We start from the raw sequence: 242,089 nt of genomic DNA on the forward strand, positions 1-242,089 counted from the left end.
TACTCTTGATACACACCAGTAAGCTGAGAAACTGACCCAGAGAAATTGAGGCCACTGGCAGAGAGCAAAAATTAAAACTCAGAATTTCTTGGCTCCCAGTCCTGTGCTCAGTCTACTAAACCACATTGCATTTCAAGAAACTGCAGCAAAAACAAACTATATAATTTAGGATTGTAAATAATCCCCAAACTACCTGTGTTAGTAACTGTTTGGCCCATCTCTAATCATTCATTACTATATTGATGTGAACTTAAATGCCATTTTAAAAAGGCATAGTGGTAACTATAAAGTTTTCAATGTACTTTTTATTAAGTACTGGAAATAACAAACATATGTCTTGGTCTTTTTGGACAGAGAGAAAAGTATCCTGTCCAAGATACACGGCTACCTAAAGGTAAGCACAGCAAACTCCAGCTATTATAAATATGGTACATTATTGTAGTACATAGGTATACGAAACACACTGAAATAGTCTATTCATTTGTTCTGTATTTTTACATTGTAACAGTTTATGCAGTGTAATGATTTTTTTTTTAATGTGTTTATTAATGTTACCTCTGGTGTTTGCCATCAGAGCTCAGCTTTGGTCTAAAAGCTGATTATATCAACAGAAGATCTTGGTTCTCAATTTTGAAGGAAGTTATAATAAGCCAATGCCACACACACACATACACACACACAATTCCCAGATTAGAGGGAAATACAAATATTTGAAAAATGGCTTTGAGAGGGTTACCTGTGTGTCTGCAGGTGATCAGAAATTCATTTGGGAGCCCAGAAATATTCAGTGGACTTCTGCACTGATCAGATCCTGAGCCCTGCAACCAATCCCATCATTAAGCCTTTAATCCTTCTACCACACTAGCTCCCTTGACCTCTCCCTCTTCTTTATTTTTGCATCCCAGACCCTGCTGCAGGCTTCCTTCCAAGGAATGTCCTGAGAGTGCCTTGAGCCTCAGTACTCCTCCAAGCATAGTGTTCTGAATCCTATGATGCATGTAAAGCCTGAGGACGGATCCAGGATCCAATTGGGAAGAGACATTGAAAAAGTTAGAGTAAAGACTGATGAGCTGGGTAAACTAAAACTGGGGTTCCAAGGGAGGATTGAGGATTATTTAAGAGACTTGAAGGAGCCAGCAATAGAAATGAGGTGCCATTGAGAATACCAAGAGAAGGGGAATAGATTGGAGGGGAGAAGGGTATAGTACTTTGAACCTGTTCAGTTGCAGGCAGACTGCTCACCTCTTCAAAGTGGTTTTTCTTAAAATTTCTTAAATTTTGGTTATTTCCCTATAGCTTTCCTATCTAAATTGTATTTTTTCTTACTCTTATGGCATTAGTTCATTGTATCTTCCCCTCCAAAGAAAATCAGATTTCTAAATAAACATGTAACTGTTTCAAAGCTGTTTAAAATCTGATCAACATGTTTAATACAATTAATTAAAAGTAAAATTGAAGGGAAATGGAAATTGTAGCATTTTCTGTTGAAAGGAAGTTTCATCATGATCAGTGTAAAGATATAAAAGTATTAATGGAGCTTAACATTTCCTGTCTGAGAATGGGAAGTGATGTGAAACACCTATTAATATTCTGTAAACTTCTGCAGTCTAAAATTTTCCTTATAATTAATTTTCTCAAAAGTCTAGCACTGTTGTGGGTTTGGAAACTGTATGACGTTAATCTTAGATTGTTCCTTAGATATTGGCCTCTTGATCTGCTCGAGAGCCTGAATTTTCATCACTATTCAACATGATTTGGAAAAAAAAATAGTTTTATAAATGTTGCTGAATCTATAAGTGAATAAAATGTGTTACAAGAGTTTGCTTTATACGGTTTATGGGCCTGATTCTTTAGTCGTTATTTAGGGAAAATTCCAGTTGGCTTTAATGTAATTGTTATCTAAATAGAGTACGGGATCTGGCCCCTTGTTTAAAAATAATTATATGGCCTTATCCAGCAAGATGTTGAGCACCCTCAAGTCCCATTAAAGTTAATTAACTCCCATTAAAGTTAATTAACTTTAATGGGAGTTGAGGGCTCTCATCACCTTTCAGGATTAGGCCCATATTTTTTTTTTCTCCAAGTTCACTTTTTCATCATAGTTACCGCCTCACCCAAATATTAGAGGCAACAGCCAAAAGAACAGACCAAGTGAAATTTTGGAGGTTGTCTTTTGTAATGTCAGCTGAATTCTTTTCATTGAATCCTAACATAAGAGTGGCCATACTGGGTCAGACCAAAGGTCCATCCAGCCCAGTATCCTGTCTTCCGACAGAGGCCAATGTCAGGTGCCCCAGAGGGAATGAACAGAACAGGTAATCATCAAGTGATCCATCCCCTGTCGCCCATTCCCAGCTTCTGGCAATCAGAGGCTAGGGACACCATCCCTGCCCATCCTGGCTAATACCCACTGACGGAGGGACAGCTCAGTGGTTTGAGCATTGGCCTGCTAAACCCAGGGTTGTGAGTTCAATCCTTGAGGGGGCCATTTAGGGATCTGGGGCAAAAATTGAGGATTGGTCCTGCTTTGAGCAGGGGGTTGGACAAGATGATCTCCTGAGGTCCCTTCCAACTCTGATATTCTATGATTCTATGGACCTATCCTGCATGAACTTATCTAGTTCTTTTTTGAACCCTGTTCAAGATCATCAATAAGGAGTCTGTGTCAGATATCAGCTGCTGTCAGAGGCAGGCTATTGGATTTTAGGGATCAATGGTCTAATAAATAATGGCAAATTCTAAGTGAAAGAAGAAAAGAAAATCCTTACTTTTTTTGTTTGTTTATTTAAACCAGAAGGGGATATGGAGGTAAGGAAGCCAGTATATATGTCTCGTTCCTCTAACCAGAGTATTCAAAAAGATAAGAACAGTTGAGGCATTCCACTGTTTCTTAATAGGAGTCTTATTGCTAGAGAGAATAATAAACTCATATGCATTTTTATCCCTAAAAAGCCGTTCAACATTATAAGAGTCTTGGAGGAATCTGACATGTCTAGGATAACCTCCTTTCAGCCACAAGTCAACAGTTCATCCCAAGTCAGTAGAGCAATTAACATATGGATTTAAACACTTGCTTAAAGTTAAACACATGCTGAAATGCTTTGCTGAACTGGGGCCTTATTAATCACAAAGTGAAATTCAACCCTATGCACAGAACTGGCAAAAGGCTTATGTATCACTTAATTCCTATTTTGAGAGCCTAAGTTGGAGATAAAAGGTAAATAGACTTTGTGCTGTCCCTATGCATAAGGGTGAATTTCAACCCACCTCTATATACTCACAAAGGTGTATAGACAGTTTTTAAGGTGCAGTGAGTAAAACCTGGGGGGAGGGGGAGTACGTGTGCTTCAGGAAGGGTCCGGAGCAGGATGAGCATAATCCAAACTTGGGGAGAGGAGAAGGCAGAATATCGAGAATTTTTAGAAAGTCATTAAAACAAAGAGAAAGGAGTTTTGCTGATTGTCAAGTACTTTCACTTTTTCAGCTATCTTTGATTTATTGGCTGGGTAAACACTATGTTGGTGCTGCTCCTGGTCAATCTGCTGAAGGAAGAGTGTAGCCCTGCTATCCATAATAGTGTGTTGGAGATGCAGAGTAAACATTTTACATATACCCTGATGTGTGACCTCTGATAGTGCTTTCTATCTGCACAGTCCAGTCATTAACAATTTAAGATTATGTTAAATCCCTTTTACATTTCCCAATGACCCATTATCGTATGCGATTAAATCTTGTGTGTTAGACTTGTATGAAGTCTGCCATATTTTTTGTTTGAGAGTCTTGTTACTTAAGCTTATATTTGGGTGAAAGACCAACATTTCAGAATCTCTTTGCCTTAGATGAGGAGTACCTAACAGATAAAGTTACATTGGAAATAGCATCTATTAACATCAGGAGTCTTACATCAGATTCTGACCTAATACAACAGGTAAGGGAAATGCTTTTCAAATTTAAACTATCTGTTTGAGAAACCCAGGAGTGCATATTAAACTAAGCTTTTAAAGTTATTTTTGTTGATGAAAGAAAGCTATTAATATTAATCACAACTTTCTCTAGACTGCATGGAGTCATTCAATAAAATGAGATTGGAAATAGAATATCCATTTAAGAATGGTTTCAGAGTAACAGCCGTGTTAGTCTGTATTTGCAAAAAGAAAAGGAGTACTTGTGGCACCTTAGAAACTAACCAATTTATCTGAGCATGAGCTTTCGTGAGCTACAGCTCACTTCATCGGATGCATGAGTTTCCACAATATGCATCCGATGAAGTGAGCTGTAGCTCACGAAAGCTCATGCTCAAATAAATTGGTTAGTCTCTAAGGTGCCACAAGTACTCCTTTTCTTTTTGCATTTAAGAATGCTGGGTGAAATGTACTCTATACGACACAGCCTATGCACTCTGTAAGCCCTATTTGAGGGGCTTAAGTGGGACTTGAGTGGTGAATAGGTCTTGTGCTGACTCCTTTGCTTAGGATTGAGTTTTGTTTACAGTGAACCTAGTTCTAGTGACGCTGTACTTATAGTGCAGTGGAAATCCAAAATTGCTTCAATTTGCATCCCAGGCTTGAACTCTTCTGACAAGGGCAAATCCTGCCCCCACACGCCATCCCCACTCAGCCTGCGGCAGAACAGATGTAGTTCCACTGTGCTGAGTGGGCAGGGAGCCTGGAGCCCAGGCAGGGTCATGCTGCAGAATCCAGTTCTACCAGAATTCCTTTCACACTGATATGGGGGATAGGATTAAAAACAGGGCTAGTGGATTCACAGCTATACAGAGCCATCATTTTTTCCTCCAGCCTTCACTTCCCCTAGATGGGGGTTTGCAACCAGGGAAGTGGTTATTGCAGAGCAGCCTCGGAGTTGGGGTTGGGGTTGTCTTATTTCTCCCCTGCATCAAGTCCTTATACATGGACTTTGAGATAGTATTTTTCCCACAGTGAAGCTTCACTCTAATGTTCCACTGTAAATGGGCAACACTGTGCAAATCCCATTGGCATGTCACAGTTATCACCTACCAGATAGTGTTAGAGGCTGAATTCCTGGGGATTTTCTCTTTTGGGTTGAGCAGAGGAGAAGACAGATTGGCACTATCTCATGGAGAGAAGGGATTTCTTATCATGAAGTGGAGAGAATTTGTTGCCTGAGAGTCCCTCTTCAATTATACTGAAACTGGGTATAATGAAGGCTTTTTATAGTGACAAAACACTTCACTATACAGCTGTTTCACTGGCTTTAGATTTGTAGGGCCCTCTAAAAGCCTATCTTGCCTGGAGGGTAGCTTGTTCTTCTGGTCCCTCTGCAAACACATAAGACAAATGTATAACTGCAAATCTAAACAAAGCTGTTTTTTTAATTAGTGGGCAATAAAATAGTCCTGTTAAATAGCAATATTTTAATGGACAGTTACATATCTTTGCAATAAAGTGATGTTGGATAAGCCTCTGTGCTTCAGAGTTGATATGTGGAAGATAGCTGAACTGCTAAAATAAAAAATGTGTATGTCACAAATAAGTGGCCTTTTGAAATCCTATAGTTTACAAGAAAATATTTTTTTATTAAACAAAAAAAAATGAGGACTCTGAGTCCATGGGAAATAAAACTTTACCTCCTTCTTTGCCCATGCTGTCGCAGTCCTACCATTGCCAACTGTCATGATTTGATCATGAGTCTTGAGATTTTTGATGTTAAAACCCCAGTTTCTGAAAGCACTTAGATGAGTATCTCGGCTCTCATTTTAAAAAAAAAATAGATTTGAGGCCTCATGTTTGCAGGAAAAAAAATATGAAAATATACGTGAATGCACTCTAATGGCTCAGAAATCATAAGACAAATAAAAAGAACCCAAATTTAATATTTTTGTAAAAAAAAATCATGATTTTTAATTTACTCTCCAGATTTTGGGCCAGACTCAATTTTTCAATGCTTGGGTTGGCAAAACTGCAATTCCGATATATCAAACACCCATTGACTTACTCATAGACACTTCTCAACCAGATTCATATCATAATATGACCGTAAATTATCTCTATATTCAAGAGCAAGACATCCAGTTCTGGCCAACGTTTTTAGACAGTCATTGTTCAAGATCCTGAGTTAAAAGCTGCTGAATGAAAAGCCCGGGGCTGACATTCTATCTAGCTACAGCTGAAATGATGCTGGTAAGAGGAGGAAAGTACTTGGAGAAGATGGCAAGTACTTTCCTCTTACTTTGATGGGGGGTGCATCCATTGTTGAACCTTTCTTGAGCATGTACCAAACACTGTGATCATTTTGTGATGTGGAAGACTGTGCATTAGAGAACAGAAAGAAATCTGTAAACTCATCTGCATTTGTGACCATCCAGCCCACTGCAGTAGTGGGTGTGGCAGGGGAGATAGTGAAAACAGCATGCAAATGTTCCCTTTTGGGGGAAATGTGGGGAATTTTTGATAGAATATCTTGTACAAATTTACTTTCCCCATAATTGGATGAGATCATGTGTGTATATGTGTTCACCACATCAGCTGAAACTACCTCTACTGGTTATAGGCTTTGCAAAAATCAAATTTTTATTTTTTTATAATTTTGATGGACAATATCAATGATTATTTTCAGCATTTTTTAATTTTTATTCATTTAAATTTTAACAGTTGTGGGAAGTGATGGGGTGTGCCAGACAATTGGGAAGGTCAAACAATAATTATGTAATGACAATAGATATGAGATTCAAAAAATTAAAGCTTTATAACCGTTAAAACCCAGATTGGCACATATGAAAATGTACAAAATAAATATCCCTAAATGAAACTGGAATAAGTTCTCAAGCAGCATTTTTTTTTCTTTGCCTATCTGTAAATCTTGATTTTTATCAATGGAAATATATTTTTGTCAGTTTGTCTCTCAATGGTGAAATTGACGTTTACAAATAATAATCTAATCCTTCCAAGCACAACTATTTGTAATGGATTTAATAATACAGTGTCAGTAGGAATAGGGCATCTTGTTACACAGTTTACTTGTATTTGCATGCACAGCCTGCAAAATGCAGTGAAGTACTCTATGATACTTTTGAATCAATGACACTATACAAAAGTCTGCTGTATTTTATTGCACTTGTCTAAAGAGGAAACCCTATCTGCTTTCATCTTCAAACCATTTTATCTGGGCTTGCACCCACACAACGAGTGAGGGCAGCTGCTCATGTCTTCTTACTCCCTTACTCATTTCAGTTTGCCTCAGCCACAGGGTCATAGTGCCTTCCTTTGGGTGTTAGATGTTGCTTTCAAGGAATATAGATGTTGCAATGACACATGTTGTCACCTCAAACTATTACATTATTTTCTCTACATTTAATTAGCTGACAAAAAGCAGTTGAGTGAACATTAGCTTCAAAAGAAAGACGGTTTTGAACTGAGCCAGCAGAAATATTCAATTCCAGCCCTTGTCTAGAACTATTTCCTATATATAAAAAGCCTTTAAAGAAGCTCTGCCAAGCTGAGGATCTGGCCCACCCTCTAATAAAAAAGATGGGACATGGAAATCTTCTAAGTCAAACAATCTGAATCACTGAAAAGCTGTAGGTACTCTATAAAAAAAATTCTAAGGACTCCCCCCAAGATTATGGCACGTTAGTGACTCTTAATTGCAATTCTGCAATAATATTTCATGCCTATATGCCGGAAAGTCACCTTGTAACTGTTGTACATTGCCCAACCTACCATTTTCAAACACTGAGTACTTTAATGAACTAACATCAATAAAATGTCATTAAGGAAAATTAAACAAGCCAGGATAGCATGGGAGAGAGAGCACGAACTATTACAAATATACAAGATGGAGTGTGGTACTGCATAATCATAAGGATAGTGAGTCATTCAACAGTTTTCTAACATTCAACATGTCTATAACCAGAAGGTCCAATTCTGGGGTCACTGACACCTCGGGTGAGCAGACAGCAAATGTGAAAAATCGGGACAGGGAGTGGGGGGTAATAGGAGCCTATATAAGAAAAAGACCCAAAAATCGGGATTGTCCCTATAAAATCAGGACATCTGGTCACCCTACTTACACCAGTGTAACAGTAAGGTGTTACTCCCAATTTGTACTGGTGTAACTGAGAGGTGAAATTAGCCTGAAGATTGTAGATGTCTTCACTTAACATGTTATCCACTGCTGTCATGAATTTCTGTGGGAGCAACCCCAAGACTGATCAGCAGAGATTTATAGTTACATACACGGTGCTGTTGTTTTCTGTTCTGTTCACAAATAGTTTTAATACAAACCTGTCACTACTGAGAGTGAAAATGATAGGTCAGTGCAAGAACTGTTTAAAACTCTAACCCTATATCATAGGATGAATCAAAATGTAAATATGTTGCATAAAAAATTTGCAAATTGTCAGGAAACACAGACACACACACAAAAAGTATTTTCTGTTCAGTTAATCAGTTAAGTCAGTATCTTTCTAAACTGACTCTCCACTTGGTAAACTAGATCAATAAAGTTATTGCGTGTTATTTGAATACATGATTTTAATTCAAGGTTACTTTTTGTTTGTAGCCAAAAGAGAGTGATAGTCAAAGCAATACTGGAGAATCACTTTCAGGTAATTTATTGGCTTTACCATATATGTATGTAGTTATTTTTTATGATAGATTTTCTTCAGAAAAGTTTTTGTGAGGATGATGTTTAGAATTACGTAGAAAGGCTTGGGGATCCAGAGTATATGAGGCTTCTCTCTTTTGCTTTTAATATTCCGTGCAGGGCATAGTGCCAGAAGTTTATTTGATTTATAGATAGCTACAAACTGCTCGTCAATTTTTTTTTGATGAAATTCACCTCACTGAGCACACACAGCAGAATGAGATGAAATTAAGATAGGGGCCAATAATGCATTCTCTGCACAGCCAGAACTTCAGTTAGGTCAAATGGAGTTAGCTTTGCTCATACCTGAGTAAAGTGAGCAGGATTTGGCCCATTGACTTCATCACAAGGAAAGCGGTATTACTTATATACCTTTATATTTAGCTATAAAAAAAACCTGCAAGGCCTTATGGAATGCCTGAAAGCAGAGATGTCTCCCTCTACTCAGCCCTAGTAGGCCTCAGGTGGAGTACTGTGACCAATTCTGAGCACTACACTTTAGGAAAGATTTAAATAAATTAGAGGGAGTCCAGAAGACAGCAACAAAATTGATAAAAGATTTAGAAAAACTGACCTATGAGGAAATGTTAAAAAAAACCTGGGCATGTTTAGTCTTGAGCAAAGAAGACTGAGGGGGCCTGATTTCAATCTTCAAATGTGGTAAGGGCTGTTATCAAAAGGATAGTGAGCAATTGTTCTCCATGTCCACTGAAGGTAGGACAAGAAGTAATGGGCTTAATCTTCAGCAAGGGAGATTTAGGTTAGCTATTAGGAAAAAAATTGTAATTATAAGGGTAGTTAAGTTCTGGGATAAGCTTCCAAGAAAGGTTGTGGCATCTCCATCATTGGAGGTTCTTAAAAAAAGGTCTGACAGACATAAGAACATAAGAACGGCCATACTGGGTCAGACCAATGGTCCATCTAGCCCAGTATCCTGTCTTCCGACAGTGGCCTATGCCAGGTGCCCTAGAGGGAATGAACAGAACAGGTAATTATCAAGTGGTCATCCCTTGACGCCCATTCCAGACCAAAGGACACCTGTCAGAGATGGTCTAGGTTCACTTAGTCCTGCCTCAGCACAGGGGGCTGCACTTGATGACCTCTCCAGCTCCCTTCCAGCCCTACATTTCTGTGATTCTAGGTCATGAGAGCTTGTGCGTCCCCTCCATGGGTGACTATACATTCTCATAAAACTGTGTTGTTGCACATTGTGACAGGTTGGACCCCCTAAGGTGCCACCTGATGTGCTGAGATACCACTGAGCCTGCCTGTTCTGCCGACATGGGCCCCCTTTTTACCTGTCTGGCTGAGCCAGGCTATTAAGCCTTCTCCAGCACACACACAGGCAGGGCCACACCCAACTGACACTGAGATCAGCTCTGGGGACGTCCCTAAAAATAGAAAATAATTAACAAGTGGGATTATCTATGAGAGTAGGTGGTTTTGAATATATGATTTGCCCTTTTATAGTTAAACCATTCACGTCTCCTATTCTAATTGTATTTAAACCAATCCTTGATATTGTGTACTCATTATTTCCATCAGTCTTTTGATTAATACTTCCTCTTGCAGCATCTGTTTTTCCAGACTTAATTTGAATATGGTTGGTTTTATATTCCTCTTTCAAACTTGTATGGTAAACAGAAGTTTTAAAAGGTCAAGTGGTTATAAGCTGTGCACTTTATCCACCTTTCTGTTGTAGTGTCAATTTGACCATGGGGGCTTCTCTCTTTCTTCATCCATTACATGGCAAAGTTAAAGGTTTACCCATTTCCCTCCAAAAGCCTAACTGCTGAAGAAGTGTCCTAGCATACTTTCACACAATAGGCCTGATGGATGGAGTAAGGCCTAATAAAAAGTATTTGCAGGTCAATATTACTAATGTTGGCTTTTGCCTTCTTCTAGGCTGTTACTGCACAAACTAATAGAAGTTACATTTTTAGTGTCTCTCTAGGACCCTTTTTAATCTTTCTGGAAGACTTTTAAATGGCAATCTCTGGTGTCATTACGATAAAGAATATTTCACCACCATACTTTCATATCCAGAAAGTAATTCATTGAGCTTCAGCCAGCTCTTTAGCTGTATGAAGAAAATAGGGATACCATTCGAAGTGAATACTTTTCTAAGCATTTGCCTCAGTTACATATATTTGAAATAATCTCCCTTCACAGAACACAACAGAAAGGTGCACTTTCGTATCATTGGACATATTAGGCATTTGCTTTGTGTGTGTCCATTAGCAAAGAAAATCTCTACTGAAAGAAGACCATCAAATATTTTCTTAAGTCTGCACTGTTCTAAAGATGGCATTTTGGATGCACTAAGCCAGGCTGTGACATCTACCAACATAATCGTAACATTTATCTAGATGAGATGTTAACAGAGATCCTTTCTGTATAGCACTATTGGCTGTGCAAGTGAAAGTTATGGCAATTTCCATAAAGCGAAGGAAGTTCTTCAGGCCATGTAGCCCAGCCCACACATCATAGTGAAAAGTGGAATCAGTTTGACACCCTTGTTATAAATGAATGTGTATATTTTTAAAAATTATTGTTATTTGGTTTTATCTTCAGTGTACAGCAAAGAAAAACATCAACAAAACTTAAAAGTAGTTTAATTCAATAGGGAAAGAAACTTTATATCCCCATTATTATTTCAGAAATAGTTCTAAGCAACATGATATTCTTCAGCATTGCCTGAGGGTTTGTGCCATAAAAAGAAGCTATGGAAGACAGAACAGATTCTAACCTTTCAATGTAATGTTTATAATTGTAGATATGAGGAGCTCCTGCAAAGAAAATGGCACCTGCTCCTTATGTTTGTCTCGTGCTCCAACCATCAGTGACTTGCTCAATGATGAGGACTTGTTGTACACAATGAGAATAAAGTTGGATCCATGCCACCCTACAGTAAAAAACTGGAGAAATTTTGCAAGCAAATGGGGAATGACCTATGATGAATTGTGTTTCCTGGAACAGAAACAACAAAGCCCTACGTTGGAATTTTTGTTGCGGAACAGTGACAGGACTGTGGAACAATTGATTGATCTGTGTAAATTATATCAAAGAATGGATGTTGTGAAAGTGCTGCTGAAGTGGGTGGAGGAAGAATGGCCAAAGAGAGGGAATGGAACCTATCAGAATCACTTCTAGGTCAAAGAAAATTGTTAGCTTGAAAAATTGACTTGTCTGATTACCACTAGTGAGAGGGAAGCTTTCCTTGTCAGTGAAAGGGCGCATACCATCAGTTTATGCAGAATGCAAGCTTTTATTATATATGTATTCCAAACAAAGATAACCTTCCAAATGTGAAGAGAACATTACTAATACAGAGTTGTCTTCCTGAGTCTGCAAACATTTTAAGTCTTTTCCACTGCTCATAGATTTCCCAAGAAGGAGCAGAGTGAAAATAACAGAGCATTGAGCAATATGACCCTTGCAATTTAGAACCTAGAAAGGAGTGAAACTGACAAGAATGTCAGCTTCCCACTGCTGTTGATTTGTAAAGTTTTGATCAGCAGCCAAGATGCTTGAACCATTACTGGTAGCCCTGCCTCCATCTTTCATATCAGCTTCTATTTAGTAGGTGTCTGGTAATATTTCAAGACCTAACAGGAGGAATAAAAGGAGCTGTTAGAAGTGTTTAAATATTTTTGGTGTAGGAACCCCTCTTGTGTTTCCAAGATCAGTTTGCTTTTGCATTATTGGATTAATTTAATGTTTGAAGACCCCATTTTGCAAAAATTTCATTTGGATACTCTTTTATTTATATATATATATATATATATATATATATATTATATGACATTAAATGAAACTGTTATGTAATTCTACTACATTAAAATTATATATTGATTATGGAAGAAATCACATTGAATTCAGAGAATTTCCAAGGCCCACAACAGTTGGGGACAAAAAAGCAATTGAGAAAATGCTTTATATTAAAAATGAGTTTCAAGAGTTTTGAAGAAAACATTCTGTAGGGGGATTCTTATCTGTTTTTCTCAAATGCTTCTTGTTTTGAGGTGGGAAGATAGTTGTAGCCTCACCCACAGCGTCCTCAGTACTCACTAGGATTTTCCTGTTCAAAGATTGTGGTTTTCTATAAGAGATCACAAAACAGTCCTGTGGGCTGACCCATTTTACTCTTTACTTAGAGACCATTTCCTGCCTGAAAAACAACCCAACACCTTTGTGTCACTAAAGCCATCATAATGTGGCTACTGGAGAGTTTAAGAGGGTTTAAAACTTATCAGTTGTCCCAGGGATTTGGTCTTGTTGATACTTTGAATTTAAATGTTTAAATTTAAAATGTATTTTAGAAAGGATTAGCAATAACTGATTTTGCTCTTTTCCCTACAATTCTTACAATATATGTTCAAATATTGTAAAGTCAGTTTAAAAAAATCAGTGTTACAACAGAGCACTTATCGCTATGGTGTCACAAGAATTATGAGAATGCTGTTAACCATTTAGTAATACTATTCAAATAGTTTTAGACATTCTTTTATGTTAACTAAAGCATCTTGGGTTAGTACGTTGGTGTATATAGCAAAATAATGGTGGACAACGTACCAAAACACAGGCCAAATCTAGGATGGGGTTACGGCTCATGTAGTGTTTAGTTTGATAAATTAGGAATGATCACTAAACTTCAGCACCAAACATGCATGAAGCCAAAAGAGGGATTGTGCATTGAGATCCCTACTTCAAGACAACACAAGGCCTAATCCATATTATACTGTGTATATTTTATATCAGTGGGGGTGATTACTGAGCAGCTAGAGGTAAAGGCCATCATTTTGAAACCTAGGGGCCAGATCTGCAGGCAGCATAAATCACTGTTGTTGTACTGACTTCAATAAAGATGAGAATAAAGTGACATGATTTCAGAGGCTGAGTAGGAAGGGTCAAATTTTCCATAAAAACTGTTTTTTGGATGGCAAATTGGATTACTGACTAAATTAATTTTCATGAAAAGTATCTGCTTTCTGCAGGAAAACTGATTTTTTTTCATTGAAAAACTGAATGTTTGAAAAGTGAGACGTTTTCAGCAGAAAACCAAAATATTTTGAATGTGAAATGCTGCTGTGGTACGTCATGGGAGTTGTAGTTCAAGCACTTTCTGCTCCTATTTCCTTCTATGGACCGAGCTCCCCAGCCAGGCTTAATCTCCCATGACGTTCTACACCAGCATTTCTCAAACTGGGCTTCACGGACCCCTAAGGGTGCCCAAGGGCACTCTAGGGTGTCTGTGGGCCCTGCTGATCAACTCCTCCTCCCCGGCTGTTCCCCGGTGTGCAGAAGGCTCTGGGAGGGAGGGGGAGGAGCAGGGATGGGGCACGCTCAGGAGACGGGGGCGGCGCAGCAAGGCTAAGGCAGGCTTCCTTCATGCCCTGGCTCTGCGCCGCTCAGGGAAGCAGCTGGCATGTCCCTGCGGCCCCTAGGGTGGAGGGTCCAGGGGTCTTCGTGCACTGCCCCTGCCCTGAATGCCAACTTCACAGCTCCCATTGGCTGGGAACTGCAGCCAATGGGAGCTGTGGGGACTGCCTGTGGACAGCGGCGGCATGTGGAGCCATCTGCCCCCCCCTCCCCCGCCTAGGAGCCACTGCCAGAGGGATGTGCCGGTCACTTTTGAGAGCTGCCCAAGGTAAGCCCCACCTAGCCAGCATCCACACCCCTTCCTGCACCCAAACTCCCTCCCAGAGCCTGCACCCGAACCTTCTGCCTCAGCCTGGTGAGAGTGAGTGAGGGTGGGGGAGAGCGAGCAACGGAGGAGGGGGATGGAGTGGGGGGCGGGGCCTTGGAGAAGGGGCGGGGCAAGGGCTGAGTGGGGGTGGGAGGCGTCCCTGAAAAATTTTAAATCAAAATGGGGGTCCTCGGATTGCTAAAGCTTGAGAACCGCTGTTCTACACCCATGGAACTGCCACGATGCACTGCCTCTTCTCACTTAGAACAATGTGGTGTATAATGGGAGATGTAGTCCACCCCGGGAGCCTGACTTATTGAGAATGGGAGCATGAGGCACTGCATTGGTATTTCCAAATCAAAATATTTCAGTTTTCAGCAGAAATATTAGTTTTTCCATGGAAAATTTGTAAGAAAAACAAATCTCATTTAATCAAAGTTTTCCACTGGGGGGAAACAACCCCCCCCCCCATTTTCCCAACTAGCTCAAGTTCTGAGCCCTGACAGTTCTCAAGGAAGTCAGTACAAGCTGCAGGTGTTCAGCACCTCTGAAGAGAAGGCCACTTTTATTTATGAGCCCAAGAATGAATTTAGTTTAACTTTAGGCAGCTTGGTTTGAAAAGGTTAGCCTTAAACTTTATTACACCTGTAGTTGCTCATTATTACTATAGTTGACATAATAGGATTTATTTAATGTTTTTATCCTTGATATGGCATGAACTGGGTTAGACACTTCAAATATTTTCATACTTGAATATCCATGTCTACAAGACATTGGTCTGATCAGTCTTTGAATATGTTTCATATCTGTTATAATGTATACTATGTTAGTAAAAAAAATAACAAACCTTAGATGTTTAATTTTACTGTATTTGTTTTCATTTCTTAGGGTAAGCAAAAAGACTTTTAAAAGAATACAGATTTATAGATGGTTGGTGTTGAAGTACTCAAATCCAACAATCGTTGTGTACCACCAAAATACCGGCAAGTAGTTTTGTACTGAAAAAATGTTTAGATCAGAGGTGTGGAATCTAGACTACATATGCTTGCAACAAATATTGTCTTATTCTCATCAGCATGCATCATCACTGCAACATTATGAAGCACACCCCTTTCCTCCTCTCTCATGAAAGATAAGATAAGGAGATAGACAGTGAGAACAGAGGGAATGTTTAATGCTGCTACAGTTTTTCTAGATTGGGACTAGAGAGGTGTGAAACCTCGATAGGTTGGGTTTATATTAGAAATTGGTTTGTGAACCTGGGCTAGCAGTTAGTCTTCAAAGGTTTGCACAATCTACCTAGACCTGAAATCTCATTACTTTCTTCTTAACCTCACACATCAGGACACAATCCTCACACTTAACTTTAACTCTTTTGCCAGGGGAGTTACTGCCCATCCTCCCTACCATCCTGATGGGTTTAGGAGAGCCCTTTTCAAACTCGTCTTCGAGGAGGTGCATGGCAAACTAGCCTATTCCTCTTTAACTCCCCTGGCATCTTGCAGATGACAGGTAGTCTGACAGCAGCAGCAATGAGGAGAAAAGGCTCCTACATAAAATGTAACCTCAGTCTGGTCTCTGAAATCCTGCTATATTGCATCTATGGGACACCCCAAAGAAGTCAGACTATACATGTCCCTTCCCGTCAGACATATATAGAGGAATGAAAGGTGTTGCAGACTGTAGTTCTATCCCAGAAGACACCTAAACAAGAGAGAGGGTGATCAGCAAGGTTCCAAGGGCTTGTCTGGAGGGCAATTATAGTGAAACTTAAAAAAACCCTATATCCTGCAGATGCACTTGGAACTCCAAGCAAAAATAAAGGGCTGCAAACCAGTATGAAATACACTCAGTCCATTTCAGCTCACACGCAAAAACCAGTAAGTTTTGCATAGCTCCAATTAGCCTGATTCCCCTTCCTAATTCTAAGCCAACATATAAAACAAGTGAGGATTAATGTATCTGCAGAATATTTGATTCACAGGAGTTTTGACTTGGCTAAACTTTCTGGCCTGTGACCAAATTTATTTGGCCATTTCAGTAATTCCTCTTGCCTAAGGATTTGTGTAAAGAAAGTGCTTGTCCTTTAACAAGCAAGAGATCATGTTACAGATCGTTGATGCCTGTAGCTCCTTGTGGCTTTTCTTTCCTCAAGCCACCATTCTTTAAAGAAGAGTAACCAGCTAATAATCATTCATTTAAATACTGTTCTCAGGTTTTAGGCATTGGGTCCATTGAGTCTAGCATTCTTCCGTTGCCTGTTCATGTTGAGTGACAGCAGTTCTATGGTGACAAGAGACCGCTCTCACCTAGTCCATAACATGCTCCCATTCTGCGGAGGGATATGGTAGCTGTCCCCCTTGAAGGGGGTATGCTTGACCCTTTGCTTTAGCCCAACAACAGGGTGGATAAATTGAGCATCTCAACACCTGGCACAGATCTGTGTTACATCTGGTAGTGGAAAGAGAGTGCATTTATCCGTGGCTGCTTCTATGCCTGTCTGACCTGGTGCATTCTGTGTAATACAAGGGTGTGTGTGTGTGTTACTTTATCCTTCTTGGCTTCCTTTTACATAGGTAAACGATGCCATAGATGTTTCCCCTAGTATTTCAATGTGAAATGTTTAGTATGCAATACTATGACATTTTAAGTTGATCAGTGGGGGTTGAGGGGAATGGGCCCTTGAAATTTTGCAAGAAGTGAGTCTGAGAAATCAAACGCAGTCATAATGCACCCAGGAACACAGTTTCACCCTACTTCTGCATGGCTATGTTCTTTATAACAAAGTGTGGAGATGGTTCCTAGAGGTACAAATTTCCCTTGGTACCTTGCTCTATATACCTTCTGGCCTAAATTACAGGAGTCATCACTGTTTAAAAATCAACACTACACAGAAGCATCTGAGATGCAGTGGTTTCTTTGTCTAAGTATTTGAAGTCAATGGGGTAATTAAGATAACTAACTGAAATATTGTATGCGGTGATGTTGTAGGCATGTTGGCCCCAGGATATTAGAGCAACAAGGTGGTTGAGCTCTTGAGCTGACACAGAGCTGAATAAGACTTCTGTGTCAGCAGAAAAGCTTATCTTTCTCACAAACAGAAGTTTGTCTAATAAAAGACATTACCACATCCAGCTTGTCTATCTGAAATATTGACTTTTTAATGACAAACGTGTCTCTTGCTATAGCTGAGAGTGCCCATAATGCATTGCTTTCAGTATCTGCCTTATTAATAAGTGCAAGATGATCCCTCACACCTTAGCTCTGTGCATAGATCAAGGAGATCCACATTGGGGCCTGCAAGTCTAGTCTGCAGTTTCTTGCATGCAGATGGCTATGGAACGTCTTTCAGCAAATTAAAAATGGGTTAATCTCCTAGCTGTCTGTGCTGAATCACTTTGTTATCAGTCATGGTACCTGTTGATCCTGGCTAAATTATTTTAGCTTGGTAAAAGTCACCAGGGTTTTCATGGAAGACGTTTTTCCAAATGATAGATTATAATTTACAGCTGCTTTTGCGTCTTAGGTTTCTAACATGATCCTCTCTCATGTTGTGTTTGTGGAGTATAGCATTCATGGTAGCCAACACTATAATTAAGTCTGAGATCCCTTCTTTTCCAGTTGCTCAGACGTTCCTAAAAACTGTTTAGTTGGGATGAAACCTAACATGTTTGGGCTCATCCTAAAGAGGAATTTGTTTTGTTTTCTGTTTAGTAGATTAAATCTGTTCAACTGTTTGAGAGAGAATATTGAGATTTAGTTGTACCTATTGTGTTGCTATTGTCCTGTGTTCCAATCCTTTCCAGTGTAATAATTGCTGTCACACATCATTCTATGTACCCTTTAATGAAGAGAAAGATTGCAATGGAAGTCAATGAATATAGATCAGAATTATTCAGTGATGCTTTTTCCTACAGTGTTTTACTATCATCATCCCCCCATCTCAAAAAAGTATTTTACAGTAAGTCACAAGAACCAGATGCTATTTAGACAAGAGATTGAGGACACGGAAAACTCAAGCAGCTGAGCTACTAAAAATGTGTTAAGTCATTATAAATAGTGTGAGAAGTAGCCAGCATTGTACCCTATCTTAGAAAAAAAAATCTAAGGGTGATCCAAGGGAACTGTAGGCTGGTGAGCGTTACCTAAGTACTGGGGCAAAACTGCTGAGAAAAACATTAGAGATACAGTTATGAAGTAAGAAAATGATGAAGAAAGAAAGGATGATTTAGAAATATGGGTGTTAACCTAGGATTTGGAAGACCGGGGTTCAGTTGCGTGCACTGCCACAGACTTCCTGTGTTACTGTGAGCTGTGTCTGTGAGTCACTTAGTAACAGAGTTTCCAAAGGTATTCAGGCACCTAAAGATGCAGATAGACATCTACTGGGATTTTTAAAAAGTGTCTAATCTGTTTAGGTGCTTTTGTACATCATACTAGATGTCTATCTGCATCTTATGGCATCGAAACACTACTTATGCCTCAGCTCTTTTACAGATGGGATTCCTCATTCACAGGGGTATTGTGAAGATAACTAGTCTAGCTGGTGAGACACTCAGATACTACGGTATTGAGGGCCATATAAGTATGTTAGATAGCACACAGATTAGGTTTTATAAGGATAAATTTTGCCTCACTATGTCTGTTTTATTAAACTCTTTCATAGAATTCTAACATATTAAGAAAGGGGGGCATGCCTGATCTTTTGAAAGTCTAAACAAGCTAAGGCAGGGGTTCTCAAACTGAGGATCGTGACCTCTTAGGGGGGTCACAAGGTTATTACATGGGGGGTGTCACGAGCTGACAGCCTCCACCCCCAAACCCTGCTTCACCTCCACCATTTAAAATAGTGTTAAATATAAAAAAGTGTTTTTATTTTATTTTCAGCGCTGTAACATGCCAGTATAGACAGTGCACCAGCGCTGGTAGCTCCGACCCTCATGGAGGTGGGTTTTTTGCTGCGACTACACAAGCTACATTAAAGCGCTGCCATGCAGCGCTTTAACGTTGCCAGTGTAGACTAGCCCTTTGTTGAGAAGTATGCAGAAAAGCAGTTTCTTTGGTCAACACGGGCCTAGTCCATACAGTCACATCATTCAGTGACTTCAACTGTAAGAACCCAGAAATAAAGCCATATGTATAGATAAGTTATATTTGTAGGAATAAACAAACCAGTAAGTGTTTGAGATCCACCAGATATGATAATCAGTGTGAGCTATACAATTGTATGTGTATCTACAAAAAAAGGAACGGTTACAGTTTAAAGCATAAAAACATGCTTGCATGTTTGGAAAAGCTTGGGAAGACACAAGTCAGTTTGTGTAAACCATGCATGGACTAACACATACAACAAATGTTGCTTGCTTCAGGGATGCTTTTTTCACTAGATGTCAATTATATAAAAGAGCTTCATGTATCACACAGAGCTGGTTTATGTGGCCAATGTGGCTGGCAGGGGAACTGGATGGATGAGGATCCAACTCCTGCCAGGCATACTGGCATAAACAAGCCCTTAATGATATGTGAAGCTCTTAATGTTGTGTCTTGTGCACAAAACATTTGCAAGATATGTTGTTTGGTTTATTCATTAACAGGAATGGTTTATCCAAATTGACATTTTTCTTAATTCCAAATGGCTTTTTATGCAAGTTGGGTGTTGAGGGTCATCCTCTCTAGGCCAAGCTCTGCTGCTCCCCCTCCCTGCAGGCCAGCTGCTTAGTCCCCACTCAGCTCTCTGGCCCTTGCTCCCAGTTCCTCCCTTCCCTCTCTGGGGCTGCATGCGCAGGGGCACCTTGGCAGCAAGCACCAAAATCTGGCTTTGCTCTTGTGATCAGGAAGCACAGCTCTCTTTGCAAAAGGCTTCTTCTGACTGGTCTCCACTGAAAACCCTGCAGGCTTTCTGACAGTTTGCTTGCAGACGGGTGCTCAGCAGACCAGGGGTTAACACTGATCTGTGCTGCTGCCATTAGCAACAGAGTGCAAGAGACTGCACCACAGATTGTTGGCATTGACAGTACAAAGAAATTTGTCCCAAGGAACTCTGGGATACATCTGGAGGACTTCTGGGACCCGAGTCAGGCCAGGGCAGCATACATGCAAGAAAGCAATAGAAATTGGACCCTAGGTCCCAACTTAGCACCGGCACAGACCCTCTAGCTCTGCAGGATCTGGGGACTCCAGGTTTGAGCCCTAGGTTCAGAGGTGCTGGAACAATATGTATAGTGGGGGTGCTGAGAGTCATTGAACCAAACTGTAAACTCTATTAACAATGGAAACCACTTCAAGCCAGGAGGTGTAGCAGCATCTATGTTCCAGCATCTATGCCTAGGTTAATACAACTAGTGTGTAGATGCAACGTGGGTTAGGCTTGAGCCCAGACTCAAACCTGGGCTGACTATGCTGTGTAGATGTACCCTAAGAGTCTTGAAGGCTTTAACTGGATAGGCAGTATTAAATAATGGATCATTAATTTTATTATATTAGGAATTGATTAGATAAGTTGATAGGCTATCTGGTTCACACACTTTTCTTGATCGTAAGTTTTTAGTGGCCGCTTGCATCTCTTCTTTGGTAAGTGAATGTTTTAGCACTGACTAATGTTCTGGGTTTGATTGATAGATTAATGATTTTTCAAAAAGGTCAGTCCTGTGAATCAGACGCTGCATCAAACTATTACAGGTGCTTCAGAAAGAACATAAATGTCCCTGTTACTTCATATAGTTCCATCAGGGAGCTTTATAGGCACCATGATGCATGTGGCCTCCTCCCACCTCAGGAGGCTGTTAACAGCCTTCTAACTGCTATTCCTTTAATCATACCATAGCTGTGTTGCTTCAGGGAGTACTAGTTAATCTGCATTAGTATCCAATATACTTGGTGTATACAATGCCAATGTTACTTCAAGTGAAAAGGATATTGAAAGCTATTTCTCTTCCTTATTTTTTAAAAACAAATAGGCCATAGTATAATTTACTTTTAAAATCAGACCTACCTATTGAAATCCTGGAGGAGTGCTAATTAAAAATCAACGACATGATGTATAAGATAGCCTTCTAATTTTTATTATGGTATTCTGTCTTAGTACAAAGAATTAATGGTAGCGATTGTATCTTATTTATCTGTGTTACGATAACACCTAGAGGACCCAAACAAAATCAGGGCTCCCTTTTGTTAGATTCTATCCAAATACTTAGCAAGAGACAGCCCCGGCCCCAAAGAGCTTACAATCTAAACAGACATGATGGAGAGGAAATATCTCCCTTTTGCACCTAGGGAACTGAGACACAGAAAGATTGAGTGACTCAGTCAAGGTCATAGAGGAAGTTTGTGGTTCTCAGCAAAGATTTGAACAAGACTCTTTTGAGTCCCAGTGAAGAACCTTAACCACAAGGCAATCCTGTCTTTTGGGTTTTAAAATGTTGCACAGCTTATTGTTGAGACGTTGCTGAAAAATATTTAGCCATTTTTCATTTCAAGAAGTCATCACATTTTTCACTACTAAAGACTAAAAGACTGTAAAACCACACTGTACCACAAGGTGGTGGCTGGCTCTCATTCACTGCCTCAGAGTGCATGTTTCCTAGGCACCCCTCCACATGCAGCCCCAGGGAGATCAGGGCTGGGGGAGCTGGAAGCAAGGGCCAAACAGCGGAGCAGGACCAAGCATCTGCACACACATCCCCAGGGAAGCAAATGGGAGCCAGCCCCAAAACCTCCCCCCAGCCTCCTGCAGTCGTGGCTCTGGCTGCTCCTTGCTGCTGCACAGAGCTTGCCTGGAGCAGGGAGAAAAGCTGACAGGCAGCTCCTGGCTGCCAGGATATTGGGGCTCATCCCTCCCTTGGCTGTGCTGAGGAAGGCAGATGCTTGGTCCTGCTCATAATGTTGTGTCTTGTGCACAAAACATTTGCAAGCCACTTTATGTTTGGTTTATTCATTAGCAGGAATGGTTTATCTTTGTGCAAGCTGGGAAATACTTCTTAGCCAGAGGGTTTTCAGATATCATCTGGCTATAATTACCAGCCCCAAAACTTCCCCACATCCTCCCAGGGATCCCTTATCTCTGCCTCCTAGGGTGCAGGGAAAGGGGACAGGGATATGGGATTCCTGGGGGGTGCTGGAGCACGCTGCATCTCATACACTGTGGCTGCACTTCATTGCTCCGCAGATGCCAGGCTGGGGGGTGGGGGGTGTGTGTGTGTGTGTGTTTTCCCTCTGAAACTTACATTTGTCAAACTTCAAAACAGACAAAAATAAATAAGTTTCAGAGTAGCAGCCATGTTAGTCTGTATTCACAAAAAAAAAAGGAGTACTTGTGGCACCTTAAAAAAAAACCAACCAAACAAAAACACCATCATTGAATATCTCATTTTAAAAATTAACAATTGCAACATTGCATTCATTTTAATAGTCTGACAGCCCTGGAGACTGATGTCCTAATTATCCTCAGAACACGTGCATATGGGCATTGTCCTGCCAACGTGACTCAGCATAGAGGTTGGGAGCCCAATTCTCAGGTCAGGTGGTAGTTCAGTATCCAGCCTTTTCACACTGCAGTCACTCTACTGAGACAGGTTTCAGAGTAACATCCGTGTTAGTCTGTATACGCAAAAAGAAAAGGAGTACTTGTGGCACCTTAGAGACTAACCAATTTATTTGAGCATAAGCTTTCGTGAGCTACAGCTCACTTCATCAGATGCATACTGTGGAAAGTGTAGAAGATCTTTTTATACACACAAAGCATGAAAAAATACCTCCCCCCACCCCACTCTCCTGCTGGTAATAGCTTATCTAAAGTGATCACTCTCCTTACAATGTGTATGATAATCAAGTTGGGCCAATTCCAGCACAAATCCAGGTTTCCTCCCCCCCACACAAACCCACTCTCCTGTTGGTAATAGTTTATCTAAAGTGACCACTCTCCTTACAATGTGTATGATAATCAAGGTGGGCCATTTCCAGCACAAATCCAGGGTTTAACAAGAACGTCTGGGGGGGGGGGTAGGAAAAAACAAGGGGAAATAGATTACCTTGCATAATGACTTAGCCACTCCCAGTCTCTATTCAAGCCTAAGTTAATTGTATACAATTTGCAAATGAATTCCAATTCAACAGTCTCTCGCTGGAGTCTGGATTTGAAGTTTTTTTGTTGTAATATCGCAACTTTCATGTCTGTAATCGCGTGACCAGAGAGATTGAAGTGTTCTCCAACTGGTTTATGAATGTTATAATTCTTGACATCTGATTTGTGTCCATTTATTCTTTTACGTAGAGGCTGTCCAGTTTGACCAAGGTACACGGCAGAGGGGCATTGCTGGCACATGATGGCATATATCACATTGGTGGATGTGCAGGTGAACGAGCCTCTGATAGTGTGGCTGATGTGATTAGGCCCTGTGATGGTGTCCCCTGAATAGATATGTGGGCAGAGTTGGCAATGTGCTTTGTTGCAATGATAGGATCCTGGGTAAGTGGTTCTGTTGTGTGGTATGTGGTTGCTGGTGAGTATTTGCTTCAGGTTGGGGGGCTGTCTGTAGGCAAGGACTGGCCTGTCTCCCAAGATTTGTGAGAGTGTTGGGTCATCCTTCAGGATAGGTTGTAGACCCTTAATAATGCGTTGGAGGGGTTTTAGTTGGGGGCTAAAGGTGACGGCTAGTGGCGTTCTGTTATTTTCTTTGTTAGGCCTGTTCTGTAGTAGGTGACTTCTGGGAACTCTTCTGGCTCTATCAATCTGTTTCTTCACTTCCGCAGGTGGGTATTGTAGTTGTAAGAACGCTTGATAGAGATCTTGTAGGTGTTTGTCTCTGTCTGAGGGGTTGGAGCAAATGCGGTTGTATCGCAGAGCTTGGCTGTAGACAATGGATCGTGTGGCGTGGTCAGGGTGAAAGCTAGAGGCATGTAGGTAGGAATAGCGGTCAGTAGGTTTCCGGTATAGAGTGGTGTTTATGTGACCATCGTTTATTAGCACTGTAGTGCCCAGGAAGTGGATCTCTTGTGTGGACTGGACCAGGCTGAGGTTGATGGTGGGATGGAAATTGTTGAAATCATGATGGAATTCCTCAAGGGCTTCTTTTCCATGGGTCCAGATGATGAAGATGTCATCAATATAGCGCAAGTAGAGTAGGGGCGTTAGGGGACGAGAGCTGAGGAAGCGTTGTTCTAAGTCAGCCATAAAAATGTTGGCATACTGGGGGCCATGCGGGTACCCATAGCAGTGCCGCTGATTTGAAGGTATACATTGTCCCCAAATGTAAAACAGTTATGGGTAAGGACAAAGTCACAAAGTTCAGCCACCAGGTTAGCCGTGACATTATCGGGGATAGTGTTCTTGACGGCTTGTAGTCCATCTTTGTGTGGAACGTTGGTGTAGAGGGCTTCTACATCCATAGTGGCCAGGAGGGTGTTATCAGGAAGATCACCGATGGATTGTAGTTTCCTCAGGAAGTCAGTGGTGTCTCGAAGGTAGCTGGGAGTGCTGGTAGCGTAGGGCCTGAGGAGGGAGTCTACATAGCCAGACAATCCTGCCGTCAGGGTGCCAATGCCTGAGATGATGGGGCGCCCAGGATTTCCAGGTTTATGGATCTTGGGTAGTAGATAGAATATCCCAGGTCGGGGTTCCAGGGGTGTGTCTGTGCGGATTTGATCTTGTGCTTTTTCAGGGAGTTTCTTGAGCAAATGCTGTAGTTTCTTTTGGTAACTCTCAGTGGGATCAGAGGGTAATGGCTTGTAGAAAGTGGTGTTGGAGAGCTGCCGAGCAGCCTCTTGTTCATATTCCGACCTATTCATGATGATAACAGCACCTCCTTTGTCAGCCTTTTTGATTATGATGTCAGAGTTGTTTCTGAGGCTGTGGATGGCATTGTGTTCCACACGGCTGAGGTTATGGGGCAAGTGATGCTGCTTTTCCACAATTTCAGCCCGTGCAGGTCAGCGGAAGTACTCTATGTAGAAGTCCGGTCTGCTGTCTCAACCTTCAGGAGGAGTCTGGAAGGAGTCTGTGCTGGAAATGGCCCACCTTGATTATCATACACATTGTAAGGAGAGTGAACACTTTAGATAAGCTATTACCAGCAGGAGAGTGGGGTGGGGGGAGGTATTTTTTCATGCTTTGTGTGTATAAAAAGATCTTCTACACTCTCCATAGTATGCATCCGATGAAGTGAGCTGTAGCTCACGAAAGCTTATGCTCAAATAAATTGGTTAGTCTCTAAGGTGCCACAAGTACTCCTTTTCTTCTACTGAGACAGCTACCAAAGGAGCTAATTATGTAGTTTATGTACTCATGTGCTCCTTATGGGCACCTGAGTCTCATCAATAGCACTGTCACAGTGAGGAAACAGGGTGGGCAGTAGAGTTTTCTACAGTGCAACACATTTGTAGGGCTACAGTGTGGACAGTATGAAGTGGGGAGTGGTGCTAAACACTCTGGAATAGGGTTACTTTGACTTAGGTCTGAACACTGCAGTGTGGACGCCAAAGAACCATGTTCGAACATGGGTCAGAAAATCTTAACCTAGGGTTAAAATGCAGTGTAGACGCTTAAGCCCAGGGTTTCCGGACATAGTTCAGCTGACTTGAGTCCCACTAACCTTAGGCTTCCATTGCTGCGTAGACATACTATTAGGGATTAATTCTGATCTCACACTGGTTCATATCAGGAATAACTCCACTGAGTCAGTGAAGTTAGTAAAACTGTTTTGATATCAGGTTTCAGAGTAGCAGCCATGTTAGTCTGTATTCGCAAAAAGAAAAGGAGTACTTGTGGCACCTTAGAGACTAACACATTTATTTGCGCATAAGCTTTCGTGAGCTACAGCTCACTTCATCGGATACCAGAATCAGGCCCTTAATCTTACAGCTTTACAAACTAAGGACTACAGGCTGCTTGTGCTCTTCTATAATGATCTGGTCTTTCTGGCACATTGTATAACATTAAGACTAGTGGGAAAAAACCAAACAGTGGCAGTCATTCAAATACCAATCCACATACAAGGAAGATCCAGAACTATTAGTTTAAGAAAACCGATCAATATTACCTTCACACATAAATAATAAAAGGAAATGTTTAATCACTAACTTGGCCAAAGCTTCTGATGCTGTGAAATAGACATATTTGTTCCACTTTGAGAGCGGAATGGAGCTTGGGTTTAAGACAAGCAGACTTTATCCATTTATAATAATCATAAGCAGGCCCTCCTTAGCCATTTGGGTGCCCTATGCAGCCCCCCCTTGGGGGGGCCGTGTGGGGCGCCAGGCCTTCCCCCCCGCCAAGGTCTGCGAGGCAGGAGCTCTTGGGTGCCACTTTTGGGGGCCCCACAGGCCCAGAGTGGACCGGGAGATTAGCGGAGGGTCTGGAGGAGCCCGCGCCGCTTCCGTCGCCCTGACCGCAGCCGTGCGTGGCTGGGAGGAAGGCGCTTGAGGGGAGGGACCCCCCACTCACCAGCAGCGCCGGGAAGCGGAGCAGCCCGGCCCCAGCTCGCTCTACTTCGCCAACTCCCAGCCGCGGCGCTCCGCTTCCCGCCGCTGGTGAGGGGGGCGGGGCGGTCCTTTCCTCGCGCTCACCGGCGGCGGGAAGCGAAGCACCGCGGCTGGGAGCTGGCGGAGTGGAGCGGAGCGGGCTGGGGCCGGGCTACTCCGCTTCCCGCCGCTGCCGGGGAGTGCGGGCTCGCTGGGGGAAGAGGTGGAATGGGGGCGGGCCAGAGGCAGAGCAGGGGGGAAGGGGAAGAGGCAGGGCGGAGGGAGTTGTCCGGGGCCCCACACCGCTCTAGGGAGGGCCCTGCCCTTTGTAGTGGGCGCGGACGGGCGAGGGATAGGGGCTGGTGCTGAGGCATATGCAGCACGCAGCTGCCTAGGGCACCATGAAATTTGGGGCAATTTGGTGCCCCAAGTTTCATGGTGACCTACGCAGCTCCGTTATGCCTAAGGAGGGCCCTGATCATAAGAGTTACTAGGGTAAAAAGAAAAGGAGGACTTGTGGCACCTGAGACACTAACAAATTTATTTGCGCATAAGCTTTTGTGAGCTACAGCTCACTTCATCGGAGGCATGCAGTGGAAAATACAGTGAGGAGATTTATATACATAGAGAACATGAAACAATGGGTGTTATCATACACACTGAAACCAGAGTGATCAGGTAAGGTGAGCTCTTACCAGCAAGAGAGGGGGAAAAAAACCACCCTTTTGTAGTGATAATCAAGGTGGGCCATTTCCAGCAGTTGACAAGAACCGTGTGGGGAACAGTGGCAGCGCAGGGGAATAAACATGCTCTTCCTGTTAACGAATCAGCCAAAATATCTACATAACAACAAAATAACTACACTTTGATTATTAGACCTTTTTTACTGGCAACGTACAAGGCAGAAAGAAAGCAGCTTCCTTTGGACATCGCAGGTTGAGTTCACAAGCCTGGTACTTAGAAACTATTGTGTGTGAATTGAGAGAGTTTGATATGGAATCACTTAAAAAAAAGAGTGAACCCAACAATCTCGTTTACTTTCAAGAAACCCTTCCCAGGGTATAAAACCAGCATTAAACTTGCCCTCTAACCCAGAGCATAATTAAAACAAACTAACAAAACCAAAACTTCTTCAAAGCATATCAATCAGTCCATTATCACCTATTTTTATCTTCGATAACCATGGAAACTGGGGCAAAACTGGCTGCTGAATGATGGAAGAATATATTTCATGAAAAATGCTAAAATTTACAACTAATAGTAGTTGGATCGCCTCCAACTAGCAGGAATGTAAATTGTGGTGATATGTTTATGCCAAAATTTATTGTAAACATGTAAAATATTATTCTGTATTTATTATTTAAAATGTTCAAAATCTTTTAGGTTTGCATACAAATGTATTGACTCTGGGTATTGAAAAGGGAACACATGGCCTATTGTTGAACAGATTTACACAGGGATGCAAGTGGACAAAGTCTGTAGGCCAGCATTTTCAACTTAAAGTTAAGGCCGCCTGTAGAACACCTGCACCTCCTACAGCATTCCCCTGACAACCGTGGGCACTGCAGCTGCACATCACCTCTGAAAAGAAGCCCTCCCTTATTTAGCCATCAGAGACTTTCTTGTACCGTGGGAGTAAGCACATCTTAATAAGGAGCTGAACAAATCCATAATCCTCCATAGAGATTTTGCTCTTATAAACAGAGTAAGAATTAAAATGCTGAGTGGGCTAAAATCAGATGTGGGCTGTAAGTGGAAGAGAGCTGAATGTGCAGCTTATTGTTTCAATTCATTACTCAGGTGGGAGCAGCTGTTTTGACTTTTGTTTACTGAGAAAAAGATGGAATGTAGGAGCCAGAATTTTCCACAGCAGCTGGGTGTCTCCTTAGCAGGAGGCGAGAGTATTGTGCCTGGGGCAGCTGGGTTGGGTGGTCAGTGATGCGCATTTGTAGCACCCAGCGCATACACAGTGTTGTCACCAGTATTTTGCAGTATAACTCTTGTATGAACCTTCAGAAAGACACACCAGGTATAAACAATAACAACCTGTTTCACTGTTCATGAACATTTCCTTCCTTCCTTCAGCAATTCCCCACTTGGAAAATTGCTATCAATTCAACAGCTACAATTTTCTATGAATCAATCAAATTGGTTGATTGAAAAATTGACGGTACTGTTCCCAACATATTTTTTGTGCAGAAAGGGATGATCAAAGTTCAAATTTCATGGTGCCAGCAGTGCTGTTACTGTCACTCAGGCAAAGGGAACAGTCATGAAACTCAGTTCAATTGAAATGGTTTCCTTGTACTTTTATACAAAATACATAGGACTGTTCTGTTTTATGAGCAAGCAACATATTGCTCTGGTGGAAGGAGTTAAACTACATTAGTGGGAAAATTATCCTACCCTGTGAGTGTTCTATTGGGTGCATGAGTTTTATCATCTGAGTCCTGATTTTGTAACTAAAAGACTGAATTAAGATTTGCATTTTCTGTCTCTTACTATGGCCTAATTCTTTTTGCCATTCACAACCACCACCAGTCACAGTTTTAACAATAGCATTGTCACAAGGAGAAAAGATCAACAGGAAAGTCTATACGCACTGCAGCCAAGCCAACTCTCATGAACTGATGGCAAGAATCATGATTTCTGAGTAAAATTAAGCCTCACTCATGATCTCAGCAGGATAGAACTCTCAAATGTCAGGATGTTTTCCCCCAGCAGTGGCACAAATGTGTTTCCAATCAAACAGGAGTTATCCTACCCTAAACCAAGGAATGAGGTTTCTCCATCAGGCAGTTAATTCCAAAAAACTTTGAAAGATAATGAGAATTCATTTACATATCAGATAAACAAAGCTATCAAGCTAATAAGTGGGGGGGAAGAGAAAGCTCGTTAGACCCCAGCAGGGACGAGAAACTTCATCTGTGATATAAAGAAGGGGGAGGGCCAACCCTCAACTAAGCAACTGAATCGACTGGAAAAAATAAGCCTGACATCTGAGAGTAGCAGCCCCAAAGCGGCTGCTCCCCTGCCAGTCTGAGAAGTGGGAAAAGAGGTGAGGCTGGGGTGAGGAGGAATGGGAGGGCTATACTGATGGTGTGTTCTGAGTAGATGGGGTGAGTGCTGGGAAGGTGAACTGAGATTGGTGGGGGTTGATGGAGTAAGTGGTTGAACTGATGGGGTGGTGGTAATGGGGCTGGGGAACTGAACTGAGCGGGGGCTGAATTGAGGGAGGTTGAGTGGGGACAGAACTGATGTGGGACAGGATTAATTGCTGGATAGGAGATGGGCAGATGTGGGATGAGAGCTCTGCAGCAGGGATCAAAATCACCTTATCCAGTGCATGTGGGAGAGCTGGCAACACTAACTGTCACATGCACACACCCTGGGGATAGGCAGAGGGAGTTCAAAAATCACGAGACTGACCTAAAAACACAATATAATCTTTTAAGTTCAATGAATAGAAGATTGTTGGGGGCGGAATAGATCTGGACAAGGAGAAGAAGTCTGGAGATAAATGTGAGAAGGGAGGGACTGGCAGTAGAAACAAAAGTGAAACTGTTGGAGCAGCAAAAACAACAAGGAGTCTTTGTGGCACCTTAGAGACTAACAGATTTATTTGGGCATAAGCTTTTGTGGGCTAAAACCCTATTTGGCCACTTCCACCTTAATTGAACTAACCTCATTAGCACTGACGCTCCCCCTCCCCGCCCACACACACTTGGTAAGGCAAGTCCCATCTTTTCATTTGCTGTAATATTTGTACTGCTTTCTGTGTTTTTCACTCCATGCATCTGATGAAGTGGGTTTTAGCCCATGAAAGCTTATGCCCAAATAAATCTGTTAGTCTCTAAGGGTATGTCTACACTACAGAATTACTCCAATTTTACAGAAGTCGATTTTTGGGAACAGATTGTATAAAGTCGCGTGCATGCGTCCACACTAAGCACATTAATTCAGCGATGTGTGTCCACAGTACCGTGACAAGCATCAACATTCTGAGCGGTGCACTGTGGGTAGCTATCCCACAGTTCCCGCAGTCCCCGCTGCCCATTGGAATTCTGGGCTGAGCTCCCAATGCCTGATGGGCCCAAAAATTTGTTGCGGGTGGTTAAGGGTAAATGTCAGTGAACCCTCCGTCCGTAAAAGCAACAGCAGACAATCATTTCACGCCCTTTCCCCTGGATTGCCCGAGAAGATGCCATAGCATGGCAAGCATGGAGGCTGTTCAGCTCACTGCAGCAATGACCATTGTAAACACCTTGCGCATTATCGTGCAGTTTATGCAGAACCAGAACCTGAAAAACCAGCCGAGGAGGCGACGGCAGCGCAGTGACGAGAATGATGAGGACATGGACACAGATTTCTCTAAAACCGCGGTCCCCGGCAATTTGGAGATCATGGTGTTAATGGGGCAGGCTCATGCCGTGGAACGCCGATTCCAGGCCTGGGAAACAAGCACAGACTGGTGGGACCGCATAGTGTTGCAGGTTTGGGATGATTCCTAGTGGCTCCGAAACCTTCGCATGCGTAAGGGCACTTTCATGGAACTTTATGACTTTCTTTCCCCTGCCCTGAAGTGCAAGAATACCAAGATGAGAGCAGCCCTCACAGCTGAGAAGCGAGTGGCAGTAGCCCTCTGGAAGCTTGCAACGCCAGACAGCTACCAGTCAGTAGGGAATAAATTTGGAGTGGGCTGCTGTGGGGGCTGCTGCGATCCAAGTAGCCAACACAATCACTGAGCTGCTGATATCAAGGGTAGTGACTCTGGGAAATGTGCAGGTCATAGTGGAAGGCTTTGCTGCAATGGGATTCCCTAACTGTGGTGGGGCGATAGATGGAACGCATATCCCTATCTTGGGACCGGACCACCAGGGCAGCCAGTACATAAACCGCAAGGGGTACTTTTGAATGGTGCTGCAAGCACTGGTGGATCACAAGGGATGTTTCATCAACATCAACGTGGGATGGCCAGGAAAGGTTCATGACGCTCGTGTCTTCAGGAATTCTGGTCTGTTTAAACGGCTGCAGGAAGGGATTTACTTCCCAGACCAGAAAATAACTGTTGGGGATGTTGAAATGCCTATAGTTATCCTTGGGGACCCAGCCTACCCCTTAAAGCCCTGGCTTATGAAGTCATACACAGGCACCCTGGACAGTAGTAAGCAGCTGTTCAACTATAGGCTGAGCAAGTGCAGAACGGTGGTAGAGTATGCATTTGGACGTTTAAAGGGTCACTGGTGCAGTTTACTGACTCGCTCAGACCTCAGCCAAACCAATATTCCCATTGTTATTGCTGCTTGCTGTGTGCTCCACAATCTCCATGAGAGTAACGGGGAGACGTTTATGGCAGGGTGGGAGGTTGAGGCAAATTGTCTGGCCGCTGAATACCTGCAGCCAGACACCAGGGCAATTAGAAGAGCACAGCAGGAAGCGCTGCGCATCAGAGAAGCTTTGAAAACCGGTTTCATGATTGGCCAGGGTACTGTGTGACACTTCCGTTTGTTTCTCCTCGATTCTCGCCCCCTTGGTTGACTCTAAATTCCCTGTAAGCCACCCGCCCTCCCCCCTTTGATCACAGCTTGCTTGCAAAGGAAATAAAGTCACTATCATTTAAAAAACATGTATTCTTTATTAATTGATTATAAAAATAGGGAGATAACTCACAAGGTAGCCCGGGTGGGGTGTGGGAGGAGGGTAGGAGGGAAGGAAAAGGCCACTTCAAAACTTGTTGAATGACAGCCTTCTGTTGCTTGGGCTGTCCACTGGGGTGGAGTGGTTGGGTGCCCGGAGCCTCCCCCCGCCCCCATGTTCTTGGGCGTCTGGGTGAGAAAGCTATGGAACTTGGGGAGGAGGGAAGGCAGTTAAACAGGGGCTGCAGCGGCAGTCTGTGATCCTGCTGCCGTTCATGAACCTCCACAAGCCGCCGGAGCATGTCCGTTTGATCCCGCAGTAGCCCTAGCGTTGCCTCCTGCCTCCTCTGATCTTCCTGCCATCACCTCTCATCTCGATCGTCCCTCCTGTCCTCACGTTCATTGGCCGCTTTCCTGTACTGTGCTACTGTGTCCCTCCACACATTCTGCTGAGCTCTGTCAGTGCCAGACAACTGCATGAGCTCAGAGAACATTTCAGTGCACGTGCGTTTTTTTTGCTGCATTTTCTGAGATAACTGTTGGGACGGAGGAGGGAGGCTTGAAACATTTGCAGCTGCAGGAGGAAAAAAAGGGAGTGAAGTATTTTAAAAGATACATTTACAGAACAATGGCTATACTCTTTCACGGTGAACAACATTATTCACATTACACAGCACATGTGATTTCAGTACAAGGTCGCATTTTGCATCTTATATTGAGTGCCTGTGGCTTTGGTGTTAGAGATCACACACACAGTGCCGGGCAACAGAATTCGGCTTGCAGGCGGCCACGGTAAGCCATAGTCTTTCAGCTTCTGCAACCTTCAGAACAGCAGCGCCCTCCTTTCCCATACCAAGCAAAGCCCATTGAGTTGGCCATTTAGTGCTGCGGTTTTCATGTTAACGTGCAGCAGCAGAAACCAAACTAACCCCGGCCCCCATCCAATTCTCTGGAATTATTGTTTTACTCCTCTCCCCATCGCCTGACTGGTATCAGGGAAGATCCCTGCTAGCCAAACACAAACAGCTCAGCACCAATGCCTCCCCCGGCACCCACTTGGCTAACTGCAGGGAGGATTTCTTTTCAGCCACAGGCAAACAGCCCAGTAGGAACGGCCACCTCTGAATGTCCCCTTAATTAAATTCCCGTATTTCAACAGGTTACCATGAACAATGTCACTCTCCTCAGACGTTCCTGTTAACTGCTGGAAATGGCCCACCTTGATTATCACTACAAAACGTCTTCTTCCCGCCCCCGCCCCCCCCCCCCGCCACCGCTCTCCTGCTGGTAATAGCTCATCTTAAGTGATCACTCTCCTTACAGTGTATATGCTAACACCCATTTTTTATGTTCTGTGTGTATATAAATCTCCTCACTGTATTTTCCGCTGAATGCATCCGATGAAGTGAGCTGTAGCTCAGGAAAGCTTATGCTCAGATAAATTGGTTAGTCTCTCAGGTGCCACTAGTACCCCCTCTTTTCTTTTTGCGGATACAGACTAACACGGCTGCTATTCTGAAACCTGTCATTATGCAAGGCACTACATTTAGCCATATGGAGTGGAAATCTATCAACTTCATGAAAAAACTCGTACAGATACAGACAGACATCATCTTCCTTTCCAAATGCAAACAGATGGACATCATACCAAAAGGACTGAAGGTAAAAAATCCATTACAATCTACATACCATATAGACTATGCTGACAGCTTGTGCCACACGCTCTCAAAGAAACTGCAGAATCACCTGATCAACATCCTCTACAGCAAACAGGGAACGATTAAGAATGAGCTCTCAAAACTGGATACTCTTATAAAAAGCCAAACTTCCACACAAACTTCCTCGTGGCTGGACTTTACAAAAACTAGACAAGCCATTTACAACACACACTTTGCTTCTCTACAAAAGAAAAAGGACACTAAACTATCTAAACTACTACATGCCACAAGAGGCCACAGAAATGGTTCCCTTAACCCACCCAGCAATATTGTTAATCTATCCAGCTATACTCTTAGCCCAGCAGAAGAATCTGTCCTATCTCGGGGCCTCTCCTTCTGCCCCTCCACCCTCACGAACATGATAACAGTTCTGTGGTGACCTAAGATCCTATTTTCGATGTCTCCGACTCAAGGAATATTTCCAAAACACCTCTGAACAACATACTAATCCATAGAGACCTTCCTACCAACACTACAAAAAGAAGGATTCTAGGTGGACTCCTCCTGAAGGTCGAAAGAACAGACTGGACTTCTACATAGAGTGCTTCCGCTGACGTGCACGGGCTGAAATTGTGGAAAAGCAGCATCACTTGCCCCATAACCTCAGCCATGCAGAACACAATGCCATCCAGAGCCTCAGAAACAACTCTGACATCATTATCAAAAAGGCTGACAAAGGAGGTGCTGTCGTCATCATGAATAGGTCGGAATATGAACAAGAGGCTGCTCGGCAGCTCTCCAACACCACTTTCTACAAGCTATTACCCTCTGATCCCACTGAGGGTTACCAAAAGAAACTACAGCATTTGCTCAAGAAACTCCCTGAAAAAGCACAAGAACAAATCTGCACAGACACACCACTGGAACCCCGGCCCAGGGCATTCTATCTGCTACCCAAGATCCATAAACCTGGAAATCCTGGACGCCCCATCATCTCAGGCATTGGCACCCTGACAGCAGGATTGTCTGGCTATGTAGACTCCCTCCTCAGGCCCTACACTACCAGCACTCCCAGCTACCTTCGAGACACCACTGACTTTCTGAGGAAACTACAATCCATTGGTGACCTTCCTGAAAACACCCTCCTGGCCACTATGGATGTAGAAGCCCTCTACACCAACATTTCACACAAAGATGGACTACAAGCCATCAGGAACAGTATCCCCGATAATGTCACAGCAAACCTGGTAACTGAACTTTGTGACTTTGTCCTCACCCATAACTATTTCACATTTGGGGACAATGTATACCTTCAAATCAGCGGCACTGCTATGGGTACCCACATGGCCCCACAGTATGCCAACATTTTTATGGCTGACTTAGAACAACGCTTCCTCAGCTCTCGTCCCCTAATGCCCCTACTCTACTTGCGCTACATTGATGACATCTTCATCATCTGGACCCATGGAAAAGAAGCCTTTGAGGAATTCCACCATGATTTCAACAATTTCCATCCCGCCATCAACCTCAGCCTGGACCAGTCCACACAAGAGATCCACTTCCTGGACACTACGGTGCTAATAAGCGATGGTCACATAAACACCACCCTATACCGGAAACCTACTGACCGCTATTCATACCTACATGCCTCCAGCTTTCACCCAGACCACACCACACGACCCATCGTCTACAGCTGAGCTCTACGATACAACCGCATTTGCTCCAACCCCTCAGACAGAGACAAACACCTACAAGATCTCTATCAAGTGTTCTTACAACTACAGTACCCACCTGGTGAAGTGAAGAAAAAGACTGACAGAGCCAGAAGGGTACCCAGAAGTCACCTACTACAGGACATGCCCAACAAAGATAATAACAGAACGCCACTAGCCATCACCTTCAGCCCCCAACTAAAACCTCTCTAACACATCATCAAGGATCTACAACCTATCCTGAAGGATGACCCATCACTCTCACAAATCTTGGGAGACAGGCCAGTCCTTGCCTACAGACAGCCCCCCAACCTGAAGCAAATACTCACCAGCAACCACACACCATACAACAATAACACTAACCCAGGAACCTATCCTTGCAACAAAGCTCATTGCCAACTGTCCACATATCTATTCAGGGGACACCATCATAGGGCCTAATCACATCAGCCACACTATCAGAGGCTCGTTTACCTGCGCATCTACCAATGTGATATATGCCATCATGTGCCAGCAATGCCCCTTTGCCATGTACATTGGTCAGACTGGACAGTCTCTACGTAAAAGAATAAATGGACACAAATCAGATGTCAAGAATTATAACATTCATAAACCAGTCGGAGAACACTTCAATCTCTCTGGTCACTCAATTACAGACCTGAAGGTCTCAATATTACAACAAAAAGACTTCAAAAACAGACTCCAAGGAGAGACTGCTGAATTGGAATTAATTTGCAAACTGGATACAATTAACTTAGGCTTGAATAGAGACTTGGAGTGGATATGTCATTACACAAAGTAAAACTACTTCCCCATGTTTATCCCCCGCCACTGCTCCTCAGATGTTCCTGTTAACTGCTGGAAATGGCCCACCTTGATTATCACTACAAAAGGTTTTCTTCCCTCCCCCCCCCCCCTCCTTTCCTGCTGGTAATAGCTCATCTTAAGTGATCACTCTCATTACAGTGTGTATGATAACACCCATTTTTTCATGTTCTCTATGTATATAAATCTCCTCACTGTATTTTCCACTGAATGCATCCAATGAACTGAGCTGTAGCTCACGAAAGCTTATGCTCAAATAAATTGGTTAGTCTCTAAGGTGCCACTAGTACTCCTTTTCTTTTTGCGAATATAGACTAGCACGGCTGCTACTCTGAAAACTCTCCTGAGGATAACACAGAGATAAAGAACGGATGTTGCTTGAATGCCAGCAAATACCAGGACCATAAGCTGCCAGGCTTTGTTATGCAATGATACCAGATTACTTGCTACTAGCATGGCGTGGTAAAGTGTCCTACCATGGAGGACGGAATAAGGCTGCTCTCCCCAGAAACCTTCTGCAAAGGCTTTTAGAGTACCTCCAGGAGAGCTTCATGGAGATGTCCCCAGAGGATTTCCACTCCATCCCCAGACACGTTAACAGATTTTTCCAGTAGCTGTACTGGCCACGAATGCATCCCAAGTCCTCAGGGGAAATTAATCATTAAAAAACACTTGCTTTTAAAACATGTATTATATTTAAAAAGGTACACTCACCAGAGGTCCCTTCTCTGGCTTGGTTGGGTTGGGGGCGTATTTCAGTCAGGGTGATAAAAAGATCCTGGCTGCCAGGGAGAACAGTGTGCTCTCCTCAAGTTCGTCCTCCTCCTCATCTTCCCCATCCGCAAAATCCTCAGGCATGGCAGAGAGTACCCCATCATCGGAGTCCATGGACTGGGGTGGGGTAGTTAGTGGTGGCAGCCCCCCCTAGAATTGCATGCAGCTCAGCGTAGAAGCGGCATGTCTGGGGCTCTGTCACGGAGCATCCATTTGATTCTTTGGTTTTCTGGTAAGCTTGTCTGAGCTCCTTAAGTTTCACACAGCACTGTTCTGCGTCCCTGCTGTAGACTCTGTCCATCATGGCCTTGGAGATTTTTTGAAATGTTTTGGCATTTTGTCTTTTGGAACGTAGTTCTGATAGCACAAATTCATCTCCCCATACAGCGATCAGATCCAGTACCTCCCGTTCGGTCCATGCTAGAGCTCTTTTGCAATTCTGGGATTGCACGGTTACCTGTGCTGATGAGTTCGCCTGGCCAAAAAGGAAATGAGATTCAAAAGTTACTGGGGCTTTTCCAGTACACCTGGCCAGCGCATCCAAGTTCAGACCGCTGTCCAGAGCGGTCACAATGGTGCACTGTGGGATAGCTCCCGGAGGCCAATACCATTGAATTGCGTCCACACTAACCCTAATTCGAAACGGTGATGTCGATTTCAGCGCTAATCCCCTTGTTGGGGAGGAGTACAGAAATCGATTTTAAGAGCTCTTTATGTAGACAAAAATAGCTTCATTGTATGGACGGGTGCAGGGTTAATTCAATTTAATAATGCTAAATTCGACATAAACTCGTAGTGTAGACCAGGCCCAAGGTGCCACAAGGACTCCTTGTTGTTTTTGCTGATACAGACTAACACAGCTACCACTCTGAAACCTGTTTGAGCAACATATTCCAGAAGTCTTGAGGTCTTTCTGAGTGTAGCCTTCATTGATTTGAGATCTACCATACCATTCTCTCACTAAAAAGGGAAACCTATAATGGCAGTAGGCCGTAAAAGAGACCCTGTTTGGGAATAAGAACCATTCAAGAAATATATGTTTGCTGCTGATGTTTTAAAGAAAGTGATACCAGAGAACTGGTGGAAGTCACTTAAGCACTTGGATTCAGAGACTGTTGAAGTGATAATCTCACTTTTAACAGCAGTAGCTTCTTCTGCCGGAGTAGAAAGACTATTTTCTTCCTTTGGACTAATTCATTCCAAATTGAGAAATTGTTTGGGACCTGAAAAAGCAGGAAAGCTTGTTTTTCTTTTCCAGATTATGAACAAACAGGAAAATGAAGGTGAAGACGACTCAGTTAGCTGCAGAAGCCAATATTTTAAGTCTCTCATGTTGACCTGGCTGACATAGTTGATTTAATTTTTGTTTTTGTTTTTTAAATATTTCATTTAACTTTTTTTAGTTAAAAACAATTTTAACAAAAACAACTCTGATTTTAAAAAACTTGAATGTTTAACTCCATTCCAAAATTCATATGTTTGTTTTGTTAAAATATTATGTTTGCTGTTGAAGAAAAACAATCCAGAATACATAACATTGTTTTAGTTAAATAAAACAATTTAAATGTCCGTCTGGTGATGTTTTCCTCTTAATACAGCATTGCAAGAAAATCCTCCAAATATTAATGATTAACCTGTTGAACTGGAGATAGTTCACCTCCCAATGACTTCATAAATATCTGCTTCAGTTACCTTTGGTAAATCAAATAACCAAACAATCATTCATTTTCCAATATAGCTGTAAAACTAATCTGAAAAGTTTTCAAAATAAATCATTGTTTAAAAATATATAGTGCGTACCTTCTAAAAATGAAACCTAAATCTATCTATGAGTTGTGAAGAATATGTATTAAGGTTATAACAACCAACAAGAATGCACTTTTATGTAGAAATCCACGATTAAATTGAGTCTTCCTGACTAGTGATTTAAATCATTATTTAAATCAATTTGATTTAAATCAAATCCACCCTGGTTGCAGACTTTCCAGGTATCCATTCTGCCACAGCTGTATGAAGCCATAGAAATAGGGGCTATCAAGATTGCCTGTGTCATTGTAGTTGGCTGGAAACGCTATTGAGGAATTAGGGGAACATAAGTCATGGAAATATCTGTTGTGCCTGATGGTGAAGAAATGGGTCCTATCAGGTATGTTGGCTTGGGATATACAAATTAAGGGCAGAGAAAGGTCCATGTAAGCCGGAGTTTAGCAGCTATATTAAAGTTCATGATGTTCTTCTCTGTTATACCTTAGCCTCCCACTAGCTGGGCTGGAAGAACTGCAGACAAAGTAGGAGTTCTTGCCTCAGAGAGAATGTTTGTAGGGGGTGGATGCGATAGACCCAGATTTATGAGGATTTCAGCAACTAATCCTCCTTAAAAATATGTTTTTGTTAACAAAATGATAAGAATAAAAATTAATAAAATTTGGGTTAAGAAGTAAGGGAAGGAGTGTTGCACCTGTGGAAATACCACATTTCAGTGCTGAGGTGGAAAGCCTGTTTTGATGCATTCTCGTTAACTCCAAGAGTAGTGGAATACTAGAGCCAGAAGGTTCCAGAACAGTTGGGGATGACAGTTGGTTGTACAGCTAGCAGGAGGGTAGTGATGTGTAATTAGCTATGTGGGATAGGAGATGGTATGTAGCTGTCTATTAATATTTGCTCAGGGTCATCACTATTTTGCAGGAATACCATTGCACGGCTTCTCAGACACTCCAGATATAAACAGTATTATATTTTCCTATAACATTTCCTGTCTTTAGCAACTCTCTGATTTGAAAATGGCTTAAAGCAAACCACGGCCACATGATAATACTTCCCACCAATGAGTTGTTTTTGCTGAAGAACCTCCATGCTCCTTTATTTGTGGTGTAGCTAGCCCCACCTGGCATCTGCTCTACCAGCTGAAGCCACACATGTGGGAGCTAGGAGGCCTGTCTGTCCCAGTTGAGGATTTTGGCATGGTTGGCAAATGTTAGGAAAAAGGGGGCAAAACCCTGTAAATATTAGGGCTGGTTGTGATCATTTCAGGAAAGGGCCCTTCATCCGTTATAAAACAATTCCGATAGCCTGTTTTGAACAGCAGTAGCACTTCATTAGGTGGAAGTAAAAAGTCTGCCTTTGACAGGGGAGGTGTTAAACAGAGGTAACTTTCAGGATCCTGGTGAAAATCTGGACAAGTTATAACAGTTCAAATATTGTGCTTGGAGGTTTATTTTACAATGTAAATGGAAATAACTTAGTACTCTATTTTGTGAACATGAGGAAGTAATGCATATTTATTTACATAAACAGGCATTTAAGCTGGCGACATTTTGAAGCATCAGCACCCAGATGAGACGGGGCAGGTGGATTCTTGTTTCATTTCTAATGGCTAAAAGTAGGAAATTAGAACTTGCAAGCTGCAAATAACTGAATGTTTTATAATATTTGACATTTGGGGGGTCAGCACTGAGCTTGTTCAGGATCCCTACCTACCTTGAGGGGATCCAGAGACCCCACTAGGGGAAAGAAAAGGCCGCTGCATAGCAATATGATTAACTCCAGAGAAACAAGCCCTACCATGAGAGGGGACTCACTATTCCTAGAACAGATATTTTCAGTTAAGTAGGCCCAGTCAAATGCTGCTCTTGAGACTAGCAGCGGAGGTTGGGAACCCTGGGACTGACAGACTCAGTTCAGGACTGGGCTCCCCGGTACTATCTCTGGGCAAATACCCTGCCTGCCATTCTCACTAATCCCTTCCTAAGCCCACACGAGGATCTGACCCTCCCTGCTGCAAACTGTATATGGGACTGTTGCTGCCCATCACAGCCAAGAGAAAGCACAAACACATTCAGCAACCCCACGAAGAGCTTATTTTTACATAACTGTAGGCTTCTGAAATCCCATCCATGGGTTCAGATCAGTGCCACACACCTGGGCGATTCCTGATTTCTGCTGCCCATTCGTGGCTCCTGATAGAGAAGACAGCCACTTATTTGCTAGGTCTGTACTGCAGCTTCAAGCATAGGTGCAGGAACTAAGGGTGTGGGGGGTGCTTAGCACAGCCAGGTTTTACACAGGGTTCCACTCCTAATCTGAGGCTGCCTGGGACTCCAGTCTTGGTCCCGCATGCGGAGTCCCAGCTGTCAGCCTTGCGCCTGGGGCTCCGCGTCTGCCCCCAGCTGTGGCCTCAGCTCCCTTATCCCTGTCCATGTCCCCCTGTCCCAGAGCCAAGGCCCTGCTCCTGGCCCCAACTCTAGGTGGGGCAAAGGGCAGCGCGGACAGGGATCAGGGGAGGTGCAGCCCCCCCACTCTAAAAGGTGTTCCAGCACCTCTGGCTTCAAGTAGAGTTGCCAACTTTCTAATTGCAAAAAACTGAACACCCTTGTGCCGGCCCCTTCCCTGAGGCCCCTCCCTGCCCTGCCCCTTCTCCAAGGTCCCGCATCCTGCTCACTCCATCCCTCTCCCTCTGTTGTTTGCTGAACCACACCCTCACTCACTTGCTCATTTTCACCGGGCTGTGCGCGGAGCCTCCCAGGCCCCCTCCGCCTAGGAGCTGAAGTGATATGCTGGCCACTTCCCAGGAGTTGTGCAGAGCTGGGCACGAGCCTGCCTGCCCCGCTGCAATGGCAACCAGACTTTTAACAGCCTGGTTAGCGGTGCTGACTGGAGCCACTAAGGTCCCTTTTCGACTGAGTGTTCTGGTAAAAAAAACGGACACCTGGCAACCGTAGCTTCAAGATGTAATGCCCAGCTCAGGTAGACACACATGCACTTGCTCTGATCATAAAAACAGAAACCCTGTCTGATGCATCTGATGAAGTGGGTCTAGCCCATGAAAGCTTATGCCCAAATAAATTCATCAGTCTCTAAGGTGCCACAAGGACTCCTCATTGTTTTTGCTGATACAGACTAACACAGCTACCACTCTGAACCCCGTCTGAGATTCTAGTTACAAGCCTGAGCCACTGCCCATGCTGCCATGGCCACAATGCTAATTTAGTGCACTATCTTGAGCAGAGCTAGCACATGTATATCTACCCAAACTGGCAATTACACCTGCCAGCTGCAGTGCAGAGGGACCACGGTGGCCATGGCAATGCAGTGGAAACAGACTATGCTCACCAGTCATCAATTCCATACCCAGGCTGCAGAAGGAAGTAAGGTCGCAAGTTAACAGCAGATTCTGAGAGCTGGCAGAGACAATCTGGAACAGGATGTGATCCTGCTGCATTACTCTCACAATGTAGCAGATGTCTGCAAGATGTCTGGCTTCCTGCAGCTAATCTGGAAGTGGGAAATGGGGGAAATCCCACCTTGTGCCAGGAGCTGCGGGCCCTGACCAGGCTCCCTGTAGGGTGAGGTTTTCTCTCTGAGACTCAGCGTTTTAACTTGTCTCCCTGTGTATTAAAAGGAGCACTAGGAGGAAACTAAGCACCAAACAGCACCCCATAATCAAGGCTAGCTGGAGAGACAGGTGTGAAAGAAGTCTCCCAAAGGGTACCAGCTGCATGATGGTACTCAACAAATCCCAATTCTACATATATAAACCACTCCCAAAGATAAGCAGACACTTGGAGTGGATGTGATGGGGCTGGGAAGTAAGGAGAATGAGAACAGTAATGAAAAAGCTAGGACTACTTAAGGGACAGGAAAGAAGCTGTCACACATTGCTGCGTTTGCTTTGGGAGGCTGTGCTGGGACTTCAGAGGGGTGCCTGGGTTACTTGGATGGGGTTTGTGATAGGAACCTGGAGGGTAGCGAGTCTAGGCTCTAGGGCCAATATTGGGGCCTCTTTACCTTGTCCTACTGAAGCTGAGGCCTTCTCATTCTCCAGCTGAAGAGAGGTCACATGGCTGCCTGCCCAGCAGACTCCATGGCGGTCCTAGGTGGCATGGGAGAGCATCTGCAGACAACCGTCTGTTACCTGTAAACAGTTCAGTGGTGAGTTGGAAAGACAAGGCTGCAGGCACTAGTGTCATGCAAAATCTGTATCCTCCTGACAGGCCTCCTGATAAGTTTTTGGAAGCAATGAAGCAGAAGACAATTATGGGGCTGATTTTAAGTTCCCCACCCTATACCAACCAGCTGCCATGGTCGGGGGCCATGATGCTAGCACTGAGAGCTAGCATCCAGCTTAAGAAAGAATTTCATTCATTCACCATGATTAAATTCAAACAACTATTTTAAAGTGCATGAAAAGAAAATAAAGTATAAAAAGAATAAAGCAATTTGTTTCAAAAAGACAGTCTGAAACAGTAATCCACATGTGGTGGAAACAGAACAGCTGAAAATAAAGCTATGTATCAGTGAGCGAACTGTGAAACACACTGGTTCTTTAAGGAACGCCTGGGGGAGGAGGCTTTCTGAGCAGTGTACATGTGGTGATGTCATTGTGTTGGTGCATGAGAACCAGGAAATAGAAGTGGAGGAACCATTTTTGCTGTGCAAACAGAGTAACTAGCTAAATTAACCCACAACTGATCAAAATGGAAACAGATGCATTTGATTTACAGTAAGATTTCAGTCTGAAGCTTTGAAGAGGTTATTCTTTACAAAGGTAAGTTAAATATAAATTAAATATGATTTAAACAGAGTGACAGTGTCCTGTCAGGGGAAAAAAAAACTTGAAATTTTAAAAACGCAGATGTGTTTAGATGCAGAAAAAAGGGTTGACTCCATTGAGGGGAGCATACAAAAGAAATAAGAACTAGAAAATTAAAAGGACCCTGCAAGGTTAAAATCATATTTTAAAAATATGCCTTTACTTGTGTTGTTAAAAACTCCTCTGATTATTAAAATTGAAACCTTTAAAAACTAATTTATTTTACACTAGTCTTATTTTGTTTACTGTTTAGGTTTTTCTCAAATGAGTCACTTTCACTTTATACAAGTCTGTCTTCACTTTCTAGTTCTGATGTACTAGCACAATCTTGGAAAGTTTGGGAAACAGACATTACAGGGGGAACCTTTATATCAAAAGTAACAATTTTACTGCACTGCTTCTTTTAAAAAAGGGGGTATTTCTCTTACTATTGTTTTTATGTAAAACTTGGTTTTTTACAATATCTGTGGTTTGCGTTTAAATTGACCTGACCACATCTCTTAAAGTAATTCTTAAAGCTCATGGAGAATGATAATCTGACTGACTATAGCAAATGGCAGGATTATTTGCCTATTTGGTGTTTATTACCAGGAATATTTTGGAGTTAGTGAGATATTATTACATCATTGTGACATTGAAGGTTATTACAATTTTTTTTTTCATTTTGGAGCAGAAATGTGTTTACCAGAAAACCCTAACTTCAGTCCCGCTCCGCATTTAGAAATAGAAATAATGCAGCTCACCAGTTTCAGCATTGGTGCTTTAGCTTAATGAATATTGCAAGTAATTTTCTCTCTGTTGACAGAGAGAGGAACTTGGGCACCTGCTGTGCATTTCTATCAGTGAATCCCCGCCCACATGCAGAACCCAGCAATTATATATCATTCCCTCATTCCAGAAATACAGAAATACCTACATTCCAACTTTCTCTCCATGTTATGCCCCACTTTCTTGGTATGAAATTGCCACACTGTCCAAGGCATCCAGCAACACTGCCAAGATTTCAAATGCACCACAGGCTGAGACACTTAATATCAGATAGCTATGCCAGTTTGTACATGTGCCACAGAATTCTCAAGCTTGTTCATTTTCTATAGTCCCAGAGTCCTCTTTTTTAATGAAGTCTAGATTGCTGTCTCAGGTCATGGGAAGCAGCAGCATGGTCAAGTGAATAGGCTACCAAATTAAGAGTCATAAGATCTGGGTTCCATTTCTGGCTCTTCTACTAGCCTTCTCTGTACTGGGAATATCATATCTCTTCTGTGCCTCTGTTTCTCCATCTCTAAGATGAGGCAAATGATATTTGCCTTTCTTTGTAAATTGCTTTGAGATTAATGGGTGAAAAACGTGATAGAAGAACTAAGTGTTTTGTTGCCACATAATAATAAAATATAGAAAAAATTAAAATACAATAAAAAAAGTTACAATAGGCCACACCTCCACTGAGAGACTGAAGTAAAGAAATCATGATGCATGAGTACAATAGTCGACTTTGTTCTGATTGGTCAAATATATTGTAACAAATATCAGGCAGTAATACAGCAAACATAGGCCCCACTAAGTCTGCTTAAATGAAATTGCCTTTGTTTGCATAATAGAATGCTATAAATAATATTATTGTTTATTGGTTTACATTTGGGTATTACATTCTGGTCACTGTGGGATGCCCTTCCGAAGAAGGGAGGGGTTGCTGAGTACAAGATACGCTAAGAAGCTGTAGTTTCATTGCTGTCCAGTGCTATCTGTTCAGTGACTCTGTCAGTACTGTCCTTGAAATGTTCATTGATATCTGGGATTGTATATGCTGAAGGACATAGAAAACAGAAACTTTGCATCTTAGCTGTAGTTTTTCCTCGTCTTTTCACCACATTAGCAAAGGTAAGAGAACCCATGGCCTTTTGATTGGTCAGGAGAAAGCAACGGTCAGCCTACAGACTCTCCCTCAGGAGATTTAGGAATTAGCAAAAGAAGAAAATAAAATTGCTCTCTTGCTTATTTCAGACCAGATTTTGCTTGGCTCTTGTGTAGGAAGTAGGAACGTGCAAAGAGCCTTCCCATCTTGCACTTCCACATAAGGACCAGGAACAACTGCAGTCCCTGGGTGCAGGGACCATTCCTTCTCAGCTCCTCTGTGGGACTGTGACTCCATTCTTCTCCCACAATTTCCATGCTAACAAGAAGATCTAGACACCTGTGTAGAAAGGAGAATGGTGGACCATGCTTAAGGACTGTGCATTGTCCACACTTCCAGGCACAGTGGGGAGCTGTGGGAGAGATTATATAACCAATCATTCCCAGAGTTCTCAAGCAAGCTTTGTAGCTATGTACACATTGCCCTATGGTAAGGTAAGCACTTAATTTTCATATCTTGTAGAAACTGTAAAATTAAGCCAGCAAATTCTTGTTAAAAATAGTATGTCAAAAAGCATGAAGAAGATTTAATATTTTGAAGGCTGAACAAGGATTACTTCATTGTTTTTTTAATTAAAACTTAATTTTGGTTTTCCAAAGGTATCCTTTCTTCAATGCCAACAAAACAGTGAGAAATTTAACTATATTTAAAATCCATCGCCAGTCACACCTAGCCAACGGACTTGGCTGAAGGAGGGAAGACGATGCCCTTGGACCAACTGCAGAAGACAATCCATAACCCGGTAATTCCCCATTGTGTAAACAGCTTCTCCCTGAGAACACTGGGCAGCTTTACCCCAGGGGACTTTGCTCTTACATGTCAGCTAGTCAGAACTGTGTGTTGTTTGTGTGGTGATAGGAATATTGAGAAATCTCCAAATTTCTTCTGTATATGAGAACAACACCTGCTGCTTTCAGTACAGTTCCTGTTAACAGGGGTAGGGGACTTGGAGCTGTGTGTATCTTCAAAGTTAAAGTAGAGTGTATCCAAAAAGGAGAGAGCACTCATAAATTTGGAGTATCACAAGTCTTATCATTGTGCTGTGTCAGCATTGCCCCATCTCAGTGGAAATGTGAGACTTAAATCTGGTGGAGCACTTAGCTATACCCTTTTTAGGAGACAGAATTGGGCTTTTTGGCATGCAGAACAACTACCTGTATCTTCCCCATTCTTCTTCATAATTTCCATGTTCTTTTTCGGGGCTGAACCCAGCATTGTGTTATTCTTTATTATTTGATAGTTCTAGGTTTGTGTGGGTTTCACGACCTTGTTCTTGCAGAAGATGTATTAATGTATCGGTTTGATTTTGGTTATGTGAGGGAAGAAGTTGAATGGGAAGCTAGTTTCAAACTTAACTATGAAGGGAATAGCACCCTCCAATAAAAATACATATGAGCCTATATTACAGGCAAAGCTGGTAGCACTGCCTATTATGAAGGTTGCCCGACACTTCTCAGTAGAAGACACTGTCTTCAGTTGCTTATAACTTTGCTCATACGTTGACTGGGGTAAAATTTTCCTTGCTAGGTGTCTAAGTCGGGTTGACGTTTTCTAGAAAATTTCAGCCAAAATGGTTGAGTTGTTTCCAAGAATGAGGCTAGTAAAAAGTGTTATTTTGCCCGTGTTAAAAAATTCTGGTGACCTTTTCTTTTAGGCAGGCCATTCGTCCGGTTTTAAGCTGGACTGTCCTGATTTTGGAAAGGTTTGTCCCTGTCCTGCACTGGACATAGTTTTGTCCAGTATCATCATGCATGCAAGGGCATGCAGGCAGGAGCAGGCCCACGCTGTTGCGGAAATACTGGAATGTTTGATGTTCGAGGATGTGTCAATGGCCATCCGGTGTTCTTTGAAAGTCCATGCTTTGGAGCAGGAACATGAAATTTGGTGGGGGGTGAAGGGGTAGCTTTTGTGTAATTGATGTGCCTTTGCCTTCCCCGTGAAAATTTGCTCAAATTTGGCCCAGTTATGAGTCTCTGAAAAATCTCAAATTGAACGTGCTCAGTAGACTTCTTAGATATTAACTGCTACATTTCCAGAAATTTCTGTCCACATGGAGCATGCTCCAGTCCAGGGCTTATCTGGACTTTACTTGCAGTTACGGCTATGGGCTATGAAAGGACGGGCACGTGAACTGAGAGCAAGGCGCCTGTCTCTCCTGTGCTCTCAATGACCCCGCTGCTGGGCCCAGGCAGAATAGAGGAGGAAGCTGCATAATTCAAGACAAGGACAAGATCTGGACCTGTGGAGCGGCAGGGAGAGTAGATTGGGACAAGAAACCAGAAGGGGTCAGGGTCAGAAACTGGGACTGGAGGCTGATGAAGAGGAGCAGGAAACTGGGAATGGGAGTTGCGGGAGGAGGGACTGGGACTGTTTGAGTAGGAACACTGGGACTTAGGAGGGGACTGGGAGCCGGTAGGTATGGGAGGGGGAGACTCAGATTAGATAAGAATCTGGGAGTAGAGACTGGAAATGGGAATCAGTGGGAAGCTGGGAAAAATGTGTGGGAGGGACAGATCTGATGAAGAGACAGTGTGGTGGGAGAATTGGGATAGTTTGGACAAGACTGGGACAGGGAGCTGTGTGTGTGACTCTGAGATGCACTTGCGCCCAGCCAACCAAGCGAGCCAGATAGCTGTATATCTGTGACTTGTCCCCTTGTTATTACCACTTCTCCAATTAGTGTCATCTACCAACTTTATCAGTGATACTATGTTTTCTTCCAGATCATTGACAGAAATGTTAAATAGCACAGGGCCAAGAACCAATTCCTTTGGAAACCCACTAGAAACACACCCACTTGATAATTCCCCATTTACAGTTACATTTTGAAACCAATCACTTAGCCAGTTTTTAATTTTTAGTGTATACCATATTAATTGTATATTGTTCTAGTTTTTTAATCATGTCATACAAGTCAAGTCAAATGCCTTACAGAAGTCTAATTATATTACATCAACACTATTACCTTTTATCAACCAAACTTGTAATCCAATAATAAAAAATAAATAAATTAGTTGACAGGATCTACTTTCCATAAACGCATGTTGATTGTCATTAATTATGTTACCTTCCTGTAATTCCATATCAACTGCCCTTTTATCATGCCCAGGATGGATGTCAGGCTGAGAGGCCTATAATTATCTGGTTATCCTGTTTACACTTTTAAAAATTGGCACGACATTATCTTTTTATCCAATCTTCTGGACCTTTCCTAGTGTGCTAAGACTAGCAGTCCAGTGAGCTCTTCATCTAGCTCTTTTAAAATTCTTAGGTCAAATTATCTGGACCTGCTGTTTTAAAAATGTCTGACTTTTAGTAACTGCTATTTAACACCCTCCTGAGATACTAATAGAATGGAAAGTGTTAGCATATGAAATGACTACATCATAAGAATGGCCCTACTAGGTCAGACCAAAGGTCCATGTAGCCCAGTATCCTGTCTTCCGACAGTGGGCAGTGCTAGGTGCCCCAGAGGGAATGAACGGAACAGGTTATCCTCAAGTGATCCATCCTCTGTCACTCATTCCCAGCTTCTGGCAAACAGAGGCTAGGGACACCATTCCTGGCTAATAGCCATTGATGGACCCATCCTCCGTGAATTTATCTAGTTGTTTTTTGAACCCTGTTATGGTCTTGGCTTTCACAACATCCTCTGGCAAGGAGTTCCACAGGTTGACTGTGCGTTATGTGAGGAAATACCTCCTTTTATTTGTTTTAAACCTGCTGCCTATTAATTTCATTTGGTGACCGCTAGTTCTCGTGCTATGAGAAGTAGTAGACAACACTTCCTTGTCTACTTTCTCTTCACCAGTTATGATTTTATAGATCTCAATCATATGTCCCCTTAGCCATCTCTTTTCCAAGCTGAAAAATACCAGTCTTATTAATCTCTCCTCATACGGAAGCCGTTCCATATCCCTAATAATTTTTGTCGCATCATTTGTTTTTTTCCCCAAATGCAGAACAGAAATGTTTATTTAACACTTCTGCCATTTTTGCATTATTATTGATAATTCTACCATTTCCATTTAGTAATGGACTAATACTATTGTCATGATTCTTTTTGTTCTTAATATACTTAAAAAACCTTTTTCTTATTGTCCTTAACTCTGCGGGCCATATATTTTTCCTTGTGTCTCTTTGCTTCCCTTATCAATTTTCTATAATTCCTAGATTCTGTTTTATATCCATTACTATCAGCTTTCCCTTTCTTACATTTATTATTTTTTTTATTTTATTTTGTATAGTTGCCTTCACTCCCCGTTTAAACCATGTTGTTTTTTAGGCAGTTTGGCCATCTTTCTTGTTATGTTGGTTATTTAGAAAATCTTGCTCTCCAAATCATTAGATAAAACTGGGAATTTTGCTATATTGGTTTTGTTTTCATAATTCTTTTTGACCTAAACATCCCCAAATGTTATTTTGAATTTATTCTATTTTCCCCTCCTTCTCATAGGTTATTCCATACACTGGGACAATCCTTAGTGGTCTCCTTCCTGGAGAACTAGTTGTAATACAGGGAAGTGTTCCTGATGATTCCGACAGGTAATGTCTAAAGCCATATGACTTTTAAGAGGTTATATTGTGAATGAGCCTTTGAGAAGGCAAGCTGATCAAAACCCAACTAAACAGCTTTTCATAGCTTGTGGGATACACATTCACTGGAAATGTTTTAATTTTTCTATCATAAAATTGGGGCATTATAAACCTGATCCTGCTTCTGTCAGTGGAGAGGCTCATTACTGTAATGAACATTGGATGAGATCCCAAGTTGTGTGACTGAAAATGGCTGAGATCTTTGGAAACAAACCCACAGCCTCAATAACAAACATTTTTCAGTTTTGAAAAAGTAATTAACATTATATTTCAAAGTGACACAATCCTTAAATCTTTAATTTATATTTAAAAACTGAGAACTGCCACCATAGACACTTATAAAATATGTTGATTTATAAAATGCTCTGAATATATACAGTAGTGTCACACAATGCTGAATTTGTGTGTGTGTTAATAGGAAGCTAAGGAGTAAATAAAGGTTTCAAGGTGAAATTTTAAAGAGAATAAGTAACTCCGCACCTTGCTCCCTGGCCTCTGCCCACTTTTTTGTCTCGTCGCTTGGCTCCCTTTGTTTCCTCCCTTTTTTGATCTTATTCAACTTCTTATGATCCAGAAACCTTTTCTCTCTAAGGGCAGTATCTGAAATAATAAAAGTGTTGTCACCTGGAAGAATCAGGCTTCAAATAGCAGGGAGGATGCATGATCTGGTGGCTAAGGTCCAGGATAGGGAATTGAGATCTAGGTTCTATTACCTATTCTTCCACAAGTTTCCTATGTGAATTTGGTCATTTAATTTATTTTTCCATCTTTAAAATGGGAATGAGGATTATTTAGAGGGGTAATGAGGATTAATTTATTGAAGTGTATGAAGTGCTCAGATGTTATGGTGATTAGCACCTGAGAAATGCTTATAAGTTATTCTAGTTCTCAGTAGTAGATTAAGGGGAAGATTTTTGAAAACACATGAGAGTAAGGCACCCAACTCCCATTCATTTTCAGTGGGAGCTGGGAGCATAACTGTCCATTGTGACTTTAAAAATCTTCCCATTTTTGGTTAGATATAAATTAGTATTATGTATGTAACACTTCAGTTTTTTACTTCTAACTGTTTTGTAAACACCATAACTAGGTTTAATGCAAAGTTTTTGTATTAACAACCAAAATGTAATTAGATATATGAATCTGTTGAGAGATCACTTCTGGATGAGCTGAACTGAATGTGTGTTTTAATTTGTGGTCAGGTTCCAGGTGGACTTCCAATGTGGCAGTAGCACAAAACCTCGTGCTGATGTGGCCTTTCACTTCAATCCCCGCTTCAAAAAATCGGGTTCCATAATCTGTAACACTCTGGAAAAAGAAAGATGGGGTTGGGAGGAGATCACTTATGAGATGCCTTTTCAAAAAGGAAAGCCATTTAAGATTGTCTTTATGGTTTTGAAGGATAAATTCCAGGTGAGTCCCTAAGGAAGGTGAATATTTAGCCACTTGTCATGCCATAAACGCAAACTTATTTGGAAGCATCAGTGTCGGTATTGTTTACTGTTATGTACAGTTTAATTACAAAGAGAAACTATAGGCTTTCCCTGAAAGGGGGGCACTGTGGCGTAATGTATGCCTTTACTTTTATATACTTGTACCTGAAGAGTTGTGTGTTGAGGGAGCAAATATCTTCCTGATTATACGAGCTGTTACACAACCCCTCTCCTTTCCCGTGTGCAAAAGGGCTTCTCCTGAACGCGGCAGCCTTCCTGCACACAGAAGAGTGCTGGACAATGCTCTCTGCATCAGTCAGAGGAAGTACTAAAGAGAAACAAATATCTGTCCAGCTCCGTCAGATTGAGATAAGACAAGTGTAGCTCTAAACAGGGCGTTGGAGCTGAGCCCGCGGAGCAGCTCCGGAGCAGTGGAGCTGCAGGTTTTTGCCTGGAGCTGGGGCGGAGCCGGAGCACGGCTCCAAAGCCCTGGCTCTAAATAAGTCTATAGTCCATATGCCATCAAATGGTGATGTGCTGAGAGAATCAAAATATGATGAGAGATGAAATATCAAAACCAAAGTATAAATGTGCAGTAAATTTATCTTTGTTATTGAATGCCATTAAATATTCCACACTATTGTAAAGAAACATAACTAGGCAAGTATTTCTGTTTCTCTACCAAACCCCATGAACCATGGTGTACTTTAACCTTGTTCTGGAGGAGGAAGATGACAATATCTCTGTCTCCACAGCTGTTTAATTCCTGGTTATTACATCTAGTCTTCTCTTGATTTTATCTCCAGGGCTTTTCAGAGTGGCTGGAGTACAGCTTTCTCCACACTACTTGAGGACTACGTTGTAGTTCTTGAGTTAAAGAAACAGATTACCATATTCATTTCAAGTAACACTAGTGAGGTTGTGTAGTAGGGTCATTATGGTGTGGTGCTAATATATAGAAGCGGAAGTGTTTGTGGGTGGGTGGGTGGGGAGAAGGGAATATTTAAACATAACATATTAAGAAAAAGAAATGAAGTCAGCGATTACAAGGTAAACCAAGAAAATCAGACCCCAAAACAGTCAATAGACTTTATGCAACTTAACCATGATTATTATATTACCCATCATGTTCACTATTTCAATTTCAAAATGTGAAGGAAAAGAAAATGAATTTAAACCTAAATTCTTTGTTGTCAAAGGCATGTTCCAAAGCAAGAAGCTAAAACAAAACACGACTGACTAAAATTGAGAGAAATGTAAAGGTTTAGTAGTGATCTTCTGTTGAGTATATAAATACTATTTCAGATATCAGTACATTTCTGCCTTTTTCTGCCTCTTTAGGTGTCTGTAAATGAAAAACATTTGCTGCTGTACAACCACAGAGTTAACCTGGAAAGAATAGATACACTGGGGATATATGGGAAAGTACAGATTCAGACTATAGCGTTTGTTTCTAACAATGTAAGTTGCTGAATTGGATAGTTAATTTTGGGTTGCTTTTCCTTATGTCTTTCTACTTCATATTGTGCTGTACTGAACTAAGATATCAACAGTGAAAATGAAGTAACACAGAAATAAAATCTATATTAACTTCAATATAGAAGTTCAGTAATGTCTCCTGACATATCCAGTATAATGATTTCTTCCCCTATTCATCCCCCCAAAATATTATCTGAATGTTTTGTTCCTTAAATGTCAGATAAACAAGGTTATATTGTACAACTCTGAGCCTTGTCTAGAGCTACAGCTAATCATTCCTCTGCTCAGTGTTCGAATGTCTTTTTTTCTATTTTGGATTTGAATTTTCTGTGTTGGGGAGGGAAGCCCAGCCTACAAACTTACATCACAGTTAATATGAAAAACAGATTGGATGCAGAAATAGGCATGTGTAATTTACCCGCCCTGGAGACAAAGACCAGAATTTTCAGCTGCTTGTGCTTCAAAATGATCCCTGGAGCATCTTTCCCAGAATAATCTACTTCCAAACACTTGCATTAAGACAGAGCTAGAACTCTTTACAGAGTGTTTACTTGTATATGTGACCTTACTTTATCGACCAAAACAAACTCTAAATTGGCTGATTAGATGGTGAATGTACCTTTTTGAGTTTTGAGTCACCCACTGGCTGGGCTTCAATGCTTTGAGATGATATGGAGCAGCACAGTGCTTTCTCCTAATTGATTCAGACAAACTGCCAAATCTGTTGAAGGTGAACCAATGGGAGGGAACTGCTCAGTCGGTCTCTCTCCTGCACAACCCTGTATTAGAAGACAAGACTTCTATTTATTACACAGGAGAGACATGCAAAACCCCACAGACTCTTCAGGTATGAAGGGGCAGATGAGAGTCTCCCCATCCCTCCCTTACTATTCTGGAGGTGAAGCTCAGCCTTCTGGGCTGTCAGTCAAATGAGGCCCTTGTGAAGCAGCCAGGTCCACTGCAACAGCTTCCCTGTTCTTTGTCCTAGCATGAGGAGATTAAGCTTGCTGCAGTAGACAGCAGCATGGGGATTGCCAGCAAAACAGTAAGGGAAGTGCCCCTCTTCACACCAGTGCAGACAGTGGCTAGTGAGTGCAACAAGGCAGCACAGCACAAGGGGTAGGGGAACAGCCCAGAAATGCAGTTAGGTAGGACAATAGTTCTCTCCCCTTCCATACCAAACTCTGACTCATTCCTTTTGTCTGCCTAAGAAGTAAAATTCCTCAGAAACTCAGGCGGAAGTATTTTTTTTTTCTGTGTGAAAGCTCCCTGGATTTCTACCTGCTAATCACAACTTAAATCTTCCTTGTTTTCTACCAAACCTCTAGCCTGACTCAGGTCACCAGGGTAATAACTGTATTGAAGAGAGGCAGATTCTTTTGTATCTGAAAGAAACAGCAACTGAGCTCTGAAGAGGTGTCCACCAAGCTCCTTTATATATGCAGCATGTATGTAGCTCTATATCTGGGTACTTATATGGCCTTCAACATCTAAATGCCTGGATTAAATGTTAACCTGAAGTTGAATGTTTCAGTTTTGGAAGACTGATTCTGGGTGTAGTTTTGGGGCCAGCAAGTGTTGAACATTTTGACCTCTGCCTCCAAGTGCAATACAAAGAGAAAAACACATAAGTTTTCTTAATCGTAGAAGAAAATGATTGTGTAATCACAGGTTTTCTGTTTTTGTATCTTTATAGTTTCTCTGTTGCTGTTTTGAGGCTGACCACAAAGTTGTTTCATTTTCTCTACTTTCTGTTTTCCTTCCCTGCTAGTGGGGACAGTTCTGCTAGCTTATGAATGAAGAACGGCGAGGGTTGCCCTGAACCAAACAGGTTGAGGTTGTGAGCTGATATGAAAGTGGCTAGGCCAAAGCTTGTTCACATTTAGCAACATTTAAATTCAAGATTCAAGTTTCACACCATGTGAATTATGTAATGTAAAAAACCAGATGACTGAAATCCCAAGATCCTCTAGGATCCTATCCCTTAAAAGCCCTGCAGAATTGTCTTCCTCATTCCATTTAGGAATGCTGAATGTGGTGTCCTCCAAAAAATCCCATTAGTACTATATTGAGCATCTGCCTGAAGGGTTACTCAAAAGCAATACAAGATGACAGGTCTCAGGCCTGTCAAGTGAGGGTCCAACCTAGAGCCAGATCCTTTTAGACAGCACAATGTGGTTTCACTAGATAGTCTTTTGAATAACTTTTAACCATAGTCACAGGATTTCCATAGTAGTCTAAAGCCACACATCTTTGTGTATAGTTCTAACAAACTTAGTTTAGAATCAGAATTCTTGAACATGTGATCAGTGATCTCTAAATATCTTTCCTCTGCAGTCTTCACAAGGCTCTCAGCCATCATCTTTAGGAATAACAAAGATAAACTCAGAAAATGTACGTATGCCTATACTGTGGTTATGTGATCTTCCCATTCTTTGATGTTCTAGTTAACTTTATTTATTTATTTGTAGGGAGTAGTGCCTGATGGTTCACAACTTGTAAGTATTGTTTTATATATGAAAATTGCAAATATTAAAACATCTGAATTGGTTTAGCTTCAACTTCCAGCCATTGAATTGTGTTATATCTTTCTCTGCGAGATTGAAGAGCCCATTTTTAAATATTGTTCCCCATGTAGGTGCTTATAGACTGTAATCAAGTCCTGACCTGAAACTATTTGCAAATTTGAAACAAAGAGTTTCGGCCATTCATAAAGTGGCCAGAGGAGTAGGTGTCCCCCCTCCCTCCCCTTTTAACATTTATCCCAGTGGGTAAGGGCACTCTCCTGGGATGGGGTAGACTCAGGTTTAAACCCCTGCTGTGGAACACATTCAGAATGGACTTTTTCAAATCACTGAAAATTCTGAAAAATTTGGTTTGACCAAACCGATTTTGTTTTTTATTGAACTGCCACTGAACCAAAAAATTAAGTGGCAGTGTGCACAGCGCTATGTTGGCGGGAGAGCTTCCCCCGCTGACATAGCTACTGCCACTCGTTGAGGTGATTTTCATATGTCGATGGAAGAGCTCTCTCCCGTCAGCACAGAGCGGCTACACAAGCCATCTTACAGTGGCGCATCTGTATGGGTACCTCTGTGCCGCTGTAAGCTCGCTAGTGTAGACATGGCCTGAATTAATGGGTGAAATTTTAATCCTGTGCACAAAAACTTACCAAAAAGGCAGATAAGCTTGCTCAAGTGCAGATTCCCACTACAGCTCCAACCCTTAAAAGCAAGGAAATATGGATTTAAAGGAAATACCCTGTGACACACTCCTGAAATCAATGATTGTCAATTGGATGGTGCCCATCCCAGAGAAGTACCTTCTACTGAAAGAATTCTACACACTACACTCAGTGCATTCATCTTACTTGCACAAATCCTTAATTCTGATATCAGCACCAATGGCCTGTGCCTGGAACATGGCCAGGGCCCACACTGCTGGAGGAATAATAGTATATTAAGGAGTTCCTGTACATCATGAGGGCTGTAGGCGTAAGAGCTCTGCATGGAGAGGAGTTGCAAGATTCTCACCTAATCACATGCTTCCAGGAGCTGGGGTTTTAACAGACATGTCAACTATCATGAGACTTGTGTTAAAATCATGAGAGTTGGCAACACTGCTGGCACTGAAGTCCCTTTAAATTGAGCCAGAGAAGCCTTTGAAACGCTGATTCCAGCTTAGACAAGTTTTTAGCCTGTGAATTTAATATCAATCCTTTGACACACACACACACACACACACACACACACACACACACCCTGCACCGGCAGGTTCATCATCTCAGGCGGATGATGATGCCCATGTGAAGCCTCAGGGACCCTCCACACCAGCACAGGGGGCTGATTGCAGAATCAGAGGGCTGTTGGTACATTTTTCACAACTTCAGGGCTGTAATGTTAACAATGGGCTTGTTCCAACTCAGTAAACAGCACAAGTCAATTCCATGAAGGGAAACACCCAGTTGCTACTGCAGGTAGGACAAATTTCTTATCTCAGGAAAGTGAAACTTAGTCTGTTGCATTGTCCAGCAGTAGCCATGGCTGCAGAGAAAAATCTCCTGGATGAAGCTCCTTGTACTATCTGTCTGGAGTATTTTAAAGACCCATTGATTATCCAAAAGATTTTAAAAATTAATTATAAACACTAAATAAAGGATCCTGGAATGAACATGCCTATTTGCCTTTCCACCCATAACTTAGATCATCCTAGTGGTGGGTGAAAATAATTAACTAAAAGACATGGAAAATTTGAAAAAGACAAGTAGACATGTTCAGATTACTTAAAAAAATACAAAAGCAGAGACTGTCAGCAGGGAGGTGACTAATGGGGGTCATCAGAATGTGTATTTAAAGCCACAGGCTATAACTCTGAGCACGGTTGCCTTTTCAGGTGGTTCCTTACATTGCAAGGCTTAATTCTGCACTTCGTCCTGGACAGACAGTTGTCATCAAAGGAGAAGTGAATAAAAACCCAAACAGGTCAGTAAATTGCAGTGCTCTTACTTTCTAGTAGCAGATTAAATTGTAACGTAATACTGTCATTGTTCATTACTCCTATTAATATCTGAGTTACTTTGTCATCAAGTCTGATTCTTCCTTACCTGCACCTGCCCAGAGGACACAGATCCTCAATCCTACCTCAAGGTGACCATCTGAAGAGATCTGGATGTCGTTTTCTCAGGAGCCAATCAGCACTGCTCCTGAGTCAGCTTAAAGTGGAGTTCTACTCTCACAAGTGATTGTTTAAGATCTGCACCCTGTGTATACTCAGGGCCACAGGCTGTTGAGTTTAAAATTTATGTTCAGCTCTACAGAACCATCACAGTTGTGTAACATGTTGACACAACTTATCAACCAACCAAATACAAATGATGGAAAGTACAGTTCTTCGTGCAGCCCTATTCTACACATGTGCATGATGCTTCAGTCGTAACACCTCACCTTCCATGGCAGATTACTTCAGACAGATCCAGGAGCTGATGAAATGCATCACTGATTAAGTGCATCCAATCACCTTAGAAGAGGTCCAGGATTCCCACAATAAATTCCTGGACAGTTTGCATACTTATTTCACATGTGTAGCCCTTCCAATCAATGAAGTTTTATTGGAGCCCTCTAAGACTATCTGGCAGACTCCAGTGACAGTACCACCCATTTGTAAAGCATGGTTATAAAAAAAATACTACATCCCAGCCAGAGATTGAGTTTTTATTCACCAAACTTTGATAGTGGAAGAGGTTAATGAGCGCGATAGCCAACACTGTGCTAAATCTGCTTACAATAAGGACCAGAAGAAGCTCAACCTCTTTGTTTGCGGAGCAGTAATCCTTACAACCAATCAGGCACTTATGTCAAGCTATGACTATTTAAATGACAATAATTTAACACCTTTACTGAATATCTATGAAAGGTGCATTGTGAGCAATTCAAGACCATCAGCCAGGAGGGTCAGCTCTTAGTGAGAACCTCATTGCAAGCCTCCATAGATGCAACTGATACTGCTGCATGGTCCATTTCCACTGTGATCATGATGCAACAAGCAACATAGCTCCAGTTGTCAGGCTTCCCTATGGAGGTACTGTAGATAATACTCTTGAGGACCTTCCTTTGGATGGTCGCATATTGTTTTTTGGAGTCTACCAACTACTCCCTTCGCACCTTGAAAGACTTGATGGCTACTCTTAGATCCACTGGGATCTATACGCCTGCAAACAAAATGTTTAGCTAGTCTCAGACGTCAGAGATCTCACCCATTTTTCTAGCTTCTGTAGTTCACCGAAACTCTCAGCCAAGAGGCCCTGAATATTCAAAAAAGAAGACTGCTGATGCCATAGCTACTTCATCCCAGCCACCATGTCATCCAAGCATCAGTTTTGATGGTTTGGCCAAGAGTCTGAACCACTCACTCCACAGAGATTTACTGCAGCATTATTCCATCCTCCTCACCCCTTTTGGATACCACCTCTCCCAATTTCAGTCTGCATGGGAGAACATAACATCTGACATATGGGTTTTGGAGGTCTTAACATTGGGGTTATTCCATCAAGGTCATGTCCGTCCATCCCTCCCTCCTGCCCTCCTTCCCCATCCCTCTTCAGGGACCTATCTCATGATCAGTTCCTGAGTGAGGAAGTTGCGTCTTTCCTATGCATAGGAGCCGTAGAACCAGTTCCACTTCAGCACAGGGGGAAAAGGGTTTTATTCAAAGTACTTTCTAGTCTCCAAAAAGAATGGGGGATGAAGGCCAATATTAGCAGAAAACAGAAATTCAAGATGGTGATCATTACAGGTATAAGTCCCGCTCTAGATTCCAGGGATAGGTTTGCATATCTCAACCTTCAGGACACACATCTCCATATTGCAATTCACCCCCTCACAAGAGGTTCCTTTGATTTACAGGTCAGCCACGTAAATACCGCGTGCTCCCTTCTAGCCTCTCCTGTGTGTCCAGGGTATTCTCAAAGGCCCCGGCAGTTGTGGTTGCTCCTGAGTGTCCTTTAGGCGTAACTGTCTTCTCTTAACTCGATGATAGGAATCAGCCTGAGTAGCCAATCAGGAGGTTCTATTGGCCGTACAAATGACAAAGTCCTTGTTTTACCTTTACGGCCTCCAGATCAGTCTCAAAAAGATCATTCTGATTCAGGTTCAACAGATTTCATAGGAGCCTCTCAAGGTTGTGACAGCTGTGGACAGGTTTGTGAATCTACAGAAACTTATTGCTAAGATTTCATCAAGGAACTGTGTCTTCAGCTGTCGGGTGATATGGCAGCATGCGTCTTCATGATCCAGCATGCCAAATTACTCTCCAGTGTTTCCAGGAATGGCGCAAGACAGTCGACAACCCAATAAGCAGTCTCAACAGACAGGTCTCCATTCCTCATTGGGTTCTGGACTTGCTCAGTTGGTGGAAGAACACCTTCAAAGTCTGTGCAGGAATTCTCTTCTTTCCAGCTGCTCCAACTGCTATCATCATTTCAGACTCATTTCTTTTGGGATGGGGAGAGCATGTTGGCACTCGCATCATCCAGGGCAAATGGTTTTCACAAGAGAGTCTTCTGCATGTCAACATTCTGGAGTTGAGGGAAGTCAGCTTGCTTCCACTTCTGCCGCTGATCCAAGCCAAATCCATCAAGATCATGGCAATGTGGCCTGCATGTTCTACATCAATCAGGGTGGAGAGCACACACCTCCTCACTCTGTGCTGAAGGAATAAAACTCTGCAATTGGTGCATGGTCACCAGATATTCTTCTCAGCTTCTCACATTCTGGGTATCTAGAACACCATGGCTGATGATCTCAGCAGGCACCTCTCCCAGAATTATGAGTGGGAATTGGATTCATGAGTCCTCAACAGCATATTTCTAACCTGGGGATTTCCAGAAGTGGAACTTCTTGCCAATGCAACCAAAGAAAAGAGCAAGAAGTTTTGCTCAAGAGTGGGTATTGATCATCAATCTCAAGATGCTTTCCTCATTTAATGAACAAAGGCTTTCTTTGTGCTTATCCACTAGTGTCCTTGTTCTTGAAAGTTCTCAACAAGATCAAGCAGGACAAAGAAAAGGTCATTTTGTCTGCTCCAACTTGGCCAAGACAAGTTTGTTATCCTCGTCTTATTTGGTTTACTTCTCACCCACTGTGGCAACTTCCAATCAGTTCCCATCTGTTATTGCAGGATGTCGGTCAGACACTTCATCCCAAGCTGCAAGTTCTGCGGCTCCAGGCATGGCTCCTTGATGGTTCTTGGAGTTAGAGACTTCCTGTTCAACATGTGCTGTTAAACAGTAGAAAGGAGTCCATGCAACATACTTAACTTCAGAAGGGAAGGAGATATTACTTCTGGTGTATCTGCTCTTCTTTTCACTGTCCTACACTACCTGTTGGAATTTTAAAAAATCAGCTCTTACTAGGAGTTCTGTCATTCATTCATCAGCGATCCCTCGATTCGAGGATGATCGGTAACACAGATTTACATATGGGTCCTGAGATGCCACAGATCCAACCACAGTAGGTACAGATATTTCCTGGTGGGTCAGCTGCCTGCTGGGAGAAAGTTCTTTCAAGGTACACTTGGTGGCTATGACAGCCTTTCATTTACTGGTCGAAGGCTTTTTGGTTTTTGTTCACTCTGTCAAGATTGCTTGCTGAGGTCTGACGAATCTTTTCCCACAAATTAGAAAACATACTCCTATATGAGACTTGAACCTTGTCCTTATGCCTTATAAAACGCTGCTTTGAACCACTAACTATAAGTTCGTTGCTTGACCTATCAATGAAAATAGCTTTCTTGGTGACCAACACTTCTGCCAGGAGGGTTGGAGAACTGGGGGCTTTAATGGCAGAAACCACCTTTCCCCATTTACAGTGTTCTTCAAGGAAAAGGTCTTGTTGTGATCACATCCTAAGTTTTTACCTGAAGTGTTGGCTGAATTTCATATTATCAACCAGATCATTCACCTCCTGTTTTGTTTCTCCCCCCCGCTCCCCAAAACTGCATCAGACAAGGAAGGAAGCTGCCTTCCACACCCCGATGTCAGAAGGTATTTGGACAATACTAAACCATTCAGAAAGTGTCCCACACTCTTTGTGTCAATTGCAGAAAGATCCAAAGGATCCACAGTCTCCACCCAGACTTCCAAGATGGATCTCTGAGTGTATCATTTCATGTTATGACTCAACATTCAGTCTCCTTGTAGAATTTTAGCCCATTCTATGAGGTTGCAATCTACTTCCATGGCATTGCTCAATGTTCCAGTTACTGAAATTAGCAGAGCTGCAACATGGACCTCAGTACATACTTTCTCAAACTACTGTGCTTTGGTTCATGCCTCTAGAGTTGATGCTGCAGTTGGCAATGAAGTTTTGTCTTCAGCATTAGACTCTATTCCAAAGATCACTTCTCCCTACAGGAATACTGCTCTGAAGTCACCTTTAGAGGAGCAGACATAGGGACACTACTCAAAGGAGGAGAGGTTACTTATGCTGTGTAGTAACTGGTGTTTAAGATGTGTCCCCCTTTGGGTGCCCCACTTCAGGTGCCCATGAGCCCTCCTTCCCCATTGCTTCGGAGTTTCCTCTGCTGAACTTTGTGGTAGAGAAGGAACAAGGGGGGTTCACCCACGCAGCCTCATGCCCCATACTAAGGATACACAGGGCTGCGTGGAGGGCACATACATGAGCCTAATGGGCACTGGTACCGACGATCTCTGATCAAAAGTGCAGGAGATGCATGCGCACCTTAAGTGGACCACCCATAGGGAAACATATCTTGAAGAACTCCAGGTGAGTAATCTCACCTTTTGTGTTAGGATTAGGCATGGACTATTTCAACCAAACTGAGTATTTCAGAATGGAGAATGAATACAGGGAGCTAAACTGGGAGTGTCTCAGTGTAGCCTTAATTTATAACACACAACATCAAACCAACGCTACGCATCATGTTACTAACAATGTAAGACGCTCATATGTGCCCGCTGGATTTAGCATTGAACAATTCTTCCTGTCACAGGAAACAAATTTTCAGTGTGATGCTATGGACACTATGACAGAAGACAAGTATATGTACTCTTTTAAAAATGATTCTCAATAAAAGATGAGCAGCAGGAAAAAGGAACACTGATCTAAGAGAAAAATGTAAGGGTCCAATCCAGCAAACAATTATGTACAAGTGTAGTGACTCTTGCTGGATCGAGGCACTAGATTTGCAATCTTTCCAACTAGGATTTATGTCAAGGTAAGTATTTTTTGATTTAACAGCTTTGATGCTTGCTAAGTGCCTAATGAACATAACAGCTGTAGCCTATAGGATTAACCTGCTTGCTTGCATATATATCTTTTCGTATAGTTTAAGGATTTGGTTTATTGTAATAGGTTTATAGATTTATATTTAAAGAAAGTTCAGCTGTAATGCAAGGGCTCTACAGGCCATATCCTGTATGTTGAGCTAAGGGAAAGTTGGCATATCTATGTCTGGGATCTTTCACCTAGATAGATAATGGTAAAATGGCATAGGGGGTTTCCAAGTCTATACCCTCAAGCTTAAGAGGTACACCACAAGGAAAGAACCAAAATAACCGGGAGAACAAAAATAACGTGTGTATAATCTAATGTAATTAATATGTGTGTACATGTCATCAATACGTACAAACATACTAGCCTCTGGAGTAAGTGTACCCTTACATTTTTGTGGGTAAAAAATAAAGTTTGGGCATAAAAGGAGGGTTCAGACACCTGTGCCCTATAAAAGAGGGCCTTGCTAGAAGGCCTGTACTTGTTTTTCTTAAACTTTCTAAGTTCCAAGGGGACTAGGCTAAGCTTGGTTTCCCTAAGCTTTTGTTCTTAGTTTTATTAGGTTTTAAGTTTGTTAGTTATATAAACTCTAAGTTAGCTTCAATAGCTCTTAGCTCTAGCTTCTTCTAAGATTTGCACCTCTCACTCAAGAATTAAGGAACCTGAACCGCCAAAGGCGAGACTGGTCCTGTCTCTCTCACCACCAGGTTATCAAAAAAGAGTGTAAGGATATTAATCAAAGCTTAATTATACCATATGTATCTTTTAAATAGCAGTAATACAATTTTAACTTTGTAACTCTAATTATTTTACCATTTAATTAAAACTTCATTTATTTTAATAAAAAGTCTTTAAGGCTATATTTGTCTCAGTGTGAGCTTCCTGTCATACCACCAAGGGTCCTCTGTAAAGCCTACTTTGGAACAAAAACCTTATCTTCTAATCAAACAAATTGGCAAGCCTAAAACCCATTAATTTGGATAGTATATTATTAACCTCCTAAATCAGGGGAGATATAATTGCTCTCTATAAATATATCAGAGGGATAAATACCGGAGAGGGAGAGGAATTATCTAAGCTCAATACCTACGTGGACACAAGAACAAATGGATATAAACTGGTCATTGGGAAGTTTAGACTTGAAATTAGATGAAGGTTTCTAACCATCAGAGGAGTGAAATTTTGGATTAGCCTTCCAAAGGAAGCAGTGGGGGCAAAAGACCCATCTGGCTTCAAGATTAAACTCGGTAAGTTTATGGAGGAGATGGTATGATGGGATAACATGATTTTGGCAATTAATTGATCTTTAAATATTTATGGTAAACAGGCCCAATGGCCTGTGATGGGGTGGGATCTGAGTTACTACAGAGAATTCTTTCCTGGGTATCTGGCTGGTGAATCTTGCCCAGATGCTCAGGGTTTAGCTGATCGCCATATTTGGGGTCGGGAAGGAATTTTCCTCCAGGGCAGATTGGAAGAGGCCCTGGAGGCTTTTCCGCCTTCCTCTGTAGCATGGGGTACCGACCACTTGCTGGAGGATTCTCTGCTCCTTGAAGTCTTTAAACCACGATTTGAGGACTTCAATAGGAGATGAAGTGAGCTATAGCTCACGAAAGCTCATGCTCAAATAAATTGGTTAGTCTCTAAGATGAAGTGAGCTGTAGCTCACGAAAGCTCATGCTCACATAAATTGGTTAGTCTCTAAGATGAAGTGAGCTGTAGCTCACGAAAGCTCATGCTCACATAAATTGGTTAGTCTCTAAGGTGCCACAAGTACTCCTTTTCTAATAGGAGCTCAGACATAGGTGAGAGGTTTTTTGCATCAGTGGGTGGGTGAGGTTCTGTGGCCTGCGTTGTGCAGGTCAGACTAGATGATCATAATGGTCCCTTCTGACCTGAAAGTCTATGAATCTATCTATGAATCGGGCAACACAACTCAGTGTATCGCTAAGATAATTATTGTATATTTGCTGAATTTTTCATTAAATGTGCTGCACTCTGTCTGGGATGTATGTGTGGTCTCTTGCTAAGGGTAATCTTAAAATGTTTTTCAGTTTTGCTGTTAATCTAAAACCAAGTGACTCAAAGGATATTGCACTGCATCTGAATCCCCGAATGAAAACAAAAGTTTTCGTGAGAAATTCCTACCTTTGTGATAGCTGGGGAGAAGAGGAAAAAGATGTCACTAATTTCCCTTTCAGCCCAGGAATGTACTTTGAGGTAAGGTTACATCAATTAGGATTAAAAAACCAAACAATGCCTGTGTATTAATGAATGGAAATAGTTAAATGATAGCCTTTTTATCTCATGTAGTTAGCAGGAGTTAAGATTCAGGGACAATAACTTTCTTAAATGTGAGTGTAACTGTTTGGGACTGAATCTAAAAAAGCAGCTATAAAAGTTAAAATTGATTCAAAGTATGTTACTGCTATGAAAAAAATACTTCAACCCCCCTTTCTCCTTTGAACAAGTGAAAGTGCCTGAATTAGCCTTTACCTGTTGCAAGTGATATTTTCAGTAAACTATGCTCTGTATGTCCAAGCTGCATTCTTTCCCTTGCAGTTTTAATATTAAACTAAAATATATATATATATTTTTAGTAAGGTCCTACACTTAAGAGCGGAAGCTAGGTTTGTCTGATTCTGAATTAGACCACCAGAGTCTTCATTTTAATCAAATTAAAACTTAAGTGAAAACCTGTTGTGTTCCTGTTCTTGCTTTCAGTTGTTAATTTTCTGTGATGTTCATCAGTACAAGGTTGCTATAAATGGTGTGCACATCCTGGAGTACAAGCATCGATTTAAACAACTTGAAAAGATCAGCGTATTGGAGGTTACTGGAGACATTCAGTTACTGGATGTGAGGAGCCTGTAGCATCATATTCTTCCACCCTCTGTTGCCCTTTACTCAGTACAAACTGGTATTGAATAGCCCAGATCCATGTCCCATTTATCCAAGTTTCTGTATTGGTGCTTATCACAAAGTTGAGCCCCAGGAGTCAAAATCCTATTAGACTATATCTTCCCCAGTTTTCAGTATTTTGGCAAACTAAAGTCACTTTATCTGCTTCAGTAGGCATAGATCTCCTGTTATATGAAGAATTCAATTACTGTACCTAGCAATATAAAGATTTGCTTTATAGTATTAGAATTGCAAAATATTTTGTAAATTAGAACACAGAAGGCTGTACTATGGAATGCTAATAACTATAAATTCAATATTGTCTGTTGATAAGAGCTGGACTGAAATATGATCTGTATCTGAAAATGGACTGTCAACCTCTTGAGATCTAATCAAGTTCTAAGTATATTTGAAGCCTTATTGTTTATATGCAATGTTAAAGAGGAATTATGTAAGGAAAGAATGTACTCTAATTTTAGGGAGAGCATATCTGCAGTCTCATTGGTTTTTATAAAAAGAAAAGGAGTACTTGGGGCACCTTAGAGACCTTACAGCTGTAGCTCACGAAAGCTTATGCTCAAATAAATTGGTTAGTCTCTAAGGTGCCCCAAGTCCTCCTTTTCTTTCTGCGAATACAGACTAACACGGCTGCTACTCTGAAATCTGGTTTTTATGTTAATATAACTTGAAATTAGTAGTAAACTGGAATAATGCTATGATGAATCAGAACCCTGCTATATTAAACTAGTGAACGTTAGTGGTAGCTCTACATCTTGAAAAGGTATTTCAGCCCCAAACCTAAAACATCTAACCTAAGCTACCTCACAGCATGTCAGCTTTGCTGAATTTTTTTGAAAACAAAACACCCTCCCTGGGGTCCAAGTGATATTTTATTTTCTTGTCTATTGCACTGCAGCACAGATGCTCTAAGCCACTTCCTTGACTCTCATAGTTATGTCAGCTTCTGCTGCTAAGTGGCAATTCTTCAACAAAAAAACTTCAAAAACAGACTCCAACGAGAGACTGCTGAATTGGAATTAATTTGAAAACTGGATACAATTAACTTAGGCTTGAATAAAGACTGGGAGTGGATGGGTCATTACACAAAGTAAAACTATTTCCCCTTGTTTATTTTCCCCCCTACTGTTCCTCAGACGTTCTTGTCAACTGCTGGAAATGGCCCACCTCGATTATCACTACAAAAGGTCCTCCCCCCCCCTGCTGGTAATAGCTCACCTTACCTGATCACTCTGGTTTCAGTGTGTATGGTAACACCCATTGTTTCATGTTCTCTACGTATATAAATCTCCCCACTGTATTTTCCACTGCATGCATCTGATGAAGTGAGCTGTAGCTCACGAAAGCTTATGCTCAAATAAACTGGTTAGTCTCTAAGGTGCCACAAGTTCTCCTTTTCTTTTTCCGGATACAGACTAACTATTCTGAATCCTTCAATCAGGCCCATTTAAAAGTGCCCACACTAGACAGTGTTACACTGGCATGTAATTTAGATTTACTTTTCACTGTTAAGTCTTTTAAATGAAAAGTACGTTCCAGCTAAAACATGCTTCTGTAAATAGCCTCCTCACTAAACATTTAACCTCAGCCTAAGAAAAGTTGATTTTTACCGCAATTGCCTGGCTATCTAAAGAGCACTACGTAAAGATTATTTTCAGTTAATTTCACTTTTCTCCTAAAGTCCCTGTGTAAGTTTGACTTCTGCTCTGTAGTGTAAATCCTGCAATGCGAACAAAGTTCTTATTTTCTAAACTCCTTTGAAGTTGGATTCTTGTATAGTCATCTATGGTCAACAGCCTTAAATGGAGTATTGCTGGCTTCTTCACTTATTTTCTTCCACAGTTAAAAAGAAGAGACAGGAATAGAAAAGGTAACATCTGCCCATTCATTCTTCATGAAAGATTCTGAAACCAAGGTAGTTAAACTAGCACATCTAGACAAAATACCTGATTTTCACAAATGGGTACACACAGTTGTAAGAACCTAATTCACATCACTAGTAACGTGCACATCCCTGTGGCGTATCAGACTTATGGCATAATGGTGATTATAGTAATCACTTTTTAAAGAAAACAGCTACAAAGAAAACACTAATTTAACAACTACTGTTTGAGGTTATAGGCTGGTATAATTGAGACTCAAATCCCACAGAGCATAAAGGATGAGTGATTTAAACTACTGAGTTAACTACTGTAAAGAAAACGTCTCACAAAAATGTAGCTTCTGTAGTCAGGGACTCTGCTACTAGAAAATGCTTACGGTCACCATAAATGACTAAAAAGCTGCAGTACAAACTTAACAGGATAGAAACTAAGTTTAGGAAAAAAAACAAAAAATCCAGAAGTCTGTCCCTTCTAAAACCTTGCAGCACATTTTAGTTTATGAAAATTCATCCCCATTGTCTTTCCTGAACTGAATTCATACAACGGTTTCTACAAGTCACAGTATACAGAAGTCAAAAAGCCATCCTGTAATATTTTCAATTTATTAATAACCATGGAAATTGTCATGACCCTGAACAGCATATAGGCAAGATCTTCACAGTCTACTAAAAAAAAGGTGTTACTCTTAATTGGAGTGACATAGTAACTTTGTGGCAATATGATTAGCTCTTTTATGTGAGACAGACATTCACATCTCATGACTGAGACGTTACGACAAAGAGGCAATGGTGTTTCTTAGAAGTAGCTGTGGAGTGGTTCTCCTAAAATAACTTCCAGTTGCTGAATTGTCTTCTGGCACTGGTGTTCTACTTCTTCACATTCATCTAAAAAGCAAACATGAACAAAGAGGTAACTAACCTATATGCCCTATCTCCACCCTCACCACTTTTCTTATGTTGTAAGATCTCCCCACACCCCGTTTCATGGGTGTGTCTTTTCACACTGTATGCTCCTTTGGGCAGGGTGTTCGGGATGCACTTATGGTGTTTGGGAAGCATTTACTAGTTGAGCATTACTGCAGCTGAAAAGATAATGCAACAAAAATATTTCTGAAATAAAGTGGTTTGTCCACTCACAAGAGTGCGGTAAATGTAGTAACGCTTCATAAAAACCTGTCCTAAAACCAGTGCCACAGTCTGATTGTTTGGGACTTAAGTGGTGCACAGGCCCAGTGCACAGAGGTGAATTCCCATCAGTTAGTCTATGGCTCCTAAAACAATGCATCCACTTGTTAACTAAAATTAAAAGTCCCATTAACACCTCACGTATCAAGTCCCAGTATACTAATTGGTGTACTTAGCCAATGTCATAGTCACTGATTATTCTTTTAAAAAAAGAAGTTATCTAACACTCAGGACAGTGGATTTTTAATATTTGTCAGTGGTCGATCACTGTCTTTGTTAAAGGTTTGTTTTGTATTGTACGAGTATTTCAAAATGGACAACCCAAATATCTTGGTTGTCAACTGAAGCATTGTAGGACATTACCTTCCATTAGCTCAGCTAAGAAAGGGATGGATTCTGGCAACAGCACCATGTAGTTCTCCTTTAGTTTCCCTGCAAGTTCTACCAAAGTAAGCAGAGCAGCAAATCGGACCTACAATAAAAAAACCAAAACCAAACCTAAGCCACTATATAGGGAAACAAGCAATACAGCATATTCTCAAACATACCTTTTAATACTCCATGTCTTAGATCAATTTAGTTCCCTTTCCATTCTCCTCCCAGTGCCTTTATTTGGGGAGAGGGGTAATAAAGTGAATTCTGGGAACTGAAGTTTGCTAAACTACTTGGAGCCAGAGAGCCTGCACTCTACAGGAGAGGCTAATGTAGTTCAGTCTCCCATATACATAAAAATTTAGAGCCAGTCACATCTTGCAGGGGAAAAGGACAGAAAATTAGTCAAGAATTAAGCCTGGTTGAAGTGATTAGAGACATTAAGGAGGGATGGTTTTGTTAGGAGGAGGAAATTTTCAAAGTTAGCTGATAGACTGGACTCCTTTCATGAAGTCTTCAAAACATTTCCACCTCCAATGGGTCCTGAAGCACACCCAGACGGTTAATGATTCTGACCAACAGAACGGCAAAGTGAAAGGACCCCCATGTAGAACACTGCCACCACCTCCCTCTACATTACATCAGTGGAGCTCCAGCACTTTTGCCGACTGCAATGGCGACAATACCATTGGAGGAGCGAGACCAGTCTTTTAAGAGGAAGAGCCCAAACCAGTTAGGACATCAAGTGTAGTCCCAAGCTGCAACTTAAGTACTGTCTATAGAACTATTTTTAGAGCGCTAATGTGATCCCCGCAGGCCTGAGTGTCCACGCAGGGTGGGAGGCTCACTTCCGTGGTCTGTGTAGACATACCTTAAACATCAAGACAAACAGCTTGAATCCCACCAGGGAGCCTATAACCCTCCAGCAAAGCTTACAGAGCTCTGGTGTTTGTGCTCTTGAAATACTAGCCCTCTTAATAAAATGACTGCTGCATTCTATGTCAGTTCTAGGCTCCAGCTGGTCTCAAGGTGTAGCCCAAATTGAATGCATTATTGAAGGCCTCTTCATAACAAAACGACAAATAAGTGTAGCAGGTTCATATACAAAATAAAAGGTCTCTCTTTGTATTAAAAGCTGAAAGCTGTGCTCCTAACTAGTATGGGGTCCAATGAGATCCATAGACTACACACCAGGCTCAAAAAGATAGGCTATGTTTGCTTTTGAAGTTGTGATTAACGCTTCCTAATTCTTCCAGTTGCTCCCCACAACCTATCAAAATTAGCTGAGTCTTAGCCAGTTCGCCCTCATCACAATCCCACTCACAAGACAGTAAGTCAACTGTTCTGCTCCATCAGCAAGCCTTGCAGAAATAGAGCTGGGTGTTATCAATTTACTGAAGACCTCACAACCTGTCATTCCTCATTAACCATCCTAAGGGCCTAATATACTTGGGCATGGGAGGATTAGATTTTTATCCATAAATGTAGATGTCACCATACACAAACAAACCCATGAAGATTTTTTTCCTTTGATAATCAAAATGCTGCTTGAGAACTTAAGAGTTTGGTTTGTATACTTTGACATGTGGTGTTGACAATTTGTGTTTTAATGGTTATAAGGTTTTAACTTTTTGAATCTCAACATCTACTGTCATTAAATAAATTGCTTGACCCCCCCCGTGAAAACGTAAATAGATAAAAATTGAAAAAATGCTTAAAGATGAACATGGATATCTTAAAATTATCAAATATAAACATTGAATTCTGCCACACTTAGATATACTATAAATGTGTGTGGAACATTTACAGTGTATCTAACACATATAAATGTGTTAGATATAAATATAAATGTGGAACATGAACAAAAGGAAGACACAGTGAAACCCTGCTAAAACATAGGTCAGTCCTTGGGGGCTGATGAACAATTGCCCATAATTATCTTCTGGCATCCATTCTGAAGCTATTGCATTCACACTATAGTAAAGGACCATCTGTATTAATAATACCAGTGTGTTATCTCATAAAGAGCAAATTTCATGTCAAGCAATGACCCAGCCAACCCACAATCTGCTTTCTATGCACAGCAGTTTAAACACACTCATATTCAACTTGGAGATAATCCAGCTTCATACCTTAGGTGAGGTGTGCCTTGTCTTCAGCAGAATCTGGTAGTTTAGTGGTTTCCATAGAGAATCATCTGCCATTGCAATTGAAAACTGAGCTATACATGGAATCAGGTGCATGGTCACTCTTTCCTGGAAGTTCTCTTCTCCTCCAAGCATGTTTTCTAGCTGCAGGAGTAAAATGATCACAAAGCAAGTCAAACAGAAAGGCCCAACTGTTTAACTGAGGCTTAAAAACATCCTGCTGCCCTCTCACCCTGCAACATCAGGTTAACGTTTCGCAACACACGAGTTCAAAGCCTAATGGAGGGAGATTCCAAAGGCCAGAGTATTAAGGAAGATAAACAGCAGTAAGATGAAAAATCTAAGAAGTTACATTTTAAAATGTTGATTCCCCTAAAATCTTTCAGCTATGAACTCCTTCTTCTGGGCTTAAGATTTAATGGTACCATTGTTTACTGGCGCATGAAAAATACAGGTTTAAATTCTTTGGGGTGCCATATCTTTGACTGATAAATGCTGTCTGAGAGCCCGCAGAGGGAGTGTACTTGGCCAGCAGGAGTTGGGGGAGGAGACAGAAAAAACTTCTTCATGCAGCAATGACCCATCCAACTTGGGAGTGGTGTTGGCTGGCACTGCAGAATATCTAATTGTGTGATGGGGCAGTTTAAAAGGTCCGAGCAAAGGAGAAGGAGCTGGAAACTCCTGAGCTTTGGGCAAGTCACTTAATCCTTCCAATACCCCAGTGAGGTAGGTAAGTATTAATTTCTCTATTTTGTAGTATGAGAAAACTGAGGTGCAGGGTTATATTTAGGTAACGCGTTGAAGTGCTTTGAAGACAAATACTAAAATAATAATAATACGATTACTGAAAATAAAACGGGAACAAGGAGAGATTAATCCAAAGAAGGCCAAATCCATGACAAATTACAAGGAATATAATCTGAATATTTAATAGTCAGCAATAAACCTGTTAAACGAAATGGGAATACAATACTTGGATAATCCAGCAATAGTCTCCTTTCAATGTACGTGTCAGTACCTGGTCAACTAGGGGCACCATCAAGGTTTCTGCTCTCTCTTTGCTTACAAAACGCTGGGTATCAAAGAGGAAGATTTTGTGCAAACAGTCAAGGATGAACTGCAGCAATAAGCAGCTCTTTTCAGTACTGTTCTCAGAGTCAAAGAAAGCTTCATCTGCACGTGGGGAAAAGAAGGAAAGGAAAAACCATGAAGAAGCCACTCGTTCTGCAAACACCAGGAATTAGAAATATTGTTAGCTGTTCATGGAACTGGCTATAATGAAAGGAGAGATTATTTAGCAGTTGATGTTACCAACACTCTTTTTAAGAAACAAGTAAGTAGTAAATGGCCTATGGCCTGGATATCCCATGATTAAATCTAGTCCACATGAAATGCAATGTGCAATACGGCCTTTTAGCTCATTGCAGTTTGGAATATTATTGCTTAGATTAACATTGTTGCTGCTGGATGTGGCATACAGCTGGGGAAGAAGGGGAGCACACAGCTTGTGGGAAAAGGTGCTAGGGATTAACTGAAGAACCTGACAATCAGTGCTACTGATGTACAGGCTGCCTAGGTATGGAAACATCCTGTCACCAATGCATTTGCTGGTTGCCTGAGTTTTGAATGGGGAGAGGAAAATGAAACAAAACAGCAGCAGATATTTCATCAACTAAGTTGTGGACCCCAAGCCTGGCTGGTGTGTTCTATATGGCCATGTCAGGGGAGGCAATGAGTGAAACGTAAGAGAACAGGGTCTTGAAACAGGCTTCACTGATCTCACAAACTGCAACTTTGGCTGACTCCAAGAGAAATGTCATGAGTGGAATGACTTCCCCTAGTTGAAGAATATGCCATTCTTTGGACTTCTGGCCCACACCCCCCAACTGAAGACATCCTTTTGCATCCCCCAAATGAGTAAGCCACCTTGCTGCAAGATGCAAGAGAAAGCGGGAAGAAAACGTGTTAGGAGACAAGGGTGGGAGGCACGCAGAGACAGCAAGCTTACGGTGATATTATATTTCAACTGTTCCTTCTTTGATAACTGGAGACCTACCAGTTTTGGAGATGTTAATCTGGTTCAGGGTATCAGCAAAAGGCTTCACTAAATTACCAGCAAACAGGTTGAAAAGACCCTTGAGCTTGTCTGCAATGCAATCAGCTAACCGGTAGAATGTCAACAGTCTGTCCTTTGAGGTGACCTCTGATTTGGACCAATCATATAACTGATGAGAGAGAGAAGTTTGTTCTACATTAACGCAGTTGTAAATACAGTTGTGCTAATACCAAAGGACTATATTAAAATTCCTACCTTGAAGAAGAGGGGTCTGAAAGAAACCTCCGAAAGCTTCATGACCATGCTAATTAAACAGCTAATAATATGGGTCTCTGTTCTACCAACTTCTTCCAGATCATCCTAGAACAAGTGAAAGGTATAATTCAAAATCCATACAGTAAGACTCAGAGCCTGATGAGCATCCTTTTACAAAGTCTAACTTTATCTCTACTATGTTTAGGTCCAAGATACTTGTGTAACTAAAATTTTCTATTCACAAGGAGCACTCTCTCACTTCTCTCCTAGCTGAATACACAATTCTCAAAAGTGCAGAAAATGCATTTAGCAGGAAACAACCTGACACATTCTTGTAAAGAACTTCTAAAATTAACATCTAGTAGAAAACCACATCCATTCTTGCTCTTTAAGAATTGCCAATACTCCACCTGTGAGTGCTCTGTTCTGAAGTCCAGGGCTTTCATGAAAAATGCTGTCAGCTCAGACTGATGGGAGATGAGCTGGTTTCTCTCCATAACTGCAATGTGCTCTTTAAGAATGTCCATAAGGGGACCCAGGCGGTTCTGTAAAAGATTAAAAAAAAAAAAAAAAAAAAAAAGACAGCTGTTACCCCATAATTAAAAAGAAGTCACATCCATAGATCATCAGATCAACTGAATTCCTTCCACAATTTATTTTTAAAAAAAATACAGGTGAAAATCATGGTCTTTAAACAAATAAACATCCCCATTCACAATGTTAGAAACCCAAAATTTGCACCATTAAGAACCCAAAAGGTGCATCTGACCAAACAAAATAAAATTGATTTAAAACTGATTTTCATTGCCCAAGCTAAGAGAAATAAAAAAGTTGACAGGTTGTAAATAACTTGGATTTTATAAAATTCTTTGACTTCTGGTAATCTAAGGCACTATCAATAAAAGGTGAAGATGTGTTTGTTTACGATTTGACTTAAATAGGCAGTGTCCCTTTAAAGAGTTTTCTTTCCCTCCCCATCTTGGCAGCAGATTTTAAATGCCCAAGCATGAGATAGTAGCAAGGGCCAGAGGAAAGCTGCAATTCCATAGAACCATAGAATATCAGGGTTGGAAGGGACCTCAGGAGGTCATCTAGTCCAACCCCCCTGCTCAAAGCAGGACCAATCCCCAATTTTTGCTCCAGTTCCCAAATGGCCCCCTCAAGGATTGAACTCACAACCCTGGGTTTAGCAGGCCAATGCACAAACCACTGAGCTATCCGTATGTCCCTAGCAAATAAATGAAAGCTTTAATGAACAGAACTGTCTTCCATACTTGCCATCTAGCATATGAATACTCCAGAGCCTGATGGATCCTTCCCTGTTCTAACTTTTCTGGTTTAATATAAAAATGCATATTTAAACTATAATTACATTTCCATTCACTTTACTAATGAATGAAAAAATCATAACCTTCCAAGCATTTGCAAGTTCATTGTAACACTTGGTAATCGCTGGCAACAGAACTCTGGGACCAAGCTGTGTAGCTAACATAGTTTTCAGTGATGTTAAACGGAGATTAAGCTGGGACGAAGGGCCCATTTCCACTGCAATCCTTTCCAAGCGAACGACCTATCAGAAAATCCAAGAACAACAAAACCAGTAAAACAAATCTTTCAAGAGCTGTTTTCATAATCATCTCCTCCAGAAAAATATTGCGGTCTAGGAACCAACAAAGAAATCACCTACTTAATTTAAAAAGTTTATACTCAGTTTAATTAGCAAAGCATTTTGGAAATAAAAAGCACTACTGTCTGTTACTACTTTAAACACTACAATTTATGAACTTTGTATATAAGACTTTGTCTCCTGCAATACATGAAAACTGAAAAAGGGGATTCATCAGTGGAATAAGCAGAGGATCATTACATCCACTCTATTTATAAAAGCTGGAGTTTTTATTAATATATACACATTTGATCAACTTACTGGTACAGGAGAAAAACCCTCAAAATTCACACCCCGCCTCCTAAAGTAGCAAGCTAAGTCTCTGCAAGGTTGCAGGAGGAGAACACCAGCTACATCATTCCATTTGCTCGCGGAGGCTGAGTAGAAGCAGTCAGGAGATTTCCCCCAACCACCCAGATGGCCAAATTCTCATTTTAATTCACTGCAAAATCCTGCATGACCTCCATAATTTGAGCTTCCTCATTCTTGTCCCCTCACCCTCTCAAGACAGCGATGGCTCACCTGCAGCAAAGCATCCACCAGATAGGGACTAAGGAAGTGTGACAGTGTTGCCACAACTTTCAGCAGCGCACTCACCGCGCTGAGCAAGTAAATCTCATTAGAGACCAGCTCCTTTTTGTCTTTTAGTGTCTTCAGCAAGGCTGGCATCAGCCTGCAAATAATCAAGTAAAAACGCACAGAGAAGTAAAGCCATTGCCAGTTGCACATTGGGAGGTAACTTTCCAAACAGGCCTCAATCCAGCCTATAAAACTACAGGCACAACTTTCATGTCTAAAACGTCTAACACGCACAATTGCAGAATCTATTTTTGAAAACCCGGCCTTTTGGGATTCACGTCTCTATTCTATTTCTCAAAAAGCTGTGAAGAAGAATATTAGATTTAAGGCCCTGCTACATTATGAAACTGAGCATTCTTATTAAGGCTAAGGCGTTTTTAAAAAAGCTGTTTATTAAATGCCTGAGTTCCATATGAACAGGCAGGACCAAACAGAGTTGTATCGTAGCTATTTTCCAACTGTGCTGAACAAGGTTTCTATGTTTTAAATACAGTCAGGCTTACAGTGGTAATATAGCCATTTGACAGATTCTGCAAGAACTTCTGGGATTATTGAATGATCTCCAATTCTTACACAATTAGTGCATCATTTGCTTCGGAGTTCTCTCGCTATAAGTACTCAGGAGGACTCTTGGGCCTTTATCCATTTCTACAAAGCACACCGTGCACATACAGGCTGCCAATTAGTTTAACAGGCCTTTAAGCCAGCCTCTAGTAATACATTTCATCTGACGTAGTTCCTGCGGCAGCGAACCCTTTTATGAAAATGGACGATACCTTGGAAGCTGAGGTACTGCTAGTGGTTTCAGCGTATAGGTGACCTCAGCTATACACAGCAAAGCACTTCCCATCACATTCCTTTCTTCCTTCCTCTCTGAAGAAATCAGGTCAATGGTGGCTTTCAGGACAGGCACAAAAGGCTTTGGATGGTCTGTGCCAAAACATTTGCACAGTAATTTGAGGCTGAACAAAGCAGTCTGCCTGTTGATGGCTTGCTCCTCCTCCTCTTCATTTATTTTACGCTGGACAATAGTGATTAGCTCTGGAATTAGTTCTAAGAGCTGCCAAACCTAAGAGAACAAAAGAACACACAAATATGAAATTAAAAACATAGCTAGGTCCAGATCCTGCAAGTTAATGTGGGTGGGCGGACCACATTTTGGTATTCAAAAACTCACATTTCCATCTGAAAGTTCTACACCTGCCCTTACACGACATCTCATTTCTACATTAGCGGAAAGGTGCAAACAGTTTAAACAAAAAGAAAGGGCTTAACCCTTTGCCTTACTTGGACCTTCTGCCAACGTGTGCGCTGCTGCAATTTATTGTTCAAGAGATCCATTGCTTTACGTCTCACAGAAGGCAGCTGGTTGGTCATCAGTCCCCTAATGACAGGGATAAATGTCTGTGTCGGCAATAAGGCATTGACCTGTAAAAAAAAAAAAAAAACACAACAACAGAAATGTTCTTTCCTGTACTGCACCATCCAAGCCCCCCAAAAAGTATAGAAATGTGCACTTCCTGAGAACAAAGAGAGGATCAGAAAAGAAGGGAAAGCATGTCCTGATAGTGCTTTGTTTGGGAAAGCAAAAGGAGAAAGTAAGTTCCTGCTACAATGTTTAATTCTCATACCGTAACTGCTAACCACCAATTTGGAAATAAACTACCTTCTACTTGCTCTGCCTCATTTAACCCTGAGGATTCCTACACAATATTCTTCCACTCCAGGCTGCAGTTGGCTAGATATTACTCGCCACCAAAATAATCCTTCTGACATTGCTCCATGCACACTGGCTCGGAGTGGTGGGACAACTAAGTCGCTAATGGAAGAAAATTCAGCACCATTCACCCTGAGAACTGATGAGAACTCTGATCCATAGCTCCATTATTGCTGCTAGGGCACCAAGCCAACATGGCATCTGTACTTCTGATTTTAAAAAAAAAAAAAAAGACTTGAAAAACATAGCAAGGCTTGTCACTTCATGTAAATTCTTCTGCAGAAATATTAGCTAACTAAAAGTCCACGTTAAAAGTTGTAACTAGAAAAAACACCAGAAGGCTATTTTCTTTCTGACAATATCTAGATGGCTCTTTCCAACCACCAGGACACTTAACAGAAAAATAACCATCACTGGGTTTACTTCACTTTGTTTGCTCTGCCTAATAATACTGCTGGCACTAGAAAATTAAAGTAACAATGCATCAGGTCCCAAATTGGTTGGTAAAGCTTACTAATGAATTATGTAACATAAAACCACCAACAAAAAAACCTTATACAAACGTTGCAAAGATAAAATGTTATATGCAGTGCTGTTGTAAACATGATGGTCCCAGGATATTTGCAAGACAACATGGAGGAGGTATTATCTTTTATTGGGCCAACTTCTGTTGGTGAGAGAGACAAGCTTTCAAGCTTACACAGACCTAAAGAACAGCTCTGTGTAAGCTTGAAAGCTTGTCTATCTCACCAACGAAGTTGGTCCAACAAAGATATTACCTCACCCACCTTCTCTCACAAAAATTAAAATGTAACAAATGTTATAATCATGTTAAAAAAAAAAAGGGAGAAGGAAAAACAAAGCCAACAAATGGAGTAATGAAAACTTACTTTATCTAGCATATCATAAGACTTATTGAGCAGAGCCCTCCAAAACTTTGCTGTTGGTTTGTCTGCATTTTCTTCCACTGAGTGTGCCACAACATTTATGTAGCAAAGAACTTCTTCTAATAATCTAAATGGAGAAACGTTTTTTCATGAGTAACATTTACAAAGTGATTTTATTCCTGGAGGGCAAGAAATTTCACAGACAATAATGAGGGTTAATAAAATACCCCGTACAGAAAACTATTTACATTAGATCTAGATATTAAAATACAAAAACCTGTTAGGAAATAGTTCAGGCTGGGGGCACATATTAAGAAGAGTCCATCTAGCCCTCCAACCATTTATCATCCTTTCCAAAGGATAAGTAGTCTCCCAAACACCTCGGGAAACGTATGAAAGCCCGGAAACAGGTCTAAGAGGTGCAGCACTTCACTTGTGCCACACATCCCTTCTTTACTTACTGTCATCCCACGCAAGTTACACCTTCCCCCCCAAAACCTAAATTTTGCTGCACTGAAACATCTACTACAGTCAGCTCTTCTAAATTACATCTGTGATGACTGTAATACTCTCATTCTGACAAACGGGCTTACATCGATAAGGGATTTTTCCTGGGAGTGAAGGAGCAACAAGTGTTGTGGCTAGAAGAATTTCAAATATAATTTCAGATTTTTAGAGACCCTCTTATCATGGCAGCTACATGCTCATGTAAACATTAAAGTAAATACATGAAGTCACGCAAAGAGGAGAGAATTAATTTTTAAAAAAGCACTTCACTTGTCAAGAACAAAAAAAAACCCAAAAATCAGACAACAGCTAAATCAACTGAAAAACAACCTGCTTGTAATAAACTACAGAGACATAAGATTGTAGGGGGTTTTTTTGTGTGCGCGAGCACATGTACCTCTGCTCCAACTCCTGAAGCTCTTCAGCTCCGCCACATTCGACTATCTGATTAACAAGAAAAACAAAAAAACAAACAGTTGTTAGGACTGTATTACAGTAACACATTGGAGCTGCTTCCATGAAGGATACGTTAACATTTAATTACAATTTTTCTATAGCTGTAGTTTAGTCATAAAAAAACCCCAAAAACTAATGACAGGATGAAACCCAAGAAACTCAACTAAAGATTGTTGTAACATTGCTGATGAATGACACTGGATTACCACACTTCAGGTAACTGAAGTCCTCTGGGCAAGCACAGGATTGGCACCTGCAGTGAAAGCTTGCCTAACACTATTCTATCAATATGTTTCAAACCAGAGATGGAGGGATCACCTCTAAAAAGAGGAGTTGAGTTTCCATGTCCTTTCAAGCTGTGGCCTCTCTGCTGAGACTACCAGTGCCCAGCCTACTAATACCAATTGCAATGTGGATTCGTGATCAGATACTTATCCACAAGAAAGAGACAGAACACTGACTCATTTCATGTAAGCCACCAAACTGCAGTCAGATGGATAGAAAAATGCTACAAACTAGGGCTAGATTTGAATCATTGACCTACATGTGAAAAATTTCACATCTCATCACTTCTCTGTTGAGCCACCCAGTTCCCCATAACTGATATTTTTTAAAAAAAACAAAACCTTTTTGGTTCTTTAATATTTAATAGTATAATTTTTTACCTCTGAGTTAGAGTTTTACCAGATTCCAAGACTACATGGATTCACCAAATTCCAACACTATAACTCAAAAGATACCTTATAATATGTAATTCGAAATCACAAAATAAAAGAGACCTTGGAATTATAATACTGGAATCTGGTGAATCCAGATAGTCTCAATAACTGATTGATATCACACTATTTGCCATTGACTTCACTGTAGCCAGGATTTACTCTGTCTTTTACCTAATGATCAATCACGCAGGCTAAGTCTCTTTGTAAGAGAACTGGAGGGGGGAAGGGGGGGGGGGAAACGAACAAAGAAAATAACAACATACCACCAAAAGAAACCCCCCAAAACTTTTACTGATAAATTGCAAAAAGACTTCAGAACTGTGTAAAAGGCAGTCAGCCAAATATACTTCAGAAAGCTAAAAGAACAGATGTGTTCAGAATGAAAAGAAAACCAAACCACTTGACAAAAAAAAAAATCTGCATTACCTTTTTCACAAAACTTTGAGAAGCCAAAAGCTGTGCCATGAAAGAGACAGATAAAAATTTAAAATGTCGCAGTTGTTTGCCTGAGTGAGACTCCACATTAAAAAGCTGCACTTCTTCATCTTGTGTTTTCATCTTGCGTGTTCTTAATTTTTTTGGTCCAGGATCATCTGATAAAACATCCCCCACAAAAATTATTTTTGCAGCCATGACTAGGAAAGAAGTTTTTGACTGCCAATTACTAAAACTGAAATAAAATATTGCAACAGTTAAAGGGCAAGTAAGTGCTGCATTGTTCAGTAGTTGAGGTAAACTTGGGTAACTAAGATATAGGGTCCAACCCTACAGTCCTCACAATGGCAAAATCCCCATTGACTTCAACAGGAGTTTTGCTTGTGCAAGAATGGAAGGATCAGGCTCAAAAGAGTCTTCTATATTTTTCAATATATTCTCCTACAAAATGCCATCTGAAAGTCATCAGTTTTCTCTCCCCACTGTGTTAATTTTTTCATCATCAGTGATATTATACAATAGGCAAACCAAGGGCTCAAGCAGAACAGCGGAAACACTGTTCTGAACTCCAGTCAGTTTTGTGCTAGTCCTATTCATTTTGCAAAAGTCCCAGAATTATCCCTATATTAAGTCAGAAGCAAGACACTAAAATACAGGAGAGGGGAACGTCTCCACTTCATTAACTTCTAATACAAATGTTGAGATTTTGTCTGATTCTTTCTGTATTGTAAATTGTATATATTTTATATTTTCTTTTGCATCTTCTGAAAAAGCTATATGGGAAATGGGCCACGAATAGGATGGCACCAAAGGGGAGGGCGGGCGGGGGGGGAAGGAGTTGGGTCACAAAATTTTAGACTAAGTATATTTGGAAATGTTGCTATCAGGCCTGTCCAGTCTCCCTTTGCTGGAAAGAGTCATGTAAATATCAACAAGGAAGGGAAAACTCCTTACACTTAAATAATGGTTGTTTTGTTTTTTTTTTAAAGTATCAAGACATACTGTTCAATGAGTGCCTCCACCAGAAACCTGCATTTAAAAAAATGCATTAAAATTGAGTTAAGTCCCTATATATATATATTTTATTTTTTGCTTTAAAGAACAGCCTTATAAAACAAGCATATGCTATATTACACATGATATGTTCCATACACTAATTATTATGGTTGGTCCCTTTTTATTTTAAGCTAAACTACTTTGGAGAATCTTACTGTATTCTATGAAGGAAAAGTACTATTTGGCCCTGAATGCTAATTCATAGTATTCTGAAATGAAATTTTTTGGCACAAAAAAGGTATATACTTCTTAACTGTAGTTCTAACTGAATGAGAAGGAGAGATGCAGTTAAGGTAATCCTGCAGCCCAAAACCTTGAACAACAGAAGCAACATTAAGATTCACAAGCATCTGCAGAGCAAGTCCGTTTTGTGGTTACCTTCTTTGTTCTCTGGCAGTTTTGTTAAGTACTGGATTATTTTCATCAAGCTCTGGAACTGATGATGAACACTAAACTCACAACAAACAGTAATCCAAAATTCAACGTCTGTTTCCAAAACAGCATCCTGTTTAGGGATTAAACAGAGAAAATATTTATTTCAAGAACTAAAAATAAGAGAAAAAACTTTTGTTGTTGAATGTGTATGAATGTACGGTCCTAGGGAATGTTGCTGGAACTGTTATTAATGATAACAACAGCAAGATGTATTGGACTCATGTCCCCTGTGAATGGGCAGAGACCAACAGCTCATTCCACATACTGAAGGCTATCGAAAAGCCGTACTGTGGTAATGACTATGGCTTACCACTAACATCACTATTTCAGATCCAGCTGATCAATAGTGAAATGCTCCACAATATTCTATTAAAAATCCTCTAACCCAGTTAGTGTGCACCTGAAAAAATTATCTGAGGTAGAGAAAACAAATCTCTTTTGCTACTGCATTAGTCAGTTTGGTGGGGTATTTTTTGTTGTCATCTGTCTTTTTTAAGCCCAACAGAAAACTACTAGATTTCTAGAGCCAAAGATTATTTTGATTTTTCCATCCCACAAAGATGGCCAGAACTGGCACATGAGAATAGAACCCCACAAAAATGTCAGCTAAACAAGAGCAAAAATAAGATGATGACAATGATTTTTACAGCACAGACTGAATCTTTTCCAATTTTTGACAGGTACCATGTACTGAATATTAGAATTAACCTCTAAATGCATTAGAAAAGTAGTCAGTAGGAAACTTATTGTATTTGCTGATTTTTGCACAGGAGAAAAAAAACTTCTCAAAAACCTGACCTGGTCTTTAAAACAAACAAAGCAAATAATATGGGCCCAGCTGAGCCAAGACTGGAGTACCACATGCACAGCAACCTAGGTAGGGCTGAATTTGGCCCAATAGGTTATGAAATATTACAACAGCTGTGCTATTAACATTGAATGTGATAGTTAAAACTGAAAGTTGTAATCTACCTAACTTTTCCCCATTAATGTTGTCTGAATACTTTCAGTAGGTCACTCAGCCTGGACAAAAACTAGACTGATCTATTTCACTTCCCGGGTACCCTGCAATAGCAAAGTGCTGTTGTGTTTGGGGTCACAACGTGGTTGGGGACTATGACTAGAAAAATCTCCATTTATAAAAAAATGTAACCACCCCCTTTAAAAAAATAAAACACACACCCTGAATTTTCAGCTTAAACTATTCTAACAGTCTCCCTTTAACACTTTACATGAAGATCCTGGCTACACGACAAAAACACATACATTTCTGCAATATAATATGGTTTATTCCCACCTATGTGGAAGAATAAAATCGACACCAGAGAATCTCATTTCAGTAAGACACACAGCCAAGGAAAAAGAAATTTTAACACATAATTACTTACACTGTAAGCAATTTGGGGGCAGGGACTACCTTTTTATACCATGTCTGTATGGTACCTAGAAGAATGGGTCCCAGGCTACGATGGGGTTCCTCAGTGTTACCACAATACACATAATAAACATTATCCTCATGTTTTGGCAGCAACACAGATGGTTTTTTTTGTAGGGTAGGCAAAAGTCTTATCTCACAACTGAATGGAATACATGCTAGAGACACAAGGTGGGTAAGGGAATATCTTTTATTGGACCAATTTCTGTTGGTGAAAGAGAAACTTTTGAGCTTACTGTAAACTAAAAAGCTTCTCTCTCTCTCTCGCCAACAGAAGACGGTCCAATGAAAGATATTATCTCACCCACCTTGCCTCTAATATCCTGGGACTGATGAGGCTACACCACCACCACCTCGAAAACATGCTGTTATTTTCAGTCTGGACATTTTTACAGTTAAAGAGTTCACCCCCTCATTGTTCTGACCTTTTCTCCATTGGTTGCTGCAGTCACGGTTTTGGTCACATGCTGTTCAAACAGGAGCACCAGAAGAACCCAGAGGAATCGTTCCCCTCCCAACGTATCAATCAGCTGAGCCAGGATGGGAAGGCGTCTGTGCTCAGGCACATGAGGCAAGGCATCCACAAACACGTGTATGATTTTAATAACTACCTCCTCCACATTCTGTGCAGCCTCTGGAGCGCCACCATCTTCAGCCTATAAACAGGTTAGGGGGTTCAACAAATTATCCTACACGGGCACAATCTAATGAGGATTTTCTATGCACATAAAAGCAAATAAAGAGGTGGGAATTGTTTTTGTGAGGCACATAAAGCAAGACCATCGCCAAACATTATGATCACAAGATAAACATCTAAAGGCTTCATCCTGTAAAAATGTAAGGCTTGTTGATATTACAAAAGTTTGCGCTGGCATAACGGTGTATGAGCCCTATTAATGTAGATGTGCTGCACCAGTGCAAAGTGGGGCTAACAAAAGACTATGTTTTTCTAACCAGTTTTCAGTCCTCAAATTTTCTTTTGAGTTTTAGGAAAGTATTTTACTAAATTGCTCTCAAGTTGACTGGGATTTTGAAAATTACTCAGCAACAATCTCAATTTATGCCCATGAAGTCAACAGGAGATTTTCAAGGGAGACCAATGATGAGCACTTTTGAAAATCTCACCCTCAGCATGCATTTTAATTCTTGGTCAAATTTTACACTTTAATAAAAACAATTTTGGTAGGACCTAGAGAATATCAGCTCACTAACAGACCACTATCTATATGTAATAATTATGTATACACATATATGCATACATAGATTTGTTTTCACATTGGATAATGGCTCCATTAGTCAGTAATTACAAGTTACTTTTCAAAATGTACTGGAGAACAGCCTGATTTCTCTAAAAGTGACATGCAGAGAAAGTAAAACAAGGGTTCTCTCTTTTTTGTTTCTTTATGATGTATGAAGGGGGCCTGAAAGGTTTTCCAACCAGAGATTTGTGTTTATTTTAGAAATTCAGATCTCACCCACGTTTTTCATGAAAACCCATGGACTACTGAAGAATGTTAGGGATTGTCAAGTGAAAGCAGATTCAGGGAAAGTGCTTTTATTAAGTCTTTTTCTAACTCTTTGTGTGTGTTTGTTTTGGGTTTATATTCATTTAGCTCAAATGGCCAGAAATAAAGAGAGTTAGAAGAAAAGAAATGACATTCCCATTCCCATAAATAAATACTATATGAGTCCAACAAAACCAGCGAAGGCCAGATTTGATACTCCTAATATTTCTTTGCTAAGTAAGTTACAAAATATTTTTATAACATTTCAGGCCACATTCAGTCATACAATCTGATAACATATGGTGTTTTAATCAAATCATTACTCGGCTTTTAAGTATGTCACTGAGACCTGTACACCAAAATACATGCTCCAGACCAGCTATGTAAGTCATCACTTTCATTCCACCTTCTGTAAAATCCATTTCCGCTCCCTCGATAAGGAGGATGCTTTTTCAGTACTACTTTTTATTGGACCTTAGGGCTGGTCATGTCTGTTATACCCAATAGAAATCTCAAGGAACATGCTATAAATAATTTACTAGTGCCTTAAAAAAACAAAACAAAAAACCCACACCCAAAATACTGTTCAGAGCTTTCTTCCTGCTTCTAATGAAAGAAAACATATCTCACCTGTATAAGAGCAGGAATAACCATCTTCACCGTCTTATTAATTATTTGGAAACTATAAGTATCATCTAGACGCATGACGTTTGCCCCCATGAATGTAAAAATGGGCATGATGTTATGGAGAACTTTGTCCTGAAAAACAAAGCCCCAAAAAACTAGAAGGTTAGTGTTTTCAGTTTTAGATACTAAAGCTACTAATTTTTGTAAGGGGTGTGTATGTGTTTGTGGTTTTGCTTTTCCTCCATTCTCCCTCCCCACCTGCCACCTGTCAATATACTTTAAGGCTTTTTGACCCTTTCTTTATCTGAAATAACCTTTTTTTTTTTTTTTAGAAACAGTACTTAAAGTTTACTATAACTGAAAGAAATTAGAGAACAATTCTTTATTCAATTTTTTTTTTGAACTGACTAGATTTCAAGTTGACGGTGTCTCTTGAAGTTATAGAGAGCAACTATGCTAAAGGGAATATAATAGTTAGACATCAAAACAAAAATCTAAGTAAATTAGTAAAGAAAAGGAATTGAGAGTTAAGGCTGACTAAGTCTATCATGCTCTTATATCCAGATAATGCAGTACTGTGGTATGCAAAATCACCTATGAGTAGATTTTCAAAGACACAAATGCCAATTAAGTACACAACTCCCACTGACTCTCAATGGAAGTTGGACACCTAATTGCCCCTCTATCTTTCAAATACCTGCAATACCAAAGGTGACACAATGTGAGGTAATGACTGAGCAGCTGCTTTAATTTTTAGTTTTCTGACTTCTTTAGGCTACCTCACAACCACAATATGAACTTAAACACAAATTCAATTTGAAACTTTTCAGTTTAATGTAGCCTAGCACTGTGAAAGCTCTAAAGATAACTTCTGACAATTCTTTGAGTACTGCTGATGGCACCATCTTGCTAAAGCCTGTGCGTTATTGGTTTTATAAGAGCTGTGAACAGGTTTCCCATGCAGGCTTAACAAGCAGAATAAATATGCCATGTTTTAGGAAGGTATTTAATATTCCAGGCAAATATTTACTTTATTTAAAACACGAAAACCAGCCACTGACCCGGTATTAAAGAAGGATGGAAAATTGTTTTCATGTTATATATTGGGTTCCCCTAAAGCAATTAAGAACTACCTGTTGAATAAATTTCAGTTTAATCATGGAGAGGAGCACTTTATTTTTCAACTTCTCAACTGGCAGACTGAACAACAAATATATGCCTCTATATATTGATACACTTTAACACCACTTGCGTAACTTATTTTAACAATGGTTGCATATTCAAATTTCAGCCCACAGAAGAGAACTCCTATTTCAGAAGCAGTTTCAAAGACTTAAAACATTATTAAATACAATCATTACACTGCTGCATGAGATAAAACACACTAATACCACCTTTCATGGTCATATCTGGGCCAGACGCTCCACTATGCTGCATAGCGTGGAGGGAAGAAAGAAGAAAAGGAGGTGCAAAAGGCCCTGAACACAACAGAAGGGTGGGTGAGCCATTTAACCTGAGGGGGATAATGTCATGCTGAACCATATTGCCCTTTTGTAATAAGTTCTCCATTCCCCAAGGGTTTTTCTGAGGGAGGGATAATAAGACCCTTGATAATTAGTGATTAACAACACCATGGCAAAGTATCTTTCTGTTTTTAAATAAATAAATGGGAGTGGGAATCTCTTCAAAAGAACGTAAGGGACATCTAATTTTGTCCCATTTCTTTCAGTAGTTTTCTCTCCTGAAGTCCTCTACATCTTCCCCTCTATCTTAGCTTTCTATCTTCCCCTCTCTTAAAACCAGAGACAAAAAAAGAGAAGAGTTGTTAATAAACCTCACACACAACTTACAGGGAACATGCCAGCAGCAGTACCAAGCAGTAGCAGCGCGTGGTGATGTGTCTGAGGCATTTCTGAAACCCTGACACACTGAACTACCAGCTCCACATTAAATTTCTCTTTATCAAGGATATCTGCAGAGGAGGGAAAAATATCTTGCTTAGTACTGTTTTTTAAAAAAAGATCACTAGTCTTAAGAACAGACAGACATATTATTGCAATCCTAAAAGGCAGCTAATGTACAAAAGCTAGGGAAAGTTTTCCTGCTCAGAACTGGAAGCTGTAATTTTTACCTGACTGGATCCTGCTGCCACCTGGGGACAGTTTCTGACAGATGTTTAGCAAACAGCTTAGGATTAGCTGCTTTGTATATTCCATATTTTCCTGTTCTGTTGTTGAAGTTTCCAGGCATCTAAATGATTCAGGAGGTAGTCAGGGGTAGGAAGTGGAAGGATGAAAAATAAATTTCAGATAAACTAGTGGACTAGTCACATCTTAAAAATTCAAACCAGAGATAATATTCAAACAAAGAGACTTCCATAAAAACATCACTAATCTTACACAGTATGTGGAGAAATTTCCTATTTTATCTCAGTGTTCTTTTTACAAAAGCTGCCAGAAGTTTCCAACTACGAACAATTTGTACTTTTTCTTCATTACAGGCCCCTCAGAAAATAATCACTGTGCACTGAAATGTCATTTGAACACTTAATGTCACTGAAAGGAAAAGCTCACTGAATCACCCACTTTCCTTTGAAATATCCATCTTCCCTTGACTGTAAAAGGTAAATTTGAAGGTTTGAAAACTAATCACCAAATCTGTTAAAAATTTAAGTTACAAAATAAAGGGAAATTTAGGGATTTAATTTTTACAGACTAGGTCCCAAGGAGGCAGACAGGCAATTCAGCAAGGCTCTACCTGCCAAGATGTTTGAGTAACATCTGGCTTTGAGTACTTCTTTGGGGGATTGGGAGAGGTATATGTAAAAACCAGTAAACATCCGGAAATGGGGCAAGAAAGGAATAGCTGTAATTTCATTAGGCTGCTTTAAAAAGGGCAATATTACTACTTTCTGTAAATCATCCTTCAGCAGCCCTGAATTAGGAACCACAAGGTCAGTCTGCCACCACAACCACCAGTGGAGATCTGCATGACCATTCAGAAAATCGGGGTTTAGGGAAACCGTAGCACTCCCAACCCCCTTAATACAGAAATAAAGCACATGTCTGACAAGCTGTGTGTGTTGTACCACTCTCAAAGACCCACAGTACAATATACAATAATGACAGCAGCCCTGTGTCCTGCTCTCCTGACTAAAGGAGTTAAAACAAAGGGCGCACCGATACGTTGCTGCCACAATGTTTAGGTATTAGCCCACACTCTAATGTTTTACATCCCCTATTAGTGAGGAGAGAACAGGTAATGACTGATGTTTCTTACTAATTTTTAATTAAGTGTCATTACCTGGCCAGCAGATTAAAAAGTACAGGTACTAGCACCTGAGGACGCTTGATCTTTTTCTTGTGCTGCAGTAATTCCAGGATGAGTGTAACTCTCTGCCAGTTCACACTGCTGATTTCCGGTACTGATTCCAGAACTTGGGGTTTTCTAAAAAGATTACAACTCAAGAAAATTAAGATATATTCATTCAAAGAAAATGAACTGAGCACAGCTCACTGTTAGAAAAGAAACCACCACCACTTGGGTAGAGATTGCAAAGGTTTTGCATGGCCTTTCAAACAAAAATAGGATTTATCAAAAGAAAAAACAGACCCAATTGTAAAAAAAGAAAAAAAGTAAAATTACAGCATGCCTACTATACAGACACACACCAAAAACACAACTCTATATTCCAAGATGGGTTCCTGCAACTGAAATTATTTTTCTGTTATTAGTCAGTTCTCCCAATGCTGACCCGCTGGGCATCCTGCTAATGGACAATAGTCTCATTTTAACTTCTGGGTGGCTAGGCACTGACTGAACTTGGTCCACCTGACCAAGAAGGGGCACGGCATCTTCATGCACTGACTCCAACTAATAAGGAAGGCTTTAAAACAGGTTCAAAGGGGGTAGGTGACAAAAGCCCACAGATAAGATATAAGAAGGTAACTTCAGCAGAGGATTAGATATTTGAGAGCAGGGGAAGGACATGGACAATTACAGCAGGGTCATAGAAGTGACGAGAGGAAAATCAGTGGGAGAATCTGCTCAACATTTTAGATGTCTATTCACAAATGCAAGGAGTATGGGGAATAAACAGGAAGAACTGGAAACATTTGTGCACAAGCTAAACTATAACTTAATTGGCATCATTAACTTAACATTGGGATAAGTCTCATGACTGGAATATTGGTACAGAGAGGTGTAGCCTGTTCAGGAAGGACTGGCAGGGTAAAAAGGGAGGTATTGCATAATACATCAAGAATATATACAATTGTTCTAAGGTCCAGAAGGAGGTGGGATGCAGACCAGTTGAAAGTCTCTGGGTAAAGATAAAAGAGGTTAAAAAAAATAGGAGTGACACCATGGTAGGGGTCTACTATAGACCACAAATCTGGAGAAGGTGGGGATGAGTCACTTCTAGAGTGTCCAAAACAGAAGATCTGGTAATAATGGGGCACTTTACTCAGACATTTCTTGGAAAAGTAATATGGCAAAACACAAAATTTCTAATTAAGTTCTTGGAATGTACTGGGGACAACTTTTTGTTCCAGAAAGTGGAAGCAGTAGCCAGAGGGACATCCATTTTAGACTTGCTTCTGATGAACAGAGAAGAACTGGTAGCAAATCTGAAGATGGTAGCCAATTCGGGAGAAAGTCATCATGAAATCCCATGATTTCATGATTCCAAGGAAAGAAAGGAGAGAGAGCAATAAAATAAAAAGACAAGGGACTTCAAAACAGAAGACTTAAACAAATTCAGAACTGGCAGATAAGGTCCCTTGGGAAGAAAATCTAAGGGAAAAGGAAATCTAAGGGAAAATCTAAGAGTTCAGGAGAGCTGGCAGCTTCCTCAAGGAGACAATATTAAAGACAACAACTGCCAACTACCCAATGCGAAGAAAGGATAGAAAGAATAGTAAGAGGCCAATATGGCTCCATCAACCATTCTTTAATGACCTGAAAATCAAAGAGGAATCCTACAAAAAGTGGAAACATGGACAAAAATGGAAAGGAAGAGGACAAAGAATAGCACAAGCAAGTAGGTACAAAATCAGAAAGGTTAAGGTGCAAAGTGAGAGTTACACCTAGCAAAGGACATCGAAGGCAATAAGAGGATCTTTAAAACATTACAAATAAGAGAGAAATGAAGAAAAGTGTAGGTCCTCTACTTGGAAGGGAAGGAGAGCTAATAACAGCTGACATCAAGAAAGCTGAGGTGTTCAGTGCCTATTTTCCTTCAGTCTTCACTATAGTTTAAGGGTAACCAGATACTCAACACAATTAATATTAACAAGGGGGAAGGAACATAAGCCAAAATAGGGAAAGAATATTTAGATAAATTAGAGGTATTCAATTTGACAGGGCCAGATGAAATTCATCCCAGGGTACTTTAGGAACTACATGACGCAATTTCAGAACTATTATCTTTAAAAAATCTTGGGGGACGGATGAGGTCCCAGAAGGCTGGAGAGATGCAAACACAGTACCTATCTTTAAAAAGGGGAACAAAGAGGACCCAGCGGAATTATAGACCTGTCGGCCCAACTTAGATACCTGGAAAGATACTGGAACAAATTATTAAAAGACTGAGGGGGGGCTCGATAACAGTCTTCAAACATGTTAAGGGCTGTTATAAAGAGGATAGTGATCAACTGTTCTCCATGTACACTTAAGGCAGGACATGTAGTAATGGACAATCTGCAGTAAGGGAGATTTAGGTTAGCTATTAGGAAAAACATTCCAACTATAAGGGTAATTAAGCTCTGGAATAGGTTTTTAAGGGAGGTTGTGGAATCCCCGTCATTGGAGGTTTTTAACACCACTTTAGACAAACACTGGTCATTGATGGTCTACGTTTACGTGGTCATGCCACAGCACAGGAGGCTGGAACTGACTTCTTGAGGTCCCTTCCAGCATACATTTCTAGAAGTTGTCCTCTGACAAACACAATCTAAGAAGTAATTTAATGAGCAAGACCCTCTGTAAATCAAGTGGATGAAGTGGTTGCATACAGATGAAGAGACAGAAAGAGAAGGACTGACTAACTGAATGAAGGTTCTCTCTCCGGAATTTACTTAGTGAGGTTATAAAAATAATATGACTGAAGCTTTTACTAAAAATAAAATAAAATAAAATAGTAATTGCTTTTTAGTTGAATGGCAAGATTTTGTCAATATCCATTAAAAACTCACCCATGCATTTTCTTTACATATATGTTAATAGTAAAGACACATAAAAATAAGCTCAGGCCTGACGGTGCACAGCAAGTTCAATATATGATTTTAAGGTTGTTGGGTAGGGATAGCGGTCCTCTGTATCAAGCACTCTATCAGCTCTTTTAAATAATATGGGGAGGCTTTAAACTCTGAAGTCCTTGGGATTTTTTTCTTCTTTACCGATGTAGTCAGAGAAGTTCCTATGCCTTCTATATATTTTACGACATTCTCTCAACAAGTGGTGTTTTCTAAATGTATACAGACAAACGCTGTAGCTTCAACATCTCTATGCCCATTACCTCTGCTGCTGTATTTTCTGTCTCCTAGTTTGCTGAACGGTAGCCAGAGCTTTGGCTTTCTCAGGAGGTTCTAGCTCTACACTAATCTGCTCAGCATCAACTGAAATCTAGAGCAAAAAATAAAATAAATTAAGTACATATGAGCAACAAACATCTATCCACCCACCCAAGTATTTATCTGGCCTTGGTCATCATAATAGCTATGAATGCCTGTCCTAACTGCATTTCTTATGTCAATCAGAATGCAAGAAGAGTTTTCATCTATGTATTAAACAAACAAATTACTATTAAAGCAACAGTTACTCTCAATATATTTGGAGTAACACTTTTTGATTCTAGACAAATTACTTTTTCATACAGAAAATAAAAATGAAGCAGAGTGGACTGTTCCTCCTTCCTCTGAAGTTCATTACAACATAATGAATTCATACAGATGTGATACTTACCTTTTAGGAATACTATTTTAATGCATCTTTAATGCATATTAAATTATATTTTAATGTGGTTTATTTGGCTTCTGATGACTATCATGTTAAGAATTTCATAAGCAATAAATATAATTATTGATTGCAATTTAACCTGAAATATCTTAACAATTCTGACTAGATTCCCAAGTCCCAACAGTCTGCAACTTACCCCTTTAAAAACACTGCTAATTGCCTGGGCACAAAGTGGGTTTTTGCAATTTAACAATAAATCAAACAGAACTCTCAGTATCTTCTGTTGCACCTTCCCATCTGGCACTGCAGCAAAGAATGGTTTAGTGATCTGCAAGGTTAAAAAAAAATATATATTTTTTAACGAAGCCAAAAACAGATATACTTTTTAATGGCAAAATGTGAAACGTGGGAAAATATAATTATTTTTATATCTGTATATATAATGATTTACATATACACACACAGACACGCCAGTCACATTTATGTACACATTGTCCCACTTTTGTGACTGTAATACAATATTTGAAACAAACAGTTGATTTCTATTCCAAGCAAAGTTATTTCTTACTTATCTTATTACTACTTCTTGACATTATATCTTTTCTTTTTGTCTCTTGAAAGACAAAAATTTGAGGTAAAGCTCCTGCAGTAGCTGGTGAAAAGTAAAGAAAATGGAGCAGCAGCAGCAGCCGCCACAAGCAACCCTGGATACTTATCTTATTCAAAACAAAAAAATAAAAGGGAAAAAACACTTTTACCTTTCAACATTTTAAAGACAAAGAGCTTTGAGGTATCTGTTTTGAAAACACTTCAAAAGAGCTACCTGGATCTGGGAAGCTGGTACGTAAAATAGTTTCATTCAGAATTTAGGGCCTTCTAACTTTGAAAGAGTCTGTTTAAATTCACTCATCAACACTCACATCTGCTATTTGAATTTAAAAAAAAAAAAAAAAAAAAAATTTGTTCAGAAATACCTACCTGCCCAAGTGCTGTGATCTGGAAAGTTGGAATTCCTTTGTAAAGCTCCTTTGCAATGTGCAGACTTCTGATGAACAAATCCAGACTCTGCTGATCCTTACATAAGAGGGCAGCTGAATGTTCACTGTATTTCCCAAGGATGAGATATAGAAGAACAACTTCATCTTTCAACACTGTCTCGGGTTCCTTTAGCACTTTCTCCAGTAATCTATCTATTGCAGGCAACAGGTGAGACAGTATCATCTACAAGTGAAGAACATTTATAAGAGGGTGTTTTTTTAAATCACCTGTTGCTTTAACAAACTTTCAGAAGAGCAGTTTCATTTTTAGTGCAATATCAATCACTGACATCACACTGTGCGTTACTTTTTATTATACTTACATGTCAGGGCATGTCTTTACCTCTAGGATGCGCCTTCCAATGTGAACGTGGCATTGCAGGGGACTTTGCCCATTAATACCCCTCCAGTAACGGGGGAGGAGGAGAAGGAAGGGTGGTAAAGACAGCTGGGGGACGGGGCTGTTAAGAGGGTTATAGATTGCTGTGATAAGCCATATATCCAGTATCTCTATTCAGTCCATAATTTTTAGTGTCTAGCAAAGTTATGAATTAGTTATGCTAGACGTTAAAAATCTTGGACTAAACAGAAAGACTGGATTTATACAGTGTTGTTGTAGCTGTGTTGATCCAAGGATATTAAAAAGAGACAAGGTGGGTGAGGTAATATCTTTTATTGGTCCAACTTCTGTTGGTGAAAGAGAGAAGCTTCTGAGCTTACATAGAGCTCTTCTTCTTCCAGACCTGAAGAGCTCTGCGTATACTCGAAGTAAAAGATTTAGCTCACCCACCCTGTCTCTCTAATACCCTGGGAGTGACATGGATACAACACCACTGCATAAAATCTATGCTCGGTTTTTCAGAATATTTATGATTACTACAGCTCCTACAAACCCTAAGTTTCTGGCAACAATGGCAATCATCCAGTATGCCATTCACAATCCTTTTAAATAGGATAGCCTGTTATAATGTATTAAAACTCACACGGACATCTATCACCATCCCTGGTTTTAACGCAGTGAACTAATGCATTCGGAAGCAGTACAAAGCAAGGAATTCCGAATACACTGCTTAAAAGGGAGTTAAATAGACACAAAATAAATTTAATTTTAAAATACTGAACATGCACAGAGCATTTGTTATTGCAGTTCTCAGTGAAATCTTTCTAGAAAAATGTTCTTGAGACCTTGTTCCAGAGCCAGGAGGACTTTAAATTTGCCTAAGGACTCTGGTGCAGTGGTCCTACAATAGAAAAAGTGCATGGCTGGAGCATGGAAATGTTTGTGATAATCTTTGAGTTATATTTTGCAGATGTGTCACATTTGCATACCATCTTAAAGTATCATCCAAATGTCTGCCAAAAATACTAGAACATAAAGTCAGCAGTTACTCAAAGTTACCGTTGCTAAATAAAGCTGCATCTTTTGAGTTCTCTACATTTCAAGATACTTCCATCATTTAAACAAAAAGCCCAACAAATCTTACATCCTATCCATAAAATAAATTTAAAACCAGAAAGCCCACACGCACCTCACCATTGACCTGCTGAAGAATCTTCATCAAGCTTCTTGCAACATATGATGGACAACCAGGGTCTTGTACACAATCAAGCATGTGTTCCAAAGCTTCTAACAGCTTCTTCTGCTGAGATTTCTGTTTACTTTCTGTCTGCAGTTCCTCAAACAAGCTTCCCAAACTCTAGTTGATAAAAAAAAAAAAAAAGTGAAAAACAAGTCCTTCCAAGAGAAGTTAAGGGCCCCAGAAAGCTGAAACATTTTAAAGTGAATGCAATGTGAGGCAGATGTGAGTAAATTTAATAGATTATTCATTTTTAAGTCCTTCTTAAGTTTATTTCTGACTGAAAGAGAAAAATCAAACTCTCTTACATGACAGACGTATGAACACTCCACATTCAAATAATGTGTACTGTACAGATACAAGCTTTTATGAATCTATTGCTCTATACAAAATCTGGCTGGTTCACAGGACATTAGCAAAACAGCCCATTCACTGCTTGAAAGAATAATGTAAACTCAGTGTGTGTTTTAAAATTGTTGGGATTGCCTTCTCTGCAATCGATGAAGTGAGCTGTAGCTCACGAAAGCTCATTCTCAAATAAATTGGTTAGTCTCTAAGTTGCCACAAGTACTCCTTTTCTTTTTGTGAATACAGACTAACACGGCTATTACTCTGAAATCTGCAATCCTTCTCATCCAGGGGGCTAACTGTGGGAAGAGGCTTCAAATGTCTACTTTTCCCTTTACAAGCTTCTCTCTAGGGGAAAACAGACAAGTTCCTGGGCCTTTTTCCTCCAAGCAAGCGCAACCTTTGGAGAAGAGGGTTGGTGGCTTGTGGCCTCTTTTTCCACCCCAATGGCCCAGCAGAAATTGCCTTGGATTCCAGGGGAAAAATGACACAGGGCGAGAACCACCAAATTTTTCAATAAATGCTAGCTTTCTCACCAATAGCCTTGCCGCCCTGCCTTCCACATCTAGTTTTATTAGTAATTATTGTCCAAGAAAATGTGGCTACTTATTCAACAGAGGATCTCTTAAAAAAAAAAAAATCTTAAAAGTTAGTATGTTTTGAAATACAAATTATCTGCAAATTATATAATTTTGTTATAGACACACATGCTGATTTTCAAGTCGCATTTAATTTTTCACTATATGAACAGTGGTTTAAACATATTTATTCAGTCCTCAAGTATTTAAGTGAGCTCCACTGCAATTTCTTTTGCATTCTGGTTTTCCTGGCAAATATTTTGATAGTTCCTTCCCCAAAACCAGACTTTCCACTTTCTCAATGCCAATAATGGCTCTTCCCTTCACACTCAAGAAAGCAGAATGAGTGGTCTCCTAAACCAAATAGGGGTGGGAGAGAATAGACAAGCACCTTGTCTGTAACATGATCTCTACTAGCCAATAGAGAAGATGGAATTCCAAGTAGGTCCCTGAAAATTTATTTCATTCACATGCACTTCAACAAAAATCTTACCTGAGTCACATAGAGGGGATCAGTTAAGATCTCCTCCGCTTTTTGTACCAGATTATGAAGAATGGGATGAAATGGAGACTCCTTTATTCCAGTCAGGGAACGAAGACAATTAAGAGCAGCCCTTCGCACTTCACACACGGGACTCCCCAAGTTAATCAGCAGAGATATTACCACTAAAAATGAAAATGGAAAAAATTTGTTAAAACTGAGCAGTTAGAATTCTTACATTATTATCTACAGCAATACCAACAGATTCCTTTATATTTAAAGGGTCTGCTCTTTTCCTTAAAAATCTTGAGGGATATACAGTAACTATTTCTAATATGAGCCATGTTGAAATCTGGCCATAAATTTCATCACCAAGATGCTTATATTATTGTTTAAAAATGAAGGACTTAAGTTTTACTACTAAAGCCTATGTAGCATCCTTTTCTTGTTTAAAATTTGTGTTACGCTCTACATAAAAACATGGTGTGATTTCTCAGACACAAATTTCAAAAGCAGGTGGTGATTTGACAATTGCATGCACAAGTATTACATATGAAAACAACACTACAGCTCTGTTATGGTTTTGATTTGTCAAAGACAAAACATAAGGAAATTCAAATGTATGGTTTCAACAAGAAATGTAGCACTCATAATACAGACAGAAACAACATGACAAGAAAATGAATGTTTAACACTTTTTCTAGAGCACAGATATCACTTTTTATTAACATGTGACTAAGCCTTAGCAAGACAGAAGTATATGGTTTCCCTGTACCTGGGGAAGAGGCTGATACCAGCTGTTTTTTCTTTTGGGCAGCCTGTGATGTAAGCATTGCACACCCTATATACAAAGCTCGAGTCTGTAGCATCGCATTCACTGTGTAGTTTAGCTGATTTGAGAGGTTATAGTTATAGGTCCATAAAACTGAAAGGAATTTGAACAGATCCTCTGAATCTTCTAAATGTACCTTTAAAATAAAAAGTTAAATATATTTGTTACCTCTTTGTCCTGTGTACCTTTACATTCTTTTATGCAAAGTACTTTTTCTCTTATATTTTCTATTATAGCTTGAAAAGGTATTTACAGAAACACCCATTTCATTTAGATTGAGACTAAAAGTGTTGAGCATAATATAAAGCTAACATTAAGAATTTTTATTCCTTGTTTGAGGACTCTGTCCTTTTTTGGGCAGCTGTTAACCCCTTGCTGCATGCAGCATTCTTTATGCCATCCTGAGAGCTTTCTATAATTTTACTTCAACTGAAGTCTTTTTTTTTTTTTTTAAACTTTTTCTTTCAGAGACTATTGAAATCAATGTCATTTGACACAAGGATTTCTGAAGCTCTTGTACTTTTAATACAAACTGGAACCTTATCTTTTCAGTTTGATTTGTGGTTGTCATCTAATGATCTGTTCTAACTTATAATTATTATTAAATATGAGTATTGTGGTGCCCAAGGCCCCAATTTGGTTTGAGGCCCCACTGCGCTAAGTGGTGTACAAACATAGCCCCTACCTCAAACAGCTTTTTTGAGAGTAAAGTACTGAAAGACAATTTGGCACCATCCTCAGGGGCGCAACCAGAATTCTTCTAAGGAGGGAGACTAGGTTATGCACTAAGTAGCAGAGGTCACTACAAAAGATGTATGTGGAGGTAGGTGGCCCTGGGAAATCTGAGTCCCAGTGGAAAAGGGGAGCTGGGCAGGGGGGCAGTGGGAAGCCCTGGTAGGGAGGAGAGGGGAGCTGGGCGGACAATAGGGGCAGTGAGGAAATGGGGGAGGACAGGGGATCAGGCAGTGACCCCGCACAAAGCCTGTCCGATCCCCACCTCTCCACTACCTGTGCCTGGCTCCTGCTCCTTATGGGGGGCTCCACTGTTTGGGCGGGCCCATACCTAGTTCCACCCAGTCCTGTCTATAACGTCCTTGGCTCCTTCTCATTCCATGCAGACTGGCCACTGAGCACACCCTGGCTGGGCCTGGCACCTGCTGGCTCACAGGACACTCTGCAGCCAGGGAGGGATAGGGGCTGCCTGGCCCAGGAGATTGGCTCCCTGCAGCCAAGCTCTGGCACCCCACTCATACCCTGCAGCCAGGCCCCCAGGTCATTTTCCCCCCCGAACATACTACATGCATTCTTACCATGTTATATGGTAAACCAAACAGCTAACTAGATTTCATGGGTTATGTTATCAAGATATACAACTGGACATAGTTAAGCACAACTACTTTTCTCTATTTGAAGCAGGTCTGCCTTGCAGTGTTAAACATTTCTCCATTCAGGCAATCATAATCGCTATAAAAACTGTCCATATAATGAAATCTTCTGTAAAAAGACCTTGAGACCAAATTTTAAACCATTATAGGATGTTTATTAAATGCTTTCTGCTGTATATCAATGAAGACTAGTGCACAAAAAGCTATGTTAAAATACCTGAATTGCACTATACAGTATTTAGTCTTAGATTATATTTAGAAATCGTAATGGACTTCAGACAACCCACAACCAAACCTTTTACAGAAATACATTGCTTAGTGCTTAAACAGTCTTCCATTCTCACTCAGATGTTACCATGAAGCAAATAAATATTTAAGCAGGATCCCTTGGAATTGTTCTCAGCTTTCTTTAAATTTTATGTAGCGATTCAAAACAAGTTAAAGAAATAATTCAGAATATTCACTAAGAACAAAAAAACACACACACAAAAATACCTTGAACAAAAGACTCAGCAGTGCTCTGAACTGAAGAGCATCAGCTCCCTCACTGGCTCCACTGACAATGACGTCAAACAGCCCCAACAACAGGTGTAAATACTCTCTGCTCTTTTCATTCAAACTTTCAGGATTCCACCAGATTTCATCTATGGCCATGAGCAGGACGGAGAAAAACAAAAACCCCATTATTAGTTGTATAAAGTACCTTCAAGGTATGTCCACCCTGTGAAAAAGGACGTAAGGCATGGCCATGACCAGCCCAGGTCAGCTGACTCAGGCTTTCGGGGCAGTAAAATTGCAGTGTTAACGTTTGGGCTTAGGCTGGAGCCCGGGCTCCCAGAGCCTCCCCCTTTGCAGGGCCTCAAAGCCTGGGCTCCAGCTGAAAGCCCAATCATCTAGCCTGCAATTTTATAGCTTTGCAACCCAAGCCCGAGTCAGCAGCATAGCCATACCCCTGAAACAACTCCCCCAACAACTTTGCAGCTGAAGAATCTAAGAAATGTGGCCGTTTTCAAGTCTAGAGAAAGGAAATTTCTAGAAATCTGTTTAGTGTAACAAAATAGTATAAGAAAGCAAAGTCTGTGTTTTGGAGAACAACTTTTAATGGGGAAAAAATCCCATGGACCTAATTTTTTCTTCCTTACTTCACATGGTCTGTGAAGGTTCGCGGTTTGAGTTCTGAAGCTTACCTTTCATAAAGGATATGGGAGGCTTCAGGCCACTAACAAAGCTTTTCAAGAGAAGCATGAGCATGGCTGAATCTTCTACATCAACAGCCTGACCACAGTTGAGCTTTTCTATGTATTTATTCAACAACTCGACTGACACCAAGCCCCCAGGCACTGACTCAATAGGCCATTTTGCAGGAATCACCTGAGAATGAAAACATAACTTGAATGTACACCCACACAACCCGTCGACTCTGCCTGCACCTCTTGCGGCGCTGGAGTACGGGAGTCGACGGCAGAGCGCTCAGGGGTCCATTTATCGCATCTAGACTAGACGCGATAGATCGATCCCCGCTGGACCGATCGCAGCCCGCCAATCCAGCGGGTAGTGAAGACATACCCTTAGAAGTCTTAATACCAGCCTTAAGAAAATGCTGACAAGTGTATTTTTTTTTTTAAAGGAACAGAGGCAAGATTTTCTGTCCATCCCAACGTTGCTGATCTTGCTACTCTACTTATGAAAGAGACCTTACTCTCAACAAAAGGAGTATCATCTACAAAATTACTTAATTCTTACCTCTGCAGAATGACTGCCTTCGAGTTGTCTTATTTTTCCCTCCAGAAGACTGAAGATTCTGAGAGCCAATGACCAATAACTTTCTTCCATTTGTGAATTACAGCAGCACTGGACAAGCACAAAGCTGATTACGTGAGCAGTTACTTTCTGCCTCATGCTGTCAGATTCATTTTCAGCTACATGTATCAGACCTTCCACCTATTTAAAAACAAACAAACAAACAAACAAACCCCAAAAGCCACAACAGTGTAAGAGACGTCACAATATGCTCTTTTTATGTCCTTGCTCCAGCAATGTCACAGGCAGCAGAAGTTCTAAACTTTCCCACACTTCCTTATCAACTACCTTAATTATGACCTGATATTAACACCTCTATTGGTGCGAGGTCAGTTTCTATGGCCAATTCAGTCACTGGTCTCTCCTCCAACAAGGGTACCAATCAATACAGAAAATGCCATTGCAATAGGCAATGTGAACATTTGCCCATGGACATCTGTCTGTCTAAACTGGACAGAGACCTTCAAACTCATTACATATTTGTTCTCTGATTGGCAAATGTTTTGGGGGAAACATAATGCCCATAAAATAGTTTTGCTATGGTTACACTAATAAGGCACCTAAATGTAGTATTCTGTGTGTCGTATACAAGGTTTTCCTTTTTATGAGAGAGTTAATGGGCATTAAATTATTCTGATCATTACATTTGGTACTATGCCATAAATATATTGTATCATCAGTTGGATAATGCTGTAAAATGTAACAAACAGCATATTTCACGGTCCCACGAATCTCATTCTGTCTGCTATAGCAATCATCTATAAGTACATACAGAAGTTTGGATTACCATTAAAAAGAATGTATTTTAATTGTGCACATACCATCTGTAACATTAAGGAAGGATCCCCTGAAGCTATGTTATCAGAAAACAGCAGGATCATCTTCTGATTGGCCATACCAACCAAATCTGCAGACTTGATGGATTTTATCACTTTTTCAAAAGCTATTTCCATAAAACAGAAAAGGTGGATACATGAATCACAAGTGAAAACACTGATAGCTTGACAATATTTAGAAATATTTAAACACTTTAAGCAATTAATTTTCTTATCACCAACATCCTTGCTTTTCTTTACTAAGCTCTCAAACTATTGAAGCTTTCCATGTGCATTGCCTCTTGACCTCCCTTGCTTAATCCCACTCCTCTGTTTGCATCAGAAGAGTTTATTCTAAGAACATGTTATTCTTTCAAAAATAAAAAAGATCCCACTACTCAACATGTCAGCCACCCCCGTTTCACTGTTTCCTCTATTGTTTAAAGTTCCTTTTAAACCTGAGTTCAACTAGAATTTTGCCTCATTAAAGTCCAGATGACTTGGCCTCAACATGGCAAATCAAAGTCCCAAAAAAAGTCTCCTCAAATCAGTTACAATTATAGATGTTAAATGAACCAAAAGAAAAAAAATCCCACTTCATATCAAAGTATTTCTTTAAATTTGAGTAATAAATGAATAAATAAATCACAAGAGTTTAATGTATGAATACATAACCCACTTTCCAAAGCTTTTAGACACACATTAGGGGTGATAACTTCTTAGTGGTGGCCCAGCTCTCTACCACCTATATGAGTATCAAGTTCTAATGTCCAATACTTTTTCTTTACTCAAACCAATTGTTTTTAACAGCTTACCTTCTGGCCAGCCCTTCAACAAAGGATGTAGGGAGCAGAGGCCAGATTCTGATAGACAAACTGCCATTTTCCATTCTGCAGATTTTGAATTATTATTAGTGATTACCATAAATGGTAGCAACTGCATTACTATTTGATTTAATAGCTCTTCCCTCTCATTCAGAATCTCTTCTTTGAATAAAATGTTTATTGCTCCCTCAAGAACCTTATACCTAGAACGCAGGAAAAAAGAAAAAAAAAAAAACGCTGAAGGAGCACCACTTGATTACATCACCAATAACATTTCTCCAAATTGTTTCTATTTCCTATTGATTCAAATTAGAGTTTGAATAGCAAGCCAGAGAGTAAATGAAAGTCACAAAAAATATCAAGTAATTTCAAGTCTCTCTCAATATAAAATTACCACTATAAAATTACCACAACTAAAAGAATCCAAAGTTAAGATATGACACACACCACCCACAACAACCACCTCACAACCCAAGCTCCATCCATTAATATTAAAAGCTTGGGGGGGAGAAAGGGGAAGACAAAAGAAACACAGGCACATACCACTTCCCATTCTTTGAAAGATCAACTCTTTGAAATAGAGTCAACAGACTTGAAACAGTTATTTCTGGACTGATCTGTCCCTTGTAAATCTACAAACAAATCAACGGATGCAAAAATTAAATGACCAATATACAAGATATAAGATAATCTATGAAACTGTGATAGCAAGTGCATCACTGATCATATTAAATAGAAAAATTAAACACTGATAAGTGAACTTATGTTGATCAGCTAGTATGTTTATTATAAGGAAAAAGAAAATTAAAGTAACTTCTAGCAAGCTCTGGTTTACTAGATCCATGAAGAATATGGTCTGAATGCACAGCTGGATGGAAAATGCATTGATTTTGAAACAACCAGAATGTTTCATAATGAAGTAAGTTTTTCCTCTATGTAGTATTTGTTAAATGCAAATAAAAAAAACCCCAACACATGCTAACAAAAAGTTTTATTTCTGATCATTCATGTGTTCTGTTCATCTCTCTTTGTGGTCATTGGTATACCATTTCTTAAAATCAACCACTCTACAAGTGTCACAAGGAAAAATCCTACCAGAAATACTAATAGATGTAATAATTAAAAATAGTTTATGTAATGATCTCTTCTCCCACAACATACAGTATTGCCTGATGTAGAAATATTAGGCAAGACTTTAGTAAGTTTGTCTCTAATCAACTGTGTTTAAAAAAAAAAAAGAATGCATGCATGCTTATCCCTATCAAGACCAAAAAACTTTGACACAGATGTCTTTTCCTAACACCTAGAGCTTTTCTGGGAGGGGGCTGAAGGATCCTCTTATTTATTTGCATAAAATGGACAGAGTAGTTTATAGGATGAGCAGAACTCTGGATTAAAATATGTTCTAGTGACCAGATCAACACAGTACCCTGGGTTTAGTAGTCTCCAAGAAGAGAAAAAAAAATGTAAAGTAAGGAATAGTCTGCTAGCTTTTTGCTTCTTGGTCCTATTAAAAGGATAGAGCTACACACAAATTCTTGTCAATGCCAGTGGGGTCAGTGGAAGGGAAGGCACAATTAATATAAAGCATTAATTCCAGACCGCTTCTGAATATAGAGAAATAGCTAAAATCTCACTTGACCTATCAGGAAACATTGACTTACCTCCAAGGCACTGAGAGCAGTCATAACAACCTCCACGTTGTCATCCATAAGTCGTGCAAAAATGGCTTCTTCTATGAAGGACTTGTCAAAGCCCTCCTGAACAAAGAGGGAAAAGCAGTTAAGGAACATTAGTTTCTAAAGCCTTCTTGGCAGTATAACTTTCATGACATATGAACTCAAGTACAGGAGAATAAAAGCCTCAGTTAGGGAGATGCTAACTGCTAATACCAGTGGAAGAAAGAAACAGAAGTATCAGACTCCATTGTGGGACCACAAGCAGCTTCATAAACTGGAATTAAACCCAGACTCTGGATGACAGGATCCAAGTTTAAAGAAACAACAACTGAACTGATTGAAAACAACATTAAGGATAATGTATTTGTCATATTTTAGTGTGATGTTTGTCTTGTCTTCAGTTAAAGTTTCTATAAAAAGACCCTCTGAAGATAACAGACATCATTTAACTTCTTTAAATGAGAGACAGAGGTACCAACCTTTGATGCTTCAATGATCTCCTTCAAATGCTGAACAGCCAAGACTCTGACGCGTGGCTGTGGATGATTCAGGCTAAGCACCAGAGAGGTATCCGAGTCTTCCAGAAACTGAAATGTACATTGCACAGTTGCTCAATGTATGTTGAAAATTAATCAATTAAACTTTGCGATTAATTGCGATTCAGATGGACCTGAAGAAGTGATTTTTTTTACCCATGAAAGCTTACGCCCAAATAAATCTGTTAGTCTTTAAGGTGCCACCGGACTCCTTGTTGTCCATGTGTACACAAGCCCTAAATTCTCACTCTGCCAAGGTAAGGAAGCGCCCACACTGCATTTATCTAAGGGTTCTGAGAAAACTTGAATGACTGAACCCAGATAGAGGCAGCTAAGAAGGTAACTCGAATAGACCAGATGCCCGCAGCTTATCTCAGCAACCCTGAAGTTGCTTGAACACGGAGTCCTGTGTCCTAATTTTACATACCATGATTTCATCAGTTGGCCACCCATTTATAGAATCTGCGCTATTTATGCAGCTATGTTTTCTTGAATTGGCCTAAAGTGTCTGAAACACGGCTTTTAATGGCCCATAATCTTTACCAGTTTGCATGTTTGATTTGGAGGTAGCCAGCTTTGAATATGAAGAAATTTAGCTATAAAAGAATGTAAAAAAACCAAAAAACAAAACCACACATTAATGTTTTCTTGACAAAAAAAGCGTGGAGTACAAATGATTTTGCTGTGCACTGGTATGTGATATGCCCAGGCTTTGTTTCTCTTTGGAGACAGCATGCTAAGAAGCTTAGAGTCACTAAATTCCTCTAGTCACTGAATATCATCAGCCTTTGAAATGAGTAAAAATCAACACAACAACATTATGAAAAATGTCTTCACAACCTTCCTTGATTAGAATAATGGTCGTCACTCCGCTGCCACCTTTTCTAATTTTGACAGTTCTGTCCAGCTTGCAAGACATTGACAATGTCCCAAAGTAACACTGGGGCACATGTGACCTTGTCACAACACAGCAGAAATCATGACCAAAGCAGCACAATATAAGCTACTAGCCATTTATTCAAGTTGCTCTTTACATTTGATAATTGTAGACATTATCACAGTTTTGATCAAGCACAATGGCACTTAAATCAGTCACAATGCAAGAAAAAAAAAAAAAAAAAGAGAGAGAGACAAGAAACGACAGATACATTCCAGTATAATACTACTGGCTTCAAGGCAGCATACCAGAGTTGATTTAGGTCCAGAAATTGGGTCCTTACCTACCTGATATTTACTGCCACTCACTGAGAGAGAGATAAATTGGTGGAAAAGATCTTGCTCATTCTGATTTATAACATCTTTCAGATACTCTTCCAGTACCAAGTCTAAGGCTTTAGGATATCTGCCAACAACCAAGAGAAACAATGCACAGAGAATTACTATAGAAGTTATGCACCAATTACAACAGAAATACATGCAGAGGATACAGAATGTTGGAACACTTGTTTGAATCACAGAATCATAGGACTGATTCTATGGACCTCGAGAGATCATCTATTCCAGTCCCCTGCACTCAAGGCATGACTAAGTATTACCTAGACCATCTGTTTGCTTAACCTGCTTTTTAAAATCTCCAATGACGGAGATTCCACAAACTACCATGGCGCTTCACTCCAGTGCTTAACTACCCTGACAGTTAGGAAACTTTTCCTAATGGCCAAACTAAACTGCCCTTGCTACAATTTATAAGACAACTGCATCTTGTTCTACCCTCAGACGTTATGAACAATTTTTATCCCTCCTCCTTGTAGCAACCTTTTATGTACTTGAAAACTGTTATGTCGCTTCTCAGTCTTCTCCAGGATGGATATCAATAATTTCAAAAATAAAAATAACATAAAAATAAATAAATAAAATCGGATTTTTGGGATAAAATGCTTTTTGAAGAAAAAGCCTGTCTAAAGATAGTTTTAATTAAGATATCTTTGAGCTATAATGTATCTCAACATGGAATAGGGATTATAAATTCTAATTCTATAGTATGAGACAATATATTCATGTAATGTTTAAAAAAGGTTTTGTAAATGAGTTCCAAAAGTTCACAGATTAAGGGACCCAATCTTATGGGGTTCCAGGGGCTTCTGTATAGATTATTTAGGTTAACCTTTCTATCTACCCAACGGGACTCAGTACTCAGTCTAGAAGATACCACCAGAGATGCTTAGTTTTGCAGTTCTCAAACTGTGGATTTGTGTCTCCAGAGATAACATACTTATTAATAGCAAAAATGTTTGTAAATAAATAATACCTAGAAATGAGAAACAACAGACCTCAACCCTACTGTCCCTCTGCAAACTTGTGTACACAAAGTCAAACCCTTACTTCTCTCTAAAAGTGCAGAGATTCAAAAAGTTCAATGAACAGAAGATGGTTGGGGGTGGAATAGATCTGGACAAGGAGAAGAAGTCTGGAGAAAATGTGAGAAGGGAGGGACAGGCAATAGAAACAAAAGTGAAACTGTTTAAGCAGCATATTCCCAAAGTCTTGAGGTTTTTCTGAGTATAGCCTTCATTGATTTGAGATCTACAGTACCATTCTCTCACTAGAAGGGCAAACCTATAATGGCAGCAGGCCATAAAAAAAACCCAGTTTGGGAATATTTTAAATGAAGTTCCTCTACCTGTGGGTAAGACCGGCATGTGTGCAAAATGCAAACAGTACGACACAGAAATACAAGGCCTGGTGGCCCAAATGAAACAACATCATGAGAAGTGTTCCTTCTCAGGAGGAAGCTGCGTTGAAGATGATGAACAGAACATGTCTGAACATGCAGGATCTTCATGTTGGTGAACTTTTTTATTTCATACTCCTTTCTTAAGGACTACCTGTCTTCCTTCTGGACTATTCTTGAATTTTCATGTTTGAGCAAAAAATATAATTGTTACTCTATGGTACTATCATTTTAGATGCAGTTGATAAAAAATACATAGCTAAAATAGGCAGATCTTCCCTTTACAATTTCACCTTTAAAATAGCACTGTCAGTGAATGCAATGAGCAATACTCAAGGTATTATTATGGTAATAATAATAATTTTTCCAAGAGACATCTAGGTAGCTGAAGTCCCCCATCACCACCATGTCCCGTGCTTTGGATGATTTTGTTAGTTGTTTAAAAAAAGCTTCATCCACTTACAAGTAATTCTTCAAAGGGTATTAATCTGATCGTGTTTTCATAAAGTTGGTCAATAATATAAAGAACCACTAGTATAAATGATTAACAGAAAAGGCTCAGTATAACTTAAGAGTGCTGGGAGAGGCTAACAGCTGAGGTGCTCAGATATTAAGGTGATGGGGAATGTACAAGGATAGATTTGGCTTTAATTACATGTACTGTAAAGACCAAAATTATGCTTACATAAATCACTCAGCATACCTAAGTGACAAGTATGAAGTCACAATTAGGATAAAGGTACCCTAGGTAAATGCCATATGAACACAAATTACTAACAGAAGAATATATTGATTCACAGTTGACTTACCATACTTTCATACTGCACAAAATGCATAGGAAATAAAAAGTAACTTACTTTCTTTCAAGAAGTCTGATGAGAGGAAGAAGTTGTTTATTGAGCACAGCCATTTTGGTGGAATCAGATTCATTCTCCACACCATAGGAAATAAACTCTTCAAGAAATTTACTAAAGTGACAAAAACACAAATAAAACAGACATGTAGACAAGACAACACTAATCGTCAGCATTATTAATTGAGACGAATAGAATAGTTTTTGTGATTCATAGCATATGTTATAAATACAGGTTTTCTTCTGAGTTTAAATTTCATCCCCGAAGTAAATTTCTCTTTGTAAGGCCCCAAGCCGACAAAGATTTATCCATGTATTTAACTCTGCTCAAAGGAGTCATCCCAGTGAAGTCAAACACCCAGAGTTCAAACACCAATATGTCTGCAGGATCAGGGCGCGTCAGGAACCCATGAAAGCTGGGAAGATAACAGACATTCTGACACAATGCTAATTATGTTGTCACAAATTAGGTGCTATTGTAGCTGAAGTTAACATACATTGTGGAAAATAATCGAAATTAGCTCACCAGGCCAAAAGGCGATCTAAATCCTTTTCCAGTGCTACACTTGTAAGTATGGCTTCTAGATGTCTCTTATAGATTTGGTTATCTGTCACTTCAGATTCCTCATGCCCCTCTTAAGAAGAAACACACAATTAGACATTTTTTAAAAGCAAGATGAACAGTTGTTTTAAAATAAACTCTCTACATTTATTACACCAACAACCACAGAAAAAAAAGAGACAGCAGTTTCTTGTGGATTAAGCACATAAATGGGAGACTGGAACGTACCCCATCTGTAACACTATCCTGCTATGTGCCTTTGGTCAAGTCAAGTAACCATGTGCTGTACCTTACCTTCCCAACCTGTAAAATGGGGACCATAAAGGTTATTTATTTCCTATAGATCTTTCAATGATTAAATATTACGAGCTGCTCAGTATTATCACTATATGGCTGGAGTAAAAATTGTGGCAACTGTTACATATGGTCTCTCAAGCGACGTTCTATGTGCAGCACTTGACAAGGATCTTCGTAAAATTAGACTAGCTCTCACTAGATCTAGTCTCACCGGAGCACTGCAAATGAATATCTAGGTGCCTAGCACATCACTAATCTGCTGTTGCATTTAAAAAAAACAAAGCTATTCCACAAGCCTCATAGAAAGAAGACCACGAGCAGTTCCTCACAGTTTGGAGTAGTCTATCATCAGGAACAATTAAAACTGATTTATCTAGCGAAGTTGCTACAAGGGTTTACCCAGAAAAAACATTGGGCACATGCTAATATACCAGCAGCGCAGTCAATAATGGAGCAAACCAGGTGCGGCAGCAGGTAACGCAGAAGGGGAGTGACATCATATGCAGCTGAAATGCCATGCAGGATAGTAACCAGGTCTGGAATGTTACACAGGTAACGAAATGGCCTGCAAAGGAGAACACCAAAAGAAAGACTGAATATTGCTCTGGGTTATAGCTTAGCCATCACCTTCTATTATATAGAACTTTCAACTGTCCACATCATATTGTGAAGTGGCTCACCCTCAATCAAAAAAATAAAAAGGGTTACAGGGGATGCATTTCCCAGTTTTCACCGGTTTAAGAATTGGTGCATTTCACATTCTGCAAAGGTACAAGGTACTGCCAATCAACCATAACTGTGCCTTGTTTTTGGGCAGTCTACTTCCCTTGTTTCTTGAAGTAGTGGTGGTAGGGAAAAGGGAAAGATTGAGGGGTACTTGTATGTGTTGGGGAGAGATGAGTGGGTCTTCCTTAGAAGACCTCACCACCATTCAACTACTAGCTCCGCCCTCCTCCAGTGCCCAGTTGGGCTAGGACAGGTGATCCAAGGGCAGAAGGGAAGGTGGTAACTTGTGGGCTGCAAAGAGCACATCTACCAGCTAAAGGGAGGGGAGCCCCAGAATCTCTACTCCACTTCAGGGGAGGGGGGAGGAAAAGGGGGTTGGCAGAGGCCTCTCTAGTTACATGTGAACTAGGCAGCTGCCTGGGGCAGCCAGGCCAAATCTGCCACCCGAGGCCTATGAGGAGGGGGTTGCACACCGAAGTTTTGATCAGGGTGGCAGACTGTTCTGCATGGCCTCTGGGGCTGATATAAGGGGAAAGGGAGCAGAAGGACTGCAGAGGCATACTCATCTCAATGGGATGTGGTCAGATGGAAGGACGACACCCTTTTGGTAATGAATGAGACCTGAAACAATAGCTCTGAGCTACTGCAAAGTGCTCCATTCATCTGAGCGGATATTCTCACCCCCACCTCAGTGCCTGGGTGCTGTGCCACACATTGATTATGCATCTTACCAGCTTTCCATACTGCATGAGCATTGTGTGCCTGTGCCAAGCACCAAGGATGTCTGTTCCCAGTGCCCAGCAGGAGTTCAGCAAACCTATCCCACAAGAGAACTGATTCATTTCTGGTTGGAACTCTTGCTCTGGCCTCTCTGCTATCATCTGCAATGTGGCAACTAGTTCTTCCGTATCATTCTGTCCCCACCCCAGGCTTCACATCCTGGACACAGTCTTGCCCACCAAACCGTCCCAGGGAAGGACTTGGGCAGATAAGTAGATGCTAAAATTCCTCAGAATTGCATACACCATTAACACTTCCAAAAGGAGCACCATAATGGCCCCGGACACCAAGGGAAAGGTGGGTTGACCACACTAACGTACTCCGAATGCAGAACTCCAGAGAAGAGGATTCTAACTAATGGCTCTGGCATTCAAGTGCTTGTTCCTCTAAGCCACCATGTGAACACATTACTCTGTGTTTCACTCTCTAAGGAGTTTCTGAGGAAACAATAGCTCTCACAGATGAATAAGCATTAGCAATAAAGCTTCCAGAGTGCAGTAACTTCAGAAATATTTTTGAACTGGTTCTTAGTACTGGTCAATATCCGTTCCAGGAGCAGCCCATGCTATACATGTCAAGAAAAATTCTTTCTAACTCTGCATAAAAAAAATAAGAACCTGATATTATAAGCAGCTCATTTTAGGGGGGCTGTAACTCAGAAAACCACTGACCAAATTACCCCAAATGTGCACTATGGACTCTACCCTAGCCTCTCTTGTGGCATGCCAGTTTTCAAGCTAATCTCCTCATGCTTTTGCGATTGATACCTGAATATTACAAGCAGCTTATTTCTGGGGAGGAGCTATATCTGAGGAACACCTGGACAAAAAGACCTCAAACTTGTACCACTAACTCTACCCCTGACGAGACACAGAAATCTTCAAAACAATCTTGATTACGCAGGTGGATTTTAGAGCACTTTGAAATATTGACTGTCAAACAGTATGGTAGTCTCAGCCTTAACTATAGTGCTGTGACCACCCTATCGTAATGACAGAATCCTTTTAAGATGGAAACTAATGATATTTAGGACTCAACTATTAAAAGGGAATCTGTCAACTCATGTACACTTACTTTTTCCCAAGACCCTCTCCGTTTTGGTTCTGAAGAAGAACGAGCAGGCAGGCCAATCCTTCTCTGGCTAGAGAAGGTGTTTTGGTCAAATTCTTGCTGATCTGTAATGTCAAGGACTGCACCAAGGAGGTCTCCATTGTCACTTTCATTGCCAACTGGCAGATGATCATGTAGGTTGCAGCTCTGTAATCCACTAGAGAGGATTTCAAACCCTACCAAGAGAGAAAGAATTCAAAGTGCATTTCTGCCAAGTTTAAGTTTAAAAAAAGTCTGTCTAAATAAGGGTACAGGATACTCTTTGGCCAACACTAATGCAATTGCATTATCCCCTTTTCATCATGTTAAAGCTTTAGTGAGCTAATTAAACTTCAAATCTAGACAGAGAAAAAAAGACATATTAAAAAGACATTAACACTGTAGCAAAGCGGGTAAACAGAGCCACCGCCAGCAGCAGCGCAGAAGGATGGTATGTTATGGTATTGCCACCCTTACCTCTCCGCTACTGCCTTCAGAGCTGGGCCCATAGTCAGCAGCCACCACTCTCCAGCCACCCAGCTCAGAAGGCAGCAGTGCAGAAGTGAGGGTGGAGAGGTATGGTATTGCCCCCTAACTTCTCCGCTGCTGCTGGCAGGGTGCTCCCTTCAGAGCTGGGCGCCTGGCCAGCTGCCACTGCTCTCCTGCCACTGCCAACTCTGAACGCAGCACAGAAGCAAGGGTGGCAATACCACACTCCCCCTACAATAAATTTGCAACCTCCCCCTCCCTCCCCACATCTCTCTCTCTTTTGGGTCAGGACCCCCAGAATGAGAAAGGCGGATCTACCCCATGAAATCTGTACACTAAAGTATACAAAAGACCAGATTTCACAGTCCATGACGCGTTTTTCACGGCCAACGAAGTTGGGAGGGCTTTAGCTATGGTTATCCAGACTCCCTTAGCCTTGAGGTGCCGTATTACGAGAAGCATATCAGATCAAAGCCAGGCGGACACAGCTCCTTATACAGTCCAACAATAGCAATCCTGAACTGGTCAAGGTTTACTCCATCATGCAGGATTGTGAGGTAAACAGGTATTGTACATCTTTCATAGTTAGCAGAAGCAGCCACAGGAACACAGAAAAGTGAGCTATGTTTTGTTTACCTAGTCTCTTTTCTAATTTATTCCAGGGAGAAAATCCCTTTTGGAAGCTAATTACAGGATTCCAGCTGGCAAAATAAGCCACACTGTATCATGCAAGAGAATGAAATACTGGGTACCTTTTGTACGTAAGGGAGCAGTTTGGAGACTATAGTGTCTGTTATCTTCTCTACAGCACCAAGAGCAGACACAATGGTGGAGGCGTAAAAAGTAAACAGGACCCTCAACTGAGAGACGCTGCCATCATGTACAGAAAAGATCTAGAATGAAGGGGAAATAGTTACTTAGGCATTAGGATGATGATCAAAAACATAATTAAAGTATTTAAGGTCTCATGTTAAGAGTTCCTGTTACTACAGGATTCTGCTTAATAGCACTTCTGACATTAACAACTTCTGATTAACAGCAACATTTCGCCAGGAACCAATCCTGGCCCATTGACTTTATTGTTAATGAGATTTGGATACTGGCAATGGCATGCCACTGACTGAACTCTTTTGAAAGAAAGGCCCTGACTGCAGGCAGGTTTGAGGGGCTGCAGCCAGGGAAGGAAGCACTAGGATGTGCCATTCCTAGCTGCAACTCTGCAAACATGCCTACGGCTGATGCTCGGCAAGCCCCAGAGCTTCCTTTCCTGGCTGCAGCCCGGTAAACCTACTTTGTCGTTTATTGGCAACTTCGAAATAACAGCAACCCTTTGTCAGGAACTGAGAAGTTGCTAATAAGTGTAATCCACTGTATTTGCATTTTGCTTATCTTGGCATATTCCAAAATTTTAAGAAAATGTAATTGCTACATCTGTCTTTCTTCTAAGATTTTATTACTACAAGGTTTTTGGGTTTTTTTGGGCCAGTGATTTAAAACTATGATTCTTTCTACCACCTTGAGATCAATGGGTCTAACATCCACAATTTAAAACTATTGTTAACATTTCAAAGCACAAACTTAAAATAGCCATGACAACTACAAAGAGGTGCCCAAGCACAAAAATTATTTTCAAACAGCGTGACAGGAATCAGGTGGTTTTTTCTCTCTTTTTTTTTTTTTTAAATAAACTTAAAGCATCTCAATTTTCTCCATAAGGATTACAGTAAAAATCTTCTGGAGTCACTCTGGGCCATCAGTCAATTTCCTGCATTAACCAAGAAACAAATCTCCTTTGCCCCAGCCTCCTCCAGCTAAAGTGCCCTCTCCCCTTCACCTCTCACTGTATATACAGTGCTGAAGTTAGCCAACTGCACATTTTGTCTCTCCCACTCGGGATTTTTCCAATTTTGCCTCAGATATTGGCCACCACCAGAAGCAACACATCAGAGCAGAAAGACCAATGGTCTGATCCATAGAATTTTCAATACTGTTCCCAATAACAATATTACACTAATTTCTATTAGGTTCTAACATCTCTGTAAATCAGAGTGGGCGCAAAGAAAAAAGATTTTCAGACGCTTCTGTGTATTGAGTACGTTTAGTGCTACACAATTCAGAATGTGCAAAAATAGCACATCATGATGCAAATACATAAGGGGGGAGGGGGAAGAGACACACAGACAGAAAGCAGAACTAGAACAATTTACCAACCTTTACAGATTTTGTCACCAGACTGCAAATGAAATCCATGAAACCCAGGTCTTTGTAGCAGTGTGTAATCAAAGCACCCCTAGCAAGGGGGACTCCTGGTTTCTGTCCAAGACAAAAATAAAAGAAAAAGGATTTAAAAAATATAAATAAAATTAGAATATACTAAAGTGAAATCAAACACACACACAAACTTCATTCATCTCTCCAAACCATATTAAATGATCACAGATATCCTGATTTAAACTGAAACAAGTAATGGTTTCCTCTCACTGGACTTCATTTCATCCCCTTAATTTTATATCAATTAGTTGTACATATAATTTTATATGTTTCCAAGTTGACTGCAAACATACTGCATAATAAAAAGCAGATTTTTTTTCCCTTTGCCAAAACCAGGGCTGTAATGAATTCTCCTTTAAAGAGAGAGATCAGGAACAACATGTGGATGTTGTAGTCCCAATGCTGCAACAGAATCTTGTAGCCACGACCCACATCCATAGAGCTGCAAACAGGGGATTGGGGGGAGGAGGTGCATGATAATAGATACAATATCAGGACCAGGACCTTACTAAGTTCTATTTCTCATACATCCTCTGAACTGTATCTTTTAGCTATTTTACCTTAATTGGATGCAACCAATTCCATTTATGAGTTGGGTCTCCAATTTTTAACAGCTGAATAACTCTCACAAACAATTTAGTCTCATGGTACGGCAAGACACAACCAACCAAACTGTCCTCGTTGTAAAGATGGATATGAAACCTAAGGAAAAAAGCAAACACAATCAGAAATTTCATAGCACGAGGTCCATACATGCTATTCTTGCAACACAGGTTGCAAATAAAAACCTGAAACATAGAATGCCATGCTGAATCAGGCATGAAGTGCATCTAGACCTGTATACTGTCTCCGACAGCATCCAGGACCAGATGCTCAGTCCAAAAAGCAAGACACCCTGCACTCAGCAGTTATGGAATAACCTGCTCACAGGGAAATTGTCTTTCTACTCTAATTAGTTAAAAGCAGATCTGTCAAGCGATTAAAAAAAATTAAATCGCAATTAATCGCGCTATTAAACAATAAGAGAATACCATTTATTAAATATATTTGGATGTTTTCTATATTTTCACATATTTTGATTTCAATTACAACACAGAATAAAAAGTGTACAGTGCTCACTTTATATTTATGCTTGATTACAAATCTTTGCACTGTAAAAAACAAAACAGTATTTTTCAGTTCACCTAATACAAGTACAGTAGTGCACTCTTTATCATGAAAGTTGAACTTAACTGTAGAATGATGTACAAAAAACCTGCATTCAAAAATAAAACAATGTAAAGTTTTGGAGCCTACAAGTCCACTCAGTCCTACTTCTTATTCAGCCAATCGCTAAGACAAACAAGTTTGTTTACATTTGCAGGAGATAATGTTGCCCACTTCTTGTTTACAATGTCACCTGAAAGTGGGAGCAGGTGTTCAGATAGCACGGTTGTAGCCGATATTGCAAGATATTTATGTACTAGATGCGCTAAAGATTCACACGTCCCTTCATTCTTCAACCACCATTTCAGTGGACATGTGTCCATGCTGATGACAGTTCCGCTCAATAACAATCCAAAGCACTGCAGACCAAGGCATGTTCATTTTCATCATCTGAGTCCGATGCCACCAGCAGAAGGTTGATTTTCTTTTTTGGTGGTTCAGGTTCTGTAGTTTCCGCATCAACGTGTTGCTCTTTTAAGACTTCTGAAAGCATGCGCCACACCTTGTCCGTCTAAGATTTTGGAAGGCACTTCAGATTCTTAAATCTCGGGTCAGTTAGAAATCTCATATTGGTACCCTCTTTGCATTCTGTGAAATCTGCTGTGAAAATGTTCTTAAAACAAACACATGCTAGGTCATAATCCGAGACTGCTATAACATGAAATATATGGCAGAATGCGGGTAAAAGAAAGCAGGAGACATACAATTCTTCCCCAAGGAGTTCAGTCACAAATTTAATTAACGAGTGTCATTAGCATGGAAGCATGTCCTCTGGAACGATGGCTGAAGCATGAAGGGCCAATACAGTTGTTTAGCATATCTGGCAGGTAAATACCTTGCAATGCCAGCTGAAAAGTGCCATGCAAATGACTGTTCTCACTTTCTGGTGACATTGTAAATAAGAAGAGTGCAGCATTATCCCCTGTAAATGTAAACAAACGTGTTTATCTTAGCGATTGGCTGAAAAAGAAGTAGGACTGAGCGGACTTGTAGGCTCTAAAGTTTTACATTGTTTTGTTTTTGAGTGCAGTCATGCAACAAAAAAAGTCTACATTTGTAAGTTGCACTTTCACAACAAGAGATTGCACTACAGTACTTGCATGAGGTGAATTGAAAAATACTATTTGTTTATCATTTTTACAGTGCAAATATTTGTAATAAAAAACACATATACTTTGATTTCAATTACAACACAGAATACAATGTATATGAAAATGTAGAAAAAAATCCAGAAATATTTAATAAATTTCAATTGGTATTCTATTAACAGTGCAATTAAAACTGCGATTAATCGCAATTAATTTTTTTGATCATGATTAATTTTTTGAGTTAATCGCGTGAGTTAACTGCGATTAATTGACAACTCTTGCTAAAGGGAAACAAACATTTCATTTTCAAAGATTTTAAAGCCAGCGAGGATCATTATGATAACCTAGTTTGAGCTTCAGCATAACAGGGCAGAGCAATTCTGCAACCCAATGGATGCATTTGCAACAGCCATTCATGCTTCAGTATTATTAAATATTTTCCACTTTCTATATTTGCAAACATCTTATGTAAATAAGGACAGTAGCATATTAGAAAATATTTAGTCCATTTTATCTCCCATTCTTTTCAGTTCCTTGGAATTAAAAAATATTTAGCACATACCAATATATTACACTAGACTATACCGGACAGAGTTCACATATTACATTGAAAATACATCAATTTTACATAGCCTCTTTCATTCTGAACGTTATCAAATAAATGCCTCTGTTGGATCATATTAAAGAAGTTCTGTATTAAAATCACAAATGAGTTTGATTCCCCATAGTTTAAATTCCAGGGTATTACTAATTAAGAGATCTCTTGGTTTTTGGTACGGTTTCTCTCGCTCTATGTGTGAAACTTGCAAGCTGCTAATTGTGTTAGTACATTCTAAGACAGAGTCTGTTCTCAAAGCAATTCTTTGTAACAACAAACTACTCACACAGAGAGAGACTCAAAGCAATACTCTGTAACAACAGAAACAGCACCCAGAGACTCCCCGCCCTTTTGTCATATTCATCTCGCTTTGTTAACAATTGTGATTAAAATAGAGATAGAGGATGTATGTGGATGGATGCTTGGTGTGGATAATAACTGAATGATCAGGGAGGTGCCAGCCTAAGAATGTAGTGTCCATCAGCTGAAGAAAGCGTCAAGTGGAAATAACCAGAGGACCCCCGGAGAGAAGACTGGAATCCACCCAACAGCCTCAAGGATGGGAGAACCAAAGAACAAGATAACATCTGGCAGCATGGAGCCTTCAGGACTGTGCCATCTGCTGACTGATTCAGCAACAGCATGATGAAGAAATTCCCATAGACTGGCATAGGAAGAAATTCCTATAAAAATGGACTCTAGAAAGTGAGAATTTTGGGGTCTGATTCTGCAAACCAACTTCCAGGAGCATCAGATGAGCATCTGACAAGGCCCTGCTCCCTCCTCATGTGCAGGCCACCTGGCCAGTGGCTTGGCATGAGCAACTCTAAGGCTGGTAACTATGATAACAACCTTGCAGAATGTGTGTGTGTGAACAAATATGGAATTGAATGGAATGTTACAGTTATAACTAACTGCTTACTATGATTCTTCCTGTATACACAATAAATGTGGCATTTTGCCTTTTCCCCTTTAATAAGATCCTGCTGGTTTTTATTTTATTGGTATAACACCTCATAAAATCCTGCAAAATGTTAACAGCTGCTTCTCCGTCCCAGAAGAGCCAACCACAGAACTGAGAAACTTTGGTAAAGGACAATTAGACAAACCCATACACAGAATGCCATGGAATCTTTAATAGTCCCAGAGAGCATACAGACCCTTGTTAAATTCTCTTGTAACAGACCCATATTCTAATTTGCAAGGAACTAAATTTATCTTGCCTAGTAAAGATGAACATCTGAGTTGATTGTGCCAGGATTTGAACCTGTAGTTCAAGGAATCTAAGTTCAAATCACACCCAAACTATTCTAACAAAAAAAAAAAAAAAAAAAAGGTGTGTGTCTCATAAACTTATGCATGCGATTTATATGATTACCTGTGAATTAGCCACTCCAAGCACTTTTGTGCTGGTTTAAGCATGAAGTAAGGAGACAAATGAATCAGGAATGATGAAATATTCTCATCCAGCTGCTCATTTACTGCTTTAGTCTGAACACTGCGTTCCAAGCCCTTTGATGTAAGACTGAACAAAGTAGAATGAAACATCTCAAAAGAAGGATCAATCCCCATTAGCTCTTCTAGGCCAGTGCACCCTAGGAGAGAAAATGGTGAAAATGGTTTAACACACAACACAAGTTCTCTACCTCAAAACATTCTTCTCCTACCCATCGAAGAATCATCAACATTAGTCTGCTATTTCATACTGCACTCCTGTACATCACTTTCATTGAATGAGTCATGCAAACTAAACTATTATGGTCAAATGTTTTCCCCCCTCCCATAACTGTAATGTCATACTGTTACACAAAGTATATTTTGCCACACTAGAGATAGACAACAATTCAAGCAGGCAAGCATAGTTTACTAGAGATCTGGGGACAGGAGTAGAAACCAGTAACTCTGTAATTCTAATTCCCACTCTGACAGTAAAGTTCCATCTGTGAATTTGGACAAATCATACCCTCCCTCTGCCTCAGTTTCTTCATCTGTAAAATCAGTACTTATTGCTCTTGCCTTATAGGAATGTTACAAGGAGCAAAACGCTATAACAATGGTAAAAAGTATTAAGTGTCTACTATGTACAGAACACACAGCAGAATAACCAAAATGGAATTTTCTACAGACGATCACTGAACATGTCTAGGAGCGGAGCTTTTGCTGCATTTAGACAGTTTTTAAATTGGCGGGGGAAAAGTACAACATAACTTTTCACCAAAATACAAGCATAAGAAATTAAAAACTTTTTAGAACTAAACTAAAATACATTATTTTCTGATCTATGAGATACATAGGCATGATGCAAAGAACAGCGTATATAGCCAATGAGTTGTTCTTCCTTTTACAGCATAATAAAATTTAAAAAAAAACTATTTAATTATTGTAGACAGGCTTGTAAATACTACAAACTAAGTGCAAAGTGACTTTGGGTGCAAGTAAAGCAAGGAAACCAACCAACAGAGGGAGACATGAGAGAAACAAATGTTCAAATACATCAGGGGTTCGCAAGCTGGTGGTTGGGACCCCTCAGGGGGTGGTGAGGTTATTATAGGGGAGGTTGCAAGCTGTCAGCCTCCACCCCAAACCCCGCTTTACACCCAGCATTTATTATGGTGTTAAATATATTAAAAAGTGTTTTTAATTTATAAAGAGGGAGGGGAAAATCGCACTCAGAGGCTTGCTATGTTAAAGGGGTCAACAGTTCAAAAGTTTGAGATCCACTGAAATACATGGATTCTCTTGGTGCTTAAATTCAAAGTTAACAGATACCTATGTTACATTAGATATAGATTGAGATAAGCTAAAAGGTCATCATCATGTTAAAACGAGGTCGATTTAATAAACTAGGTTAAAAGTAGTTTCAGGTACTACGCTTGCCCCGGAATCTCTCTCGTAACTTCTGAGGTTTTACAAACACATTTTTCTATTTTAAGAAGTTTTACTCTCCTACATTCCAGTGGGAAAGACTTACACAAATAGGGAGACTATAAAAGAGAAAGAGAAAACTAACTAAATCGAAGTGCTTTCAAAGGCACAAAGAAAAATAGGACAATTTTTTCCTCTAATCACTTTCAGTCATAGTGTTACCCACAACAGAAGATCATAACATTTTCTGACAGAAATGTGGCGTTTAAGCATCCCATGAAGTGAGCTGTAGCTCACGAAAGCTCATGCTCAAATAAATTGGTTAGTCTCTAAGGTGCCACAAGTACTCCTTTTCTTTTTGCGAATACAGACTAACACGGCTGTTACTCTGTAAGCTGACAGTGTCTCAATCGTCGCACTTACCTATTGCAAAGAAGGTGTCTCTGTCAATATTGGCAGCTTCCTTGCAATCAAACAGCAAGGATGCTGCTTCACTTCGAGACAAAAGGCTGGGGTCATTCTGAGGGAGAGCGAGCCGTTTCAGCTGGTGGGCGAGGGACGTCATTTTCTATATTTCTCTGGCAAAAACCTAAATGTTAAAATAAGTAAAATAAAACTCACCACACACAAACAAAGCAACCCTGCAACAAACTGCATTTGATCTCTGCCCTAGTTTTCTGCAGAGCCTGAGTTTACCGACAATAAAATACCAGAGCAACTGACTGAAGGCGAGTTGGTACCAAGGCGTTCAGCGGGCCCACGCGGGTGTAGCGCGGGGACGGGACATACCAAGTTCTTGTACGTTCACACTGCTGCGTTCCCGGTGACTCGCCACCACCCCGACACAGAGCAATTCATCACCCCCCGGCGGCCGGGCCCAGCGCGCTGAAAAATTTCCCAGAGCACAAGCTCTGCCCAAGCACCCGGGGTGTTTCCATGCAGCAGGGGCCAGACACCCCAGCGCTGCCGGGCCGAGAGGGGGGCGGGAGTGGGGGACGCTGGCTCTGCCCGAGCCTCATGGGGGGTCCCCGCCGCCCACGCACCCGGGAGCTGGCGGGGGGGGGGGGAATGGCTCTGCCCGTCTCACGGCGGGGGCGGGGAGGGCCGGTCCCTACCGAGCTCCCGCCGCACGCGCCTTGAGAGGCAGAGAAGCGAGGCGACCTACCCCCGCGGCCACGTGCGTAAAGCAGCCTCACCTCTGACCCGGAACCGGTAGCGCTGAAGGGGGCAAAAAAACAACAACAAAAAACCCGGCACGGCCAGTTGGGAGACTGAGCATGCGCACCCCAAGTCAAGTGGCGAGCTCTGGGCGGGGCTGGGGGCCCGCGAGCTGGCTCGGAGTGCGCGCGACCCGCGCCGCAGTCGACAGCAGAGCGCTCGAGCCTCTCGCGTGCAGTCGCTGCGTGGGATGGGGCGGGGTTGAGCCGCGCTGCCGCGGGTTCGCTGTGTGGAAGCAGGCGTCCGTCCCTGCTCCGCCTTGGCTGTGGGGCGGGGCGCCCCTAGCGGTGGGAGGCAGCGCGGCCAGTTCTGTGGTTTGGGAGTTGCGGGATGTTTTGAAGCAAGCTTCCAGCTCGCGTGGTGGTGCCGGGACCATTGCAGCTGTGAAGCCCCAAGGCCCCAAAAACCAGAGGGCAAATAAGAACTACCCATAGTGTGTCAGTTTCCTAAGCTTAGAAGCTGCCTGGGAGAGGGACCATTATTTTGCCTTGGGATTGTACAGCACCTAGCACAGCAGCAGGGTCTTCTAAGCCCCACTGAAAATAATTATTAATGTAAAATCTCATTAATTTTAAGAACGGCTCTTGATTTTTGAGTGCTTGGGGTTGGCAATGCTGAAAAATGACCCATCTTCCTACCAAATAGCTTCAGAAGGTCCCGTGCTGTGTAATATAAAGCCACCAGCCAGTTTAAAACCCTTATTTGTTACACTCAGGGATAATGTACTCAAAACCAAAATGAGAATGTGTTTTGTGAGAAAGTGGGAGAAATATGGGGGAAATCAAAATTAAAGCCAATAAAAATTAATTTAAAATTTTGATTCTGTTTTTAATCAAAATTTGATCCCCAAAAGCAAATAATTCATGTTTTCCTTGATTTTTCACCCATTTTTCAACAAACAATGGAAATGATTTACTTTTTTAATTTTGAAAGTCTGCGAACATTTTTGTGAAATTATTTTCCTCTACAATTAAGACCGTGACAAATTTATTGCCCACTAATGCTACCTTAGGCAGCAATAACTTGCCATGCAATGTAAATGCAAACAACCAATACAAGTATAATCCTATATCTTGGAAAGATTTATAAGCACGTGCTTAATTTTAATACTAGAAGTAGTTCCATTGACTTCAGTGGGACTATGCACAGTGTAAAGTCAACCATGTGTGTAAATCTTTATAGGACTTAGGCCACAAAGAGCAACTGAAGGCTGATCTCATTCCTGAGAATGTCTTTCCTGCACCAGAAGAGAGATTGAGTTAATTTTGCATAGTCCGTAGCTACTGTTAATGTGGCATACATCTGGGATAAAGGTAGTGCATGCTACTGTTACTGCATCGTGCACAGATGTTTAGGGTTACTAAACTGCTGTTTTAATGATAGGGGATTATGGAGAGGATACTGCTTGTTTATATGGTTAAGTGGCATGTACCTTGCCTGTAAATCAAGGTGCTAGTTTCACATTTTTCTGCATAGTTTACTGCTATGTACATCTTTTTCCTCCACAAGGGTGTCCTGCAACCCTCTTTTATTAAGCATAGTTTAACCCTCTGTGTGCTTAATAAAGCACACTTCCATGTTTTAAAACCCCACACATTACTGAAGAGTATACTTTTTGCAAAAGACAGAGCTATTAAAAAAGTGTTTACCAGGTTACCATAGACATGTCATTAAAATCAGTATTTATTAGCAATATGATTATTTCAAATACTCTTGTTCAGAAAAGGCAAACAGGAAGTGCTCTGTTATAAATTCTGAAAGTTCTACAGGTTTTTCATGCACCCCTAGAAAAACGCCTCATTAAGGCTGGAGTGTCTGCTGTTTTGTTTTGTTAAACGCAAAGCAGCAAGGGTTCAGAATCGTCTCAAGAGCTCCCATATGGAGTTAATTAGGTGCACTTAAAGGGGAGCTGACTGAGCCGTTTCCCCTGTGGGAAGACAGAGGTGTTTTTGATCAAACATTAGCATCGGGAATTCTGGTAAAATATATAAATATAGGGATTATGGGGAAAGGTGGTTGGTTGGTTGGTTGGTTTTTTAATTCCCTAACAGTAAAGCTTAATAAAGGCAGAGACATTTCTCAAGTTTGTGTTATTTGTGTTAAACTAGGACTCCTGAGATAAACTTTGAACTTCAGACGCTTTTTTTATGTTTAAGCCTGAGCCGTCACTTCAAGTTGTTCAGACTCTGGTGCTAGTACATAGCCCTGATAATGGTTATTGCGTTATGGTAAAGGTATCATAGCTCAGATTAATCCTGTAACTAGGTACTGGTAATCGCTTTTGAAGATTGAAGTAAATCAGATAAGCCATTTTCGAATTCTGTGTTTGGGGGGGAAAACAACTTTTTATGTTTTAAAATCTTTGTGATTTTTGTGAATTCATAGTTAGAAAATAGCTTGCTTTAAGTATCTACATTTGTGACTAACTTAATCCCCTGTGAGAATTAGCATGAGAATTTCATGTCTGAAAAGATTTGGTTAAGAGATACAAAAGCTGGAAACTAGGGCTGTCAAGCGATTAAAAAAGATTAATCGCACAATTAAACAATAATAGCATACCATATATTTAAATATTTTTGGATGTTTTCTAAATTTTCAAATATATTGATTTCAATTACCACACAGAATACAAAGTGTACAGTGCTTACTTTATATTTATTTTTATTACAAATATTTGCACTGTAAAAAAACAAAAGAAATAGTATTTTTCAATTCCCCCATTACAAGTACTGTATTGTAATCTCTTTATCATGAAAATTGAACTTATAAATTTAGAATTATGTAAAAAAATAACTGCATTCAAAAACAAAAGAATGTAAAACTTTAGAGCAGGGTTTCCCAAACTTGGTTTGCGGCTTGTTCAGGGTAAGCCCCTGGCGGGTTGCGAGACACTTTGTTTACCTGAGCGTCTGCAGGTATGGCTACTCACAGCTCCCAGTGGCTGCAGTTCATCATCCCAGGCCAATGGGAGATGCGAGAAGCAGCGCAGGCCAGGCCACCACTTCCTGCAGCTCCCATTGGCCGGGAACCTCACCCTTAGAGGATTTCCAATAAGCTTCCTTTTACAGACTATTCTCCTTCTAGTCTGGGTCCAGCAATTACTCACCCCCTGTAGTTACTGTCCTTTGTTCCAGTTTCTTTCAGGTATCCTTGGGGGTGGAGAGGCTCTCTCTTTAGGCAGCTGGAGACCAAATGGAGGGGTCTCCCCAGGGTTTAAATAGACTTTCTCTTGTGGGTGAACAATCCTCCCTCCCTTTGTGTGGAAGTCCAGCTACAAGATGGAGTTTTGGAGTCACATGGGCAAGTCACATGTCCATGCATGACTCAGAACATGGTTCACATGCTTCCTTGAATGTCCTCAAGTAGACTTCTTATGTGGATTAGAGCATTCCAAGATCCATTGTTCATTAAGTGCTTCTTGATTGGGCACTTAATTTGCACATTTCTTTCTCAAGAAACTGACCAAATGCTTTATAAAGGTTACTTAAAAATCAAGCCAATATTCTTAACTTCAAATACAAAAATGATACATGCATAAAATAGGATTAATAGATTCAGTAGATCATAACCTTTACAGAGATTGTTACATGGCATATGTAGCATAAAACATATTCTAGTTATGTCATATATACATTCATAAGCATATTTTCATAAAGCCTTTTTGGGGGGGCACCATCACATCATGTTCTCGAGTAATGGATTTAACAGGTAAATTTCTTGCAAAATAAGGTAAACATCTGGTTGAAGAATATATTTTGTTTTGCCACTGATTGTGCTATGTATAAGTATCTAGATTAGCTCTGAATGGCAGATTTATTGTTCTTAGTTGGCACACATCTGTTATCTCCTGGACACTAGTCAAGTAGAAGATTCCACTTGCAGTCACTAAAACAATATATAAATTATAGCAATTAAAGGGAAAGAGGTGAAGAATGTAACTTTACAATGTAGTTTAGGTCTTCTATAATATAACATCTCAGGTTTCTAATTTTTTCTGCCCTCTGTACCCAAAACCACATTTCACCCCACCAGTAATCCAAGCAAACAGTAGGTCACGTGTTCACAACATATGGCTCAGCAGCAGATCTCATATGGTACAGCTGTCCATTCCTAGGGCACAGCTGTTTGAGCTTCTATTTACTATTCAGCCAGCCAGTTGCCAGATATTTTGAAGGGTTAGGATGAACCACAGTTCTTTCCATGAAAGAGAAATAGTGTTCTCCATATCTATAGATGCTAAATATAAATAATGGTCCTTCTTGTCCGACTGGTTGTTCAAGTCATTACCCTCTCTCATTCCTTCAATTGCTGTAGTCTCTGTCTGATTCCTCAGACTTTTCCATAACTGGTTAGCAGAGAGATTGAGCTAGAAGTGCAGTATAGGTGATACTACCTGTTCCAACATCTTTCATTCTTGAAGGTCCTATGGTTCATTTTGAGTAGCTAAGGAGAGAGGAAGGTATCCAGTGCTTGCGCCATTGAAGAGTTATAACAGTCTGACCATGTCCCAGTCTCTGCCCAGTCAGTCCCAGGCTCCTTGTCCCAGTAAATCTGGCTCTCTGCTTTTGAATCAGGCAGCTTCCCAATTAATGTTTGGGTCTAGAAGGGGTGTCATTAAGAACACAGGAGAGAGAAATTCTTTGCCCAAATTTTAGGTGCCTGGATTCACCACGGCCTGCAGTAGCCCAGAGCTGCAATTGTAGGGAAAGTCCAGTTCAGCCCTGGGCTGGAACATACTCAATGCAAACAGAATTTAGAGGTGAAGCTCCAGCAAGTCTCTACTGAGCATGTGCAAACTGTCATCCCCTCCTCCCCTCATTCCGCAAGACTCATAACTTGGCCAAATTTAGACTGGTTTTCATAGAGGCAGCAAAAGGCACATTCCTGATACAAAGGCCACCCCGGCCAAATTTCATGTCCCTGCTCCAAAGAATGGAACTCTAAAGCTTTTCAAAGAGAAGCTTATTAGAATTTTTTTTTAACATAGGCAAAACAGCATATCTTTCACTAGCCTCATTCTTGGAAATGGCTAAACTGTTTTAGTGGAAATTTTTTGGAAAAAAAAATTGAAACTGAGGGAGACACCCAGCATGTAAAATTTCAGCCCATGTGCTTAAAGTTTAGCAAAGTCATAAGCAACTGAAAACAGGGCTTTTTAATGGTAAATGTTGGGCAATTTCATAATAGGTGGTGCTACCTTAATCAAGGTGTTCATCTAATTTCAAGCAATGTGCTGTGGGGAAAGCAGTAGTTACAGATACCCTCTCTAGATTCATTTGCTGAAACAATCTTTCCAAAATATTGGCTGGTATCTTCAGCTTTGCCTGACTAATGTGTAAACATGTTGGCAGACAAACTTCATGGAATAAACCAGCTATTCTTCAAGCATGTCCCCACCATGGTCTGGAAAAAGGTGACAGGGGATGGAGAAATTTAGTCACTCAGAATTTGAAAACATAGAACAAGAAGCTGAAGCTGTTTGTCCTAGCTCTGTCCTATCATGGAGAGCAGAACAAATACAAATTAAGGTGTCAGTCCTGCAACCTTTGTTTACACGAGTAGTCCCATTGACTGTGAGTGTCAATAAGGATTATCCATGTGAGTAAGGGTTGCAGATTCAGATTTTAAGGCCTCAGGCAGCGCAGATTGAAATCTGAGGAGACCTGCATACCACTGCTATTCCCAATGTAACCCTATGTCATATCTCACAGATAAGAGACCAGATTCATGATTGGTGTAACCTCACAGAAGTCAGTGCAAAAAGAAAAGGAGAACTTGTGGCACCTTAGAGACTGGTTAGTCTCTAAGGTGCCAAAATTTTCCTTTTCTTTTTGCAAATACAGACTAACACGGCTGTTACTCTGAAAGAAGTCAGTGCATTTACACTCAGGATGAATTTGATCCAAAGTGAACAAACCACTTCCTACAGCTGAAATTATATACAAATAACATAGTCTCCCCAGTAAAGCCAATAAAGGACAAGGTGACTCTTGCAGACAGGGCTTGGTTTTACAAGCAAAGTCAAGGGCCTCCTGCATGAATGGATTATAGTTGGGGATAGTGAACGTATTAGCTACCACACTTGCACTGGACAGCATGAAGGGCAATATGAGGTGTCAGCTGATGCCCACTGCTCCTGAGATGGGAACATGAATAAGACTAGTGGGTCTGATAATTACTGGAGAAGACAGCCACCTCCTGACTCATCTTCCCTTGCTTATCAAAATAGGAATTGGAGAACTCTAGCCCCAAGTAATTTTATCCCCCACGTCACAGCAATATTGCTTAGTTCTCTCCACTGACTATTAAAAGGATACAGCTGAGTGTCCAAGTAAAGTTCTCCTAGGCAGAATGTAAGAACAGCATCTTTGGACAATACCATCTTGTACTACATACATGTTCCAAAGAGAAAATAAAACCTCATGCTTCCAAATGCTTGATAATGATTCAAATGCAACCCTCTGTAACTCAGTTGACTTTGGTGGCATTTACCCAAGGTGAATCTGACCCATTAACTGATCCTCACATCATTCCTGTGGAATATGTAAGAAGTAGTTATATCCATTTTGGATTCACAAGGCAAGTTGTCTTCTCATTTATTTCAGTGGGGTTGCAAACTCTATCTGAGAGAATTTAGATCAGAGATGTCAGAGCTTGGCTAAGGTCACTGAGGGATTCAGTATAAGAGCTGTGTTTAGAACTCAGCAGTGTCTAATTTCCAGCATCTCCCCCCACACCCACTTCTAACCTCTAGATCACACTGCAATAATTTCAAGGCCAGCCCTCCCTGTACTTATCATCATAGTTAGTTATTGCCTGGGACTCCTGTTTAGTCAGTGTTTGTTGCCAATTTATTCTAGGTACAGCAAAGTTTATGGAATTATTCATGTCCTTGTTACCCGATACACATGCCTGTTCTCTTTGTTCAGCAATACCCAAACCATTATGAAACAATATAGCACATCTTTGAAACTATTCTGGTTAAATCAGGTACAGCCCATAATATAGCTCATAGATAGATTTTTTAGCTGCTGACATTCCTGAAATCCATGTTCTAAGGGCCTATTACAGGTTTTAGCATTGCACTAGAACTGTAATTTCTTCCTTAATATCTATCTGAGATGGGACTAAGCCAGCATGATACAGGAACACAGCCAAAGTTCTGAGAACACATATCTGTTCTTCTGAAAGTTTGTAATAGGCTATTCTATACCCCTACTCCTGCCCCATGCATTCTCATCACTGAATCATTTTTTAAATCCTGGATCTGTCTGACCATTTTTTCCAATCCTATGCCAGCACTATTTGTAGTTTCCCACCTGTCATCATGTGTATTACATTGTAACGTCTATCTAGTGCTACTGCAGTTCTAGCACTTTAACAGACTAGGTATGCTGTGTATAAATTACCATATACATTTCCCAGCTTTTCCTTTGGTATTATAGTTCCAATAATCACAAAGATACTTGGACTATCACTTCACTAATTCACATCATTATTATGAGATACCTCTATAGTCACTGTGGTAGGATGCATGGAACCAAGGAAGCAGCCTCCTAGTGGAGCTAGGGATGCAGGTGTCATGGCCTCTCTTGGGTGGAATTTTAGAAGGGAGCAGAGAGAAATTTAGGACCTGAGAGTTCCTCTGATTCATGAAAGTAGCAATATTTGTCTAATCTGGGTTCTAAATTGGCAACACGTCCAGTCACTGTTAAGGGGTATGTCCTCCATTATATTAAATCTTTCAACATTCACAGTGCAGTTTGTTTATTATTATTTATTATTATGAATTGGAGTCGTGCATAGACAAGTTACAAACATGCAGTGAAAGAAAGTCTCTGCCCCACATTTCTCACCTACTCAATGTCACGTTAGTGTCAAGGAGAGCCAGATTTCCTGAGTCCCAGTCCAGAGCCTTAACCACACAACCTTCCTTCCTCTCTGTCAAAAAACTTGGCAAAACTTGATGATTGCAGTCTCGTCAGCATCTTCTATGTACTCATAAAGCTGCCATGCTTTGGCAATATTTGTATATTCTATAAATGTTTCCTGCTGCATTTCATCCATGGTTGTGTTTCAGTGGCAGACAAAGTTATTCCTATATATAGATTGTGAAACACTTCGGGATCCTTTGACAATATCAGTTGTTACGAAACCAGACGTCTTTCAATACTCTATATTTCTTTTTTCTTTTTCTTTACTTTGAAACATGTTTTAAGTATTATAACTTTTCTTCATAAGAATAGTATCATTCATATATATCCCTATTGTGTTGAGAAATTACCTACTCTTCCTTCAAAAATCATTTTCTTGACTTCAAAAGTTTTTCTGTTAAACTCTCTTTATAATCATGCTCTGTTTATTTTTCACTTTTTAAAGACACACTGTCCCTAATTATAATAATACTTGGCTTTTACATAGCTAATAATACCTTAGCTGATTAAAACTGATTTCAGAAATCAAACAGGGCCAGACTCTGCAGTGAGCTCTGTAAAAGAGAGCCCCTGGGCCTGTGTATGCAGACAGAAGTGTCCACCTGAATCGAGGTTAGTGCAGGATCTGGGCCTAACTTTTCAGAATATATGCTCTTTTTAATTATTATTTTGCTCAACTAAGTCAGTGAAGCCAATTTAACATGTATTTACTGTTGTGTATTCTACTTCACCTCTTGGTGGTTCTGCACTAGCAAAATGGGTTGCGTTTGGCTTCACAGAAATGAGAGTATGTCTACACTGGAAACACTACAGCTACAGCTGTGGCACTGTAGTGTAGACACTTATTACAGTGACAGAAGGGGTTATTACAGTGACAGAAGGTAGTAAATCCTCTTCTCCAAGAGGTGGTAGCAAGATCAATGGAAGAATTCTTCCATCGACACAGCAGTGTCTACACTGGGGCTTAGGTCAGCTTAATTACATCATTCCAGTCCATGACATTTTTCACAATATTGCACAATATCGTTAAGCTGACCTGACTTCGTAGTGTAGATCAGCCCTGAAGGAGAGAGTCTAAATATTCCACAAAACTTCGTTCACTTATTTAATTTTAAATTAAATTACGTATATAACATGCAACTTCTTTCTATTTATATTTCCTTTTTTCAGCCACTCACCATTTTTAACAGAATCCAGAATATTGGCCTAACGTACCTTGACAATGTCTGCTTTAAATTCATTTAAAATCATCTTAAATTTTTTAATTTAAACTTTAAAAAAACCAAACAAATTTAGAGCTAGTATTTGTCACAAGTGAAAGGCTACTGGAAACCACACCAATAATCAATGTTGAAAGGAAAATGGTTTTTTGTTTTTGATCACTGGCTCAGGCTTATGTTGGTAGTTGACCCAAGGCGTTGACCCTTTAACTTTGAGGGTTTTTTCTCTTATTTTTTTCTCTTACTCTTTTGTGAATGAAATGTGAAGCCAATGGAATTAACATTTAGGATTTTAACACATGGCATGGATTCTCCCTCTCTCTAGGATTTTTAGTATTTCCAAAGTTTTCTGTGGAATTGAGGTTTTCAATTTTTTTAAAAAAAGCAGTTTCCAGCCCTTCTGGTCGCAAAGCTGTCTTTCCTTATGTGACTCATTGCAGGCCTGTCTTACTGAGTCTGCAAATTCATCTCCATTTCACTGCAAAAGGAATGAAAATAGGGGGAAACTTCCCTTACAATGTTGCTACGTATATTTCACTATGACCACACTGACAAGCAAGCTATGAGTTTTCAAATGATACCTCACAAGGCATATTTGGTACAAAGATTATTACAGTAGTGTGTAGGGTGTGAATACAGGATGCATTCCATCACAGGAGGTTCAATGCAAGGGAGAGCAAGCAGTGTTACCGGTGTCTTCCCTTTGATAACATGAATTTCATAGGTGCTCCATGGGTAGGAAGTACTGTGAGGACATGCTGACTGAGTTTATACCCAGGCATTACATTTTACTTACTTATTTAGAACGTGTTGGTTTCCTATACCCCACTGGAGCAAGGGAGGTGACAGTCACATTCTACCATTGCAGCGCCTCCCTGGGAGGGGATTATGGTTGGAGGGGGAGGGGCTGTCTTCTGTCTAGGCTCTGACAATTTACTGCTACGTTCTCCATCTCTGACCTCCCTGACACGCATCTCATTTCATCCAATTGTCCAAAACACCACTCTGAAAATCATCATCTCCTCACATTATGGCTAAAGTATGTCACTTCCACTTTACGTCTGTCTACTGGCTTTAAGTCCCTTTCCACATCATATTCAAATTCCTCATTCCCCCTGTCAAGGTTCATTGTGATTGAGCCTACCTGTAGCAGGGTTCTTGTTTCCTGTTCCACATGTCTTTCTCTCTAGTTTCACTTGCTTCGATGCTCACTTTTGGCCTGACTCTTCCCTCACTGACACCAGCTTTCTGGCTGTGTGACTCCCCCAACTTTAGTGGAGCCACTGCTGACCTACCCTAGCACAAGTTAAAAGCACAATCAAGCTTATGATCTCCCACTCATGACCCCACCTTCTTTCATGCCATTTCATTTGCCGGCCACAGCTTCCCTTGTCTCATAAAACACTGAGAGGGCTCCCTTGTCTCCATCAAATTCTGCCTTAAAACTCACACTTTTGGCTAACATTCTATCACTAACTTCTCAGGTACTTCCCATTACCATCTGCACAATTTATTTATAAAAATAAAGTTTTGTAACATAATACGATTTTCTTTATTTACAATCAAAAAATCTGCGTGCAATACAAAATAAACATCAAATGCTGCCCCCAAGAGCTCTTTCTCCTTCACTGTTGATACCCAGCCCAACCTCCCATTGATGTTGGCTTTACTCTTTGTGCTAGCTGAGTATTAGACTGTAAGTTCCTTGGAATAATAACCTTGTCTTTTTGCTTGCCTTTGGCACTATATATACATTAAATAATAATAGTTCATTTTACATTACATCATTACATTACATCCTTTCCACAACCGTGTTAGATCTCAGGGTGGAAACTAGCTGTGACACCCGGGCACTCCAATATTCACCACTGTTATGTAATTAGGAAATGTTTTGTACAAAGTATGCCTTCTGAGGTATCGTTCTAAAAGTCTTGATCGGATAGACAGTAAGATCTCATTGGATTGTATGTGCTGCCGTCGTATGTGAAGTTATGAAGTCTGGCGCTGTGTGTGTTACTGAAACTTGTTGTGAGGTTGAAAATGCCCACAATCAGCCTTTCAGGTATGACAGTAAAAAGGCCAAACAATGTTAATGGCTTGTGGAGGAAATGCACACAAGCACTGGGTTTACCCCAGGAACTGTGCACAGTAGAAACCTCTCAGAGATAGCCCTACACCATGGAAACTGTTTGACTTAGGTCATAGCAAAACTACTTTCCAGCAAGTGAGAAGAAGATATAAAAGGGGGAAAGTGATATCATGATGGGACCTCACTCTCTCTACAACAACAACACGCCTGGAAACATCTGAAGAATAAAGACTGAATGGGGGGAAGCCTGGGACTCCAGGTTAAAGGGTTTTCTAGCCTGTGTATGAAAACCTGGATAATCCAAGCTGCAAAGCCAAGGCAGCTTGTGCCTTAAGAATCTGCCAGCCTGTTTATCACTCAGGTAGGATATGAATTAGCAAATTCTCACCCTATCTAGTGTGTTAAGCTCAGTTCGTGGTTTTGTTTATTCACTAGGTGATCTGCTTTGATCTGTTTGCTATCATTTATAATCACTTAAAATCTATCCTTTTGTAGTTAATAAACTTATTTTATGTTTTAATCCAAACCAGTGTGCGTTTGACTAAGGTGTCTGGGGAAAATCTCAGTTTGGTTACCACAAGTGTGTATGGTCCTCCTCACATTGAGGGAGAGGCAGACCAGGTGTTAAACCCATAGACTGGCCAGATTTGACCAGGGCAGGACGGTACTGCCCTGGGGTCCTAGGCTGGGAGGCTGGTGGTTAGAGAGCCTGCATGTGACTGCAGCTGGGTGTATTCCTACCTGTGTGAATGCTGGTGAAAGTGCAAGCTTGGAGGGCTGCAACTTGTCATGGCAACACAATGTGAGAGGGAGCTCAGGCTGGTGGGTCACAGGGCTCAGTAATACCCCAGTTCCAGGTGGCACCCCAGGGAGAACCCACCACACTAGTCTCTTCCATTTTTCTCTGTCATTTGCTGCTGCTTCCATCTGCTCTACATTGTTGAGATTGACTGACTGTTCTGCCCTCCCCGCTAGGGGTTCTTTGTAAGGTTTCTCTTGGGCCACCCTCATTTCCTCAGACCAGTTGGTTCCCACTTGACAGCTTCGTGTGGGAATCTGTATGTTGGCATCCAGAGTACATGCCCCAAATACGTGTTTTTACTGATGTCCCAGAATGTCGAGTCTATAATTAGTTGTCCATCTCCCTCATGATCTGCAAGATGTTTGAAACATTGTTCTTGCGCTCCAGTAACTAACTTTAAAGTGTTTTCTTGCTGCCAGCATCAAACTTTTCAGGGTTCAGGCTTCCAGAGACTGGCTTTCACCAGGAGCCTTCATGCAGCATGAGGGATCAGTGCTGGTCTCTGCTAAGCAGCCATTTTTACGAGGAGGGCTTCTGCAAATTCAGATACAGCATAGACACTGGTCTGTTGGTTCCACTCTCTGCCTGCAATAGTACTGTAAGCACATTCCATTCTTTTCATTTCTTCCATATCAAGCAGCCAGGAGAATCATGATCTGATGTAACCCTCTTTTTATTAATGAGAAATTGTTTTTGAGATTGTTGTTCAGCACCCTGAGTGCCTTTGCAGAGGGTGCTTTATAAATGATGATAATGGGTGATTGTTACAAAGATTAAAAAGAAAGGGATATGGTAATTCTACTTTTTCAGTTACATTAAACACAAAACAGTTGCCTTCTGTCATTAGATATCAAATATAATTCCCAGATCCAGGTTATTAGATTTTTAGGTCACATTATTCTAAGTCATGATATCTGTTCATTCCAGTGGGCAATGATTCTATGAATGGAGACTAGAACTGGTCACAAAATAGGCTTTTTTAGCTAAAAATTCCATTTTTGGCAAAAAATCAAAACCGGAAATATTTTGATTAGGAAATGATCCCATGCTGCCTCATGGAAGTTGTAGTTCGGGTACGTTATGTTCCTATTCTCCTCTATAGGCTGTTGTCCCTGCTCAGACAACATCTCCTATGAAGAACCATAGTCTCCTTTCACGTAAGGGAAATAGTTGCACTGGGAGTCACTGGCCATAGTACATCATGGGAGATGTAGTCTGCCTGGGTAGCCTGGCCCATAGAGGCATATGGGGACATGAAGAAATAGATCTGCAACTCCCATGAAACACCACAGTAGGATATCGGAATAAAAATATTTTGTTTTTTGGGTATTTGCTTTTTCTATGAAAAATCAAAAATATCCAGAGAAAGCAGGTACTTTTTGTGGGGAAAAAAAACTGTTTTGTCGAAAACTCCAATTTTCTGTTGTAAAAGTTTAGACAGGAAATTTTCCGTCCGCTCCAGTCGAGACTGTAGAACACAGCTGACTATACCACCAACATGCAAGGGCCTTCGGAGACCCTAGTTTATTTCTTGATGGATGACTCCTCATTTCTCTTGTAATGCAGTTTGTCTGTTACTTTTGTGTATACAGTATTCTAATGATTTCCATATACAAGTAAGCAATTGAATATAGTTAATGACTATACCTAATATTCTCAATACAATTTTTTGTTTATTTTTTGCCATTTATTCACCTACTTTTATTGTATGTCATATAAAGTTATTTAAAATATTTTAAAAAATATTTTAATTGTAGAATTATTAAGGGGCACTTACTAGACTCACCGTAATGAAGACTGAAGCTAGCTTCCTGATGAAGGCCCTAAGACAGCAAATTATTAAACAAACACTAAGTACTTTGAATCAGAGCCATTAGCCTGATGTTAAAAACTCACCCCCTAACTTCACCAGAAATTTGACTTGCTACATTTTATCCAAGGGAAGACTTTTTCTGGAAAGATTGATACAAATTACTGAGAAGTTTTAGAAACACAGGGTGTCAACATTTCCCATAATTTGCTTATTAAAAAGAATTTCCTATGGAATTTTTGCCTAGTTTTCATCTATAAACATCAACCTTCTCCTGTAGTGTTTAATGACTAGAAAAAGACTTTTCATTTGGGTTTTGAAATATTTAAAGTTATCATGTAAATACCCAAACCCAGATGACTATACACATTGTGTGTGTGTGTGTATAATTGATGAATAAAACCATCACAAAATATGTCAGGATAGTAATAATGTGCATATTTCTAAACTGTGTTCCTTTGGGATGACTGCCTATAGGCTGTCCTAATGTTACATTCACCCTTGTAGTTCACTCCTAGCATCTCAAGGGACACCTACCACTTAATACAGTGGCCCCAAATCTGACCTTGTTTGTTTGGGGGTCAATTTTGCTGAGCATTCTGTCTTTGACAAAAGGCTTTGACAAAGCCCTGGCTGGGATGATTTAGTTGGGGTTGGTCTTGCTTTGAGCAGGGGGTGGGACTAGATGACCTCCTGAGGTCCCTTCCAGCCCTGATCTTCTGTGATCCTGTGGTTTGTAGATGAGGAGAGGTTTGTGTCCAATACAAGCAGTAGCACAGGGATGACCTTCGCTGGCAATGCTTAGGTGAGTGTTTAATAATAGACTAGATGAAGAACAAAGTAAACCTGCCTGCCAGTTCCCAAGAGAAATGTTCTCCCCAGGAAAATTAAAATGTTATGACATGGGAAGCATGGGATGTGCTTGTCTGAATTGTGTTTTCATTGTTCACAAGGCACCATAAAGAGAACAAAAAGTTTCCCCACTGAATTTTCCAAAAGACTTTTCCTAAATTATTGCCTTAGCAGTCATTAATTTATAATTCTCTCATTCTAACCAGGGGGCCAGATTCTGCAAACTGCTGAACATCCTCTGCATCCCATTGATTTCAGTGGGAGCTGAGAGTGCTCAGAGCTTTGCTAGATCTGGCTTTTTTTCTCTCTGGTTTATATTCCAGTCCTGATATATTTAGTCATTTTGTTTTCTCTTGGTAAATGCTTTTCTATAGTGACTCATGAGAACCTTTTCAAAAAGGGAGATGGGGTGAAGTGAGTCAAGGGCCTTGAAGCTTTGGACCAACAGTAAGTAACGTGTTGTTCTTATATGTGTGTGTGTGTATATAATATATCTTGATTCTGTTTTTTAATTTATAAATTGTAATCAGCTCTCCAAACTACAGATGCATGCACTGAACATAAAAAGATGAAACTTCAACAGTTTCTGAGTGCTATTAAAAGAAAAAAGACAGTAATTCAAATCACAGAAAATGTTCAGAGCCACTGAACAGAGAATGTATACAGAGGTGAATTTCCTTGATTAGACTTCCCTCCTGCAGATAAATCATTGCTCTTCTCTGCACAGTAAATACCTACATGTATTTGTGTAACAGTTTAATAACACTTAATAGCAAATGCAAAATTGCATAGTCTTCTATATACCAACAGATCACTCTGCTTCTGCTGATCAGGCTGAAGGTCTGCCTTGCAACTTGTAAACGAGAGACTGAAAAAGGTGGGGGCTATTCCAGGCTGCTGAGCCACGTGACACAGTGGGGATAATAAGCAGCAGCAGTGAGGTGGAGCTGGGGCTTCTCTGGAGATTCAGCCACAGGGACCTGCAGCAGCAGCAGCAGAGTGGGAGGGAGGGAAGTGAAGGTCATCACAGTTCAGCTCATACCTGTATCCTGACAGCTTCAACCTGTCCTGCCAGCAAGACTCATCAATATTAACACCCTCTCACCTTGAAAAAAGAAAAAAAAGAAAGAAGGAAGCAGGGAAAAAAAACCACTGCCTGAAATCAAAGAAAAAAGTAAAAAATAAAAATCAAGTAATAAAAGCCACAGCAAGTGTAGAGTTGAATCTGGTCCTTGAGCAATATGAACCAGATAGAAACAAGTATGCAGTACAGCTATGAATATGAAGATGATGAGTATATGATCCAAGAGGAAGAATGGGATAGGGACATGCTCCTGGACCCAGCATGGGAGAAACAGCAAAGGAAGGTCAGGAAAGAAAATAAACTGTGTGTCTGTCGATGTGTGTCTGTGGAATAATAATCACCGCCTTATTATAACACTTTATCTTGTAGCTGTAAATGAATGTGCACTAGCGAATTCAAGTGCTATAATTTTTGCAAAGGAATCTATGTTCAGTTTTACTCTTTATATAAACATTTTTAGCTATGTTGTTATATATAGCTTATGAAATAGTCCTTCACTTTCACTTTTAGAATTCTTATATATAAATGGAGGCTGTATATGAAATTAAATGAATATCATGAAAGTTTTTTGATACACTTTGATTCAATATTTTTCATGCTCACATTGGCTGTTGGCAGAGATTTTAACCATTCCTAAAATCACTTTCTGGGCCATATTTTCAAAAAGTGGCCTCTGAATTTGTGTAAATTCACCTGATTGCCTGTAAAAATAAGGTAATTGAAAGTGTAAATGAGAAGCTATGCCTGCAATTACCCAAAATGCACTTGCAACTGCATATTTCCAGGAACAAACTGAGAGACCACTTTTGAAATTAAGGTCCTCTGAGTTGACTCGTATTAGAATTTACTGTCAAATCCAGTGGAACAGTCTTGTTAAGAAACTATAGTCTTGGGAAATGTTCAGGCTGAGGTTTAAAAAGTCTCTTTATTTACTGAGTTAGGGACTGAAAGGTACCCAGCTGTCGTCCTACCAACTTACAGAGACAACTCTGTAAACGCCCTGAGCATCCTACTGTGGAGGAAATGCTTCTTATCTTCTGAATTTTGAAAAACAGTTGTACCAGCATAGAGGCTGATGATGCTCGGTTGCTGAGTACAGGTGGTATTTATAATCTTATCAGCAACTTGATTAACAGTTTTGATACTCCACTAGATAATCACTAATACGGCTTCATTAAAACATGACAAAGTAGAAATCACCTAAGCTGTTGCATAAGCAGCACATGGGAAAGGGATGATCACATCCGATCAAGTGAGCTGTAGCTCACGAAAGCTTATGCCAAATAAATTTGTTAGTCACTAAGGTGCCACAAGTCCTCCTTTTCTTTTTGCAGATACAGACTAACAAGGCTGCTACTCTGAAACCTGTGAAATATTTCTGTTATTTCCTAAAGTAACAGATAATGTTGAAATTTATAGCTGTAAGATCTGGAGTTATGAGGTCATCTGCTAATTGCAGAAATAAAATATGTAGTATCCATCAGGCAATTGGGCCAAATTCTGTCCTTTGCTATGTGTGAAGAGCTCCCATTGAAAATTTCAGTGGAAGTTGCATATGTGTATCTGAAGGTAGAATTCAGCCTATTGAACACCTACCCTCTGTATATAACCTCTTTCTCAATGTAAGAGCAATTAGTTGCTTTTAGCAGGAAACTAAGGGTGAAATCCTGACCATAGGTCAATGAGTCTTTTTTCCCCATTAAATTCAATAGGGCAAGAATTTCACCCTAAATTTCTACTTCTAGCAAAATTGCAAACCTTTCTCCTCCCTTTATTTTTTGTTTTTGTGTGTTTAGTTTTCAGGACCTGGCATGGTAGCATCTTTTCAGATACTACTGCGTGTAGGTAATGTGCACTCTGTGGGATGTCTTGAATACTGGTCTTTATATCTGTTGTTTCAATTGTATCCTCCGGACCAGTAATAAAACTACAGCAGCCATCACTTAGATTTATTTTAGTTGGACTTTATTTTTTTATCTGGTGAACAAGTGATTCTGATGCACTGTAACCTATGTGGCAATTAAAGTATGGAAGGCTTTTCAGTATTAGAAAATTGACGTTGTTCATTTTGTAAAGTATGGTACTTATAGTTCCTCTAAGGACCTAATACAGTTTCTTATGCAGCAAAAAACCACATTGCATAACAACTGCAATTTTGTACAACAGTTTTGTATTTCCAAGTAGCATCAGCTAGATTTACTTTTCTTGAAAATATTGAATTCATAAGACTGCAGCATCCAGGATAAAACTGATCCTGTGTCCCATTTGAGTCTATGTTCTTGGCAGAGTGGGCAGATGCACAGAATGCTGTGGTAAAGAAGACAAAGTACTGAGGGGTTTTTAATAGTGTGGCAGTTGAATAACTCTTGGACAGTCCAGAAGAGTTTTCCTACAGTGAAAACCAGATATGCAGAGAATCTGGGTTTATTTTTGTTAGCAGTTAATCTGTTGCACATTTTTAACATTTGTTTGGGGTGGTGGAGGGAGTAGGACAGGGAAACGCTCATGTGAATCACAAACTGTGGACTCAGCATTTCTATCTCTTGTTCTATACCAGTTTGATTTTTCACTCCAGTTCGACAGTGCTTCCGTGGAAAGTTAGCAGTTTAGAGCACATCAATAGATTAGCTATATTGTGGTTTTGTTTCTTTGTCTGCCATGTGCATTTAAAACAAATGCCAAAGTCATGCATACATTTAAAAATAACTAAGAGAGGGCATTCTTATTCCTTGGTTTAGAAAGGAGTCTGACAGTATATTTTCCCCTGGATTAATAATATCTCAGTAGATGGCCTGATGGATCTGAAGTGATCTAAGGGTGTCAAAATCGTTTTTTCAGGGTGCTAAAATAAGTTACGGAAAGTACATTCCCCATTCCCATATTTACCAGAGAAGGCTGTATATGCTTGGGTGGGCACAAAGCTTTGTTCAAATATAATAATGAATAGTGATCTCAGTGCAACCCTGGCAGTTGGCAGCATATATGTTCTATGAGACAATCTTGGAAGAGGACAAAAATAAATGCCATTGTTTCTATTGTTGGCTGCCCTCTCCAGACTTGCCATTTCACTGATATGCATGGTATGAGATCTGTCAACAGATGCTGGTAACACACGATGACGTCCATAGGATTACAATGGATATGACGCTAATTATAACCACAGCTCATAGGGTATTATGATCTGCAGTAATCCAGGCTCTTGCTGTGGAATTCTTTGTTGCAGAAGTCTCAGTTAAATATGATGTACATTGTACAAAAGGAAGCTGGGGAGTAGCTTTGCTGTATCTGTTGTGAACGTGAACTGCAAACTGAAAGCTTCAGTTGGCGCAAAGTTTAACCTGTATAAAAGGACACCACTAAAGTGCAGCAGTTGGCAGTATACAATATTAGATGCTAATGGTGCAAAACATAATTGGGGATTGTAGGGTTTGAATTTCAAACAGAGGTTTGAAAGGATTAAATTATGAGATTATTAGTATGTCTTCATTATGCCGTGTGTAGAGATGCTTCCAATACATGCTGATCAGAAAAGTTCAATTTTTGTGTCTTGTTTTCATCTTCGGGAGAAAGTGAACAGAGTCAATTAGTACTTTGGAAGTTTACTGCTTAATAAAAACACAGTGCTTTGCCATTGTCAATATGCACTTTGCTTGCTTGCTTGTTTAAAAAATATTCTGCAAGTGATGTGGATGTAGACACTTGTTCATTTGAACCTAAAAGGAAGCCATCAAGCACAGTTTATATTGGGCCACTTACTAGTCATGGGAGATAATACCTTTCAGTCACTGCTAAGCTGGGCTGGATATGAATTGAAAGCCATACTTGCTGACAATGGAAAATTTAAAAGCCTAAGATTTCCCTTCTGATTTCTGCTATTTCAAAACAAAAACCTGATATCTAATACATTTCAATAAAATATTTCAGTAATAATTCAATTGGGAAAAGACTATCAATTTACTTTAGGCAAATTGGGGCAATGGTAAACTCAAGAACTGAAGTCCTGTATTCTTTGCTGCCTGCCCCTTCGGTTTTAATGAATGTCATCTTTACAACTGGCATCTGATCCTGTGACACCGATGGCTGTGGCATCACCAAATGTCTTGAGATTCTGGAGTCAGTCTCAAAGGCTTTTGGAGTATTCTCAGGCTGAGGCTTGGGTGAAAAGACTGAGTATCAGCATGTATGTTGAAGACATTGATGTGAAAGGCATTACATCCCTTGAGCCTAGGTTTCCCCACAAAGGGCATGACGTTGATATTTCAGGGTCATCAATTGGATTAAAATTATAGGTGGCTTTTTAAAATAAATTCTATTGCCTTTTATTATTTATGTCATATATAGAAACAAGTGCTCTCGAATTTTTAGACATAGGTAGGAAGACAAAGGTCAATCTTTCGGTTCTGTGTTTGTACAGTGCCTAGCACAGTGGAGTTCTGGTCCTTGACCAGGGCTCATAGGCACTATCACAATGTAAATAATAATTATTAATAAGATTCCTGCCTCAAGAAACCTACAGTCCTAACACTGATGGGGCTGTGTCTTGGTGCTGAGGGTTCCAGGGGTAGTAATTTACAGGGGAATTAGTTTTGTTATTCTAGTAAATTTGTTTTCACTTGTACGAAGCTATATCACTATTTCTTCATTTATTCCTTTTTTAGCTAACTTGCTTGTTTGTTTCCCACTGGCGCTCTCTAATGCCAACTACTTAAAACTGTGCTTGCAGCCGTCTATTTTTCATTTGTTTAATCCAAGTTAAAATATTTCACATAAAGTGGGATTTTCAAAAGCACACTTTTTGACTTAACTTTTACTCCCCTTGAAATCAATAGTAAAAATGGGTGCATGGCTGTCATTGACCCAGCTGTGCTGTACAGTCCATTTGGGCAAGACCCTTACATCTGTGCAGAGTCCCACTGGAGTCAGTGTGTTTCTGCACAGATGCAGCAGTTCACCCACACAGATCAGAGTGAAGGATGGGTGCTCTTACGAATAACAGCTTCAAATGTTATGGAAAATTCAATGCTTACCTTTTATCTTAACGAAGCAAGAGTATGCTGTTGAGAATAGTATTTGCAATTCTAAATCGGGGGGGTTGCCACTCAGGGAGGTATATTAAGCTGGCTTTTTAAAATGCTGCGGGCATACATTTTTGTCCTGAGATGCCCCTGTAACTCCTATTTAATATTAATGGGAGTTATACATATGAATTGAGAGCAGACTGTAACTCCAAGTATTCAAACCTCTATTGAATAATTAGGTTCATCCATATTATTTTAACCTTTAACATACATGGAATTTAAATACTTAATTTCATATAGTTAAACACTGCTTGTATTACAGTTGATTTCTGGGCCCCAGAGACATTGTTTATTTAAAGGAATATATGGATATGTATTAAATACTATGAGTTAAGATATTCAACATTAGCAAGTCAGGAGATCCAAAAGGTAATCCTACAGCCCCATTTGCTGTAACCCTGCTTTTAAAATATGTAGTTGGAATTGTTTTCCATTGGGAAAAGTTTCTTTTTCTTCCCTGCATTCTCACTATAAAGACAATATGTCAGAAGGGATTTTGCTCAAACTTAAAAACAAATTATCTTTGACCAGAGACCAAGAATAGATAACTTCTTAAAGGATGAACGTTTTGGAAAAGTTATGAGAGTAGAAAAATGGAATGACCGTAATGGACACTGCTTTGGTCACACTGATGATCTTTCATATTGTGTATTAATAGGAGAAATGCTGGTCTTTTCTGCTTTTATTAACCAGATATAAAGATGTATTTGGTTAAAACGCCAAACCTGGCAGAAAGTATATATTGACTTCAGATACATTTAAGTAAGAAAACAGACTGTTTTATTGAATATTCTTATCCTGTATTTACAGAATTATAATAGTTCATGGGGTAATAAGCTGTTATTGATACTTTATGTATTGGAATTTTTATTATGTTAACCTGTTCAATGTGATATTAAAATACAATGAGTTATAACCCCAAGCCTGTTTTTACTGTATCTTCTGTGTCAAGGAGAACAGAATGCTGCATTCTAGAGACTATCTCAGACGTGGGTGATAAGTGTGTGACTCTGGGAGGCTCGTATGCAGAGCCACCTTTACATCAGTGCCCCTAGTGGGAGTGCAGGGCTGAGAGTGGGATGTCTGTTTTGGCAGTGACAGATAAACAAGAAGACCTGAAATATAGGGAAGAGGGAGAAGTTGCATGCTGGGAGCCCATCTAGAAATCTTTGTGCTCCTGATCTAGTGGCTACCTAGGCAGATAGATGCATGGAAGCTCATGATTCTTTTGAGTAGAAACATTGCCACCTTTTAAGTAAAGGACAAAAAGATTTATCTGATGCCTAAGTTTTATTTTTAGACAGCTTTTGTCATATAATGATTTATTGCTATGGGTTTTTTTAAACCTTGACATAAAACATTCTTGTTTGTTATTAAAGGAAATCATAAGCCTTTGGGATAAAGAAAAGATCTGAAGGTTGTGGACAGGTGCAATTCACTCTTCAGGATATCTGAACTACAAGGGAATATGCAGACTAGGGCAGTGTGTATGCCAGAAATCTTTGTCTCATACCATCCTTTGCAGTACTTCAGGCATGATTGTCTATCGTTGTCCTATAAATTAATAGAAAGTGTACTGGAACAAGATTTCTGGCCTTAGTTATACTATTATAGACAAAGCCAGCACAAGAAGTCTTAATCTTATTTACGCTGGTGGTATAAAGGGTTCTTTTAAGGTGGGTGTAAATTTAATTTCTGCTTAATTTAAGGCCTTTTTACACTGCTAGAGTAGCACCAAAGGGCCTTAATGTAAACAATAATAAATCTCAAAGTATTTATTTAGGCTAAATCCTGTACTCCTCTTGCATGAAAAACTCCTTTTGATTTCACTGGGAAGTATGCACATGTGAAGACTGCCAGAACAGAACAGGCTTGTCAGGAAAAAAACACATTGTTTTGTATCCTACTAAATATCCAATCTTTGGCAATATACAGATTAATTTTTCCTTTATGATGTATTAATTTGGCATGTAAATCCTGTAATTACAGCCTCCATCATACTAGAAAATAAGAAAAGTTTGCATTTTAGAAGTATAGGCACAGAAGACTCTCTTAGGAAAGACTAGTCACCATTATGGACCAAATTATCCATCTAGTTAAATGTGTGCAACTTAATTGAGTTCAGTGGCATTGCACTGATGAACAGGAATTAAGAGAAATTGACTCTATAAATCTGTAGGCAACATCTGTAAATAGTTACAGTAAATTTCACTCCAGAGTCCATGCTGGCTTCCATCAGTGTAGCCTCAGTAGAAATACCCCTCCTTCTTGAAAAGTCTGACAGGGTGAGGAGAAGTTTAAAGTGATGGAAGGCAGCAGCCCCATTCCTCACCTCTGGGATAAAAGAGGTGATCAAGCCTGGGTTGCACACACTGTGGATAAAATAGGAAAAAGAAATTAAATGGGTGCCAGGACTGGTTGGAGATCACTAGGAAAATTAGGAAATGTAGAAATATTATTGTTATACTTAAGGGTGCCCCAGGACACCACTGTTGTTATTTGGAGTATAATAGTATCCACAGATTGTGATAGGCACCTTCCAATTGCAGGTCGACTTTGCATTGAGAGTTGGATAGGCAGACCTGTGCCTGTGCAGAGCCCCATTGAAATAAATGGCTCTATGTATCTGCAGAGGTCTGCTCATGAAGATTCACGGACATATAGTATATGAAGACAATCTCTGCCCCGAAGAGTTTCTAGCAATGTGATACAGACAGCAGGGTCTCCTTATGCCCACATGGAATCCCATTGAATTTAATGGGGCTCTATACAGGCACCTGTAGGGCAGGGCCTAAGGAAACAAGTAGTGTTTGAAGGGTAAGGGAGAGGGATGAAAACACAGTCTTTAAAAATAAATAAATATCAACATTCCCGCTACTTCACTACCTAGCCAATATTAATTGCCAATTTTTTGTCGGCATTACGGTAGATGTGTGTCTCTAGATAAGTGGCTTTACAGACTAACTTAGGGAAGGGATTCCGTTTGTAAGGAGTGCCATGGAGGGAAGTACAAAGACAGTTGTGGGAGATCATATCTCATGTGACCCGCAGAGTCCTAAAATGCAACTCCCAGCCATCCTCTCCCTGTATCCTCTGGGTGAGAACACAGTTGATAAACTGCCAAGTTTTTAATTACTGGTGAATTAAAGCAGCAAAAAGCAAACTATTTATATTTATCAGGTTTATTTATCAACAGGTTCAAGTGAATATCATGGTTGTGTGCATTTAAAAAAAGGAATGATGTGCCTATAATATGAAAATTAGGTGTAGCCGCTGGGCTCGGGGCAAGCATCCAACATGGATCTTAGCATCGCAAACTTTCCGCACCCTGAGGCTAAGTGTTTTTCTCAAGTTGGTCAGGGTTTTCCTCTTTTAAACAGAAGAGAATGTTGGTTGTTGAGAAGTTATTATATATTAACTATTTTCTAGTATTATGCCTTAAATTGTAGATTCTGATCCTACAAAGGGACCCACAAACAGAGAGCCCTCCTCTTGTGCAGCATCCTGCGGAAAGTAGTAGGGCTCCATGTAGGAGTCAGGGCTGTGTACGTGGATTGTTTTGCAGGATTAGGCCCTTAGAGATTGGTTTTAAGTTAAAATAGTAACATGCTGAATTCCTTTTGCTAATGTGACTTGTGTGGAATTGTGTCTGAGAGGAGGACACTGAAGCAGTGGCAGAGTGACCATATTTTGTCAGCGTGTTTGATATTTTATCTAAATATTATCAATAAACTCTACTCTGAGGGAGAAATAAATGAAAATTGTGGCCATATGTACCCAGAATATAAAAGAAAATTAAACAGAGCTTTTATGAAACTATCTCAACCAGCAATATTTCATGGTGGCAGAAGTTTATAGTTCTATTGGGAAATCCTTTTAAAAAACCCAAACAAAACACCATTTTATTTTAAGAAATAAGTGCATCGGTGCAGTACCAATATTTATTCATTTATTTTATTCCTTTCAATTTATAGTCATCCTCTAATCTGAATGTAGCACTTTTGCTTTCTAATGGGCAAATTCTGTATTACACTATGCAGTTCTACTGAATTCATTACAGTGGGATGGAACAACTGGATTTTAAAAATACTCGGTGTCCTTTATAACACAGCTGGCTACATTTAAGCATTCTAGAACTGAACTTGGTTACAGAGGAATATGTTAGATTATTAATTTCTCTGGCATGTATATATGATACACTCCAGAGAGAAGAATTTATATGAAGTAGAATTGCCTAAAATGCTTCCTGATAAGGAACATAACTTTGTGGACATCGCAGTCAAGTTAATATTGTTCAAAAATTAATTTTCTGGGTTTTTTAAGTTAATTTAAATATATTGAAAAATATGGGATGATCAGACAGATACCTTTTTCATCATAGTTGGTTTCTAGGAAATATATGCACCTCAGGCTGTTGTAATAAGACACTGGTAATATTTGCATTTGCAAACAGACTTGCATGTATACCAGCTTGGGCCAACCAAGGTTGTTGTTAATGCACTGGAGCTCTCTAAAAGAAAAAGCACTGATGGATTTTAGTCGAACTGAGACCATTGGGCAGAGCCATTCACAATGTCATCGAACTGAGACCATTGGGCAGAGCCATTCACAATGTCATCAGGCACTGTGCAATGGTCCCTTTTCAGTTTATAAAATCAGGCATGAATTTAAGAAGATTACCTATTCCACATTATTTAACAGGAAAATACAACTGAATGATCACCTTCTGTGACTGTGCTTCTGTTCCTATACAGTAACTTTTCCCTGTGGTACTGGAAGCAACTCTTTTTTAAATTAACTAGGGTGGCGTGATTCTAATAATTCTCAAACTACTGGTGGGAAAGAATTACTGTGTAGGACCCGAGGTTCAGTTGCTGTAAGTGGTGATTTTCCTCTGTTGCTGGGGATGTTGGAACAGGAGAGAGAGCCTGAATAATCAGGTGAAGGAGAGGGAAGGAGAGCGAAATGAAAAGAGAGAGAATTGAGAGGGAGGGAGATTGAAACTGAGGACAGATACCAAACAGCTGAAGGGAGATTAGAAACCAGAGACCAGCCATGCCTGCTGATAGTGTGTGTGGAGAGGGGGGGAGGAACCGGCTTCAGCAGTTTTACTGATCGTGCTCAGTCTGTATGACCATGCTCAATACAAGCCAAGTACCAAATCTGGAGGGGCATGTGACCCTGCATGCGTCCCCCTCCCCATGGGTCACCTCTGCTAGAAACACACACAACCTGAGAAGTGTAAGAAAGAAATGTAGGGATATAATAAGAGACATGGTGGATAGGGCAATATCTTTTATTGAACCAACTTCTCTGTTGGTGAAAGAGGCAAGCTTTAGAGCTACACAGAGCTCTTCAGCAGGTCAGGGAAAGGCACTCAGAGTGTCACAGCCAAATACAAGGTAGAACAGATTGTTTAGTATAAGTAGCTAACACATATTTTAAGAGACCATTCAAGGTAAAGTGACCTGTTAACACCTCTCCAGTCATAGGACAAAAAAGTGGGATTAGTGGATTACAAATTGCTGTAATAAAAGACATAAAGCCAGCATCTTTATTAAGACCATGATTTTTAGTGTCTAGCAAAGTTACGAATTTAAGCACCCAGGCTCGTCTTTTGAAGGTTTTGTGCAGGTTTCCTTTGAGGATGATGACTGATAGATCATTTTGTGATGTGTTCACGCACAGGTGATATGTTTTTTGTCATTTATCATTTTTCTGTTTGAAAAATACCTAGCACTTTCATACTTTTGATCAAATATTTTGCATGCACATAACTGAAAAACAACTAGCGCTAGAAAGACCAAACATTAAATCTAGGTCTTTAAAGATAAAAACCACTGTGCCAACAACTCCACGGTATTGCCCTTGCCCTATAATGCAAATTCATGCTTCCTTTTCCATCAGATTTTTCCTTCCAACCTTTTCAGCTACCATACCACATTACAGAAAAAGATCAAAGATGATAAAGCTTGAATTAGTGGTGAGAAACATTCTTCAGTGTTTATCATGAAAAGAGAAGGTGGAGTGTGAATAGTTCACCCTCCATTGGCTAACTCAAGCAGTTCTTCCAAAAACCCAAACTTTTTAATACTTCAAATTGCAAAGTTACGTAGTAGGCAGAACACTGTCATGAAAATTTAACAACAAAATCTACTTGCTTGCCCATTTTACAATGATAATTGATAATCATTAAAAGAATAATATTTTACTTTAAAAATTTTTTCTCGAGGGTGAGTGGGTAAGTAGAATTTTAGAAAATTACAATAGGAGTTAAAGACTGACAATATTTTTCATAGCTCTATGATAAATCCTTGCCATTGTTTTTGGAGTCACACTTACCAATACCTCTGATTTGGGGCTGTCTACATAGGCAATTTGACCTTGTTGTGGGATTATGTTGTTGTTTATTATTCGTATTACTGTAGCAACTAGAAACCCTAGGCATGGCCTAGGATCCCATTGTGCTCGGTGCTATATAAACACAGAACAAAAAGACAGTACCTGTCCCAAAGATTTTACCCGTTTTGGTTCTGTCTGTGTAGATGGAACCAAACCATATTTTAGCCACATTACTGAATCGTGTTACAGTCCTATCACTAATGCATTCTAACACAACAGGGGCAACTGGATGTAATTTGATGGCTTGTGTTGCATAGGTGAGAAGGGTTCTAATGGTCTCTTGGGCCTTAAAAATCTAGTACTCTGACATGATTAGATGACAACTGTGTTAAAATATGATACTTGACATAGTAAATGCCCCACAGTGGTGTGTTTTTATTTGTTTTTTTAAAGAGTAGTACGATATGCTTAAGTCAATGTAAGCTGAGGATACATTAGAGGACAAATGAACAGTTATCCAGAAAACCAGGACAAATTTCAACCCCATTTTCAGAAATAGCTGCCTAAAAATTAGGCTCTCAGTTCTTGTTTAGGGTCTCGGTTCAGGAAAAGACTTCCACATGTGCTTAAATCCATCCCTACATAGGCCAAGCACATGCCTACAGTTAAGCATGTGTTTATGTGCTGCCCTGGATGAGGATGCTTTCCTAAACTGGTACCTAAATAAGGGCCCTGATTTTTCAAAAGTATTGAACACCCAGACTCATCAGTTCCCACTGAATTCAATAGGAACTGCAGGCTATGCAGCACTTCTGAAAATCAGGGCACTTATTTAGGAACCTAAACAAGGGTTTAGGAGCCTATCTTTGGGCAAACTTTTTTGAAAATCTTGGTCCCAGCATAGCTTTCTGGTGCTGGAAAGGCTAATAATTTGCACATTTGTATGTGAGACGACAAGGAACTTACTGTTTGTAGAAAACCAATAATCACCTGCATGGCGTGTGAGCAAAGAAAACATAAATGCTGGTGCAGCTTTGAGGGATTTTTTAAGCTATGGGTCTTTCTTCAGGCTGTGGAAAACCTGTAGGGTCAAATTTCAATCCCATCTGTAGCTAGATAAACTTCAGTGGAGTTACGTCAGGAATCAGTTTGGCCCTGTCTATCTATTCTATTTAATGTCTTTATCTACACATATAGTGTATTATACATCTGTCACCAGGGTTTTGGCAAGCTACTAGAATTATTAAAAACAAACAAACAAAACACCATACAAATAGTCTGAAGATTGTACTTTCTGCCTTTGCCTTGTGGCCTGTGTTTCCATGACGCAAAGCAGCCCCATAGTCAAAATGTTTTATGACCAGAAAACATGCACTTTAACAAAGAACTTCTATGTTTACTTGACAAAGGATTTGCTCATTACAAATTCAGCGCTCACTCTAAAAACAGATGTTCCTGCTCCCTGCATTTGAGCTGTCGCTGTTTATTATTTTTTTTGCTATTGATTCTGGTTAGGTTCTTAAGCAAAAACAAGTTAGTTAATACCATTTTGTGTGCATATATAATGATGATATCTATTTATAGTCTCTGAGTAAGATATTTAAAAGCACCTTCGTGGCTTTGGCACACAAGTCCCATTTTCAAAAATGACTTAGGTATTTTAGTCCTATTGAAAGTCAATGGGACTTGGTGGCCGAAATACATTGGTGCTTTTGAAAATTTTACTCTCTGTCTACTTTGTCACAGAGCAATTGTGTTACTGAGGTTAAAAAATAACCAAGCACAATACGTTTTAAATGCACCTCCTATATTTATGCCGTTGTATTCTAATAATAATAAAAAAGACAAAACCTTTAAAGTATTAAATCTAAAACGAATATTTTTTTTTATTTCTCAGTCAGCAACTGTGACTCGGCAGAGAAATTAACTTTCACTAGCTGAAGTATATGCTTTGTGTGCTGAGAAATACTGCATTTAATACACACAAGCGGGTTAGGTTACACAGTGAGCTAATGCAGAAGGCTTTTACTTCTGAGAAAGGGACCTCAGTTGAAATCTTGGTTTAGAGAAACTGAATTAGGTAGGCTTGAAATCTGTTATCTAACAGAGTACATATGCATTAATTCACTGTTCAAAAATACTCTGATGTCTGACCATAAATATATCTTCTTATGATCACCTACTAGTAAAAGGATATTAAAACACCAAATGGTCTTCAGATTGCATTGTCTCTTCTGAGTCTCTTCTCACTTTATCGGTGTGGAAGACATGATCTTACACTCGTGAACATTTTAAAAGCATGTTGATAAACTAAATTATGAAAACTTTTCTATCTACCCTATTACTGGCTGAATCATACACTGGGGGAGGGGGGAGCAGGGGCGTGGCAATGTCACATATAATTAACAAGAAAAGATAGCACTGTGAAGAAAAAGCCTCAGAGAAAGCAGGGGAGACAGTTGGAAATTCAGTCTACTAAATCTTGGATTAGCCTACTTCAATTAATCCTACTATCTGGAGGGTATACCCTCCGTTTCACCCACACTATCATTTGGATGTAATTGTTTCCATCACATAACCTTAAATAGCCAAGGATCATTTAAAAATATGTCTGTATGGCATCTTCCAACTTATCTATCTATCTATCTATCTATATATATATACACATCTTCTTACTATATGTTCCATTCTATGCATCCGATGAAGTGAGCTGTAGCCCACGAAAGCTTATGCTCTAATAAATTTGTTAGGCTCTAAGGTGCCACAAGTACTCCTGTTCTTTTTGTAGGAGAAAAGTCAACCAGCACCTACACTGATGGTTCAGGAGGCAATGAGATGCCGGAAGGAGGGTGTTGGGGATCAGATGCCGCTGTTGATGATGGAAGAGCAGTGAGTGGGCCCTGAGACTGGAAAAGGGAACCAGAAATAAAATTCAGAGATATGAATGTTCATGTGCTGATGATGGGGCATTGGTCATGTTGATTCCCTCTGCTGAACTGACTTGGTGGAGAACTTTATCCAGTGCAGAGGGCATGTGCTCCACCTCAGAGTCCACGTGTGTAATACAGGTGTAGAAGTGCCTCTGCCGAACCATCAGAATAGCTAAGGAGAAGCTTCCTCTGGCACCTCCTCTTTCATCCTGTCTCAATTCTCCCTTTTCTCAATTCTAGAGGCAGAGACAGACATAGCAGAGCTTATGCAGTTTTTTCTACAAGTGGCTTGCCATAGGAGACTGGCCATGCAGCTGGAATAGACCCTACATGTAAGGTGCAGTACACAGAAAACGGAATGACATCTCCTTTCAGTTAGATCTCTACGTTCACACCCTTCATCATCACTCTGCCAAGCTACACATCTTCAGTTGCCCCTAGCCCCTTTAACACTGTGTAGTTCCTTTTCTTGGAATAGCCTCCAGCTTGTTGATATCCTTCTGTTATGAAGGTGGCCAGACCTGAATATAATATTCCAGACATGATTTCACTTGAACTGTATAGAGGACCGATTACTTCCCTGCTTTGTGACTTGATGCCTTTGCATAGCAACTCAAATCTCACTGGATTTGTTTGCTCTCATAGTACATACTATTTTTTTGTCTACCTCGCTATTTCACAGTTTTGCAGGAGTTGAACCTCAAAGGCTTCCCCACATCCTGCTGTTTACTCCAGTGCGGCGTAAATCTGTTTGGGGGCATAGAGATACCTCAGACATCACCATGCTCTACGGTGATCCAAAAAGCACCAGTACACTGTGCTTGCTAAAATATATCTGACACAAAGCTAGGTGACCCTGATAGAAGGAAATGTTTTCTTCAGCAGCACAAATGCCAAATTCTGTCCTTGATCCTGCAAGGTGCTGAGTATTGACTGAGAACTGCTGAGTACCATCAATCCTATTTATATCATTGGGAGTTAAGGGTACAACACCTTGCAGGTTTGGGCCCCCAGATGCATGCATGGTTTCCATTTACTTAAATGGGATTCACATATACAGGCAGAATTTGGCATTGTACTATATGTAAAACAAAGCACTGTAATGTCTTAATTGTTAAATTATTAAATGCTAGAACAATGTGGCTTACTGGAAGAGATCAGTGTGTTAATGAACTTTTGCTCCAAGGGGAAATACAAAATTAACCTTTGAAAGAATAAAAGACATCAAAGGCCATAGTGTCAAAAACACAGCATTCAAGCCTAGGTATTATAGTTCTGTTCCATCAGTCCTTTTTTCCTATTTCTCTCCTCCTTCCCTCCCCCCCGCCCAAAATTTTAACCTAATTTAGCAACTTTAGGTCTGGATCTGCTCTTCTCACAAGTTATGTGTGTCAAGCGGTCGTTTTTCACTCAATAGTACTTTCAGCATGAGAACACTTGTAAATTTAATAAATTATCCAGTTTCATTCACTTTTTGTAACATATTTTATATTTACAGAACCAACATTTTTAAGTGGCACAAAAGGGTCCTTAATTTACCTATTTTAGATACTTAAGTGGCCTCTATCACCATGGTATCTGAGGATATCACAATCTTTAATATATTTATCCTCACAGCACTCCAGCGAGGTAAGGAAGTAGTCTATGGATGGGAACTGAGGTATAGAGAGATTAAGAGTATGTCTGCATAGCAAAGAAAAACCCGCATCTGGCCCATGCCAGCTGACTCAAGCTGTGGGGCTGTTTCATTGCTGTGTAGACTTCCAGGCTCAGGCTGGAGTCAGAGTTCTGGGACCCTTCCATCCAGGCTCCAACCTGACCCCAGAAGTCTACACAGCAATGAAACAGGTCTGCAGCTTGAGCCCCATGAGCCCGCGTCAGCTGGCACAGACCAGTTGTGGGTTTTTCTTTGCTGTGTAGATGTATCCTCAGGAACTTGCCCGATCCTACAAGAAGTCTGTAGTGTAGTAGGGACTCGAAACCATGGCTCCCAAGTCTCAAGTTAGCACCTTAGCCACTGGATCATGCTTCCTTTCTGATCGGTATAGCAATTTAATTTGGGGGCTAATGTACGTGGGAAATTTGTTAGTATTATAGATACTGTATATTGGCATAAGAGATAATATTTATTTAACTGTTATAGTGCTAATGTTATACCTTAAGCAGTTAACACAGATTAAAAGAACAGTCTTCAATACTAAGAAAAAATAAAGATCTTAATATTGTTATGGTGGGAGTCATTGGAGGATGTTGTTACACAAAGTATTACCAGTTTGTTTTCTTGGCATGCAAACAGTGTTCGGTCTTTGAAGATATACATATTGTTGTAAGTTTTGTGATGTATAGTCCTTTTGGGGGAGCTGTTGCCAACAGCTGGAGAGTTTGCTCTCAGCTTTACCTTGTCTAGCTAGAGTCAATTCTTTGTGCAGAGTTGCTTCCTGAGGCAGGGCATTGGTGTTGGACTGAGGTTTCTGAAAGCGGGAATTACCTGTATGCCATTTATGACCAACTCTGTTCAAAGATGATTGTGTATAGTATATGTAAACAAGCTATACTATGAAAATACCCAGACTGATGTCTTCTCCAACAGGAAACCAACCTGCAAGACCCAGAAATCTACTACCAATCAGCAGGGTAGTGACCATATTAAGGAACTGAACTCCCTATTTCAATATTAACAAAAGCCTGGAGATTAATTTGTATACTGGGGATTGGATAGCTCAGGATACTGGAGATATGAAGCCTTTCAGTTTTAGAACACAGTTTCCTGGTGCCCTACGCAGCCGCCTGCTGCCTGCCTGCTGCTCCAGCCCCTGCTCCGCCTCTTTCCCATGGCTCCCAGCCCCGCCCCCACCCCACCCCGCCCCTGCTCTGCCCCAGGCAGATTTTTTTGATATTGCATAAAAGTTGAGAACTCCACTGGTTGTGATGGGTTGCCTAGTTGCCTGCTGCAATCAAACTTGTCTTGTAACAAGGCCTGTGTCATCAGTGGCAATGAAACTTTCTGCATGAGAGAGGGCACTTGGAATATTATACCTGCTGTTCATCTGAAGTTGTAGGTCTCTATGGTGTAATCAGAGAGTCAGATTAACTTGTGAAGGATGCAGTGCCATAGGAATGTGAGCAGCCAATGGACCATCTCTGAGCACCAGGTATGGTTGATGGAGCCAGGATTTCCAGATGACCATGTCTAAACTGCTGCTGTCCATCCTGAGGTGACAAGCAGTCCTGCGCTGCTGCAGCTTTATTTACTAACTCTGAGACCATGTAAATCTGTTATTTTTGTTTGCTAGAACAGGGCTTTTTGGTGTGAGAGAGCGAGAGCTAATGAACTATAATGGAGTTGGCACATTGCTTTGGCTCTCACAGCAAAAGCCCCTGTAGAAATTGGTGAAAGGAATGAAATTCTGTACACTGGTAATCTTTTTCAAGCTACATTGACAGTATGTTGAACTGTATTCTGTGGCCTTACGTGCAAATTCACATGTTTAGGCTGGTGATTTTTACAATAGTAGGACCTATGAAATGCAACTGAGCAGTTCCATCCAGTAGAGGGTAATACTGTACACAAACACGAGACTGCACGTTACAGTAGGAATTTAGGCGGCTGTGTCATTTCTGGGTTTGTTCCCTTGTGTCTCTAGCTGCAGCATCCTTTGTCTCTGGCTGCAGCACCAATCGTCTTGTCTTGCTACAGGTAACCAGGCTGACCATATGGCTTCCTTGTTTTTCATTATTTTATATTTCAAGTTGTAGTATCTATATTATTTAAAATGTTTAATAGTGCTCTAACTGGATGGTATCGCCTTTGTCATCGCAGTGGAGTTTATATTAGGAGTTAATGCTGACAGTTGCAGTATTAACTCTCGCTCCTGCCTTCTTCCAAATCTGAGGCCTGATCCAAAGCCCAATTAAGTCAATGAAAAACCACCTATTGCTTTCAATTGGCTTTGGCTCAGGGCTTGGAGTAGGGATAGTTTGGAGATCTAGGAGGGGAGCCAGTATCAGTGCGGCTTCCAGAGTTCAGAATGAATCATGCAGGCTCTTTGCAGGATTTCCCCGTGGATCTATTGGAATATCCACATTTTAATGGTAGTCTTATCCCTTCTACAGTCTCATAGATTTTAAGGTCAGAAGGGACTATCATGATCATCTAGTCTGACTTCCTGCACATTGCACGCCACAGAACCTCACCCACCCATTCCTGTAATAGTCCTGAGAAACCCTTCCCTCACAAGATGACAATGAGTTGGGAACAGTGTATGCAGTGATCCACATGCAATTTCCCCTGGAACGTCTCTGCCTGATGGGTTTTTACAATGCAACCCTTTTTCTGTTGACTCCACTAAAAGAAATCACTAATGGAACTGTAACAAAATGCTTGATGATCTTCTTGACATTTGCCAGTGTCCAGCCTTGGTGGTGATCTCCTAAAGTTATTCTTAAAGTGATATTTAAATGCTTTAGAATCTTCAGCTTTTTTTTGGCAATAATCAGGCCTGTGAAATGGACATGTAGTCACACAGTGATGGGAGTTGCGTATTTTCCAGGAAACCCTATCCTCACATAGGATTAGACCACCTGCTTTGTAAGGGCTAAAGTCTTCCCTGGCTGTTCTGTGTGCGTAGAATTCCCATTAATGCTATTGGAGCTTACATTGTGTTTACTGAGTGGGGAATGTGCCTCTTTAATTATACATCTCGTGAATAATAGGGTTGTGGGAATCAGTGATGAAAAAGACCTTTCAGTTTATGGAGCTGATCTCCTAGTAGGGTGGACTGTTCACTACTAGAAAAGGAGTACTTGTGGCACCTTAGAGACTAACCGATTTATTTGAGCATAAGCTTTCGTGAGCTACAGCAGTGAGCTGTAGCTCACGAAAGCTTATGCTCAAATAAATCGGTTAGTCTCTAAGGTGCCACAAGTACTCCTTTTCTTTTTGCGAATACAGACTAACATGGCTGTTACTCTGAAACCTGTTCACTACTATGATCCAGTATGGTATCAATTTAATCTCTGATATGATCACTACTGCACTTTCAGACAGAAGAGCTTAATAGGGCTTTTCCATCTCTGAATTCTAAGACCTTGTGATTCTTTATTTTCTAGTGCCTTTTCTAGTTTTTCTGGTTCTGCAGTTTAAATGACCTCACTGTCAGGAATTTTTCCGTGATATTTAGCCTAGATTTTCCTTTTCTTGATTTCTTTGAATGACTCCTATGTATGGTACATAATCCCTTGAACCATCCCAGATAGTTCACCCACTTCAAATATTTACATCCTTTACATAACCAAATTCAGTTAGCAAGTTGCTGTGCTAAACATTAACATTTCACTTGGCCAGTAGAAGACTTCCTGTCACTCAGTGATTGAATAACATTAAGTTCCTGTAAAAATGACACTTCCAGAAGAGGTAGCATTTAAGGCTCCAGAACTGTAGGTCACCCTAGTTATTTTATGAAATTGTACCAGGTGCATTTTGGCTTTTGTTTTGGGGTGGAAAAAAGGAAAAGGGGTAAAATCCAAACTCGAGTTCAAACAACTGAAAAAAAAATCGAATCCTTTATTTATTATTTCTAGTTCATACCAACTCAGTTAATGGTGCAGCCATTTCTACACATTTGTAGAAACTCCCCCGCACGTCAATTAATAGCCATAAGGGTACATTTAAAACTGAAACTTAAATAAAATGGTGCCAGGCAGTTTCACTGCACTTGCAGCATATTACCACATGGTTGAAAAGGGTTGGTTTATTTTCTGTCATTTATTCCTGGCTCTGCCACTGACCTGCTGTGTGTCTTCGGGCAGATATCTTCACCTCTGTTCTCCCTTTCACCCTTCGTGTGTCTTGTTCAGGTAGCCTGCAAACTCTTTTTCTGAGGCAAGGACCTTCTCTCACTATGTGTTTGTACAGTGCCTGGCACACTAGGGCCTCTAGGTGCTACTGTAGTACAAGCAGCCAACAGTAATAGCTGCTGTTGTTTTACCCAGCAGCAAACGACAGAGCAGCAGAAGCAAGATATTATGTCCAATGATGGTACAAGCTGTACTTCGTATCAAATGGTAAAAATAGTGTAGATAGGTCACTTCAGCAACTGCCAAGAGGAAAATGAGAAGTCACAGTAAAGGAAGTTCCAATTTGAAAGGTTTCCTTCCCACAGTGGAGAAAATTGTGTCAATTTATGGCAATATTATCACTCCTCAGTTATTGTAGCTTCCTCTGTGCAGGGCTTCCAGCTGGGTCTCTTTGCTGTTTGCGACCTGTGCAGGAGGCAGTAGAGTGCCTGTTCACAGGGAGGAGTAATGTGATCATATTATTCCAACTTAGCAATGACTGCCTATAAAGAGGCTGGTCTTTTTGGCTTTTTGGGCTCTTAATGGAGAGGAGCCTGGATATATTGAGACCTGCTCCTTAAGTCTTGTCCTGGTGGTTATTTGCATTCTGAGGGCCTGCAGCTCCCACTGGCTTCAGCTGGAAGTAGCGTAGGTGTTCAGCACCTCTGGAAATCAGTCGCCCTTTTACAGTTCCACCATCACACTTTAAGTCAGTGGGTGACAAAGCGTTTGTTCCCGTGGGCCCTACACTCTCTTGCTAGTTTAAATATTGTCACTTTGGCTTTTCAGCATTTTTCCTACTGTTTTACACTTGCACAGTTAAAATCAAAAAGGCGAAAAATGCAGACGTCAGCGTAATGGCCCAACTTGATTATCATGCACATTGTGTAGAGAGTTGTCACTTTGGATGGGCTATCACCAGCAGGAGAGTGAATTTGTGTGGGGGGGTGGAGGGTGAGAAAACCTGGATTTGTGCTGGAAATGGCCCAACCTGATGATCACTTTAGATAAGCTATTACCAGCAGGACAGTGGGGTGGGAGGAGGTATTGTTTCATATTCTCTGTGTATATATAAAGTCTGCTGCAGTTTCCACGGTATGCATCCGATGAAGTGAGCTGTAGCTCACGAAAGCTCATGCTCAAATAATTTGGTTAGTCTCTAAGGTGCCACAAGTACTCCTTTTCTTTTTGCGAATACAGACTAACACGGCTGTTACTCTGAAACCTATCAACTTGTCTGTGTTTCATCTCCTATATGTTTGCATGGTATTCATTTTACAACATAAATAGTAAGCTATTAAGTAATATTACTGCATACTTACCTGGGAAAACAAAATGGAAAATAGTAATATATATGCCATGTGGCTGAGTTAATCTTGCTATACATAAGAGTAAGAATTGCGATAGCAGAGTATATCAACGATCATTCCAATCCAGTATACTGTCTCTGACAAGGGTGAATACCAGATGCTTCAGAGCAAGATGGATGAAACCCCAGGGTGGAAAATTATGGAATAACCCGATAAAAAACAGTGAAAACCTGACCTCATTAAACTCAACGGTAGTTTTGCCATTGACTTGAGTGGGAATAGGATTTCCTCCACAGTGTGTTCCTTTTTAACCCATTTTTCCTTCCTCCTCATCCCACATATACACTTGGCCTGGGCTATTGTCTGGCTTGAGACAATTTTCTGCAAGACAGTTTAACAGGGTAACTGCTCTGTTACGAGGGATAAATCTTAGCAGTGAAAAACCCTTACTTTGATTTTTTTTTTAAAAGACAGCTTAGAATTTGCAAAATATTATACAGTGCTGCAAAAATTGCTGAGAGTTGTTTCTGAGCTCTTAATGATCTCCTCACTCTAAGTCTTTTTGCATTAGCCATAAGGCCATTCTACCCCATTTGTGTTTTTTCCATCATCTTGTGCCCCTTGGTGGGGGTCAAGACTTCATTGATAAATAAAATTATTATGACAAATTATTGTGGCAAACAATCACCACTACATTAAAAAAAACAGACTCCACAGTACGGTATGTCTAACTGTAAACTGAAATAAATCAACACTTTAATTTCTTATTCCATCCTAATTGATAAGACTACTAGTAATTCCCATATACACTTGTTAAAGGAAGACCAGATCACGTAGTTTGCTGAGTATACGTGTATGTTTTTTTGAATTTATACTTTAGTAATGAGGTTTTGTTTAGAGCCATGTAAGAGGCTTATAACTAGGAGTAACAGGACCAGAGAGAGAAAATGAGAATTTAAGTTAAATATTAGGGGGGAAAGGGGAGTTTCCTAAAAGTGAGATTTCTTAGACTGTTCAGTTGTCCTCCAGGGAGAGTGACAGGAACACCATCTTTTGTCACAGCTAGAATAGGTTTAGCAGATACTGTGTAGGGAGTCTTTCTGCACTGGCAGGTGGATGAATCAAGTGACCTAATTGTTTGTGTTTTCTATCTCTGATTTCTGCATTCTTACTCAGATATGATAACAGTAATGGGCTAGATTCATCCCTGGGATAATAGTGCAGCTTCATTGACCTGCCTACAATACCTCTGAATTTGGCCCAATGGGTGTGTTGTATCACATCTATGCAACAAGTGTAAGTTGTGCCAATGGGGAAACTGTTCTCTCTCTCTTGCTCTGTCTCTCTCTCTCTTTTAAACTAAAAATAACGGTAAAGTTTCTTTGTTACATGCATACAGCTAGCATGCAGATTGTGTTCCAAGCGGAGAGAAAGGCCCTGATGCTGAAGTCCCATGGACACGGGAGTCCATGCTAGCAGGTCGCATTGCAGGATCAGGGCTTACATTTTGAAATATGGATAATAGGCAGAAGCTGGCTGTGCTTCAAAGAGAGACTTCAGTCTCCTCTAGTAGGAATGTTCTGGCTGGCTTTCTCTCTGCAGCACTCTTGCCATGTACTCAGAGCACAGTAAAATACCACATATAGCTACAGAGCGAGTCATTGCATCCCATTTAGGCTTGAAGTAATGAACAATCCCAATTGCCACCATTTGAGAGAGTGGGGATATATCAGGATCAGTGCTGTGAAGCAAAATAATTGTCAGTTTTAAGCAATTGTCCCTTTGAAGTAAATAGCAGGAGTCACCCAAGTGTGTGTATTAACACATAAATGCACATCCTTTTAGGAAACACTGCCAACTTATATTTTCCACTTCTCTGAAGGCCTGAAGATCTAGTTATAAAGATCACTTTATCTGAGCTTGCTCCCCTGTCCCCAGTTCAGTACACTGCAAGGTCCACAAGGCAGTTGTGCTGCGTCACAAAACAGAAATCTAAAGTATTAAGTTTTTTACTCATGTTGCACTGTGTATATGTATGTGTATTTTGATCTATCATTGCTCGATTGCCATTGAGCACTGTATATTTTTATCTTATGGAATAATCGTGGGTAGGGTTAGAAACAAAAAGAAATGATTCAGGAAGGCCAGTAGCTGTTTTGAGAGAGAAAACAAGAACTCTTTTAAAATCAGTCTGAATTTTAAATAGGTGGTGTAATTAGTATAGGAAACATAAAAAAATTATTGCGACCCATCTTTCTTTGGTTCCATTGAATCAGTCAAAGGGAGCATTAGCCTTTTTGTGAAATGTGAGTACTAGCTAGTGGGAAACAACTGGACTTTCTCAATTAAATATCTCAAATGTTACATCAGGACCAAAGGCTCATAATTACAGTAGTGTTCTCCTTTTATAATTCTGGGGGAGCATCAAAAGAAAGTTAAATTATTATCAGTACTCTACATATGCAACATATGTGGGCTTTCCTATTACTGTAGGACCCTTTCTGCCTTCATACATGTTGTTTATTCAATCAGAAATACTATGTCCTTCAATTTGCATCCTTACAAAGGTACACATAGTTTTGGGGAGTTACTTGCACTAGGACTGCAAGTTGGAGTTACCCCGATGACTGCAGATTCACATGTTCATGGTGATTCAGTTGCCTACGTGAAATCAATTTGGTCTTCTCAGTCCAGTTTTCAGTGAACATATTTTTACATCACAAATGACACAGACAATCCTTTTGGTGGTGTTTGCAGAGAGGCCAAGCACTGCCTGCATAAAACCTGAATTACTCTGTCATCCCTCAACATAGGCTTTTCAAATCAGGATTGACACGATTGGTGGTGTGTTTTGGGAAAGTTTCCTTCAGGGGTCAGAGAGTAGTTCAAATTCCTTGCCCTTTCGTTCACGGCTCTCTCTGCTTAGAGTGACAACACAGGTTTTCTTCTACTGGTGGCTTTTGTGATGGGCATTTAAAAAAAAATTTAGAGTCTGCTTTTTGCAAATAAATTCAAACCCCAAAAGGCCAATGCTCCAGGCATTTAATTGCACCTATTCTAGCATATACTATTGCTCTATGATGTCAGTTCCACCCTGCTCATCATGGCAGTCTGCTACTCTGATATGCTCCCAACAGGTCAGCAGTGAAAATAATTTGCTTTTCCTAGTTCTTCCTTTCAATCCCAGAGGATTTAAGATTTGCGGAATATAGTGTTGTTATATGCTGGTTGTGTTTTGATCTCCAGGACCTGAGCTTTCTTTGAATTGCTGCTTACTGACTTTTTATAGAGCTATTTGTCAGAGCCGGAGTAATGCCAATTTATGCTCTCAACAAATGGGATCACAATGAGAGAGTGAAAGAATGAGGATTAAACAAGATGTGAACTGTGGAAGGCGTCGCAAGGTTAGGTGTGTAGTGAGTTTTGTTCGGCAACTTCTTATCTGTGGCATTACTGAAGTCAGTAATAGTCTCTCTTTTTTGACATTAAATGATGTCCATGTAACTGTGTTTAGTTCTAGGCAAACAAGAAGAGGACAGGACAAGGAATAATGGTCTCAAGTTGCAGTGGGGAAGGTTTAGGTTGGATATTAGGAAAAGCTTCTTCATTAGGAGGGTGGTGAAACACTGGAATGCGTTACCTAGGGAGGTGGTAGAATCTTCTTCCTTAGAAGTTTTTAAGGTCAGGCTTGACAAAGCCCTGGCTGGGATGATTTAATTGGGGATTGGCCTTGCTTTGAGCAGGGGGTTGGACTAGATGACCTCGTGAGGTCCCTTCCAACCCTGATATTCTATGATTCTATGATAAGACAGGTTTTTGTGGCCACTGGATTATACAGTCACATGCAGATAGTCTGCTGGAATGTATATGAGCTGTGCTTTCAAGGAGGCACAAGGCAACCGAAAATACAGATAACGGCATTTCATGAACAAAGGACTCGCACTGGAAAAAACGCTGTGATGAGAAGCTGCAGTTGTCTCTTGCTGCACTTGACCAATCAGAACAAACTGAGACCTGGTGTAAGCGGGTGACATACCATAAAAAGGAATCGTGCTTCAACAGAACTTCGTTTAGCCCACTGTGTAGGTTTTGTGGGTTGTAATCAGATCATTTTTTTAAGTTTACCATTTTTGAGAGACTACAGGTGTGAGTCCATGTCTTATGTTGGTAATTTTCAGTTCGTGGATCAATTTTGATTTAATGTTCAGACACACAAAAATGTAATAAAAAGGACAGCAAAAATCAGCACAGAAAAGGCTTTGTGGGACAATCTATAAAAGTGAAGATGAACTGATCCCTTGTCAGTCTGCTCATCTAAAACAGTTTGATTGGGCCAAAGTAGCATCTTTGATTTCTTTATGGAGTAGCAACATCAGCTGCTCAGTATCTTCAAAATCTTTATAAAATGAACAATAACATCAGCAAAAAGAGAAGGTAGGTAGAGCAGAAGAGATGAGAGGGAATGAAGAGGAAGTGTGATCTAGTGGTTAGATCACAGGGCTGCGTGCTAGAACATCCAGCTTCTATGTCTAGCTTTGCTACCGAGTTACTGTGAGCAAGTCATATAACAGCTCTATGGCTCAGTTCATCCATCTGTAAACTTAGTATAATAAAAAGTACCTATCTCTAAGGGCAGGTTTCAGAGTAGCAGCCGTGTTAGTCTGTATTCTCAAAAAGAAAAGGAGTACTTTTGGCACCTTAGAGACTAACCAATTTATTTGAGCATAAGCTTTCGTGAACTACAGCTCACTTCATTGGATGCATTCAGTGGAAAATACAGTGAGGAGATTTATATACACACAGAACATGAAAAAAACACCTATTTTTTCATGTTCTGTGTGTATATAAATCTCCTCACTGTATTTTCCACTGAAAACATCTGATGAAGTGAACTGTAGCTCACAAAAGTTTATGCTCAAATAAATTGGTTAGTCTCTAAGGTGCCGCAAGTACTCCTTTCCTTTTATCTCTAAGGGATGTTTGAATAAGTTCGTTTTCAAACCTCTTTGGGACCGTCCGATGAAACCATATTTTAAAATATTCTGTTGAGGTTCTTATACTGTGCTGATATTGTGGTATTTAAACACTATGTAAGTAAAAAGTAGAGAGGCCAACAGAGAAATTAGAGGTGGGAAATATTTTAATTTGCTTGGATGATGAACCCAAGTATCAGATTAATCTTTGCTCAACAGCAAAAAAGAAATCAACATAACCCTCAATAAAGTCCTGTGTTGAGATGGGTGAGATCATGAAAATAGCACTGTGACCTGTCTGTTCCCAGTTTTGATGGATCTATTTTTACCATCTGCTTGGCTGTTCAGACCTAGCCTAGTCCTGTGTCCCCAAAACAGTTCTGCAAAATATAATAGCATCTGAAAGTAAATGGATAGCCATCATTTTGGTGAGTGTGAAAGGCTCAGACATTTATTGGTTAGCTTTTCTAATGGGTGTGCCGGGTTTCCATGTAACAAGTTTTTGTGCATTTTATCTTTGGGTGCTTTAAGCTATGTCTTCTACATTACTCTAATATCTCTCTGTCATAGGAGGAGTACTATAATTTCTGGTATTTGCAAATGTGCGCTACTGACCCACGAATACTGATTACACATGCTCAGAGTTGCTAGAGGCAGACAAAAGCTGTAACAAGCTAGATTCTGGCAGTATTTGATTATGCCAGGTACCACCATAGGGCTTCATTGTGTGCAATCCTGTGCAGGTTCACATGTGCAGAGAGGGTGCTTTTTATCCTGGGGTTGGGGCCTGGTACAATCTGGTCCTTGCACTCTTGTGGGCTCAAGGACTCGGTGAGGCTAGTACCAAAAAGCAAAGCAAGCCACTCCAAAGTGAGAGGACCCAGGTGGGTATGGGACTGTGGCCCTGCTCCCTCACAAGCAGCATATAGGGCTTCACATAACATGGAGAGCACACAGCACTTTTGTGGAAGGTGAAGCAGTGGCGATCGGGGGTGGGGTGGGGCGGGGGGCACTGTGTCTGAATCTGATAGGACAGCCTTTGACAGCCCTCGTTTGTGTAGTGTAGTACACTGCTCCCAGTGCAGAGCTCTGCCTGAAAGCCATAATATAGCTCTTAAGGCTTGTCAACACTAGCATTTGGGTGTTGCAGCACCCTACCAGGCCTGTAAAACACCTTGTGTCTGTTTCATATGCTGGGGGTAATAACACCCAAGATTCCATGCTTGTAAAATTCAACTGACTCTTTATTAAGAGAACTATGTACATAGATGCTACAGCTAACATTCTAGCCATATGCACATAGACTGACTTCCTGGTGCTTTCTCCAGACTCTTCTCCTCTGCAACCTGGGCTCCTTCCTCCAAGTCCATACAAGTTGCTACAATGTTCCCCCCCAACCCGACACATTTTTCCAACAATGCACAGGCACGCACACCACAGTCCCGTCTGCACTTGCTCAGTGCCAGTCTAGGCACAGTTGCATCCACAGTCATGTTTTTCTGACTGCCGCAGTGCCACTGTGTGTAGGAACTGCAAATGCTGCAGCTGCAATGGTAAAGTTAGTCCCTGCAGTGCAATTCATAGATAGATAGATTCATAGACTTTAAGGTCAGAAGGGACCATTATGATCATATAGTCTGACCTCCTGCACAACGCAGGTCACAGAATCTCACCCACCCACTCCTGTAACAAACCCTAACCTATGTCTGAGCTATTGAAGTCCTCAAATCACAGTTTAAAGACTTCAAGGTGCAGAGAATCCTCCAGCAAGTGACCTGTGCCCCACGCTGCAGAGGAAGGTGAAAAACCCCCAGGGCCTCTGCCAATCTGCCCTGGAGGAAAATTCCTTCCCGACCCCAAATATGGCGATTAGCTAAACCCTGAGCATGTGGGCAAGACTCACCAGCCAGACACCCAGGAAAGAATTCTCTGTATTAACTCAGATCCCACTCCATCTAACGTCCCATCACAGGATATTTACTGCTAATAGTCAAAGACCAATTAATTGCCAAAATTAGGCTATCCCATCATACCATCTCCTCCATAAACTTATCAAGCTTAGTCTTGAAGCCAGATATGTCTTTTGCTCCCACTGCTCCCCTTGGAAGGCTGTTCCAGAACTTCACTCCTCTGATGGTTAGAAACCTTCGTCTAATTTCAAGTCTAAACTTCCTGGTGGCCAGTTTATATCCATTTGTTCTTGTGTCCACATTGGTACTGAGCTTAAATAATTCCTCTCCCTCGCTGGTATTATCCCTCTGATATATTTACAGAGAGCAATCCTATCTCCCCTCAGCCTTCTTTTGGTTAGACTACACAAGCCAAGCTCTTTGAGTCTCCTTTCAGAAGACAGGTTTTCCATTCCTCGGATCATCCTTGCAGCCCTTCTCTGTACCTGTTCCAGTTTGAATTCATCCTTCCTAAACATGGGAGACCAGAACTGCACACAGCCCACAGCCCTGATTTTGTCACCTCACAAGCCACTTACCTGTTGGCTGCATGCAGGGCTGAAAGCAGCAGAGGCAATTCTTGGCTGCTCTTGGCTCATCCCAGTCACCCCACTCATCCTGACACCTCAAGGACCACAGTAGCATTCTAGGATGTAAAAATAGAACCGCAACTCAGATTTTATTAAACAATTTTAAACATTCAAATAGGCTTTTTTTTGGTCTCACAGAGAGTCCCCTGAAAATACAAGAACAAACATTAATGATGAGTCAATTCTGTGCCCACAGGCCCAAAATGCAAAAGGCTAGATCTGCCTCCATGGGCTGAATGAAAAGTCTGAAGAGGTATTTTTGTTTGTGCATAATTTACATAAAATTTACATATTTCTAAAGTGGGCATTTGATTGCACAGATCCCCCAAATCCATCGCCTCTGCCCCATAGCCATCGCCAGTGATTTCAGTAGCTGGACACAGAAGGGGAGCAGAGTGCCCATTTAATTAGCCATGGAGTAGGAGCTTCAGAGAATCACTGTTTCCTCAAGCCGGGGGAGGAGGAGCGCTCTGGTCTGCTTTTACCACAGGAGGCAGAGAGCTGTGCTCCCACATGTTCTCCTCTCCCCCTTACTTTAACTCCGGACACATCTGTTTCCATACACTCCCTCATTTCTAGGGCCCTACCAAATTTGCGGCTGTGAAAATTGCGTCATGGACTGTGAAATCTAGTCTTTTGTGTACTTCTACCCTGTGCTATACCGATTTCACGGAGGAGACCAGTGGCTCTCAAACTGGAGGTCCCAACCAAAAAGGGGGTCAGAAAGTAATTGTAGGGGGGGTCTCAGTATTGCTATCCTTACTTCTGCACAGCTCCCTTCAGAGCTGGATGGCCAGAGAGTGGCAGCTGCTGACCAAGGGCCCAGCTCTGAAGGGAGCAGCGCAGAAGTAAGGGTGGCAATACCATACCATGCCACCCTTACTTCTGCGCTGCTGCTGGCAGCGGCTCTGCCTTCAGAGCTGGGTGCCTGGCCAGAGGCCACCGCTCTCCGGCCACCCAGCTGTGAAGGAAGCACCGTTGCCAGCAGCAGCGTAGAAGTAAGGGTGGCAGTTCCGCAACCCCCCCTACAATAACCTGGTCACCCCCCCACAACCTCCTTTTGGGTCAGGATCCCTATAGTTACAACCTCATTCAAATTTAAATAGCTGAAATCATGAAAATTTACAATTTTTAAAATCCTATGACTGTGAAATGGACCAAAATGGACTGTAAATATAGTAGGGCCCTACTTGTTTCCCCCAGGGAAGCCACCGGTTTGTCTCCACCCGCTCATCAGCTCTCACCCTGTCCTGCCATGCCACAAGTACCTCAGAGTCTTTTCTTTTCAGCAGCTGCCATGGCTTCACCAGTGGCTGAGTCCCTGCCTCCTCCTTTCTCCCCCCCGCCAAGAGTGCTCCCTCCTCTCAAGTCCTTTCTGACTGGAGCAGGAGGGAGGAGCAGGAGGGAGGGGCTGAGGGAAGGGAGGGTGCTTGCTGAAATGTTGGAAAAGAAAGGAACATTGTTTCAGCCACTGGCCCAACCCACCTTGGTAGCTGTCCAAGGACTGAAACCCCTGCTGAGACCATGCTGAAGGTAGGCTCAACAGCATTTCTCAAAACTGGGGGTTAGTAAGGTCTGGTCTAGGCTGGCGCTGCCTTAGCAATGAGAACTGGACAAAATAATCAGGCTCAGTGGTTTTACAGAGAGAAAGAGAAAAAGAAAGATACTCTTGTTGTATGTTGTCTTTCATGATAAATTTAACCATAAAAACTTCCATCTCTGCACTTGGGTGTTTCACCAAGTTGTGGTCACAATCTGGAAGTTCATACGAGGAGGAAACCAAATTAAAAAAATAATCCATGAAGAATCAGGCCATATTGAAATACAGACGTCGTGCAGATTCTGTAATGACTGTGCATGGCTCATTGTAAAGCTTCCAAGAGACTGGGCTGTATTTCTTTTTCAAAAAGTCTGTGTTTAAAAAGGCATTTTGTTTCTTATCAATATTACTAGTAAGCCCCAGGATTATCAGTATTACTAGAAGTCCCAGGCAGCCTTGACAATCTCATCTGCATTGTTTGCTCACTCAGATGGTTCAGCAGTTGCTTTGAAAGATGCCATGGTGACAAGTATTTTGTTTTCCTTCTGCTGTTATAGACCTTTACAGCTTGGTGCAATTCCCACCTCAGGAAAGCAGGCACACAGATTGAGAACATCGAAGATGACTTCAGGAATGGCCTTAAACTGATGCTCCTCTTGGAAGTCATTTCAGGTTTGTTAGAAACAAAATGTCTAATGCATTTAGTAAACACCACCCCTGACTTTAGAACCTCGTAGAGATTTTGTAGTGCAAAACTATAACAGAAGTTAATCCTCGACCTTGAGGAGGGTTAGGAGCAATCTTGTTTTCCAGTTGCGTGGGACAGCAAAACTCCAGTCCAACAAGTGATCTGTTCACTGTCCATTGGAGGAGCTGCTGACCTGTATTTAAGAATCCTGAGCAAATTGATGGACCATTGCATCTGATCTGAGGCTGAAAATAAAAAGTGGTCTCTCACCTCAGTTTCTTTGTAAATATTCTTGAATAGTAAAGGAAATGGATGATTTGTCCACCAAGCACTTACTGCTTTGCTAAATTCCTTTTCTGCCTCCATTTCTCCAGTTCTGAATCCCACTGCACACAATTGGGAATTGTGTGCACATTTGTGTCCCCCTCCTGCATATTCCTACTGGAAATTGTGTACCTGCCTAATTCCTACAGAAACAAAACCAGAAAATGAATAAATTAAAAACCTTTGAAATAACCACAGCTTCTTGTTGAACAACCAGATCTGAGATCCTGGTTATCCTTGGACTGGGCAATTAAAAAAAAAATTTTTTTTTCTTAGCCTGACTCAGGGTGTCATCAGTAGGAAAAAAATAAGCGAAATACTCTTAAAAGAATGAAAACTGTTAAAGATCTGCAGTGCATGAGTGAGCTTAAAGAGTTACAGATGAATACATTTTAAAACAAAGGTTCTGTGCTTCTGAGCTGATGATGTCCCAAAGCCATACTATGACTGCAGCTGTCTGAACCATTTGGCTTTGGGTGATATCACAAACTGCTGTTGGAGGGACATAAAACCTGAAGGACTAGTCCTTAGGCCCTGCAACTAAGAGTTTACCTTTCCTCTGCATGTGGAGGTCACAAATTTATTTTTTAACCATTTTATTCAGTTTTTAACCGCTTAGTATGAGTACTCCAAACTTTTTCTTTTCTTTTTTTAATTATTAAGCAAGCTTCAAAAGTTGGTGCCTAAAATCAGGCTCAGAAATCCATATTTAGAGACCTTAAATCAGGGGTCGGCAACCTTTCAGAAGTGGTGTGCCGAGTCTTCATTTTATTCACTCTAATTTCATGTTTCGCATGCCAGTAATACATTGTAATGTTTTTAGAAGGTCTCTTTCTATAAGTCTATAATATATAACTAAACTATTGTTCTATGTAAAGTAAATAAGGTTTTTAAAATATTTAAGAAGCTTCATTTAAAATTAAATTAAAATGCAGAGCCCGCCAGACTGATGGCCAGGACCCAGGCAGTGTGAGTGCCACTGAAAATCAGCTCGTGGGCCACCTTTGGCACACGTGCCATAGGTTGCCTACCCCTGCCTTAAATAATTAGTGGTCTGATCTTCAAAACTTCGGAGCACTGAACAGCTCCTATTGACTTATTTATGCAAACCAGCTAAATCATCTATTTCCTCTGCCATTCAAAGGTGGGGAGCAGTCACCAGCAGACTGTGATTACCTGACGATGCCCCTGTGAAGAGGGATGGTTATGAGGGGCATATTGGATGATAAAGGGAAAGGATCAAGGGAAGGAGCATTTCTAAGTCATGTTTTTTTGTGGAACGCTTTGAATTTGTGTAGGGGGGATTTATTCACATATAGTTACTCTCTTGACCATTTGAGAAGACATAGTCATGCAGCCCTTGGTACCAGACGGTGGCAGCATGGCTCTGACAGTGATGGATGAGGTTGGGATAAGTCCAGAGGTGGCAGGGATGCCCACAGGGTCCTGACGTCTGGGATTTGTTCCCATTTAACCACACCGATTCTCAGATTCTGCATTTTTCCCAGGATACTCCTCTTCCCTCTTGTGCATCTCTGCTGATCCTGCTGTCCAACAGCAGCTCTTCAAATGCCATGGGTTTGGGGAGATTTTACACAGAAAGGGATGACATGGCTGTCTGATTTATATGATTTCCTTCCCTTGTAATCAGGAAGGAAGGGATGATGAGCTATGAGGAAGGGCCTGTTCACTTCCTTTTTACTTTCTTTCAACTATAAAGCAGACACTAACAGCACAATAAAATATGAAAAGTGTATCCATTTATATACCTCTTATGTTTGGGCAAACATCAAATTTTATTCAGGTTTCACTGCTGTACCGGAAGATCAAGGTAAGAAACTTCTTTGCTTTTTTGTGGGTTTGTTCAAAGGCACTTGACATTCTTTCAGAAAAATACCTCCAGAATAACTGTTAGCTTTTAGAAAATGTACTGCATACATTCTATCTGAGTTTTCTAGTCACTGGTGTGTCTGTTGCCAGGTGCCTGTAAGAATAATTGCATTCAACTTGTTGTACTACAGGGGAAAGACTACCAAAACCAGACAGAGGAAAAATGCGCTTCCATAAAATTGCTAATGTCAACAAAGCCCTGGATTATATTGCCAGCAAAGGAGTGAAACTTGTGTCAATTGGTGCAGAAGGTATGTGGAAACACTTGACAATAGGCCTTGGTCTATAGGCATACATATCCCAAAGAAGCTAGACAGCAGAGATCAGGGGCCAAATTTGTCCTGGTGCCTCCTTGGCCATGGAAGGCCAAGGCCCCTGATGCATCTTGCTGGCTTCTCTGCAGAGGTGGGAAGACAAGAATTGGAAAGATTTTGGGTGTGGGGAGATGTGGGTTGTGGAAGGGCTTGATGATTCTAGAATTTGCTTCTCTACATGGTTAGGTTTAATGGTCTATAATTTCTTGGCATTTGCCCATTCCTTTTCTTAAAGATTAGGACAACATTTGGTTCTTTCAGTGCCTTCTTTTATTCCAACATGCTATTAAAAACCAGTAACTTTAGAAATCAGATAGGAGTCTAGAATGTACCTCATACAGCCCTGGGTCTTTGTCTATCTCTTTAGTGAGTATAATGTATAGTGGACTTCTTTTGATAAAATTGCTTGGGAGTTGAGACCTATTCCCAATTGTTACTACGGTGACTGTACACGGTTACTACATTTTTAAGACCAAGGTTCAACATTCTAGATGCAGTTAAGAGTGGACAATGGAAAAAGTGGTGGCTGGAGCTGGTTGGATACTGAACCCAAAATGAAGTGGAACTAGATGTGACATGATTATTTTGTTGTTCTGCTCCAAATAGTCACTGTAGTTACATTAAAATACATGATTGGCTGGTTGGATTTTGAGAAACATAATTTGATGGTTGAAATATGCAGGATCTCACAGCAGATGGGATTTGCCAAATGCAGCTTCCCATGGAGCTTCCCATTCAGCATCTAGACATTACAGTGATTTGTGCTATCTAAATTAGATTTGTTTCATGGTTCCCACCCTTGATCTAATTGCCCCATCCCCATGTTTTTATCCTTACTCCAGCCTCCAACCCTTCACCTCAGGGGGCTGAGTGGGAGGGGGAGGGTAACTGGATCAGAGGGAGGAAGGATATTTAGGTAGGAGTGAGTGGGAGAACAACCTTCATGGCTTCAGAGGCAATAGTGCCACTTAGGTGAAGTTCGTGGGGGGCAAATGTTTCCCCTAAGGTTTTTGCACTTGCTCAAAGTTCCATAGGGCCATGTAGCTGGTGGGGGGTGAGCTATGGCCTGACCACTTTTAAGCCATGGTCCTATACTAAATCAGTATGGCTGCTGCTGGAGCATTATTCAGATTTGGTCCAGCCGCCCCTCCATTTATATGGAGGAGCAGCTGGGTCAAATGGTGTTGCAACTGGGCATATAGGGAAACTGTTCCTGTACGACAGATCCCCGGAGAGTCCATCAAGAACTTGACTCATGGTGGCACTGGCTCATACACTATGTGGGTCAGAGACAAGGACACCTGGGGTCCCTGTGGGGGGGGAAGGGAGATAAGCAGGGACTGGAAAGCGGTCCCTGCCAGTGTGTGTGTGTATGTGTGTGTGGGACACTGGAATTCCTCCCCCACCAAAGAAATATCTGAATTGGTGCCACTGTTCACAGGTATAGTTAAGGTTTGGGTTGGTGTTTCAGAGCTGCGGGTGTTCATTTAGTCCGTTATAAACAGGTGTCATTTGCCAAATTCAGATCCAGATCTAGGTTCAGATTTCCGGCATCACCAGAGGACGGATGTGTCAAAGCTGACTTTTTGGTGGACTCTACTCTGACTTAGATTAGACTGAACTGCCTGGGTGCTTACGTGTGTGTGTAGCTGTCTTTAAAATATTGATTTTAATTGTTCGTCTTTGGGTATTTGTGGTTTGCGCAGTCTCTCCCAAATCAAAGCTAATATCAAAGTGCTGCTTTAATTAATGTTTTGCTGTTCTTCAGCTACTGAATAGAACAAGGAGAGCAAGGCGGACAAACTATGTAGCAGAAATAGAAAAAAAAAAGTGCTCCCCCTTCCCCCCTCCGGTATACTTTATACTTGTGCTATTCTGAGAGCAATATTGTATTCTATGGACAGCAGAGGGCATTGAAGAGCCAATTTACATGTGGAAAAAGAAATCAAGCGTAAGGCAGACTGTTTGCAGAGCTGGTATAGAAATACTGAACCAACTGGCCAAAATTAGAATTAAAATGGATTAAACAAATGGTCTGGTGAGTAGTGCTTTTCACTGTCACATGGGAATCTTAAATTCACTGGCTGAGGTGAAGAGCTCTGCTGACGGTTGCTTACTCTACCTGATAATATTTTATACATACTGACCAAGATTTTCTAGGTGCTTAATGTTAGGCTCCTAAATCCATAATTAGGCACTTAAAGAAGCCCCCAGGGATCTCTCATTGATTTGTGGGAGCTGCTGGGTGCACAACACTTCTGAAAATCAGGTCACTTATTGAGGTCTCTAAGTATGGACTTAAAGCTAGGCTCCTAAGTACCCATTTTTAAAGATATTGGCCCCTGTATATACTGTTTTCCACATGAAGATCTCAAACATGAATGAATGAATTTATCCTTACAAGACCCCTGTGAGGTAAAGTATCAGCCCTGTTTTACAGATGGGAAAACTGAAGCACAGAAAGGTTAACTGGGCCTTAATGTAAATGAGAAGCAGGTCCGGGCTGAGGAGTCAAGAGTTCTAGGTTTCGTTCCCAGCTTTGTCGCAGACTTCTTGTGTAACGTTGGGCAAGTCGCTTAACTTTTGTGCTTCACATTCCTCATCTGTAAAATTGGAGATAATAGTTACAAAGCTTGATTCATTAATGTTTGGAAGCTTTTTAGATTATTGGGTGGAAGGTACAAAAGAAAAGCCAAGTATTATCATTATCATTATTATTTATTATAATAATAATAATATAATAATATTTATTTTGACACAAAGAGGAACATATAAATTAAAACAGGCCAAATGGTGTTTCAGCTGTGGCTACTGGTGGCTGTAAATCACCTAATCTTTCATAAACATTTTTGGGATATGTTTTAATTTCCAAAATGTGAAGTCACTGTCTCTACATCTGTTGAGGATCATGTGTAATTTTCTGACACTGAGCAATGAAGAGTCTGTAGTGAACCTAGTGCCACCAACTGTGATTTAAACCAGAGGCCCAGAATAAAGATTAAACCACTAGTCCTGTGCAGCTCTAGTGCAAAATTCTATTTAATGTATTTATGAGTTGTCTCTATTCAGTAAATGTGTGGTGTTCATAGCCCAGGAAATGGCCAATCACTGGTTTTTGTTAGTTTTTTTTGTTTGTTTTTTGGGTGGGTGTGACCAGGGTCCTTGTGGGGAGCCAGCTCTGGTCACTCAATTAGGACGACCTGAAAAGAATGGGGCAGCCAAACCCCAAAAAGCTGGTGAATATTCCAATACTTAGATTTACCAAGCCAGCATAAAACAGCTTCTTTATTACCTTACTGGTTACTCAGAAGTCCAAACAATACAGTTCCCTTAAAGTGATCCAGCCTCAGGCCTCCATCTGGGTACCCATGTCAAATATGATGAAAATTTCTGTAAATCTTATTTCATCATATAAAAGAAAAAGTTCTACCAATCCCAAAGGTTTACCTCCCAGGTTACCACATTACCTCCCAGGTTAATGAAAGTTTCAGACCTTACCCAAATACACACTATAGCCAATTTTTATTAAACTAAACTAAACTTTGTTAAAAAACAAAAGAGAGAGAGTATGGTTAAAAGAACAATATACATACAGACATGAGTTCAATTCACTGAGGTGCAGATTCATAGCATAGATGGTGAGCTTTGTAGTTGCAAAGAGTTCTTTCAGAAATAGTTCATAGGTTATAGTCCAATGTCCAAATGTCATATTCAGGGCATACCAGCATAACTGGGACCTCAGTCTTGCAACTCAAACGTCCCCTGATGAAGCATACACAGATCGAGATGACAGAATCAGGACCCAAGGATCTTTTATACATTTTCATGTCTTTTGACAAGTTGGGAGTTCAAAAGGTAATTAGCATGACTTTGAAAGAGGTCCATCACCGGTACTTCGCTACACGAATTAACATAAGGCCATTTGCTTGTTCCTCCACCATTCACAGTATATTTCAAAGTGAGATGAATACCGAGATATCATAGAATCATAGAATATCAGGGTCGGAAGGGACCTCAGGAGGTCATCTAGTCCAACTGCTTAAAGCAGGACCAATCCCCAATTTCTTTCTTTCTTTCTTTTTTTTTTTTTTTTGTCCCAGATCCCTAAATGGCCCCCTCAAGGATTGAACTCACAACCCTGGATTTAGCGGTGATAGGATATTCTTTTCACCTCTGAATTATCAGAATACAGCATAGACAGGGACTGCATGGTCCACCCTACTCATACATATGTAAATACACAAAAACACAATCATGTTCTCCCCACGTCTTTTGAGGGTTATTTATTTTGCAGGATGTTTTAACGCTTTCTAGCCATGCGTCACAGTGGTTTTAAAGAAAAAAAAATCAAATAAATTGAGGGTGCTTTTTGTTGTATCCTGGGTTGAATAAACTGAGAAATTGAGGAGACTGGTAGTACAGAAGATCATTAATAGGAAGGACCTCCAAGGAGTAGTTTGTTAGATGACAAGAAAAAAATTTCAAAAAACAAAGTGGGCTGCTGAATCTGCTGAAAGACAAACAACTAAGTAAAATAGGAAAACAACAAAAAAACATTTTGGGCCTTCAGTCAACCTCCTCCCGCCCCCCAAATTTTTATCCTTTCTCCATCTTCTTCTCCCCAGAATAATTGTGGATATAGTTTAGCTTATGATGGGTTTTGAGTGAATTGAAAGGTAGGGGCTGCAGTTCTCTCAAAGCAAACAGGCAATGAAAACACAAATATGCATCTGAAGAAGTGAGGTTTTTACCCATGAAAGCTTATGCTCAAATAAATCTGTTAGTCTTTAAGGTGCCACCGGACTCCTTGTTACAGATATGAGAGTTATTCTGGGGATAATATCCCTGATGGCCTGTAGAGGAGGGAGAAAGGAATGAATCAAAGTATGCTTTAATTACTTTCAGCAGTTTAGCAGTTTTGTTCTCCTTGCTTTTTGGTATTTTTTCTATGTATGTCAGATATGTTTTGGCTCTTTCATACAATGTTTTGGCTAAGGAGACTGAGGAACTGACACATCTACTTTATTGCTGACAAATAATTTGAAAGTTCTGTCTGGAGCCCTGGGAACAGCGGGATTGTAGTAGCCAGTCAGAATAGAAAGATTTGTATATTTGCCGTGTAGCTGTTATGAAATAATCACACAGGCCCAGATCCACAAAATTGTTTATAGACTCCTGACTTCCATTGGTTTCAATGGAAGTTAGGAGCCTAAATACTTTTGCAGATCTGGGAAGCAGCGATTATGCAAATACACTAATTGGCTGACAGTCAGCATGCTCCATGAGTATTGCAATCCAGCTATTGTACAGTTTGAGAAATGACTGTATAGTGATTCGTACATCAACATCCACAACCAATCAAAGTGCAAGGAAATGCATATGTGAGGAAAAAACAACTGAGATATGCACCAGTTACGATTCAATCGCCTCTGATTGATTAAGAAAGTCCAGTTTTGGTATAATTCATGGTAAACTTCAGGAGGGCCGTGATCCTCCAGGGCCTATACAACGGTGGTAGCAGTGGCACATGGAGTCCTGAGAAGAGGGATGTAAATCTTGGAAAAATTAGTTGGAACCCCCTAAGAGTGAAGAGGAAAAATAAAAAAACAGTTATCTTTTTAACACTGATTATTGCACTATAAAAATAAATGTTACAATGAAGGGGCACCAGAACAGGGGAATCTAGGGGCCCACAGTCTCCCCTCTTTTAAAAGTGGGAGGGCTGTGCTCTTTCACTTTTTACTGGCCGCAAGGGCGAGGGACGCGGGGGAGGGGTCGGAGAGGAGTGAGTGGAGGGCGGGGCCTCCAGGAGAAGGGACGGCACAAGGCTGGGGCCTTGGTTCGGGCGCTGGTGATCCCCCCACTATTAAGGACCTTCTGCTGCTCCTGTTACAATGTCACTGTGCTGGGGTTTCCAGTACCTTGGGAGTTACTTCCACAAACTCCATGGAAAGGGGGAGAAAATCCTGATTGGGTTGCAAATAGAATTGGTGTCTTGAATCACTTTCAAACCACAGGGATAAAAAATGCCATTCAAATTACTTATGTGCATGCGGGCATTGTCAGTATATATTTAGAAGAATATGACTTAAAAGATAGCTGAACGTTTATCATTAGTAACACATCAGTGTACATACACATACTTTTAAAAAAATTCCTTGTAACTTGGCCAAATCAAATTGAATTTTCATCAGACAACCAAAAGGTGCACATGTAACCTATGGCCAAGTTTTCAAGTGCTCAGCAACAAACAGCTTTCATTGTCCTCAGTGGGTGCTGCTGGCTGTTGACCAGTTTTGAAAATCTGACCCTACCTAAGGACAATGGGTAAAATTTTCAAACCTGTCTAAAGCTTAGGAATTGAAGTCCCATTTCCCGAAGGGACTTAGGCACTAGGATTGGGTGTGGCACTTAGGGTGCCTAAGTCTTATTGAAACGTCTATGGAACTTAGGCTCCAAAATGCCAAAGTCATGTTTGAAAATGGAACTTCGGCTCCTAAGTCATTTAGGCACTTAAAGAAATTTACCCCCCTCTCTAAATCAGATTTCAAGTTTGTACACCACTAATGCATGAGAGCTGTTAAAAAATTGCAAAAAATTGTTTGTTCACTTGCTTTGTATTTGAAAACAGCAAGACTGATTTTGCTCAAACTTTAGTGGTTATCTACCTCGATAGCTATTCTGCAATAGTTATTCCAGATTAACTCCATGTGTGGATGCTCTTATTCTGGAGTAAGAGTGCAGAATAAGGCCTTGTCTACACTACTGCAGTAAGTTGACCCAAGTTATGCTACTCCAGTTACGTGAATAACGTAACTGGAGTCGATGTAGCTTAGGTCAACTTACTGCAGTGTCTGCACCGTGCTGCGTTGATGGAAGACGCTCTCCCGTCAACTTACCTTACTCTTCTCTTTCTGGTGGAGTACTGGAGTTGACTACAGAGCTCTCTGCCACCAATTTAGCGGGTCTTCACTAGACCTGCTAAATTGACACCCTTGCAGCAGCGCCGATCTATGGGTAAGTGTAGACACATGGCCTAAGAGTGTGAACACATGGAGTTACTCGGGAACAGTTAACCCTCTTTAAATTCACACACTAATTTATTCCAGATTAATTGTTAAGTGTAGACAAGCCTTCAGAGAAATATTTTTTCCTTAGGTAGCGACTAAACAGAGAAAAGTCAGTCTGAATGGTGAAAATTTGAGAAAATCAGAATCAATTGAATAAAGCACTTTAGTATGGAAGTGGTGACCTTAGCTGTAAGTAATTTTCAAGCCTAATTAGCCTGAGCAGAACCATGAGCTTGTTGAAAATCCAACTAGAAGAAATTCTGTATAGGTTAAGAATTACGAAACTTGCAGTATAACAGATGTGCAGGATGAAAGTAAGAGGACACATTGCAAACTGTACTTTGTGAATTCTGGTTTCCCTTTTTTACCCTAGAAATTGTTGATGGCAATGTGAAAATGACCCTGGGTATGATATGGACCATCATCCTTCGCTTTGCTATTCAGGACATTTCAGTAGAAGGTAAGAATATACCCCTGGCTATCTTAAAATAGTTGGGGCAAAGCACGTCAATTTGAGTTGACGTTAAAATTAAGTAAAAAATCTATTTTTGTCAGATTACTGGATCACTGTGTAGTGGTACAACATCCGAATTACAAGATTGTCTGCCTGAGCTTGCTGATCTGCTAGCTTCCATATGCAATCCAGGCCTGGTCTACACTACAGTGTTAGGTCGAATTCTGCTGTTTCCACACATCAAGCCATAGCTTAATCTTTGCCTCTTCACTGTACACTTTCGCCAGCTCTCTGAACTTCCTGCTTTCTGGAGCAAGCATCCTGTATCTGTCCACTTCTCCACCTCTTTGCAAATCTGATCTGAGTACATATATTTTTTTCTTTCTCTGTACCTCTTAATTTCTTCTACTGCTTTAGTGTTTTTTTGTTTTGTTTTACTGTCCCTAAGTAATTGTATTCAACTCTGGAAGGTGTCTTGCAGTTTGTATGAAGGACATTTTCACGTGTTGGCTGTACTGTATTGTTGGTCAAATACCTCTCTACTTAAATCAGTTTTAAATTGTGAAAAGTGTCACTGACAATTCTAGAAACTAATCTCTAGTTTCCACAGGAAGGATGTAATGTATAAGCAGTGGTAGTGCAAGCTTCCCACACTGCCCTGCCAGGAGTGTCATGATAGACCTGGAGGAACCACCTCTAGTGTTGAGATGAAGATCAGTCTCCAGGGTCTATTTAGTCCTTGATTTATGTGTTGAGACTGCCAACAAGGGGGCCAGTTGTGGTGGTGGTGGTGGTAATTTTGTGATGTTGACAGCTAACCCCGGGGAAATGAACTGAGACCATCAACATCTATTGCACAGTCCCCCTCCCCCCCAGCAGATGGTAACAAGTTCCAGCTTGTGAATGTTATTTAAAATAATAGGGAGTAGTCTACCTGAGCTCCTTTTCATTCTTTCTTTTTCTCTCTGATGTCCTTTACAGAGACTTCAGCCAAAGAAGGTCTGCTGCTGTGGTGTCAAAGGAAAACTGCTCCTTACAGAAATGTGAACATTCAGAACTTCCATCTTAGGTAAGATCACGTTATTTCAAGGGATAAAATACAAGTGTTTTGCATCAGATTCTGCTCCCAGTTGTGTACATGTAACTAAGAGCATTATTTGGCCCTTAATGTTTAAACTGGTATATACTGGCTCATTCAATGTATGGGAAAAAAAGTTTTTACCGGCAGAACCCTGGCATAAGTTCAAGTTTATATTCAAAGTATAGATTATGCTATCTTCAGTTCTTGGTTTACAGAGTATGTTCCAGACTATTTTATTATTGCATGTATCTTTGGTTAGGGAAAATGTTTTCTTAAAATAATAGATGCTTATATTGTTTGAATTTTACCTTTTGGATGACAGAAGTTTTTATGTGTAACACTTGTATTGAATCTTTATCTGGGAATTGTCTTTGCTTGTACATTTTGAAGTCAGGTTAACAGAACCTCTAAAAACTTTTAGTATTACAAATGTCTTGTGTAGTATCCAATCCTACAAATTTCTGTACACAAGTTGACCCTTGTACCCATGCAAAGTCCAATTGGTCCATCAGAATGGAGTATCTTGCAGGATCAGGGCCTATGTCTGTAAATTAGTTTTGACATGATACCTAAATGGATGTAAGTGATGGCTCCATTATTGTCTCCAGGATCATTGTTATAAGGTCTGATCCTGAGAAGTACTGAGCATCTGAAACTTCCACTGAAGACAGGGGGAAGTGCAGGTGCTCAGCAACATTCAGAATGAGACCCATAATACATAGAAAGTGTTTAAATAAATTAAGCTTTTTTTCTGCTGCTACTGTATGTTCTGTTGAGAAAAGCCCAGTTGTGGTGTTATAATTGCATGATATAAGTGACATTGAAAAAGACTCTTGGACGAGCATGTTCTGTTAGCCGAATCTTCAGGGGTTCATTTGGCCCTTGATATGCGTGTGACCATAAATATATTGGAGGGTTATGCACATGCATTGAAAGCAGAACCTGTATCCTTTTGTGTCCTGGAGCATCACAGAAGCTAACCAGTTTCTACTCAGGACGCATTTTACATAACATACACTGTGTAAAGACCTCTGTAGGGCGATCAGGAATATATGGATTATAGAAGAGTGAGTACACAGTCTACTAACAGAACCACACAGTGAGGGTGGACCCATGAGATTTAATTATCTGAATGCAACATGGGCCTTCATGCATATAGCAAAACATTAAGTGAGGGTCAAACTGTCCAATGTAATGATTGTATTAACTTATTTTTCCATTTTATTTTCTATTGTTTGTTGTAAAGCTGGAAAGACGGCCTTGCACTCTGTGCACTTATCCACAGACACCGACCTGATCTTATTGACTACTCCAAGCTAAATAAGGTCATCAGTCTGGGTGCCACAGCATGCTGATCTGCAGTGATCTGGTTCACTTCCTATTTGCTTAGCATGTTTCCTTAAGGATGAGCTGAGAAGTGCTTACTAACTCTGACTGGTTTGCCAGGCTCCTGACAAAACTGATTCTGAGGAAGAAGGACACTCTCTCCTTTTCCTCCCCCCTTCCACCTCCCCCTGCCCCACTTCAGCAGCTAACATTACATACGCTTGGCCTGATTCTCCACTGCTTTGCATCTTGGGAACTCATTTATACCAGTGCAAAGTGGGTGTGAAATTCTAATAGAACCGAATTCCCACCTCATGCTGGTGGCGGTGTTTACACCCACTTTGCATTGGTGTAAATGTAAGCGCAAAGCAGTAGCGCAGGGGTTCTCAACCTTTTTCTTTCTGAGCCTCCCCCCAACATGCTAGAAAAATTCCACGGCTCACCTGTGCCACAACACCAGTTTTCCTGCATATAAAAGCCAGGGCCAGCATTAGGGGGGTAGCAAGCAGGGCAATTGCCAGGGGCCCCATGCCACAGGGGGTCCTGCAAAGCTAATTTGCTCTACCCTTGGGTCTGGGTAATAAATTACCTCTAGCAGGAAATAACAAGACTTACAAATTAAAGTTCACAAAGAAAATATTAATTTCTTGTTACTTTGTTTTTAACAGAATTCCACCAATGTCCCCTACAAGCATAAACCTAATGGTGCCCTAACGTCACTGGGTTACAGAACAAGGGGAGTACGTTATTCTCACAATGGGTCTGATCGTAGCAGAACAGAGGGCGCAAATGGGGCCTGACTGTGTTGCTGTTGAAATTGGTGGCTTTACTAGTTTAGAAAGTCTTCAAAAGAAAAAACATTAAAAATCTCATCTATCGGGGTCATGAATAACTATTTTAGGGGGTGTGAGGATGAGGGGCAAGCACATGCTTCAGATTTGCCAGATTGTAACAGATGAACAATGCTAGAAAAGAAAGAGGAATAGAGTTGTTTCATCCCAGTTTTGGGGATTTACAGTTAATTTCCTGTGCTCTAAAATGAGAATACAGCTAAAAGTCTCCTTCAGTGCCAGCCAGGGAGAAGACTTCATGGGCATGTGTGCAGTGCTCCAAAAGATCCATGACATGTTTGCGGCTGGCCCGGATCAGCTGGGTTGGACTGCAGGGCTAAATATTGCAGTGTTAGCCCCGCAACCTGAGCCCTGAGAGCCCAAGTCAATTCATCCAGGCTCTGAGACTTGGTGTAGTGGGTTCTTTATTGGAGTGTAAACATACCCCATCATTGTCTTAACTTGCTAGATGCTACCAAACACTTCTCATTTGTGAAAGAGATTGTTAAGTCATAGATTGGATTCTTCATTCCCTGCTCCCCATAGTAAATAGATTCTACAAAGGAATTGACTGTTATGGGAAAGCTTTGAAGAAAAAAAGAACTAAAATGAAATGATTTATAAAGCTGGTTCTGTTTTATAAGTATTAAAAAGTTATGCTGGGGCCTGCGAGGCACATAATAATAAATAGTCAATCGATTTATAATGCTAACTTAAACTCATAAAGTATTAATATGAGCACTAAGGCATTTGGAAAGTATTAATTTTGAGCTCAGTTCTACTCTTCTTACTTAAGGTGAGTAAGAGGAGCAGGATTTAGCATTTCATCTTACTTTTGGTTAATGATTTTCAACAGCAGTTTGCCCCCCATTTGTTCTTTACACTGCTCCTAAAACAATTCTATCCCAATTACAAATCTAAACCAAAATGTCAAAATTGCCAGCCAGCACCAGCATGGTCTCCAGTTTTATGCACACACCATTTTCTGCACAAACATACCTACTAGGTAAACAGACAACCTGTTTGTGCATTTAAAGGTACTTATGCATAACAGATGCTAACTTTCTGGAAGGCCTGCTGAAACCTTGACCACAGTGTACAAAACTTCCATAGTAAAACCATTTTATTTTTGTGTGTGCGGTGGGAAGATAGAACAGAACTCAAACAAATGTGCCTTGATGAGACTGCCGTGTCAATCATGTGCAGAAAGATCCTAACATTGGGCTTTTTTCCTGTCCTGGCTGTGTTTGACTGGCTACTTGTTGGGTGTCTTAACAACTGTCTTGGTGTTTTTTCTTTTGGTATGATATCTGTTTCTCCTGCATGCCTTCTTTTCTTTTCTCATCTATGCATCTTGTGTGGACTTATCGTAGCTGGAAGGATGGCCTTGCTCTCAGTGCCCTTATCCATAGACACAGGCCTGATCTTCTTGACTATGACAAGTTAGATGAGGTATTTCTGTAGCCGCAACAGAGATTTTTAATTACTGTGGTTTGTAGCTTTATTTTATGGTATGGGTGATGGCTATCTCCCAGCATCTCAGGCTTCACTATAATTTTAAACAAATCTTCTCCCAAATCTTCAGAGCTTTGATCAATCATTGATTATACAACGAACATACCAGTGGGGGGTGTCTATCACTCATCTATAAGAAAAGTATCTCAAATTAGTCAATAGGTTTCACTTAGATTTAGTCTAGTTTTTATACATATTTCATATCTGTAACATAGTTTTTGTACATGCCATTAACCCATGTTGTATATACATGGTGTTGTATGTACATAAATATATATATCCACAAATAAAGTTCCATAGATTTTAAATATTGGCCAAATTTTAAATGCCTTTTAATTGAAATGATGCAGCTGATATAACCTACTAGATGAAATACACTTGATAGTAAAGTTAGAAAATGCAGCTATTGTGTATAATATACAAATGAGCCAAAATCTTTAGGCCAGGCAAAAGCCTTCATAACATATAATTTTTCAAATTGAGTGATGAGTATGATATATATTTGCTCGAAAGAGGTACCACTGGGAACACTACTTACGTTTTGGAAACACATGCATAATATGCAGAAACTTAAATACTTCATACTCAGAAGATGTGTGAAGTACAGACTTCTATGAAACTTGGAATAATCACTGTGAGTTAAATCTCACTATTTTCACTGATGTAACCAAAAAAAAAAAAAAAGCGCACTTGAGACATCAGGACCCCTCTCTAGGATAGCAGTTTTATCCCAGCGCAAGACCCGGATGCTGCCTGCAAGGAACAGATCTATCTACTGGGAGAACCTGTGTCTCTTCTAAAGACAAGGTCTTCCACCAGTAGTGGCATTTTCAGAAACCAAGACCTCTCACAAAGAGTGTTTTCACCCTAAAGTGAAACACTGAGGGTATGTCTCCAAAGTAAAACCTGCAGCACTGAGTCACAGAGGCTGGGTCAATTGACTTGGTCTCACAGGGCTTAGGCAGCAGGGCTAAAAATAGACATTCTTGCCTGGGCTGGAGCCAGGGCTCTGAAACCCGGTGAGGGGGAGGATCTCAGAGCCCATGCTCCAGCCCATGTGGGAACATCTAGACTGCTATTTTTAGCCCCGTAGTCCGAGCCCCATTAACCCGAGCCAGGTTCTGAGACTTGGTGCTATCAGTTTTTCTTTGCAGTGTAGACATACCCTAAGATTCCAATATGAGATATCAGGGCAGCCTAAGGAGCATATTCCCCTGCCTAATTTGAGACACTAAGCCCAACAGTAATCATCCCCTATAATTTGAGATATTGAATGTATACTTCTGATTTGGGGTTCACTTATTGTTCCCCTTCCTTTTTCTTCAAAAAACAAAAAGGAAACCATTGGCTTGATCCATAGGAGCTATAGGTTCTCAGCACCTCTGAAAGCCATGTTATATGTACATGCACAATAAAAACAAGTCACATCCAAACCAAGATCTAAAGGTGTTACTCATTCTGAACAGTAGCTTAGATTTCAGTAGGTTCCTATGCCTGAAGCGGCTTCTCTGTGCATTTCTGAGACTAGTTGTTCTTGTTTTTCTGTGCTTGTTCATCATTATATGTGAGCTTGACCAGTAGTCAGCTTATGAGCTTGCTAGAATTCACATCTCTGTGCTATTCTGTATATATATATGTTGGATTTTCATCATAGTATATGTGTATATTAAATACATAATGTTTGTGTCCCCGCAGAACAAATTAACAATGGATACCTAATCATATCTCATAGCTTATTAATGCGTTTCTATCTTTTCAAGAGAAAACATTATATATATACACGTGCGTGCGTACACACGCACAGACTCACTCACTCACTCTATATCAGGGGTTCTCAAACTTCATTGCGTTGTGACCCCCTTCTGACAAGAAAAATTACTATATGACCCTAAGAGGAGGGACCAAAGCCTGAACCTGCCTGTGTCCCACCACCCCTGGTGGGTGGCGGCAAAGCCCGAGTCCCACCGCCCTGGGCGGGGGATCGGGGGTGGGAAAGCCATAGACCCAGGGCTTCAGCCCAAGGCAGGGGGCCTGTAACCTGAGTCCCAACACTTTGGCCCTGGGCAGTGGGATTCAGGCTTTAGCCCCAGTCCCCAGCAAGTGTAAGCCAGCCCTGGCATCCCCATTAAAAGGGGGTCCTGACCCACTTTGGGGTCCTGACCTACAGTTTGAGAACTGCTGCTCTATATCTATGAGCTCAGCTTTTTGGAAAACACTAATTATGACTCATTTCCAGTGAGGAAAATCTATGTCTTGGATCAGGCGGAATAACCTTCAATATACATACTGTGTATATTTCTTCTTGCTATGAGAAAAATGTCTGGTGTTTAACTGGTTCTCATTTTTGCTTTCATGCAGGATGATCCTCTAAGAAATATTAATCTGGCAATGGAAATTGCAGAAAAACATCTGGATATTCCAAAAATGCTGGATGCAGAAGGTGGGAGCTAAAATTTTATTATGTGCCTTGAATAAGAAGTAGGCAGTAAAATCTGTCACCTTGTACATACATTTTTTTCAAGAATGCTTATACGTGAATCACCACAATGATGCCTCTTTATTACGGTTCCTTTTCAAATTATTCCTCCTTTTTTATTTCTTGTGTGCTGGATAATTTCACACTTTTTTGTTTAGCTAAATATTATTTATTATTTGTATTGCAGTAGCACTGAGGGTCCCAGTCATAGATCAGGACCCCATTGTGGTAGGAGCTATATAAACAGAACAAAAAGACAGTCTCTGCCCCAAAGAGCTTAAAATCTACCTGTAACACAAGATGGTGCACAGATGTTAACAGTTTAAAAACACATGAACATTGTATACTGCTGAAATCAAGACTTTAAAAAGAGACCTATAGCTAATATAGTCCTTCCCAAATATACAGCTAGTAACATGTGCCACCCATGCTGGAAGCTGAAGTTGAGGAATTACTGTTTAAAAAAACAACAACAAAAAAACCTGTATTTGTATTTTTTCCAAATGATCAGTTTTAATGAGTAGTCCCATATTTGAACCCTTGAAAAAGACTTCAGAGTCTTTCTATAAATAATATGATGTTAAAGTACCTCTTGGAACTAACTAATGTTCTGTAGTTTGGGCATGCATGGAGACAAAATATGAACATTTGCTACTTTAAATATATTAATTCTGATCTGGTCTCTTGCCAGTTGACTGGTCTCAAAGGGTAGAATGTTCCCAAGCACTCAGTCTTAGCCTGCCTGCTGCCATTGAAATAAATGGCAGTAGAGTTAGTACTGGGTGCTTTTGAAAACCCCACCCAAATAACTCAGTGGTTTCTAGCATTGATTTCATGCTTCAGAATTCATTCTCTCTTTGTTCCTGGAAATCTGAGTCCTGTTTTAAGCAACACCTTGTCCTTCTTACTGTAAACTAAGATGCAAGGTAATTATTTAACACATCTACTATCTCCTTATTCATAGATATGAATGTCCATTACCATTTTTCTTTTTCGTCAGCTTCCTTAAATATTGTATTCCATATCCTGGCGTTTTACACCTTAAAAGAAAAAAGACGCTTTATTAGAGTCATCATTAATATGTGAAATCATCCAAATATGTGCTGTCAGCTTTTATTTCAATTTTCAGATTCTTTTAATGTATCCTTTTCAAAAGTTCGTTCTTAACCCCTGTAAAATAAAAGAAATGGATGCTGAATTATGAAATATATTGGTTCTTATGGTATAAAATCCCACAGCTAACTTTAGAAATTTTATCTGCTTTCCCTGGTCATCTCCCCAACCCTACTCCGGCTGCATGTGAAATGGGCATTTTTGCATTGGTGCTAATGCCATTCAAAAAGTCTCTTCACTGATAATCAGTATGAAGTGCTTGGTCACTTTCTGTCTTTATCTGTTGCAGAGTGTTAAAGGGACCATCACTGTCAATGTGCCCAAACTTCAGTCATATCCTGTCATTTTAGTTATTTCCTCCCATAATGATGCAAAACCCATCAGCCTTCCAAAATAAGGGGCTGAACTCTGTTATGATTTATGTTGAGGTTAACTTAAAATAGAATCTGGCTCAAAGGCTGCAAAACTGTTAAAAATCAAAGCTTTTCTGAGTGCTAGATTTATTCTGGATCACAGTAGCACATGTATACCTGTTTTGCAGGTTTTGGATACAGATCAATACTCTGATATGTGAGAACGTAGAGCAGGGCAGGCAGAATATAGAGACACTGTTTTAACGTGCTTCACATGCACTTCTACATCCATAACTAAGTTACTAGGCCAAACTCTACTTACATTCACACATAGTTAACTCTGGAGTAAGTCTAGTGACTTAAATGAAGTTACTCTGGATTTATGTAAGTGTAAATGAAAGCAGAATTGATCCCAGGAGGTCTGCATCTGCTAGCCTTCCCCAATAGCTCTTGAAAATTGGGTCTTGTACAAAACAGTGCAATGTGGCAATGCTATTTCTGTACATCCTAGATATTCGGATATTTTTAACATTTCAATTGAGCAATTGATAATTCCTTCATTTATTGATTCCTAAAGTCTGATCAGCATTGATATGAGTGGATTAAAGCAAGAGGAATGACCTTGGTTTTTTTTTTTTTTTTTTTTTTTTTTTAAATCCTTGCAGCATGTGAGGTGGAATCATCAGATGGAAGTATATTGCCATTAGACTATCTGAGCAGTTAACCTTCTTCTTTCTACACAGATGTAGTAAACACTGCCAGCCCTGATGAAAGAGCCATTATGACTTATGTTTCCTGTTACTACCATGCATTTGCGGGTGCTCAGAAGGTGAGGTTGTAAAAGATGGATCAGATCTCACCCTTCACCTTCTGTGGGGTTTTTTTAGCAGTTTTTCTCTTCTGATCTTTCCCCCCGCTAGTTACTAGAGGAGCATCCTAGAGCTGGGCAAGACCTCATTTCCTAATTTTCTCTCTGCACTCCTGTCTCTGTATAGTCAATAGAAGTTTAGCCATTTGTTTGTTCTCCAGAAACATATTTTTCTGTCTCACTATTCTGTATCTTTACTAGTAATATCAAGTAGATCTCAACAGTTGGTTACTGACCTGGATAGCAGACATACTTCCCTCTATTTGAAACCTCTGTGCATTGACTTGAATCAACATTTAAAGAGCAAAATGAAAATAACAAACTCACATGGAAAAAAGAGATCCCAACAGCAGTCATATTATCTCCACCACTATGCCAGAGACCCTGGATATTATTCATGCTGTAAATGTAAAAAATATAGCACAATCTCAGAAAATATACACCAGTTTTGTTTTCAGGATTTTTTTAAGTGTTAGCATTTTAATGTATGTACAAATGCATAGCAACATAAGACATTTATTATATGTGATGCAGACACAAATATCATATACAGACATCTAGGTAGAAATCTGGAATTGTATCTCAGCAAATATAAGCAAAAAATAATTACTGTAGAATCTCAGATTTCAGAGTAGCCGTGTTAGTCTGTATCAGCAAAAACAATGAGGAGGCCTTGTGGCACCTTAGAGACTAACAAATTTATTTGGGCATAAGCTTTCATGGGCTAAAATCCACTTCATCAGATGCATGGAGTGGAACATACACTAGGGAGGTATAAATACACAGCATATGAAAAGATGAGAGTTGCCTTACCAAGTGGGGGTTCAGTGCTAATGAGCTAATTCAATTAAAGTGGAAGTGGGCTATTCTCAACAGTTGACAAGAAGGGGTGGAATCAGTTTTGTAGTGAAAATGGGGCCAATGTGAACAAGGTGGCCCACTTCAAACAGTTGAGTTACAAACACCAGAGTTACAAACTGACTGGTCAATCACACACCTCATTTGGAACTGGAAGTATGCAATCAGACAGCAGAAACAAAAAAATCAAAAATCAAATACTGTACAGTACTGTGTTAAATGTAAACTACTAAAAAATAAAGGGAAATTTAAAAAAAAAAGATTTGACGAGGTAAGGAAACTATTTCTGTGTTTGTTTCATTCCAATTAAGATGGTTAAAAGCAGAATTTTTCTTCTGCATAGTAAAGTTTCAAAGCTGTATTAAGTCACTGTTCAGTTGTAAACTTTTGAAAGAACCACCATAATGATTTGTTCAGAGTTATGACTATTTCAGAGTTACGAACATCCTCCATTCCCAAGGTGTTCGTAACCCTGAGGTTCTACTGTAAAGAGAAACTCAGAATTGGACACAGTTCAAGTGTCACTAATAGGAAAATGCTCACTTTAGGGATACTGATATATAGTATTAAATAGCTAACAGATACTTTTGCAAGCTTGAGCTACTCTTCTGTAGAGAGGTCCTTCCCAGGTTAAAACAGCTAAAATTCCGTGAGTTATGTAGCCTGTCTTTTACATATCTAAGGGCTTGTCTACACTACTGCGTGGGGGTCGATTTAAGATACGCAACTTCAGCTACCTGAATAGTGTAGCTGAAGTCGACGTACTTAGATCTACTTACTGCAGTGTCTTCACTATGGTAAGTCGACAGCTGATGCTCTCCCATCGACTCCGCTTGCACTCCCTGTTCTGGTGGAGTACCAGAGTCGACAGGAGAGCGCTCAGCGGTCGATTTATCGCGTCTATACTAGATGACAGATTTTAAATTGTTAAATTTGAGCCCAATCCTGCAGCCTTTACTGTTGTGAGTAATCCTTATGCATGCAGGTGGTCTCACTGAAGTTAATGGGTTTACTCCTGTGAGTTACAGTGCATGAATAAGGGTGCAAGATCCAGCCTTCTGCAAAGAAAAATAATTTCACTTCATTGTCCTGCAAGACCTCAGTCTGAGTTTCAGCATATTGATTTTTTTTTTTCTGTCAGCACCAATAAATCTCACACACAGTTTATTCCAGCTTTGTCTCCAGAGTACAGAGCTGTGGGCCAGCACCTGCTTAGCATACAGAAATCAAGGCAGGGTAACAACCATTTTGTGCTTCTCTTTGTTCAGCCTGTTTTCTACGCCTCTATTTTTTGTTTTTGTTTTTTTGTTCTTTCCTTTCCTTCCCCCGCTTCCTTCTGTAGATATTGTGAACACTCCCAAACCTGATGAAAGAGCTATCATGACTTATGTTTCCTGCTTCTACCATGCTTTTGCTGGAGCAGAGCAGGTATTAATCAATGGTCCCTTTGAGTTGCTGTGCTTTTTGGTTGGTTGTTTCACATTTCCATGAGATTTTTTCACCTGAATATAGATCTTTGAGGTTTTAATCAACGTTCCCAGGTATTATTTGAATGTGAATGCTTTTTTTAACTAACTTCTAATCCTGATTCAGTTAAAAGCCCTGTAGCAAATTGGATTTTTTTTTTTTTTGTTCCAAAACGCATTACCACTGATTTTGAGGGTCCTTAGTGGTTATAAAAGGCTATTTTCAGGAAAAGTAAGTTTAAAGAGACCTTGTTTTGCATATGGACCTCAGGCTGAGTTGATGCACAACTTTCCTTGCAGGAGCAGCTCTCAGGTGCACAATCAGAAAAAATATGCAACATTCAATTGACCCGATTAGAATTACCCCAGATTTACACTTGCATAGAAGAGCAGACTTTGACCAGTTGTGTACATTCTAGCAGTTATAAATGCAAATGACTTGTACAAACTGTGTGAACTGGGCTCTTAATTTGCTTGGGTCTTCTTTTGCATGTTCCTAACAAACCTAATAGATTTCTAGTATGATTTTTTTAACCTAATACCATAACCTGAACAATAGTCTAAGTCACTTTCAAAGTAAAGATTTATTAAATGACCCTGACATTAGTGTGAAACTACCTCCTATATAATAAGGCTTTAACATTTAACAGAATGAATTCTATGTTGATTTATATGCTATGCAGCACACTGAAGTTAGTAGAAAGAAAAGGAGTACTTGTGGCACCTTAGAGACTAACCAATTTATTTGAGCATGTAGAGTTTTACAGGGAGACTCACTGCAGAATTTGTCCCAATAACTCTGAGAAGGGCGAACTTACATATGAGTCATGAGCACTAACCAACAGTGATAAGAGCAATTTTTATTTTCAGCAGTCACATTCAGCTTACTTAAAGTTTGTATCTGCTTGTGAACATGATGACAGCTATGTCCTGTTTGTTTTCTGTATTTTACAGGCCGAGACTGCAGCTAACAGGATATGTAAAGTGCTTGCTGTGAATCAGGAAAATGAAAAGTTGATGGAAGACTATGAAAGGCTAGCAAGTGAGGTAAAGGCTAGCAAGTGATGATGATAAATTCAGTGCATTATTTACAATGAAAACAGAGCAAAATTAAAGTCACATACAGCTGACAGTCATCTTTATCAGAGGGGAAGGATGGTTCAGTGTTTGGAGCATTCGCTTAGAACTTGGAGGAGCCAGGCTCAATTCCCTGCTCCATTACAGGCTTCCTGAGTGACATCGAACAAGTCACATAGACTCTCTCAGCCTCAGTTCCTCATCTGGAAATTGAGGATAATAGCACAGGGGTGTTGTGAGGATAGACATAGTAGGAATTGTGAGGCACTCAGATATTGCAGTAATGGAGGCCATCTAAGTACCGGAGAGAGAGATCTTTGAGGGTTTATATGTTATAACTGCTTGCACAAATAAGGAATCTTAAATTCATTTACTGTTTTCCATAATTCTAGTTTAAAAAAAGCTTCTTTGCCCTCAGCCAAAAATTGTAACATGATAGATAAATACAAACATATCTTTAAGTGATAAAAATAAGATGTTTAAGTATAAAGTGGTCCATAAGGATTTTATTTCAAACTGAAATATGAGGGTATAAGGTATGAGATATTTCACAGGTGGGCCAGAGAAAGGTATTTTTCAAGGTGTATCATAATGCATCCCTGCATCTGTGGAAGGGCTGAGACTCAGGAGAACAGCGTTTTCAACTCTGCCACATGCTTTGTGTGTGATCCGAGACAAGTCCCTCAGTTCCCCATTCGGAAAAGGGGGATAATGATCCTTTGCTGGATAAATTCAATAATATTGTGAGGCTCTCAGAATCTGCAGTGAAATTACCTACCTAGAAAGATAAACAGATTAAAACTGTGCCCTGAATTTGGAACATGAACTTTATCATATAAACCCGTAGTTCTCAAAGCTGGTCTGCCGCTTGTTCAGGGAAAGCCCCTGGCGCGCCGGACCGGTTTGTTTACTTGCCGCGTCTGCAGGTTCGGCCGATCGCTGCTCCCACTGGCTGTGGTTCATCGCTCCAAGCCAATGGGGGCTGCAGGAAGGGCGGCCAGCACGTCCCTCGGCCCACGCTGCTTCCTGCAGTCCCCATTGGCCTGGATTTTTAAAAGTAGCTGGGGATTTGGGATAACTCAGGTTTTGGGTACTCATCTTGAGATACCTTGAAGGGACCCGATTTTCAAAAAGCCAAGTGCTCAACACCTTCAGAAAATCAGGGCCCTTTAGGATGTCTCAAATTAGGCATAAATTGAGGTACCCAAAATTACTAGTCATTTTTGAAAATCTTGTGCTTAGTTGTCACTAAGTCATTGACTTTGGCAATGACACTCTTGTTAAAGAAAAGACACTGGAGTCTGTACATTCAGGATTGTCGTTTCTTTTTTTTTGGTTCCATTTTCCATTGCTTTGAGTTTTAATTGTTTGTGTCTGTATGTGATAGCTTTTAGAATGGATTCGTCGCACAATCCCTTGGCTGGAAGACAAAACGCCCGAGAAAACAATGCAGGCCATGCAGAAGAAGCTAGAGGACTTCCGAGACTACCGCCGCAAGCACAAGCCTCCCAAAGTCCAGGAAAAATGTCAACTGGAGATCAATTTCAATACCTTGCAGACAAAACTGAGGATCAGCAATAGGCCAGCTTTCATGCCATCAGAAGGGAAAATGGTTTCAGTGAGTAAAATACGGGTCCAGTCTCTTTTCTCCTTTCACCTGAAATGCTCAGTAATATGTGAATAGATGGGATCCAATTACTATTCCAAAACATCTTCACTCATTTCAACTTGCAACATCTAGTTCTCAAGTACCAGCAGTGCTAAATCAACAAGACTTATTTTATTCAGTACTACATTCTAGGACCATTTCTCCCTACCAGGGGCCCTGTCTCTTTTTAAGGCTGCCTCCACTTCAGTCATTCTTCTCCCGCCATGAGAGTGGGAGACAAATCCCCCTTTTGGAACATGATCAGTACTGCTTTGTTGAAGGAGCTAAATTGTGTGATTCTGTTTGAAGCAAAGCTACCATTGATTTCATTTGGAGTTTTCTTCAATGCAGGACCTCGGAATTTGGCCCAGGATTGGCCCTGGCACAGTTTCAGTACCCTTTTCAGCCTCAGTTTGCAATAGATTGCTTTTAATTGAATGGAGCCTTATAATCTGTGAAGACAAACAATAGTTCCTCCAAATTAACTCTCAGCTCTTGATAAGAGTTTTGGAGTCGAGAGCTTTGAGTGTTTTAGGTGTTGAATATAGCCAACAAATGTCTCTACTGTGCTGTAATCTTGTGTTTAAGCTATTCAGGTTTTATAAACAGGCAGTACTGTTAGCTGAAAAATCTATCTGGCTCACAAAATATAGAGACTGGCAGCCCTGGCTATAAATGGTGCATTTGCGCATCTGTAAAAGCTCGAAATATTCTGCAAAGACCACACAACAGGAATCAAGCTTTTTTTATTTCTCAGCCTTCTACATAGGCCAGAAAACTTAGTGACGTTGTGTACCAGTGAAAGTGCACATTGGATTGCTTTTGCTATTAGCTGTTCCATCACGGTCAGCTTCTAAAGACCAAAACATTTTTATTTTGATAATGGATGCACAAAACAGTACACTGTAAGGATATTCGTAAAAAGAAAAGGAGGACTTGTGGCACCTTAGAGACTAACCAATTTATTTGAGCATGAGCTTTCGTGAGCTACAGCTCACTTCATCAGATGCATACCGTGGCTGTAGCTCAGGAAAGCTCATGCTCAAATAAATTGGTTAGTCTCTCAGGTGCCACAAGTCCTCCTTTTCTTTTTGCAAATACAGACTAACACGGCTGTTACTCTGAAACCTTTAAGGATATTATAAATCACCTTCACTGAAATTACAAGATATAAAATATGCACGGAGGCAGTGGATAGATAACTGCTTTGCATGGACAATCACATTTTGTACACATTGTTTCCATTTTGCACTCACCTACACACATTTTGTCTGGTGTAGTTTAGGTGACTATTCCTGAAAAATTTGGACCTAAATTTCCATTTTTGGAGCAAGATTGTAAATTCTTGCAGAGTTCACAAATTTGGGCAAAGTCAGAGGAGATACAGAGTAATGATTAAAATCTCATTCCCTTACTCATCCCCAAATTTCTCACAGGATATTGCTGGCGCTTGGCAGAGACTTGAACAAGCGGAGAAGGGCTATGAGGAGTGGTTGCTGAATGAAATACGAAGACTGGAACGACTTGAACACCTGGCTGAGAAATTTAGACAGAAGGCTTCTACTCATGAAACCTGGGCATATGGTAAGCAGACCTTGCTTAGAGTGTTTCAGGTAAATCTATTCAGCATTTTTGCGAAGATTGCATCATGGTTTTATCTGCATAGCCAGGTCTTGTGACCAACCAGTCAGAGCTCCATTAAATCCAGGAAAGAATCTAGGGAAAAGGCAGATATCAGCAGAGTGTGATTTACTGAACAGCAGCAAAGACAAAAGCATCCTTCCACTTTAAGGGTGACACATAAATACAACCAGGATTTGTTCCAGCCAAGTCCCAAAACTAAAGTTATATTAAATGGTGGCTTTCTTTAGCCAAGGTCAACAAGCAACGTCCTACAGTTTAGCTTACCTCCCCAGAATTTCAGGGAGAAGATGGGAATGAAAAACCTGGCTTTCTTTGATGTGGACACAGCAGCGAAATGAGGACAGACACTTGCATGGAATTAAGTGGCAGGCCACAGCTTTTATTAAACTTTAGCACAGGGGAGGGGTGCTATTGCTAGTCCAACCCCATCATAAGTTAGAACAGCTAGCTGAGGGGCTCCTCTCGCATACAGCACTGCGACAGGGTCTCTTTCAGGACCTTACCACAGTAGAGAATCTATGTAATGCAGCTCTACCCCACCATGCCCCTCACACTCCCACCACAGCCCCTGTGCTGGCCATTTCAAACCAGAGTCCAGCCCATAGTGAGCTTGTTCGAAGCACCCAAATCAGTAAATGGCTGCCAAGTAAATGCCAGAAGTGAAGCTGTGATCATTCTGAAAGCCTCTTTACTGAGCATGTGCTACTCTGACCATGTGTCGTAGCTCTGACACGGGGAAATTACACATGACAGATACAGGAGAATATATAGCAAGAGAAATAATGGTCCCCTGTGGCCTTAAAATCTAGGAAATAGTATGTGGTGAACTGAAGCTGAAGTGGCTGTCTTTGAATTCAGTTGTCTCTCCTAATGGTAAGAGTTGCTGATGAGTGAGAGATAATCTTTCAGTTTCCGATTTCATTTGCTTGCTTTTGTAATGTTTGGTAAATTTGGAAAGGGTCATAAGGATTTGGCATTTTCTGTTTAAAAACCAAGAGTGTTTGAAAAGACGGCCACATATCTCAGCCTTTATGGAGGTTTTGGGCGTGAGGCCAAAGTGAATAATGGATTGAAGGCAGAATTTCAAAGAAGATAATATATCGTTAACATAACTTACACTGAACATAGTGATCTGATTGCTGGCTACATAAGCCAGGTCTTCACTGGAAAAGGTTTGCCAGTATAGCTATGCCAGCCACCCCACCCAGTGCTGGCATAAAATTGCTTTTCGCAATATAATTTATACCACTTCCCTGAGCAAAATAAGATATGCCAGCAAAAGGACTTTTATGCTGGTATACCTGTATGTATAGTAGGGCTCAAAAAATTATACCCCTAGCCAACATTACGATATTGGCAAAAGTTCTGAGTATGGGTCAGAATTGTGTGAGGTTTGTGAGGGCATAATCATAGTTTTTATTTCCACCCTTTTTTCCCTTGGTGGTTTTTAAAAAAGAAATTAAGCAAAATTATTGGCCTTTTTAGGGGAATGGTTGCGTTTTGCCCCCATTCCTTTCTTCTTTGGTGTCCTTTCCTTACACTCTTTTTTTTCCCCTTCTACTCTCCTCCTCTTTCAACAGCAACAAGACCAAAAGTTTCAAAATTCATACACCTCCACAGACAGTGAGAATAAATTGCAGTTCAGTGCTAGCTGTGAAAAAGGCCATTGAAGTGCTTGTCAGTAACTGAAAGATACAGAACCAAAAAACAGAGTTACCAGGCCTGTCTTAAACCATCACAAATAGTGGTTCACTGAGCCAAGAATCGTACCAGCAACCTGGATGTTTCTGCTTTATTACATCTTTGTGTTTATAAATTACATGTTAACGAAGGGCCAGGTTTGAGAATCCTTTTACACAGATTGGGAAGGAGTCACTCACCCAAGTAGTCCCACAGAAGTTAATAACTACTCAGTTAAGTAACTCTTCACCAGTGCACGTAGGGAGTTGACGATCTGGTCCTATTCTGGAATGAGCCTGAATTACCTTGCTACTTATTCCATGTTATACAACAATGTGTCTGTGTGAAACAAGCTGATTCCCATGTGGAAAAATCCTTTAGAAATGAACAGAAAGTAATCTTTAGACAGGCTCATGAATGATTCCGTGGAACATAATAGAGAATCACATCCCAGTTATAGAATTCTATAGGATTGTTTCAGCAACCTACAGAAAATATCTTAATATGTTCTATAGGTTTATAAAATGATTTATATGTAATATTTATTATTTCACCCTATTAAATTTCATATGACTTTTCCAGTGAGTTGTTAATAAAGGCTTTACACAAGGGGTGAAATCTTAGCCCTATTGAAGTAAATTAATGGGAGTTTTGTCATTGATTTCAGTGGGGCCAGATTTCACACTGGGTGTATGATACTGATCAAAGCACCACAAAACTGGGCCCCAATTTAAATGACTGACTTGAGTATAATTAATGAATTAGTAATGAATTACTGATATTTTTGTTTTTATTTTCAGGCAAAGAGCAGATCTTACTCCAGAAGGATTATGAATCTGCTTCTCTGACCGAAGTCCGCGCTATGTTGAGGAAACATGAAGCTTTTGAGAGTGACTTGGCTGCCCACCAGGACAGAGTAGAACAGATCGCAGCCATTGCCCAGGAGCTGAAGTATGTTCCATTTAGAGGCATGCAGCTGCTGACATTTAGCTGATAAACTCTTTCCAATGAATTCAATAGTGTCATAGGTACAATGTAAGAATTCCACAGATAGCTTCGTAAGGATATTATCTGAGCTGGTCATTGACACCTTTCCCTTCCTTTTTTTTTTTTTTTTTTAATTGAACTAAATATAGACGTGCAACTGAATACAGTTGTTTGAGGGCAAACATTTCAAAATTGACTTAACAGTAAGCTTTTGTTTCTGTAGATCTGCTGGTGGGTAAATTGTGTATGTGGTGGGGGTGTATGTGGAATTAGTTTGCCAGTTCATGTGTTCTGCTGCAAGAAGCGAGATGTAAAACCATTCTCATAAAAATTATTTATTTCATTTTACCCACGTGTGTATAATATAGATCAAATATTGCAAGCTGATATTAAAATAATGTCTTACATTTGCATCGCGTCTCCCATCCCACAGTACTTTATATACTTTAAAAACTAATTACTATTCCTTCTCTGTATAGCATGTGTGTCTCAGTTTGTCTAAGGTGCTTGTCAGGCCCCCATTACCATAGTGTGTGAGGACCTCACAATCTTTAATGTATTTATCCCCACAAGCCACCCTGTGAGGTGAGGAAGTGTTGTTAGCCTCATTTTACAGAGTGGGAACTGAGGCACACAGAGACTTGCCCAAGGTCACACGGGAAATCTGTGGCGGGTAGGGACTTGAAACCAAGTCGACCAAGACCAATGCCGTAACCACTGGACCAGCACACACACACAGACACACATGCATGTGTGCACACACTCAGAGAGAGAATACAAATTAGTTTAAGGGTCCAGTTCAGCAATACACATAAACACATCCTTAATTTTAAGAGTGTGGATAGTCCCATTGAATTTAATGTTGTTATACTGGAAATCAGTGGTAGTGGTACTCCCATGCTTAATAGCATGTGCATTGCTGAATTGCAGTATAAATTTATGACGCTAACAGAAGACAGTGTGGACTAGTGGTTAAAACAGATGTCTGTCTGGGAGTTGGGGCATTAAAGCACGGTTCCCAACCCTGTCTCTGACTCTGTGTCACCTGTGGCAAATCTCTGTCTCCACAGACTCCTACCACTGGCCCATGCCAGCCAACTCATGCTTGCTGGGCTGTTTCATTGCTGTGTAGACTTCTGGGCTTGGGCTTCAGCCTGGGCTCTAGAACTCCCCCATCTCGCAGGGTCCTAGAGCCTGGGCTCCAGCCTGAGCCCCGAGAGCCTGAGTCAGCTGGCACGGGCCAGCTCTGGGTGTCTAGTTGCTGTATAGACATACCCTTTATTACCTTTCCATGTTTTAGTTTCTTCATTTCTTTGATGGGTTAAATACCTACTGCAAAAGAATATTGTGCAAACTTTTTTGAAAAGGACTACAACTCAGAAACACCTGGGTCTTAATTCTCCACTAGCTCCAATTGTGTCTCTGTGATCCTGTACTGCCTGGCCTCAGTCTAGAGCATCTGGGAGTCTACCCTAACGTATGTCTCTGGAGGAGGGACCTTACAGCTTTGCCATGAGCCTTCCATTCTTGTGCGGGGGTAGAGTATGGCTAGCACAGGCACCAGTTCTATCACCTCATCCAGTGGAAGTCTCCCCTGTTTAGAAACAAATCCAAACAAACAAATCCAAACAAATCCATCATCAAGTTAGAAATTGCACCTTCTGAAAATGTTTTGCCTACTATTGTTAGCAGTGACACCTAAGATTACTTTAACTGGAAGAGATTAGAGAAAAAGGTCTATTTTTTTTCCAGTTTATTTAAAAGAGAATGTATATATTTGGAGGAAAAAAAGACGAAGTAATTAGTTAGTGCCAAAAAGCATGAAACTTAAAAGGATGCACATATCAGTGAATTCTTCAGTTGATAAAGCACTTGCCTTTCTTTTCATCCTAACCTGTATGGTAATAATGACTTTCTATTGTGTAATTGTTTGTAGAGAAGCTCTCAATGGCTCTCTCTAGAGACAATTTCTGAAAATGTCTAACGCTGGTTCAGCTCCACCAGTATTAGCAGCATTGAGAGCAGAGTGCGGACAGCCTGGCAATTGCCACCATTGTTTTAGACGCGTCAGTGATCTCTGCTCAGATCAGGCTAATGAACGCAATGCTTAAAAGGCTGGTTGGCCATCTACATTAGGGCTCCAAACACTGTTAACATCAATGAAGTTGGACTGGTGTTAGCAACAAAGTGAGATTTTTGAAATAACATTCTTAATGCAGGCAGGGTTGGTGCTACATCCTCTAAGTCTGTGTTTTGCCAGCTTGAAGGGAACATAGCCAGGTGGTTAGAATGGGGCTGGATGGGAGAGAGAACTCTGCCACTGACTTGCTGTGTCATGTTGGACAAGCTACTTGTGGCTTGATTTTCAGAGGTGATGAATCATAGAACTGTAGGATTGGAAGGGACCTTGAGAGGCTAAGGAGAACAATTTTTGAACACCCTACTGACTTCAGAGGTGCTCTGCATTAACCTCCATGTGCTTACCTGTAAAATGGAGAAATCTCTGCCCGGTTGCTTAGGAGGGTTGTGAGGCTCAATTAGTCTTAAAACCCTTGGAGGACATTGAATGAAGGGTGCTATATATAAATGCCAAGTATTAGTAGCTGCAAGCAAATGGGCAGCTTCCTTTGTATATTGATTTCAATAATTTTACCAACAGTTCCTCACAAAATTTTAGAAATTAGAGGTGAAAAGTCCTAGTTCCTCTTGACAGTGATATTTTTTAGGATTGTGTAAAAATTTTCATGCTAAGAAAGGTGCAATTGGAGCCTGAACTAAAGCTCATTGAAATAAATAAGGATCTTTCTCTTGACTTCTTTGGCCATTAGATCAGGCCCTTAAAAAGACCATCATTGACTGTGCTTCAGGTCAGCATGCCCTATATTTTTGGTAGCCATCTCTTGGCTGCCTGCAGTTGCTATTTTGAAGGAGAACAATTGCTGTGTGACCTTGAGCTGCACTGGTTACAGTTCAGTGTCAGCGATGATATTTTCTGCTACAGCAGCTGAGCCCACTAAGAGCATAAAGGTTAAAGTTGTTAAAAGCTTGTTGATTGATGGTGTCTGGATAAAGGATTTGTGTGTGTGTGAGCAGGATCATTCTAGTTTGGAAGCTGTTATGCTGTCACTGTGTGCCAGATTGTGAGACATCGTAAATCTTGGATGGGGCACTATTTAAACCTGGGGAAAAAAATCAGGGATTTCCCATTTAATACACTGTAAATGCTAAAAAGAATTAGACAAAATTGTGCTCTAAGGTGCTATACTCATTTATGGTCCTATGCATTAATTCCAAGATTTTCGCTAATCAGGATCAAAATTTCTGAATGTATTTTTTAAAATATTTATCTTACCTTGTGTAAAAACTTATATTCAGCCAGGCAAACAGTTATATTAATCTCCAGCATAGATGGACTAGAAAGCCTTTTGCTTCTGCATACCTGGGTTCAAATTGTGTTTATGGGCACAGTTACAAAGACGCCAGCCCTGATCCAGGAATTACTTAAGTACATGCTTAACTTGGCTTCTGTGAAACTACTCGTGCTTAAAGTTAAGCACATGCTTAAATGCTTTGCTGGATCAAAGCTACTGTCAGATCAAATTTGGCCCATCTGTGAGCCAAAATCGATGAAAGTAAGATTTCATGAAATCTAAAACCAGATTAGGATTAAGAAAAAAAGAAATACCTTTATGACTGTTTTAAATTCTAAAGATCATGGGATTTAAAAAAAACCAAACCATTTCACTGGTTTCACTGGTGGAATTCTCAACCATGTGCTGCAGCATTGTGTGTGCATGAAAAGCTAAAAGTTAAATTGACTAGAAACTCACTTTAAAAAAAAAAAGAAAAGTGAAAGCTACTCTATTTTTACTTATAATGGTGAGAGAATCACAAAAAGTAAACAGCGCAAGTAGTGCAAAAGTAAACTAGGTATTTACATTTCTTTCCTTTTTAATAATGCCTGTAAAATGTGACTTTTTTTTAAAGGAAATTTGTTTCTTAGAAGTTTATGGTGCCAGCTCCTCATGTGAGGTAGATTGGCATAGCTCCACTGAAGTCATTGGAGTCACACTGAGTTATACCAGCTGAGGATCTGGCCTATTATTTTTAAACTGTAGGTACCCTTTTAAAATTAGCATTGATAATCTCATTCTCTTCCCTATTTATCCACATCCAAACATGCAACACAAACTATCTATGCTTAATAAAATAGGATAGCAGGGATATTGCAGGTCATGACTGAGGTATGTTGGCAGAGCTGTTTGGCGAAGTTAGTACAGTATCTCCCAGCACTGACGGGTAGCCAGGACAATTAGTCCCTCACTTTCACAAAAGTGACATTTGCCCTTATCCTAAAAAAATGAGAGACACAACTGGAGATCAATGATCCATTGGGCTAAAAATAAAATTTGCAATAGTCTCAGAGGTGCCACTTGGAAAATCTTCAAAAACACTTTTTATTTATTTAGACTTATGGTGCAAAAAGATACTGATACAGAAGCTCTTGGTGCCCTGACAGTTTACTAAACTCACAATCCATGTATGAACATCATCTATCAGTAGGAGTATAACATAAAAAATAATTAACTTGCAGCCAGTACATCAAAACAGCAAAATTATGTCCCATCTCACTCCACCCACAGCCCCATACCCTCAGACCTCCCCAAAAGTGTTATTAATTAGATAGCTTTTACTGCATACTTTGAAGGTCAACAAATCTGGAATGGTCTAGAGCAGAGTGCGGAGCAGTTCCAGAATCAAAGGGCCCTCATGGAGAATGCCTTGCTCCTTTTTATAAATAATGTGTTTAGATGTCATATGGTTTTTCTCTAACCTTTTGCTGATTAGGGAACTTTTATCAAAAAAGCTCTTAGTTTCCAACAGTTCATTGGTTCTTGCTGCAGAGCCACTGAAGAGTCATTCTCTCACACACATACACTCTCTGTGTCTCAATGACTATAAGTATTTATCCACAGTGGAACAGTCATTGGGCCACAGAGAGAGTGAAAATGACCCAGTCATTAGGGCACCTACCTGGTAGGTTGGAGACCCTGGGTCCAATCCCCTTACACCAGTCACTCTTTCATTATTTATCCACAGTGCAACAGCTTCAACAGGAGAGATTGAGGATGCCCCACATCTGAATATCCCATAACTCAGTGGTTAGAACACTCTCCTGAGACATGGGAGTCTCCTGTTCAAATCCTTTTGCCGCCCCCCCCCCATCTTAGACGAGTGCTCTAACCATTGGGCTAAAATTTACAAGGTGAGCACCACCACCTCAGGCCGGATTTTGAATGGGACCCAATCCAGTAGGCAGCCTCTGAGCATGCCTATCGATCAAGCCCCACATGTGGCTTAGGTAGCTGAACACGTCTTTCCTTGAGGTTCATGAATCACTCTGGGTCTTTGTTGGGAGATAGCTATACAGATGCATAGAGGGAGGCTGCAGCGTGCATGCCAAGAAGCGGAAACATAGGTGCTGAGGGAACCTTTACATTGGAAACTTATGTGCCGAGTGAATTTAGAGGACTACGAGGTTCGGCGGGAGTTTTGTAGATCACAGTGGAACCAAAATGGGAAAGTAGGCACCTAAATCTGGGGTTTAAGCACCTAGGTACCTCTGTGGATCCCGCCCTTAGTGCCTAGATCCCACACATAATAACACTACACTGCCTAACTGATTGCAAGCTGACTTTTTTAGCAAGAGGCGGAAAAAGAAGAGGAGGCATAGTTACTGAGAGCCAGTGCAACATGTTCACAGGTGCAGAATGTACAGTGTTTTCCTGTCTATTTGTTTAGAAAGCTATAGCTCTTTCTCTTCACTCTTTCCTAGCGAACTGGATTTTTACGATGCTGCAAGTGTCAATGACCGATGCCAGAAGATATGTGACCAATGGGACAAACTGGGAACACTTACGCAGAAAAGGAGAGAGGCTCTGGAGGTAAAATTGATATCAATAAGCAACTCCATTTAAAAAAATGAATCCTTTGGGTTTTATAAAGACGTTGTTGCGTGTTAATTCCTGGAATCCAGACTGCAATAACCCTTTCCTCAGCTCTCCATTTCAGTTTGCTTTGAGTTCATTTGCAATAGAGGTTGAATTGCTGTTAATAGACTTGATGGTGCTTTGTTTCTTAGAAGTTTATGGTGCAGTTAGAAGTTATAAAGCAGCAGCAGAATGAATTTGGTCACCAACAGGTGACTTGTAATCTCACCCTTTGGGGATTTGATGCATAGCAGTGATATAATTAGGCAGCTCTCTTGTCATATTCCCTACAGCAAAACTCCATTTGAGCAGTAGGCCAGTGCCCAGGCTCTCTGGTGATGGAGGTTCCAAAACAGTGAGATCCAATTTACTAAAAGCCCTAAGATGTGTCTTCATGGCTTCCCATGAGATCAGTGGAAGCCACCTACATACATCTCTGGGTTCAAATGTGACATGTATATGTTACTGCTCCATTTCAGACACGAAAGAAATGACTAAAGCAGGCCATTCATTTCCAATTGGTGCAATTTAATTTGTTCATTTTATAGATCAGATTATCAGAAAATATTTAAAATGCAATAAATGGCAATAAAATCATTTAGGCCCTGATCCTACAAAATCTTATGCACATACTTAAGTTTACATAAGTTTAACATGAAAATAATTTTAATGTCAGTAGTCTCACTGACTTCAGTGGCATCTTTTAAGATATCTCAGGTTGGGGAGCCAGGAAATGAGGCATCCAAAATCATCAGTCACTTTTGAAAATGTGTGCCCAAGGTAACTTGGACACTACTTGTATGTACATAAAATTAGCTTTCACCTTGGTAACAATGAATTTGTTTGTGTGCATTTATTGGACTTAACAGAGGACAGAGAAATTGCTGGAAACAATTGATCAGCTTCACCTGGAGTTTGCCAAGAGAGCTGCTCCATTCAACAACTGGATGGAAGGTGCTATGGAAGACCTACAGGACATGTTTATTGTTCATAGCATAGAGGAAATTCAGGTAAATTGGTAGTATGTTTTTGGTTTGCAATCCTCAGGAAGTCAAGAAAGGGAAGCTTTCCCTCTCACTGAATGGACATTGTCAACATGTGTAGGTGAAAACATATCCTGCCTTTAAGCTATCTTTCTGACAGAGAATGTCCTTTCCCACTCATCTGTGAGCATAAAGTGATAACCTATAAGCAGACATGGCCTTTTAAGGCAACTGGCTGCAGTACTTCTCCCCTTGGAAGGAGTCCTTAGCCAGAGATAAGAAGGCAGGCAAACCATGTGGAGAGCAGAACTTGGGAACACGGTGTCTCTTTGCATTTCTCATTATATGGCCCTTGGCAGTTGTTTGGGGCTCTAAGACACTAGCTATGTGGGACTGGTGGCCTTGAGTAGTCATAGTGTATGGGATTTGGCCCAGAACAGTCATATCTGACTGCACTAATGTTAACCTAATAATAAAGGCAACGTTGTGGAACCTAATGCTTTACTTCTGTGTCTCATTAAAGGAAAGGCATAATTTACCTTTCCACCCACTTTAAGACCACTTTATATTACCAGATAAGTATAAAAGTTTCTTAGTATAAATGAGAATTGGGCTGTTCATTGTGCATAGTTGGCTTGTTGTGAAAGTAATTAAAGGCATTAATTTGTCATTTATTCAGTTGCACTCAACATTAGTGGTACATTTGTGCAGCTGTATTTAAAGGTATGGTCTCAAGTATTTAGGCCCAGATGTTGCATCATGATCTGCTAGGGAAGACCGCTTTGCCTATGCGGAGTCACACTACTTCATTGAGACTCCATATGGACACAGGGCTTCAAGTGAGAGCATTCCAAAGAAGTGTCAGGCCTCTAATTAATTTTTTCTTTTAAACAGGGCAAGGTTAGGGTAAGTAGAAAACTTGTTATGTTTTTTTAAACTTGGTGGGGAAAAGGAAAGGGGATAATAGTCACTTGCAGTACTGGAAACCCAAATAGCACAGTATTGAAAAACATCAAAGGTAGCATGAAAAATGAAGTGAAACTTATCTGTCTGGCTTTACTATTCAGAGTGCGTGAAGTGCAACAAAGTATGACAGTTAAATTAGTTTTTTTCATTTGCATTCTTAATATCATATGTTTTTAGAAACACAGGTAAAGAAACATTTTTCAGAAATGCATCATTTTCATCTTCACAGGTCTCTTAAATACTTAAAAAACAGCAAAATATGGTCTGCTACCCCAAAGACCACCTTATTGCAAGTTCTGTCTTTTTTGAGGTGATCCTATAGGTGAAATTTTGTCTCCACTGGAATTTTGCCATTGACTTCCATAGGGTCAGGGTTTCATCCCATGTGTACAATGTATTTGGGGAGGAAATACAATTATTTATATCAGGCCCTCAAGATCATAGAACTGACATTACAACAAAAATCCTCATACTTTCCCCCTTTGTTTCTGATTCCAGAGTTTAATCACTGCCCATGAACAGTTTAAAGCCACTCTGCCAGAGGCAGATGGTGAGAGACAGGCTATCCTGTCGATCCAGAATGAAGTTGAGAAGGTTATTCAGAGTTACAACATCAGAATAAGTGCAAGCAATCCTTACAGCACTGTCACTATGGATGAAATCCGTGCCAAGTGGGATAAGGTATTGTATGGTAAAGGTGAAAATGACATTGCAGGAATAATGTTTTTTTGGTTGTAAGAATAATAAGAACAGAGACCTACACTAACTCTCAAGAAGTTGTCATGAATTACCAAAAAGAAAAAAAAAAGTCTAATATCTGGGCTGATCCAACAGCATTCACTCAGGCAAAACTCTCTCTGCAATCAATGGGTAAAAACAGGAACAGCCCCATAATGAAAGCTCTTCCTTAAAAATCTTGGCTAGTTTGGACAGCAGAAAGTATGTCAACATAAAATTAGGCTATTGGCTAGAAGAAGCTTGGTTGTCATTATGGCTGCTGTAGAAAAGAAGCCTACCTATGTATTATGGAGAAACGTAGTACGGACGGATATTGAAAAAAATATATAATGAGTTACAGCCATATTTAACATTTTAAACAGGTTTCAACTCAATATTTAGTAGGTCAGTGGGGTAACTGATGTAGAACTGCAAGGAAAATTTGGGCTCAGTGTTAGTTTTTATGATATAAAATATATTTAAAACATTTTAAATGTTTTACATGGGATTATATTAATTTTAATTATACAATAGCATTACAGTTCCCTGAATTGCAACTGGGTTCCCCAGTCACGTGACTATATCATTAATGACTGAAGTACACAGGCCAGGGAACCAGTTCTGCTCCCATTGAAGTTAAGTAGGAGTTGGATCAGAATCCAGATCTGCATTGTGGAACTCTTTTTAAAAACACACACATTCACACAGAGGACCAATGCACACCACCAAATACACAAACATATAGTGCAAACCACAAGAATGTGATCCCAACAGGTAACAAGAACCAAACTCACAGTTTCACCATAACAGCCTTGTAGGGTAGGCAAAGTATCAAGTGCAATCCTATTACTGAGGCTTTTAGAACCGCATTGTGGAGCTGGCCCAACACATCTCATTTGAGTCTACCTTCATGGCTTTGCTTGAATGTAATATTGTGTGTCAATTACTGTTTAAAGCTAAGTGAGACTAATGGGGAAGTGAATATGCTTAAAATAGCCTGTTTTTTTCCAACAGGAAAAACAGGGTAGTAACTAGACCAGGGTTAAAAAGTCTTAAACTTAAATCTAGCCAGAAATTAGATTTTCTTTTCCTTAGAAGTCAGTCTTTCTGGTCACACTTCCAGCCTGACTGGTTTCAAAATGCTCAGGAGTATGCCCAGAAAGATTTTGGAGCAAATAATTAAGCAATCAGTTAGCAAGAACAAATCATAGGTTATAGATTCATAGATATTAAGGTCAGAAGGGACCGTCTAGTCTGACCACCTGCACAATGCAGGCCACAGAATCTCACCCACCCACTCCTGCGAAAAACCTCTTGCCTATGTCTGAGCTATTGAAGTCCTCAAATCGTGGTTTAAAGACTTCAAGGAGCAGAGAATCCTCCAGCAAGTGACCCGTGCCCCATGCTACAGAAGAAGTGAAAAACTTCCAGGGCCTCTTCCAATCTGCCCTGGAGGAAAATTCCTTCCCAACCCCAAATATGGCGATCAGCTGAACCCTGAGCATATGGGCAAGATTCACCAGCCAGATACTCAGGAAAGAATTCTCTGTAGTAACTCAGATCCCGCCCCATCTAGCATTCCATCACAGGCCATTGGGCCTATTTACCATGAATAGTTGAAGATCAATTAATTGCCAAAATTATGTTATCCCATCATACCATCTCCTCCATAAACTTATTGAGTTTAATCTTAAAGCCAGATAGGTCTTTTGCCCCCACGGCTTCCCTTGGAAGGCTATTCCAAAACTTCACTCCTCTGATGGTTAGAAACCCTCATCTAATTTCAAGTCTAAAACTTCCCAATGACCAGTTTATATCCATTTGTTCTTGTGTCCACATTGGTGCTGAGCTTAAATAATTCCTCTCCCTCCCTAGTTTTTATCCCTCTGATATATTTAGAGAGAGCAATCAAACCAACCTCATAGCTTGCTTTTAACAGGGCAAAAAGCCTTGTGGAAGAGGGGAAGCAGTAGATGTGGTATATCTTGACTTTACACTTTTGCTACTGTCTTGCATGACCATCTCATAAATAAACTAGGAAAATACAACCTAGATGGAGCTACTATAAGGTGGGTGCATACCTGGTTGGAAAACCATTCCCAGAGAATAGTTATCAGTGATTCACAGTCAAGCTGGAAGGGCATATCGAGTGGGGTCCCACGGGGATCAGTTTTGGGTCCAGTTCTGTTAAATATCTTTGTCAAATATTTAGATAATGGCAGAGGGAGTACACTTATCAAGTTTGTGGATGATGCCAAACTGGGAGGGGTTGCAAGTACTTTGGAGGATAGGATTAAAATTCAAAATGATCTGGACAAACCGGAGAAATAGCCTGAAGGAAATAGGATGAAATTCAATAAGGACAAATGCAAAGTACTCCACTTTGGAAGGAACAACCAATTGCACACATACAAAACGGGAAATGACTGCCTAGGAAGGAACACCGTGGAAAGGGATCTTGGGGTTATAGTGGATCACAAGCTAAATGTGAGTCAGCAGTGTAACACTTGCAAAAAAAAGCAAACATCATTCTGGGAGGTATCTGGAGGAGTGTTGTAAGCAAAACACAAGAAGTAATTCTTCCTCTCTACTCTACACTGAAAAGGCCTCAACTAGAGTATTGTGTCCAATTCTGGGTGCCACATTTCAGGAAAGATGGGGATAAATTGGAAAACGTCCAGAGGAGAAAAACAAAAATGATTAAAGGTCTAGAAAATGTGACCTATGAGGAAAGATTGAAAAAATTGGGTTTAGTGTGGAGAAGAGAAGCGTGAGAGGGGACATGATAACAGTTTCCAAGTACACAAAAGGTTGTTACAAGGAGAGGGGGGAAAATTATTCTCCTTAATCTCTGAGGATAGGACAAGAAGCAATGGTCTTATATTGAAACAAGGGTGGTTTAGGCTGGACATTAGGAAAAACCTCCTAACTGTCAGAGTGGTTAAGCATTGGAATAAATTGCCCGGGGAGATGGTTTAAATTAATCACAAGAGCCAGCCAAATATTTAACTTGAAAAATCAATAATTATTTGATTAAATGTTTTAAATTCAGCATTATATTTAGTCATTGAATTAAAGTATATAATAAAATGCCTTGAATTTTAAAAAAAATTACTGATAGCGGTACAAAGGTCCACTTGAAAGAATGAGTAATTTTTCTGTTTTATAAAAGTTTATCTGAAAAATAAGTTAATGTTTTGTCATTAAAACTTTAGAATAACTTGGGTCTGTTTTTCTTGTAAACTTAATAATAATTAAAAAAAAAAAACATTCTCAAACTGACTGTTTTTGTTCTTCTTTCTCGTTTTCCATCTTCCACGAAGACCCCAATTAAACAGAGCATATCTGTTCAGGACAGCACTTACACATGAGCCTACGTGCTCTTGTAAACAGGGATGCAACTTAGGCACATGTTTAAATGCTTTCCTGAATTAGGGCCAGAGCGCTCACTACCTTCAGTAGTTTCATTTCCATCTCGAGGGAGTAAACACTAGGCTCAGTAGAAAGTGGCTGCAGGACCGTGCTGTAATATTTTATAACTACAATGAGTTCTTCCAGGGTGTTTGTTGTGGTCTAATGATATGCCTTGCCGGTTAACAGCTAACAACCACCAACACAGATCTTTATTAAACCATAATTGACAACTCCCTGTCATGCTTTATTGATTCATCCTGTTCCGTCCAGGAATAAAATAAAAAATTATTTTCACTGCAGTGAATTTTCTGTTTCCTCACATGGGTCCACCTCAGTCAGTATTTACTTCATTGGTCAATAATGCTTAATATTCACTAAAAAAGAAAAGTCAGTACCTGTTGTTTCATTGTACAGCACATCTCTTCATTTCAATAGTTCTAGTACCTAAAGAACCGTACAAAAATTCAAGTAAGAAATACACAATAGGCCACATGTAAACATTAGCTGAAACAGTCAAAAACTTCACAAAGTTTGCTAATGATTGAAAGCAAACAAGCATTTCAGGTAATGAAATAAACCTGCTTGCTAAATAGCTGTAGGGGGTGACAGAGGAAGGGGGAAAACTGAGGTTAGGAAACCATCAATCTATGTGCTACATTATTTTTACAAGTATGATCTAATCTTATCTATTCACATCAACCCTCATTTCTTTTGTGCATGGGCAGGTGAAACAACTTGTGCCCGTGAGGGATCAGTGTTTGCAGGAGGAGCTAGCCCATCAGCATGCTAATGAACGTCTGCGTCGCCAATTTGCTGCTCAGGCCAATGTCGTTGGGCCATGGATCCAGACCAAGATGGAGGTGAGTATCACTGAGTCATCAAGAGGACGCTGCTGAATAGAACACATCATTTTTCTCAGAATACTCCCTGCTGTACACACAGAACATCAGTGGCTTTCAGTGCCCTGCACCAGCACTCAAACATTCATGTAATCAAGTCTTTTAAAGAAGGGTTCTAAAATAGTCAGAGCTTATAAAAGCAAATAAAAACGGGTTTAACAAGATGAAATCATTTTGGAATAGTTTTTTGAGAAGTGAATGGGGATATTAGAGAGGTGATTTTCAAAGGCACACAGAACAGATAGGCACCCAACCACATTTAACAGTCCGTGGGAGCTGGACCTTTGAAGTCCTCTCCTAGATTATGATTATTAGTTTGGCTGTGTTCTTTCTATGTAAATACCATTGTCTGAATGTTGTCCTGAGATATGAGTGTGCAACAGAGGACGTTCTCTAGTTTGGAGGGAGTTTTGATTGCCACTGATTCTTAGTGTAAAAAGGTTACATTTTCCACGTAAATGTGTGGCAAACTAACAAACCTGGAGTTTAGATTTTTTGTTTCTTTTTGTGTGACAGGAAATTGCCCGCAGCTCTATTGAGTTGACAGGGACCTTGGAGGACCAGATGAATCAACTGAAGCAGCATGAACACAATATCATCAACTACAAAACCAATATTGACAAATTGGAAGGAGACCATCAGCTTATACAAGAAGCCCTGGTGTTTGATAACAAGCACACAAGTTATACTATGGAGGTAGTTATGAATTCTATTCTGTGCTCTTAGGTTCATGTATCCACTTCCCCCAGTCTGAGGGAGTTCCTAGTTTATTTGCAGCAGAAGATATACATTACTAAGGCTCCATTTGTCTCGGCCATAAATTCCTGTCACAAAACCATGACTTTTGGTCTTTTTTATGAAGCCTATGGTCTTTGTCACCTGATCAGCTGCTCCTGAGAAAGACCCCGGTCCTGGATGGAGCTGATTGCAAGATCAGAGCATAAGACTCCTTCATACATTTTACATTGTGGACTTTCTATATGTTCGTGGAGGGTGGAACATGGATTGTTATATGGGTATGAACTGTTAAATATTATTGTTTTAATTGGAACATAAAAGATTTATTTGACTTTCCTCTTAATTTCCCATGACAAAAAACTGTATTCTTTAAAATATAGTTTGCCACGACTTTTCCTTTTTTTATGTCTGTTGTAGCATTTTTGTCATGATTAAGCCATGTCTTTTCCCACATGTTTGCCATGACAGATTACCAGCCAAGACCCTGGTCCTGTTGACACATATATATAAGTCACTTTACACACAGGAGTAGTTCCATTGAACTAAATGAGACTGCTCACATGTATAAAGTAACTCATGATTTTAAGTGTTCAAAGAGTTGGAGCCCAAGGTGGGGAAGTGACTATAACTGGAAAGCTTGGGAACCATGTTGGGTCAGCCAAATACGTCCAGAATTAAACTGATGCTCAAAAATACAACAGCTCTTGAATCCAAGTGTTGCCGTCTAAGCCAACATCAGACTTCATGGCTAACATGAACACTATGATCAAGTACCAATAGAGGGTATGAACAAGTATCAGTTTAGGAACTAATTTAATATTTTTTGCATGTCTGTTATACATGGGCAGCGGGTGAGCATGCCCTTGGGAGAGGCTAACCCCCAGCCCCTCCTGCTCTGCCTGAGGCCCAGCCCCTTCTGCCTCCCTCCCCCGCCGGAGCCCGGAGCACATCTCCCCCCACGGCCACTGGCCCCCCGCCTGCCCCTAGCCCCAGTGCTGGGCAGGCGGCATGGCTGTATCGCATTCTGCCCCAACACTGGGTGGGCGGCACAGCCATATCGCATCCAACCCCAGGGCTGGGCGGGCGGGCAGGCGGCGCGGTTGGAGCACCCCCAGCTCCAGCTCTGTGCAGGCAGGCAGAGTGGTCAGAGTGCCCCCAGCCCCGGCACTGGGCGTGCAGGTGGCGTGACCGGAGCACCCCCAGCCCCAGCGTTGCCCCAGTCCGGGAGTCTTGTGCACACCATGGCCCTCAGCCTGCCTGCTGCAGCCTCTTGGCCACAGAAGGGAACAGCAGGCAGAAGGGGACCTGGAGGCATAGCATGGGTGGGGCCAAGCCAGGCAGTTTGGGGAGGCACAGCCTCCCCTGCCTACAATACCCACTGCCCATGCTGTTATATTTCTAGTGTAGCCATAATCGTAGCACACAGGAAGTGGCACCAAACAACAATCTATATAAATAATTTCAGATTGTGTTGTTGGTTTCTCTCTCACTGTCTTTTTTTATCATGCTAGGTTTTCATTACCAGCCTAAAGAATCCATGTTTTTTCTCCTTAGCATGTCCGTGTTGGATGGGAACTCTTACTGACCACCATTGCCCGAACTATCAATGAGATTGAGACACAGATCCTTACAAGAGATGCCAAGGGTATCACCCAAGAACAAATGAATGAATTCAGAGCATCGTTCAATCACTTTGATAGGGTACAGTACTCCAACTTCTTTCTCATCTAACAGTTCTCCAACAGCAAGTCAGTATAACATTGTTTCCTTGCATTCCAAATATCAGTCTCTCTTTAAAACAAAATAAGATGCACTAAAAAATGGATAATTTTTCTGAAGTAAAAATGCTAAAATAAAAAGAAAAGGAGTACTTGTGGCACCTTAGAGACTAACTACAAGTACTCCTTTTCTTTTTGCGAATACAGACTAACACAGCTGCTACTCTGAAACCTGTCAAAATAAAAAGAGGAGGCATATTCTCTTAAACTATAGCATTTATTATGCAGATGATTTAAAGATTAATTTCTGCTCTTCAATTTTGCTGTGGAATTAAAATTCAGAGAGAATGACAGCTAATTGAGTGTTTGTAACAACCTGTTAAAATAATGCAGGGGACTGACTGGATATTTTTGTATATGCTACAAAGTGATGTGGTCCCTTACCTTAAAGCAGGGGCCTGTTACATGCTCTCACCTGTAGTTGCTGTCACATATTAAGGCTTGATTTCGCCTGCATTCTAACAAAAAGAAAAAAAGGAAAAAATAAATAACTTTTCCCCCTAGAAATATTCTGTTCAAGGAAGCAACTCAGCAGGGGCACTGATCGTTTTCAAAGAAAATCCTTTCTATGCACAGGGATTGTGTGTTTCAGTTCCTTAGTGAGAAATTAATAAAGTAGGAAAGAAAATACCCTTGTGGATGAATGTAACACACTGTACTGGTGATTCTCAGTGCAATCAAAGAAATGAAAGAAGTAATCAATATGCACATGTAAGAGGAAAATAAAGAGATGGGTATGGATGCAGTAACAAAGCAAAACTATTTAATGCAAACAGAGTTATTTTCATACATAAGAATAGGGATGTGAGTGACATTCCCAGTTGGAAAACTATATTCACACACAATTTTGCTGTGTAGATGCTCATACAAATCTGTCTTCAAAATCCAATGCAAATCTCAAATACTGAAAATGACTGCTGTAATATAGCACCAGCCTGCTCCCTTCCTCCTCCTCCTGTGGCTTCTTTCTGTCATGAGGCTATACAGAATTCCTCACCTTCTCCCTCTTACCACCTGGATTCCCTGAAAACTATCCTTGGTTCCAGAGAGCTTCACCCACTCGCAGCCTGACTCTGTCCACCCCATGGCCAATGCTAGCTCCTCCCTTTCATCTCCATCCTGATATTCCATTTCTTAGCTCCCCAGCTCCGAAGTGGCTACATGTATCTAGATTTGTAGTTGGTGTGTATTGGATCCTGATAGTCAACATTTGGTATCTGGCACTTCAGACAAAAAGTAGAATTTTCAAATATCTACAGTAGAAGCAAGGAGAGGGTAGATCCACAGGAGTCAGTGACAGATGTACTTCATTTTATGGAGACCCTAAGTGTAATTGTAGTGGTGTATAATTCCTCTTTGTATTCACTAAGGACGGAGAAGACAATATCACAGAGACAGAGAGACATTTCCCAGGGTGAGAAAAAAGTAACATGCTGAAAGGCTTTCCCAATGCACTGGAGCAGATAATTGAGCAATTAGAGCTATTAAAAGCAGACGGAGCATCAGGCCCAGATAAATTACAACCTACAGTTTAGAAGAATCTATTGTGGGGAAGCAGGAACTTTGTGTAAAGATTTGGGAGCTCCCTAAAGAGCATATGCTCCCCTCACACCGCGTGGAGAAGGTTTGGAAGAGGTATGGTATGTAAGGGATAAAGGTGGCTATGCCATAGTACAACTCACACTGTGTAGCCATTTCCAGCACTTCCATAACTTTTATTGAATCCTTCAGAGCAGGAATGTCCGCTCTGTGCCTTTAACTTTCCATGGAGGGGGTATGGTTGCTAGGTGGTGGCAGCCCAGCAGAATGGACTGCCAAGCTTCTGGTGCGGCAGAAGGCCTAGATATGCACAAGTTAAGATCTATGGCAACTGGCCATGTTCTGATGGACCTGCAGCCTTTCCATGAACTGGCAGAGACACCTCCAGGTCCCAGAGGAAACAGTGCAGCAGAGCTGCAGCATAGAAAAGCCTATATAACAGGGTGTAGGAGAGAGGTGGTGCTTCCACACAATTTTAGGCAGGGTGGAGAGCATATGACCCTAAGAAAGAGGGTAAGGCCGAAGGCCTGGAGAGTAGTTAACATTCTGCAGTGTACAAATATAAGAAAAGGAGGCAAAATTTGAAAACACAGCTACTAAGCCAGGCTTCCTGTGTGCAACAAATAGTGCTAAAAGGGAAGCTGTTTCAAAGCACACTGAGGGCTTGGCTACACTTCCATTTTATAGCGCTCTTATAGTGAAAAATCACCCCCCTGAGCGCAGCAAGTCAGAGCACTTTAAAGTGCTAGTGTAAACAGGCTCCGAGCACTGGGAGCTAATCCCCTCGTGGAGGTGAATTACCAGGAGTGCTGGGAGAGCTCTCTCCCAGCGCTCACGCACGACCACACTCGCACTTCAAAGCGCTGCCGTGGGAGGGCTCCCACAACAGCACTTTGAAGTTTCCAGTGTAGCCATGCCCTAAAGAATTGTTAATGCACAGTAGCAGGGTCCACACAGATAGTTAGGGTGCAGTAGGTTAATTCAGGCTACATTCACACCTCAGCTTGGTGTGAATTAAATGTTAGTGTAGACCAGTCCTAATTAAGGTATAATATAGTGGGCAAATGTGATTCAATCTACACAGACTAGAAGAGGGCAAATCTTTTTCATTAAACAAACACATTTGAAAGACTGAAGCTTCTTTTTCAATTTTACACCTTCCGTTCATCCTCCCAAACTTACACATTCAATGTCAAAGGATAAAATGTATCAACTCTGCTTCAGAGTTTCTTCAAGTACACACAATTATCAGTCCTCTAAACTGGCTGTTTACAGAGGTAAGGCAGATGTGGACTCGGCTATGAAATCTGGAATTGGGGTGAATGAAATTGGATCATTCAAATGTAGTTCTGTAACATGAAAGGCATCACATTTCCCTTATGAAGCAGAGAGCAGAAATGGGTGTAGAGATTTTCAATATAAACATTATGTTCTGAGGTTTGCTGACATATTTTCTTTAGCTTCTAAATCTTTAAAACACATGCATATCTGAAACAGGTACTGCCAGTATTTTCCTTCCCGTTAAGGAAGATTATATAGTATAGAATTGTTAGCTTTATAGCTAATCGACTATTGTAGCTAATCGTGGTACTGAATGGATAAGGTATTTAGAAAAATAAATAGAATTGAAGAGTGCAATTCAGTGATGAACAATCAGCAAGAATCCAAAAACTGAAAACCATTCCTGACAAGTAGACTTTAACTATTTAAACAGGGTCAGTTATGGATGCCTAAGTTCTGGGTTTCCTGGTACTTTTCCAGTTTAAATAAGATCTTAATGTTTAGAACTTTGCATGTGTGTGTGAATATTACAGAGTATTAATGTGCAGAGTCACTAAAAGCTCCATTTTTAATAGTTCATTTTGATCTGCATGAAACTAAACAGTTTATAGACAACTGCCAAGAATGGCTTCAATGAGATATAAATTTGAGAGGGGAACTCCTTTTTTTCTCCAGGAGAAAAAAAAAAGGGCAAATATTCAAAATCATAATGATCTTACCATTCAAACTCCGTTACTGTTACAGAACCTGAGTCTCCAATCTTGATCTGTTTGAGGAAGGGCATGAGGATGAGGCTCATGTTATTTTAAGTGGCCTCTGTATGTCTTGACTGTTGGAAAGATAAAACTCCGTACTATTTAAAATGGAAAGGATGAGATTTTGGCTTGGACTACGGGCCCACACAGGGGAGTTCGGAGGAGTGAGTTACCCCTTTAGACCTCTGCATGGAATAGTTGAGCTTTGGGTCTGGGTGTGCTGGAGTAAGGTGTGCTGCATGCACCTGAAGCAAAGGGGCAGAGAGAGTTTCCATCTCTCCCCAGTGCATCAGCCAGCACAGCTGAACCAAACAGCTGATGTCGTAAATTCCCTTAGCTATAGGCCAAGAGTAAATTATGACCTCCCCTGTAGCAAGGGGGAAGCAGGGAGGGAATTATGTCTCAGACAGGTGTTGTTGTGGCATGGTACCTCCTGGGGCTCCTGAGAAGGTGCACCACTCCTTGCTCAGGGCTGTGACTAAAGGCACAATCAAGCTCCAAGTATAAATAGGAATCTGCTGCCAAACTGTTATATTCCTTGTACTGCAATAGAAAGGCATAAAGGAGATATGGGGTACAATTTATTTGAAATATAACAAGATTTTTTGGGATGCTCCAAATGGTGTCTAATTGATTTATCATACACAGGTGACATGTGTATGTTGGCAATCAGTGCTTCTCAATCCCTTTATGGTTTCCACATGTAATGCTAAGAACAGAGTCTTTTTTCAGATTCAATATGTTTTAATAAACCCTAATTGCAAAGCATATGATAAAATATCTACTGCAGCTACACCTGCAATATCATAAATATTGAATTGGCTGATTTTCCACGTTAATGTCAGTAAATGTGGGCCATATTCTACTTTTGATTTTTGCGAAACCATTGATTTCAAATGGGAGCTCTGCATGGAAAACAGTAGCAAGGTATGATTGTATATGTTTATCTAACAGTAAAAACAACAGCTCCCTATAAAAGGATTTGCATCAACAAGCTTATGTAGATAAACTAACATTCAGGATACTGAAGCACACATTTGAGAATGCATTACTGTGGCTTGGAAGTTTGTATTTGTGTAAAGCTGTGTATAAATTACAGAGGGAAAAGGACAAGTTTCAGGGGGCTAGTAGTGAAACTAGATGGGAAATGTCAGTGTTTTTTTCTGGTTCGGCCAAAAAGGATGAATAAGTAAGGTTATTTTATATCCTTTTAAAAACATAATTAAATGTTTAATGTTGTCCCATAACAAAAGTATAAATAATACAAAGAACTATTTCTCTGTGACTAACCCCTTGCACTTTATTTTAAAACAAAAAGGCAATATAAAGAAATCTGTGACTTAATTGTAAAGTATCTTCATATCCCATGCAGTTATGGGGCTTTGGTGTATAGCAGAGGCAGAGATGTCTTTCCTGAACCAGGACTGATGCATATTACAAAATTCACTAAGCCTCAGATCCTGCCCCAATACATGGCAGAAGCAACTGGGCCGTACACTGGGGAATCCCACTCAGTTGATGAAGTGGATACTAGCTCCTATACAACCTTCTCCCTGTCCTCTACAGAAGGAATGATTGATAGATACATGTAGCAGTGGATCCACTAGCCTCACACTTCCCCTCCCTAAGTCTGCCCCCAAACAGCTGCTGCACAGCAACAGCTGGATTGTACACCATGCAGGAGTGCATGCACAAATTTCGTCCCCCACCAAACCACGTGTGGTTGAATGGCCCTGTTCCGCCACTGTCCAGATTCTTTATGCTTGCAGAGAGAGGGACAGGAGTTGGCCGTTTGTTCCTATTTTTCATATTGTTTTAAGGAACAGGGTGATTTGTGGCCTTATAAATAAATGAGCTCAGCTCCCCTGGTATAACTTGGCCCTGGAGCTGACCTGGGGTGAGTCTGGAGAGTTATGAGCCAGCACTGATTGATGTGCTAAGAGAAATGCTCTGTTAAATTGTTTGAAATATGATTCTGTCCAGCAAATACTAGCCCATAAAATCTGACTGAAATTAAAGGAAGCATTTGCTGGTAATTACTAGTTTCAACAAACCCCACTTGAAATTTTCATCCCGCTTTATCTCTGGTTATTGGCATTGTACTACTCCTTCTCACAGTGGAGCTGTGGGAGGTTGACAGCAGAGAGAGCCAACATAATTGCCTATTTATCTCCTTTAAAATGTTGGTGGTCAGGAACTGATTATGGCACCAAATTATTTATTTAATTTATAAAATGCACCCAGTACATCTCTTAATAGCATGTACGATTAACAAAATACATAACTATACAAGAGTCAGAAAAAGAAAAGGCTTGCCTCCTGCCTTTTAAATTACTCATCAGCTGACCAAGATCCTCTCTCTCGTGTAGAAGTCACAGAAAAAAGTTGGATCTTGATCTGTGACCTAAAGTTGTACAAACTCTGGCTTTGTTAAACCAGTAGGGGAAAAAATTTCCAGATTTTAGGGACAGACCTTAATTGCATGCACCTGAATTAAATCTATAATATGCCTCAACTGGGTCAGGGTTATGGGTGTGGTCTGAACAGGAAGGGAAGAAAACAGTCTGGTTTTGAGAATGCTGGGTGAGTTTGCGGATTGGTAATTAAAGAAACAAAACATACTTGGGAAAAAATGAGCAAATTTGATCTGGCGTCACTGGGAGACAATAAATGTGGGATCCCATGGTTCTACTTTTATAATAAATTTTCAGAGCAGATCCTCATCTTAATGGGTCATAAGACAAATGGTTAAAACAAGTTATGTCATTGATCAGGGTTTTCTTTTTGATCTAGGCCAGGAATTAATGAGTATATAATTATTTTCTCTTTTATCCAAGCTATTCTTACTCAAATTTTTAAGAATATTATCAGATCAAGGGAGAAGAAGCAATCCTAATCCAGTGGGAAAAATAGTTTTGTCTAGGTCAAGTTATCCATTGACTATCTCTCACAAATTGTATGGCGACAGAAAATGAAGGATGAAAATGGTAGAGTACAGAACAAAAATCCCTCTTCAGAGAAAATGCAGAAAAAAGAAAAATGGTATTTGTATAAAAGCAACAGTTCAACACTGTAGTTGGAGTTAAAAAAAAAATTATCCCAAAACTCATGAAACCAATAATATACCAATAAACAAGCACACAGTGGATCTGATCCAAAGTTCATTAAAGTCAAATGGGAGTCTTTCAATTGACTTCAATAAGCTATGGATCAAGTCACATAATATCAACAGCTAAGATCTTCTGAAAAAAGTAAACAATGAAAATGGATCCTCCTTATTTATATTAGTCAGATTCCATCTTAACAACTCATTATTGATATGACTTTGCAGTGTTCTTTAATAACCAACTAACCCACTTTATGACTTTTCCCTCCTCCTTGCACGTTCTGCATGCATGATCCATGATGTGCTACTAGGATGAATCTGGCGATCTGCAGCCTGATGCATTTAAAGCCTGCCTCATCAGTCTAGGACAGGTTGGAAATGACCTGCAGGTAGAGAAAACTGATGTATTATTATTTTCAAATAGACTTGTATAATACTAGCCTAAAGAAACCTGGGTTTAAACTCAAATGTAGCTGATTTTAAAAATGTTTGCATTTTGCTGCTTTTGTGTGATCCAAGGTAGTCTACTTGGATTCTAATGAGCTGCAGTGGGTCACTGCTGCCTTTCCCATCACACACTCATGTTGCCCATTGTCCCCTGCTCATACTTCCAAGAGCAGGAGCCCTCCCTCTCCCTCAAGGAGGACCCATGACACCAGGATTCTGCACTGGCTATTTGGGTGTTCTTAGTACACATAGACCTTTGCCGACCTCTTCTACCAAGACCCCATTTTAATGTCCACTCTGTGCAATTAGCCATGAATGTTCCACTCACCCTGCTGCTGAAAAAAACAGGTGCCTTCCTTTAATAAGAGATTTGCCATTGACCAACTTCTGTTGGATACAAAACAATACACTTTTCCTCCATCAACCCCACTGGCTCATATCTCTATTGTACTCAGAGTCCCATTAGCTAGAGATCAGAGGAGAGAGAATTCTTGAATTCACTTCCCATGTGGCAGCACACAGCGCAGCGTGCCTTGGCTCTGGAGTACAGTATTTTCAAAAAGCAAAGATTTCTAGACTGCTAGTCACTAAAAAGTATTGCAATTTCTAATAAACCTTCCAACATTGAAACCAAAAAAGTATGGTGTCTCACAATGAACCAGCCTGCCTTTCCTGACTTTGGCTAGTTCAGTGACAAACTTTTCTCCTTGCCTCTCTCTCCTTTCTGGTTGTGCTCTGTATGTTCATATGTTGTACTCAACCCACCCCTTTTCTGGTGTCGTTCTCTGTGGTGTGTCTGTTTCATGTGCGTTATGTGTTAGCTACTTCTTCCTCCTTTAAATTGATGGTGTTCCTCATGACCTGCTTTGGCAATACCTCCAATGAACATCCTCTTGTTCCATGGATCCAATCTTCTGGTGATGCACATTTGTCATCTGTACGAAAATGGTGATGATCTCCTGCCTGTCTTTGATATCTCAAACCTTCCCTCATATATTCCTTATGCTACTTGGATCAATAGAAGAAGAATGGGCTGATGGACCATGATGATTTCAGAGCTTGCTTAATTTCAATGGGTTATGATTTGGTATGAATTTTAAGATACAATGAAATTCGTTTTGCATATCGGTAATCATGCTAACCACGTCAGCATTAAAGGTTACCATAGTTTGAACATATTACTAACAATAATATTTACACTTTGGCTATCAATTCCAATTTTTTTCTATCCTTTAAAAATGTAAAAAAAACATTAAAAGTAAAAATATACCCCCTGAAGACACCTATTTTATGGTTTGTTGCATTTAGCTTTGATTTATGAAGTATATTCCATGAAATGTACATTGTATCAAATAAATATACAATTAAGTTCTTTCAGTTTATAGATCTATAAATTAGCTTTTTGTCTGCATAAAAAAGAATTATTCTGAGGCTTTAATACTCCTAATTCTTGAAAGGAAACTGTAGGGTTGAGATTTATTTATTTAAAATCTCTACATTTTTCATTCTCTTGTAACTGAAAAAAAATCTTAGGAATAAATGTAATTGTTGCCATGTATTAGGGAGATTTTAATAATTGTTTCTGCCAAATGTAGATACCATAATAACAAAGTGTATATTAATTGCTAAGAAAAGCCTCAGTCCTGCAAGCTGCTCTGTGTGGGTCAACCCTCTTTAATGTCATTGTGGTACCACACTGATGCAAGGGTCCATCTGTGCAGAGTTAATTTTTATTCATATACTTCAATGGGAGCAAGAACAGATTTAGAAGAGATGATGGTATCAAGTTATTCTTTGAACATGTGAATTTAACATATCTTTGAATAGAATAGAGAAACCAGTATGACATTGAGCAGAACTGAACATGCATTGAATGCTTTGCATTAAAGTAACAGCTCAATTTAGGCCCCAAATTTAGATTCTGTTTGGAAAAAAATGTGTGAGGGGGGCACTTTCCAAGCTTCATAAGAATCAAAATGTTTTCATTACTTTTGAATATGTTTAACCAGTCCTCTTCAATGTTGTCCCAAATACAACATAACAGCTTTGTTGTGGTAGTGCAGAAAGTGATACTAATTATAAAGAGCAAGTGAAACCTCTGGAGACTAGTTATACTGTACAAAGGAAGAGAAACGGAAAAGATAAACAAACTTGTCACTCCATTTGTAACAAGGGAGACGCTGGTGTATGAATGTGTACCATATACCCATGCAGCTTCACTTACCCTGGTCAAGGCCAAGGACTCAGTGCATCTTAAGTTCAGCACATGCTGATTAAGTGCTTTGCTGGACTGAGGCGAGAGTGCTCAGCTCTTTTCAGGACCGAGCCTGTGGTAGCAGAGAAACTTGATAGAGTGCTAAAAACAGAGAGAATATATTTTTTAATAAAGGATTAAGTCAAAACTCTATCATGCCACTATTTTTAAAAAAGATGGAAATTAATGATCCATTATAAATGATTTAGATTTAGTGTAGAAAATATTTCAGGAAGCAGAAAGTTAATTGAAGGGCACATACAATACTTTTAGGACATTTTCAAAGGTGCCTAAATCCCATTTTCAAGAGTGATGTAGGCACTTTTGCTCCTAAGTCATATTGACTTTCAGTCACATTTAGGCTCCTAAGTCATTTTTGACAATGAGACTTAGGCTTCTGAGTCACTTAAGTATTTTTATAATTTTTCCCAGAGCCTCTAGTAGTATGTCATAAAGATACATTATGTTGAAATTTGGTTTTACAGTTACTATCTTTTTCTTTCTGAATTTCGTCAAAGGGTGAGGCAGAGTTTGCCCGAATTATGTCCCTTGTTGATCCCAATGGGCAGGGAACCGTCTCTTTCCAGTCCTTCATTGACTTCATGACCAGAGAGACTGCAGACACAGACACGGCTGAGCAAGTCATCGCTTCTTTCAGAATCCTAGCTTCAGATAAGGTCAGTCCTTTTGCTCCTAGCTGTAAGGAATTCCCTGTATTTCAACAGCAGTGTTGTTTAACCTTCCTTTGATGAAAGTCTTGAACAAACTGTCTAGTATATCTAGGGTCTGGTTTTCATTAAGAAGACTAAAGTGCTCACCGTTCATTCTTGTGGTACTGGTTTGTACTTCGACCCAAGCATCTAACAGGAATGCAAGTGGAATTCAAAGCTGGGTCCTTATTCCTTCACATCACAAAGAACTAACATAACATGTAGATAATGGCACAGAGAGTACACTTATAAAGTTTGTGGATGATACCAAGCTGGAAGGGGGTTGTAAGTGCTTTGGAGAATAGGATTAAAATTCAAAATGATCTGGACAAACTGGAGAAATGGTCTGAAGGAAACAGGATGAAATTCAATAAGAACAAATGCAAAGTACTCCACTTAGGAAGGTTTCAGAGTAGCAGCTGTGTTAGTGACTGCCTTGGAAGGAGCACTGTGGAAAGAGATCTGGGGGTCATAGTAGATCACAAAGCTAAATATGAGTCAACAGTGTAATACTATTGCAATAAAGTGAACATCATTCAGGGATGTATTAATTAGCAGGAGCATTGTAAGGAAGACACAAGAAGTAATTCTTCTGCTCTACTTCACACTGATAAGGCCTCAGCTGGAGCATTGTGTCCAGTTCTGGGCGCCACATTTCAGGAAAGATGTGGACAAATTGGAGAAAGTCCAGAGAAGAGCAACAAAAATGATTAGAAGTCTAGAAAACATGACCTATGAGGAAAGATTGAAAAAATTGGGTTTGTTTAGTCTGGAAAAGAGAAGACAGAAAGGGGACATGATAACAGTTTAAGTACATAAAAGGTTGTTACAAGGAGGAGGGATAAAAATTGTTTTCATTAACCTCTGAGGATAGAACAAGAAGCAATGGTCATAAATTGAAGCCAGGGAGGTTTAGGTTGGATATTAGGAAAAACTTCCTAATTGTCAGGGTGGTTAAGCACTGGAACAAATTGCCTGGTGAGATTGTAGAATCTCCATCATTGGAGATTTTTAAGAACAGGTTAGACAAACACCTGTCAGGGATGGTCTAGTTATTATGTAGTCCTGCCTTGTGTGCAGGGGACTGGACTAGATGACCCATTGAGGTCCCTTCTAGTCCTACACTTCTATGGTTCTCTGATAAGATAAGATGCATTGAATAGTTTTTGCTCAGTGACACAGCTGCATATACAGTGGTCATAATCTGCTCTCATGCATGTCCATGGAACAGTATTGTTTAAGGGGGTAAAATCTTCTTCATAATCTCTTTTCTGACTTCCGTTGCTTTGCCTGGGTGTGGCAGAGATGAGAATTTTGGCTGAGCAAAATACCATGGGGTGGTATGGAGCTGCCTGTCCCAGGAGAGCTTTGGGAAGCATTATCCTTCCTCCAGACGCTGGGCACACACAGGGAATGAAACTGCTGCACATCTCCCAAGGAAAGCAGAGCATGTTCTCCTCTCCACAGCCAGCTCTGCTGGCCAAGGCAATGCAGGAGTAGGAGTTGAGGAACATGCAATAGGGAAGAACAGTGGTTTCATAACTCACTCCCCTTTTGGAGTAGTCTGTGACTGTGTCCCAGAGAGTGCTGCCAGCAAGCTGTTCTGTGCTCAGACTAGAACAGGACTGCAATGCCACCAGGCAGACTCAGTCTGGCCCCTGATATTGATTTTGTGATCTCGACTAAGAAGGACTAGACTTTGAATTCCAAACACATTTCAAATAGGAGTTTGTGCTGAAGATCACACCGAGTTCCCAAGAAAGTGAGATATGAACGTTTTGCTGTTATTTTAAATAATGTCACAGGTGTCCAGAGTGGCATTCCTAGGTCATTCTAAATTGAAAGCAGTAATTATTGTAATAAAAATGTTTATCTAAAAACTTATTATAATATTGAAGTCAACGGTATATAACTAAGGCTAGACTTTGACCCTGTCTATTTGCTGAGAGGATTATTCCTACCAGCTCATGGCTGAAGTTACGACTCAGGAGGAGAAATATTCTTGATCTTGCAAAAACAGGCAGGAAGTCCTAGTTTATTAATATTAGTTAAATAATCTGTTCTGTATCTGGGTTTTTTAAAAATAACTTTTTTTTTTTCAGCCTTATATTCTCGCAGACGAGCTGCGGCGAGAACTGCCTTCTGAACAAGCTCAGTATTGCATCAGAAGAATGCCTGCCTACTCTGGTCCAGGTGCCGTTCCTGGAGCTCTGGATTATACCTCATTTTCATCAGCATTGTATGGAGAAAGTGACCTGTAATTCAGGAATTGGTGGTACTCATTGTATGTGCTGGAAAAAACAACTACCCTGATTTCCCAGTTTGCTTCTTGAAAGCTTTGACAAAATGAGTTAAAAATTATTTTTACAAATATAGTAGGTACATTCAGTGTCAAATATTAGAAATGCAAATAACTAGCATATATTTCAGTGTGCAGCACTAGTAGGTATCTGCATTGATGGTATTAGTTTATCTGGCCTATATATTATTAAAATGTATTTTAAAGAAAAGGTAAATCACTAATTTTAAAAAAATATATTAAATTTGAGACCTATTCAGATAAAAAAAATTAAAGCTTGTGAAAATAAAAACTATTCAGACTAACAAAATATTTTGCCATTTTCAAACATTCTTCATCCCATATATGCTGCTTTTACTATGTTCATAGAGCTACATGTTAGAAGTCATACTTTTTTCTTTCATATAAAAATATTACTTTACAGATTTTATGGTTTTGTATGGTTTTACTGGTGGAGTTTAATAAAATAAAAAATGCAACTTTTCAGAGAAGAAAAATACCCATCAAGTAAAATACTTAACCACTAAAATAATCCCAAACTGTATTTTTATATCTTTTAAAGGTGGTTTTCTATTAACACAGAGCTGTAACATCAGAAGCATAATCCTGCAAACTCATAATAATTATTATCTTAATATCTTGTAATAAATCAACAAGCAGTACTTTTCCTTTTAAGCCCTTTACTTTGCAGCTGAGAGAGCACAACTTTTACAATCAGGAAATAGTAAGGAAGCTAATTCATGTAAATTGTATTATTTTGAAACTCTCAGTCATGTCTATTTTGAATAGATTCTTTGTTTCCTACTGTGTGAAACCCAGTTCTTTGTTTTTTTGGTGAACAACCTGCATCATCCCATGTGATGCAAAATCCTATCTGAACTAGCTTGAGTATGGTTGTGTTGCAGTTTTAACTGTATGTCACATACAGAATTCAGATTATAGTTTGTCTTCACTTCTGTTGAATGGCAGTTCTGCTACCATATGCTAGTTTGTTTTATCGGAGTCATGCTTCCATCTTGACAACCTGTAGAGAAATAAAGCAATCACTTTTTTTACTTGAATCCTAACAGACACTGAAAAATGCAATGTAACCAAACAAAACATTCACAAATGGTGAAGTTGTGAACTGTACAATCCAGTGCTACTAAAGCAATGATGTGCCTACTAAATAAACTCTGCTTTTCAAAACTTTATGAAGATTCAGTCATTGAGATTCATCTCGTGTTTCGTCTAAAGAACCAGAAATATTTCTACACATTAAAATAGGTTTAGATTTCTCCATTTGCTTAAAAGAATAAACATTCCATGCATTATCCCAGTTGGAACAATGCATACAACATTGTTGGAGCCAGTGTCTTGGCTGGCTAACAAATTAGTTGGTGAGGGGCAGCTATGATCTAGTGGTCTAAGGCCAGGGCTGGGATTGAATAGAACTGGGTTCTGTTCCCTACTCTCTGCCTTGGGCAAGTACCTTAACCTCTCTGTACCATTATTTTTTTCTCACTTATAAAAGGTAGATGACGCTTATCCACTTTGATGAATTGCTTTGAAACCTATAGATGAGAAGCACTACCTAAGTGCTAAGAATGATCATGTCTTTATTTGATTTTAATACTTGGATTAATATGGAATTTCCCCGACTGCTATCCAAATGAATGCTCAGGAGGCTGTACAGCTGAATCCTGTTGAAAAGATTCGTTAAGAGTATATCCCATGTTCACTGTTGTATGTGAATGAATGTGTGTCTGTAAACCAGTGAGCTTCCAAATTAGGCACAGGCATGGAAACAAAATCTGTTTTACGGAAACAAAGAGTTATACTGAACGTTTTAATGCAAAGGCAGTTCAGTGTGGTTATAACTGGCACTTCCACAAACTACAAAATTTTTTACATGCAGCTGAGTGCTGCTTCAAAAAGCATGAAATTCTTCCCTATCTTTGAAAGCACTGAAACATTCGTTCTTTCATCTGAATGTTCCACTGATCAGGATAAGCGAGGAACAAAGCCATCAGCACCAGTAGGAAATAGCATTTGTAAAATAATGTTTGATCCATGGAACAAGTCTGTGGTGTCCAAAAAAAAACAGCAAGCAGAACTAGCCTTAAAGCACACAGTAACCTACACAAGAAGAGATTTAATCCCCCATCCAAACCTACCTAAAGATTTTATACTGTACTTGTCATCTGGCTGTTCCTTACACTTAAAAAAAAATTAATATAAAGTTTCCCTCCCTCTCCATATATTTGTTTGTTTATTTACAGAAACCGAAGTTAAATAATTGAGTTTTGTTCTGAAGGGGGAGAAATTCATGGTCTTTTTGATATTTTCTGGGAGTGAGTTCCGGAGTTGTGGGACAGCCAGTGAGCAAGCACTGTCCATTGTGCTCACAAGCATTCGCCTTTGTGCCTGACGGTTGCATTGTTCTACTGAACCACTTTGTTTACATTTGGGGCTGGTGGCTGAATTGGCATTTGCTGGCTATGATGCTCTGATTAGATCCATCCCAGACTCCTAGGTGTAATGACCTGCAATATTCAACCCTAGAAGTCATGGATCATTATGGCCAAAATGGGGGCAAACATCCTAATGAGTTTTAAGATAGATCTTGTTAAATTTGTGAATGGGATTAGGTGACGGGATTGCCTGTGACAGCAGGGGACTGGAGTCAGTGGCCTAGGAGGTCCCTTCCAGTCCTATGTTCCTACATTAAAGTGGGATACGATAGAGCAGAACCAGTATTCCAGTCAGTAGTAGGTGCTAGAGGATGTTTTTAACACCCATGGATATTGTGAGTTAGTGAGGAGTCGAGGAAGACTCCAAGGCTGTAGACTGTCTTAACGATTGTAGGGCTGAGTCTCTCTCGATGGAGGTGATGTTATGGGCATGGCCAGTTATTTGAAGCACATCCCTCTTCCAACAGCATTGCCTCCATTTGTCCTGGTTCATTTTCAGCCAACTATTCTTCAGCCAGGTGCTGACAGCACCCAGGCACTGGGGTATTTAGGAGACCGTAATGTCAGTGTTTGATGTTAACAAAATGCAGAGCTGATGTTGTCTGCCTATCGCCTTTAATAGAGATTCCAGAAGCTCTTGTTTTCTTATTCATTAGTCACAAAAGGGCTGGATCAGAGATGCCAGTAGTAGTTAGTGGCTTCTATTTCAGTTAGAATTTCCAGGACTTCATGCTGTTCCAAATCTTTGGCAGGATCATGCTGTGTTATTGATTACACACTCAGCTTGCTCCTGGTGTCTGCGCAGACCATCCCATGTACAGGTGATGTAATGAAGAAGGGAGACAATTCCTCAGAGCAGTTGATTTCAGATGCTAGGTGGAGGCATTCTGGAATATCACAAAGTTTGTGGTTCGGAATAATTCTGTGGGGCACGACTTTGCCACTGCTACTATGGAATCAACAGTATAAGCATATGCACGTATGAGCTCACTTCCCACGTTGGTGACAATGCTTCTCCATGTATTTTTAAGATCAGCCCTGACAATAAGTGGACTTAATAGATAAGGGACATCCCTAAAGGAAGAAGAGCTCTGTGTGTCTCGAAAACTTGTCTCTCTCACCGGCAGAAGTTGGTCCAATAAAATATATATTACCTCACCCACCTTGTCTCTCTACTGTCTTTTAAGAATGACCCACAGAAGTACAGATCCCTGTCCAGGCTGCTAAGGGTAATTCATTCTATTCTCCTCTAACCTGTAAGGTAGAGGATCTGTTTTTCTTTTCTTCCCAATCCCATTTTTCTCTCAGCTCAGCCTCCACTGTCTGTTGCCTCCTCACTCTCTTGGTTTACCCCTACCCCAATTGCCTGTCCTACCCAACTTCACCTACATGAGGCAGCTTTTGCTTCAAAACAGTTGGAAGTAACAGGAGATAGTGGCCATTAAGGAGTGAAGAAAACCCTCCACACAATCACTACAGCCATTTCTATGCTCATGAACAATTTTCAAGAAGAGTTTAAAATGAGGAGACCTGGCACATTAAGCTTTAGAACAAGCCAAATGAATTGTACTAGCTCAAAATCTTCATAAAGGAAAGGAAGACTTCTATAAAACACTCTTTCCCAATATACTACTCTATAAGATATAGTCAGGGGTGAAAGTAACTTAAAGGCCTTGCCGGCATGCAGGGCAGCCAGGGTCCTGGGCAAGGTCAGCAGGGCCTTGGGCGGAAGGGGCATGGCTGGGGCCAGACTCCCCCAGCCAGCCCTTCAGCGCTGTCCGGCTCACGTCGCCTGAGGCTCTGGCAGTGATTTAAAGGGCCCAGGCCCAGGCCCGGGCCCTTTTAAATCGCCAGGCCCCGAGGCATCTACCCCTTCTGCCTCGCCCCCCATCAGCAACCCTGCCGGTACGGTGTTTAATGTCGGCCTGTACCAGCTTACTTTTGCCTCTGGATATAATTCAGGATTGCACATCTGTGGAACACAAGGACACAAAGGAAGAAATCAAAATAAGGCCCTGGTCTTGCAAGATGTTCCACACAAGCTGATGCTTTCTTCCCATGCAGAACAGGTTACAGGGTCTGGTCCAAAAACTGCTGATCAGTCAAGGAAAATCATGTTAATTGAGAAGATAGTGTGGTCTAATGTACAAGGCACTGGACTGAGAGTGAGGGGAAACTCCATTCTAAGCCCACAACTGCCACTAACATGCTGTGTGACCGTGGGCAAGTCCCTTCACCTTTCTGTGCCTCTGTTTCCCTCTGCCTTGTCTAGTCATATTGTACGATGTTCAGGGCAGGTATTGTGAGTCTCTCACTTTGAGTTTGTTTAGTGCCTAGCCCAAAGGGGTTCCAATCTCAGTTGGCTTCTAAATGCTACTATAGTACAAATGTATAAATAACAAACTGGAACCCAAACAGTGTCAGTGGTGCCAACTCTTGTGATATTTGCTGTGTTCTTTAAAAAAAATATGCAGCTTCTGGAACCATGGAATTATCAGAGAATTTCAGCTTTCATAAAACACAAAACACACACAAACAACAAACCCAAAATAAGTTTCTAGCCTTCATGGTTGCAGAGAAAAGCCTGAAAACATGAAGCCTAAATGCCCACAAAAAAACAATTAAAAAGACAAAAGCAAACAAGATACCCTCATAACTTTTAAGCCAATATTTGTTTGATTTATTATTTTGGAATGCTTGGGGCTGACAAATCAGAACACTTCAGTATTTAATCAAGTTCTTCATGTCCTGTGTCAGAAGCTGCCTACTAAAATGTATTCTAGTCAATAGAGGGTATTAGTACGTACAAACTAGTCATCAGTACATGTTTGATGATTTCTTTTCCTTAAATAGATTTTCCTCAGAAATAGTTACATTTGCCTTTTTTTTTAACAAAATAGTCTCACCTCCACCGATGTTGTTATTCCTCTCAACAAGAATGTTTGTAAATTCAAAAGACGAATTCCAAGCAGAAAAGAAATGGAAATCTAGCTGGTTTTAACAAACATCTGTCCTGACTTTCAGTGGTGCTGAGCATTTGTTGCTCCCATTAACTTCATGGACGCTCAGCGCTTCTGAAAATCAGGCAATTAGACCTCATTTTAAAAACTGGGTGTGACAAAGTTAGGGCGGATGGCTGCAGGAAAACAGGTATGTTAGTCCTAGAATGCTAAAGGCCCTTTTTCCTACAAGCTGGGAAGGGCTTACTTCAGGTCAATTAAGGACATCTGAGTCCAATTAAGGGCTGCCTAAACCTGTTAAAATCTCTCTCCTGCAACGCTGGAGGTAGCAGGGAGACTGGCTTCTAGTGTGAGATGTTGTGCCCCTTCCCATAGGGAAGACACCCAAAGCCCAGTACCTGTTTTGGGGAAGGACTGACAACCTGGGGCCAGTGACAGGACCACACCTGTCCCAGTAAGGGGGCTAAGGAAAGGTATTTTCCTTTTGTTTTGCTGTGTTATAGACTTATTCCCTTTGTTTGGCAGAGAAGCACTTCTCAGGCCTGCCCTGAGGCCAACCAGGAAAGCTCTGAGAAACAAACCCCAAAGAGGGAGTACAGACATGTTCCAGAGTGGGGGGGTTGATTTACCCCAGGCCCAGTCCTTGCCAGAGGAGGGAGCACTAAGTCTGGTGAGATAGAAGGGGTACCTTGCCACATTGGGGTTCAGGCTTCTAACTTCCATTAATTTCAATAGGAGTTAAGTGCCTCAATAACTTTGTGGATCTGGGCTTACATGTCCAATTTTATACCCTATACATACAGATTTGGGCACCTAAATCAGCAGTCGGAATAGGAAGTATTTATCCTCTGTAGACCAGTCATTGGGCTAGAGAGTGAGTGTGAGAACAACTCTGTAGCCCAGTGGTTCGGACACACAACTGGGAAGTAGAAGACCCTGGGTCTAGGCCCCCTGCTCCAATAACCCTTTCAGTATTTATCCACAGTAGACCAGCTTTACCAGGAGAGACTGAGACAGCCCTATGCCAGAATAGCTCAGTGGTAAGAGCAGGCTGGTGAGAGACTGTCTATTCAGATCCGTACTCCCCTTCTGAAAGAGAAGGGGGAATTGAAGCTGGGTCTCCCACATCCCAGGCAAGTGCTCTAAACTCTGGCCTAAAAGTTATGAAGTGGATGCTGGCAGTGGCACTTCCTTCTCTGGCTGTTTTGTGTGGAGTGAGGCAGGCACCTAACTCATTCCCTCACAAAGATGTTTAGGTGCCTGTTAGCCGATGGCCAAGGATGTTTGGTGAGGTGCCAGCTATGCACGTTTATACTATCCGTGACTTTAACCGCTAGGACGCACTGTCCCTTCGCGGCGGGCAGCCCGGGCTAGGCTGACGGATGCCCCAAGGTCCTAACCACCCGTGACTTTAACTGCTAGAGCTCAGAGCTCCTTCGCAGCGGGCAGTCAATACTGACTGACAGGTGCCCCAATGGCAGCACTAAGAGCCTCTCCACACCTGTGACTTTAACTGCTAGAGCTCAGAGCTCCTTCGCAGCGGGCAGCCAGGATTGACTGACAGGTGCCCCAAGAGTTTGCCCCGTGGAGGCGGCACAACTCAACGCTAGGATCTTAGTACTCTCACCTAATGGCCAGGCTTTAGAGCCAAAACGGCTGAGGTTCTTTAATTGTGTTGGCTGCTTTGCAGTAAACCAGAGAAAACAAGTCAGGCTTATGCACAAATGGTTACCAAAATTTATTAAGCTAGATTCTAATCATGTGGTTACAAAATTGCTAGTGCCTACTTATTTAAATGTAGAGATGTTACACACACAAACAAGTTACAAAACTGAAGCCACAATCCCAAAGAAAGAAAACAAAGTATAGAGCTCTATTTCAAAATATGTGTACACTAAAGATAGGAGATCAGGTGTGGGTGCTTCTTACCCTCCTTGCATCTCTCGATTCCAGCGGTGCCAAGCCAGGATCGGTCACTCAATTCCGCGGAAAGACGAATAAGGGACAAGGCGTAGGGACCCTCTTAGCTGCAGAAGCCTTGGGAGGCTGTCACTTATCTGACCAGCAGATAGATAGTGAAAAGCACTCAAAAATCATGGTGCTGTAGGTCCCCTACTTATACCTCTGTACTCCTTTATTCTCTTTCTCCTTTCTTATGCCAAATTGAGGCTGGTCTGTCTGGGTGACGCCAGCTTTCGCAAGAGTAGTTTACACTTGCAAGGGAGAGAAACAATAAGTGTTGACTACTGGACATTTCTTTTATCAGGGTAAATATTTTCCCAACTAGGATGTTGGTGTGTGTGCATCACGCTATTTAGTAGGGGCTAAAAGCCATGTCTGTCACAGGGCCTCTGCCTGCTGTGAGCTTAATCGTTGTATCTGCCCCCAGAGGCACATTGTAGCAGTACACCTGTGCTTCTCACAGCTTCAAAGGCTGTGCTGGAATATATGTTAAGTGCCCTGTTCCGGCTTCCTCCTGTGTTTCCAGCAATGCTGGTCTGAGGGGGGGGGGGCTGGCTGTCTGGCTACATTCCACCCCCTGATGCACCACACTACATCCCAGATTGCAAGGTGGCGGTGATGCCAGCACCTCTTGCCCTCCTTGGGGAAATCTAGAAATACCCAACAACCAAATTAGAGGATGAGGGTTCGCGGAATTGGTTAGGATCCCTTTTTAGCTCTAGGTATCTGATTTGCGTGGAGGAAAGAGCAGTTTGAATCAAACGCTTCATAATACATAAAGTTACACAAAAAAACAATTACAATAATTAAAATGGTTAAAACAGTATTCACAACCGAATGTAAAAACGGGGAGAGGGAAAATCCCAAGTGTTGAGCTAACCATTGCATCCATGAGGTTTGTCCATTCTCAGCCACTGCATGTAGTGGTACAAATTCAATTCCCAGTCCATTGGTTGAATCTAGCAAGGTGCACATCCAGCAATTTGTAGCACCAGCAGCTGAGGCGATGGTTTGGATTGCTCCCCGAAGAGGATGTTCTGGTATTGCCAAGGTGACTGGAGCCAACAGAAGGATCATGAGAGCTTGCAGGAACATATCTCTGGTGGGTCGTGTTCTAGCTAAAAACTTATTTTAAAACCAAAAGCAAAAATTACACCTGCTATTATAAGTAATGGCAAATATATCAACAGTCCATAGTAGTCTCTAGTGATCAAACAGGTCTGCTGCATGGTCCATTTTGCTGACAGGTTAGCTGGCAGGTTGCTCGGAACCGTGGGACCATTCCTGCAATAAATCACATGGTCAGCCGGTCTTGGATGCGATCCAAGCCTCTGTAATGGTTATTAGCCTTTTATCAGCATTTAAAGCACTCCATACACCTTTCTCTTTATAGGCGTGCAAAACGCAGGTAAAGGTTCCCAGGGCTGGGTGTTTAATCACAACAGTGTCTCCGGGAGCATACTTGGAACTGTGCAGTGGTGTTCTGGCAGGGGAGATAGCTTTCCCTGTAGGGAAGAATCCCCTGCTGATTGGACTTCCTGTAGGAGTCTGTCTGTTGTTTAATCTCTGCACCACTTCGTCCAGTCTGTCTCCCCATGTGCCATCAGTAGGCTTCAAGTGATTCTTTAGCAACCCATTCCAGCGCTCGACCATGCCATTAGATTGAGGTCGATATGGAAGGTGGAAGGTCCATTGGACTCCATGTTTAAGGGTCCATTCCCTTACAAGTTTATTCTTAAAATGCGAACCATTATCTGATTGGATTTCTTGAGGCATTGGGACAATTGCTGTTAAGCGGTTTAGTCCCATAATTGTGGACAACCCTGTTGCCAATCGGGTTGGATATGCAAAACCAATCCCTGAAACAATTTCTACCCCAGTCAAGATGTATTTCCACCTCTGCCTTGTAGTGGGCAGTGGTCCGACATAGTCGACCTGCCAGGTTGCCCATAGTGTTTTTCCATCTCTTAGCCTGGCAAACCGTTGTCCTTCTGCTATATGTTTTCTAGTCTCAGCACAAATAGTGCAGGCTTGCACCAGGTCTCTAGCCTGTCTGTGGGTGATAGGCCACCCCCTGATATGTGCTTGCCGCACTAACTCATCACTTCCTGTGTGTCCTAAATTATCATGTAACCATGAATATAAGCGTTCCCATTCTACTTGTGCGGTAAAGAGCTGGGCAGCTGCATCGGCTAAATTGTTTAACTGTGCAGCTGGGGTATTATTCCTCTGATGAGCTGAGACATGTCCTATAGACAGGGGTTGTTGCAGGGCATGCTGATATAACCACTTCCAGTATTCCAGTCCCCAGACTGGTTTACCTCCTATTTCCCAGTGGTTATTTTTCCAGTTAGTGATCCACTGAGTGGCACCTGCCCATACCGCATAGGAGTCCGTATATACTGCGGTGGCTCCTGCTTCACAGGCCAGTTTAATTGCAGCCAATTCTGCAAGTTGTGCTGACCCATCAATTTCAGCAGTTAGGGGTGCTGCAGAGGTGTCTGCAGGCACTGCTGCAGCTTTTCCCTTCCATTTTCCTTTGACCAGCCTGGCACTGCCGTCAGTGAACCATACTCCCTCAGGCTTAGAAGGATCAAATGGGGCAGCATCCTTAATGGGAGACTGCTGTGGAGGTAGGCGGTATTCATCAGGCATTCCTACTTTCCCTAGGGATTCCTGAATCATAGTGGGGTTTTGTGCAGTGTCTGCACTCCCTACCCGGTGGTGTATGTAAAGTGCCCATCTTTGGATAGTCATCTTTTGTGCTACACCAGGTGGTAACTCTTTCCCTCCCAATATAGGTTTAATGATTGGAAGAGGAGTGTGAATTGTGATGTCCTTATCCTGAGTTAATTCCCCAGTTTCTCTCAAGGCTGTGTAAGCTGCCAGAAGCACATTCTCATAAGGCGCGTAGTTAGCCTGTGACCCTTGCCATGACTTGGAACCAAACTGAATTGGTCGTCTGGGAGCAGTGTCACTTTCTTGCCAGAGAGCATAAGACATTCCAGTGGCTCCCACAGTTAGGTACAAATGGAATGGGGCTTCAGGATGTATGGGACCCAGAGCCTGATAGGTGTGTATCTCCCCTATCAGTTGCCTGAGGGCTTCCTCATGGGCAGGAGCCCATTCCCAGGCAGCACTTTTCTATAACAAATTGTGCAATGGTCTGGCTATAATGGCAAAGCCAGGTACATGTTTTCTCCAAAACCCCAGGGTTCCCAAAATCTGTCTCAATTGATCTTTACTTTCAGGGGAGGGTGCCTGATTTAGCTCTTGCACAGTGTCATTAGGCACAGACCTCCTACCTCCCATCCATACAGTACCTAAGAATTTTATCTCTTGGGAGGGACCTTGGCATTTCTCAGCTGGTAACTCTAAATTAAGGGCTTCTAGTGCTCCTTTGATTTGATTCATAGTCTCCTGTACCTCTTCTGAGGTTTTCCCACCTATTAAGATGTCATCAATATATTGCACAGTTTGTACATTGGGTGGCAATATAAGGTCATCTAGGACCTTTGCCAGTGCCCCATGGCAAATAGTGGGTGAGTGTTTAAACCCTTGTGGCATTCGGGTAAAAGTGTATTGTACACCTTTCCAAGTAAAAGCAAATCTTTCCTGGTCAGCTGGTTGCAAAGGGACCATGAAGAACATGTCCTTTACATCTAATACTGCTAGCCAGGGTTTATCCCAGGTTTGTATGGTGTTTACAATATCTGTTATGCTAGGGACTGCTGCAGTTAATGGTCCAGTGTTACTGTTTAGCTTCCTATAGTCTATAGTGAGTCTCCATTTGCCATTTGGTTTCTTGATGGGCCACACAGGAGAATTAAAGCGAGAGTGGGTACGAATTAAAATTCCTCGCTGTTCCAAATCTTTGATCAGGTCAGTAACAGGGCTTATGGCCTCAGCTGGAACATTATACTGCTTTATGTTTGTTACTGTTGAGGGCGGGAGAGCAGGCGCGCTGCTAAGTAAGTTTACAGAATAGTGGGGAGGGCTTTCCTCTTCCAGGTGGGTGGCATGAGGAAAAGAACTGACTCCAAAAGCCCATCTTTCCCCATTAATCCTTCCCTTCTTTCCTCTTAAAACGTCCATGCCCAGTATGTTGGCATTGCCCAAAATCACCTCATATTTTCGGGGCTGATGGTGGGGTTGCAAGGGGATATCCAGTTTTATCTTAACTAATGGGTAAGTTATGGTACTGCCATTTACTCCTGTAACAAGTACCTGTTTTCCGCCAGTAGGTGGCGAGCCCTGAAAACTTTCTCGCTTAATCATGGACCTTTGAGCCCCTGTGTCCATTAAGAAAGGAATAATGTGTTTGTCATTTACAGTTACATGTATCCGGGGGTCTTTTGCTGTTGTTTTCTCCTCTTTGGATTTAAGCTGGTTTATTAGGAGAGGAGACTGACCCCCGCAAGCTAGTTTCCCTGCTCTGGTAACTCTTGCAGTTGCCGCAGCAATGGAGTATACAGGGTGTCTGCAGGTGGGGAAAGAGGAGAGGGCTGCAGAGGTGCACTGGGAGTAGCATTAGTTGTCTCCCAGTCAGCTCTTTTAAAGGTGGTGAATAATTTTAGCCGCTCTGTGGGCAGTCCATTTATCACATCTCTGGGATAACCTAAAGCCAGACATTGTCTCCACAACTTGGCTCTAAGCTCCTTTTCCTCTTGGGTTGGCTCTCGCTTGTTTTTATGTCCTTTAGATGGTGCCCCCTTGTTTCCCTGAAGGGAACGTATCTTAGCTTTGCCTGTCAGTGCTCTGATGTCTCCGAATTCTCTAAAGTATGACACCAGAAGGTTTAGCAGTGCCCGAAAGGTACTGTTATGTGCTGCAGCTTCTGATCTAAGGGACAGTGCCATAGCCCTGTGGTTACTCGGAACTCCCTTAAGCAGGGGTCTGAGATCATCTACATCTACCTGACCCTCCCATGGGCTTTCATAGGCTAACTCTTGAGGGTTTTGGCCAAGCATGCTAATAACAGCCACAGTTAATAGAGCTGTTTTTACCTCATCTATGTTGGTCCAGTGCATTACTGTGGGTTCATCTCGGTCTGCTGGGTAAATACCTCTTGCCCATCGACAAGCCAGAGACCAAAGTGTTTTAGGGGTGTTCCCCTCTGAATGTTCCAGGAATATTCCTGCACCTAAGTTAAGGCGCTCAGTTTCTTGGGCTGTCAGGCGTATATATCCACCCCCAGTGTCCCAGAGGCGGACCAGCCACTCTATTATACCTTCCTCAGGCTTTTTAGCAAAACCTCCCTGGATTGTTTTTAACTCCAAGGGAGTATATTGGCGGGTGGTAATTTTGGTAAAGTGTGTTGGAGCTTTACTCCCTTTTCCCTTTTTACCTCCCTTCTTTGTTTTTGAAGAGGTGGATGGATAATTGTCATCCCCTTCTTCATCCAGCTCTGCCCCACTCAAATTTTCCTCATGTTCTTCTGATTTGTGATGTGTGATAGCTGGTCTTAATTTTACAGAGGGACCTTCCTCCTCAGAGGAGGGGGACTCATCTGCTGAATCCCAAATGTCTCCTTGCCTTACTCCAGGCAGCAGGTTCCTGTTCATGGCTCACTAAGATGACATAGGCACCACCCTGCAGCTGGGACATAGGCACCTATTTCAGAGAGCGGGGAGGGGCTTAGCACATTGGGTAGTTTAGGTGGCTTCCCTCCTAGCATGTTGGCTTTTGTAGTTTCTGTTGTTAGGTGCCTCAGTCTTTCCCCATTTATTGTATAGGGAGCCTAACTCAGGCTTTGTGGATTGCAGTGTTGTTCATGTGATTTTGTAGGTGCCTAAAAGTTAGGCATTGTGACATTTGGTGTTGCAATGCCTAAGTCCCTTTGTAGATCCCACCCAATGTGTTTCTGCCAATGTCAGTCTTAGAATAGAAAATGTTAATGTCTTAGCCATCACAGTTCCATTCATGTCAATTTAATATTTTTCACTTAAAAATCATTTTTCATTTAATATTTTATTGTTTCACTTTCACAACTATGAAGACTAAAAATTTTAATTCTTAAATAAAACTGAAATTCTGCACACAGGGCCTATGCTGTGTACAAAGGGCAAGCATAACAATCATTAACAGGGAAAGAATCCATACTCAGTAAAACTGTACAAATCACTGCTAACCCGTACAAAACAGTGTGCCAAAATCTGGGGGTCAGAAATCAGATTAGTTTTTTGTTCTTCTCTGAGAACTCAAGCTGTATGTTTTTGAAAGCATTAATAGGGGTGCAATCCTGCAACACTGATGAAATAAAGATTCACATTGTTCTTGCTTGAATAAAGATTACTCATATGAATAAAAGTAGTGGAAATTGAGCCTCATATGAATTAAGATTGATCACACAAGAGATGAAAGTAGTTTTGTAATGGATATAATAGAATTGGCTAATGGATAGGCTCAACTGCTCAAAGTTCACTTTCTAATATATTTGGCTCGATTCCCTACTCTCTTACATCAACATAAGAGAATTAGGCGTATGTACTATGCCTTTAAGAGCAGAGGACACATTAGAGGGAGCTGGACTGGGGCTAAAGAGAACCAGCTGGAAGCAGTCCAGCATCAGCTTCACCAGATATACAGCTAAGAGCGCACGGCTCTCCCTGTTTTAGGTAACTCTATTTTAGTTCTAATAAAGTCTTACTTCTAAGCGTCCAGCCTGTGTGGCCTCCTTATGAATCCACAAGACAACACAAAGAGGTGTACTGTAACTCAAAGGAGTTACATTCGGTGTAAAGTAACATGACTAGGGGATCATGCACTCTACCAAACCAAATCAGAAAAGTTTGGGCTTGTCTACACTTACCGGGTGATTGACACGTGGTGCTCGATGCATCTAGTGAAGACCCACTAAATTGACTGCAGATCGCTCTCCCATCGACTCCTGTACTCCACTGGATCGAGAAGAATAATGGGGGTTGACAGGAGAGCATCTCCTGTCAACATCGCATAGTGTGGACCCTGCGGTAGTAGATCTAAGCTATGTTGACTTGAGTTACACTATTCATGTAACTCAAATTGCGTAGTTTAGATCAACTTTTCCCTGTAGTGTAGACAAGGCCTTAGTTCGCTTCAAAGACTGACTTTAAATTTTTTCCTTGTTAAAGCTAAGCTGTTTCTGGAAGGGGAAAAAGCCGAAACCAGGCCCAAACATATTTGAAATACTAGAACTCAAATTGATTTAAATTATTTTAATCCTTTGGTAGCTAAAATACTTATTTGGATTTAAAGTTTCATCTTGATGCAATTAGAAAGAGGTTAGTTTTTCAGTCTCACAAAATTTCCAGTCTCCTGCAGAAACCAGGGTGCTGTGCATGCTGAGAGAGACCTGCACAAATGTTATAAAACTATATTGTATGTAGAACAGATACTGATTTAAATAACATTTCCTACTGGTGCTGTATTTGCCCTTCTTTCTATCCCAGTTGACCTTTTGTCCTAAAGATCATGTAAGAAATTATTTCTTTGGAAGTTTATAGAATGTTGCAGCTTTTTGGGTGCTTATTGGTAGCTGGTAGGGAATATAACAGCTTGTCACAGCGTTAATTAGAGATTGCTGTTGAGTTTGATGGGCATTGGATCAGGCTATTTCTGCTGACTTTGACAGGTATTATGTTGGGACCATAGTACAATTCTGCCTTTGGACTGAGTAGCATGAAAGACATTTTGCATGCACATGTCTGGAGAAAGTGATGTCTGTGGAATCTGCATGTGGTCAGCTGGATGCAGAAGTGAAACAAAGTCAGCCCAAACTGACCATTATTATTTGATGTTGCTGCTATTTCTAGAACTCTGGTGACTGCCTCAATGTCACTAGCTAGAGAATATTTTTTGCTTTATTGAATTATAACTTACATTGGCTCTTAACTTGTATAAACTCTTCAAGACAGAGATAATTTTTTGTTATTTATTTATTTGTATAGTGCCTAGCACAATGGAGCTCTAAGCCATGACTAGGGTCCCTCAGTGCTATCAGAGTGCAAATAATATTGCCCCTCTTGTGCTGAAATATTTCACAACGTTTCACCTGTTTTACAGATTATATACTGATATCCACCCCCCCCAACTCTGAGATGGGTACATGAGAGCTATTATAAAAAAGTTTTATGGTATTTTTGTACACTAGAGGTTTGTCTGTATGTTAGACCATACCAAGGGTTCTCAAAATTAATTGCACCACGACTTGCTTCTGACAACAAAAATTACTACATGACCCCGCGGGGGATGGACGGGGACTGAAACCTGAGCCTGCCTGAGCCCCGTAGTCCCGGGTTGGGCGGGCCAAAGCCTGCGTGTAGGGAGGCCAAAGGGCTTCAGCCCAAGACAGGGGGCCTGTAAACTGAGCCCTGTTGACCAGGGCTGAAGCCCTTGGGCTTCCGCTTTGGCCCTGGGCAGTGGGGCTCATGATTCGGCCACAGTCCCCAGTAAGTCTAAGCCTGTCCTGGTGACCCCATTAAAATGGGGTTACGACCCACTTTGGAGTCCCGACCCACAGTGTGAGAACTGCTGTGTTAGACAAACCAGAGTGCCATTAATAAACAATTACCAAATATATAACATTACATTTCTTCTTGAATGTATTTAGGTTTCAAAGTCAAACTCTCTAAAGTAGAGACCAGATTTATGGTTGCCTATGCAACCTTTTATTCAGTCCCCTTGTTTGTCCCATCTGTGTACTGGATGAGTGAGGACTCCTATGGTAAAAATAGCATGTAATGATGTAATTAAAGACTGTGTATCCTAATGGATACACATAAGGGGGCAAAATTAGGGTTTCATTTCCCCCCACCAGAGTTGGGAGTCCCATCCCTGCCCTGCCCCCAGAGCGGTTGGGATAGGACAGGACAGTGGGTTTATGTGCAAGATCTGGTGTGAGATAGTCTGGCTCTTCCCTCACTGCTCTAGCAGCTCCCAATTGTTCCCAGTGCAGAGCTGATGCTGGTTTGAAAGCAACAGAAAGGCAATGATCTTTTAATGCTCTAATGTAGCTAAATCTGAACTGAATTTCATGGGACTGAGACTAGGTATTTCTCTAGCTTGAGGCCATCCTCACTGCTGAATTTCAAAGATCTGCTGTAAACAATGGAGATGTTAGAAGTCTTAGCAGAAAAAGTTCCAATAATCCTTTATAATGGAAAGTATAAATATAAGGATAGTTACCAATTACCTCTTTAATATTCAGCAAAAATAAAGAAACCAAGGAATGGAACCCCAGATCCCCTAATCTGTAACAATTAAGAATCTCTTGTCTTGTGCTCAAATACA

General features: G+C 40.6%; 4 protein-coding genes and 1 long non-coding RNA gene across 22 annotated transcripts in view; 3 read left to right on the forward strand and 2 right to left on the reverse strand.

Moving 5' to 3' along the window:
* EDARADD (EDAR associated via death domain) overlaps positions 1–12,063 on the forward strand; it is a 21,056-nt gene extending 8,993 nt beyond the window's left edge. The window contains exons 3-6 of the mRNA XM_077811845.1: positions 355–394; positions 3,840–3,928; positions 8,539–8,584; positions 11,399–12,063. Of these exons, the coding sequence (XP_077667971.1) occupies positions 355–394; positions 3,840–3,928; positions 8,539–8,584; positions 11,399–11,775 (552 nt within the window). The 3' untranslated portion in view covers positions 11,776–12,063. The remainder of the gene's footprint in view (positions 1–354; positions 395–3,839; positions 3,929–8,538; positions 8,585–11,398) is intronic.
* A 20,331-nt stretch (positions 12,064–32,394) lies between these two features.
* Positions 32,395–43,258, reverse strand: LOC144262964 (uncharacterized). The gene is made up of 3 exons (XR_013345690.1): positions 43,154–43,258; positions 37,310–37,844; positions 32,395–32,974 (listed from the first exon to the last, which is right to left on the reverse strand). It is a non-coding gene; the product is annotated as an uncharacterized LOC144262964 (long non-coding RNA).
* A 517-nt stretch (positions 43,259–43,775) lies between these two features.
* Positions 43,776–84,344, forward strand: LGALS8 (galectin 8). Of its 5 annotated transcripts, none has more exons than XM_077813456.1 (10): positions 43,776–43,913; positions 46,470–46,612; positions 50,327–50,415; positions 51,669–51,879; positions 53,241–53,360; positions 55,716–55,772; positions 55,850–55,876; positions 57,771–57,859; positions 65,221–65,386; positions 84,149–84,344. In XM_077813456.1, exons 2-10 carry the CDS (start codon positions 46,574–46,576, stop codon positions 84,161–84,163), a joined length of 813 nt encoding a protein of 270 aa, XP_077669582.1. In that variant the 5' UTR covers positions 43,776–43,913; positions 46,470–46,573; the 3' UTR covers positions 84,164–84,344. The 5 variants fall into 5 exon arrangements, with proteins under 5 accessions (XP_077669582.1, XP_077669579.1, XP_077669580.1 ...); XM_077813453.1 differs by lacking the exon at positions 84,149–84,344 and adding an exon at positions 65,891–67,462; XM_077813454.1 differs by lacking the exons at positions 55,850–55,876; positions 84,149–84,344 and adding an exon at positions 65,891–67,462.
* Positions 68,558–121,584, reverse strand: HEATR1 (HEAT repeat containing 1). Its single transcript, XM_077813452.1, has 45 exons — positions 121,547–121,584; positions 120,774–120,939; positions 118,864–119,080; positions 115,154–115,295; positions 114,534–114,635; positions 113,075–113,215; positions 111,819–112,030; positions 109,670–109,803; positions 108,906–109,014; positions 108,384–108,494; positions 106,080–106,197; positions 104,799–104,906; positions 104,305–104,400; positions 103,184–103,272; positions 102,632–102,843; positions 101,823–101,944; positions 100,945–101,142; positions 100,389–100,572; positions 99,697–99,845; positions 97,760–97,952; positions 96,997–97,169; positions 95,530–95,697; positions 93,942–94,184; positions 93,160–93,291; positions 92,524–92,630; positions 89,310–89,453; positions 88,138–88,256; positions 87,857–87,978; positions 86,010–86,138; positions 84,300–84,530; positions 82,383–82,509; positions 80,940–81,106; positions 79,736–79,782; positions 78,835–78,958; positions 77,515–77,655; positions 77,004–77,296; positions 76,171–76,321; positions 75,394–75,552; positions 74,393–74,527; positions 73,983–74,087; positions 73,728–73,896; positions 72,690–72,844; positions 71,657–71,815; positions 69,516–69,624; positions 68,558–68,852 (listed from the first exon to the last, which is right to left on the reverse strand). The coding sequence occupies exons 2-45, from the start codon at positions 120,913–120,915 to the stop codon at positions 68,764–68,766; spliced, it is 6,477 nt and encodes a 2,158-aa protein (XP_077669578.1). The 5' UTR covers positions 120,916–120,939; positions 121,547–121,584; the 3' UTR covers positions 68,558–68,763.
* Positions 121,585–137,513: 15,929 nt separating this feature from the next.
* On the forward strand, positions 137,514–225,406 carry ACTN2 (actinin alpha 2). 14 transcript variants are annotated; one of them, XM_077811848.1, is made up of 22 exons: positions 137,538–137,642; positions 168,464–168,578; positions 170,940–171,059; positions 178,566–178,652; positions 179,628–179,715; positions 180,974–181,052; positions 185,757–185,838; positions 188,084–188,169; positions 191,487–191,579; positions 192,997–193,227; positions 194,694–194,861; positions 194,924–194,927; positions 197,382–197,532; positions 203,405–203,513; positions 204,428–204,568; positions 206,006–206,188; positions 210,364–210,498; positions 211,054–211,233; positions 212,830–212,976; positions 220,046–220,123; positions 222,954–223,112; positions 225,248–225,406. In XM_077811848.1, exons 1-22 carry the CDS (start codon positions 137,538–137,540, stop codon positions 225,404–225,406), a joined length of 2,700 nt encoding a protein of 899 aa, XP_077667974.1. The 14 variants fall into 14 exon arrangements, with proteins under 14 accessions (XP_077667986.1, XP_077667976.1, XP_077667974.1 ...); XM_077811849.1 differs by lacking the exon at positions 220,046–220,123 and adding an exon at positions 221,203–221,268; XM_077811847.1 differs by lacking the exon at positions 194,924–194,927 and adding an exon at positions 221,203–221,268 and having other exon boundaries at positions 194,694–194,841.
* The last annotated feature ends 16,683 nt before the right edge of the window (positions 225,407–242,089 follow it).

Source organism: Eretmochelys imbricata, chromosome 3 (genome assembly GCF_965152235.1).
Source record: "Eretmochelys imbricata isolate rEreImb1 chromosome 3, rEreImb1.hap1, whole genome shotgun sequence".
In the NCBI taxonomy this organism is placed as follows: Eukaryota; Metazoa; Chordata; order Testudines; family Cheloniidae; genus Eretmochelys; species Eretmochelys imbricata.

Bases quoted from the DNA above. Each gene is read 5' to 3' on its own strand.
- LGALS8 (XM_077813453.1), top strand. From the start codon at position 46,574: ATGCCCTTGGACCAACTGCAGAAGACAATCCATAACCCG. The intron at 46,613-50,326 runs GTAATTCCCCAT...TCCTTCTCATAG, and splicing joins AGAAGACAATCCATAACCCG to GTTATTCCATACACTGGGAC. The intron at 65,387-65,890 runs GTAAGGTTACAT...TCTTGCTTTCAG, and splicing joins GCCCAGGAATGTACTTTGAG to TTGTTAATTTTCTGTGATGT.
- HEATR1 (XM_077813452.1), bottom strand. From the start codon at position 120,915: ATGACGTCCCTCGCCCACCAGCTGAAACGGCTCGCTCTCCCTCAGAAT. The intron at 113,216-114,533 runs GTTGGTAAATTG...CCTTCATTCTAG, and splicing joins TGGTGACAAAATCTGTAAAG to ATCTTTTCTGTACATGATGG. The intron at 68,853-69,515 runs GTAATGTCCTAC...TTTGCTTTTTAG, and splicing joins CTTAGCTGAGCTAATGGAAG to ATGAATGTGAAGAAGTAGAA.
- ACTN2 (XM_077811847.1), top strand. From the start codon at position 137,538: ATGCAGTACAGCTATGAATATGAAGATGATGAGTATATGATCCAAGAG. The intron at 179,716-180,973 runs GTAAGATCACGT...TTTGTTGTAAAG, and splicing joins ATTCAGAACTTCCATCTTAG to CTGGAAAGACGGCCTTGCAC. The intron at 191,580-192,996 runs GTAAAGGCTAGC...TGTATGTGATAG, and splicing joins ATGAAAGGCTAGCAAGTGAG to CTTTTAGAATGGATTCGTCG.